Raw genomic sequence first — 288,358 nt, forward strand, 5'->3', positions numbered from 1 at the left:
CCTGATCAACTTTCCTAGTTGATACTCTTTGCACATAGCATTTTTAGGTTTTACTACATCAAGCATACCTCTGATAGATTTTGCCTTACTAACTTTAGCTATGCTATCAAAATTAACATGACACAATATTTTGTGCCACAACCAGCTATCTTCAACCTTAGCCACTAGACAATTACCTATGGTGTTGTCTAGATGAAACAAATTGTCTCTTGACTATTTACTGGTTGCAATTAGACTTCTAGATTTGTCATTTATTTTACATATCCCTTTATTGAACTCTAACTAGTAGTCCTTATTGTTAAGTTGTGCAATACTTAAAAAACTATATTTTAATCCTTCTACCCAATAGACGTCATCAAAATTTGTCTTATCATTCAAGGCTATAGACCCCTTACCTTTTACTGCACATGGGGCATCATTTCTGAACCTCATTGTTCCTCCATGCTGAGGAATTTGTTTCTGTCACCAATCATGTGGTGAGTGCAGCCACTATCGATGACCCATTCTCCACACCAGTTTGTGCTAGAAATCAATGTCATATCTCCTTCCTCTGTGCCATCCTCCTTGACTACCACAAATGCAATTCCATCTCCATCAGATCGCTCTGATTCTTCATCAGTGACTCCTTCTGCAAGATAAAATTCCTTCTTGCTCTTGTCCCTGTAACTTCTGAAATTATCCTTCTTGTCTTTATCATTGTCAGGGCATCTTGAAGCAATATGACCTATCTTATTATAGAAGAAGCACTCTAAGGGTAGTTTACTTTTGTATTTTACTTTACCTCTTAGAAATCTTCTTGCCAATAGAGCTTCAATTTAATCTTGCTCCTATTACTCAGAGAGCAGATTGTCACTCTCATGGGAATGATCGGTTTACTACCGGTTTCTTTCCTTCTCCTTGTTGGTGCATGCATCATGGATTCTTTGAAAGTAACATCAATCTTTGGTATGTTGTTGTCATAATTTCTCAATTCAAAAGTAGTCAACTTATCGATAAGTGAGTCAAGAGTTACATTGACTGTTCCCAAGGATCTGAGTTCCTGGATAGCAAAGACCCTTATGGCATATTGTGGTAGCAGAATTCTGAAGATTTTTCTAACCACATCCTCCTCCTCAAGCTTTCCTCCTGCACTTTTAATGGATTTTACTACATCCTTTATTCTCTTGCTATACTACTCTATGTTCTCACTTTCCTACATTCTCATCTCATCATATTTTCCTCTTAGGCTGTCTACTTTGGCCTTTTGAACATGGGGATCTCCCCCATAGACTGTCTTCAACTTATTCCATATCTGAAAAGATGAGTTCAAATCTTGTACCTCAGCAAATTCATTATCTGAAAGAGTGCTAACAATCAAATCCATAGCATTAGTATTATCTTTCCTTTCCTTGATTTGGTCCAGAGTAAGAGTCCCCGAAGGTTCATTATACTCAGTGATCACATGATTCCAATAGTATTCACTTAGGGATCTTAGATAGAGTTTCATTCTTCCACACCATAAGGTGTAATTCTCCTTAGAGAACTTAGGACCCTCCTTACGCATCATCTTGGATCTCTCCCTAAGCCGTTTAAGCTTCTTTTGATTCTAGGGACCTGATGGTCTGATACCAATTGTTAGTCCCAACTAGTGCTAAGAGGGGATGGGTGAATCAACACTTAATCAAATTTTCACAATTTAACTTTTAACTTAAATCTACATTCATCTAAAATCCAACAATATATTTAATCACTAAAGTAAAATATGCAAGCATGAAAAGTTGATAGTGACACCAAGAAGTTATCTCGTGGAAACCCAAAAGGGAGAAAACCACGGTGTGAGTAGGAACTCACAAAATTTTTACTCTTCTGAAGTACGCCCTATGAGGAGCCATCCCTGTTAGGAGATTACAAAGACACTGTTAGGTGCCACCTGGTTAAAGGATTTTGATCAGGCTGATTAGTGTCTTTACCCTATTAAAGGTAGCCTGGTTAGAGGACTTAGAACATCAGTTAAGATGTCACTCGGTTAAGGAATTTTACAATAGGGACCTATTAAATTCCACCCAGTTAAGGGATTTATGTTGCAGTTGTTAGAAAGCAACTGATAACTCAATGATGAACAATAAGTACCTAACCGGTACTGAGAGGGGGGGTGAATCAGTTTAGGCACAAAATTTCTTTTCTCAAACTGGTTTGACTGCAAACACTGCAAATGTCTGATAGACAACAACACCGGTCCAAAATAGAGTGCAACTAGTAAAGCTAAGAATGATTGTGACAAGCATTAACCAGTTAATCACTTAACTTTCCACTCAACTTAATACTATACTTCCATTTCACCCTTATGCATGAGTAGCTAATCTATCATCAGAAATATAAGAACCGCTAGCTCAACATGATTTACCTTCAGACACAAAACACATAAATCATCACATGAAAAATACTACACATGACACACAAATTTTTCACATGGAAACCCAACTGGGAAAAACCACGGTGGGGATAAATACCCACAAGCTACTTTTGAAATCTTTAGAAGTCCACTCTATTAGGAGCCTAGTTCGGTTAAAGACTATTACAACAGGTTCTGCTAGGAACCGATCCTGTTAGAGATCACTTGGTTAAGGGATGGCTAAATACCCAGTTAAAGGTTAAACCCTGTTAGAGGTTACCTTGTTAGAGGATTTCAAGAACTCAATTAGTTTGAGTCACCATGTTAAAGGATTTACAGCAAGCTGATTAAAGCTACCCGATTAAGGGATTTTCCAACTGTTGAAGTGGTTAAAGATCAAAAGGTATTACAATGATCTGATAATAGCACTCAATGCCTAATGCAGATCCACTTAAGTTCCTTTCTTCTACACACACACAATGTAGGAATCAATCCTCTTATCTCATCTGGTCTAGCAAGAATCATGTATCTCTTCACTTAGATACACACACACCATTTGCCAACAACCTCAACATGAAACACAACATCGACCTTATAGGAAATAGACAGGTCGGTAGCATAAACCCTAAACCCTAAAACATTTAGGTAAAGTAATTCAAATGGTTCAATCTTGACCGTTGAACACATTGCATTGAATACAAAAGTCTTGAACATATCTCAAGACATTCTCCATCGTTAATTCTTCATCACTTTCATGGCGGCTTGTAACCCATCACACGTTCTCCACCGTTTACAGAGACTTCACATATTCCCGAGATAGATAGGATCGATCTCCTTCATGCAAGATCCTTCACGTGCTCAAGCTGATATGGAAACATGATCGGATCTTCATTACAATGCTAACTCATCACATAATGTCATCGGTTGAGTTACACAGGCTTTGAACACTTCAACCAGAAACCCTTAAGCTAAGACTACCAACCAGTAGTCATACCATGTTAAGTCTTCATAGAGAACATTTCATCATACCAGTTCTCTTGGACAAACATACGACTTCACCTATTTCTCAATATACCGGTTTATACCACTATACCGGTTCACTTTGACAACTGTTTAGCTTCAATATACCTGTTCACTTCTTTGCATATATACCGGTTCACCACATTGTACCAGTTCACATTTCAACATATTGCCGGTTCACTCTCCAACATATTGACATCAATGACAACATAATATCATCATGTCAACATACTCAGCACAAATGCCAACAACAACATATGGATGATTTTCGGAATTAGCTATTGATAGCTTGATCAGATCTCAATATGCATCACACTCAACACACACCGATTGTGTCTTCTCTGCACAACATCGGTTTCATTGTTACACCTTTGGCTCTTCACTCAGCCGGTCACCTATCCCTCAGCACTGCACTCTACCGATCCTTAGACCTTCGGCTCTGCACTCTATCGGTCCCTTGACCTTAGGCTCTGCACTCTGCCAGTCCTTTGATCTTCAGCTATGCACTCTACCAATTCACTATCTCTTGACTCTACACTTAGTCAGTCTACTTCAAACACACTCTACTATGCTAACACCTTTTATCACTTCCTCTCTCTCTGCTCTTCACTTTGGATCGCCTTCAACAAAATCTCCTTGTTGCAAATTTCATGATCAAAACTTTTTGAATGAACTTCAAGAACACTTTATACATTTTCTGCCGACACCTTTAGGCATTCCCTCAATCAAACCAATCATGGATTTCAGAAGATTTCAAATTCAAAATCTCCCACTGTTTCTCTGCACGCCTTGCAATAATTTTGCCAAGTGTTCAATCAATTCTACCACCACATATCCCAAATATAGAAACTTTTGAGTCGTGTTAAGCCAAATAAGTGTGAACCAGAAAATCTACATGTAATCATGCTTGACTGCATGATAACTAAAAGTTGACCCTACCAACATATGATTTGGCGTAGACACAAGCTCACCAACTCATCCTTTGCCACCGCAGCTGAATAACCGATCATCGCTATGAGATTTATGGTGATCACCTGTCTTCCTTTTTTTATACCAGTGTACTAGTATGCCACTACGCTTCTATATTACCATTTCGTCCTTTGATTGCCGATTTGTTGTGCTAGCAGCAAGCCTCTTCCCCTATTTACAAATGAGTTACCAATTTCTGAAAACAAACAGGTTTTCTTGCCTGAGTCACCTTTTGTGACTTCACCATCATCAAAGTGATCGATCATCATCATCAAAGTGACTGATCTTCCTAAATGATAGAGTAGTTGGCTTAGTCTATCTTTCCTTTAGCTGATTGAACCTTTGATCATTCAATACCAAAATTGTTTCCATGTATTGTAAGTCATCACTTTTGCTTACTGAAAAAAAACACCACTCGACCTATACCACTTCACCAATTAGTGTATTTACCAGTAAGTGTTGGACATCAAGGACAAATCTTAGCACATACCGATTCTCTGGATAGATTAGTTTTGTGAATGCCAACAATCCAACTGGAGGAAGTATGGTAAGACATCTTATGAACTATGGTATGACAGAACTTTGATAGTGAAATATTTGAAAGTCTTTGGAAGCAAGTGCTATATTAGGAGAGATGAGGATAATCTCAGAAAGTTTGACAACAGAGCAGATGAAGACATATTCTTAGGTTATTCAATTAAGAACAAAGCATATTGATGTTTCTTGGTAATGATATAGTGATGTGATGAAGAGATTGATATTATTGGCTTAATGACTTTGATTAGTTATTTGTGTTGTCATGGATGGAAAACTATGAGGCAACTATGTTTTTCATGTTTATTTTGTCATCTAAGTCTTTTTGGTGTATCAGAAATGCCTTACCGGTAATGAAGATAGTGAACTGGGAATTAGGACCTTAACCGGTAAACATGGAAATGTTTTGGTTGGTTCTGGCGATTGGTGATGAGTCAAGTGTTGAGCTTTGGAACATGTATTTGTATCATTGTAATGTATCTTTGATTGGACCCACCTCATGCTTTGATTATCGAAAAATCATGTTCACGATTTTTGTTGTATTTTATGTAGGGTTTAAGAAGGGTTTAAGAATAGGTATTCAATTCTTATAACCAGTAATGATTTTGAGTTTGACGGTATATTACATTATGTTTTTAAGTTGGTGATGATGTGTCTAAAACTATGTGAAGTGTTTGAATGATGTTTTGGCATGATCAAAGAGAGAATTTCTTGGGAATGTGAGAAGTGCTTAGCGGTATGATTTAAGGGTTTGAAAGTGTATCAGATCAAGGTGCGGTGATCATTCAATGGTTGTAATTTATATGTAATTAATCGTAATGATCCATTTAATGATCTGTTATGAGTTGTAAAGATTTGTGATAATTTATGTGTTGATATTAACCTGTGACTAAGAGGGGGGGTGAATCAGTCAAAACAATTTATATAGAATTCAAACTTTCAAGCTAACCAGTTTGCAACTACCATTTTTAAATGAACTTAAATCATTGCATTAATCATGAAGACAAGAACATTGAAGGAAAGAGATTTGCATGCATCAAATAAACATCACATAACACCAACAATTATACGTGGAAACCCTCGGGTAGATGGAGAAAACCACGGTGGGGATAACCCACAATCTCTTTTACTAAAGTGAAAAAGAGTGCTCTGTTAAGAGCTTACAATCATGTTCCTTCTGAGAATATCACCATGTTAAAGATGACTGGTATCCTATTAAGAATACCTTGGAATCTATTAGGATTCACCTTGCAAAAGGATTTTACACTTCCTCTATGGAGTCACCCTGTTAGGGGATTTTAAAAACAAAACCGGTTAAGATTCACCCTGTTAAGGGATTTAATCTACTGCAATTATTAGAGAGCAACAAATCATTGATATGATGATGACACTTTTTTGTCATATAGATCCATTCTATATCTGCTTCAATCTCTACTTGGTGATGGCTTCGCTTATTCATGAGGAACTCTTTTGCACTTCTTTTGTTCTTCACCTTGCTCTAATTTTCAACTTCAATCCACTTACAATTGCATTGACACTTCAAAATCAAGATGAAAAACATGTATATAGTTGTCTTCAATCTTGGCGCGAACTTTCCCTCCAAAATTCAAACTCAAAAAATCATTCTATGCGCCAATCTGTTCGTTCTTCAAATCTTGCCGATTATATCGATGGGACTAACCATTCATGCCACAAATCTCATTGGTTCCCTAGAAAGCACTTTGACTTCAACTAGCTTTTTCTAAATTGGTCAGATCTACGTACATGTTAGCAAGTCAAACATGCTGATGACTATGCTGATCTGCTACCAGTTGTTTTCTTTATATCGGTGAACCTGCTTTACTCAGCTCAACTACGGGTTGCTTCCTGTAAACAGGTCTCTGCTCACCGGTGGAAGTCTTTAGTCCCCTATTCCTTACTAATCCACTATAACCCTTTTCTGATCGGTTACGATGACATTAGAACTAGTATTGCCATCAATGAAAACTTCTTGAGTACCTCAAACTTCATCATGCCCACCATGATGCCAACAATCTCCCCCTTTGGCATTGGTGGCAAAACATCTAGCTGGATTGAATCGGATTAGAGGAATAATGAATATCTTCTTTTCCTGCTAATTCTCCCCCTGTTCTAATATCTTCTATTCTTGCTAATTCTCCACCTGTTCTCAACCTTCTCTGCCAGTACTGCCTTTTCTAGCAGTACTTCTCTACCTCTATCTCTGCCTGTACTACTCTACCTTTCTATCGATACTACTATGCCAATATACTTTGTCTCTATAGCCCTTCCTCCTCATATGTAAAATATACTATACATTCATTCTCCCCCTTTTTGCAACATTGAAAAAGAATAAAGGAATCAAATTATCCAAAATAATTCATGAGAGTAAGTCAAAAATGTCTTTGAAATTGACCTTAGTAGCCTCCAAAGAAGATTCCCATGTAGGATTCACTTGTTTCATAGTGAGAATTTATCCATGCAGGTGTTTGATAAAATCCTCCATGTCATCCACTATCTTGCAGTCAAGTGAACTGATGAGGCCTTCTGCTTGTTTCACATTGCCTTGTAATAAATCAATGAAGGGGGCAAGATAACACTGTATCTCTAGCAGGTTTAGAGCTCGTTTGTCCTATTCCTCTTTCAGCTTGTTGATTTCATGAGTCAACTATTTGAATTTTCCACTGAAAGTCGCTACTAAGATTTTAAGAGGATCAAAAGAACCTAGTAGATTTTGAATTTCCTTTTGATTCTTTATTCTTTTATCTTCAAGATCTTTGATGAAATCGGGGAAGTTTGAGAATTTGACCAATAATTGGCCAACTTCCTTTAAGATTTATTTCACCTCTTCAGTGTTGGTAGAGAGAGCAACTTTACCAACTAATATTTGTTTGATTGATTGCTCACCTCTTTTGGTTTCATACTACCTTTTCTGCCAACACTTCTCTACCTATATCTCTGCTAGTACTACTCTAGCTTTCTATTGACACTACTCTGCAGATATACTTTATCTCTATAGCCCTTCCTCCTCATATGTACAATCCACTATACATTCATTCTCCCCCTTTTTGCATCAATGACAAAGAATAAAGGAATCAAATTATACAAAATAATTCATGAGAGAGTAAAAAATGTCTTTGAAATTGACCTTAGCAGCCTCCAAAGATGATTCCCATGTAGGATTCATTTGTTTCATAGTAAGAATTTTTCCATGTAGGTGTGTGACAAAATCCTCCATGTCATCCACTGTCTTGTAGTCAAGTGAACTGATGAGGCCTTCTGCTTGTTTCACATTGCTTTGAAATAAATCAATGAAGGGGGCAAGATAGCACTATATCTCTAGCAGGTTTAGAGCTCGTTTGTCCTATTCCTCTTTCAGCTTGTTGATTTCATGAGACAACTGTTTGAATTTTCCACTGAAATTCGCTACTGAGCTTTTAAGAGGATCAAAAGAACCTAGTAGATCTTGAATTTCCTCTTGAGTCTTTACTCTTTTATCTTCAAGATCTTTGATGAAATCGGGGAATTTTGAGAATTTGACCAATAATTGGCCAACTTCCTTTAAGATTTATTTCAGCTCTTCAGTGCTGGTAGAGAGAGAAACTTTGCCAACTAATATTTGTTCCATTAATTGCTCACCTCTTATGGTTTCATACTGCCTTGCTGCAACCTTCTCCAGATTGATTGCCTTTGAACCAATTGATCGATGATAGGTGCATTCTCACCAACAACAATATCCTTCTTCTCCTCCTTCTTCTTCTCCTTCTTCTTCTTCATCTTCATCGTCTTCTTCTTCTTCTTCTTCACGTTCAGGTTGATCGGATGAAGAATTTTCTATCTTCTTTTCTTGTTCCTGTTCCTTGGTTTCCCAAAGACCAATATCAATTGCTTTTGTTTCTGTCATCTCTTCATTCTTCTTTTCTACTTTCTTCTTTTCTTGTTTCTTCTCCTCTATTTCATCAATAGATGGTATTCATGAATCTATCATATTGGGGTTTTCACCCTCTTCACCTTTTTTTGGTAAATGAGGTTTGTTGCCAGTAGTGTGTGCTGTGGGAATATTTATTGTCATCAGATGCCTTTGAGGTTTTTCCTTATAAGGGATGTCCTCAATTGTAACTTCATCTTCTCCAAGATACTTAGTTTGATCGGTTGCCTTTGTCGGTGTATCATCAATATCAATAGTTTCAACACTTGATTTTTGTTCAACCGGTGGCTCGACATCCTTTATCAGATTAGGAATATCTGATACAACATCACCTATGATATTTTCAACTATAAATATATCAAACTCATCAATGGTGTCCTTGTCTTTTCCTTTGCTCTTTTCTTGAGCAACTATATCTTGTACTTGTTTCACTTCCTTTTGCTAGCTCAAAATTGTTTTCCACATGTCAACACCCTCATCATGCACACCTTGAATATCTCCTATGGCCACTCTCCCTGCTCTGTTCCTTATTTTGAAACATTGTACACATGTTTTAGCCACTAAAGATGCTTGATTATAATCCAATTCGAGTTGCACTTCCATGAGTGCCTTTATTTTGTGTTCCTTCTGAATTGTCAAGGTAGTTTTCCATCTCCCTTTAATGAGATTTTGTTTCACTAGGATTTCTGCAAAATTTATGTAAGTTCCAGATGAGTGCATCTTCAATTTTTCTTTTGTCTTCCTTGTTGCAGAGGGGATACTTTCTCCCAACACCAACTAAACCTCCATACTCTTTGATCCCATGGACCAATTCATCCTCAGTTGGAGCTACATTTCTACCACATCAGATTGGGTGTCAGAGTTATCATCCTCCTTTTCATCTTTCTTGGGCTTCTTGTTAGCCTTTGTGTCAATTGTCTTTTCATTCTTTTTCTTTCTTGCATATGTGACTCCTACCGGTCCACCTTTACCTTGGGAAGATGTAGGAATATCTGAGTCCTTTTCTTTCATGTATACTGTTAGTTTGCTGGATGTAGCACCCTTGGATCTTGTCTTGGAAATTTTCTTCTTTTCTTTTGTTTTCTCTTCATCTTTTCTTGATTTTGCCCTTGTTTGTTCACTTGTACTGGTGGAAGCAATGGCAGTGGATGGTTCACCTCCATATTTCTTATCTAAGGTGTCAATCATTTTCCTAACTTTCTTTTGAATGATAGGCTCCTTGAGTTCATTCTTAATTTTGGATCTTGCCTCCTCATAAGTTCCAAATGTCTTAGCTTTTTTGTCTATCGGTTTAGACAGTAAAATGTTTGCATATACTTTGGCAATGTCTTCCCCGATCTCATAACCCATAGTGAGTACCCAAAAAATTCTAGGTTAAACCGCTTGAATAATGCAACAATCAGTATCAACAAGAAAGCAAATAGTGTCCTTGTACTTTTGAACTATACCAGTTGGGATTCTTTCTCTTTGATGCATTATAGTTTGGAATTCTTTAAAATAACCCCACATCGTCTCTCCAAATTTATCACGTAGGTCTCTAATCACTTCACCTATCTGAACTATGATAGGTTTATATGTAGACCACACTACATTGCCCTTATTGGGACAAAATTTTTGCATATAGAAGAAGATACATACAAGTATTGAACCATACTTGAATTATTTATTTTTGTCCTTCTTAATTCAGTCCATGTTCACTAGGAATTGACTTCTTAACATCTCACAAATGTCGTATGTTGCATGCTTTTTGTTGATTCGGTAAGTTGCATTGATAGCACCGCTTGACACATTGTTCATGCGGCTTGATTGGTACACTCTATAAGCTATCACAAACCTCACTTTTGCATCCTCAGTATGAGTGACTATCATTTTTCTCTTGTCATATCATGATTGAGTCAGTTGAGTGACCTCACCAGATAATACTATCCTTAGGTTTAGTTCTTCACCTATTTCATTGAACCCTGTTACTCTTTGGATCACATCCTTAGTGATTTTGATTTGTGCTTCAACTTCCAACCATAGAAACTGGTCATGCACTCTACTTAGTGATGAATACTAAGAGGGGGGGGGGGTGAATTAGTATACCAATAAATATTGTAATCAATCTTTTAAGAATTTTAGCAGATAACCGGTGCAACAGATGCACTAATAAACCGGTTAAGATAAGTGCAAACCAAATAGCAAACAAAGCAATCACCATAACACAAGATATTTGACGTGGAAACCCAAATGGGAAAAACCATGGTGAGTAAAAACTCACAAGTAACTATCTACAGAATAGAAACCAGACCGGTTAAGGTCATACAATGTTCTTCACCAGAATAGATCCTATTAGGAATCTAGATCTCTGTTAGGAGATAAGTCCTGTTAAAGACTACCTTGTTAAAGGATTTCAGATCCACAGGTGTGAACCACCTTGTTAGAGGATTTACAAAGGCTTTGCTGGGCCTACCCGGTTAAGGGTTTCCGACTTGTCGAAGATATTAGTAATCAACAAGTGAATGATCTAAATGCTAGCACACTATGCTTAATTAGATCCTTGACAACTCCTTGTTAATGCATTTCAGCATTACTTCAGTCTTCAATATCTCCACACTCTATCTCTTCATACATACCTAATCTTCTCTTCAATGATCGCACATAACCTTTTCTATTCTATCTCTCATACATGCAAACCCTAGACATGATGTCCTTATAAAGGAATCTGATTTCATGTCGGTCCAATAGAATTAGACTACAAGTTCCTAAGTATAGTGCATCTAAACACATTTGGTAACATGACACAAACACACTATCAAAGTGTCGGTGGATGATAACTCATCACACATTATAGTAATACCGGTTGGTAACTCATCATAGATATATACCAATTGGTAACTCATCACAGATATATACCGGTTAATACAATATACCGATTACTGGTTGTGTGAGGCCTCACCTCGACTCAGTCTGACATTTCAGCGGATTTTATATTTAGACTATTATGGATACTTTATTTTGATGTATTTTGAAACTTAGAAATTATATGATTTCAGGATTTGGATAACATTGCTATATTTTGATGATTTACTTATATGCTTTATGAGATAGAACACTACATGATTGTTAGATAAGATGATATTGCGATGATAGATGTCGTTATTGAATTTGCAGGACTTTACTATGATAATAGAACTATGATGTATGGTTAAGTTTATGTGAATTAGGATGGAATTGCTTATGTGAAATTGCTTGATAAAAGATGTATTTAATCTGTAAAGATGTAAATTGTATGCAAGTGATGACGAGTATTGTTATTCCTTTGAATTATACTATATGTGGATATTTGAAAGTACTAATGTGCAAATTGAGATGCGCAGGAAGCTATCCATGTGACCATGGAAATATTACGGAGAACCAAACCTAGACTTATGTATGTTCGTAAGCTAGGGGTTGTCTATTTGGAGAGACAACACCCCGTTTGTGTTGTATTTTATTCCTAATAGTATATGCTGCATGTGTGTTAAGTGTTATTTAAATTTATGGTGTAAAATCCACAAGAGACGATTTCATGTTTTAAATTGTAAAAGTGTTTTATTTGTGTCACTTGACACATGTGTGGATTTAAGTTTAAATATTTTATTTTTGGTCTCTTGGTGGGAAAGTGTTCAACTATAGCTTTTTCAATTAATGTAACGTGATGTCATTAATACCTTGGAAAAAGAATCTTTGGAGTGGTCAACTTATGTTTGACCCGAAAATAAACTTCAAAGGGGTTTAAAATGGGTTAAATGAACACCTAGGGGTAGTTTAATAGGGTTTCCTAAAGCCCATAAGGTATACCTAAGGGTTAGGGAAAATTTTAGGCAAGTTTCTACTCCTAAGTGACCTATTAGACACTCTAAAATTTGGCTTTTCTGAGTTGTGCAAAAATTGAAATTAGAAGTTTGAACCTAGTTGTAAACTTTCCTATTCGAATGAGAGTTCTCTTTCCCATTCTGTCTTACCTTCCTCTTTAGTTTTTAGAAACTTGTGAGAACTGAGAGAAGGAGCTTCTTAAGCAAGAATTTGAAAATTTGAGGGTAATCACCCACTCTCCATTTTTGGAGATGTGAATTTTTGAAAAAAAGATTTGAATAGTAAAATTTGGTTAAGGGTAGAAGAAGAAGATCCGTGGAATTCGACAGCTCTTCCTCAAATATTATCCTACCTTTGGGCAGATTATGGTTGGTTACATTATTCTTAAAATGACTTCTTTTTGCATGTGTTTGAAAGTATGTTGGTGTAAGAAATTTGTTTTCTAGTATGTTTTTTTTTGGAAAATTTCACTTGGTATTTTTGTATTATGTCTTGTATGTGTTTTTGGGAGTTTTCAAGACCTCTTACTCTTGGGAGAGAGGAGGATCTTGTGGGTGGTAGTAGTGACAACCCTCGAGTGAGAGACTCTCATTATGAGAGCAATCACAAGGGAGTTTTGTGTGACCCTTGCTGCATGGCCTGTTTGTGCAATGGGGGTCATAAGGAGGGATATAAGGCTAGAATGCCTTGGGGGGCATAAGGAATAAGGGGTTAAAATTCTTGATGTATTTGTTGTGCCATGAGGTGGCTACATGTTTTTCATACTTGCATTTCTCCTCAGGGTATTGGTCCACTACCACCCTTAAAAAGGTCATCACCAAAGTGTGGTGCAGTGTAGCCAAATTGGGAGTGTGTTTGAAATCTGTGTGTTCTCTGTCTTCTATGTGTTTGCATGTTTGTTACCCATCTAGGGCTTGGTTCTCTGAGCTCGGGGGTGGCTACCAGTTAGCCTAGGCTGGGAGGTGAGAACTCCATGGTCATAGTTGTGATTTAATATGCAGGAATGTCGGGAATAAAGAATAGGACAAGTGGAAGGTTGCAGGAATTTTTGCTGCAGAAATTTATGTGCAGTTATAATTATTAGTTTTAAAAGGAGAAATATACCCTCATTTGTTGAAATGAGAGGCAAGTTGTAAATTTGAAATATGGACATGAGATTTGTTATTGTATTTAAATAAAGAAACATCTTGTAAATTTTGCAGAATATCTTTAGGATTGTAAAAAGCTAGATGCATCCATATTTTCTATTTGAAAAGAAATACCTTTGAATTGCATGTAATAGTCATTGTAATATGAAAATCAGTTTTATTTAATTCTGTGTTTTTCTTTTATCTATGAATTTGTATTCATTTTAATTGCAGAAAGTTGAGTTGTAGTTGTTGTTAGATTTTAAATAAAATTATCTATTTAGTTGCAGTAGAAATTACAGAATCAGTAAATGTATTTATTGCAGAAAAGAATAATGTATTCCTAAATTAGTATTCCCTAAGTCCAGAAAAAAAAAAAAGTATATCCGATGTGTTATGATAAATAGTTTAGCAGGAAATTTATTCCATTCTTAGGCATTTAAAATAAAAATAAATAGGAAAGGCATTAATTAGATTTGCATGCATTTTGTAGATTAAAATATATTTTATATTTCTGTTTTCTGTAAAAATAATAAAGTACAATATAGTTTCAGGATAATATTCTTCCATTTACTTCAGAAAGATAGACAGTTATTTTAAATACTGGCAATAGTTAGTTTCCGAAATTGATATCTCAATCAGAATCTTCCATGAATTCGGTTTTATTATAAGGAAAGAGATAATAATATAAGTTATATATAAATATATATAATTATATACATGTAGATTTCATGTATATATTTATATATACATATATATAAAACATATCATACCATTTACCTGCGAAACAAATGTAGATATAAACCCAAATATATATATTTATATATAAATATATATATAGATTTATTAAACTTAATGAATTACCTTTGTTTTACTTTAAAAATAAAAATTGCATGTAAAATATATTGGAAAATAAATATATATATATATATATAATATTAAAAAAAATAAAAATAATATAAATAAAAAAAAAGAGAGGGAGACTTATTTAGGAAGGGCCGCACAGAGCACGTGGACCCTGTGCGGGCTGCGACCAACATAGAGGTCGTAGCCTCTGTGTGGGCCGCGGAATGCACAGGCCTGCGGCTCCCTGTGTGGGCCGCGGAACGCACCAGTGGTCGCAGCCACTGTGCGGGCCGCGACACACATAGCGGCCAAGGCCGCTATGTGGGCCGCGACCCTCACAGTGGGTTGTCCCACTAGCGGCGCCGCTCCCATTTCCCCGCCTCCACCAATTCGGCCGCCACTGTTAATAGCGCCGTCGACCTGCATTTAAACCCTGCAACATAACAATAAATTAATATGAAACCCTAGCCCAATTAGGGCTAGGGTAAATAAATGAAGAATGAGTATTAAAATAAAATAAGGGGGGGGACTATTTTATAGATTTTAATAAGGATTAGGGTTGCATGGTAAACCCATTTAGGTTTTAAAATATATTAATATTATATTTATATAATATTAATTATATTTACATATAGGTATGGTGAAATTATTTAATTATAATTTTCAAAGAGAATTGAAGTGCTATGAATCCAATTATAATGAATTAACATTATACTTTAAATTTAAAAAAATTGACTTGTTTAAATGTTAGTGAAGTCCATATTTATTTTAAATTTAAATTTATTGAGAAGTCCATGAGTTGATTATTAATGAAATTTATTATTTATTTCTAACTTAAATAGGTTTAGGTATTCATGAGATAAATATTAATAAAGTTATTATTAGTTTAAAATTTGGATAGCTTGAATATTTAAATTCAGAATATTATGAAGTTGATATTTAATTATAAAATTAATTAGATTGAGCGAAAATGAGCTAGTCTATTCTAACCTGTAGTTAATCTTAATTTATTTTCTGTTATTTAAATAGTAGGAAATGATCATTTTAAACATAGCTAAAACCAAAACTGCGTAGTGTGTTTCGTGTTAGCGAACTTAACGTTATTTAGTTAGTATTTAAAAAAAAAATCATTCCGTTTTTGCCCTAAATTTTGGGCATGACATTTTGGTATTAGAGCAAGGTTTCCACACTAGGAACCTTACTCCACTTACGTTTCACCTTAGATTATTTAAACTATTTTGTTAAATTGATTTTATAAGACATTTAAATTTAATTGAATTAATATTATTCTAAAAGAAATTAATTAATTATTTTGCCTTGTTTTCCTCTTAGGATGCCTCCGACAACGCGACAAGATCACAAGCGCGGAATGGGTCCTAGACATGTGCGCATAACACACGAAGAGGTAGTGAGGGAGGCATCAGTTCCAGAGGAGAACCCAGGAGCACCTCCCAAATAGCCAAATGAACCTAACCGAGACCTCTTAGCAGCAATACAAAATCTTATTGGCATAGTTCAGGAAAGGATCCCATCAGAGAACCCTCAGGTTAGAAGTCATGACTCTAGGAGTCATGGATCTGTTAATAGAGAATGAAGCAGGAGCCCAACTCCTATTCCTGTAGAGAGTTAGGGTGGATATGAGCCAGAGTCTGTGCATATGCTAGGACCACCTCCAGCGATGGAACCAGTTTATTTTGAGAGAGCTCGTCAGGATCCAGGGGATCTTATCAGGGAGGTCATGCGCCTCCAGCCGCCATCCTTTCGAGGGTCTACCAATGGGGTAGAGGCCGAGGCATGGATTTTGAGTCTTGAGAGGTGTTTTGCATTGCGTTCTTACGAGAGCAACCTAAAAGCACGTGTCATAGTTCATCTACTGAGAGGGTCGGCCTCCACTTGGTGGAGACAGGAAGAGTACAAATGTGGATTAGTTCCTGATACTCTCACTTGGGAGATATTCACAGAGAGGTTCCGTGAGAGGTACCTATCAGAACACTTCAGGCAGCGTCGTATATACGAATTTCACGATCTCTAACAAAAAGACTTGTCAGTAACCTAGTATGAGAGTAAATTCTTTGAGCTGTTACCTTATGTAGATTATCTAAAGGATGAGAAACTTCTTGTAAACTGCTTCATCAGAGTGTTAAATGCTGGTATAGCCGGGCCTGTTAGGATGTCTGCTCCAGAGCGCCTTCGGGTTGCCGTGGAGAAGGCACTGATTGCTGAGGAAATTCAGGTCAGACCACAGGACAATAGGGATTGGTTTCAAAACCGAAATCCCACACCTCAGACTTATGGATTCCAGAAACCACATTGGAAAGGAAACAACCAAAATTCTCGGGGGTTCTCCAAACCCCCTCCTCTGCAACAGACACCACAGAACCAGAGGCAGAAGCCTCCATAGTATCAGCAGGGCTCCAAGCCCAAGCAGTGGCAGACTCAGGGACAGAGACATGATCAGAGAGCACAGGGGTAGTACACATAGCCGGTGAGGACTCATCAGTCCTCTAGGGGTGGGTACAACGGATCCAGTAGGACAGGAGGTCAGGCTTTCTCTAGGCCTCAGGGCGCCCAGTTCCAGGCATGGGGTGCTTGCTTTACATGTGGAGCCATGGGGCATATGGCAAGGGATTGCCCTCAAGGTCAGGTGGTAGGGAATCAGCGGATGGCCGCTTCAGAGCCGACAGTTGGTGATATGGGCAGGTCCCATAGAGTATTCACAGCGGTTGACAACCGCCAGGCTGAGCATCAAGCCACGGTTATCGAATCTATAGGTATGATCAAAGGTAACAATGTATCTATTTTGTTTGATTCATGAGCTACTGACTCCTTTATATCTCCCTTGGTTGTGGAGCGTTGTGGGCTAGTGGCAACTAGATAGGGTGTTAGTTGGGAAGTGGAATTAGCTTCAAGGGCTAGAGTGTTAGTGGAATAAGAGGTTAGGGCATGTCAGCTGCAGATTGGCAAGATCACCACTTTAGTAGACCTTAGAGTGACTCCACTTGGATCTTATGGAAACGTACTTGGAATGGATTGGCTTTATGCCCACAGAGCTAGGATGGATTGCCGCCTGAAAAAGATCGAGTGTGAGGATGATCATGGTTCACCCATAGTTATCACCAGGATCCAGAGGCCCGTGTCTCTTTGTATGATCTCCGCAATGCAGCTTAAGCGGAGCATGCAAAAGGGATGTCAGCTTTGAGCTATCACTATTAGTGATAGAGGAGAAGAGGAAAAAAAAGAAACATCGCTTGATGACCATCCTATCCTTAAGGGATATTCAGATGTATTTCCTTCAGAGTTACCGAGAATGCCACCCCGTAGAGAGATTGATTTTCATTTAGACCTAGTACCAGGAGCCGAGCCAGTTTCTAGAGCACCTTATAGGATGACCACAAATGAGCTTAATGAACTCAAAATATAGCTTGAGGAACTCCTTTAGAAGGGTCATATTCGTCCTAGTGTATCCCCTTGGGGTGCACCAGTCATCTTCGTTAAGAAGAAGGACGGATCTCTTCGATTATGTATGGATTATCGACAGCTAAATAAAGTAACCATCAAGAACCGATATCCTTTGCTTAGAATTGATGATTTATTCGACCAACTTTAGGTTGCTAAAGTCATTTACAAAATAGATCTGAAGTCAGGATACCATCAGCTGAGAAAGTGGAGAGTGATATCCACAAGACCGCATTTCGCACTAGATATGGTCATTATGAGTTCACCGTAGTCCCATTCAGACTTATGAATGCCCCAGTAGTTTTTATGAGCCTCATGAATGGGGTATTCCGTACATTTCTGGACCATTTTGTTAATGTGTTTCTCGATGATATACTAATATATTCTCGAAATGAGAAGGAGAATGAGGAACACCTGAAACAGGTATTGCAGTGTTTGCGGGATAACCAGTTGTTTGGCAGTTTGTCAAAGTGTGCTTTCTTTCGGTCAGAGGTCAAGTACCTTGGGCACATTATTTTAGGTGATGGGATCTCAGTTGACCCATCAAAGATTAGGGCTATTATGGATTGGCCAGCGACAACCAATGTGACAGAGGTCAGGAGTTTCATGGGCTTAGTAGGGTATTACCGACGTTTTGTCTAGGGATTCTCCAGAGTCGCACACCCTATTACTTCTCTTCAGCGTAAAGGGAATAAATTTGAGTGGACAGAGAAGTGTGAGAAGGCCTTTCAGGAACTCAAAAAGGCACTTACTAGCGCTCCTATCCTTGTTGTACCAGATCTCGCAGCTGACTTCATGGTTTGTATAGATGCTTCACTAGAGGGTTTAGGAGTAGTTCTTATGCAGGATGGTAGGGCCATAGCTTTCGAGTCTAGGAAACTTAAGACTCATGAACTTAATTATCCCACTCACGACCTTGAGCTCGCAGTAGTAGTGCATGCACTTGTGAGGTGGAGACACTTCCTTTTAGGTCATCACTTCGAGCTGCATTCATATCATCAGAGTCTTCAGTACATTTTCACTCAGCTGAACCTTAATGCACGTCAGAGGAGATGGATGGAGTTCTTGTGTGAATATGATTTTGACATTCACTACATCAAAGGAAAGGAAAACGTAGTTGTAGATGCTTTGAGTAGGAGACGTCACGAGATTTACACCATATCTATGGGCACAAATTTGAGAGACCCTATACTACAACACTTGCTAGAGGATGGATGGTATGCAGAGGTTGGTCAGGTAATACGATCTTAGGTTACTCTAGAAGGGAAATATGTGGACTATTCTTTGGAGTCCGATGGACTGTTACGCCACAGAGGGTGCATTTATGTACCTTCCTCCAGAGGGTTGCGAGAGTTCATTGTCACAGAGGCTCATAGAGCTCCTTATGCAGTGCATCTCGGGGTTAAAAAGTTGCATGCTGACTTGAGGCAGTTATATCATTGGCCGGGAATGTGGTAGCTCATTGCTGAGATAGTAGGTCGATGCCTCGAGTGTCAGAGAGTAAAGGCGGAGCACCACCATCCAGGTGGGTTGCTCCAGTCTCATGCTATACCAGAGTGGAAGTGGGATACTATATCCATGGATTTCATCATTGGTCTTCCTATGTCTTCTCATCGCCATGATGCTATCTTGGTGACAATTGACAAGTTGACCAAAGTAGCTCACTTTTCACTAGTCCGTACTACTTTCACAGCTCTAGCAGTAGCATAGGTGTTCTTGTGAGACATTGTTAGACTTCATGGCGTGCCACGCAAGATTATTTCTGACAGGGATTCTCTTTTCACTTCTTCCTTTTGGAAGTCATTATAGGCAGCTATGGGCACTAAGCTCAATTTCAGTACAACCTATCACCCGGAAATAGATGGTCAGATAGAGAGGGTCAATTAGGTGTTAGAGGATATGCTTTGCATGTACGTCATGGATCATCAGACCCGGTGGGAGGAGAATCTTCCCTTAGTAGAGCTTGCTTATAACAATGGGCATCACACTTCTTTGGGGATGCCACCCTATCAAGCATTATATGGCAGGCCTTGCAGGACGCCCTTGAGTTGGGATCACATAGAGGACAAAGTTGCTATTGGTCCTGAGATTGTTCGGGATATGGAACATCAGGTGGATTTGATTAGGCAGCGTCTCAGAGAGGCTCAGGATAGACAGAAGAAATATGCTGATGCAAAGAGGATAGATCGTAGCTACTTGGTTGGAGATAGAGTCTTCTTGAGAGTGCGGCCACATAAGAGTCCAATCCGTTATGGAAAGGGTTCTAAGCTCGCACCTCGCTTTGTAGGACCTTTTGAGATTCTTGAGAGGATAGGCCCAGTTGCCTACCGTTTAGCATTGCCACCTTGCCTGTCACGCATCCATGATGTGTTTCATGTATCAGTTTTGAGAAAATATATCTATGATGAGTCTCATATTTTAGATTGGGATGCCTTGAAGGTGGAGTCAGACGGGCAGCTAGCTTTGGAGCCCAATCACATTTTGGCATGCTAGACACTGGCCCTTCGAGGTCGAGAGATGGACTAGGTTAGGGTCCAGTGGGATTGTTATGATGAGGTTACGACTTCATGGGAGGACGCTGCACGTATGAGATCAGAGTACCCCCACCTTTTTGATGAACTCCAAGAGGGAGTTCATGCCAAGAGGGGGAGGGTGTGAGGCCTCACCTCGACTCAGTCTGACATTTCAGTGGATTTTATATTTAGACTATTATGGATACTTTATTTTGATGCATTTTGAAACTTAGAACTTATATGATTTCAGGATTTGGATAACATTGCTATATTTTGATGATTTACTTATATGCTTTATGAGATAGAACACTACATGATTGTTAGATAAGATGATATTGCAATGATAGATGTCATTATTGAATTTGCAGGACTTTACTATGATAATAGAACTATGATGTATGGTTAAGTTTATGTGAATTAGGATGGAATTGCTTATGTGAAATTGCTTGATAAAAGATGTGTTTAATCTGTGCAGATGTAAATTGTATGCAATTGATGATGTGTATTGTTATTCCTTTGAATTATATTATATGTGGATATTTGAAAGTACTAATGTGTAAATTGAGATGCGTGGGAAATTATCCATGTGACCATGGAAATATTACGGAGAACCAAACCTAGACTTATGTATGTTCGTAAGCTAGGGGTTGTCTATTTGGAGAGACAACACCCCGTTTGTGTTGTATTTTATTTGTAACAGTATATGCTGCATGTGTGTTAAGTGTTATTTAAATTTATGGTGTAAAATCCACAAGAGACGATTTCATGTTTTAAATTGTAAAAGTGTTTTATTTGTGTCACTTGACACGTGTGGATTTAAGTTTAAATGTTTTATTTTTGGTCTCTTGTTGGGAAAGTGTTCAACTATAGCTTTTTCAATTAATGTAACATGATGTCATTAATACCTTGGGAAAATAATCTTTGGAGAGGTCAACTTATGTTTGACCCGAAAATAAACTTCAGAGGGGTTTAAAATGGGTTAAATGAACACCTAGGGGTAGTTTAATAGGGTTTCCTAAAGCCCATAAGGTATACCTAAGGGTTAGGGGTAATTCTAGGCAAGTTTCTACTCCTAAGTGACCTTTTAGACACTCTAAAATTTGGCTTTTCTGAGTTGTGCGAAAATTGAAATTAGAAGTTTGAACACCTAGTTGTAAACTTTCCTATTCGAATGAGAGTTCTCTTTCCCATTTTGTCTTACCTTCCTCTTTAGTTTTTAGAAACTTGTGAGAACTGAGAGAAGGAGCTTCTTAAGCAAGAATTTGAAAATTTGAGGGTAATCACCCACTCTCCATTTTTGGAGACGAGAATTTTTGAAAAAAAGATTTGAATAGTAAAATTTGGTTAAGGGTAGAAGAAGAAGATCCGTGGAATTGGGCAACTCTTCCTCAAATACTATCCTACCTTTGGGCAGATTAAGGTTGGTTACATTATTCTTAAAATAACTTCTTTTTGCATGTGTTTGAAAGTATGTTGGTAAAAAAATTTGTTTTCTGGTATGTTTTTTTTTGGAAAATTTCACTTGGTATTTTTGTATTATGTCTTGTATGTGTTTTTGGGAGTTTTCAAGACCTCTTACTCTTGGGAGAGAGGAGGATCTTGTGGGTGGTAGCAGTGACAACCCTCGAGTGAGAGACTCTCGTTATGAGAGTGATCACAAGGGATTTTTGTGTGACCCTTGCTGCATGGCCTGTTTGTGCAATGGGGGTCATAAGGAGGGATATAAGGCTAGAATGCCTTGGGGGGCATAAGGAATAAGGGGTTAAAATTCTTGATGTATTTGTTGTGCCATGAGGTGGCTACATGTTTTCCATACTTGCATTTCTCCTCAGGGTATTGGTCCACTACCACCCTTAAAAAGGTCATCACCAAAGTGTGGTGCAGTGTAGCCAAGTTGGGAGTGTGTTTGAAATCTGTGTGTTTTCTGTCTTCTATGTGTTTGCATGTTTGTTACCCATCTAGGGCTTGGTGCTCTGAGCTCGGGGGTGGCTACTAGTTAGCCTAGGCTGGGAGGTGAGCACTCCATGGTCATAGTTGTGATTTAATATGCAAGAATGTCGGGAGTAAAGAATAGGACAAGTGGAAGGTTGCAGGAATTTTTGTTGCAGAAATTTATGTGCAGTTATAATTATTAGTTTTAAAAGGAGAAATATACCCTCATTTGTTGAAATGAGAGGCAAGTTGTAAATTTGAAATATGGACATGAGATTTGTTATTGTATTTAAATAAAGAAACATCTTGTAAATTTTGCAGAATATCTTTAGGATTGTAAAAAGCTAGATGCATCCATATTTTCTATTTGAAAAGAAATACCTTTGAATTGCATGTAATAGTCATTGTAATATGAAAATCAGTTTTATTTAATTCTGTGTTTTTCTTTTATCTATGAATTTATATTAATTTTAATTGCAGAAAGTTGAGTTGTAGTTGTTGTTAGATTTTAAATAAAATTATCTATTTAGTTGCAGTAGAAATTGCAGAGTCAGTAAATGTATTTATTGCAGAAAAGAATAATGTATTCCTAAATTAGTATTCCCTAAGTCAAGAAAAAAAAAGTTATATCCGATGTGTTATGATAGATAGTTTAGCAGGAAATTTATTCCACTCTTAGGCATTTAAAATAAAAATAAATAGGAAAGGCATTAATTAGATTTGCATGCATATTGTAGATTAAAATATATTTTATATTTTTGTTTTCTGTAAAAGCAATAAAGTACAATATAGTTACAGGATAATATTCTTCCATTTACTTCAGAAAGATAGACAGTTATTTTAAATACTGGAAATAGTTAGTTTCCAAAATTGATATCTCAATCAGAATCTTCCATGAATTCGGTTTTATTATAAGGAAAGAAATAATAATATAAGTTATATATAAATATATATAATTATATACATGTAGATTTCATGTATATATCTATATATACATATATATAAAACATATCATACCATTTACCTGCGGAACAAATGTAGATATAAACCCAATATTATATATATATATATATATACATATATATATGTATATATATATATATGTATGTATATATATATATACATTTTCATATGTATATATTCATGTATATATATATATTTATTAAACTTAATGAATTACCTTTGTTTTACTTTAAAAAAAAGATTTGCATGTAAAATATATTGGAAAATAAATAAATAAATATACATGTATATATATTTATATATATTATATATATATATATATAAAAATAATATAAAAAAAAAAAAGAGAGGGAGACTTATTTAGGAAGGGCTGCGCAGGGCACGCGGACCCTGTGCGGGCCGCGACCAAGACAGAGGTCGCAACATCTGTGCGGGCTACGGATTGCACAGGCTTGTGGCTCCCTGTGTAGGCTGTGGAACGCACCAGTGGCCGCAGCCACTGTGCGGGCCGCGACACACACAGCGACCAAGGCCGCTGTGTGGGCTGTGACCCTCACAGTGGGTCGTCCCACTGGCGGCACCGCTCCCATTTCCCCGCCTCCACCAATTTGGCCGCCACTGTTAATAGTGCCACCGACCTGCATTTAAACCCCACAACATAACAATAAATTAATATGAAACCCTAACCCGGTTAGGGCTAGTGTAAATAAATGAAGAATGAGTATTAAAATAAAATAAGGGTGGGGACTATTTTATAGATTTTAATAAGGATTAGGGTTGCATGGTAAACCCATTTAGGTTTTAAAATATATTAATATTATATTTATATAATATTAATTATATTTACATATAGGTATGGTGGAATTATTTAATTATAATTTTCAAAGAGAATTGAAGTGTTATGAATCCAATTATAATGAATTAACATTAGACTTTAAATTTTAAAAAATTGACTTGTTTAAATGTTAGTGAAGTCCATATTTATTTTAAATTTAAATTTATTGAGAAGTTCATGAGCTAATTATTAATGAAATTTATTATTTATTTCTAACTTAAATAGGTTTAGGTGTTCATGAGATAAATATTAATAAATTTATTATTAGTTTAAAATTTGGATAGCTTGAATATTTAAAATTGGAATATTATGAAGTTGATATTTAATTATAAAATCAATTAGATTGAGCGAAAATGAGCTAGTCTATTCTAACCCATAGTTAATCTTAATTTATTTTCTGTTATTTAAATAGTAGGAAATGATCATTTTAAACATATCTAAAACCAAAACTGCGTAGTGTGTTTCGTGTTAGCGAACTTAACGTTATTTAGTTAAAATTTTAAAAAAAAATCATTCCATTTTTGCCCTAAATTTTGGGCATGACAGGTTGTCAAGAATGAAGACTGGAAGATCGTAGTGTCCCGATCAAAAGTTAACTACCACTTGGGTCCTTCGTACCACTTGAGATCCTCAAACTGCTTGGGGTCTTCATACCGCTTGGGATCTTCAGTCTATCTATGACCGGTAAACCATCTTCTGCAAAATACTGATAGTCTAAAGACTATACATTCAATAATACACAATACCAGTTGGAACAATTACTGGTTGAGCATAACTCATACATCAAGAAAGTGTGTGTCCATCAATGACAATCTAAACATCATCAAAATGCCAACACTTAGCACATACCTGATCCAATCGACATGGAATTGGTTAGGAATATCAATAGAATATGACAAATCCTTGGTCTTTAGATGCATATGTTCTGCCTTCAATAGACCATTGTCACAGGACCCTTTGAATTCATCTTGAATGAATTTGTCTCCAAGATCTTCAAGCTTGCAGTGGATAAAGGAACAGATATCTTCAACCAATAACACACCGGAGGGCACATATGATAGGGTGCCGATCATATCTATCTCTCCAGCCTTCATAGGATGCAACTTGAATTTGGGTTGTGGCTCCTTAACTACCTCAACCAACACATGAGTCGACATGGAAGCTGCCATGATGAATTTGAATTGAATTTACAAATTGACTTCTTATACCATTTCTGCTAGGGCTTCCGATCACCAAAACTTCATAGCTTGATCTCCAAACTCTCTTTGCACAAAATGCACTTGACAGATTTAGTAAACCTTTGATTGCACTAGGAGCTCACGAATGTATAAATGAAAGCAAGATAGACAAAATGAGCTTTCATTTCCTTATTTATTTGTTAAGTTGTACGATCTCAAACGGTAATAACTTAAATTTTACCAATGTCACTTCCTTGCCGGTAAAAATACAACCTTTTACACCTATACTCTTAACAATTCATCTATGAAGAGTTACAAACAATATGCCAACTTTTCTGCATCTAAGTAATGCAAATAAGAGTTACCTCACTTTGGTTACATGGAATCAACCATGAGTTTTCAATAAGTGCTCCCCCTGAGCATCGATTTGCTTAGTTTAAAGAAGAACTACCATCACCGGTGGATGATCACTTAGTTTTAGAATGCTTCTCTTCTTATTTTCTTTCTTCCTTCTTAGTCCACATCCTTTTCATTTCATTCATCACCTCTTCAACTGTCTTCTTTCCTTTCAAATCATTTGGCCCTTTCTTCTTGCCAAACTGGTTCCTATCTTTAGATCAGTTGTAGGATCGATTCCTGCACTCTCTGGTTAAATGACTGATCTTATGATAGTTAAACTATACCATACCAGTTGTCTTCCATGGTCCTGGGTTGTTTCTCTGACCCATTCTCATCCTCCAATTTGCTGCAACATGACCAAAGTTGCCATAATTAGAATAGGTGGCATTGAGCTGATTACTCTTCTTATTAAGGATAACCGGTTTGGATGGAGATCTTGATGCATTGGTCTTGGAAATGCATTCTTCAACTCTGTGTCCATATTTATTGCATATAAAGAAATATCCATTAAAGCTTCTTCTACTAAACATTCTACTTGATTGAGGTCTACACTCATAAGTAGTGTGTCCATACTTGTGAAATTTATAGCAATAACCATCAAAGGTAAATGGATTCTTGTGACTGATTGGTTGATTTCTATAGACATCAGGCTTATGACCCAATTTACCCCAATAATTGCAAGAGGATTTAGAAAACTTCATTCCTTTCATTCTTCATTTGTTCCTTTTATCATCCTTTATCCTCTTGAGATTAGATGATTCTCCAATTTCCATTGGACTTGTACCGAAGTAACCAAGACTGATTGTCTCCATTGTTCATCTATCTTCTTAGAGCTTTCATTAAATTTTTTCAGCTTTTCATTTCTCTCATCTGCAACTTTCAACTCATTTTTGATATGTTCAATCTCCTTCATCATCTTCTCATTTTCCTCTATTTTTCCATGTATATGCTCATACATAATTGTATTCTCTTGAGTAAGAATTCGTATTCCTTCATCCTTTTCAATGATGATTACATCATTCTCTCTTAGGGCTTCTTCAACAAGCCTTTTGGCTCTCTCAGCTTTTGACAGTGCTTCATCTGCATTTCTCTTTTTTTCTTCTGCTATCCTACTGACTTCTAGTATTTCAATCATTCTCAGGGCCTGACTTTCATGCTCTGTTTTTAGATTTGTGATTTCTTCAGTCAACTTCTTATTCTTTTCTATCAGTTCTGAGACTTTCTCTTTTGCTTCTTTAGATCCACTTTGATCAAAGATTTGATCTATGATATCTTGACTCTCATTAAGTTGTAGAGCAAGTTCCTTCCTTTTAGCAAGTGATTTTTTCAGTCTCTCCTTCAGTTGAGCAATCATCTCATTAGCTTCATCAAGATGCTTCTGATACTGCTATTCCTCCATGATCTTTTCCTCAAGCTGTTACACTTTTTTGTTAGAGGACCAAAGCTCTGATACAAATTTTTGATATTAACCAATGACTAAGAGGGGGGAGTGAATTAGTCAAAATAATTTATATAAAATTAGAACTTTCAAGCTAATCGGTCTACAACTACCATTTTCAAATTAACTTAAATCATTCCATTGATCATGAAGACAAGAACATTGAAGGAAACATATTTGCATGCATCAAATAAACATCACATAACACCAACAATTAAATATGGAAACCCTCAGTTAGAGGGAGAAAACCACAGTGGGGATAACCCACAATCTCTTTTACTGCAGTGAAAAAGAGTGCCCTGTTAAGAGCTTACAATCCTGTTCCTTCTGAGAATATCACCTTGTTAAAGATGATTAGTATCCTATTAAGAATACCTTGGAATATGTTAGGACTCACCTTGCAAAAGGATTTTACACTTCCTCTATGGAGTGACTCTGTTAGGGGATTTTACAAATAGAACCGGTTAAGGTTCACCCTGTTAAGGGATTTAATCTACTGTAATTATTAGAGAGCAACAAATCATTGATCCGATGATGACACTTTTCTATCGTATAGATCTGTTCTATATTTGCTTCAATATCTACTCAGTGAGGTCTTCACTGATTCATGAGGAACCCTTCTGCACTTCGCTTGTTCTTCACCTTGTTCTAATTTTCAACCTCAATCCACTTAAAACTCCATCGACACTTCAAAATCAAGATGAAAAACATGTATATAGCCGTCTTCAATCTTGGCATGAACTTTCCCTCCAAAATTAAAACTCAAAAAATCATTCTATGCCCTAATATATTCGGTCTTTAAATCTCTCCGATTATATCGGTGGGACTAACTGTTCCTGCCACAAATCTCGTTGGTTCTCTAGCAAGAACTCCGACTTCAACTAGCTCTTTCTAAATTGGTTAGATCTACATGTTAGCAAGTCAAACATGTTGATGACTACGCATACTTGTCCTTTTCATTTCACCATTGTGATCTTCTACTGATTGTTTTCTTTATATTGGTGAACCTACTTTACTCAGCTCAACTACCGGTTGCTTCTTGTAAACCGGTCTCTGCTCACTGGTGGAAGTCTTTAGTCCCCTGTTCCTTACCAATCCACTATAACCCTTTTTCAATCAGTTATGATGACATTAGAACTGGTATTGCCATCAATGATAACCTATTAAGTACGTCAGACTTCATCATGCCCACATGATGCCAACACTATGTTGTAAGTCTTAGGGTTTTGTAACCGACTAAGTTGTAAAGTTTATTTAGGTCAATATAGATGATGTTTGGTGTGTCAGTGAATTGAGGAAAGAGTGTGAAGCCAAACCAGTGTGGTGTATCTGCAAGAGTGTAGCAGATTGGAGCTAAAATTGGATCTAAACAAGCAAGTAGTTAGTGCTATTTCTAGAACATTCATTTGTTGTTCCCTAATAGATGCAATAGTCAAAATCCCTTAACCGAGTAGCTCAATATTTGAGTCTCAAATCCTCTTGCGAGGTTGCTTCTAATAGGGAAAACCTCCTAACAGAGCTCATCATAGCAATCCCTTAACCGGGTGACTCCTAACATGGTATACTCCTAATAGGGCATCATTGTAGGCTCCTAACAAGGCATCATTGTAAGCTCCTAACTGAGTTAGGCTCCTAACAGGGCGCATTCTGAAAGAGTGCACAATTTTTGTGGGTACCAATTCCCACTGTGGTTTTTCCCTATTTGAGTTTCCACGTGAAAATTCTGGTGTTCATGTGGTGAATGTTTTTGATGTGCTGATTTGATTTACTTTCAATTTATGCATGTTGATGAACACTTAATGAGAATTTTTGATAAATCAATTTAACAGTTAGATATCAATGATTATTGGTAATGGTAAATAGTTTATTATTGGTTTGTGATTGATTCAATGAAGTTTAATCAGTTTAAGTTTAAGTTGAGAATTTTTGTTGATACTGATTCACCCCCCTCTCAGTATTAACCAGGTCCTCTCAGATTAACACATTTGTGTAGCAGAGTTGAGCTGAAAAGGATTTGTACTAGCAAGTTTTGTGATCAGATCATTTGCCCTATTGTTCTCTAACAGTTATAGCAGTATTGAAATCCCTTAACCAGGTAGATCCTAACAGGTCTTATTTGTAAATCCCTTAACCAGGTGGCTCATTAGATTGAGTTTAAAATCCTGTAACAAGGTTACTCCTAATAGGGCTAAGGTAAAATCCCTTAACCGGGTGACTCCTAATAGAGTCTTCTCTTAACCGGGCATATTGTAAAGCTCCTAACTGGGCTAGGCCTTTAACCGGGCGCATTCCAAAAGAGTGCCAATATTTTGTGGGTGCTAATTCCCACCATGGTTTTTCCCATTTGGGTTTCCACGTGAAAAATATTTGTGTTCATGTGGTGATGCATCGTTCATGTGTGGATTTGATATCATTACTTTATTTACATGTTGATGAACACTTAAATGAATGGTTTGGTAAATTAGTTTAAAGGATTGTTTGAGTAGTTACCAGTACTAGTTTTTGAAGTATTATTAGAGTTGTTTAACTATTGATTCACTCCCCCTCTCAGTAGTTATCAGATCCTCATAATAACAATTAGTATCAGAGCACTAGGTCCTCTTTATGCAGAAGCTTAACCACTTGAGGTAAATATCCGAGATGATAAAGGAGGGTCCTAAGTTTACAAAGGACAACTGCAGAATATGGAGTGATAGAATGAAGATCTACATCAAAAGAATGGGGGCATAGTTCTAGTTGCATATTGAAAATCAATATTCACCTCCTACTAGTACTTTGACTACAAATCAGCTTAAAGAGAAGTAGAAGAATATTCAAGCATTGGAAGCCATTGTAAGTACACTTTCTGATTCTGAGTATATTGATGTTCATGGTCTTGAAATAACTTATGAAGTTTGGGAAAAGTTGAAGTTGATTTATGGTGGAGATGAGCATGTGCAAAAAGATAAAGAGGAAAGTCTTAGAGGTAAGTTTGATGACATGAAGATGATGGAAGGAGAAAACATCACACAATATGGTTAAAGGATAAAAGAGGTAGTCTAGGGAATCAAAAGTGCTAGTGGAACCATTGCAGAAGACACAATGGTGAGTAAAATACTTAGAAATTTATTGCCAGCTTATGCTATTAGAGTATCTGCTATCCAAGAATTGAGATCAATCAACAAAGATAAAGTTACAGTTGATTCTTTGATAGGAAAGCTTACTGCTTTTGAGTTAAATAACTTTGATAATAGTGTACCTAAAGAAGAATCCTCTTTCAAAGCATCTGTATCTAATGCACCGGTAAGAAAAGGAAAGGATGTGTATAGGTCAAGTCATCATGGAAGTGATAATGAAGGAATGGATGATGAAAGAAACCTGATGGAATTTGAATCTTTACTAGCTAAGAGACTTCCTAGAGCACCGGTAAGTACAAAGACAAGCTTCCTCTTAAATGTTTCTTATGTAATAAAATAGGACATATTGCTGCTAATTGTCCTAATAGTAATGAAAAGGAAAAGTTTAGAAAGTATAAAGGAAAAGGAAAGAAACAATGCTATGTTACAGTTGATGAAGTCGTTATCGATGAGGAATCTGAGGATGAAGACAATGAGGAGATTATTTTGGTAGCAGTAAAGGAAGACATTTCTGACAAGAAGACCTTAGTATCTCATATTGACCATAGTGATGAGTGGGTTATCGATAGTGGTTGCTCACACCACATGACCGGTGACAAGAACAAGTTCATTTCACTTGAAGAATTTGATGGTGGAGTAGTGAGATTTGGCAACAATTCACCATGTATGGTAAAAGGTAAAGTATCAATTTCTTTGAATGGTAAATGTAATGCTAATGATGTATACTAGGTTGAAGGATTAACGAATAACTTGTTGAGTGTTGGTTAGGTGAATGATAAAGGTTATCATCTTGAGTTTAAGAATGGAGTGTGCAGGATTTTAGGATGCAAAGGAGAAGTGATTGCTATCGGTAAACAGACAAAAGGTAACTTATTCCATCTGAATACTAATGTTAACAGTTGTTTGGTTGCTAAAGTTAGCGATAGTTGGTTATGTCATAGAAGATTTTGTCATGTGAATTTCAATAATATGGTTAAGGTCAGCAAGTCAAATATAGTTAGAGGTATGCCACAACTAGTTAAACTAGACAATGTGATTTGTAAAGAATGCTAGTTGGGTAAGATGACTACTTCTTCTTTTAAGAGAAAATCATTTTCTTCTGAGAATATTTTAGATTTGGTGCACACTGATTTATGTGGTCCTATGAGGACTAGAAGTTTTCAAGGTGACAAGTATTTCATGATATTTACTGATGATTACTCAAGAATGATGGGGGTTACATTCTTTAAGGAAAAGTATGAAGCTTTCAACAAGTTTAAGGCATTCAAATATTTAGTGGAGAAAGAAACCAGTAAGAATATTAAGTGCCTAAGATCTAACTGGGGCAGAGAATTCACTTCTGCAGAATTTGTGAAATACTGTGATGAGCATAGAATCAAGAGACAATTGTCTGCACCAAGGACACCACAATAGAATGGAATTGCAAAAAGTAGGAACCGAACCATAGTTGAGGTAGCTAGAACAATGTTGATACAAGGAGATGTACCTAAAATGTTTTGGAGAGAAGTTGTCAGCACTGCAGTATACACAATGAACCGGGTATTGGTTAAGAAAGGTAATGATAAAACACCCTATGAATAATGACATGGTCATACTCCTAATGTCAGTTATTTCAAAGTCTTTGGCAGCAAGTGTTACATGAAGAGAGATTATTATAATAGAAAATTTTATCCTAAGAGTGATGAAGGGACATTCCTTTGTTACTCAACCAAGAGAAAAGAAATCAAGTGTTTCAACAAAATAACTAAGAAAATTGTGGAAAGTGTTAATGTAAAAGTTGATGAGTATTTTGACAAATCTGATGATACCAGCAACTCTAATGCAGTTGAGAATCAAAAGATAGTAATCATTGAACTGAAGATTCAGATTGATGCTGAGCAGAACCATGTAGAGGATACTACTTAACCGATAGATGAAGAAGATGAAGATGATTAACAAGAAGAAACTTCTATACTAGAATGGTTATACCTAGATAGGTTAAGTTGAATCACTCAATAGATCAGATAATTGGTGATAAGAATGCTAGAGTACAAACAAGAAGAAATATTAGAGAAAGTGCTTGTCTAATTTCCACAATTGAATCGAAGACAGTAAGAGGAGCTCTCAAGGATTATGATTGGATAAAGGCTATGAATGAAGAGATTGATCAAATATAGAAGAACAACACTTGGTCACTTGTCCCCAGACCAACTGATAAAAATGTGATTGGTACTAAGTGGGTGTTCAGGAACAAGCTGAATGAGGATGGTGAAGTAGCTAGGAACAAGGCTAGACTAGTTTGTTGGAATTATACACTCAGATGAGAATAGTTGATGTTGTCATTGATGGCAACCAATTGGTAACATAGTTCACAGGTTACATCGGCAATAGACATCATCTACTAACACCGCTAGGCACTACAAAGATTATTCTCATCAACATCCATTCTACATCAATAGAAGATCTTACTGGCACTCCCAGCCAACATGGAAATTATATTGTTTTGTATTATAATTATATTGTATAGCAAACATGATGTATTGTAAAGACTCATATATGTATGAGATCTTATAGGTCATTTTGTAAGTGTGAAAAAGTATGTATGGTATGTAAGCAAAGTAAGGATATGTACTTAGGTAATGAATATGAGAGCAAATATCTGTACATGCATTTTGATGTAATAAGTTTATGAGCGAATAAGAGTAGAGCAGAGCGAAGAAAGGTTAATGGAAGAGGTATTTGACAGAGCTTAAACCGGTACTGAATCCAGCATTGTAGATGCTATTTTGAGCAGTACATTGTCATTGGATTTAATTATCCAATTTTGTACTCAATGTGACTCCTTTTTGTGATTGAGCAGTGAGCTCTAGGTTGTTGGTCTTCTTGCATGTGCATGCCCCTATTGTATAATTAATATTTATGCATATTGGCCAATGAGTAAATATTGTGGATCACAAATCCCACTGAGGTTTTTCCCTACCGGGTTTCCTCGCCAAAAATATCTGTGTTATGGTGTGCATTGATGGTTATACTGTTATTTCTCTTTATTGCTTTATTTCTTGTTTACCGGTACATTAATTTGGGTTGTAAATTTGCAAACAAGTTTAAATCTTTTGTTTACCGATTAGACACTGATTCACACCCCCCCCTCTTAGTGTCTTTGGGACTGATTGAGTATCTAACAATTGGTCTTAGAGCTTAGTCGTCTATTTGCAGAAGCCTAACAACTTGAGGAAGATTCTGAAACTGGTACCGATGGAAAGTTTGAGACAACAGTTGGAAGGAGCTCTTGAAGATTTTGATGCAAAAAAATTGAAGAACATCAAACTGGAAGATGAACTCAGAATTGCTCGGGAATTTATCAAAGCAATTCAAGATAACTTGGTTATAAAAAAGAATAAGAGAAAGAACTACATGTGTAATTGCAAAATCAAGATGATGAAGAAAAAGAAACTCTCAAAGATATTGCAGACAAATTGAGACAAGAGAACAATAACATGAAGAATGAGATGCAATATTTAAACATGAGACTATGCAAGGATATTGGAGATAGGAAGAGGAATGAAGAAGATTTGGCCAGAAGACTTAATGAAAGATCAGATGAATCTCAAAGGCTTAGTTACGAAAATGATATGCTTAAAAATGATTTGACTCACATGCAACATGACAAAGAGGAAATTTTGAGACAAGTTAGCACTTTGGAAAGTGAGTTGGTCACTGCAAATGAATACAAAGACAAATTCAAGAAGAGTTCAGATAATCTTGATGATATGCTGAAAAGTCAGAAACCTGATGGAGAAACAGTTGGACTTGGATTTGAACATGGAGAAAGTTCCGGGAATGCAAACAATCATGATCACAACAAACTGGTAAGGCAACCTAATGCTTATAAATTTAATAAAAAAAAATTTAATTGCAACAAATTTGGTCATAGAGCAAATTAGTGTAGACTTAGGAATAATCAGAATACAAACTTACCCACCGGTCAATGTTCCAAATGCAATAAAAATGGTCATAACTCAGACAATTGCAAAATGAATGTGAAATGCCATGTTTGTGGTAGATTTGGACATTTATGTAATCAATGCAGAACTCAAATTGGTCAATGTTATGGAAAGTCTATTCAAAGAAACAATGTAACTTGTTATGCATGTAACAAGATTGGGCATATTGCAATTTTGTAGAAGCAAGACTATACCAACGAATAATAAAGGATCTAATAACAAAGGCAAAGAGAAGGTGACTGAAATTAAGCAAGAATTTTCAAAACAATGGATTAGGAAGAGAGATCAGAGAGGTGATGAATTTGTCACTGCACCAACATAACAGGGTAATCCTGCATTGACAAGAGATTCTTCATCTAACTAAGGAATAATCCTTAGGGGTAAGGCAACAAATTTAAAATCATGCATTTACCCTCAATTGGTGGTAAGAAGTTATATTTCTTCTTTACTACCAGAAATGTGGAGTTTTCACTTCACGGACGAAGCATTTATTGTGGTTGTAAGTCAATTTTTGGTTATTAAGGCATTGTAACCTCTCATTTCAATTCACCAAGCATCCAAGCCTTCAAAGATAATGAAATTGAGCAAAGGTATTCTAAAGGTGAAGCAACAAAGGTCTTTTCAGAGTATTCAAGGATTTCACAATTAAAAGGTATTTATCTTTCGCAATGGCATCTTCATCTTCTATTCCTGAATTCGTAGCAAACCCTATCATTGTGGAAAACATTAAATGACCTAGACCCATTTTCAAGATCATTCTTAAGATAGAAAAACATGATGATTCTATTGGTGCATTTTCTAAAATCTTGAAGGGAGTCACGTTTACTGAAGACCCTAGGGCATACATATATTGCAACATAGAAAGTTTAGGATCTGAAGATTTGATGAACATGTAAATGAATATAATCACTCACAAGAATGGGGTAGTGAAACCAGAACATAAGGTATTTGAGGATGTAAGTTTCATAGACATCCTCCATATGCCAGAATTCTCAGATGAAGCCATCCGCTATGTCCTTAGCAGGGTTCATAGAGAATTTATGTGGTTGGACTGAGTATTTAAGATTACCAAGGAAGCTATCAGGGTTGTTACTAGTTTACCCTCCACCGGTTCTAGACTTGAAAGGAAGAAGAAAATCCCTAACAAGGAAGTTATGAGCTTAACCAGAGCTACATATGACAACCGGTCACTTAGGGTCAATGAAATAAAGGATAAAAATGTTAAATTTGCTAGCATGGTCATTGGATATAAAGTTGGTCATACAAATAGGTTGAATTTTGTGTCAAGTTCATGCATTCACAATGCACATGAGATGATTATAAACAATGCAAAGATTGACATTTGTGAATGGTTGAAGGATGAATTGATAGAGAATTTGGATAATATAAAAGGTGATAAGAAAGGAACCTTCAATTTGGAAATTTGTTAGTGTGTTTAATGCTTTACTTTTCAAAGGAGATCCTCGGTATAGGTCACAAGGATTTTGCCTATGATATTTCTATTGGAAAACATATAAAGGAGGCAATCACCAGTATGGGAGCTAACAATGATGAGTTGGTTAAAGATTACTTTAAGGAATTTCCAAACTAAAATGAAATAGAGAGAAGGATTTCCCAAAGCATTGTAGATAAATGTGACAAACAAATATGCTTTGTAGTGAAAATAGATGAAATCTGGATGGAAGTAGTTAGACCCAGAATTGTATGGATTACTGAAATGGGATATGAGGTGGACTCTTACATCTTAGACTCATGCTAAAATAATCCTAGATGCTCCACCAGAACCAATAGAGAAAATATTTGGCAATGGTGAAACAATTGAAAGTGATGTTTCTATGATGAAGTAGAGGAAGAAAGGAGATAAATTCATAAAAGATGCTTCTAAAATGGTAAAGGATGTTATAGAAGGTTTTATAAATCTAAGTGGTATTTTTGGTAGTGTGACATAAAGTCAATCAGAGCAGACACCGGTAGCTCACATTTCCCCTGTGGCTACTTCTTCTAATTCTGACGATGACAGGGCAACTGAATTCAAGAGAGTGGACAAGAAGAAAAGAAAACCCTCATCGGCACTTGCTCCATCTCCAAAGAAGTCAAGGACACAAAGAAAGAAACAACAGGCTATAAGAGAGCCCATTGGTTCAAAGAAGAAGGTTACTCCAAAGGAGAAACAAGAACCTAAAGCACCAGATACTCTCACACCGGAAGAGTTGATCAATGAAATTACACAAGAAGGTAACCTTAGCAATATGAATAAAATTTATCATTCTTTGAAAGATTCAGATAAGGATACCATAGAGGAAAGCAGTATTTTGCACCTTGATATCTACAAGAAAGTTCTTATTGAGGTTGTAGATGATCTGCCTAATGATTTGTACTTGAGGTTAGAGGGTAAGATAATGTCGGTAATGGAATTAGACAAGAAATTAAAATTAGAGCCTCTACTTCTTGTGCATCCTGTTAACTCTAAATAGGAAATTGATGACTTAATTTCAAAGGAAAACATAACAGTTTTTGTGAATGGTCACCGACAAGTTAGCCTTATGGCAGGCAGAGTAAAGGAAATTGCAGAAGAAATGACAGACAAATGGGATATATTTTTTGTGGAAAGAGAGAAGAAAGAAGAAAATGATAGACTAAAAATGGATGTCTTTTGCAAAGGTATATCAGAAGGATAAAGGTAAAGGAAAAATTGGTAGTGTACCTGATATCATGGTCAAGGATAACCTTCCTCCACTGGCACAAGACACTTCATCAATAATTACAGAGGCACCGGTACAAACTGACAGTCAACTGAAAGAGAAGGTAGAGGAAATGACACAAGATAACACTAATCAGGAGTCAAACATTCTTTTTACCATGAATATGGACACTCGGGACTTCAACATTGTCATGGATAAGGAAACCATAGAGGTAAAGAAAAATGAAGCTACAAATATTGAGATCTCTAAGTCACTGGTCAACACTATTGACTCTCAGAACATTGAGATACCAACTGATGTTAAGGAAATAGATGCCATCCCAGATGGTACTCAGCTTAACATTGAGAAACTGGTAGAAGCAGAAATAGAAGCACAAACTAAAATTGGAAAAGGACAAGAACAAAGTATAGTTGAACTAGCAGTCAGAAAGGTAGAAAGTAAGGATGATGGTAAGGATGAAAACAAAATTGAAAAATAGAGCGAGCATAAGGAAGAAACAGTGGATAAAGAAAAGGTCAATGATGGAAGCAAGATAGTTGAAGTGGCTAATGTGTAGACATCCGGAGATGATAAGAAACCAACTACAGAACATTAGACTCCACCTAGCACTTCCACTATAGATTAAAAACCTACTAATGTGACAGATGTACTTTTGGATTCTATAAAGAGGATCACAGATTGCAACGCCTTAGCATTTAAGGCCATTGATGATACTTTACCTATTTTGAAAATGATTGTACTGACATGTAAAGTTGATCATATTGATGGATCTTTAGGTAAATTGGACACATTGTCCAAATTCATTGCTTCAAATATTCTAACTGTAGATAAAATTAATGAAGAGACTGTTAAGGAAAGGTTGAATTCTTTGATAAGACTATCAAGGACTGTACTGAGTATATTGATTCCTTATTACCAACACTTAATTACACTATTTTGGAATATAAATAATTGTATAAGGAAACATGTAAGCCTCACAACCTAACAGAAGACATTGATGAGGAGATAAAGAAAACACAAAATGAGATTGATGATATAGTAGATAACATGATGGGTTGTTTGAAACTTACCTTAGTTTTTGATCAAGAAATGGCAGTTTTTAAAGAAAAGATTGAAAAACTAGAAAAAGAAAAAATAGGGATAAGAATGAAGGCACGAGAGCTGAAAACTAAACTTGGTCCTAGATTGGACAACCTTATAACATAGCGGATTGAGTTGTCTAAAGAAACAATTCAAGTAGAAAGATCACCGGAGCAACAGTTGCATTATCTGATTGGTATGAACCAACAGACTGAAACCATTATTTCTGATAGCACTAAATTTATGTAGTCTTAATATAATTTTGGAAGATATCTTTCAAATTGTACATAACCGGTTACAGGCTATGAGGTAGAATTTTTAATTCTTTGATTCTTTTTGACATCCTTTGTCATTGATGTCAAAGGGGGAGTAGTAGTGTGGAGAAAAATGTATAGAAGGGATTATTTGCTCAGGGAGAGCACTCTTATTTTTGGATTAGTTTTGGACTTCCTTTTGGATATTAGTTTTTGGATTTTTCTCATGAGTGTTGCCATCAATGCCAAAGGGGGAGATTGTTGGCATTATACACTCAGATGAGAATAGTTGATGTTGTCATTGATGGCAACCAACTGGTAACATGGTTCATAGGTTACACTGGCAATAAACATCATCTACTGGCACTGGCAGGCACTACAATGATTATTCTTAATGGCATCCATTCTACACCGACAGAAGATCTTACCGACACTCCTAGTCGACATGGAAATTATATTATTTTGTATTGTAATTATAATGTATAGTCGACATGATGTATTGTAAAGACTCATATATGTATGAGATCTTATAGGTCATTTTGTAATTGTGAAAAAGTATGTATGGTATGTAAGCGAAGTAAGGATATGTAATTAGGTAATGAATATGAGAGCGAATATCTATACATGCATTTTGATGTAATAATTTTCTGAGAGAATAAGAGTAGAGTAGAGCGAAGAAAGGTTTATGGCAGAGGTATTTGACAGAGCTTAAACCGGTACTGAATCCAGCATTGCAGATGCTATTTTGAGTAGTACATTGTCATTGGAATTAATTATCCAATTTTGTAGTCAGTGTGACTCATTTTTGTGATTGAGCAATGAGCTCTAGGTTATTGGCCTTCTTGCATGTGCAGGCCCCTATTGTATAATTAATATTTATTTATATTGGCCAGTGAGTAAATATTGTGGGTCACAAATCCCACTGAGGTTTTTCCCCTGTTGGGTTTTCTCGCCAAAAGTATATGTGTTATGGTGTGCATTGATGGTTATACTGTTATTTCTCTTTATTTCTTGTTTACTGGTACATTAATTTGGGTTGTAAGGTTGCAAACAAGTTTAAATCTTTTCTTTACTAGTTAGACACTGATTCACCCCCCTTCTTAGTGTCTTTGGGACTGATCAAGTATCTAGCATAGTTTGCAAAGGATATGCACAAGAAGAAGGTGAAGATTATGGAGAAACCTTTACACCAATTTCTAGAATTGAAAGAGTTAGAATGTTACTTGCATTTGCAGCATTTAAGGGATTCAGAGTTTACCAAATGGATGTGAAGTCTATATTTTTGAATGGAATCCTAGAAGAAGAGGTTTATATTGAACAATCGGATGGGTTTGCATTGATTGAAGACAAGGATATGGTATGGAAATTGCATAAAGCTTTGTATGGATTAAATAAAGCACCATGGGCTTGGTATGAGAGACTCCATTCACATCCGATAAAGATTAGATTTCAGAGAACTAGTGAGGACAACAATATCTACTTGAAGACTGAAGGAGACAAGTTATTAATTGCAAAACTATTTGTAAATGATATCATATTTGGAGATGATGATATGAGTCTAAATTTTGCAGAAGAGATGAAAAAGGAGTTTAAGATGTCTCTGATAGGAGAGATTAATTTTCAATTGGTTTTTAGGTACAACAGATGAAAGGTGGTATCTTTATCAGTTAGTCCAAGTATGTGAAGGAGGTATTGAAAACCTTTGGGATGGAAAACTCTAAACCGATTGGAACTCTCATGGTTACAGGTTGCAGATTATCAAAAAAAGATGATTCAGATCCAGTAGATGAATCTGAGTATAGATCTATGATTGGAAAATTGCATTATGTTGTTCATAGAAGACTAGATATTGCTCATCCAGTTGGTATTGTGGCTAGATTTTAGAAAAGTCCTAAAGAGACTCAAATGGTGGTAGTGAAGAGAATTTTCAGAGGGATTATTGATTATGGATTATGGTATCCATACAAAGGAAATTTCTCTTTGTAGGTATTCACTGATGCTGATTGGGTAGGTAATGTAGATGACCAGAAGAGAACAACTGGTGGTGCATTCTTTCTAGGAGGAAGACTGATATCTTGGACTAGTAAGAAACAAAGTTGTATTTCTTAGTCTACATCAGAAGTAGAGTATGTGGTTGTATCCATGAATTGTACACAAACTATATGGATAAGACATTTATTGGAAAGATTCAAGAAGACTATGACAAAACCTGTGGTGATATATTATGATAATACAAGTGAATAAGTATTCAAAGAACTCGATATTGCATGCTAGAACAAAGCATATTGAACTGAAGTATCATTTTCTAAGAGAGAGAGTGCAGGAGAAAATAGTTGGGATGGAGCATGTATCTAGTAAGGAGCAGTTGGTAGACATATTCACTAAGCCATTGCCTAAGGCTATCTTTGAATATCTAAGAGGCAAGCTAGGGGTTATTCCCCTACAAAAGGTCAACTAAGATGATGTTGAAGCATCAATCCAGTGGACTAATTGAAGATATTTCACTGTGGATTGATAAGAAGTGGGATACTCCTCAAGGGGAGTAGTTGAGATGGAGAAAACATAGTAGTAGAAGATGAATTTGACACTTTGCACCTTTGGCATTGTTGGCAAAGGGGGAGAAGAATAGTAAAGGGAGAAGAAAAGCAAAGGAGGAGAAGGATAGTGAAAAACAAGTGTAACCGTCATAATAGGAACTTTAACAGTTTTGCAAAATGAGTCTTTCGGTGTTACCATCAATGCTAAAGGGGGAGATTATTGGCATTGAACATAATTGTTGATGAGATGGGAAGATAACCGGTAAAGTTAGTAAAGTTGATAAAGTTATTGTTGGCTAGATGATGTTGATATAGTTGTAAGTTGTTTGATGAATTTATTTGTGTTGTCATTTATGGAAACCATGCTTATTGAGTCATCTAAGTCATCTAGGCCTACTGGTAAAGTCTAATCGGTAGCAGAATGTGTTAGACAACAAAACTACTAAGTTGTTGTAATCCAGTAAGTAGGAATAGTGCGATGATCAAGATACTAGTATGGACGATTGGTGAGGAGTTAGGCATTGCAGTTTTACAAGAGTGTTGAAGATAAGAACATGCATCTATGTTCCACATCGTATCATTGAATTCAGTATATTGAGTGAGTTATGATTGACTGTCATAAACTCTGTGAAGAAGAATGTATACTGGTAACATATCTTTGACCGGTAATAATTTATGGTTTGGCGGTGGATATTATCATGTTCATAACTTAGTGATGACGCATCGGAATCCATGTGAAGTGATAAGAAGTTATTGGAGCATGTACGAGGATCAAATTTCTTGGGAAAGAACAAAGTGCTTAGCAAACCGTGACAAGGGTTTGATTACTTATCAAATCGATGTGCGGTGAAGTGCGATGATCATTCAACGGTGTAAATTGTATTGAAATTTGTTATAATGATCTATAATGTATTTTGGTGGACTATTTTTCCATGCTTAATGTAAATTCAATGTATTTTAAATGTCGCTAGGGTTTTGTAACTGACCTAGTTGAAAACAGTATTTAGGTCGAGTTGGTGAAGAGATTTTGTGTCGGTGGTTTTGAGAAGAAAAGTGTGTTGAACTAGATTGAAGAGTCTAGATGTGTGTAGAAGAGTTGAGATGAAAAGGATCTGTACTAGCAAGCAAGGAAGTTATATGATCAGATCATTTGCCTTGTTGTTCCCTAACAGTTACAACAATATTGAAATCCCTTTACTGGGTAGATATTAATAGGTCTTATTTGTAAATCCCTTGACCGGGTGGCTCATTAGCTTGAGTTTAAAATACTCTAACAAGATTACTGCTAACAAGGTAGAGCTCCTAACAAGGATAAGGTAAAATCCCTTAACTGGGTGACTGCTAATAGGGTTGGCTCTTAACCGGGCATATTGTAAATCTCCTAACCAGGCAGGGCCTTTAACCGGGCGCATTCCAAAAGGGTACAAATATTTTGTAGGTGCTAATTCCCACCATGGATTTTCTTGTTTGGGTTTCCACGTGAAAAATCTTTGTGTTCATGTGGTGATGAATTGTTCATTTGTGGATTTTACATCATTATTTTATTTACATGTTGATGAACACTTAAATGAATGGTTTGGTAAATCAGTTTAAAGGATTGTTTGAGTAGTTATCGATACTGATTTTTGAAGTGGTTTTTGAAGTATTATGAGAGTTGTTTAACTACTGATTCACCCCCCCTCTCAGTAGTTATTGGATCCTCATAATAACATGCCAATGTTAAAGATTTCCTTCTCAACAAGGACATAGGTGAGAAAAGAGGTTGATGGATCACTAAGGTCATGGAGTATGACCTTGATATCAAAATTAATAGGCTCGTGAGGAAAGAGGACTCTGTGAGCAATTGAATTAATCATTTGGAAAGAATTCAGAGGTTTCTCTCTTACTATAGGAAGAAGAACAAATGGAGAATCAGGAAAATGTGCAAAATTATTGGCTTGAAATCATGATTTCTTTCCTAAGAGATGGTAGCTATCCTCCCCACTTTGATAGAACCAAGAGGAGACATCTCAAACTACAATCCATCCCCTATGCTTTGTTGGATGAATTCTTATTCAAAAGGGACCTAAATGGTGTCCTGCTAAGGTGCATGAAAGGTGATCAGACCTAGAGGTTGCTAGAAGAGTTTCACAATGGATCCCCAGGAGGTCATTTCTTAGCAAGGAACACAACCATGAAGATCATTAGAGTAGGCTACTATTGGCCTTATCTATTTAGTGACGCCCACAGATGTGTTAGATAGTTCAAAGAGTGTGCACTCTTTGCAGACAAATAGAGATCAACAACTCTACCCCTTCATCCTATCTCTGCTAATCAACCCTTTTCAAAATGGGGGCTTGATTTTATTGGCCCTATCAATCTAGTGTCGAGTGCAGGCCATAAGTGGATTTTAGCCACCACAAAATATTTAATAATATGGATAGAGGCAGTGGCATTAAGGGATGCAACCAAGAGTTTAGTGGTTCAATTCCTTAAGGGGATTGCAACTAGATTTGGATCCCTTTCCACCATTATATTAGACAATGCTAAGGCCTTTGTGGGATCTCATATCAGTTTATGGGCAGTCCAACATGATGTGTTTTTAAAAACATCATCAAATCACTACCCCCAAGGTAATGGCTTAGCTGAGTCCTCCAACAAAAATATCATTAGAATCATCAAGAGGACTCTTGAAGACAATCATAGGTCATGTCACCTCAAGTTGGGAACAACTTTATGTGTTGATAGAATTATTCCCAAAAGAGATTTAGGAAACTCACCTTTCATGCTAGTATATGGAGGGCAAGCAATGATTCCCTTATCTCTTGAGTTTCCATCTCTAGATTTTTCACATCATTTGGAGCTCTTGGAAAATGATGCCATGTCAGTAAAAGTATGAAAAATTTACAGAGTTGGAAGAGATCAGAGAGAAAGCCAAAAAGACTCTAGACGTCCATCAGGGGCAGGTGAAGAGATACTTTGACAAGAAATCTCTTCTTAGGACCTTCAAAGTTGGAGATTTTGTCCTAAAATAAGACACTGATAGAGAAAAACTAGAGAGGCATTCAAAATTTGATGCCATATGGAGTGGTCCCTATGTGATCACAGGCTACAATGAGGCTAATTCTTTCAATCTAGCTAGGCTAAACAGTGAAGACCTCCCCATTGCAGTCAATGGTATACACCTCAAATAATGTGCTTAGGGTGACTTTCAACCCTTGTAAATATTGTAAATACCTGTAGTCAGTTTTCCAGCTTTCCATGAAGTGCTTGTGCACAAGTCATTCGTCCAAAATGACGAATTTTGAAATTTTTGGAAGGTGCAGTGAAATGTTTCTTCTCTGTTTTCCCCTTTTGACTCATGTCCAATAGATATGCACAAGGACATTTGGTCTTTCCCTAAGAAAGTTTAGGGCCCCCTCCAAGTCGCCAAAATGTTGACCTCTCCATGTCAATCCAGGCTATTGAAATCTTCTCTCAGGGACACCCTTCTACCTGGAAAAACAACCTTGCGAATAAACCCCTAGGCACCTCCTACAAACCCCAAATCCTAAGTCCTAGTAATTATCTTCTTGTTCGGGCTCCTAGTTCTATTTTTGAGTTGATCGGTTGGGGTAGTCATTTTCAATTAAGTTTACCAGCTCAGGGCTGATGGGGTCCATGGTAGGACTGGGTTTCTCCTTCTCTTCCTACTGGCTAGAGCTTTCCTGGTACCTCATATGATTTTATTAGTGATGTAGCCAAGGCATGTAGTATAGCACTTTCCCACTACCCCAAATGTTTTTTAAGTGATGTGGCCAAGTTTTGCAGGCTAGCGGGAGAGGGGCCTCTTCAACTAGACCTTCTAAGGGTAGAGTGGACCAATTGGTGGTTGTCACATGGTCTATGTGGAACACTCAAATGGGTGGGCCCCGAGCAGTAAGGCTTTTTGGTATAACTTTCAAGACCATTTATCATCACTTAAAACACATCTGATGACCATGACTTAATCTTGCATTGGGTCTTTTGTGCACCTTCATGGTTAGATCTCGCACATCCATCTACATGTGAGATCTCTCTATCAATGATGGATATTGAAACCTACGGTGGCTGTTAGGATTCAATTTCTTGTAGGGTAGTCATTGTCGACATAGTGGTCAAGATATCCTTTTGTCTCAATTGGCACCCAAAATCAGATCTCAATGGCATTCAACCACTAGGGATCGCCTTCAATAACTCTAGATGTGACCTCTGTGTTGGCATTATGTGAACCGGTATGAGGACATAATGATATTTTATGTTGTCATTGATGTCAATATGTGATATGAAGAGAGAACCGACATATGTGAGAACCAGTATATATGCCAAAGTAAAGAGGTATATTTGTTCAAGGTGAACTAACATGTCAAGGTGAACCGGCATGTAGTCATGGGAACTGGCACATGGAAGCATTGTATGACTACCGGTTGGTAGGTAGTTTCCACTTCAGGATTTCCAGTTGGAGTATCTTAAGCCTGTGTGACTCAATCGGTGATCTTTATGTGATGAAGTTAGCATGATAACGAAGAACAACTAGTGTTGCCATGTAAGCCTTGTGCGCGTGAAGGATCTTGTATAAAGAAGAGTGTTCTTATCTACCTCGGGAATGTGTGAAGTCTATAAACGGTGATTACGTGTGATGGGTTATCAGCCACCATGAAATCGGTGGAAAACAAATGATGGAGAATGTCTTGAGATTGGATCAAGATTGTTGCATTCAATACAGTATGATCAACGGTCAGGATTGAACCGTTTGAATTCCTTAACCTAACAGGTCTAGGTTTTAGGGTTTATGCTACCGACCTGTCTGTTGTCCTATAAGGTCAATGTTGTGATTCTTTTAGTTTTTGTTGGCAAAAGTTGTGTTTGTGTATCTAAGAGAAGAGATACATGATTCTTGCCAAACCAAAGGAGAGAAGTCATATCTGCAGAGTGTAAGTGCATAAGGTGAAGAGGAGCTTAAGCGGATCTGCATTGGCATTGAGTGCTATTATCAGGTCATTGATATACCTATTGATCTTTAACTACTTCAATAGTTGTGAAATCCCCTAATAGGGTAGCCTTAACCGGCTTGTTGAAAATTCTCTAACAAGGTAACCCAAAGCTACTGAGTCATTGATATCCTTTAGCTATTGAGTTCTTGAAATCCTATAACAAGGTACCCTTAATAGGGTTTAACCCTTAACCAGGTATTGTAGCCATCCCTTAACCGGGTGATCCCTAACAAGATCGGTTCCTAATAGAACCTATTGTATCTATCTTTAACCAGACAAGGCTCCTAATAGAGCGAAATTCCAAAGAGTTCAAAAACAAGCTTGTGGGTATTCATCCCCACCGTGGTTTTTCCCAGTTGGGTTTCCACGTGAAAAATATGTGTGTCATGTGTGATGTTATGATTGTTTTCTGATTAAGTGGTGATGCATGTTGATCTTGCTGTAATATGTACATATTTGATGGTAGATTGCATGTTCATGCATTAGAGTGAAATGGGAATGAAGAGTTAGATTATATGAGAAGATAAGTGTCAACCGGTCTTTGCTCGTCTTAATTACACTGGGTTTTGCTGGTTGAACTCTGTTGAAGGACTGGTGCTACTGTTTGTCTGTCAGTGCATAAGTGTTAGTTGACAAACCAGTTTAAGGTTGAGTTTTTTCCTATACTGATTCACCCCCCCCCTCTCAGTACCAGTTTGGTACTATTCGTTCATCACTAAGTTATCAATTGGTATCAGAGCATCCTCCAGGCCCTCTATGTTGTAAGCTTAACTGCTTGAGGGAAAGATCCTGTTGTAATGATGAAGAGGGAAGGTCCAAAGTTTAACAAAGAAAATTTTAGTATATGGAAAGATAGAATGAAGATATACATCAGAAGCATGGGTTCTCAACACTGGAGCTATGTTGAGAATCCCTATGTTTCCCCTACTGGTACTCTCATTGATGATAAAAAGAGAGAGATACAGGAGAATGGGCAAGTCATGGAAGCCCTAATTAGTAGTTTATCTGATATTGAGTTCATTGATGTCCAAGATAAGGTAAATCCCAAAGAGGTATGGGATGCTCTTGAAAATATCTATGGAGGTGATGGGCATGTAAAACAAGCCAAGGAAGAAAGCCTTAGAGGAAAGTTTGAAAACATGCGAATGGTTGAAGGTGAAACCATTCAATAGTATGGTATTAGAATCAAAACTATTGTCAGAGATATAAAGAGTGCAGGTGGTAAAATGGAAGATTCCACTATGGTAAGAAAAGTCCTGAGATCCCTATTGCCGGTCTATGCAATAAGGGTTGCTGCTATTCAGGAGCTGAGATCAATAGACAAGACTAAGGTATCCTTAGACTCCATCATAGCAAAGTTGATAGCCTATGAGCTAAATAGTTTTGATGGCAGTGTTCAAAAGGTTGAATCATCTTTTAGAGCTTCTGCTGTACCATCTAGGAAAGGAAAAGAAGCAAGCACAAGTAGTGAACCAAGATAGAGCAGAGTAATGGATGATGAGGAGTTTCTCATGGAATTTGAAGCTCTTCTTGCCAGGAAATTTCCAAAAGGAACTGGTAAATACAGAGGTAAGCTCCCTTTGAAATTTTTTTTGTGTAACTGGATAGGACATATTGCTATGAACTGTCCTAATAGTGACAACAAGGATAAACCGGAAAGATTCAGTAAATTCAAAGGAGGAAACAGGAGAAATTGTTTTGTTGCAGTCGATGAAGGTGTCACAGATGAGGAATCAAAAGATGAAGAGAATGAAGACATTGTGTTTGTTGCTGGAAAGGAAAATGTGTTAGACAAGAAGGCTCTTGTCTCCTGCTTTGATAATTCCAATGAGTGGATTATTGACAGTGGTTGCTCACACCATATGACTCGTGACCGGAGCAAGTTTCTATCCTTGGAAGAGTATGATGGTGGTGTGGTTCATTTTGGCAATGATTTACCATGTATGGTTAAAGGAAAAGGGTCCATCTCTCTGAATGGAAAGAGTAGTGCTGACAATGTGTATTGGGTTGGTGGTCTCAGACACAACCTTCTGAGTGTTTCCTAGCTGAATGACAGTGGCCTCACTCTAGAATTCAAGAATGGAATCTACAGAATCAAAGGAAAAGATGGTGAATTGGTGGCCACTGGCATGCAGACCAAAGGTAACCTATTTCATCTAAATGCAAATATAAGTACATGGCTTATGGCTAGGTTTGATGATAGCTGGATATGGCATAGGAGACTCTGCCATGTAAACTTTGATAACATTGTTAAGGCTAGTAAGATCAAGGTAGTTAGAGGGTTTCCAGTGCTAAGCAAACCAGATAATACCTTGTGCAGAGAGTGTCAATTGGGGAAAATGTCTTCCTCAACCTTTAAAGGTAAATCTTTCACTGCTGACAACTTGCTTGATCTTGTGCATACTGATTTGTGTGCTCCTATGAAAACTAGAAGTGTGTAGGGTGATAGGTACTTCATGATTTTCACTGATGACTGATCAAGAATGATGTGGGTCACATTCTTGAGAGACAAGTCTGAAGCCTTTGTGAAGTTCAAAGCTTTCAGAGCATTAGTGGATAAGGAAAGCAGTAAAAGGATCAAGTGTCTCAGAACTGATCAAGGAGGGGAATTCACTTCCAGTGAATTCAATAAGTATTGTGAAGAATTTGGCATTAAGAGGCAACTGTCTGCCCCCCGGACTCCATAGAAGAATGGCCTAGCAGAGAGGAATAACCGGATTGTGGTTGAAGCAGCTAGAACCATGTTGATTCAAGGAAAAGTAGCTCACACCTTTTGGAGAGAAGTGGTAAGCACTGTAGTCTACACAATGAACCGAGTACTCATCAAGAAAGGTAAGGATAAAACTCCTTATGGGTATTGGACTGGTAAGACACCTATGGTTAGCTACTTTAGGGTATTTAGTAGAAAATGTTACATCAAGAGGAGTGAACATCAGGGCAAGTTTGAAGCTAAATGTGTTGAGGGAATATTCCCAAGATATTCCACCAAGAGTAAAGCTCTCAAGTGTTTCAACAGAGAATTATGGAAAGTATCAGTGTGAGAGTTGATGAAACCTCTGAGAAACTGGAAGAAATAGGTAGTGAGAAAGCTGTAAATGAACCGGTTGCAACCTTCTAGGAACTGGTTGTCAGTCAACCAAGTACCAGTAATAGTGTTCCTAAACCGGTGAATGTTGATACTGATGAAGATGAGGATGAAGAGGAAAAGCAAGAAGAACCAGTCAAGACTATTCCTCGATATGTCAAGTTGAATCATGATCCTAAGCAGATCATAGGAGATAAGGATGCAGGAATCCTTAAAAGAAGAAAGATCAAAGAAAACTCATGTTTGATCTCTGAATTTGAGCCTAAGTCATTCAAAGAGGCTCATAAATATGAAGACTGGATCAAGGAAATGGAAGAAGAGCTTGACCAGATAGAGAAAATTGGTACATGGTCCTTGGTACCCAGACCAAAACATGAAAATGTCATTGGCACAAAATGGGTGTTCAGAAACAAGCTGAATGAGGATGGCACAGTGATCAAGAACAAAGCCAGATTGGTGTACAAAGGATATGCTCAAGAAAAAGGAGAAGACTATGGAGAAACCTTTGCTCCTGTAGCTAGATTGGAAGGAGTTTGTATGCTTATTGCATATGAAGCTTTTAAAGGATTCAAGGTATATCAAATGGATGTAAAATCTACATTCCTAAATGGTGTACTTGAAGGGGAGGTGTATATAGAGCAACCAGATGGGTTTTCCCAATCTAAATACAGTGATATGGTGTGCAGGCTACATAAAGCCTTATATGGTCTAAAGCAGGCACCTAGAGCATGGTATGAACGTCTACATTCCCATCTTGTGAAGATTGGATTTGAGAGAACAAGTGAAGATAGCAATATCTACTTGAAATCTGAAGGAGATCAGATCCTGATCTGTGAATTTTTTATTGATGACATTATCTTTGGTGGAAATGACAAGATGAGTCATGAGTTTGCTGATGAGACGAAGGAAGAGTTTGAGATGTCACTCATAGGGGAGATTAAGTTCTTCATTGGACTGCAAATCCAACTGATGAAAGATGGAATCTTTATCACTCAGTCCAAATATGTCAAAGAGGTGTTGAAGACCTTTGGCATGGAAGATTACAAACTGGTTGGTACATTGATGGTGACCAGTTGCAAATTATCAAAAGAGGATGATTTTGCATTGGTTGATGAGAAGGAATACTGATCAATGATTGGTAAGTTGCATTATGTAGTGCATAGCAGACTAGATATTGCACATGTAGTTGGCATTAGTGCAAGGTTCCAGAAAAATCCAAGAGAATCCCACTTGGTTGCAGTCAAGCGGATTCTTAGGTATCTGAAGGGAACAGTTGACTATGGATTGTGGTACCCATATAACAATGATTTCAACCTAAAAGTATTCACAGATGCTGATTGGGCAGGTAATGTGGATGATCAGAAAAGCACAACCGGTGGTGCATTCTTTCTCAGTGGTAGACTGTTCTCATGGATGATTAAGAAGCAGAGTTGTATCTCTCAGTCTATAGAAGAAGCGAAGTATGTTGCAGCTTTCATGAACTACACTCAGACAATCTGGATGAAGCATGTATTAGATGGCTTCAAAATCCCTGTATCTGAACCTGTAAGTATATTCTGTGATAACACAAGTGCTATCAATATTTCAAAGAATCTGGTTTTACATTCTAGAACCAAGGATTTTGAGCTTAAGTATCATTTCTTGAGGGAAAAGGTTCAAAATAAAGAGATTGCACTGGAACATGTTTCCAGTAAGGAGCAGTTAGCAGACATATTCACCAAGCCTCTCCCATAGACTACATTTGTGTATTTAAGAGGTGAATTGGGGGTACTGCCCCTTCAGGAGGTAAATTAAAAGTATTTGTTCCACATTAGTCAGGTATTGCATAGTCAATTTTTTTTTAATTGATGTGTTGAAGGATGCTACTCCTCAGGGGGAGTAGCATAATGGAACAAGGATGTTTGTGCCTTCACTTTGGCATTGTTGTCAAAGGGGGAGAAGAAGTGTAGTGGAGAAGATATCTGTAGAAATTGGGGAGAAGATGAGTTTGCAGAAAGATATCTTTGTATATTTCCATCAATGCCAAAGGGGGAGATTGTTGGCATTATGTGAACCAGTATGAGGACATAATGATATTGTATGTTGTCATTGATGTCAATATGTGTAATGAAGAGAGAACCGATATATGTGAGAACCGGTATATGTAGACACCTAAAATTGTCATGTCTAATCAAATAAATATTTTATTTATTTAATTATCTAAGCTTAATTCTTCTATTAATTAAATAAATCTTTATTTATTTAATTAATTCATTTATACTCTTCTAGCCTTATTTCTCATTTAAATAAATACATTTATTTATTTAAATTATCCTTTTCTTAAATTAAATAAATACATTTATTTATTTAATTGATCCCATTTCTTCTATTAATTAAATAAATCTTTATTTATTTAATTAATTCATTATCTTTTTCTACACATGACACATGTCATTCATCTCTTAATTCCTACACTACCTACCTCTTTCATTATTTTATTATTTCTTCTACCTACCCTCTAATCATAGCCGACCTCCTTTTACACCTCTCAATCTTATCCCTCCATTTCATATTGTGTCTTCTATTTAAGGAGATGCTTCCTTCATTATCAAACCCTAATCAAGCATTCTAATGACTTTTTTGACTACACTACGATCCTACTTGCAACCACATTCCGTTCTTTGTTGAGCTCTTGTGCATATAAAATCTGAGAGCAAATATATCAAGCAAGATCAATGGAGATAGGAAGAATGGAGATCAAAACCCTATTGGACATGTGATGGTATAATCTTTGTGATTTCATTTGATTTGCATTGTCTTAGGTAATCTTCATATGTTATGGTGGATCTTTGTTGATTGTTAGGCTAGGGTTTTGTGGTTGGATTGATTTAGCCTTTCAATATTGTTATTATTGTTATCCATTTTCACCATATACATTTTGGCATGCCCGGTGGGACTCTTGTCCCTTTGCATTTAACCTCCTTGTTGCAGATCTTGTGTTTTTGAAGTTGCAGATCGGACATTTTCAGCAGCATTTTCGGTATTTTCGCGTCTGCGCACTTTCGGGTCGCGTTTTTGATTTTCAGGCGCGTTTGCGACAACTGGATCCGCGTCTTTGTTTTGTCAATATTTCATTTTGTAGGTTCCAGGGAGGCACGTCTGTGTTACAGAAGCGCGTCTGTGTCATTTCTACCTGCGTCTGTGTCGTAAAGGGGCGTCTGTGATTTTTAGGTGCGTCTGTGCATCACAAAATCACGTCTGTGTTCCCCAGACGCGTCTGTGTTGAGGGTAACAGCGTCTGTGTTTTTACTGTTTCAAAATTTTGAAGTTTTCATTGATTCAATTTTCGGATTTAGTACTTAGGATTTCAGATCTGGTTTATTTTTGGACTAACACTTTCAGATCTAGCTAACTAAATTGGTGCAGCTTGTCATGGAAGCAAAACGTTTTGTTGAAGGCCCCTATGTCACAAAGTCTTTTGGGTTCCTAAAATGTACCTAACTTGTGTGTTTGCAGGAAGGGGTGATTATGTCAAACAACCCAAACTACTAACAACTTTTGTTGCAGGTCCTTGGCTAGGGTTTTGAATTTTTGTTGTGTGCTTTGTTTTCATAGAATAGCAAACACTTCCATTGGTGCACTAAAATTGAATCATTGTCTTTTGTGTCTTGAGCAATAGGCTCTTTTTGTTTAATCTTTAGAGGGCCTGTCTTCCCGTGTGGTCATTAGGACTACTAGTGAGAAGAGAACGACCCAAGTGGTAGCAAGGAAAACCCACCTCATCCGAACCACTATAATCAAATGTATTCATGGTGAAAACTATGAATAACGTGTGCTGATTAGTTCATACTGACATTATGTCTCCCCATAAACCCGTTTGATCAAATTTATTTGATCATTTGTAGGGCGTAACCTCTACCAGCTGGGAGCCTTCTGTATTTACAGAGCTGAAAGTGCCGCATGTATGGCCACACGAGCGGATGCCCTTACTAGCACCATTTTATTTTAGAGGCCCAAATCCTTCTAGTTGTTGGGGCAGGAGGTCGGACCTCTGGTAGCGGCCCACACACATACGGTTCTTAGTAGAGATACAAAGTTCGCCATGGGGAGTTTTCATGGGGACTGATGCTTGGCTGACCCGAGAAGTGAGTGCCGAGGGTGGAGCCAGTGAGGTCAAGCATCTAAGTATCCGCTCTGAATAGCGTAGCCTTGGGGGTAAAACCACATGTGGGATCAACAACTATTGTCTTGGTCAGCCATAAGAATTGTGCTTGACTTATTTTAAACATTCAAACATTCAAGACCAAACAACAAAACATTGTGTCTTTTGTGTTTTCAAGTGTATGCAAAACAATTTTACATCAAACAACACACTTTTCTTGGAGTCATTTTGAGTCTAAACACTTGCAAACATTGAGTCCTCATCAACATTGTGTCCTCTTGTCACGAAAAATAATCAAACAGTCAGATTTGGTCACAACTTCACAGATTGGAAAAAATTGCACAAATTTTACAGAAACGTGTCTGTGTCTATTTTAACCACGTCTGGGTCATATAAACGCGTCTGTGAAGGGCAGAATAGTGTCTATGTTGAATAGAAACACATCTGTGTTGGATAACCACGTCTGTGGAGTATACAGGCGCGTCTGTGTTAACAAATTGCAAGAAAATTTCACAGTCTAGCAAACAAAAGAAATCAGTTTCGGAATTCTTGAGCTTCCTAGGTTGTTTCTTCAGGTTTCATCTAGCATTCAACCTGTTTTTGGGTCTCACATAGTCCATCATTTCTTCACATCTCATTACATTCATACTTGTCTAAACTTGAGTCAAAAGGTCACTTGCTTGTCCTCATCATACTTTGTCAACACACTACATACAACAACACTTTGCTAAGTGGTCCCTCATCAAGGTTTCTTACCTTTGGGTCTCATTTGGTTTTACTTAGAGTCAAGGTCAACTTACCTAATCAAGAGAAAATATCCTCTCTTTGGAAGTCACACCTACTCTACTACATACATACTTGGTCTTACACTTTGGACATTGCAAGTACACTTCAGACTCATTTACATTTCATCCAACTCTTGGTCTTCCATACTTTTTCCATTTTTCATCTAGTCTCACACATCTTGGTCAATACCTAGTTCATGGTTGAAACCCGTCTTCAAAAATCTAGGAGAGAAACTAAAGAGGCTCAAGAGTCCACAAACATGAGTTCTTATGAGTATGACAATGATTTATTTTTCAATACTGATCACACTACATTGCCGGACATGGATGTCTATAGAAACATTCCAAATGTTGAGAACATGGACACTATAAACAACAATGCTACACAAAATGACAATATGGACAACTTTTCAATACATTTAGCAGATGTGGAAGAATCCATTATGAATCCCCATTTCAATCGATTGGTTGAGGAAATAATGAGGAGAGATAGACAATACTTCTTACACATGATGGCACAAAGTGGCGCCAAGATACCTCATGATTTTGACATGTCTCAAATAATGGAAAATCGACCTTTGCAACAAACTCACTCCAACATGGATCAAAGGAGACCTAATAATGGAGGAAATAAAGGACCACATATGGTACCTGAATCACCATCAGCTTTGCTTCAAAGACCAGAGGTCCCACATACACATGGTCAAACATACGATACTCACCTTCGCAGACCATTATGGAAGTCTTATGGAGAAAAATATGCTCAATCACATATCAATGCTAAGGATCAACCACCAAAGCAATGGGATATTCCAAGGCATGCTCAAAATTTGGACACAAGGAAACCTCATGTCAAATTTGGGGGCAACACAATGGAACATGACATGCCTGTAGAATATGGTATACATGCGCAAAATAGATATGGGGTTCCTCAACATGAATCTATACCAAGTGGTCCATATACGCAACATCACTATAGACCTCCTCCATATGAACATGTGTATGATCAATATCATCCATATATGCAACATGCACCTCCTCCAATGGGTGCCTCAAACATAGGATATGGTCCAAGAAGTCAATCTCCACCTAAGAGCAGTTTGGAACAACAAATCAGGGACTTACAAAAGAAAATGGAGGACATAAATACACCAAATCCAACATACACAATGAGAGACATATGTCCTTATCCATTTGACAAGAGCATTCCAATGCCTCCATTTCCTACACACTTTGTGATGCCTAAATTTGATAAGTATAGAGGAAAAGGGGATCCTAAGGTGCACATAAGACAGTTTTTCACAGCTTGCATTGAGGTAGCAGCAGAAGAGACATATTTGATGAGATTATTCCCACAAAGCTTAGGTGATCAAGCTATGGAATGGTTCTCCCAACTTCCACCTGGTATTAAGTCATGGGGTGACCTAGCAGAAGCATTTATTCAACATTTCTCCTACAATATAGAGACAGACATTTCAGTCACTACTTTGTGCAACACTAAGCAAAAAGAAGGAGAGTCCTTCGCATCATTTTTGCAGAGATGGAGAAATCTAGCCAGCAGATGCTCTTGTGAGATTCCACAAAAACAAATGGTAGAGATGTTCACACAAAATGTTAACAAAGACATTGGCTATGACTTAAGGAAAGCTTGTTTGTCTACCTTCAAGGATGTTATCGAAAAAGGCTTAGCAACAGAAAAGGTCCTAATTGAACAAGGAGTCATTAAGATATTTAAGGAAAACAAAGATGACTTTAAAGGAAAAGACAAGCCAAGATTTTGGAATAAAAACAAGAACACATTCAATGATGGTGTTGTTGATGCCAACACAGTGCGACCCAAATTCATCTTCTCAGGATCAAGTTCTACAAACAATCAAGTAAATACTCAAACAACTTCCAGATCACGAAGGAATTACACTCCATTGGGAGAACCACTTGAGTCAGTTTTCAAGAAGCTTGTGGCAAACAAGGTAATCATAGTTCCAAATTTTCCTCCATATGAACCAAAGGTTAAGCCGAATTGGTGGAATGATGATGAGTATTGTGAATTTCATAAGAGCAAGGGTCATAAGACAGGAAATTGTCATCGACTGAAGAACATCATACAAGATCTCATTGATAGAGGTGACATTGAGATTGAGGGACACTCATCCAATCAAGAACATGAGATGTTTAAGGAACCATTCCCAAAGCATGACAAGGGAAAAGCTAAAGCCACAGATGACCAAACCAACTATACCAGAGCATCCTATAACTATGATTCAACTATCAATCACATCTCGATGGACAATTATGTCTCTACCATTATCATCAAGGACAAAACGTCTGAGAATTCTACCTGGAGACCCAAGATTGTCCTAAAAGCTATTGGATCTTCTTCCGAACCTACCTCGTAATGTCATGTTACAACTCGCTGAAGTAAATTCACTTTGCAAGGTGCTCCAACTAAAAACACCGCTTCTTCATCAACCAAACCTGAGTATGACCTTGTAGAACAGTTAGGGAAGACACCCGTTCTCATTTCAATCCTTGAGCTATTACGCATATCTCCCGCACATAAAGTTATTCTTGACAAAATCTTGAGAGATACTATTGTTCCTACTGATCTGAACGTGGACCAGTTTCAAGCCATGGTGGGATACCTTTCCGTTCCACACTCCCTTACTTTCACAGAGGCTGTTGACGCATCTGTAAGTCAGCCACATAATGCACCATTACACATTGAAGCCTTCATACACAAGCATCAAATAAAAAGAGTCCTGATAGATGGAGGAGCAGGTCTAAACATTTGTACATTGAGCACAATTAAACAATTGGGATATTCTGACAAAGTTGTGAATTCTACAAACAAAATTACTATCAAAGCATATGATGATGAAGAGCGTTCATCCAAGGGTATAGTCACCTTACCTCTTAGAGTTGGGCCAGTTACAAAGGATGTGGTTTTTCAGGTCCTTGATCTAGATCTCACATACAACATACTCTTGGGACGTCCTTGGATTCATGAGATGAGTGCAGTACCATCTACATATCATCGATGTATCAAGTTTCCACACAATGGAGTTGAAGTGACCATCAAAGCAGATCCAAATCCATTCATATATTGCAACAATCTGCAACCTCAATCAGAAATAACAATCCCAATCAATCGCGAAGCTGTTCCTTCATCGGCATACGTGGATCTTGAATCCTTAAAAGCTTCTACATCCAAACAAGCAGAGCTGAAAGAAAAGTTCAAGATTAAAGACCTAGGATGTGGTGAGTATATATTTCATGTTGACCAACTCCCATTATCTCCTAAGGTATTCTATCAACAGGAACAACCTACAAACAATTTGCAATGCCAAGGAATTGGGTGTGAACCACCTAGTGTTGTGGCTACTAAGTCTGAATGCAAATCTCCTCTAGTGGTGCAAGCATCTCTTGATATCAATAGTCCTAAGAGTGGTTCCAACAAAGAATCTATTGAGCGTATTACCAACCCTCTTGATAACTCACATATCCTTACCATTTCATCCACTCCTTCCATTTCCACTCCACTTCCAGACTTGGATCAACAAGAATCACAAAAGCCCTCACTCATTGGGGATCAAAAATCAAGCGTTGAAAAGAAAAATCTAAAAGTCACTAATAAAGAAAAGTCCTTTAGTCCAAATCAAAATCAAAAGCTATTGGACTCTGCAAAAATCAAAGTCAAGGATAAAAATCCTATGAAGCAAAAAGAGCAAGAGTTGATCTCCCCTAATATCAAAATAATTGGGGGCAAAAATTCTACAATTGCAAGTCAAAAAGATTACTTGTTGATCCTAAGTCTCCATCATGCTATCCTACTTTCACTTCTTTTCACAATCATAAGACTTCATCACTCATTCACTTGTTCCACACATCCTTTACCTTCTAGCGATACATCATGGACCTTTAATGGAGCTTACTCAAAGGACTTTGTTATCAGGGATGCCCAAACTTCTTCAGGTGACACGCATACGGGCTTGTGTAGTCCACACACTAGTAATCCTATCTCAGTTCCTTTATCAAGGAAGACAGACACTCAAGCTACACATCATTCAATCAAGGAACAATGCAAATACAATCACAAGGTAAAGCCTCACACATTTGAGGTAGGTGCCTTGGTTCTCAGAGAAAACCCCAAGAATCAGTAAGACAGAGAGAAGAAGGGCAAGTTCGAACCAAACTGGGTTGGTCCCTACATTATTACAACAACATATGGATCTGGTGCATATCAACTCTCAACTACAGAAGGTGAACCTTTGGAGGATCCTATCAACAACATGCACCTTCACCGGTTCTACACATAGCTCTTCAGAATATCCTAATTCAAAAATACAAAAAAAATTATAAAACAAAAAAATCGTTACTTGGTGAAACCCTGGCAAATAGGCGCCTTGGGACACAGAAAACATTGAAAAATTGAAAAAAGTAAAGAGAAATAATTTTGTCCAATGGTGAAAACCACTTCAGTGGCACCCTGGGCAAGTACCATGGTGAAAACTGGGTCACCAGCACCATGCATAGAGACATTGCTCCTCCCTCCTTCAGGATTCTCTTTCATCATTTCACTTTGCACACACTCACAACCTATTCATCCATAATAAACTTACCTAGTCCCATCATGGCTTGTTATTGATCTACCTAAGATTGGTTAGCCATTCATAATAAACCTCCCTTTTCATTCCTTTCCATCCATAATAAATCAGACCCTATCTGTGGCTAAGGCAAATCCTACGTCTAGTGATGGGTGTGGAACTGAGAACATCACATGTTTCAAGGAGTACAGTTTCTTCCAGCTTCCTTCAGTCTATCCGTGCACAATCCGCAATAAAGCAACATTTGCATCACAGATCCGCAATAATGTTTCATCTTCTCCACAATAAAGTATCAGCTTCATGGATTCAATCAGTTTCAGATGAGACACAGCAGCAACAATGGGCTTCAACAAATCAAATCTTTCAACAGACTCAGACAACATTATGGTTCAGTGCTATCTAATCCTTTCTGTGAAAGTGAACATTGTGACCACAATCAAATAAGACTTATACAAGTGACAAGAGACACTAAACTTGAGGACTACAATGGATGTTGGTGTCGAGTCTTGGTTTTCTTTTGATTTCATCTTTTTTGGTGACATGTCTTTTAGCTTTTCCGGGATGTCTATGACTAGAGATTCTATCTCCAGGATGTCTTTGACTAGAAAGGCGAGGATGGGGTATCGTCACCTATTTGTATTTTCTGTCTGTGGATTGTCTCTTAGTAATGCTATGACTTGTCCAAGGATATGAGGACACTGTGAGTCTAGTATGAACTGGGGCATTCCTTGTTTGTGACTGTCTTATCTCCATGCAAATAGGTACAATGACTTTCTAGGTCAAACATATGCCTCGATTGTCATAACCTATTTTTCCATAATAAAGCTCAATGATGATAATGCACAAGAAGCTCTTTCACTTTCATATCTTCTGTCTTCCATCCCCCTTTCTTGATTGACTTCCATCGTCCTTCCCGAGTCCGCGTAGCCTGCTATCACATGACTGAGTATAATGACACACCAAAAACATTTGCATCTCATGTAGTTGCACCTGCATTTCCACATATAAGCATTTCATACATACATTTAGATATCACAATTGCATCACATCCTGCACACAACACCTGTTAGCACAATTTACATTTGCATTATCATATTCATCTGCATTACTTACATTCACATTTGCATCATGCATACACATATAAAACATAAACGAACAAAAAAAAATAAAAAAATATATTGCATTGCATCATATACATATTTGCATCCATATCATAAGCATCACATAAGAACATCTCATCACATAGGTACACATGCATATAGCTGCCGCAAAAAAATGAATCATCTCATATATATAATCATAAGTGTCATGATACAATGATGTCAAAAATACATATGGCTACAAAATCACCCGCAGGTGTCTACAATACAAAACAATGGTACAAAACTGATACAATGGGGAGCCCTCTAAGGCTGTGACGAACTCCCTCCCTCGGAGCTGCCTGGCCTCGATGGAATCTGAGCCCCCGAGGGACCCGACCCAGGATCATCCTGCCTGCCCCCTCTATCTGGTGGTGGTGGAGGACCCATGACCCCACCACTCGATGCCTGCCTCCTCCGACTCCCTCCCGTAGCTGTTGCTGTATGCGATAGTCTATGGAAGCTCCTCGCCCGCTGATCTGCCAGCACTGCACCGTAGTAGAGGTCCCTCCAGTATCCAATCTCCTCTCTTGCCCGCAGGACATATGCATAGCCTACCCCTGTGTCCTCCGCCACTTGCCTCCCTGCCCTCAGCGCTGTCTCAGCCTCTGTGTAGCGCTGAATCGCTTGATCTCTCTCTCACTTAGTATCCCTGAGCCTGGTCCGGAGCTGATCTCTCTCCCTCTCCAACTCCTGTATCTCATCTGCCTGACCCTGGCAGATCTCCCTGAGCTCAATCAGCTCATCCTCCTCTGGATCCCCACCCTCTGCCTCAGCCTGTGGCTCTCCCTCTGCAAGTGCCTGCCCCTGTATCAGTACCTGTACTGATTCCTGTATAGGTACCTGTCTCTATGCATGCCTCTATCCCTGCACCTGTCCTTGCACCTATCTCTGCCTGGGACCCTATGCTGCTGGTACCTGTAGGGGTAATCCTTCTCGACCCCTCACCACCCGAGCCTGCCGCTCCTCTTCACCCTCTCTCTGAGGTGCAACCCTCCTCTCCCCAACTACTCCCCTCCGCCTCCGTCGGCCTCTACCCCCATCACCTCCACCACCATCATCATCATCTCCTCCTCCATCTCCCTCCAACAGCTCCCCTGGATCTGTCAGTCGTGGGAATGGATGCTCCGCCCAATATGCTGAATACTCAGCATCCATCCCAACATCGTCGACCTCTGGCCACATGTCCCAGGGTAGGGGTACCATCTCTGCCAGCTGTGTGACTGCCTGATCATATGACAATAAAGGCCCAAACTGCGCCTGATCCCTAACTGTACGGGCATACATACCCGAGCCTCGTGGCATCCTCTGGATCCTGCCATACTGTCTGCATACCCTGTCCACAAGCTGCCTCTCCAATAGATAGGGCGTCTGCCCAATCAGGTACCTACTCCGGAAGGTGTATGGCAGCTCCACTACATCATCCTCCCACTCCTCACATCCTAGATACGATCTCCATATGACTACATCAATATCATCCAGCACTCACTGCCAATGCTCTAACCTGCCAATCCGTGGTTGCGAGGTGATCATGTCGTATAAAGGAACAAAGCTGTGTCCATGTCCCCTGCCTCGGAAGTGTATCGGCCTCGTCACTGGCAGATGCTCATAGGCCCAAACCTACAGTAGTGTCACCCCACAGCCCAATCCCACTGACCCATGGTATACAAATTGGTGAAGCTCATAGTACAGGTGGGCCAATACACATGGTCCCCAGGCATATCTGGTGTGATCTGTCACCAGTGTCTCCAGTGCTCCCCCCCAACCCACAGCCAATCCCTGTGTCGCCCTATCTGGGCATAGAAATCCACTGATCACTCCTCCGATCACGGTCGGCAACGCTAACCCTATAGCGGTCATGGTGTCCCATGCCACGTGTCCTGCCCTCATCTCTAGGCCGGGATCCTGGAACACCCGTCTCAATGCCTCCCTGTCTCCATCACGATCATATGGAATCAACTCTCCATCAATCGGTATCCGTAGAATCCTGTAGACATCCTCAAGGGTGACTGTCATCTCACCCATCGGCAAATGGAAGGTGCACGTCTCCGAGTGCCATCTCTCCGCCAGCGCAGTCAGCAAACCCATGTTTGCCCGAAACTCAGGCACATACAATATATGTCTCAAACCCATCTCCTCGATGGCAGCTCTGTCCTCGAGCGACAACTTAGGTCGCAACCTCTGCGTCGACGGGAATCTCTTCCGTGACTCTAGCATCGGCAAATACTCCTGCAATCAAACAACTCAATCATGTCAGTCATAGTGGCATTCACTGTTCATCACAAAATGCTACTTTTTATCTAAATGCATATTGCTATCTATCTTAGTGACACTCCCTGTTCATCACAAAGTGTTACTCACATTCGCACTCCCTGTTCATCACAAAGTGCTGCTCATATTTTAGTACTCCCTGTTCATCACAAAGTACTCTATCTTGGTACTCGCTGTTCATCACAAAGTGCCTTGATCTATCCTAGTCTTCCTAGAGGACCTGCTTGAGTGTATCCTCTAAGCAGCTTATCCAATCGACAACATATGTTTATCACAGAACTGCCGATTTGACCTAGAAGATCAAACTTGCATTTTTCAACGCAAACGCGCTTACATGACATAAATGCGCTCAAAGACTGCATAGACGTGCCTGAAAAACACAGATGCGCCTTCTTGACACAGACGTGCCTGGACATTTTTTGAGACTTTTTGGACCCTAGTCTAAGTGCATTTATTACCCTATTCGACATGCATTAATGACAAAATTAAATACGTCAAAGTACGAGGAGGTTTGATGGTACTTACCGGCTCTCCTGCCTTTGCTGGCCTCTGAAATCGTCGAATGCGGTCGAATCTGTGCACGGAAGCCATCGCTGCTGACTGCTGCTGCTCTTTTCCTGCTGTGCACTTTGATCTCGTGAAGGTGTAGATGACAATGAGGATGTCTTTTGCCCGTGGTCTATCTTATAGACTACCCTAGCCTTAGCCTTCATTTCCCGAGTCAGTCTTCCTCATCTCGTGACTTTGTCACTTTATCCGATCAGTCCATTCTAGCCTTTCTTTCTTATCGAGAGATTGTCTGCAATCTTTTCAGACATTTTCATCCAATCTCTCGACGGGGCATATCATTCCCATTTTGGGGCAACTCTGTATCAGTTCATATTATCTTCTTTGAAACAACGCGACAAGCCACATTGTCTCAAAGAGGGGCAAAATGTAGACACCTAAAATTGTCATGTCTAATTAAATAAATATTTTATTTATTTAATTATCTAAGCTTAATTCTTCTATTAATTAAATAAATCTTTATTTATTTAATTAATTCATTTATCCTCTTCTAGCCTTATTTCTCATTTAAATAAATACATTTATTTATTTAAATTATCCTTTTCTTAAATTAAATAAATACATTTATTTATTTAATTGATCCCATTTCTTCTATTAATTAAATAAATCTTTATTTATTTAATTAATTCATTATCTTTTTCTACACATGACACATGTCATTCATCTCTTAATTCCTACACTACCTACATCTTTTATTATTTTATTATTTCTTCTACCTACCCTCTAATCATAGCCAACCTCCTTTTACACCTCTCAATCTTATCCCTCCATTTCATATTGTGTCTTCTATTTAAGGAGATGCTTCCTTCATTATCAAACCCTAATCAAGCATTCTAATGACTTTTTTGACTACACTACGATCCTACTTGCAACCACATTCCGTTCTTTGTTGAGCTCTTGTGCATATAAAATCTGAGAGCAAATATATCAAGCAAGATCAATGGAGATAGGAAGAATGGAGATCAAAACCCTATTGGACATGTGATGGTATAATCTTTGTGATTTCATTTGATTTGCATTGTCTTAGGTAATCTTCATATGTTATGGTGGATCTTTGTTGATTGTTAGGCTAGGGTTTTGTGGTTGGATTGATTTAGCCTTTCAATATTGTTATTATTGTTATCCATTTTCACCATATACAGTATATATGCCAAAGTAAAGCGGTATATTTGTTCAAGGTGAACCGACATGTCAAGGTGAACCAGCATGTAGTCATGGGAACCAACACATGGAAGCATTGTATGACTACTGGTTGGTAGGTAGTTTCCACTTCAAGATTTCTAGTTGGAGTATCTTAGGCCTATGTGACTCAATCGATGATCTTTATGTGATGAAGTTAGCATGATAATGAAGAACAGATAGTGTTGCCACATAAGCCTTGTGTGTATGAAGGATCTTGCATAAAGAAGAGTGTTCCTATCTACCTCGGGAATGTGTGAAGTCTGTAAACGATGATAACATGTGATGGGTTATCAGCCGCCATGAAATCGGTGGAAAATGAATGATGGAGAATGTCTTGAGATTGGATCAAGACTGTTGCATTCAATATAGTATGATCAACGGTCAAGATTGAACCATTTGAATTACTTAACCTAACAGGTCTAGGGTTCAGGGTTTATGCTATTGACCTATCTGTTGTCCTATAAGGTCAATGTTGTGATTCTTTCAGTTTTTGTTGGCAAAAGTTGTGTGTGTGTATCTAAGAGAAGAGATACGTGATTCTTGCCAGACCAGAGGAGAGAAGTCATATCTACAGAGTGTAAGTGCATAAGGTGAAGAGGAGCTTAAGAGGATCTGCATTGGCATTGAGTGCTATTATCAGGTCATTGATATACCTGTTGATCTTTAACTACTTCAATAGTTGTGAAATCCCCTAACAGGGTAGCCTTAATCGGCTTGTTGAAAATCCTCTAACAAGGTAACTCAAAGCTACTGAGTTATTGATATCCTTTAGCTATTGAGTTCATGAAATCCTCTATCAAGGTACCCTTAATAGGGTTTAACCCTTAACTGGGTGATCCCTAACAGGATCGGTTCCTAACAAAACCTATTGTATCTGTCTTTAACCAGACAAGGCTCCTAACAGAGCGGACTTCCAAAGAGTTCAAAAACAAGCTTGTGGGTGTTCATCCCCACCGTGGTTCTTCCCAGTTGGGTTTCCACGTGAAAAATATGTGTGTCATGTGTGATGTTATGATTGTTTTCTGATTAAGTGGTGATGCATGTTGATCTTGCTATAATATGTACATCTTTGATGGTAGATTGCCTATTCATGCATTAGAGTGAAATGGGAATGAAGAGTTAGATTATATGAGAAGATAAGTGTCAACCAGTCTTTTCTCATCTTAGTTACACTGGGTTTTGCCGGTTGAACTCTATTGAAGGACTGGTGCTACGGTTTTTTTGTTAGTGCATAAGTGTTAGTTGACAAACCAATTTAAGGTTGAGTTTTTGCCTGTATTGATTCACCCCCCCCTCTTAGTACCGCTTCGGTACTATTCGTTCATCATTAAGTTATCACTTTGCAACTCTTCTCAATGTGGCCATACCTTTTCAGTGTAGTTTTGATGATTTTTAGCCCTTAAATGTACTTGACCTTGCTTTATGTGAAAGAGATTACTTCATCAGCAGTATGGTCTCACCTTTTTCCTAGGTTTGAGGATACTTACCAAGGAGATTTTACACGCCATGAGACCTTTTTTGCAATCTGATCATCATAGCTTGATCAGATGTCTTTCTGTAGGACTTTTTACAACCTAACCCTAGGTGGGTTAGGGTTATTTTTGTTGAAGTTAAGTTGTGGTTTTATCTTTAGTTATGCTTAAGCTTTAAAAGCAATTTTGTAATCTTTTCAATTGATCTTCTTTTTTCTTTTTCTATCTCAAAATTCTTGTTTTTTGTGATTTGTAAAATGGCCTTGCCTCACATTAATAGAATTGCTTATCTTACCTTGTTTCAGTTTGAACAAACTTGTGTAGCACCTTACCTCTTTTTTTGAATGCATCTTTTCTTGTTTTTCTTAAGCATAACTGATAGTGTTCACCCCTTCTTGGGATGGCACCTGAGAACTATCTCTATTCCTCTTGTCCATTTTTAGAAATCCAACCTTGGCTCATCTTTTGAAAGCTGATTTAGGTAGAAACTAGTGTGTCCTTTTGGTGTTTCTTATTGATGTTTAGTGCAGTTATAGATAGGGAAGATCATAGTTTCAATCTATGTGTGAACATCTATCCATTTCATGCATTCCTCCTTCTCCCTTTTCCCCTCTGAAAATCATTAGATTAGGTCGTATTGCACTCATACCGATAAGGAGGCCGACCTTCTCCAAAGACTCAGGCTCACTTCTGTAGGTCCCAAACTTGGGAGGTTGTTTCCATGTTTCACAAGGTTGATGATCAAGGTTGGTCATCAAGGGTGAAAACTTTTGTGATAACAAAGATCAATCAAGTTAATACCATCCATGTTTCTTGTTATGGGAAGCCTAAACCTAAGGAACCTCCCAATATCCTAAAAGTTGCAAAATACATATGTGAAAGAGATGCTATGGAAAGACAATGAGAACAAAAATATGGTTCTGAAATACATCAAACATTCAATGCTTGTGTCAAAAAGAAAGATCCTAATATTCTTCTCTCTTATCTTTCTCCCCCCTCTCACCCTAAGAAGGACATTGATAAGGATCTTGTTGAGAAACTCAATGGTATCTTAGCAAAGATATCCCTTTGGGACTTGATTCAAACTTCCCCTTCATACCATAGGTCGATCCAAGAAGCCTTCCATAAAGTGGTTCCTCATCCTTCTTCTAAACCAAAAGATATCACATTCTCACAAGATGAATTGCATTCTATAGAGGTTAGAAATAAAGATGACCCCCTTATGATTACTCCTTTTATTTATGAACACAACATAAGAGGTACCTTAATTGATAATGGGTTGGCACTTAACATTTGTCATATTAACCTATTAGACAAGATAAATTAGGATCATTCTTCTATTAAACCCGAACCTCTTTGTAATTTATGGCTTTAATAATGTTCCTATAGAGTCACTTGGTATAGTAATATTACCTATCAAAGTAGGACCCGTGACTTTACCTACTCCTATTCATGACATGCCCAACCATTTTAATTATAACCTTCTTCTAGGTAGACCATGGATTCTTGATATGAAAGCAATCCCTTCTACTCTTCATCACACAATAAAATTCATATATCACAATGAAATTCATACAATCAAAGATAATCATCATCCTTATGATATTTTTTATGATGAAGTAGGATTCCTTTCTCCCTTTAATACTATGATTCCTTAAATAATATAATCTCCTATTAATGATACCTTTTTAGCATAAAATTGGGGTACATTAGACTTTATTCCTTCCATCAATGGGTATAAAATACCTCAATCTAAGGAGGAAGCCTTGAATGAGCCTTGTGTGTCATTTATCCAAACTTCTAAGTCAAATCTCACCTCCCCTTACAACACACGTCTTGATGATGATGAGGGATCTTTAGATTTTGATACTAGGAATGAACCCTATCCTTTAGACATTTCAACATCTATGCATGGACAAAATGGATATGGCTTAAGATGTGTGGAACAAAGTTTTGATGGTCATGAGAAATATACACCACACTTTTCCCAAGAAGATATAGGTTTACAAAGTCCTCCTTTGTTCACATCTGCTTGTCGATTGTCTAATACATCTATGTCTTCTTACAAATTCTCATCACAACAAGAGAGTATCTTGTATGAGATTATTAAAGCTAACTTGATTACTCTCCCTTTAAATAATCACATAAATAATTATAAGAAAAATCAAAACGATTCTTCTTTTTGCTAGTATCATCAAATCCCTAGCTGTGCCACTAATGAATGTCATGATTTAGTGGATAAAAATCAATAATTTATTTAACCAGTACCATTCAAATACTAGATGACAATGAGTTGGACTCTCATAATTTTCCTTTTACATAATGTTTCAGTTCCTATTATGTTTGTCCTCATAATGTGACATTAGTATCTTACCCATTAGGGGCTCATTGTCATTCATGATGGTACAATTTCAAGTGCAATCATACTTTGGTAGCAACATAATAGTATTTTTATTCTTGTCTCCATTCTTGGGGGGAAAGAATAGCATTTAAATCATCATTTCTTTCTAAGGACTCACTTTCCCTTTGTGAAGGAGGACCTTTTAAAGATGTGTAAACGTGAGAAGGGATGGAATGGTTAGATAAAATAAGAAACAAGCATAAGCACATAAAATACCAAAATCAAGTATACCTTCCCAAGCTTTACTCCTTCCTTGGATTGAGCCTTAGATGAAGTGGAGGCTCCCTTGTGCTACACTTGATTGGATTGACTCCTTTGATGTGGATGTGGATTGCTTTCCTTTTCTCAATAAGATTGTGTTATTGATTGGATATGGATAGGAGGGGAGATGAAGATATACATGCAGATGAGGGATAATATGTAGATACAGATGGGGGATAAGATGGATTCCCCTTGTAAAAGGTAGAGGAAGGATAAGAGATATGAAATAGATTGGGATTGGATATATTGTGCTGGGATGAAATGGATGTGGATATGATAGATGGATGGGAGGTTATGGGATTGACTTGGTAGGCATGTTGAGGTGGTTCGTGAAATTCCATGAATTCCTGGGTAGCCATGTTGAGAATGAGGGATTATATTGGAATTGGATGAATATGTTTTGGAGGAGAAATATGATGAAGATGATGATTAGGACTTGGCTTCGAATGATGATGGATTGGATTTGATTGGATTTGGATTCAATTTGATTTGGATTGTACTTGATTTGATTGTACTGGTCCTTGGATTAGGACTTGATTGGATTGGATTGGTCCTTTGATTAGGACTTGATTGGATTGTATTGGATTTGATTGGATTGAATTGGATTGGATTAGATTGGATTGGATTAGATTTGATTGAGGATATGATTGATTTGGATTATGATGACACCTTAGCCTTTATATTAGGACTTAGATGAGAATTGATGATGGATTGGATGATTGATTGATGAGGGATTGGATAACCAGATTCAAAAGATAGATTGATTGATTGATTAGAATTTTAGAGATTTGATTGGATTAGAAGGAGAACGAATATGGAAGAATGGAAAGATAATAGGAAGAAGAAAGTGGAAGGCCACCCAAAGTTGGATGAATGATTTGGACAAAGATGTTGGTTGAGGAAGGATGATTGTTTGGATGGATTAAAGTGGATTGGGAATTGGAGAATTTCTTGGATAGATAGAAATGGATTAGGGATTTGATGATGATAAGATGGAATTTAGAAAGAAGGATGATTGATTTGTTGGAGGAAGGATGGACTTGGCCAGAGATATCAAGAAATGAATACACGTTGACTGCACAACGTGCTATCCTATGAAGTTGGATGGGGAGGAAAACCTTTTCTTGCTGACTTGGGTACACACCCAATAGCTAATCAGAATACGACTATTGAGTCTCACACAATAGATTCTCAACATTGTATTAGCCGAATCCAAATGCTAATGGGGGCATGATATGTCAAGTCTCTTGGGGGAGTTACTATCTCCCTTGCAGAAAGATTATCCACCTTTCAGAGGTGAACAAGGTAGTTTCTATTCCTAGGATTCTTAGTAAGGATATTGAATCGAAGACTACCCTTTGTAGTCATGCAAGCGCGATTGAGGCCTATAGCCCTACAAAGTACCAAGCACAATGGTAGTCACACAAGCGTGATTTATACCTGAAGGGGCCCTACAAAGTGCTCGATATGAGTATAAAATCAAATAGCTCTGTTCTTTGAGATTTTAATCTTAAAAGGCCTATTTATTATAGTGAGTTGGAATGCTTAGGTTTTAGCCACACTCACTTGGGTCATTCCCCTCTCACCAAATCAGAAGGGCAGGCCCGCTAAGGGTATACACACAACAAACTAGAAAATTTTCAAGGGTTTGGATTTTTGATTGTCTATATAGACAAGAGCATACTCTCCTACCTCTACACTTTTCTCAAACACATCAAGCAAGTTGTTCTTTTACCCCTAATTAGATATAAGTGCCTAAGAAAATGATTAAAAAGACACAATGTTTGCTTGTGTCTCCTTAGGCAACTTGCAAGAATGATGAATTAGTAGTTTAAGTACTAGATTCTTTGACAAGCATTGGTTAGATTGATAAATTCGTTGACAAGCAAAATCTGCAAACACTTGTTAGGCTGTCAAAAAGATCAGAAAAACAAAGAGCAAGGAGAGGTTAACATTAGCACTAGCAAATTGATATCAGAAAACCCCTAAAAATTCCCTTTATTTTGATACAAGAGAGCATAAACAATAACTCGTATGAGCTTTCTCACCCGCCCATATGAATTTTCTCACCTAACCATACGAGCCAAGGCAAAAAATTATACTAGGATAGACAAAAACTCATACGAGATTTTGTAGACAGAAGGGAAAGATAGATTGAAAGAAGGAAGAACAGGGTTTAAACAAAAGATTAGGCAGTAATAGAAACTTGTACGAGTATGAACACCTGCTCATATGCCAATTCCTAGTATCCCATACAAGATAAGAAACATAATCATTCTGTAGGTAGCAAAGATTCGTATGAGCTTTCACGCCGGAGACATAACCGACAACTTTTCTAGACACAAAAACTTGCAAGAATGTCAAATTAGGGACGTGGGTCCCACCGAGCATGCCATGATGAAGGCGTGCAAATGTGGGAAGGGATTGAATGGTTAGATAAAATAGGAAACAAGCATAAGAACATAAATTACCAAAACCAAGTATACCTTCCCAAGCTTGACTCCTTCCTTAGATTGAGCCTTGGATGAAGTGGAGGTGCCCTTGTGCTCCACTTGATTGGATTGACTCCTTTGATGTGGATGTGGATTGCTCTCCTTTTCTCAAAAAGATTGGGTTATTGATTGGATATGGATTTGATGGACTTGGATAGATTTAAATTGTAAAATTGAAGGATTATGAGGGCATTATGATGGTATGATAGGAAGAAGATAGAAGAGAAATGGACAGCATAAGATTAGAAGAATGATGTTGTTCTTGGTGAGGAAATGATCCTCCAATTTATATATTGGGGGAGGCCAATGGAGGGCCAACATTGATTTGATCATGAAGGGATAGGATTGGTTTAATATAATGGACATGGATCAAGGATACATTGGAGAAATTAAAAGGAATATAAAATTCAATGGGAAAAGGGGGGAAAGAAATTTGAATTTCAAAATGAGGATGGATAGGGTGATTCAAAGAAATTTGAATTTCTTTGAGAGGTTCAAGATTGATGTGACATGAGTGAGGGGAATTTAAAATTGGAGAATAATGATAAGTGGGATTATGAGAGATGCTAGAAGAATTAATTAGGCTGAGTGGGGATTAGGAAAAGTGATTTGTAGGAATCACATGACTAGGTTAATTAATTGAAATTAGTTGATTGAGTGGGTTTAGAGGAAATAATTATTGGAGGGACTTTAGAAGAATAGGGAAGTAATTAATTTATTTGATAAATTAATTATTGGACAATAGTGACAGGATTAATTAAGTTAGATTTAATTAACACTAAGAAGAATACAGATAACACAATTAAATCTATTAATTATGTTGACTAGCTTAAATTGATTAAATATTGATTTAATTAATTTTAGGCGTCTACACCTTTATTAAGGATCTCTTATCGATTGTGGAAGTGTACATCCATATTGAGGATCACTTTTCTCTTATTGGAACAAGTATCCCTAGTAAGGATCTTATCCTTGCCTTATAAGTTCTTATCCTTAATTTGATCTCTTCCTTAGTGCTGAAAGTCTATAATCAATCATCAAATTATTCTCTTTATTGAGTGGTATCTTTTATAATGAACCCTTATAAATTACGATATGCATTCCTATTGAGGATCTGTTGCTTATGTTAGAAGAGTGTTTCTTTTATAAATGATCTCTCTTTCATGTCCTTGTCTCCATGCTTAGGGGGCAAAGAATAATGTTTCAACTCTCTCTCTCTCTCTCTCTCTCTCTCTCCAAATATTTCTTTCTTTCTTTGTTGATTTTTATTCCTTGCTTGAAATGGTGCATCTTTTATGTACAATCTCTCCTTAGTGAAAGTGTGCAATCCTAAGAATCCACCTTAGAGAAGGTGTACATTCATAGTCCTCTTATCATTCCAAGATGTCATCTTTATTAAGGATCTCCTCTACTCTTGGAGGTAGATATTGTTGGCCATTTAGTGGAATTGATTATGTGTTGCATTGATGTTTTGTCATTGATGTCAAGACTAACTGTTTGGATGCTTTACCAACACCCTTTTGGTCCCGGTAGATTGAGTAGTTTCTGGTTGGTTTGGATCTGGCATGATCCAGTGGGCTCTGGTATAGTTTGGTTATGGAATTGGCTTATTCATGATACTCATGTTCATATTCAGTAAGTTAGTTTTGGTCTGGTGATCAGATGCTATCCTATTTGCTTGGAAGCTTGGCTTCTAGTTTCGGCAAGGGTTTCACTGACAGAGCTTTTGATGAAGATCTTTGATAATATGCATAAGTGGTGTTGGTGCAACTTTTGGTAGAGATTCAGGATGCTGTTGATTATCATGTTCGAGCCTTGGTGAATGGAGATCATTTCTTTAGTGTATGGACCTATATTGGGTCCCACTTGATCTAGGTTTTGGACCGGTTTAATTTAACATATGTATTAGACCTCTCGATGTGTTTCTGGGATGTCTTATGTTTTGGATATTATTTGTTTGGTCTAAGGCCAACATGTTTTGTAATTATGTAATTGGTTTATTGTCTGGTGGCTGACCTGATTGTTTATGGTCGAGGGTTTGTATATATAGATGTAAGATCTCATTGTAGATCAGGTATAGGAATGGGATATGGATATGTAATGTGCAAATAATGTAATATCATTTAGGCAGAGGATTTGGCCGATCATTGGAGATCCAATTGGGTTTATGTAAGAGGATTTTTTCTTCCATTATTAAGCTTAATCGAAACTGTACTCACGAATAGGAGATGTTATCTTTGTAGTTCAAATACTTCTCCGGATTGTCGTCTAGATTTCTATGTAGTCAATGAGACTCCTTTTGTGATGAGAAGTGTTCTCTAGGTTGTTGGCCTTTGTGCAAGTGCATGCCCCTCAATTGTAATTCACATACTTACTGTGGAAGTATTATTTAACTGTGGGTAGGCTTCCCACCATGGTTTTTCCCTTTACCGGGTTTTCCACGTATAAATCTTGGTGTCATGTAAATGGTATTTATTCTATGATTATTGTTTATGCTTAATTGGTTTAACTGCTATTCCGGTATTAATATTTTGGGTTCCGGTTTTAATGTTTTAATTGCTTAAGGTTCCGGTAATCTGTGACAACTAATTCACCCCCTGCTCTCAGTTGTCTTCTAGTTATTTGAATTGTCTAATAATTGGTATCAAAGCTTTGGTCCTCTCTACAGAAAGCTTAACTTCTTCAGAAAGATCCTATGGTGACTAATAGTTCAAGTTCATCTAGTTCATCTGGAGCTATCTTTCGGAGAGATATTCCTAGGCTTGATGGAACAAATTACACAATATGGAAGATTCAGATGGAGAGTCATATGAGATATCTTGGCAAGGAGATTTGGGAGATCACATAGAATGGTGCCACACCTTATAATCCAGCATCTGGCAATCATCCTCCAACAAACCTAGATAAGGAGCTTGAGAATGATTGTAGAGCAAGAGAATCCCTCTTGTGTACACTTTCTGATCAACAAATAATGGGATTAAGTGACAAATCATCTAGAAAGGCTATATGGGATAAGTTAGAGACTTTTAATGAAGGTGACCCTACAGTGAAGATTTCCAAACTTGATGGTTACTAGGTGAGATATGAAAACCTGAAGATGGAAGAAGATGAAAGGATTACTGCATTCATGGAAAGGGTAAATGAGATTGTTGTGGGAATTCACTGTTGTGATGGAACTTTGATTGAAGATGAAATTGTTTCTAAAGTTTTGAGAGCCCTACCAATAGCTTACAAGATGAAGGATATTGCTATAAATGAGTTGATAACAATGGCTAATACATCTATCAACAAAGATACCTTGGTTGGGAAACTATCTGCTTTTGATCTTGAAGAATTTGGACCTTCTAGAGTTGTGAAGTTTGAACCTACTATCCATGCATCTGCATCAACAACCGGTAAGCAAGATTGGAAAGATTTATATGCAAAGGAATTGGATGATATGAAGAGAGAAGATGATGAGTTTTATAAAATTGAAGCACTATTTGCTAGAAGAGTACCTAAAGGACTAGTAGGAAGTAAGTATGAAGGAAAAACACCTTTTAAACGTTTTGCATGTAATAAGATTGGTCATTTTGCATCTAGATGTCCTGAAAGGAATTCAAGATTTGAAGATAGAGTTAGGAGATCTTTTAAGCCTAACCCTGGATATTCTAACAAGTATAAGTACAGAAAAAACATAGACAAATCATGTTATATAGCAGGTGAGGAAGGCACTACTAATTTTGATGATGTACCGATAGAATACTCTACTAGTGGTTCTGACAATGGGAAGGAATGGGTGTTCTTGGCTATCAAGGAAGATGTTCCAGCACTGGAAGAGAATGTACCTAAAGAGAAGGTACTTGCTACTAAAATTGAAGACAAGAATGAAAGGGTAATTGACTGTGGTTGTTCACATCATATTACTAGAGATAAAGGGAAGTTTATATCTTTGCAAGAATTTGATGGCGGTCTGGTTAGATTTGGAGATGAAAAAGAATGTATGATCAAAGGAAAAGGAACTATATCATTGGATGGTAAGAACAATACTGGCAATGTTTATTATGTTGAAGGTTTAAGGCATAATATTTTGAGTGTAGAAAAATTGGTGGATAAGGGATTTCAGTTACAATTCAAGGATGAAAAATACAAAATCATTACCAGATCTAGTTTGGAGATTGCACCCAGTACACAAAGAAAAGGTAATATATTTCATTTAAATTCTAGTGAGAAGACATGTTTGATTACACAAATTGATGAGAGTTGGCTATGACATAAATGTTAGGATTAATGACAGTCCCAAAGATACTGAGTGGGGGGGGGGGGTGAATCAGTATCTAATTGGTTTACTGAATATTTAAACTTATTAAGAACTTTGCATCCCAAAACAATGTACAGGTAAATAAGAATTAATGCAGTAAACAAGAACAATAAAGACAACATAGAAAACACACCATAACACAAGATGTTTAACAAGGAAACCCAGTGTGGGAAAAAACTCGGTGGGATTTATGACCCACAATATTCACTCACTAGCCAATGAATAAATATTACTTACAATGAGAAGCCTACGCATGTAGGAAGGCCAACTGCATAGAGAAGAATTGTCAATAAGAGTCACACTGACTACAAAAGTGGATTATGAAATCCAATATAATTTACTACTTCAAAATAACATCAACTATGCCAGGTTCAGTACCGATTTAAGCTCATTCCATTACCAAAACCTTCATTGTCAACTATATCACAATATCCACAATTTTCATACTTCCATACATACATACTCAATGACCTATAAGATCTCATAGATATATATGAGTTTTTTACAATATGCCATGTTGGCTTTAAAAAAGATAATTACATTTAAATACAATAAACAAAAGTTTATTCCCTGTCGACTGGGGTGTCGGTATGTATTGTTGCCCCTGTTAGTGAAGTGTTTGCCGGTGTATGTAGATGTCTATTGCCGGTGCCAGTAACTACTGGTGGCTTACCAGATGAATACTTGTTGGTTTCCATCAATGACAACATCAACTATTCTCATAAGAGTGTAGAATGCCAACAATATCCCCCTTTGGCATTGATGGCAACACTCATGAGAAAAATCCAAAAACTTTTCCAAAACCGAAGTCCAAAAAGTTACCAAAAAAGATGTGCTCCTCCTGAGCAAGCGATCTTCTCTGAGTAATCATTTTTCTCTTTCCACTACTCCCCCTTTGACATCAATGACAAAGGCTATCAAAAACTGTCAAACGAGTGCAAAAATTTTACCTCAAAGTTTGTAACTGGTTGGTTACAATCTAAAATATGTCTGCCAAAACCAAATTAAGACTCTACATGAATTTGTTACTGTCATTCAAGGTTGCCCCAGTTTGTTGGATCGTGCCAGTGAGATGATGCATGTGCTCTTCCGGTAATCATTATCCTTGAAGTAATGCCTTAGAGATTTCATTTCTCAGAGAGATTAGATTCTCCAACTTAGGACCAAATTTGTATTTAAGTTCTCTGGAATTAGCCTTAACACTTGCCTTCTCTTTCTCAAATTTCTCTAATTTCTCCTCAAAACTTGCTATTTCCTGCTCAATAACTGATATAGGTTCGGATGAACCAATTATGTTATCAACTATGTCATCTATTTCTTTCTGTACTCTGTTGATCTCTTTTTCTATGTCCTTTGTCAAAAGATGTGGTTTGCATGTTTCTTTGTACAACTCTTTATATTCCAAAATTGTAGTGTTCAGTGCTGGTAATAGTGTATTCATGTGTTCTGTACACTTCTTATTGTGTCCTCAAAGAATTTATCCTTCTCCTTTTCAACTTTCTCTTTGAAGGTGTCCTCATTCATCTTATCAACTATTATTACATTGTCAGTAATGAATTTGGACAATGTGTCCAATTTACCTAAAGAATCCTTTACATGATCTATGTTACATTTTGGTGCAATCAATTTAAGAATTGGTATGGTGTCATCAATTGCCTTGTAGGGCAATGCATTACAGTCTATTATCTTCTTGATTGAATCCAGGAGTACCTATGTTACATTAGTAGGTCTAAATTCACTTGATGAAGTGTTGGATGTCTGACCTATTACCCTAATTACCTTCGTGCTTCCAAAATTTGTAACCATTTTGCTTGTGTTATCGTTTGTTGGATCATTCTGAGTTTGCATTTCAACCATTAAAGGTTTGTCTGATTGTTTAGGTGTCTCAGTGATTGCTGGTTTCTCTACTTCAATATGTACCTCTGCCTCTGTAGGTTTCTCTGTGCCAGCATCTATACCTTTAGTATTCTTCCCATTATCCAATGGTTTCTCTGTTTGTAATGATTGCTCTATTGGGATCTCAACCTCAACAATCTCTACCGGTTTTTCAACAATTTTTCCACTATTAACATTATCATTATTAACCTTTGTAGTGTCCTTATCCACAACAATATTCACTTCCTGAGTATCTACATTCATGGTGAATAGTATTTCAGATTTAGGATCAGTGTCATCATGTGTGATTCCTTTAGTGTTAGTAATCGGTGGATCAACAGTATGTACTAGTGCAGTATCAAAAGGTGGTGGCAAATTATCAGTTATCTTGATGTTTGGTATTCCACCAAGTTTACCTTTCCCTTTGTCCTTATCCTTATGATATACCTTGAATGTTTTCTTTGGCCGATTCATTTCCTCTTGTTTTTCCTTTTCCACAAAAAAGATATCCCATTTATCAGCAGTCCCCTTTGCAATCTCATTTATTCTACTTGCCATCAAACTTACTTGTCGATGACCAATAGAAAAAATAGATCTGTTAGCCTCACAAACCAGATCATCAATTTCCTCTTTTGAGTTAACCAGATGTACAACTAGAAGTTTTTCAAATTTTAGTTTCTTGTCCAATTCCATCACTGCAATCCTCTTAGCATCCAACCTTCTATATAGTTCATTGGGCAAATCATCCACAACTTCAATTAAAACTTTCTTGTATATATCTAGATGTAAAATTATACTGTTTTCAATGCTTTCCTTGTTTGAATCTTTGAATGTGTTATAAAATTTACTCACATTAGCCAAATTGCCATCATCAGTTATTTCATTTAACAAATTATCTAACGAAGGTATGACCCGTTTCTGTTTCTTCTTGGGAGTTAGTATCCTAGCCATTTGCCTTACTTCTTGTTGTTTCTTCCTTAAAGTCCTTGTTCTTTTGGGTGAAGGAGAGGGTATCGATGAAGGTTTTCTCTTCCTCTCAACTCTTTTGAATTCGGCCGGTATGTCATTGTTAGAAGATGCGCCAATTGGTGAGATGTGTGCCTCTGGTTGCATTCCTTCCAGCTCACTAGCCATTATCCCAGTAAAGTTCATAACATTTTCTTTGATTTCCTATACCTTCTTTGAAGAATCCCTAATATACTTTTCTCTTTTCTTCCTTTGCTTCATTGTTTTCACACCACTCTCAATAGTTTCAGCCCTACCAAAAACTTGTTTTTGTTGGTTCTCTTGGTACATTTAACAAGGCTTTTGCATATGTCTCAATAATGTTGATATCTAACTCATAGACCATTTTAGTTATTCATACAGTCCTAGGAAGTACAACTTCCATCCATGTCTCATCCTTTTTGATGACAAAACAAATTTATTTGTTATATTTTTCCACTACACTGTATGGTAGTCTTTCTCTAGTTTTCATTTTAGCTTGAAAAGCTTTAAAGTATTCAGTTATATTGTTGTCTTTTGTAGTTCCCATGCCAGTAAAAGTGACCTGTAATTGTTTTCCTACCGATATGTCATATCCAAAGTCTTTTGGTCCTATACTGGGAATTTACTTAGTGAAATACAACATTAAGCATACTAAAAGATTACCAAAGTGAAATGCCCCTTTCTTATTTCCTTTAATCTTTTTCAAATTATCAATGAGTTCATCTTTTAGCCATTCACACACATCAATCATTGCATTGTTGTTGACCATTTCATAAGCATTATTAATGCAAAGACTAGAAGATGAATTAAGTCTGTTTGCATGTGTAGTCTTGTAACCAAGTATCATACTTATGAATCTCACATTGATGTCTTTGATGTCATTCACTCTTAGTGATCTATTGTCTGATGTTGCTCCATTTAGGGTCATTACTTTGTTGTTAGGAACTTTCTTTGTTTTGTTTGGTCTGCTGCCGATTGAGGGTAAACCAGTTACTGCCCTAATTGCTTGCCGAGTAAATTTGCAGATAGAGTCCAACCATAGAAATTCTCCATGTGCTCTACTTAGGACAATCCTCACCACTTCTTCCAGAAATTTTGGGATATTCAATATCTCATCAAAACCTAAAGTCTCCACAATCTTGTGTTCAGGTTTGATAGTGCCATTTTCATAAAAAATTATGGTTTTAAACATTTTCAACAATTCCTCAGAACCTAATTCTTCAATGTTTCAATGAATATAAATTGTAGGGTCTTCAGCATAATCTACACCTTTAGGAATTTTTGAAAAATCACCTATGGAATCATCTCTCTTAGCTACTTCGGGAATTATTTTAAATAGGGGCCTAGGGCATTTTACGTTTTCCATGATAGTAGGGTTCACAATAAATTTGGGAGCAGAAGAAGAAGCCATTGAAAAATACCTTTAGCTGCCTAATAATATCTAAATGCTTGAAAGAAATTGCTTCACACCTTCGCCTTGAATGCCTTAGCTCCTTTTTTGTGCTCTCTGTTGCTTTGAATGCTCGGTGAACAAAAAATGAGGAAAATCCGATGATTTATAATGACTTTTCTCTCAACAACCGCATTAAATGCTCGCCGATTAAGTGAAAACTTAACACATCTGCCAACAAAGAAGAAATCTATCTTCTTGCCATTGACCTAGGGTAATATGTATGATATTCAATTTGCTACAATACCCCCAAAGGGTTACTTCTTAGTTGTATGAAGAATCTCCTGCCGGTGGAGGGTTACTCTGTTCTATTGGTGAAGAAATAGTCTCATCAACATTCTGATCTGTCTTCCTAATCCATTGTTTTGAAAATTTTTTCTTTACCTCATCTACCTTTTCTTTGCCTTTCAAACTGGATACTTTATTATTTGTTGGTGAAGTGTTACTTCTACAAAATTTTGCAATATGTCCAATCTTCTTACAAGCATAACAAGTCACATTATTCCTTTGAATAAATTTTCCATATCATATGCCGGTTTGTGTTCTGCATTGATTATGATAAGTGTCCATATCTCCCACAAACATAACATTTCACATTCATTCTGCAGTTTTCTGAATTATGACCAACTTTGTTGCATTTGGAACATTGACTGGCGGGTGCATTAATGTGGTGATTGTTTCTAAATCTAAATTGATTTGCTTTATGACCATATTTGTTGCAATTGAAACACTTGCCATTAAACTTGTAAGCATTAGGTTGTCTTAACAGTTTACTGTGATCATGATTGTTTGTAGTACCAGAACTTTCTCCAACTTCAAATTCAAGTCCATTAGTATCTCCATTTGGTTTCTGACTTTTCAGCATATCATCACGTTCCTCCGAACTTTTCTTGAGTTTCTCTTTGTGTTGATTTGCAGTAGCCAACTCATTTTTTAGAATTCCCTTTTGTCTCATAAGTTCAGTTTTATCATGTTGCATGTGAATCAGATCCGTCTTCAACATATCATTTTCATGACCGAGTCTAAGATTTTCATTTCTAGCATCATTGAGTCTCCTAGTCAAGTCATATTCATTCTTCTTTCTATCTTTAATGTCTTTACAAAACCTCATCATCATATCTTGCATTTCATTCTTCATAGTTGTAATAACCCACCTTGTTTAACCCAACAAAATTTGACCATTCTTTTTTTTTTTGTTTAATTTAATCATTTGTGTTTGATTCAATCGCATACTCTGGGCATCCATCCATTAGGATTAGGAATTCATCCATCTGGGATGAGCATCTAACCATACGGGTTGGGCATCTGTCCATATAGGGTAGGAGGTTTCATCTATCCAATACGGGATAGGCATCTACCCATACAGAGTAGGCATCTATCCAATTAGGATAGGAGGTGCTCTGGCTAGAGACTTAGACTCATCGGGACCATTCGGGTCCTGACTCACTCACTAAGTACTACACTCCTCTAATAGGAGTGCACCGAGGTCACCGTCCTTAGGAGTAATCAAAATAACATAATACAAGCTTGAATTCCGCCACGGAATTTGGCTTAAGGCCTTAGGAAATCAGGCGAATCCATTTGGGATTCCTTCCAAGTATGCATTGAATTACTTTTTCCTTTTTATTATACTTATTTTTCAAATTAGGATTCTACTCAATCCTTCTTCTTACCAAGCCTAGACCCCACCCACGAACGCCTAATTACTAGGGACAACTCCGTCCCTAGACTGCCTACATACCCGTTTCGGCATGGGATCAAGGTGTAAAGTATGTAGTTCTGTTTTCTACTCTATGGTTTGATGTAAACTAATTTGTGGGTACGCAACCCTTTCTAGGGTCAATGTCCCAGACAGTTTCTCTAAGGTTTCTACCCACGGTGGTAGCACTTAAGCAAAGGCTCAAGATGGCCTATTGCTTGTGGCCTAAAACAACTAGATCTTAATACCTATCATAAGCATCACCCTTGACCAAATTGTCAATCGTCAACATCTCTTCAAGATTAAATCAATTTCATAAAAGCATTTCACTCAATCAACCATAAGGGGGTTTACTATGGTTTAACTCAGCGGATGTAAAAATCATTTAAGGATTATCTTATTAGATTATCGGTCCAAGGGGGATTACACACCCCTTGGATTTTAACTTCCAAGTGTCCCTTATTACTCCCCGATGATTTATAGGGACAATGCCACAGATGTCGTTGATGCAAATTTATTAGGTGTTAAGTGCAGTATTTCAACACGATGGCATTACCCGTAAGCATGACCCAGATGCACTGCATATACCGAATGCTGCTAGGTTTTGGTTTTCCAACTTCCTTTATTTAGTTTTCTAACTAAGAAACTATGAAAAACATCATGCTTGAAAACAACTATGAATTGAATGTATGCAATTGCAAGGTTTAATTAATTTAAATAACTACTTCGATGGCATTCAATTACCACTTGATAGAATTACCATTCTTCTACAACTAAACTATTTAATATATGATTGCATGATAATGACAATTATGAACTCACGTATTAAAACGTGTAATTTGCATGAAAATGATGGAAATGTAACTTGATCATGAATGCAAATTAATATATAAGCAATTCAATGATGTAAAATTAGTGTCATTTACATGCAAAATAAAGCAATGTTTACTTCTATCACAAGAATAATTTAATTATAGCATTACTAGATCAAAATGAACAATTAGTTTAGACTTTGGGCAATTTTGGATCAAATCATAATATTATGACTTAATTGTTTTAAATGAATCTGGAAATTATCAACTAAGTAACCCAATAAATCTCCAATGGGTTGAGAGATTTCAATTATACACATAAATTTAAAAATTACAAACTCACTACACAATGATCCTAATTACTTACAAATTTTCCTAAGTTTAATTTTACTAACTTAAAATTAATAACAATTAAACTTAAAATTTAACTAAGCAATTATTAAGAATTTTAAATTAAAATTTAATATATAAAAAAATACCTAATTAACAAAATTAATAATAAGCGAAACTTTGTTTTTAATTGTTAATGGGGTTAGTGGGGAGTGGGGCCCACGGGTCCCATCACCACTGCGGACCTATGGGTACAGGTCCGTAGTGATGAGGGGACAGTCGTGGTCCCCTCCACTCCCTCTACAACCACTGTCGTAGCAGTGACTACAGGGGGTAGTGGAGGGTACCACTCCCCGACGGTTTAATAAACCACCGCCCCTCCCCCCGATGTGCTAACCGACATGTATACCTTTTGGGTAACGCTGCGCATCAACTTGAGTGTATTTTTTTTCGTTAAGTTTGAAATTTTTGTGAAATATAAATGTGTATATATATGGGTTTTTATTCCTTTTTTTTCATTCCAGGTTATTTGATAATATAAGGGAGAAAAAATATATAAAGATATATGCATAAGGAAAAGAAATGTTAATGAGAAGAAATAAGAATTTGATTACAGGAATGGAATAATACAGAGAAATAAATTTGTCTCAGCAATGTACAGGTAACCAAATTATCACAGAGATAGGTAGATGATTATGCTGAGATAAGCAAAGCTTTCAAAGGAAGATTTTCAGGAGCTAATATTTACAGGGAGGGACTTATATTTTATTTTTCAACTAATATTCACAGAGACAGATTTATATACTATTTTTCAACTAATATTTACAGAGTCAGATTTATATATTATTTTTCAACTAATATTCACAGAGGGATTTATACATTATTTTTCAACTAATATTCACAATGGGATTTATACCTCATTTTTCACAGAGAGTAATGAATACAATGAGGTTTATATTTTATTATCAGACATTTTCTGTTCACAGGGAAGTAATTTTAATGTAAGAAAAGATTTACATTTAAATTCCCAATCCAGTAATGAATTTGAGAGAAGAAAAACAAGGACATGATTCATCCACAAATGGCTATCATTTAATCACACAGAGAAGATTTTTAATCTCAAAAAAAGAAATTTAAATAAGGAGAATATGATTTTTTTTTGTTTTGCACAGATAAAAGAAAGAAATCTTTTGGAAAAGCAAAAGCTAGATCTGATATCTACTTTCTAAAGAGAATTAAATAAATAATAAAGCTATCTTTTTGCATGCAATATATGAAAATACTTTTATCAATATTTATCCCTAAATAAGAAGAAAAGATTTACAATCTAATAATTCTCTCTTATATATATATAAAGGAAGATCTAGATACTATAATTTTTGATAATACAAATTTCTCATATGTAAATGAGAGATGACAAAGAAGAGAACCTAGCTTATCGAAGCTCGGTGTTAAATCCTCTCCAATCTTCTAGCTATCCTTTTTAGATCCTTCCTTGCAACTTGAGAGAAATCTTCAAGAACTGCTTAACAATCCTACAACAAAAAATGAGACTACCAAAGAAGATCCTACTACTAACAACAAGGAAACTTGGAAAATTTCTTCAACACATAATCAACTCCCTCTTATGAAAACTTGCATACAATATATAAGAAAAATCCCTTAATTCCACTATCTAGAGAAATTAATTAAGAATGAGATTCTTTTCCAATATTGGACTCATGCAAATTGATTAAAACCTAGTGGGGGAGTTACATGCAAGGCATTGAAGATTCCTCTAGAAGCTTCTAATTCCTCCTACAACAGTGCCATAATTGGGAGTGGGAAAATAAAAATAAAAATAATTATATTCTCCAAGTGTGTGTGTGTGTGTGTCCATTTTTTTAATTCTTTTATAATATTTATTCAATCATTTTCAATAGCTCAACAAAAAATATAATAGAATTGTATCAAATCAAAAAGTGATAAAGGAGGGTTGTGACAATAGTACTATTTTCTCTTCTCAACTTGTTCACAAGTTCATTAAGAGTTTATTTTTCATCATTATCACTCTGAATCTTCTCATGAAGTTCTTTTCTTTTATTTTGAGCTATAGTAAGATTCTCCCAAAGTCCTTGAATTAATTTCTGTGTATTCCTTAGAACATCTTCAAGTTTAATATTCTTCAACTTCTCTGCATCATAGTCTACAAGAGCTCCTTCCAATTGTTTTCTTAAGTTCTCCATCTGTACCGATGTCAGAATCTTCCTCAAGCTGTTAGGCTTTTTAAAATAGAGGTGTTGTTCTCAAATTTTGATTCCCCTCTTATCCCTTATAAGAAATATAATAACTCTGTCTGCAAATAAAGAGATCAAAGAAAAAGAACCTCAGAGAAACATATGACAAGGTTTCAAGAACCTTCTACACTTTGAACTTATCCAAAGTTCAGGTGGGTATACCTTCTGTGAATAATTTCACACTTTCAAACAAGATCCACAGTAAACCAATGTCCAAAAAGCCAATGGATCTTATCGCCTCAACATAAACTAAAAAAGTAAAGAAATGCTTATGCTCATTTTCAGTATTGATCTTCAAGAGATGTAGAAAGAGAACTACAAATGATACCAGTGCCTTATCCAGGCTACAAAGTCATCTAAATAAAGCAAGGATTTCACAATTAAACAACTCCATACATCTCATCACTTTGGCTTATATCAATCCCATGCATGCCTGACATACATAAGAGTCCCTCCTTGTTAAACTAAACAATGTTTATCAAATTCAAAGTCTCTAACAAAATAACCTAATGACAAAGATATTTCTTGCGTATTTAATCCCCCTCCTAAAGAAGAAAGCTAAGAAACATATCTATGAATATTACATTACAATTCACGTTCAATTGAATAACCCTGGATTACCCAAATGAAACCAATAAATTATTGAAAGCACCCCAGAAGACAACACAAATTCTAGGCTCGAAAGTTTATGGTCTATATATTGATATTCATTTTGAAAAAAATCTTACAAAACTCAAAATATTCTCTGTAAACTCAGAAAAACCCAGATATATTTCTGTAGAGTTTCTTTACAAATTTTTGTGATCCCTTTTTAACTAGTCCTGGTATCCATTTATAATAGTATTGATGCATACAATCTTCGGACCTTTTCAAAAAAGTTTGTTACAACAATCCTCTTGTTTCAACAAGAAGTTACAAATCTTTTCCATTTTCTAACGGCCCCCTTCCCGCCGTTGTCATTCTGTGGCTTCTTCTTGAACCTCTACATCCAGCACCGCATACTTTTCTTGTCCACTCTTGGTACATGTCATCAGTAGGCCATGAGAAATTAATAACTTTCCCTCTTGTCTTGGCCAATCTTTTCCAAGAGTTTCTCATTTTATTGACCTCTGAATTTAGAAAACCATAGTTTAATTTAATTTTTCCTATCTCCTCAATTGTTCTGACAAATAGGGAAGTATCATTTGTGCTAATGATTCCCTTTATCCTTAATGATAAGTTGGCTCGTACTTCATTAAGCCATACTTGTTTGTCCTTCAATTGAGCTGGACTAGCAAAACCCCCAGGAAATAATTCAAATTCCTGCTCAATGTATTCCTTTTTATACAAATTGATCTTCCTCTCTACATTATCTACTCCTTCTACTAATTTTTCCAGATCTTTTGTCATGTCACAAGTGGATTTGATAATGGGGTCAATTCCTGTCTCATCATAAGATACACATATAAGTTCTAGGTCCTCCTCCCTAGGCTTCCACTTGTCCAAAATAGGCATTAGGACAACCTTGTCTCCATTGAGCTCATTCCACATATCTAAAAGTTTACTCATGTTTTTATACACCAATGATGATCTTATAGTGTTAGGAAAACTCAAAATGGTGGCCCTCACTCTCTCTTCATACTTATTTGCAAACAGGATTTGAGCCTGTTTCATCTTTTCCAACTCCTGAGGAGTGATCTCAACTGATTGGGAACCAGAAGGTGCAGGATAAGGTGGGAATTCAATGATAGGGCTAGTAGATGGAGGCTGTGCAGGAGAAGTTTTACTACTTATCAAATTGCCATTAGTTTCATATCCAAAGTCATACTATATTCTAGTCGGTTAGTATTACCGAATCAAGCAATCGGTACACACAGAGAAGTCAGTATGAACAGTCTAGTTGGTTACAGAAGAAAGCAGTCACAAAACGTAGTATTCACCAAGCTATTTACCGGGTAATGTTTCATGGCTACCGAGTGGTAAAGTTAACTCACCGAGTTGATATTCACCGAGTGAAATGTTTTACCAGATACATTGAACTTGGACATGCACATGAAAATGTGTTACAAGATCGAGGCACATCTAACTATTTTTGCATTGGAAATTGCATTAGGAGATTGTGTATGATTACAAGGTAAATATAACCAATGAGATATTTTGTTTAGTTATTCATTCGAAGAATCTTTTTATAAGATCGAAGTAATGAATTAAATCACTGCTGTAAGAGATCTATTTATACAGCATGATTCTAGGGTTAGAAAGAGGGAATGTGTGTGTGTATGCATGAAGGAAGACTATTACAAAGACACAGAGAGGTCACCGAGAAGGTTATCAGTGAACATTAGAAGAACAGAGTAAACAGAAGGGTTTACCAAGTTTCATTATGGGTTACCGAGGTATACTACAAGCTAGGTAATCTTATTCAGAGCACATAGAATATGCTTTAGCCTTTCAGATGTAAAGTTGCAGATATTTGTAATGACTTTATTGTAATATTTTGAAGTTGTAAGAGAAACCTTGAATAGGGTAAAAGACTCTAACCAAGTCTATAAATTGTAAATCCTTTAACTAGGTGCTACACTTATATAGTGTTGTAAAATCTGTTAGTAAGGTAGATCTAACTGATCTTGATACTCCTAACAGGGTAAGCTATCAGAAATAGCTAAATGTAGCTCTAACCTAGCAATCTTTATTATTGCAGTAGTGAAGTTGTGGGTGCCATCCCCACCACAGTTTTTCTCTCTAACCAAGAGTTTTTGTGTGACCAAAATATATGTGTTATGGAGTGAATCATGTATAATTGTTATCTGTTGATTTTAGTTTTATTTTATGTTACTGCACTATTCTGTTTATGCATAATAGTAAGGTTATTATCAAAGAAAAGTTTTGGAACACTAATTCACCCCTCCCCTCTCAGTACATTAGCTTTCCATATTGGGCCTAACAATTGGTATCAGAGCTTGAATCTTGGAAAAGGGTTTAACTACCTAAAGAGAAAGATCTTAGCAATGGAGGGCTACAAACAATCTCGAAGGATTGTGCATCTTCAAGAAGAGTTGGATAATGAAAATCAAGTGATTGCAGACATGCAAAGGCAAATGCAAAAATCTTTGAAAGTAAGGAGAAGATTATCTGATGACTTGCAGGATTCTCAAGAGCTAGTGGAACAAATTGAGACATAATCTAAGAATAATATATTTGAAGAGACTGAAGAAATGATTGGAATGTTAAAAGAACAATTCTAAAGAATGATGAAAATCAATCATTGAAACTTGAAGTATCAAGGTTGACTGGTGAACTTGAAACAGAGAAGAAATCCAAAGAATCTTTGGAGAAAATTTATGAAGCATCAAAGATGCTGGATGAGCAACTGAATACAAGAAGACTCTACAAAGATGGAGGACTCGGTTACAAAGGAAAAGAATCTACTGAGAAAGGAATTCATACTACCGAGAGAGGAGAATCATCAAAATAAGCTGGAAAAAGGAATAACATCAAAAGGAAGAAGCCTATTTGCTACTACTATGGAAATCAAGGTCATACTGCCAACATATGCCAGATCAGAAAAGGTAAGCAACCGAATATCTCTAAATCCAATGGATATTGTTACAATTGCAATAAATATGGTCACACACCTAATCAATGTAGGACAAAGTCTGTTAACAACTATCAGAAGGCAAAATTCAAAGGGTTTTGTAAAAACTGCAATAGATATGGACATAGTACCGAGAAGTGTTGGTTTAAGCAAAAGAACTACATGAAGTATCCACATCGAGCAAACATTGGAGGTTACCGAACTCACATATATCCTTACCGACAATATGTAGCAGTACCATGGGATTGCAATACAAGGATATTATGCAAATGTTGTGGAAGATATGGACATATAAGTGCCAACTATTTTATAAGATTTGGAATGAACAACCAAAGATCATGGAGAAATCCTGGTATTGCATGTTTTCATTGTCACAAAGCTGGACATTTAGCTGGAGATTGCAGAGATCAACCGAGAAGAGACACTAAAGAGATAAAATAAAAATTCAAGATGATTTGGAAAAAGAAAGAAATTAAGTCTGATGAAGAAAGCACCTTACCTACCGAGTTAGGTGCAACTATTTCAAATTAGTCAAGGAAAGGTATGAAGGGACTGTATGCTTTAAAAGTTAAATCATAACAGTTCCTATTCTAATATGTACAAAATTCAGAATCTGCATAGTTAAGATGCAATTAGTCAGTTAATATACTATACAGGAAACCTGTCAAGTCGGTTAATAAAGAAAAGTTGGGTACTCGGTGAAAACAGAAAAAAAAGAGTAAATTGGTAAAAGGTGAACCAAGTGCATTTAATATCTTGACCTAACTTGCATGGAGCCTGATAAGGTATTTTTGAGTACTTAAAAGTGTTTTCGCAGTCATTTTCATTCACCCAAGTTTTCGAGAAGTAGAGCAGAGTGAATCAAAGTGATCAAACTTCATTCAAAGCAAATTTTGAGGTATTTACATCAATCTATTCACACTGTTTAGCTGGTTTCTGATCTAGTCAAATTGCTATTGTCTACCGAGTGTGAAGCGTCAGTCATTTGTAAACCCTAAGGATAACTTGTCAAATCTTACCCGAAATCTACCATGGCGCCCAAGATCCAAGATGCCCTCACTGAAATATTCTCTAACTCCTAAAGTTGCCTCAGAACTGGATGATAAAACTACCGTGTGGGAGAAAAAGTGACACTAAGCAAGCATGCCCTAATCCCACTTTCAACGACACACTTGTGGAATACGAAAGAGCCTAGAGGTATCACACAATTGGCTAATTCTCCTTGTGGAAGAAAGAGCCATGGGCTACCTATTAGGATTTCTATTCCTTTGTTGTAAATGATAGATAGAATGATGCAAGTTCAATCCCTAACCCCAAAGTGCAAGTATGAACTAATAACAAGATTACAGAATTGAACTTAAATGATGGAAAGCTGTAAACACAAGGACAAGACAAGAATGCAAATGCGTACCTGGAGTTAAAATCTGACTGAAAATGTTCGGCACGGGGGCGCGGGCGCCACTGTCCTGATTCTGCCCCTGAAACTGCTCCGGAAACTACTGTTTTGCAAAGTTGTCAAAAATGCTGAAAAGTGCTGTCAGAAGGACCAGGGCGCCCAGCGCCCTTGTTCCAGGGACCAAGGCGCCCAGCGCCCCTGTCCTGGCAGGACCAGGGTGCCCCACGCCCCTGTCCTGGTCTTTTGCTCTGAGATTTGGTGTGTTGTTTGGTCTTCGTCTGCTTCTTCTGGATCTGTAACTTGCGGCGTCGTCCGAGTCCTGAAACCTGCACTTATATCTGAAAAGGTGTTTGGGCGGCTATATAGGGTTTTGCCTTAGTCAAACCCCCACTTCAGTGATTTCCACCTCCATGAATAGCCAAGTTGTATTGTAAAATGTATTGTGTGTGCAGACCCAGTGTGTGTGCAAGGTCCTTAAATGCAAGAAAGCAAACTACAACAACCTAGAAAGTAAACCCTAATTGCTTGTAAATGATAATGTAAATGCTCTAAATCAAGACGCAAAGTAATCTAAAGCATGAATAAAGGATATATTGAAGCTTATGCAAAGACATGAAAACAACATGAAATCATACCCAACCCTCAAGGGAGGAGTACAAGCCAATCTTCAGTCGGTAATCTCCTATTGTTCTTCAATGTCTTCCAAGCCCTAAATGGATGAATGAAATTGATAAATGCTTGATAGAAGGATGTTGAATGTTGTTGAAGTCTTCAAAGATCTGCTCTTTCGTTGCATAGAAGGTCCCTCAAAGCCAAAAATCTGGATCCTTTCAAATGAAGAAAGAGAGCTCTTATGTATGAAACCCTAGGTCTTAATTTCAAATTTAGGCCGACCTAGAGATTGAATCTCCCGCCAATTTCTTGGGGTTAAGCTTTATTTTATGATTGGATCGTGCTCCTAAAATTTTGAGAAAAATGTCTGGGACCATGTTGCACTCCGGGCGCCATGGTCCCAACAACTTTTCACCAAATTTTTAGGACTGTCGGATATGATGATTTTAGAGAGAATCCCGAAGTTACAGCTGATTTCGAGATGTTTTGACCCCCGAAATCAAGGCCCCAAGTTCAAAATAGGACCTAATCAGGGTTTTTGATTAAATGATGTATTGGAGGAACAAAATGAAAGGGGCACACTTTAATGAAAGGGGCCCAACTTTATGATATGGGAGATGATAAAATAGAACCTTAGACCTAATTAATTTAATTAATTAAGTGCTAAAGGGGTAATGTGATGCAAAATGCAAAATGCGCCAAGGCGGGTGCTAAACTAGGTGTGAAATTGTACCACCGTAGCAAGTGCGTACAATTTACGACGCTACATTTAGCCCCCACTTTAGCGGTCATATGAACACTAATTGCATATGCAAGCTAAAGTACAGAAAAGTAAACATTATTTGAAAAAGGATATATCCATAAGTCTATCGAACGAAGCCCCCAACGGTATCTGCAGTACACAGTTAGGAACCACACCCTACAAAACACACGTTAGATCACAAAATCACCTAATGCTTACTAAGGAAGGTGATGAAAATTCGAGGGTAGCTATATGCCCCCCCTTGTTTCGGCTTGCTAATTTTAGTGAGTTGAAACAGGGTATCATGTTTACCACTTCGAATTGTTAAAGAATATTGATGACAAGTGCTCACAAGAAGATTTGATATGAGATCAAAAACTAATGGAGAATCATTTGGTAAGAAAGAGGACTAAATCTCAATTCCAACACAACAAAGAGTGTGAGGATTTGAGAGTTATCTAACATAAGATGAAGGATGTAAATGGAAACAAAATGCAAAGAGAAGAAAAGAAAGGAAAAAAAAGCATGAATACACATTGGTGATCCATGAGAAGAATAGTGAGAGAGAAAACATGGACTTCTCTCCCCTAGATCTTGTCTAGGTGATCCATGGGAAAAGGACATGGAAAACTAGCCCCTAGAGTCTGTCTAGGTGATCCATGTAAGGGAGGAGAGTGAGAAAGTCTAGCCTTATGCCGCTAGTTCCACTCAACCTTGTGCATATGTGTGTAAGTGAGGTTAGAAGCACCTCATAGGAGTCTATGCCCAGGTATGCTACAACCTGTATATGTATAGTACAAAAGCGTGACATCTCGCTCTAAGAGTCTGTGCTCTGGTTCCGAGAATAATCACCCTGCATAAAAGAAAAATGGAGACATCTCACTCTAAGAGTCTGTGCTCTGGTTCCAAGAATGACCCATTGCTCAAAAAGTGTAATGTTTATGTCATAAGCAAAGTAGAACAAGGATACTTACCTTCATCACAAAAGAAGATACCCCAAAAATGCAACAATGTCATAGATCCAAGCAAGAGAGTTTCGCACTCTTTAAGCAAGGATAAGATAGTTGGAAAGGGATATCTTGTAGTATGTGTAAAGGAGATCCTTAGAGGAGAAGAGATCTTTATACAAAAGACACCTATCCTCGAGAGGAATTGTCTTAGACAAATATAACATCTTCTAGAATAAGACAAAGAAGAGAATAAGAATGCAATACTTCCCTTTTTTTTTTTGCGAGGTGAAAGTGATTCTTAATGAAGGATGACGCTCTTTTTAACCCAATTGGGACAGTGAATTCATTATGGATGTATTTTACCAAGTGCAAAAGAGGTTGTAGTCAAGGACTTACACCTCTTGTAAGAGAGAATCCTTGAACAAACAACAACAAATGCGTACAAGGCATAACATCAACTAATAAAGTCCACACCATCCACAAAATAGGAAAAAGTGGATCCTTAGATAAAAATAAGGAAAGATCATTGCCTCCCAAGGATAAGGACAATGAGAAGGACTTACACAATCTTCTAGGGAGAGATTTGGACATAAGCAAAAGAAGAGATGTATGAAATCACTCTTGTCCCCATAGGAACAAGAAAATTAGGCTATTATGTTGCTTCAAAAAAAATGATTGCACTTGAAATTGTACCATCATGAATGACAATGAGCCCCCAGTAAATGAGCTACCAATGTCACATAATGATGAGCAACATAATAGCCATTAATGTTATTTAAAGACATGATAGATTGAATGAGGTATTTGAATATGACATGCTAAATGCTCAACTATAAGTGAGATCAAAAACATGTATAAAGTGATAAAAATTGAAGAAGAAAAGTCACAAGAAATCTTAGAAGAGGGATGAGTGTAATTTATTAGAGCCTTATCCCTAGAGGAACGGACTTTATGATGAATAGGAGATAAAGATTCATAAGTGGATTTAGAAATTTGAGGGGATTCATAAAGAGATTTGTTCATTGCCAAGATTTCCTTATGAGGGGAATGAGAGTTGATAGAAGTAGAAGATGATTTAGTTGAAGTGAGATCATCATCACTACTAAATATAGCATTCACATTGAGAGATGGTCTTTTAGATGCTTTAGTGCGTTTGCAGGGATTGTAGCCAAGTCCAAAGGCATAATTGTGAAAATTAGTCTCGAGAGGAACTTTTATCCCTTGTTCATGAGTGCCACAACCATTTCCATGATACCCATGCTTAGCAAAAATGCGAAAACCACGACCATAACGATCAGCCATTTTAGGAAGAGAAGGTGGTTTTTCATAAGACAAAGAATCAAACTCTTCATAATTAGAGGTGTGAGGAGAAGAAGTTTGAGAAGAGGCCACAAAATTATTGCTCATAGGTTGAGGTAAGATTGATTGATTTTTAGTGTCTTCCTTCTTTTTAACTTTAAAATCTCTAGGAGGAACCCTATACTCACCTACAAAGGTGGGATTAAAATCAAGAGATCCCCAATCATCTTCTGTGAGAACCTTCTCAGGATCAAAAGCCTTTTCATGCGTATATTCAAGTCGAGAAGGATCTTCTTCAGGAGCTTCAGACTCATCCAAAGAATTTTGATTTTCAGAGGGTAAGGATTCATCCATAGGTATCTTGTTCAAAGAGTCATTACTAGAAGAGGAAGGCTTAGATGTTTGCAAACAAGCTTGAAAATTAGTATCACCTATCAAGGTATATGTCTTATTGTTATAAATGAATTTAACTTGTCTATGCAATGTAGAGGGGACAGCTTGCATACCGTGAATCCAAGGTCTCCCTAATAACAAGTTGTATGTTAGATTTCCCGACATCACATGGATAGGAGTAGGCAAAGTAACAGGTCCCACTGTGATGGGTAAGGTGATAATACCTAATGAAGACTTAGCCACATTATCAAAGCCTCGAATGGGATGAGAGTCAGGCTCAATAAGGGATGTATCCACATTCATCTTATGCAATAGATTAATGCTACACACATTAAGGCCAGAGCCATTATCTACTAATGTTCATCTTATAGCAGTGTCATTTATGATAACCACAATCATCAAGGGATCATATTGATGTTGAATTTCACTAGTAGGCAACTCATCTTGAGTAAACACAATTTGAGCTTTAGGATTCATCACGGAGTTAACCAAAGACACTATATTACTAGATGTATTAGGTGGAGGAACATTCAAATCTTTCAAGGCATCTTGTAACATTCCATGATGAGTGGAAGAAGTTTGGATCAAATCCCAAAGGGATATCTTAGCAGGGGTAGCTTTAAGTTGTTCTATGAGATCATATTCCTTACCAAGAACTTGTGAAATACGTGGAGCTTGAGGAAGAATAGGTTGGGAAGGAGGAAGTGAAGTTGGGATAACTAGAGGAGGATTAGGTTGCCTATTGTTTCTAGTATTATAAGTATGGGAAACCACATGATAACTCTCTCTAGTCAATTGCTTAGCATACTCATAAGGGCTCTTAGAGGAATAACCTCCTTGCAAAGTAATAATAGGTTTCTTTGGAGTGCAAAAAGAATCATTAGCATAACCACCTTGAACCACTAAGATAGGCTTATTTAAAGGTTGAGAATTTTGAGAAGGACAAGCACCTTGGACAGTGAAGAGAGGTTTGTTAGGTGTCTCATTCACATGTATCAAATTGATTAAGGATGGTTTAGAGGAATGGACAAAAGTGTTGGAAGAATTTTTGATAGTCTTCCCTTGCACTAAAATCTTATCACGGATTAAATCAATTTTAGGAGAGAGACAAGGGGTAGGCACTAATGTTCTAGTAGGAAGAGTAATACTAGGAAAGGTCATATCATGCTCTATCATCAAAGGATCTACATGGGGAATAAACTCTCTAGGAGAAGGATCAACATTACTCTCTAAAGTCTCACTTTTGAAAGGGAGATCTTTGAAAGAGATGTTCACCATCTTCCTTTGAACTAGGGTTTCCTTATGAGTAGAACCAAGTTGAGGAGAGGGAGAATAATTGAGATTCAAGGAAGGTGAGAAACTATCAAGGGAGTTTTCAATCTTGATTTCATCCCCTTTGGCTAGGGGTAGAGAATAATCTATACCTTCTTCTAATGGTTCATCCCAAATAGTGAGGTTGTTGAAAGGAATGTTTGAAGTATTGTCAATTTCGGGAGAGGAGATAACATTGTTTATTAATTCCTCATCCTTAGGAGGGAGAGCATCAATAGATGTGTTAAACTCATCCTCTTTCCTCAAAATATGTTCAATAGGGGAGAGAGAATTAAGGAAATTGCTTATTATTTCATCTTCTTTCTCTAAGGGATGCTTATGGGTAAGACCAACTTTAGGAGAAGGGTAAGAATTTATCATTAATTCATCATCTCTAGTGGGAATTTTGTTGGAAAAGGAAAGGCCATCACTAGGAAATGTAGGGATAATGTCATCTTCTTGCAGAAAAGGATCCTCATGAAGGGAGTGTTTTTTAGGAGACACAAAGGCCTCAAGGGCATCATTCAACAAAGCATGATCATATCTATTAAAAGGTTTATCTTTTGATTCAAAAGGAGATATCTCTTCATAGAGGGGATCATTGAAAACAACCATGTTACTAGATTTAGTGGAAGCGCTGATAGGAATGCACCCTTGAGAGGAATCATTCGACTTATCTTTCTCATCACAACGAAATGGCATAGTAACAATGTTTATGAGTTTTTGGTAAAATGAAGGTTTGGTATATTTAGGTTTCAAAAATTCATCTAAAGCTTCATCTAACTCATAATCATCACAAATATGAACATCTTGCAAATAAAAATCTGACATTTTGAAATTGCATACAATTTAAACACACAATGCAAAGAAACACACTTTTTTTTTTCTTTTTTTTTTTTTTAATGAAAATGAAATGAAAACACACTAAATCTAGATCTAGATCTAACAAATGCAATGCAAGAGGAAGCAATGATAGATTCACGTCGGGTTCACCAAAATGTGTGGGAGAAAAAGTGACACTAAGCAAGCATGCCCTAATCCCACTTTCAACCACACACTTGTGGAATACGAAAGAGCCTAGAGGTATCACACAATTGGCTACTTCTCCTTGTGGAAGAAAGAGCCACGGGCTACCTATTAGGATTTCTATTCCTTTGTTGTAAATGATAGATAGAATGATGCAAGTTCAATCCCTAACCCCAAAGTGCAAGTATGAACTAATAACAAGATTACAGAATTGAACTTAAATGATGGAAAGCTATAAACACAAGGACAAGACAAGAATGCAAATGCGTACCTGGAGTTAAAATCTGACTGAAAATGTTCGGGATGGGGGCGCGGGCGCCACTGTCCTGATTCTGCCCCTGAAACTGCTCCGGAAGCTGCTGTTTTGCAAAGTTGTCAAAAATGTTGAAAAGTGCTGTCAGAAGGACCAGGGCGCCCAGCGCCCCTGTCCCAGGGACCAGGGCACCCCACGCCCCTGTCCTGGTCTTTTGCTTTGAGATTTGGTGTGTTGTTTGATCTCCGTCTGCTTCTTCCGGATCTGTAACTTGCGGCGTCGTCCGAGTCCTGAAACCTGCACTTATATCTGAAAAGGTGTTTGGGCGGCTATATAGGGTTTTGCCTTAGTCAAACCCCCACTTCAGTGATTTCCACCTCCATGAATAGCCAAGTTGTATTGTAAAATGTATTGTGTGTGCAGACCTAGTGTGTGTGCAAGGTCCTTAAATGCAAGAAAGCAAACTAGAGCAACCTAGAAAGTAAACCCTAATTGCTTGTAAATGATAATGTAAATGCTCTAAATCAAGATGCAAAGTAATCTAAAGCATGAATAAAGGATATATTGAAGCTTATGCAAAGACATGAAAACAACATGAATTCATACCCAACCCTCAAGGGAGGAGTACAAGCCAATCTTCAGTCGGTAATCTCCTATTGTTCTTCAATGTCTTCCAAGCCCTAAATGGATGAATGAAATTGATAAATGCTTGATAGAAGGATGTTGAATGTTGTTGAAGTCTTCAAAGATCTGCTCTTTCGCTGCATAGAAGGTCCTTCAAAGCCAAAAATCTGGATCCTTTCAAATGAAGAAAGAGAGTTCTTATGTATGAAACCCTAGGTCTTAATTTCAAATTTAGGCCGACCTAGAGATTGAATCTCCCGCAAATTTCTTGGGGTTAAGCTTTATTTTATGATTGGATCGTGCTCCTAAAATTTCGGGAAAAATGTCCGGGACCATGTTGCACTCCGGGCGCCATGGTCCCGACAACTTTTCACCAAATTTTCAGGACTGTCGGATATGATGATTTTAGAGAGAATCCCGAAGTTACAGCTGATTTCGAGATGTTTTGACCCCCGAAATCAAGCCCCCAAGTTCAAAATAGGACCTAATCAGGGTTTTTGATTAAATGATGTATTGGAGGAACAAAATGAAAGGGGCACACTTTAATGAAAGGGGCCCAACTTTATGATATGGGAGATGATAAAATAGAACCTTAGACCTAATTAATTTAATTAATTAAGTGCTAAAGGGGAAATGCGATGCAAAATGCAAAATGCGCCAAGGCGGGTGCTAAACTAGGTGTGAAATTGTACCACCGTAGCAAGTGCGTACAATTTACGACGCTACAACTACATTTTCACTCATCTCGAATCGAGTCTTGTTAGTGGAAGATGTCAGATTCTTTACCAAATGTCGTGTTGAGGAACTTGGTCATGTAGAGATTAGTGACACATATGATGAACTGTGCACTGATGGTAAACTAGATAGCAAATTTGAGCATATCAAAATCAAGGGATTAACTGAAGCCCTAGTCTATCCTTGTGTGTTCAAACCCTAGTGGGTTAAGTTTGTATTGAGCAGAGTAAATGATGATTTTATGTGGCTACAAGAGCAACCGTTTAAGATCACGAAGGAAGTCATTCACCTGATCATCGGATATCCCATCTATGATCATGCTCGTGCATAGAAAATGATATCACAAAAGGAGCTAATCAGTCTAACCAGAGTAGAATTTGATTACCAAGGATTGAAATTGAATAATGTCACTAATGCTGAACTAAAATTTGCAATCAGAGTTATTGGTTACTATTTCTTCCAATCTGCAAGGGAAAATAGTGTACCATGTGCTGCAGTGGACCTGGCCTACAAAATAGTGAAGAAGGGAATGAAAGTAGACTTATGTGAAGTGCTACTAAAGAACTTGTTTGAGAACTTGAACACAATAAGGAAGCCGAAGAAGAACAACTTGGCAAACACACTAAAGTTTGGTTCACTACTTGTATGTATGTTTTTCTATTTTGAGAAGTTCTTTCCCTCATTCGGTAAAGTAGTATGGGAGCTACACCGACCTATCACCCATCAGATCAATGACTACATCAAGAAGTTAGGAGATAACTTTAATGATATGATGGATGATTACTTCAACAAATTCCAAGAGAAAATGCACAACAGGTACAAGATCCCACCACAGCTGGTCAAAAAATACAAGGACAATATATGTTTTGAAGTCGACACTGATTATTGCTATGTAAATGCTATTGAACCAAGGACTCAATCGTTGCAACCAATGGGTTATGAGATTGATTATGATATTACACAACAACCAATTGATGCCTATCTATCATTGCCAAGGCATGCAACTGAACTAACGTATGGAACCTATGAAGAGGTGAAGGAGAAAGTAAAAATGAGCATTGTAGTACCTAAGGCTACAAGAAAAGCCACAAAGATGATAAAGGCTTTATCTGAGAAATTCAGAGAAGAATCCTCCTCTATAGCTGTCAAAGGCAATCTTGACATTACCAAAGAGGAATCAGAAGCACAGGAGGCTGCAATAACATTGAGCACAGAGTTTCCAAAGGGTAAAGTTCTAAAAAGAAAGAAACAGGACATCACAAAGGCCTTACCGACTCCACCAACAAAGAGACCCAACACTAGAGCATCAGCTGCATCACCAAGTAAGAAACAAAAGACTGTTGTTGCTCCTAAGGTAACCAAAACTTATAAGAAATCTACTCAGAGACTCATTTTGGCAAAAGAGTCGAGTGATACAGAGTCTGATGATGCAAAAAAATTCCAGATTGTGCAAAGCAAAAAGGTAAACATTCATAGTGTTGAAAATTTTTGTGCCAATCTTAAAGAATACAGTGGATTTGCAGGATTCAGATATGTTAAGTATGAGACTAGGAATAATGATGAGAAATGACAGATTAAAGAAGCTATCATATGTTCACTTCTGAAGTTTTGGTTAGCACCATTAGAACTAGCAAAGTCACTTCCGAGTGAACTCTACTCACACATTGATAACAGATGGAAATATGCAATGGATTCAGAGAGACAAATAAGAGAACGAAGTCTAGTCAATCTATTTCCTGACATTTCCATAGCTGAAATCAAGGAGCATTTGTCCACATACAATTCTAAATTTCTACTGAAACAGAGAGCCTTAAAATTGATGAATGGGCTATACATTGATGTGGAAAATGAGACTAAAGCCAAGTGGCAGGAGATCTTCAAACAAAAGGATGTTGGTGAATAATCTCAAATTGAAATTGTTGATGTCACCGAGCAAGGTCCAGACTCGGTTGACACTATACAAATTGATGAAGATGTAATGGATAAAGCAGCACCGGAGCAGGAAATGATTGAAGGCACTACTTATGCAAAACTTGTCTGTAGTGAATCTGTCTTAGAACAAGTTCAGCCTTATCCACCGGTGAAGCCACCAGTCTCAACCGAAGCTCCCAAGGACACCAAGCAAGCTACCGAAGGCAACAAATATGAAGCTGCAGGTGATACAACCAAAGATCAGACATCTCAAGCACAAACAAGCATTGCAACTATTACAACTGAGACCCCTAGCACCGAGCCACCCAAAGACACTGCAATGGCTACAGGAATAGACCAAAGTGTTGCATCTATTGAGCAACCTACCGAAGGTCAACAAGCCTCACAAGCACTTGTCTTAGTGCCACAGACCAAAGGAAAAGAAAAGAAGGTGAGAAAGAATGGTTTTAAATTTGACTTAGCTAAACCGATCGTGTTGCCCAATGTAGACATTTCCAAATTGAAAGGGCAAGCACTCACTGAATTCGGTGAACTATGCAAAGCAAAGGCCGAACAGGAGAAGCAACTGGCCATACAATAAAAGAATAAAGTACTTCAAAAGGTTAGGACACTACTAACAGAAATGCTACCATCAACAATAGTGCCAACTGATGCAGCCATCCATATTCAGTTGGATGAACTCCTCAATCAGATTGAAACATCTAGAGTTGATGCATCTGAGTACTTAAGCAAGCTCAAGGATAAAGAGTTTACAACAAAAATGATAGAGGAAGTACAAAAATCAATTGCTGTTGGCAAGGTACAACTTGTCAAATTCATTGCTGAGTTGTCCCCTCAACTCAAGCACATTCTTTATTTATTCCAAAAATTGTGTACATTTTCTTTATTTATTAAAGATATCAAAAATAAAACTGATGCAATTGAGAAAGAGATCACCGATCTCTCATCTAAGTTGACCACTGAGCCTAATTCAGTTCAGAACTTTTACAAAAAGCTACAACAGCTTATGGCTCAATAGTTAGAACTGAGGAATGAAGAGCATAAAATTAGGATGGATATAATGATCCTTCAAACATTATTCCTTCCTCATCTCTCATCAGTATAGGAATAGCTCAACTGAGCTAAATGCTTATCAACTACACAAGAGGGAAGCACTCTTGATGGCTTGATATCACTATTATCTGATATTCAAGCACAAAACTCATTAATGGAAAGTGTCAAGGACTCACTCTCAGTCGCCCTCACCGATGCCGGACCAAGTATAAGACTATTTTTGATCAGTTACCACCTTCGCATGGAAATTAAGTTTTTAATGTTTGTAGAAAAGGGGGAGTAATATTATGATACTACAAAGAGGAAAGCCCAGCAAAGGGGGAGTAATTCTACATTTGGAGAGTAATACAGTTTTGTTAACATAATTTTGAGTATTGTATACAAGGGGAGTATACCGAGTAGAATATACAGAGCATTCAGAGCACACAAGTGCAGAATAGAACTGAACATGCAAAATTTAGAGTTATATACAGAATAATGATAAGGGGAGTATATCTGCATATACTATTTTTTTGACTATTGTATATATTGTCAAGTATAGTCATTTTGCAAGTATATAGTTTTTGAGTTATGACTTTGTAAGTAGTTTTTGTCAAACATCTCAACTAATGTCAAAAGGGGAGATTGTTACTACTTATCAAATTGCCATTAGTTTCATATCTAAAGTCATACTATATTCTAGTCGGTTAGTATTACTGAATCATGCAGTCGGTATGAACAGTCTAGTCGGTTACAGAAGAAAGCAGTTACAAAACGCAGTGTTCACCAAGCTGTGTATCGAGTAATGTTTCATGGCTACCAAGTGAAATGTTTTACTAGATACATTGAACCTGGACATGCACATGAAAACGTGTTACAAGATCGAGGCACATCTAACCATTTTTGCATTGGAAATTGCATTAGGAGATTATGTATGATTACAAGGTCAATCTAACCAATGAGATATTTTGTTTAGTTATTCATTCGAAGAATATTTTTATAAGATCGAAGCAATGAATTAAATCACCACTATAAGAGATCTATTTATACAACATGATTCTAGAGTTAGAAAGAGGGAATGTGTGTGTGTATTCATGAAGGAAGACTGTTACAGAGACACAGAGAGGTCACCGAGAAGGTTATCAGTGAACAGTCGAAGAACAGAGTAACCGAAGGGTTTACTAAGTTTCATTATGGGTTACCGAGGTATGCTACAAGCTAAGTAATCTTATTCAGAGCACATAGAATCTGCTTTAGCATTTCAGATGTAAAGTTGCACATATTTGTAATGATTTTATTGTAATATTTTGAAGTTGTACAAGAAACCTTTAATTGGGTAAAAGACTCTAACCAAGTCTATAAATTGTAAATCCTTTAACTAGGTGCTACACTTATATAGTGTTGTAAAATCCTTACTAAGGTAGATCTAACTGATCTTGATACTCCTAACAGGGTAAGCTATCAGAAATAGCTAAATGTAGCTCTAATCGAGCAATCTTTATTATTGCAGTACTGAAGTTGTGGGTGCCATCCCCACTGCAGTTTTTCTCTCTAACCAAGAGTTTCTGCGTGGCCAAAATATATGTGTTATGGAGTGAATCATGTATGATTGTTATCTGTTGATTTTAGTTTTATTTTATGTTACTGCACTATTCTGTTTATGCATAACAGTAAGGTTATTATCAAAGAAAAGTTTTGGAGTACTGATTCACCCCTCCCCTCTCAGTACATTAGCTTTCCATATTGGGCCTAACAAGAAGAAGCAATCATCAAGGTTGAGGACTCACCTTGATGGTATTGTCCCACCAATTGGCTTTTCAATTTAGCAATAATGGTGTCTCGACTCATTACCTCTCGTTTGGAATCATTGTAAGCCTTTAAAACTATCTCCAACTTAGCTTGGAGATTTGCCCTTTCCTTTGCTTCCCTCTCTGCCCCTACAACACTAAATTTTGCAATTTCCAAGACTGTGCTAGCAGCTTCCACCACTCCAGTATTTTTCACTCTCTTCATTATCATACCTGGAAGGTAGCTTGACTCTGGGGTATCCTTTTTCTTTTTATTTTCATCTCTCTTCAGAGACCACATGACCAAGGCATCATTATCCTTGCTGAAGGTTACTCCTTCCATAGGCTTGGTCTCTTTCTTAATTGCCTCTAAAACCAAGGCATCTGCTATATCCCATTTAGGGAGGATGAGTACACCATCCTTTGCTACCATTTACCTTCCTTGCTCAGGAGTAATGGTCTTAAATTCAGTGACCATTTCTTCTTTTATTTCTTCTTCCATCGCAACTGCATCCTTGTCGGGTTGCTCATTCTTCCTCTTCTCACATCTGGCATTGAACTTATCAATATTCTGCTTCCACATGAACTGCATGAAAGCTCCTAAGGTAACAAAGTTGCTATCAACTAAGAATTCTTCATTGGCCTATTTAATGGTAGGATCTAGTTCCTGGCCTTTGAACTCATTTGTGGTTATGTTCATCTCAAGATGCCCATTTCTAAGATGATTCCTCTGTGCACTGTAGACCTAAGTTAATGATTCAAAATTAATGGGCTCCAAATAATTGGACACCTTGCTGAGCCCAAATACATTTCTGAATTCATCATCATTGACTTCAATGAGGGTTTTTCCATTTACATCTCTAACACTTTTGGTGAGAGGGTCATAATTATGTATGATCTAAGTTAGGAGATCCACATCCATGAAAACTCCAGGGACCACCAATTTACCTACATCCAACTCCCAAATACTGTTCATTGGGGTGGGGGAGTGTCTCATACCAAATCTAACCTTGAATAAAGCCAAACCAGACAACCCTATCCATGGATCTCTCAGCCAATTGCCCTTGTCATACAATCCTTCTCCTATTCTCAAGCAAGGAGCCTTGGGCACTAATTCTTTAACTTTGGCTGCTACATTTGTGGACATAGACAATTGTTCCAAGAAGTCATCACAAATTTCTCTCTCCTAGTAATTAACCTTCCCTGTGAAGTCCCTTCTAGTTGCCATCTTAATGATATGCAAATATTTCAATTACTAATCAAAACAATTCTTTAACAGAACACAAAACACAGTTCAATCAATCTTTCAAGTAACTGGTAAGCAAAATACAAGAAAACCTATTTTCGGCCTGAAGAACTCTACTCTACGCCAGCTTTTCTACAACAACTCTTCAAAATAATGCCTACATTCAATTGATGTGATTGTATATATGGAAATTGGGCTCTTAACTGCGACATTGACATTACATGCTTTGGCCATCACCTCAGAATTTAATTCACGAATGAATTTGAAAATTTCGCTCCGATGGATCATAGAATGTCTGTGTTTCTATCACTTTGTTGTTTCACCATTTCACGAAGCCTAAAATCCATGCTTCTTCATCAAGTGAAATCATGCCAACCATTAGATCCAACAAAACTTGCACGACCTTTACTTTATTGACTATTCTTCATTCGGCGATGGGCTTAGATCTCTTTCGCTACTTCATGAAAGCTAAACATCACACACATTTATCCAGCGAAACCAAGCAGGGCGTCTGATCAAAAGGAACTTGATTGGTCTTTATCCTGTTCTATGACTCGCGGCTTACCCCACTAACCGCAGACCAAGCCTTGAAGGTTAGTGGTTTTCATTGTTTCATGAATGTTAATTACCCTACATCTTTGGTCTGTGAAATTGTGCCCATTGTCAGATCCAGCGAAACTTGCACGACCATTACTTTATTGACTATTCTTCATTCGACGACGGGCTCAGATCTCTTTCTCTACTTCGTGAAAGATAAACATCACGCACATTTATCCAGCAAAACTGCGTGGGCTGTCCAATCAAAAGGAACTTTATCGGTCTTCATACTGTTCTATGACTGGCGATTTACTCCACTAACCATGCACCAAGCCTTGAAGGTTAGCAATTTTTCCTATATCGCGAACGGTAATTACCCTACATCTTTGGTCTAAAAAATGGTGCCCATCGTCAGATCTTCTTTGAGATACCCACCTTTTAACAAACTTAACCGGTAGAAGTGGGCCCTCTGACTTAGCACCATCCAACCTGACAACTGACTGGCAAAGGAAAGCAACGTGTCAATCACTTACTTGTCAAAAAACTTCCACGGGATCCACTTCAAGACTGCCATGTGCATCTAACAATTTGTCTTTTTGTCAGCGGTCTGATCCATCTGTCCTGCCATGACACTGACCAAGTGGCTGCAATGTCACTTCGCTATTTCGCGAAGGTTAACTCTTGATCACCTCAGGGCTGCAAAATAGCACTGACCATCCGATCAAAAGGAACTTGATCGGTCTATACTTTCAATCCTTACCTCCTCATGGACCAATTTTCCTTTTCGTCATTTCACGAAGCATAAAACCCATGCACCTTTGTCTTGCCAAATAGCACCGACCATCCGATCAAAAGGAACTTGATCGGTCTTTACCTTAGTCTTTGCTGCCTTGCGGATCCAATTTCCTTTTCACCATTTCGCGAAGTCTAAACATCATGCACATTCACCCAGTGAAATAGCGCGAGCCGTCCGATAAAAAGGAACTTGATCGGTCTTTACCTTAGTGAAAACCCGGATGCCAAACCCACTCTCGCCTTTCGCCACTTCACGAATGACAACTCACAAGCATCTTTGAAATACGAATTCACACACACCTTTAGATTAAAAATAACCCATGTGATGGCTAGGAAGCCTGATTAAACATTAAGAACTTTAGGAAAGACTTAGAAAAATAAAGCGCTGCTAGACCCGCCTAGGAAGGAATACAAAAAAGGGGGGGACACTTCTCATGATAGATGGACCCTTCCTTAAGTGAATAAAGTAACATAGAATTAGAATGAAAGGGTTTTTCTCAGACACAGAGAGGGTTAAAAGGTAAAACCTTAAATCCTCTTTGGACCTAAAACAAATCAGACGTAACAAGGCCCTACCAGATTTAATTTTTAGACTTTTAGCCAATTATGGGAAAAGAATACCCATTTTTTAAATAGTGATAACAATGGCTCTTACTGGGGATGGTTGATTGCAAGATCAACACAAGAATTCAGAAAATCTCTAGAGAAACAGACCAAACACGAGCCCAAAACCAACAACAAAAGGAAACCTAAATATATACAAACAGGGACCTACTATGCATGGACATCGAGAGAAGTAATGTTTCAGGAATTATCCATGCACTGGAAATTTATGTACTTCATCATTCATATTCTTCAAAAAATATGAATCCTTTCCATTAAGATCACAAACCACAAAGGGGCCAATCCATAGTGACTCAAATTTCTTATGCTTTCCCTTATCTCGTCCTTTCACATTCCATTGAAGAATTACATCACCAATTTGGAACTTTCTCAATGAGTTTCTCTTGTCGAATAGGTATTTGGACTGCAATTGGATCTTTAGATTCCTCTTGTGGGCCAGAGTTCTAATTTCTTCAATTTCCACTATCTTAATCATTCGGTCTTCCATAGGTTTAGATAATTCCATGTCCTCGGCGTGCAGGAACTGGTATATAGGAAGCAAGTTATTAACTGACACCCTGGATTCTGTGCCATAAACTAATTCAAAAGGTGAAACCCCAATTGCTTTCTTGATAGTAACTCTGTCAGCCCATAAAGCCAATTTTAATTTTTGGTCCCAAGAACTTTTGTTCTCTTCTAGGATTTTCTTGATAATGTTCAAAAGACTCTTGTTACTAGATTTAGCTTGCCCATTATCCTGAGGATGGTATGGCGAAGAATATGACATAATTATCCCATGACTGGTGCAAAATTCAATAAACTCTTCTAATCTGAAACTCATGGCATTATCCATCACTAATTTCACAGGAACACCAAACCTGGTTATGACATTATGTATCAAGAAGTCAATAACAACCTTACTTGTGGCTCTTCTAGTGGGTATAGCTTCAATCCACTTGGTAAAATAATCAGTAGCTACTATAATCCACCTATGGCCTCTTCCTAATTTCTCAACAATTTCTCCAATAAAATCAATACCCCATTGGACAAAAGGGGCTTCCACTGTGACTAGGTTGAGGAGCAAAGCTCCCTCATACTTCAACTTTGATGAAAACTTCTGGCATGGGTCACATCTCCTGACATATTCATGGGCATCTTTAAACAAAGTAGGCCAATAATATCTAGCTCGGACTATCTTACCAGTAGTTGTCTTAGTAGAGTAATGACCTCCACACACTCCATCATGCATTTCAGTTAACACTCTCTTGGTCTGGGATTCATCCAAACACATTAGCAATGCCCCATCTCTATTCCTGAAAAATAGATCACCCCAAATGAGGACACATTTTTGTGACTTCAACTTCAGAGTTCTTCTCTGATTATGTGTCATTCCTTCTGAAAACGCTGCATCCCTTAAAAAATGTACTATCTCTGAGTACCAAGGCTATTTTTCAATATTGGTGACCAGGATGTTATCAACTTCAACATTATTTATTTCAACATCAAGAAGATTTGACTCAGCCATAAGCTTAGCAAGGCCTATACCTCTCACCAATTTGGTGATCGTTATTTCCAAATCAAACTCCTAGATTCTGTTTATCCATCTACATCTCTTACCTGTGACCTCAGATTGGGATAAGATATCTTTAACAGCAGCATGTGGGACATAGGCAACTACTTGTGCATTTACAAGATATGGCCTGAAAGATTTGACAACCTTGACCAAAGCATATGCTTGCTTCTCCATGATTTCATATTTTAATTCTACAGTCTGTAAGGATTTGCTATAAAAAGCTATGGGGTGTTCATATCCTTCATCATCCTTTTGTAATAGAACTGCAACCACTGTGTGATATGAAGCAAAAGAAAACAAAGAGAAAGGCTTACTACAGTCAGGGGACTTCAATATTGGTGCCTCTTGGATAGCTTTCTTGATCTCAGCAAAAGCCTTTGAAGCTTCTTGATCCCAACAAAATTTTGTATCCTTTTTAAGTAGTTTAACAATGGACTTGACTATCTCTGCAAAATTTGCAATAAATCTTCTAATAAAATTAACTTTGCCCAAGAAAGATTGGATACCTTTAGCATTCTTTGGCTCAGGCACACTGTTTATTGCCTAAATTCTTTCAGGGTCTATTCTTACTCCTTCTTTAGAGACAATATGCCCTAGCAACTTTCCTTCAGTAACAACAAAATGACACTTTGTAGGATTTAAGGATACTCCAAATTCCAGAGCTTTACTGAAAACTTGCTCTAAGTGTCCACAATGGTCATCCGCTCTTTTGGAAAGCATGTCAAATCATCCTGATATACTACCATGATAATATTGATGAATTCTTTGAAAGCTACATCCATTGCCCTCTGAAATGTAGCTCCAACATTCTTCAAACCAAAAGGCATTCTGACATACACATAAGTTCCCCAAGGGGTGGTGAAAGCAGTTTTGAATTGTTCTGATTCTTTTACCAACACCTAGTTATACCCTAAAAACCCATCCATCATAGACAATAGGTCACAACCAGTGACTCTTTGCAACATAGCTTCCATATTAGGAGAAGTATAATTATCTTTCAAGGAAGCAACATTCAGGTTCCTAAAGTCAACACAGAGTCTTATGTCCCCATTCTTCTTTCTCACCAGGACCAAATTTGAGACCCACGAGGAATGTCTTATTGGCTTAATAATTCCCCCTTCCGTTAACTTGGTTAATTCTTGTTGCATCTTAGATTCCAGGAGGGGGTTAATAGGTCTTTGTTTTTGTCTAAAAGGCTTAGCATCTAGAAGCAAAGAGACTTCATGCTGAAACAAATCTCGTCTATACGCGTTTAGATCTTCATAAGACCAAGCAAAAACATGCTTATACTTCTTTAATAAATTAATGAGATTCATTCTGACATGAGGAGGCAACTTTTTTCCAATATATACCAACTTAGGGGATGATTCAGTCCCCAAGTTTACTTCCTCTAACTCATCTAGCTTAGTGGTTGATTGCTGGTGCAGATGACTATCACTGTAACTAAACATACCTTCCAGCTCTACCAACCCTTTATGTATTTCATTAGTGTCTAGCTGAACTAAATTGTTTCCAAACACAGTTTCTCTATTGTCAACCACTTCCACCAAGGCATTACAGTCAATTTTTTGTCCATTGTAGTCATCAATGCATTGTATAAACCTAAGAATATCTTCATCATCAACAAACACTTGCCAATTATACACATTGTTAGGAATGGCAGGCCTAGCTTTTATCTCCACTGTGGATATACCGGTTAGTATTGCATCATTATTCTTTAATGCAACATTAGATAAGAAGTCTGCCATGATATTCTTAGATCTTTCTATCCAATTTATAGAAAAAGCACTAAAATGCTCAATCACATCCCAGACTGCATGTTTGTACCTTTTCAATCTATCATTCTTGGATGCATACTTGGATCTTACTTAGGAAACAACCAATTCTAAATCCCCTAACACTCTCAACAATTGAATCCCATGCCTTTTTGCAACTTCAAGCCCCAATAATAGGGTTTCATATTCAACAATGTTATTTGTGCACTGAAAGGCCAAAAAGAAAGAGTATTTAAAAGTTATACCTGATGGGGACACAAAAAGAACTCTTGCTCCAGATCCTTCTTTAGAGAAAGCTCCATCAAAGTAAATCTACCACAAATCATCTTGTTGAGATTCCAATTCAGTCACAATGGAGTCAGTATTCTTCAATTGGGGTAATATTGGTTGTAATCTAAAATTATCAAGATCCAAATCAATCATACAGCTAAGCATGTTAATATCTACTTTCTCAATTACCCTAGGAGCACGTGGATCTTTGTACAATTTGACTTGATTCCCATTAATTGGGATGGTAGCATATGACAAAGCCAACTGAACATTTCTACCTACTGCTACAACCCACTGCCTGGATAACAACATGCCATAATGAGGCTTGGTGTCAGTTACAATAACATCCATCTTATAAGTTGCTTTAGGGAATGCTGCTATTTTCACTTCAATATCTCTCATTGTACCTATCACAGGCACTTCTCTGTTATCCATAGCATAACACTTCCCATACACTGTACTCACTGATAGTCCTAATTCTTTCATGACACCATAAGGCATTACATTTGCAGCTGCCCCAGAATCTATCATACAATTTTTAATCAACTGATTATTTACTAAAAAAGTAACATAGAAAGGATCTATCTATGATGGTTCTTGGGTAGTAGTTGTTCCAACATATACCTCCGGGGTTTGCAGCTCCTAATCCTTTTCATCCTTAGTCGAACCGGAAAGTGACGATGTGTTACTGTCAAGTATCTTAGAAAACAAAAATAGAGCAACTTCTCTGTGTTCCTTTATTTTCAATAACTCTATCAGTGGGATAGTAACCTTCATTTGGGTGAGAGCTTGATTCATATCAAATGTGGAATTACTAATCAACTCAGTATTAGCTTTAGCTTTCTCTACCTTAGGCTGACTTGCCTTCTTCATTGTGGCAGCTCCTTGTGTATCATTAGTAGCTTTATCATCTATACCCTTGGGTACTTCTTTAACTTGATCTTTCTTCTCTTGACCACCTTGAGGCAATGTAGCACTACTTGCTGCTTTCTTTTGGGATACCTCTTTTATAAATATAGAACCAGGTTCACCTTGATCGCTATCCCTTTTAGTACTCCTTAAATTGTAATTGTGCTTGGCTTTGGCTATAGCAGCCTTAGTGAGATTTTTTACTTCTTCATCACTAGGCCTCTTGAGATGAACCTCTTCATCTTCGATTGTTACCACATTCAAAGTGGGATGCCAATCAAGTGTTAGTTGTCCTTGGTAGGACCTTTTGCTATCCAGCACATCACAATCACTAAATTCACTTTGTAAAAATTCCCCATCACTTTCTATGATAGTTTCAAACATATTTATATCAGGCTCAACCTCTTGTCTCATGGATTCTTCAAGGGCTTGAGCTACAACACACTGATGAGGAGAATGTGGTCCATCACAAGTAATGCACCAAGGAGTGTTCTCTATGTTATGAACATTTTTTCCTTTTAAAGGATCAGGGGTATCTTGGCTCTAAGTATTTTTTGGCTTCTCATTTTGAGGCTTACCATCCTTCCAGGTAGTGCTGTAAGGCATGTCATGCAACCTGGGAGGTCTGTCTTGCCAATTGTAATGGGGTTTATCATTTTTGCTCACCTTGGTAGTAAGATCCTTCATAGAAGTCACTAACTTCTCTATTTTATCTTCTTCTTTAGCAGCTTTGTTAGGTTTCTATTTTTATTCCTGCCATAGCCTACCATCAGTTCTTCTTCCTAATTTTCTAGATGCTTTTCTATTGCTCTCTACATTGATAGCAATTCTAAATGCATCTCTTAGGCTATGCAGATTTTTATTCCTCAAAATATAAGCCATTTTAGAATCAAACTCATTATAATAAGTGTTCAGGCACATGTTGTGATCTAATCTCATTACCTGATACAATCTATGCATTGCTTTCTGAAATCTAGCATTAAAATCAATGACAATTTCATTATCAGACTTTCTGATATTGTTGAACTCATTGAGCATGAAGCTCACATTTGTCTTATCACCATACTGTTCTTGAAAATAATTTTTAAAATCCTCCCAAGATCCAATGCTATTCACAAGAAGACCTCTATCTTGCATCATCTAATAAAGTTTCATGATGACATCTTCATCCACAATTTCATAATCATTAATCAAGTCACTAAAAGATTTTAAGTGCTCTTCTGCACGATATGCATTATTTCCAACAAATTTATGAAGTCTATCTCTTAACTCAGTAGGAACATGGTTAGGGTACCCTGGGATTCCATCAAAAAAGAGTTGCCTATACAGTTCTAAGTTGATAGGTCTTCTCTAGAATGGGTTAACAACATGGTTATTAACCATGTTCATTCTTACATTGGGGGTCTGAGTTAGAGAGATCTGGTTACCTTGGTTAGTAATAGAGGCTTGATTGGCTGTTGTAGTGCTAACAGGTAGAGTTGCCTGAATTTTAACAGGAGGGAGTGGAGCTTGCTAAGGGAGGAGTTTATTTTGATCTACTGAAGGAAATGTGATAGGAGGTGCTTTCAGATAGCTAATCTTCCTTTTAACTTCTTGATTAGCTGCTTCTAATTCAGCCTTTTCTAACTCCATTTGCAAATCTTCCTTCTCTTTTCTCATCCTCTCCATCTCTCTTTCATGTGCTGATAGCCTGTGAGAGATCTCCACTGTAGTCTTAGATCCAGACCCACCTTCCATGCATTTCTGCTTTCCTTTATCAACATCATTCCTAACAGGTTGTGGGTCACTAAGAACTTCTTTACTTGGTTGCACTACTGACTTGTATGCTGGTTTGACCTTGGGAACTATAATTTCTCTAATCATAGGACCTTCATCCTCACTCTTGGCCTTTTCTTGGGCAAGCAACTCAAGATCAACAATTTGTCTTAGGAGTCTATCTCTCTCCATCAATTTTGCCTTTACTTCTCTCTCTTTATTTGCTTCCTTTTGGGCTCTTAAGGAGATCAAATGATGAACTCTTCTATTCAGGTCATCTATTTCTTGGGATATCTTATCTTCATTAGGGAAGATTTCTTCAGAGTCTGATATATTGACTTGGTCAATATCAATTAAGTTGATGTTTCCATCAATTGTCCTAGGTACAAAATTCCTGATTATGTTTGAACTATTTCTGTCTTTCCCAGAAAAAATAGCATGGGATATCCTTTGATTTGAAACATGGACATCTTCTTCATTCCCAAATAAACCATAATGGAAACCTAAAATATCATGCTCAGATTCGTGAGAAGATGAATTTGAATTTGCATAGATAGGTCTCTAAGATATCTTACCCATATTAGTGCTTTTCTGCACCCAAGCAACATTAGATACTTCACGAACCACTAATCTTTTTTGACCTCTACGTGACTGTTCAAGTAATCCCTCTTGCAACATCTCACAAGGATGCTTCTTCATGAATGACTTGGTGTTTTTTCCTCCTTGCATTATGCTTGTTTTCTTAAAGAATTCCAATTATTTCAAAAGGATTGGTTAAGATTATTAGAGTCGCCACCCACAAAGACTGTGGGAAATATGAAAATAAGCTTTACACTAAAAATTTGCTGATCTTTAAAAATCTAAATCATGAAGATTTTCAGAGAGAGAAAAGAACAACATGAATCAAAGGTCAGGCAAATAATTTTGAACACAGATATCCAAACAATATTCCAAGCTAATTCAAGTGCCAATCTACATTTGAATATGCACTATGACTCTCCCTAGTAGAGTCACCACTTTTGTTGTTCACAAATTTTAATTCCCCTCTTATCCCTTATAAGAAATATTATAACTCTGTTTGCAAATAAAGACATCAAAGAAAAAGAACCTCAGCACAACATATGACAAGGTTTCAAGAACCTTCTACACTTTGAACTTATCCAAAGTTCAGGCGGGTATACCTTTTGTGAATAATTTCACACTTTCAAACAAGATCCACAATAAACCAATGTCCAAAAAGCCAATGGATCTTATCACCTCAACATAAACTGAAAAAGTAAAGAAAAGCTTATGCTCATTTTCAGTATTGATCTTCAAGAGATGCAGAAAGAGAACTACAAATGATACCAGTGCCTTATCCAGGCTACAGAGTCATCTAAATAAAACAAGGATTTCACAATTAAACAACTCCATACATCTCATCACTTTGGCTTATATCAATCCCATGCATGCCTGACATACATAAGAGTCCTTCCTTGTTAAACTAAACATTTTTCATCAAATTCAAAGTCTCTAACAAAATAACCTAATGACAAAGATATTTCTTGCGTATTTAATCTCCCTCCTAAAGAAGAAAGCTAAGAAACATATCTATAAAGATTGCATTACAATCCATGTTCAATTGAATAAACCTGGATTATCCAAATGAAACCAGTAAATTATTGAAAGAACACCAGAAGACAACAAAAATTCTAGGCTCGAAAGTTTATGGTCTATATATTGATATTCATTTTGAAAAAATCTTACAAAACTCAGAATATTCTCTATAAACTCAGAAAAACCCAGATATATTTCTGCAGAGTTTCTTTAAAAAATTTTGTGATCCCTTTTTAACTAGTCCTGGTATCCATTTATAATAGTATTGATGCATACAAGCTTCAGACCTTTTCAAAAAAGTTTGTTACAACAATCCTCTTGTTTCAACAAGAAGTTACAAATATTTTCCATTTTCTAACGGCCCCCTTCCCGCAGTTATCATTATGCGGCTTCTTCTTGAACCTCTGCATCCAGCATCGCATACTTTCTTGTCCACTCTTGGTACATGTCATCATCATGCCATGAGAAGTTAATAACTTTCCCTCTTGTCTTGGCCAATCTTTTCCAAGAGTTTCTCATTTTATTGACCTCTGAATTTAGAAAACCATAGTGTAATTTAATTTTTCCTATCTCCTCAATTGTTCTGACAAATATGGAAGTATCATCTGTGCTAATGATTCCCTTTATCCTTAATGATAAGTTGGCTCCTAATTCATTAAGCCATACTTGTTTGTCCTTCAATTGAGCTAGACTAGCAAAACCCCCAGGAAATAATTCAAATTCTTGCTCAGTGTATTCCTTTCTATACAAATTGATCTTCCTCTCTGCATTATCTACTCCTTCTGCTACTTTTCGAGATCTTTTGTCATGTCACAAGTGGATTTGATAATGGGGTCAATTCCTGCCTCATCATAAGATACACATATAAGTTCTAGGTCCTCTTCCCTAGGCTTCTACTTGTCCAAAATATGCATTAGGACAACCTTGTCTCCATTGAGCTCATTCCACATATCTAAAACTTTGCTCATATTTTTATACACCAATGATGATCCTATAGTGTCAGAAAAACTCAAAATTGTGGCGCTCACTCTCTCTTCATACTTATTTGCAAACAAGATTTGAGACTGTTTTAGCTTTTCCAACTCCTGAGGAGTGAACTCAACTAATTGGGAACCGGAATGTGTGGGAGAAGGTGGGAATTCAATGATAGGGCTAGTAGATGGAGGCTATGCAGGAGAAGAAGCAATCATCAAGGTTGAGGACTCACCTTGATGGTATTGTCTTGCCAATTGGCTTTTCAATTTAGCAATTATGGTGTCTCAGCTCATTACCTCTCCTTTGGCATCATTGTAAGCCTTTAAAACTATCTCCAACTTAGCTTGGAGATCTGCCCTTTCCTTTGCTTCCTTCTCTACCACTGCAACACTGAATTTTTTAGTTTCCAAGACTATGCTAGCAGCTTCCACTACTCTAGTATTTTTCACTCTCTTCACTATCATACCTCCAAGGTAGCTTGACTCTGGGTTATCCTTTTTCTTTTTATTTTCATCTCTCTTAAGAGACCACATGACTACAAAAGCATTATCCTTGCTGAAGGTTTCTCCTTCCATAGGCTTGGTCTCTTTCTTGATAGCCTCTAAAACCAAGGCATCTGCTATCTCCCATTCAAGGAGGATGAGTACACCAGCCTTTGCTACCATTTCCCTTCCTTTCTCAGGAGTAATGGTCTTAAATTTAGTGACCATTTCTTGTTTTATTTATTCTTGCACTGTAGCTACATCCTTTTGGGGTTGCTCATTCTTCCTCTTCTCACATCTGGCATTGAACTTATCAATATTCTACTTCCACATGAACTGCATGAAAGCTCCTGAGGTAACAAAGTTTCGATTAGCTAAGAATTCTTCACTAGCCTGTTTAATGGCAGAATCTAGTTCCTGGCCTTTGAACTCATTTGTGGTTATGTTCATCTCAACATCTTTTGGCTCTTCAGGCATTCCATCCTCTACTTCATCATATGTATAAGCGATCTCCCCTAGACTCCCTAACTGCAACAATTGTTCAGCTGCTGCCCGCTCATCTCCTATATGAATGAGGGATTGAGATGGGGAATACAGGGGCTCATTAGTTTGCACTTCCTTTCCCACCCTTTGTTTCTTTGTGGAGTCTTGAATGTCAATGACATCTTGTATTTTCCTCTTCCCTTTTGAAGTAGAAGGTTCCCTTGTTGTTGGCACCAACACACTGTACTTAGATTTTCTATGTAGCACATAGTCACCAAGAGGGATTGCTTTAGTAGATGTAGACCTAGCTAGAACTAGTCTTGCCTTCTCAGTGTTGTTTTTAATCACTGCTTCTCTTTTCTCTTTCAATGTTTGCATTACATCTTGAAATCAAAGAATGAGGAATTTTGTCTTTTCCTCAAAGGGGTGAAAACTGGACAAAGGGTCATAGCTACTGTCAAATTAGTGCACAAAATCAAGAGCCTTCTTGTAGGCCACCCATTTCTATTTCCTCAGCTCCTGCTCATCCAAATCAAACTCATTTCTGATGAGGTCTTCAGGGAATTAGAATTGGTGAGGTCTTCCTTTTCATACTGCCCTTTTCCTAAATATACCATTAAAAAAGTCTTCAGGGTTAGAAAACCTTAACACCGTAGTGGACAAATGGTAGGGTTGAAAGAATTCCTCAAAACACTTCCACCCACCCTTAGTAATTACAAATTGATGTGCTATTGTCACTGTTGGGAAAATTGTCCCTTTTCCTGTATTGGATAGCTCTTCCTATTGTACACCCCCAACCTTTTTGAGGATCTCTACAATTCCTACTTTCAGTGGGACCTGATATGGTAACAAAAATGGAGTGCCTCTGAAACCGTATACTCTGAAAACCGTGGAAATAGGGTACAAGTATATGTCACCCCAATTGTGGACAATCTTGATTTCTTCAGCAAACTCCTTAGGCCTAAGAAATGCCAAAAGAGCTTTAGTGACCCTTGGATTCTCTGAGCATAAGAGAATTCTAATTTTGGATGCAAAGCACTTATCATACTTTAGGTAGCTAGCATCCTCCTTGTCTCCATAGTTGAACTGGCATTTTCTCCCCATCCTTTTCCTTCACTAGATCCATGTCATTAGCAAAATAGTCACCACCCTTGAATAAAAATAGATGCATGAGGATGGAATACCATCCAAAAGGCCTATCCACCTTACCATTCTTTATCCCTATCAATCCTTCATGGATTGTATTAGTAATATAGGGGGCATAATCAAATGTTACTGCCATAGAAGGATTTAAAATTTGAGCTATCATTAACATGTAATGAGTTGGCATGTTCACTTCAACATCCTCTCCAAAAATCTAGTAGAGTGACCAATATAATCCTTTGGCTCTAAGAGTGAACCAATTTAGGGAGAAAGGCTCCATGGTATTAGGTCCTACAACAGTTAGCCCTCCTATTTGATAAAAATTCTTTAAGAGGCCCATTTCTAAGATGATTCCTCTATGCATTGTAGACCTGAGCTAATGATTCAAAATTAATGGGCTCCAAATAATTGGACACCTCGCTGAGCCCAAATACATTTCTGAATTCATCATCATTGACTTCAATGAGGGTTTTTCCATTCACATCTCTAACACTTTTGGTGAGAGGGTCATAATTATGTGCGATTTGAGTTAGGAGATCCACATCCATGAAAACTCTAGGGACCACCAATTTACCTACATCCAACTCCCAAATACTGTTCATTGGGGCGGGGGAGTGTCTCATACCAAATCCAACCTTGAATAAACCCAAACTAGACAACCCTATCTGTGGATCTCTCAGCCAATTGCCCTTGTCATACAATCCTTCTCCTATTCTTAAGCGAGGAGCCTTAGGCACTAATTCTTTAACTTTGGTTGCTACATTTTTGGACATAGATAATTGTTCCAAGAAGTCATCACAAATTTCTCTCTCTTGGTAATTAACCTTCCCTGTGAAGTCCCTTCTAGGTGCCATCTTAATGATATGCAAACATTTCAATTACTAATCAAAACAATGCTTTAACAAAACGTAAACCACAGTTCAATCAATCTTTCAAGTAACTGGTAAGCAAAATACAAGAAAACCTATTTTCGGCCTGAAGAACTCTACTCTGCAACAACTCTTCAAAATAATGCCTACATTCAATTGATGTGAGTGTATATATGACAATCGGGCTCCTAACTGCAACATTGACACCACATGCTTCGGCCATTAGCTCAGAATTGAATTCATGGATGAATTCAAAAACTTCGCTCCAACGAATCCTAGAATGTCTGTGTGTATATCACTTTTTTGTTTTGCCATTTTGCGAAGCCTAAAATCTGTGCTTCTTCAACAAGCAAAATCACACAAACCATTAGAAACAATGAAACTTACATGACCTTTACTTTATTGACTATTCTTCATTCAGGGACGGGCTCAAATCTCTTTCGCTACTTTGCGAAAGCTAAGCATCACACACATTTATCCAACAAAACCGTGTGGGCCGTCAGATGAAAAGGAACTTGATCGTTCTTTATCCTGTTCTATGACTGGCGGTTTACCCCACTAAGCACGCACCAAGCCTTGAAGGTTAGCGATTTTTGCTATTTCGCAAATGGTAATTACCCTGCATCTATGGTCTACGAAATGGCACCCATTGTCAGATCTAGTGAAACTTGCATGGCCTTTACTTTATTGACTATTCTTCATTCGGTGATGGGCTTAGATCTCTTTCACTACTTCACAGAAGCTAAACATTGTGCACATTTATCCAGCAAAACTACGTGGGTCGTCCGATCAAAAGGAACCTGATCGGTCTTTATCCTATTCTATGACTAGTGGTTTACCCCACTAACCACGCACCAAGCCTTGAAGGTGAGTGGTTTTCACTATTTCATGAATGGTAGTTACCTTGCATCTTTGGTCTGCAAAATGGTGCCCATCGTCAGATCCTTTTTGAGATACCTACCTTTTAACAAACTTAACCGGTAGAAGTGGGCCCTTTGACTGAGCACCATCCAACCTAGAAACCGTCTGGCAAAGGAAACCAATGTGTCTATCACTTGTCGAAAAAATTCCATGGGGTCCACTTCAAGACTGCCACGTGCATTTGACAATTTGTCTTTTTGTCAGCGATCTGATCCATCTGTCCAACCATGACACCGACCAAGTGGCTGCCATGTTAGTTCGTTATTTCACGAAGGTTAACTCTTGATCACCTCAGTGCTGTGAAATAGTGTCGACCATCCGATCAAAAGGAACTTGATCGGTCTTTACTTTAAATCCTTACCACCTCATGGACCAATTTTCCTTTTCGCCATTTCACGAAGCATAAAACCCGGGCACCTTTGTGCTGCGAAATAGCGTCGACAGTCTGATCAAAAGGAACTTGATTGGTCTTTACCTTAGTCTTTGCTGCCTTGCGCATCCAATTTCCCCTTCACCATTTCGCAAAATCTAAACATCGTGCACATTCACCCAGCGAAATAGCGCGAGCCGTCCAATCAAAAGGAACTTGATCGGTCTTTACCTTAGTGAAAACCTGGATGTCGGACCCACACCCGCCTTTTACCACTTCGCTAATGGTAACTCATGGGCATCTTTGAACTACAAATTCAAGCATGCCTTTAGATTAAAAGGAACCTGCACGATGGTTAGGAAGCTTGATTAAACATTAAGAACTTTAGGAAAGACTTAGAAAAATAAAGCGCTGCTAGACCTGCCTAGGAAGGAATACAAAAAATGGGGGGACACTTCTCATGACAAATAGACCCTTCCTTAAGTGAATAAAGTAACACAAAATTAGAATGAAAGGGTTTTTCTCAGACACAGGGAGGGTTAAAAGCTAAAACTTTAAACCCTCTTTGGACCTAAAACAAATCAGAGGTAACAAGGCCCTACCAGATTCACATTTTAGACTTTTAGCCAATTATGGGACACGAATACCCATTTTTTAAATAGTGATAACAAGAGGACCAAGCTCTGATACCAATTGTTAGGATTAATGATAGTCCCAAAGATACTAAGAGGGGGGGGTGAATTATTATCTAACCGGTTTACTGAATATTTAAACTTATTAAGAACTTTGCATCCCAAAACAGTGTACCGGTAAATAAGAATTAATACATTAAACATGAACAATAAAGACACCATAGAAAACACACCATAACACAAAATGTTTAATGAGGAAACCCGGTTTGGGAAAAACCTCAGTGGGATTTGTGACCCACAATATTCACTCACTAGCCAATGAATAAATATTACTTACAATGAGGGGCTTGCACATGCAGGAAGGCCAACTGCCTAGAGCACACTGCTCAATAAGAGTCACACTGACTACAAAAGTGGATTATGAAATCCAATATAATGTAGTAATTCAAAATAGCATCAGCTATACCAGGTTCAATACCAGTTTAAGCTCATTCCATTACCAAAACCTTCGCTATCAACTATATCACAATATCCACAATTTTCATACTTACATACATACATACTCAATGACCTATAAGATCTCATAGATATATATGAGTCTTTTAAAATATGCCATGTGGCTTTACAAAAGATAATTACATTTAAGTACAATAAACAAAATTCAATTCCCTATTGGCTGGGGTGCTGGTATGCACTGTTCCCGCTATCGAAGTATGTAGATGTCTATTGCCGGTGCCCATAACTGTCGGTGGCTTACCATATGAATACCAATTGGTTTTTAGTTGGTTCCCATCAATGACAACATCAACTATTCTCATAAGAGTGTAGAATGCCAACAATAAAAGGTTGTGTCATGTAAATTTTGATTGCATTGTAAAGATCAGTTCAACTAAGGCAGTTAGAGATATACCTAAGATTGTGAAGCCCTATTATCCGGTATGTAAAGAATGTCAAATAGGTAAACATGTCAGAACCTCTTTTAGGAGTATACAAGATAAATCTAATGATGTTCTCGATCTTATTCATACTGATTTGTGTCGCCTTGGTAGAGTTAAAAGTTTTCAAGGTGATAGATATTTCATGCTAATCATTATGATTATCCTAGAATGATGTGGGTTACTTTTCTAAAGAAAAAATCTGAAGCATTTGAAAAGTTTAAAATATTTAAGGCTAAAGTGGAAACTGAGATAAGATTGAATATTAAATGTTTGAGGTCAAATCATGGTGGATAATTCACATCCGGTGAGTTTAATAACTTATGTGGGAAGCATTTTATAAGAAGACAATTTTCTGCTCCCCGAACACCTCAAGAAAATGGAGTTGTGGAAAGGAAGAATAAAACTATCTTGGATGTTGCTAGAAAAATGATGATGGAAGCTAGTCTACCTCATATCTACTGGAGAGAAGCAGTGAGCACAATGGTTTATACATTTAACAAACTATATATCAAAGGAGAAACTGGTAAGACACCTTATGAATTATGGTTTGAGAATACACCTTCAGTTAAGTATTTCAGAATCTTTGGTAGTAAATGTTATATCAAGAGAGATGATATCTCTGGAAAATTTGATCCTGGATGTGATGAAGGTATATTTCTTGGTTCTTCTAATGAAAGCAACAAATATAGATGTTATAACAAGAGATTGCAGAGAATTGAGGAGAGTGATAATGTTAAAGTAGATGAGCTGAATAGAGGTCAAATCAGAGTTTATGAGAATGAACCAGTGATGGAAATGATTATATCTGAACCGGTAGCATATTTACTGGAATAGAGTGTTGAACCAATTACTCCAACAGTATCAAAAAATTCTACAGTAACTAAAGAACCTTGAAGAGGAACAAAGAGTCAGAAGACTCCTAGGTATGTGAGATTGAATCATTCAGAAGATTAGATCATTGGGGATAAGAACAATGGAGTAATGACAAGAAGAAGACTAACAACTAATGATGTATTTTTAATTTCACAAGTTGAGCCGGTATCAGTAATTGAGGCATGTAAAGATGAATATTGGTTGAAAGATATGGAAGAATAATTACATCTGTTTGAGAAAAATAATACATGGACTTTGGTTGCCCGACCTAAAAATAAGAATGTTATTGGAACTATATAGGTTTTTAGGAATAAATTGAATGGGGATGGTCAAGTTATAAGGAATAAGGCTAGATTGGTTTGTAAAGGATATTCTCAGAAGGAAGGAATTGATTAGGGAGAGACTTTTGCACCTGTAGCTAGGATTGAAGTTATAAGATTATTTCTTACCTATGCTGCCCAAAAAAACTACAAGGTTTATCAGATAGATAATAAGTGTGCATTCTTCGATGGGGATCTTGATGAGGAAGTTTATATTGAGAAACCTGATGGTTTTTCACTATCAGATGATACAAACATGGTTTGTATGTTAAGGAAAGCTTTATATGAATTGAAACAAGCACCTAGAGCTCGGTATGCAAGGTTGGATAAATATCTTTTGAAGCTTGGTTTTACTAAGGGTAATGCTGACAGTAATTTATATTATAAAATCACTGATGTTGATATATTGATTATTGAAGTATTTGTTGATGATTGGAAAAGTACTTCCGATGGAGCTTAATTTCTTGGAAAGAAGTAGGTTTTATGGATCAACAAGAAACAATCATGTACTTCTTTATCTACTGTTGCTGAGTACGTTGTTGCTACTACTAACTGTACATAGGTTTTATGGATGAAGAAAATGTTGAAGGATATAAAGGTGGATTGTGATGGACCGGTAGTTATTCAGTGTGATAACTCTGCTACTATTGATATATCAAAGAATCTGATATTTCATTCTAAGACAAAGCACATATCTATCAAGTACAACTTTTTGAAGGAAAGGGTGGAAGCAAATGAAGTTATATTGGTTTATGTGAACACTAAAGAGAAGATTGTAGATATCTCACTAAACCTTTGCCTAAGGAATCATTTGAGTACTTCAGAGACAGATTGGGAGTTTCTGCCCCTCTAGTAGAGACTTGATTGATGTGGTTTGGCATCAGTCTGGTTTGCATTATCAGGGATATTTTTCATTCCAACACTGATGTGGGGATGCTACTACTCAGGGGGAGTAGTCAACTTTGTGATTCAATGGTTTATGTTTTTTCTTTAATATTTTTGTCAGATTTCTGGCATTGATGTCAAAGGGAGAGAGATAATGATGTGAAAAAGAAAACCTTAAAGAGTTGTATACATTAGGGGGAGAGATATATGTATAATTCAGAGCTTTACATATATTTCATTCACAGGGGGAGTTTTGTCTTTGCTTCAAAACTTCATTGCTATATCTTTGAGTGGGAGATTGTTGGATTTCTTCTATTGGGGGAGACTTGTTTGGCATTTCTTAGTACTTGGATGTTTTTCACATATAGTGTTTCCATCAATGCCAAAGGGGGATATTGTTGGCCATTTGGTGGAATTGATTATGTGTTGCATTGATGTTTTTTCATTGATGTCAACACTAGCTGTTTGGATGCCTTACCGACACCCTTCTGGTCCTGGTAGGTTGAGTAGTTTCTGGATGGTTTGGATCCAGCATGATTCGATATAGTTTGGTTATGGAATTGGATTATTCATGATACTCATGTTCATATTCAATAAGTTAGTTTTGGTTTGGTGATCGAATGCTATCCTATTTGCTTGGAAGCTTGGCTTCTAGTTTTGGCGAGGGTTTCATTGACATAGCTTTTGATGATGATCTTTGATAATATGCATAAGTGGTGTTGGTGCAACTTCTGGTAGAGATTCAGGATGTTGTTCATTATCATGTTCGAGACTTGATGGATGGAGATCATTTCTTTAGCGTATGGACCTATATTGGGTCCCACTTGATCTAGGTTTTGGACCGGTTTAATTTAACGTGTGGATTGGCCCTCTCGATGTGTTTATGAAGGTCTTATGTGCTGGATAATATTTGTTTGGTCTAAGGCTGACATGTTTTGTAATTATGTAATTGGTTTATTGTCTGGTGGCTGACCCGATTGTTTATGGTTGAGGGTTTGTACTATTAGATGTAAGATCTCATTGTAGCTCAAATATAGGAATGGGATATAGATATGTAATGTGTGACTAATATAATATCATTCAGGTAGAGGATTTGGTCGATCATTGGAGATCAAATTGGGTTTATGTAAGAGGATTTATTCCTCCGGTATTGGGCTTAACCGAAACTATACTCAGGCATAGGAGATGCTATCTTTGCAGTTCAAAAACTTCTCTGGATTGTAGTATGGATTTCTATGTAGTCAGTGAGACTCATTTTGTGATGAGCAGTGCGCTCTAGGCTATTGGCTTTCCTACAAGTGGAGGCCCCTCAATTATAATTCACATACTTACTACAGAAGTATTATTTGACTGTGGGTAGGCTTCCCACCATGGTTTTTCCCTTTACTGAGTTTTCCACGTATAAATATTGGTGTCATGTGGATGGTATTTATTTTGTGATTATTGTTTATTCTTAAGTTGTTTAACTTCTATTTCGGTATTAATGTTTTGGGTTCCGGTATTAAAGTTTTAATTTCTTAAGTTTTTGGTAATTTGTGAAAACTGATTCACAACCCCCCCTTAGTTGTCTTCCAGTTATTTGAATTGTCTAACATATATCTTTATGCAAAGATCTCTTTATCCTTTGTTAATCATGCATCCCTCAAAAGGATCCCTTTACACTTGTTGCAAGATATCTCTTTTAAAATTATCTCTCCTTTTCTTAAAGAAATGAAGCCTACTCAGGAGTCTTTCTTTCTAGCTCGGAATGCAAGCATTATTGATTAGCGGATATCTCCTTGGTGTTGAAGGTGGGTATCCTTGTTTCTATCTTTCTTAAGACATCAACATAGGGCTATGTTGAGATCTTAAGGTGGGGCATGTATGTGGCCTCCTAGTTGCATATTTTGGCTATCGATTATCAAAATGAGATTATTGCATCCTCATGCTTAATCCTCATTTCATTTATCAATATGGGATTATGGCCTCTCATGCTTAATCCTTATTTCATCCATAATTCATGGGATTTTTACATCCTCATGTTTCATCCTCATTTTATGCATCATTACATGTCTTAAACAAGTTGAAGAACACTCGAAACCAAACGAAACAAACTCTTATATGAGGTGCTATAGACTTGAAACCAAACATCACTTACACACAAGCATGAGGATTAGTGGAACTAGCAGAATAGGGCTAGACTATTCTTACTCTCCTCCCCAACATGGATAACCTAGATGCAAACATCTAGGGGAGAGGTATCTATGTTCTCCTCCTTTTAATCATTCTTCTCACATATCACCTGGATAAACACATCTAGTGTGTATTCATGTTCTCTCTTCTTCCTCTCATGAACTCATAGTTTTTCTATTGATAGTTCATGGATGATGTGTTGGAATCAATGAACATTGAGAGGAGGGGGTTAATCAATGTTCTGTAATTTGCAAACTTATTAACCTGATTTTTAAATCACCAGATGCATAAGAATGAAAGTGAAATATAGAAACATAAAATAAACAACCTCACAACCATAACATCAAGATTTTTACATGGAAACCCAGAAAGGGAAATACCACGGTGGGATTTGAACCTACAAAATTATTATACTATAGCCAGAAGTATGATAATATTACATAAAGGTAATGCACTTGAATTCATGCACATTGCCTAGAGATCACTGGTCAAATACAAAAGAGGGCAATAACCTCAGAGGACTCACTATCCTACAAAATAAGATATAAGAGTAATTACAATGTTTGAGCTAGAATATAGAATCTACAAATGCCAAATATCAGTTGTGGTTAAGCACAATCTGACTGTCAAATGCTACTCTACCTTTTTCCCTTGTTTAGCTGCACAATCATCTATGAGAGAACCAAATTTGCATTTTGATGCTCATTCGCATACCACACACAAAAAATTTGCATGTATCATCTATATAATGATCATTTGGATTGATGTTATATATCCGCACCAAAAAAATCGATCTCAACCAAGTCGGCTTGATAAAAATGCAAAATATAAAATGTGTAGTGACTTGTCAGCTCAATTTGTCCACAAATCCATATGTGAACCAAAACACAATGATAATAAGCTTCATACAGGTCGGAAAAACCTCCTCAAACTCATCAACAATCACTAAAATCATCCCAATGAATCCCCAACACACGTTACACCATCAAACCCAAAGATAATTTTGTTCTTACGGAATCACCGGATACCAAACCTTTGATCACACTCATGAATCAACATCGGAGATAAAAAAATGTGAAGTAAGCTTCCTTGAATCATGAATCAACTGCTTGTATCACCGGAACTAAAATTACATAACTAATATCAAGATATGCACAATGATCTCATATTCCACTGGTTATTGAGTTCCACCTTCCAGACTTATTCCTTATGAACAATATGACTTTCAGTTAGTCAAATCTATATACACCAGATAGAGTTTATTGACTAGGTTGCAATCAATGAAAACCCTTAAGCAGTCTCCATGCAAGAATCATCTCCGGTATAGTGTTTCTTGCCAACAATCTCCCCCTTTGGCATTGATTGAAACACTGTAAAAAATGAACTGCACACTCAAGACTATAAATCATCAAGATTTCAAACTCTCCAAGAATCTTCAAGCTCCCCCTAAGAATATGCATCGTTTTTCACTGCACTATCTCCCCTTTGACATCAATGGAAAAAGTAGGAATCTGCCAAACCTAATGAAGGATATATACAATGACTTACAAAAATTTGAAAATGTCCACAATCCAAAACATTTATCAAAGCATTGAACATGTAGGCATGTATTTATATGCCTTTGAGATCTAAGGGTACAACCTTACCCAGAGCACTCACTGCATCTTGCTGCGTAAAGTGTCTAACCGAGGAGTGATAAGACTCCCCAAATCACCTGGTTTGCCTATAATTAGGTCCCTTTCCTTATGAAAGCTCTTGATTTTGTTTGAAACTTGAGCTTCAAGTCTGTGGGCAAAAACTAAATTAGGGGCAAAGTACTGTGAGATTGCAGCTAACTGCCCTTCATATTCCCTAATCTTCTTGCGAAGGTCTAAAGTAAATTTTAGCAAAATAAGACATGACTTATATATCTTCCCACCTTCATCTGAAGCATCCTCAATACTCTTCACCGTAGATTTCAAAACTACCCTATCATCCTCAACTGCTTTGAAAAAGGATTGCAGTCTCATTTCATTAAATTTATTCAAAACTTTTATATCTGCTACTTTCTCCAAGGATACAAAATGAGAATCAACTACTTGTAGCATATTCCTAAGCTTATCAAAGGATGTATCTAATGTATCATGCTTAAATGTTGGAATCAATTAACACTGAGAGGGGGGGTGAATCAGTGTTCTGTAATTTGCAAACTTATTAACCTGGTTCTTAAACCACTAGATGCATGGTGTCACTGTTGGATCACTCTTAGGCTTCAATTTCGCTACAAGGTATGTTTCACTTCGCTGCTCTTCTCTTTCTCTTCATTCACATTGTAAGGAATGAATAGAAAAATGGCCTTTTATCTTCTGAAAACCTAACTTTTAGTTGCAATAAATGCATCACCCTAAAAGCTTTTGGATACCTTGTTTTTCATGAATTTACTTACAAGAATCTCAAATTGTCATGAATTCTTTTGTATATCATCTGCATAGAAAATCTTGATCTTCTACAACCTTCCCAAACCGGTTATAGATATCCGAAAGGGGGTTCTAAGGATCTTCGTGATTAGCTCCCCCCTAAGGCCAAAGTGCCTTAGTTACCAAATGAGGTTCCAACATTGGATTCAGGTGTGGAGTCGTTTTGCACATTCTAATCTTCCTTCTTCACCCACATCTTTTTATGCTGATCTCTAATCTTTTCCACCTTATCTTTACCTTTTTCATCTAATTTTCTATTGTTCGCTAGACCTTTATTTCTCATGTTCTTACTTCTGTAGAATTTCTCTATATGACCGGATTTATTGCATGCATAAAAAAAAACATTCCTTTGCATAGGATTGAAGTTCATCTAATTTGGTCCCATCCTCCATTGGTTAGAGATATGTCCAAATATTTTACAAGCATCATATATCTTATTCTGAAAATTGTTCATCACTGTTCTACACATGTTTGACTTATGACGAAATTTGTTGCATATGAAACATTGACTGGTAAAGGTAGGACCATTATTCATCAAATTATTCATCATCCCATTATTCATCTTATTTCTACATTGACTTTCCATATGATCAATTTTACCACAAACAAAAAATTTACCATTGAATTTATAAGCATTAGGCTATCTTATCAAAGGTTTCTTGTTCTTCTGATGATTTCTTTGTCCAGAACCATAGGATTCTCCTTTCTAAAATTCCAAGTCCTCACATATATTTCCCATGTCTCTGACTTTCCAACATCTCATGTAATCGATATGAACTAGATTTGAATTTTTCTTTATACTCATTAGGCATAGAAATATCATCTCTCAAAATTATGATCTGCCTTTCAAGTTATTGTCCGTCATTCTTGCATTGTACCAATTCAAGTTTAAATTGATCATTCTCATATGTCAATCTACAAAATTCATCAGATTTTTCCATCAACATGATTTAGTAAGGGTTTCTTCATTCTTCTTCCGATCTTCAATCTCCTTGGTTAGCTTTATCGTAATGGATTGCATCTCATTCTTCAGGACTGCATTCTCTCTAGCCAACTTCTCACATTAATTTGTCTTGTCTTGTAGGGCTTGATTGTCTATGATTTGCTCTTATTTCTCCTTGATGTTGTCCATCAATTCCTTTCTCTTCTCTCTTGTTGTGCTCACTTGATCTTTCAATGTCTCAATGAAGTCTTCAGCTGCATTCAGGTTTCTTTTTAGTGAACTTCTTTTCTTGTTGCATCAATATCTTCAAGTACCACACTAAGCTATCTCTACAATTTGGAGTCCATTGATTCAATCTTCTGGATCTTCCTCAAGCTGTTAGGCTTCTTCTAAGGAACTAAGATCCGATACCAATTGCTGGAATCAATGAACACTGAGAGGGGGGGGGGGTGTGAATCAATGTTCTATAATTTGCAAACTTATTAACTTGATTCTTAAACCACCAGATGCATAAGAATGAAAGTGAAATGCAAAAACATAAAATAAACAACCTCACAACCATAACACCAAGAGTTTTATGTGGAAACCCAGAAAGGGAAAAACCATGGTGGGATTTGAACCCACAGTATTATTATACTATGGATAGAAGTATGATAATATTACATAAAGGGAATGCACTTGCATTCAAGAAAACCACCTAGCGCTCATTGCTAAAATACAAAAGAGGGAAACAACACCGAAGGACTCACTATCCTAAAAAATGAGATATAAGAGTAATTACAATGTTTGAACTGGAATATAGCATCTACAAATGCCAAAGATCAGGTCCGGTTAAGCACAATCTGACTATCAAATGCTACTTTTCCTTTTTGCCCTATTCTGCTGCACACTCATCTACCAGAGCACCAACTATGCATTTTTATGCTCATTCACATGTATCATCTATAAAATGATCATTTGGATCGATGTTATATATTTGTGTTGGCAATTGACACTCAATTGGTTGGTTTCACTATGTTGTCATTGATGGCAACATGGTATCTTGTTTCGGCTTCCTATTTTGGTTCAGTTGTGTACCGATAGGCACTTCACAGACACTACACTAGCATCAACATGGGTAGGATGGAAGGATTTCTTTGGTTACTAACAATGCAGGTCGACATCTTCTGGATCCAACATCGGCAATTGTTTTTAAAATTCATGTATTTATGTTATCTGACCGACATGTATATTTATATTATAATTTTTGTAAGCCGACATAAGGCATAATAAATTGTATAGGGTATATAGGTTAGTTGGATTAAATCATTTCATGATATGGGAGATCATGTGAATATGTGGATGATGATATGAATGCGAATATGGATGGATAGAAGATGCAAAATATATCAGAGAGATTATGTATGTGAGAAAATTTTGTAAAGGGGTATTTCGGTAAAGGTTTAGGGTTTTAGATCAGAACAAACAGAGCTTAAATGAAACTGTATTCTGGCATAGAAGATGCTATCTTAGTAGTTCAATCATTTCTCCGGATTGTAGTCCAGATTTGTATGTAGTCAGTGAGGCTCCTTTTGTGATTGAGCAGTGTGCTCTAGGCTGTAAGGCTTCCTACAAGTGCAAGCCCCTCTATTTTGTAACATCTCTTCATATGGCCAGTGGATTGATATTGTGGGTCACAAATCCCACCATGGTTTTTCCTCTTTGAGGTTTTTCACGTATAATTATGTGTGTTATGGTTCTCATTTATGTGATTACCTTATTGATTGCTTTACTTATTTCAATTTTGTATGTACCACTATACTGGTTGGTGTATGCATGTTTTAATAAGGTTAAAATTGATCATACCGGTAGAACACCAATTCACCCCCCCCTCTCAGTGTTCTTGGATTCCAAAAGTCAGCACCAACAAAATAGATCTCAACCAAGTCAGGTTCAAAAAACTACAAAATCTGAAACGTGTAGTGACTTGTCGGTTCAATCCATCCACAAATCCATATGTATACCAAAAAAAAATGATAATAAGCTTCATACACATCGGCACAAACTCCTCGAACTCACCAACAATAACCAAAATCATCCCACCAAATCTACAACACATGTTACACCATCAAACCCAAAGATAGCTCTATTCTTTCGGAATCACTGGATACAGGACCTTTGATCACACTCATGAATCAACACTAGAGATAAAAAATGTGAAGTAAGCTTCCTCAAATCATGAATCAAATGATTCTATCACCAGAACCAAAATTATATCACCAATATCAAGATATGCACAATGATCTCATATTCTACCGGTTACTGAGTTCCACCTTCCATACTTATACCTTATGAACAATATGACTTCCATTTAGTCAAATCTATGTACACTGAATAGGGTTTATTGACTAAGTTGCCATCAATGACAACCTTTAAGCAATCTCCATGCATGAATCCTCACTGGTACAATGTCTCTTGCCAACATGATTCTTGCTTTCCTCTTTTATGTGATCACTTGTGTTTGTGAGATGACATTTTACAAGAATGATATTAGTTTTTGAGACATTTTGATATCAAGGTCTATTTGGCTAGTTGACTTGAGGTCTCATTTTTGGTTCTTATTTTTTGTTGTGTGTCCTTTTGTGTCTTTTGCCTTTTTTCGTTCTTTTGCCTTTGTTTGATTTTTTTTGTTTTTGTCTTGTTTTGTGTGACCTTGCATATGTTTGAGTGAGTTAAGATCCTAAGATTGTGATGCAATCAAGGTAGGGAGATCCAATGAAGGACATCCCATCCTTGTAGCCTAACACAAAAACCATGCAAGATATATCGATAACCGGTAAAACAACACCACATAAACCAGAAAGAACAATTGGTAACATCAGAGAATACATAACCGATAAACAATGTGAACAATTCTTATGAATTTTAAGAATTACATATGCTACATGTTGGATCACAGTCCACGATACAAAAAATGATTACAACATAGATATAAGACCCGCATATCATCTACACATCAAATCAGCCTTAGAAAATAGTGTGTCGGTTCAACCCTAATCTAGACCTCAGCCCTTCTGACCTCAGTCCACTAGACCACAATCTCGTCAGTTTTACATCTTCGCTTGATCTCTAAACTCTGTCTTCTATCTTTTGTCTTTCGTCTTCTCAAATAATTCACAAACTTCTATTTATACCATCTGCAAATAATAATAACTTGATCAAGTTAGCCCAAAGACCAATCGGTTCATGAAACATGTAAATAATAACAAGTCAGCTCAAATCATTAAGAACAACTTCCAATGCACAAAATATTGCGTGGTCCTCTAGGAACATCAGAAAAGACATAAGAAACATAAATCAATGATCCACAAGTCACGAAAATCAATCGCAACTCGATCCAAGTTCGCTCAACACACTACAAGAGTAATTGATAAGAACATATCATCCAAGCCAATACCGGAATGGATATCTCATTAGGATTAAATCCAATGCCATGAAACTCAAACATGACAAAGACAATGAATAGAAGGGAACAAATCCAAAGCCATAACACTAAACTCTCAAACATGAAGGAATGCCACGATCTCCAAGCAATTTCTTTGCTAACTGCTCAATCGGTAAGAACCACACTGGTGCTTCTACATAAGATTCTCAAGGTTAATTGAAAAGTGAGTCCCATCACTTGATCTGGTTGGCCAATCTGTCAGTAGGTACTTGCAACTGCCTCAGGGGTTTGACGATCTGCCTACAACTTTTGGTTGTCTCTCCATGGCAAGCTACTAGTCCACTCTGCAGCTTGCCTCAATCGATGATCAATTCAAGTCTCCACCCACTAACTGTCTCAAGATAAATCTCTAGGATTGACGATCTACCTGCAAACCTTTCTCTGCCTCATTTTCAATGATCTAAACAAGTCTACAAGTTGCCTCAACTTTCTCTCCAACCAACCGTGCAAAACCAGGTCTTCCTCCAACAACAAGTTCACAAACCAGCTCTGATACCATTTAATGCAACCAGGGTAGGGAGATACAATGAAGGACATCCCATCCTTGCATCCTAACACAAAAACCATGCAAGATATACTGGTAACTGGTAAAACAACACCAGATAAAGTAGAAAGAAGAACCGGTAACATCACATAATACATAACCGATAAATAATGTGAACAATTCTTATAACAATTTGAATAATTACATATGCCAAATGCTAGGTCGTAGTCCAGGATACAAACAATCCTTGCAACATAGATATAAGATCCGCGATCATCTACACATCAAATCGGCCTCAGTCCATCGGACCAGAATCCCGTCGGTCCTAATCTTCGCTTAATCTCTAAACTATGTCTTCTATCTTCTATCTTTCATCTTCTTAAATGATTCACAAACTATTTATACCATCCACAAATAATAATAACTTGATCAAGTCGGCCCAAAGACCAATCGGTTCATGAAACATGTAAACAATAATAATTTGGCTCAAATCATTAAGAATAACTTCCAATGTAGAAAACATCACACACTCCTCCAGGAACATCAGAAAAGACATAAGAAACATAAATCAACGATTCACAAGACACGAAAATCAATCAAAACCCGATCCAACTTTTCTCAACACACTACAAGAGTAATCGGTAAGAACATATCAATTGGGCCACTATCAAAATTGATATCTCACTAGTATTAAATCCAAATGCCATGAAACTCAAACATGAAAAAAGATAATGAACACAAGGGAATAAATCCAAAACCACAATGCTAAACTCTCAAACATGAAGGAATGCCTTGATCTCCAAGAAATTCCACTACTAACTGCTCAACTGGTAGAACCACACCGGTGCTCCTGCATCAGACTCTTGGGGTTAATTGAAAAGTGAGTCCCATCACTTAATATAGTTTAGCAATCTGCTAGTATGTACTTGCAACTACCTCAGGGGTTTGGTGATCTAACCACATCTTTTGGTTGCCTCTCCACGGTGATCTACCGGTCCACTCTGTATCCTACCTCAATCGGTGATCTATTCAAGCCTCCACCCACTAACTCCCTCAAGCTCAAGCTCTAGGATCAATGATCTACCTGCAAACCTTTCTCTGCCTTAGGTTTGGCAATCTGAACAAGTCCATAAGTGACCTCAACTTCCTCTCCAACCAACTAGTGCACAACTAGTTCTTCCTCCAATAATAGGTTCACAAACCAGCTCTAATACCATTTGATGCAGTCAAGGTAGGGAGATCCAATGAAGGACGTCCCATCCTTCCATCCTAACATAAAAACCATGCAAGTTATATCAGTAACCGATAAAACAACACCAGATAAAGAAGAAAGAACAACTAGTAACATCACATAATACATAATCGGTAAACAATTTGAACTTTTATAATAATTTGAAGAATTACATATGCCACATGTTGGATCCTAGTCCATGATACAAACAATGCTTACAACATAGATATAAGATCTATAGATCATCTACACATCAAATTGGCCTTTGGAAACAGTCTACTAGTTCAACCCTAATCCAAACCTTAGCCCTTCCGGCCTCAGTCCACCGGTTCTACATCTTCTCTCGGTCTCTACACTTTGTTATCTATCTTTTGTCTTTCGTTTTCTCAAATAATTTGCAAACTTCTATTTATATCGTCCATAAATAAAAATAACTTGATCAAGTCAGCTCAACAACCAACCGGTTCATGAAACGTGTAAACAATAACAAGTTGACTCAATTCATTAAGAACAACTTCCAATGCACAAAACATCGCATAGTCCTTCAGGAACATTGGAAAAGATATAAGAAACATAAATCAATGATCTGCAAGTCATGGAAATCAACTGCAACCCGATCCAACTTCACTCAACACACTGCAAGACTAATCAGTAAGAACATATTAACCGAGCCAATACCATAATCGATATCTCACCAGGATTAAATCCAAATGCCATGAAACTCGAAAACAACAAAGACAACAAACACAAGGGAATAAATCCAAAGCCACAACACTAAACTCTCAAACATGAATGAATGCCACGATCTCTAAGCAATTCTACTACTAACTGCTCAACCAGTAAGAACCACACTGGTGCTCCTACATCAAACTCTCGAGGTTAATTGAAAAGTGAGTCCCATCACTTGATCTGGTTCGACGATCTATTAGTAGGTACTTGCAACTGCCTAAGGGGTTCGATGATCTGACCATAATTTTCAGTTGCCTCTCCATGACGATCTACCAGTCTACTCTACAGCTTGCCTCAATCGATGATCTGCCTCAAGATCAAGCTCTAGGATCAATGATCTACCTACAAAACTTTCTCTTCCTCACGTTTGACGATATGAACAAGTCCACAAGTTGCCTCAACTTCCTCTCCAACCAACCGGTGCACAATCAGGTCTTCCTCGAATAACAGGTTCACAAACCAGCTCTGATACCATTTGATGCAGTCAAGGTATGTAGATCCAATGAAGGACATCCCATCCTTGCAGCCTAACACAAAAACCATGCAAGATATACTGGTCACCAGTAAAACAACACAGGCTAAAGGAGAAAAAACAACCGGTAACATCACATAATACATAACTAGTAAACAATGTGAACAATTATTATAACAATTTGAAGAATTGCATATGCCACATACTAGATTGCAGTCTATGATACAAACAATTCTTACAACATAGATATAATATCTATAGATCATCTACACATCAAATCGGCCTTCAAAAATAGTTTGCCGGTTCAACCCCAATCCGGACCTCAGCCCTTCCGGCCTTAGTCCACTGGACCAGAATCTCATCGGTTCTACATCTTCACTCGATCTCTAAACTCTATCTTCTATCTTCTATCTTTCTTCATCACAAATGATTCACAAACTTATATTTATATCGTCCACAAATAATAATAACTTGATCAACTTGGCCCAAAGACCAACCGGTTCATGAAATGTGTAAATAATAACAAGTCGGATCAAATCATTAAGAATACCTTCCAATGCACAAAACATTGCGTGGTCCTTTGGGAACATCAAAAAAGACATAAGAAACATAAATCAATGACTCGCAAGTCACAGAAATCAACCGCAACCCGATCCAACTTCGTCAAACACACTGCAAGACTAACCAGTAAGAACATATCAATCGGGCCAATACCATAATCGATATCTCATTGGGATTATAACCAAATGCCATGAAACTCAAACATGACAAAGACAACGAACACAAGGGAATAAATACAAAACCACAACACTAAACTCTAAAACATGAAGGAATGCCATGATCTCCAAGCAATCGGATTTCTAACTGCTCAGCCAGTAAGAACCACATCGGTTGTCCTACATCAGATTGGGTGATTGGTTCCTCAAAATTAGAGACATCTTATACTCCTTGTGATCTTTCTCTACATTCCTCATCTTCTTTATCTCTCTTTCTTCTACTTTACTATGAGTATTTTCATAAGCTCATAATCTCGCTAAAGTGGGGGCTAAATGTAGCATCCTAGAATTGCACCCTTTGGAATTTAGGCCACATTTGGGGCTCTCACTTTAGTGGCCACATTCCTATGCTTGACCAGGAATCATTTATGCTTGTACCATGCAATAATGACATCAATATCATATTTTACCTTATTTGGACTCCTTTTCTTGGCCCTAAATTTGTGTAGGACCAAGGCATGGTTCCTTGGTCCTCACTAGGACCATAGCGCCAGTCCATGGTCCTCCTCAATTGGGCCCTAATTTAAACCCTTGGCCCCATCTCAAATTCAAGTGGGAAACCTTGCTCCATGTCGTCTTGTCAGAAAATTAACATGTTCGATGACAAGCAAGTATATAAGGAGGTCTTCCCCTCTCATTTTGGGGGAATATGGCGAAATTGGGAGCTTTACATTCAAACAATCAAGCATTCAGGCATTGAAGTATTCATAATTAAGCATTTTTAAAGGTCTTAAGCCTGCATATTCTTCATCCATCAATTGTAGAGCAACTTTATGTCATTCATTTGCAAGCATGTGTGTGTGTTAGGGTTTTGTCATGTTCATGCCATTTTTATATAACATGTGTGATTATATTTAAGAAAAGAATTGTCATCACTCATTGCAGATCTGAGGTATACCTTTCCATCATTTGTTTCAAGTATTTGCAATATTCCACTGAAGGTTGATTCCAAACTAGGGTTTGACTTAGGAAAACTCCTATTCCCAACCTTTTCCCCCTTTCTTTCTGTGTGCAGGAAATAGGTGTGCAGTTGTACTTCTCAGAATAAGCTTCACACACAGAGATGGAACAACCCTTTTAAGTGTGCGGAAAATTCAAAAAATTGTGTTGCCATGTCATAGTCCCTTCCTTTTTAGGGTATTTTCATAAGTAGATCTGAATCAACTTATATTACTCAGATCCATGTGCACAAAAAAATCCCAAAACTGTAGCTCATTATTTTCTGAGTTTTGTCTTCAATTTCACACTTCACCCTATTTCATTATTTCAAATCGCAAAAGAGGAAATCCCTATCAACCCAAATTCACTTAGTATTCAATCCTTATTTGATTTGTGACTGGATCTAGTGAATTCCCCATGCTATTTTGAATGTAATGTTCCTAAGTGAAAAACTAGTGGTTTTCATTCTTTTGGATGGAAACCCTATTTTTTCCACATTACAAGAACATACATACTTCATCGAGTTCATGTAAAGGTTAATTTACTAAATGAAGATGTATTCTATTTGATTGTTGTCTCTTCTTGTCAAAATTCAAAGACCAAATCAAAACAATAAAAAAAAATCCTCAACTAAAGAACAATATTGCAAAAACATTAATGCTTCAAGTTTGGAAATCTCTTAGGTACATAAATAAATCCATCTACCATTGTTTTAGGAAGAAAAAGTGTACTCAAAAGGATATCTAGAAAAGGAGAAGTTTTTTGTACAAAAACCATAGAATTTATTGAGACATTGAATGTTCATACACCACTTCCAATACTTCCAAAATGATTTTCCAAATGACTTTGAGCTAAAGCATTTGAGATCACAAGGTTTTGCACAAAGAAGCTCCTTGTCGCAATCTAATGAATGGGAACCGCATCATTTCACCATCTCTTATTCCACAACCTAAAATCTCGTACTGACACTCCAAAGTTTGTGCTTACTACTAGAATCTATCACCAAACCACAATCCATTCAACTTTCAACATTAACAAGTCTATGTCCTTAGTCTTTTTATATCTTGCACATCTTACCAACATATCAACCTATAAGTATATTTGTAGCATTTAGGATCAATTATCCTAAGAGTTCATACTAGTCATATATGGTAGGTAAAAATAGCTCATGGGTACATCCTCTCATAGTTAGATATCTTGTGGATGTCAATCACAACACTCACCATACCTTAGCCAAAATCATTGCACCCCAAACTAAATATTTGAAGAGTATTTTGTTGATGAAATTGTGGTATTAAGAATCATTCATCCACTATAACTCATTCATACCATTTTAGCCAATTATTGGAGATATAGAAATAGATAGACCATCACATTCTTCACAACCTCACTTTCATAAATAAAATTTCACATGGATGAGACTAGATCAGTGAGGCATAGGAAAGAGGTGTCACAACATGATTCAAAAGAAGAAATAGACCTTAATCCATTTACCAATAGACCATACACAGAAGAAGATCCACAACCTCCCACACGAGAGGAAATAGAGGAATCAATGAGTAATCCAAGGTTTAACAAACTCTTTGACTTAGTGTTCAAAGGGAACACAAATACCCACTTCCTTAGACTTGTGCAAGAAGGTGCAAAAATTCTTTCTTGATTTGATGTGACCCAATTAAGAGAGAGACAATTGATCAGGAAGAAGCTAGTAATCATCAAAACAAAGATCATAACAATCATAGGCAACAAAATACCAATAACTATTGCAACAATCAATACCAACATCACAACCATGGTTATATGCCACCCCCCAACATAAAAATAGATATCTTACGCCAACAAACTAATGATCTTGTGCAATAGATAACAAATCCAGGGAGGTCACGTACAAGGTATTCTCTAGAGGACATATGTCCTTATCCCTTTGATAGGAGAATAATCATGCCACCTTTTCTTAGGAACTTTGAGTTTCCCAAGTTAGAAAAATACAAAGGAAAGGGTGATCCTAGATATCATGTTCATGAATTTTACATGGCTTTCTTAAAGGTTGCTCATGATGAAACATGCTTAATGCACCTCTTTCCTGAGAGTCTAGGGGGATCAACTATGCAGTGGTTTTCACATTTGGCAGTTGGAATCAAGACATTTGATGAGTTAGTTCACAAATTTGTTGTTCATCATGCATACAACATAGAACAGAATGTCTCAATGACTCACTTATGCAACACTAAACAAAAAAATGAAGAATTATTCTCAACTTTCTTCCAAATATGAAGACACCTTGCCAACAAATGTTCCTTCCACATTCCCGAGGATCAATTAGTCCAAGTATTCATTGAAAACTTAAATCAAGAGATGGAATTCCACTTGTAAGTCACATGTTTATACTCCTTTGAGAAGGTGATAGAAAAAGGACTCAAAATTAAGAAGGATCTTATAAAAAAGGTTTTGGTGAAAATATTCAAAGAACACAAGGACGGTCCTAACCCAACTTACAACAGTGATAAAGAAAATTATTGGTCTAAAAACAAGAACACTTTCAAATATGGAATTGTTGATGCTAGAACAGTAAAGATCACACAACCCATTGTGAAAGTGTCAGGACCAAACAACAACAAAAAAAATAAATCCTCAAACAACCAAGTAAACAACACACAACAAGATGTACCTAAGAGCAAGTACACTACATACAAACCAAATCGAAACTACACACCTTTTGGGGAACCCATTGAAACAATGTTCAGGAAGCTCATATCATCCAACCTTATCACACTTCCAACAACATCCAGCTAATAGGCTCGAGTAAAACCTCCTTGGTGGAAGGATAATGAATATTGTGAATACCACAAAGGAAAGGGACATAGAACAAACAACAGTCACTGCTTGAAAAATATCATCCAAGATCTTATTGGTTGAGGAGAGATGGAAGTTGATAGCAACAACACTAAATGCTCAAATTTTGATCATACAATGTTAAAAAATCCACTCCCATCATATGAAAAGGGAAGTACCTCCCACCAAGTGAAGAACCATGACAATAATGCCAAATATACATAAGCATCCTCTGATTATACTATCATCAATATAACTAAAGATACTAAACACATTACAATGATATCCATCAAACCCCAAAATCTTGAATGTAATGTTGTTACCTATAATGGTAAGGTAACATTACAAGGTGTACCACCCAAAACAACATATGTTCCAAAGAAATACAACTTGGTCAACCAACTAGAAAAGACACTTGCATTAATTTCCATCTTTGATCTTTGTGGTTATTGTGTCGGCTTGAATTTCATCATCAGAATACTACCTGCAACATGTTAATTTCATAAAATACAAAGGAAATGCTAGAGGAAGTCCAAACTCAACCAATGAAACTACATGAAATTGATATTAAAAAAAAAAAACATTATTTTTTTACATTCATGATTTAAGTCTCATTGTAACCTAACTCCATTGTTCCTAGTTGCAGACGGTGTGCTCTCAAACAAGCACTGATAGCTTCCAAGATGGCATATGATGAATGGACTGATAACTGATACTATGATATGCAATACTAAATGATTATGCTAATTTGCTTCAAGATTAAAACTCATGGATGCATAAGTTTTCATAAATGGCTAGCTTGAAAACTCACTTGAAGACTAACTTTTTCTCAACTCAAACTCCTAAATTTATAGACTTTGAGAAGATAAGATGATGTGGCTTGGATCAATGGTCATGATCAGATCTGCAGATTTGGATGGTTGTGAGCAAAGGTGAAGGTTGAGAGAAAGGGGGAAGGAGAAGACAAGTGTCACTCATCTCACCTTGACTGGGTTGCTCACTGAGGGAATCTAGGTATGGTTGGAGAAGATTTAGGCATGAGAGGACAAGTGGACTCAAGTCCTTCCTAAGATGTAGGGATGTTGGAGGGAATATAGAAGAAAATTTAAGAAATATGTTTACGTACACAATATTTCATTAAATTTGAAGGTTGGAGATAAATGATGAATTAATATTTAAGAAATATTAATATTTTTAGCCACATGATTGATGAGTTGGCAAAGGAAAGATGAAGTGGAGATGGAAGGATGAGTTGGAAAAAAGATTAAATAATTAAGAATTATTTAATATTTGAGACTATAGGATAGAAGAATAATCATTAAATATTAGATATTCAAATGATTGGAGGATATCATTAAATATTAGATATTTAATTAACTTGATTAGAAGAATAATTAAATATTAGATATTTAATTAATTAGAGGAATAAGATAGATGATTTAATTAATAAAATATTTTAATTAAATTAATTAATGGAAAGACACGAAATGAATTAAATAAATTAATCTTTTCAAATCAAGTTTTTAATAGAAGAATAAACATTAAATAAATATAAAATATTTATTTAATCAGTCATAGCCATTTTTATGTGTATGCATTTTGCCCCTCTTTGAAATGATGTCAAGACAACATTCTTTCAAAGATTAAATCAAGTCTCGATAATGTGCTTGATGGAGATTGAAAATCCTAATTCGTGCCCCCTAGGAGATTGATTGTGAAATTATTTAAATTTTTTTGGATAAGCGATTGATCTCACGATAATTGAAAAGGTCCTTTGATTAAATTTATTTATGAAAAATAAATATAATTGCCCCATTGAAAAACATTAATTACCCTTCCAAATAGTAAATATAAAATTAACCAAAGTTAATCTTAATTTCATTTGCATCGTTGGCAGCTTGTGAAGAGATTATCTTGGTGAGGTGGAAAAATGGTGATCCCATTGGAGAAGCATGTTCGACGATATCAGCAACCTCTCGAGTATGGGTATCTGGTATGTACCTTATCCCGAGCCTTTTTACAACTTGTCGTATAATTTTCTATGTTTGTTTGGCACGTTTTTGGCTATTTTTTATTTTTTTTATTTTTGGCTTCTTTGGTTAGCGTTTTTGTTTTATTTGTTAGCACTTTTGCATGTAAAGTTAGCGCATCTGATATTTTTAGCGCATATGCTCGTTTTGTTAGTGCATTTGTGATGAATGTTAGCACTTTTTCTTTGTCAGTGCTTTTGATTTTAGTGTTTGCACATTTTATGTTTAGGTTAGCGCTTTTGATTGTTTCATGCTTTTGTTCCAAGGTTTAGCACTTGTGCAAAAATGGTTCACGCATATGTTCGATTTAGTGCCTGTGTTCGATAAAATAGCGCTTTTGTTAAAAATTTTAGCGTTTGTGTTTCAAATGAATTTGTTTTATGTTGTTCATGTTAAAATTCACTTTGATGATTAGATTTAGGCATTTTGATTGGCAATTGCGGTGAATCGGTACTTGATTGATTGATTTGATAATGTTGATTGATAGGATAAATGATTGTTTGATTTGATTTGATTGGATAGATTAGCTCTAAGAAATTGATTTAGTTTCTGATGAAGAGCATAACAGAGTTTGATTGAACTCAGTGATTGATAGAAAACCATGATTGATAGGTTTAGATTGATTTGATAGCCTGATTTGCTTCCTTTGAAAAGATTGACCAATTGTTGATGTGATAGATTAGCAATCTCTTTGATTTGATAGATAAATGAATGATGATTGATCTAATTCTCTTGGTAAACAAGAGAAACTTGATGTTCTCCAGTGTCAAGAGAAATTCCCGGCGACGTGGCACTTAGTGCCAGAGCTTACATAGATAGAGGTGAGACATATAGATGCTTGTGGATTACGCCACTTGTTATACATGCCTGATTTTAGCCATAATAGGGATTGTTGACAGTGTTAGTTGAGAGATGGCATAGCGAGCATAACACTTTCCACCTACCCATGGGTGAGATTAGTGTGAAGCTTGAGGATGTCTATAGGATTCTCCACATCCCAATGACTGGTGAGTTAGTTCAGTATGATTTTCAGGATTATGGAGGGACAGAGGCTTGCAGAGCCATATTTGGTGATGAGATCATTTCGAGAGGAGAGATCTAATGGGAAGATATGATTATGTATTACGAGACTCTCCCTATGATCCTTGCAGGTTTGATTGGGGGATTCATCTATCCAGACAAGAGATCTCAAGGTCTTTCTATTGGGTGGGGTGAGATTATTCAGAGCATGATGCAGCATCAAACTTGATATGCGTAGGGTGTTTGTATGCTCTCTCATTTGTATCATGATCTTCATCGGGTTGTTTTCAATGAGAGTGCTAGTCTATCAACATGATGCATACTTTTACAAATCTAGTGTTGGGAGAACATTGCTATTATGTGGTCTATTCATCATAGACTTCATGGTGAGAGGTAGCCATATGTATATCTATATGCAGGTATCCTTACTTAGGATAAGCTGGGTAAGATGGAGTATTGGCATTGGGTTCTTGATTCACTGGATAGTGTTATTTGGAGACCTTATATCTATTGTGAGCCATGGATGGATAGTTCACAGACATTACCATTTATTATGTGGAGTAGATATCTCATTGGTTGGACTCCATACATTGTTGAGAGATAGTTGATTAGTCACATTCTGAGATAGTTTGGTATCATTTAGTCTATGCCTACTGATGTCATGATATATGCACGATAGTATAGAGATAGGCAAGATTGGGGACCTTCTTTGTCATTTGAGATAGCACATGCAAAGTTTCTGGCTACAACTAGGGTGGCTTATCATATGAGATTGCACATTCTATATCCTGGGGTTACTACAGATTATGCTCAGTACATACTTGCACAACCATTTCCTCATATTACTGATCCAATAGACCCTCCTCCCAACATAGGAGATGAGGATGATGATTCATATGATCCTATTATCATGAGACGAAGATAGAGACAAAGATGAGAGCTTAGAGCTACTCAGGAGCTAGAGGTGATGGAGATGAGAGAGGAGATGGAGGTGGTGGCGGTAGGAGACTCGGACGAAGAGGAGGTTGATTGAGAGTCCGCCGAGGATTGTTTGGACCAATTGGAAGGATTGAGAGACCATTTCCTATGGGTGGGAGAGAACTAGGATGGATTGGGAGGGATACTGGAAGGGCAGAGATGAGATCACCGAGAGGGTTGCCCTCTATAGGAGGAGGCAGGATGAGGGTTGCAGGAGAGGCATTTATTTTTGTCAGATTCAGCCAGACCCTAGGGTTATTACAGCTTATGGTGGAGAGGATGAGGATACAGAGGATGATGTTCCACTCATTAGATGATGGGTTCTAAGAGCTACTCAGATTGAGATTCCAGTAGGTGGATAGGGAGGTGGAGATGAGGGGATCAGGGGTCATGTGCCTTAGAAGGATGTGCTAGAGAAGGAGGCCGTGGATAGTCTCAGAGAATAGATAGATAAACTTAAAGAACAGGTATAAAAATTCATGATAGAGAGAGACAAAGTTGTTAGGAGACAACATGATACTCAAGACCTCCTTGATCACATTCAGTAGGTTGGAGCAGGCTCTCTCTTAGCTAATATTGTTAGAGCACTAGTTCGGGTCAGGAATGAGACTTCCCATTGGTGATGATTATATGAGGATTTAGTCGCAGAGAGCCAGAGAGCAGGTAGCTATCATAACACCATGAGGATGGATGCTAGCAGTGGTGGAGTCATGGGATCTCCTAAGAGGAGTGGTGATCATGTGAGATAGGTATCTGAAGGATCTTCTTGCCCACAACCATAGAGACGGACATAGTCAAGTGGTAGTGGTACATGACAACCTTGACTTGACTTTGTATTGATGAGGCACTTGTTCTTTTGATTCAATATCATTGTATACTTGAAAGGGGATACTCCTTCTCTTTTCTATAAGAGATACTTAGGTCAACTTGATTCATTATATTAAGTTGCTTGTATAAACTTTCTGTATCAAAATCCATGTAAGAAATAGTCAGGTCATCTTGAATCATTATGTCAAGTTGCTTGTATTTTCTTACAACATAATGATTCAAATTTTGTAGATCATTCACATGTTCTCATGGTCATTAACTGATATAATCATCTTGATGAATGATCTTTGATAATCCTTTATTACTTGCTGGTTGATTCTTCATTTTCTGAGTTTCACGATTCATTTATCATAAAATGCCTTGATCTTCGTTGCTTTGTTGCTCATTATCTATTTCAAAATCCTAGGTGTTTTTGGTTTTTCTAAGTTTTCCAAATGTTTTGGATTTTCAAAGATTCAAAAGATCACCTTAGCAAAAGGAATTAGGATTTTGCCCCCAACGGAAACAAAACTTATTATGGATGTATGAATTGATCAAGATCCAAACGATGGAGGGAAACAAATGCAGATTGATTGATTCTGATAAAATCTAAGATAGTGACTACAATAAGTATGTCAAAGATTGATAACTATTGGTAAGCAACATATTTCCTGTTAAATGGTTCAGAGCAATAGATGCAAAAGATGGAATGGATAAGCTAAGATAGATGGAAGTGATAGATGCGATAGGATGGAGTGGATAGGTGCACAAAATGATCTCATAGATGGAAGAACTCACTTTTTTAGATAGCACTTGTTTACCAGGTTTTCACCATCTAAATGTATTGCATTTTTTTTATATTTTGATTTTTAATGCTTTTTTCAGGACTTTATATGCTTTTTATTGATGATTTTCTAGGACTTTAAATCTCAAGAATAGAATTTCTTGAGATGAATAGAATTGATAGGTTCATCAAACCAATCACCTTCAAGGGTAGATAACTTGTATGCTCCTGAGCCATATGCTGCTACTATGACAAAAGGACCTAACCAATTTGGTTTAAATTTACCCTTCTTTTCCCGGTCTTGCAGATTTCTTGGATTCTCCCTTAGAACTATATCTCCAATCTAAAAATTGCATGGTTTGACTCTGTGATTATAACTTCTTGCCATTCTCTGTTGATATACTTTCAAATGATCTATTGCATTTTGGCGACGTTCCTGGATAAGCTCAAGTTCTTGAAGTCTAGAGACTCGTTCTTCTTCCTCTGATATAAGAGCTTTCAAGGAAACCCGCAGAGAAGGTATCTCTACTTCTATGGGTAATATGGCTTCTAATCCATAGACTAAGAAATATGGAGTTGCCCCCATTGGTGTGTAGTTGTTGGTTTGGTATGCCCAAAGAGTAGGATTTAGCTAAATGTGCTAGTCTTTTTCAGCTTCATTGACTGTTTTCTTCAAGATTTTCAACATAGTCTTATTTGATGCCTCATCTTGACCACTTCCTTGTGGATAATATGGAGTAGAAAACCTATGTTGGATATGAAATTGCTCACATAGCTCCTTCACATCTTGATTCTTAAATGGTCTTCCATTATCAGTGATAATGGTCATAGGAACTCCATAGCGACAGATTATATAATTCAAAATGAATGATGATAGTTGTTTTCCTATCACCTTTGTCAAAGGTACCACTTCAATCCATTTAGTGAAATATTCAATAGCAGTCAGAATGAACTTATGTTCATTAGATAATGAAGGATTTATCTTTCCTACCAAATCAAGGCCCCATTGAGAAAATGGCCATGATCCGGCCATATGATACAATTCTTGTGCTGGTGCATGAATGAGATTCCCATGGATCTGACATTGTTTGCATTTCTTGGCATATGTGAATGAATCTCTCTCCATAGTAGACCAATAATAACCCATACGAAGAAGTTTCTTAGCCAGTGTTAATCCACTTGAGTGTGTGCCACAAATACCTACGTGAACTTTGTTAAGAAATTTCTCAGATTCTTCTTGTTCACGACATCTCTATAAAGTGCTATCTAGACCTTGGTAATAATAGTATAGCGAGATGACTGACAGATACAATTATTCTTTGATTGTAGGATAGGTCAAGAGGAAGGATATTCTCTTTTAAGTATAAATAGGTTTGTCCATATAGGGATTGACTGGTTCCCAATAAATGGCAAATCATGTAGGTATATGCTGGGATTGAATGGTAGGGGTTAAGATATCTTCCACGAGGAATTCGTAATGATGTTGATTCTCCTAATTCTGCAAGAGAGATGCTATTGTAGCCATTGCATCTACTGCTTTGTTCTCATTTCTTGGGATTTGAGTGAATGATACTTTTTCAAAGTGTTCTTTAAACTCTTCTACCAACTGTTTGTAGGACATGAGCTTGTCATCCTTAGTTTGATAATCATCATTTATTTGATTGATGATAAGCTGTGAATCACCATAGACATGTAATTCCTTGATATTCCATTCAATAGCCATTTTGATCCCAATAGTCAATGCTTCATATTCTACAGTATTGTTTGTGCATGAAAACCACAGTCTACATGATTTTGGAATTGTGTGTCCCTAAGATGTGATGAACAAAATTCCTATGCCTAATCCATATTGTGTATAAGAACCATCAAAGTACAATTCCCAAAATTTTGTACTTACTATCAGAATGTCTACATTAGGAAATTCAATGTGCAATGGTATGTCATTTTATAAAGTTGCTTCAGCTAATTGATCAACAATGACCTATCCTTTGATATCTTTTTGATCAACATACTCTATATCAAATTCACTCAGTATCATAACCCATTTGGCTAGTCTTCCTGTCAAAGTTGACTTGTTCAGCAAATACTTTAGTGGAACTATCTTTGCTATTAGTTTCACAGAATGAGTCAGCATATAATATCGTAGCTTTTGAGTTGCAAATACAACTGCTAGACATGTCTTCTCTATTGATGTATAATTTAGTTCATAGCTGACAAGTGTTCTACTGATGTAATTTACTGCTCTTTCTTTTCCTTCTTCATCATTTTGTGCTAGGAGAGTGCCTAATGATGTGTTTGTCACTGAGATATAGAATAACAATGGTTTCTCTTTGATTGGTGATACCATTACTAGAGGATTCATGATATATTCTTTGATTTGCATAAAAGCCTCTTCACATTTCTGATCCCATTTGAATGAAACATTCTTATGTAAAAGATAAGTGAATGGATGACATCTATCTACTAATTGAGAGACAAATCTTCTGATTGATTGAGATCTTCCTTTTAAAGATCACAATTGACTTATGTTCCTAGGTGATTCCATTTCCATGATGGCTTTGACCTTTTCAGTATCTACTTCAATTCCACGAGCTGATATAATATACCCAAGAAGTTTTCCAGAGGTTACTCCAAATGCTCATTTCTTTGGATTTAATCTCAATTAATATCTTTCCAGCCTATCAAAGATCTTTCTTAAGATGTTCAAATGTTCTTTTCTTGTGTGAGATTTTGCAAGTATATCATCTACCTACTCTTCCATAAATGTATGCATCATATCATGGAAAATTGTTATCATAGTTCTTTGATAAGTTGCTCTTGCATTCATAAGCCCAAATGGCATAATATTCCAGCAATAAGTACCCCATGCATAGGTGAATTCCATCTTTTCTTGATCTTCAGGGGTGATTCTTATTTGATTGTATCTTGAGAATCCATCCATTAATGAAAACATCTTATACCCTACTGATAAGTCCATAATTATATCAATGTTGGGTAGTGAGAAATCATCTTTGGGGCATGCTTTGTTGAAATCTTTGAAATCGGTGCAGACTCTTATTCTTTTATCTGGCTTTGACACTGGCACAATGCTTGAAACCCATTCTGGATAGGCAATAGGTCTTATGAAACCTACTTTAAATAGTTTCTTTAGCTCGACTTTTACAAGAAGAGAGATGTGTGGATGCATCTTACTTAGCTTTTGGTTAACTAGTTTTTCTTTTAAATCCACATTGAGATGATGCATTATAAGATCTGGATTAAGTCCTGGCATGTCTGCATAGGACCAAGCAAAATTTATTTGTCTTTGTCTGAAGAATTCTATGTATTCTTTCCTCTCTTTATCTGATAATGAGGCAGCAAAATGAAGTATCTTGGGATCCTTTGATGTGCCAATGTTTATTGCTTCTATTGGTTCTATTAGAATAGCAAATCTCTCTTGAAAATATGTAGGGAGGATGTTAAACTTTCCATCTTCTCGCGCCTCAAAGAGGTTTTCACCATCAGATACATCCTTTATTTTTCCTATTGATTGATCTAGTATTGGCATGAAATGGTTTTCAACAGTAGGTCTCTTTCCTTATTTTATTTCATTTTTGCGACTTAAAAGTTTGGCATTCTCCTGACTGCAAGAAACATTACTTGATTTCACAATGGAAGATATCTTAGGTATTATGGGTTCGACAACATTAAGATACACAAATAAGTCATGATCATTGGAAAAGGCATCTAATTCAAGGTTTTCTAGATTATCCCAATCAATTAGTTCTGGATGAAGAAGGGGTAAGTCATAATCATCATCATTGTTAGGTGCTTCAAAGTTCATGACATAATGGTCGTAATTTGGCATAGAGAAGGTAATTTCATAGATAGAATGATATTTAGGATAGTCTCTCCCAAGTGTTCTCCAATTAGTTCTAACAAAATCAATATGTATTTTGTAGTTCACACTCAAATGGTTCTTCATCTGACATTTGTCCCTTAAATGAATGGATTATATAAACACACACGTCTTTAGTACTGCAAGTTCCTTCTTGATTATTTTCAATAAATTCATTTGCAGTTTGAAGTTGACATACTTGTGTACATGATATAGATAACTCTTTTGCTAGATTTTCTCTTCTTTCAAACTTAGCTTCTTCTGGACTAATAGTCAATCCTACTTGACTATCTCTTAGTTCTTCTATGGTTCTGCCATACCTTAGTACATCTTGCTCCTTATTTGATAGAAATATGATATTTCTAGATGCTTGATCCATATCTATTTGTGCTTCTTATGGTGTTACTTCTTGGTCTTTTTGATACCCTTTCTTTTGTTGTCTTCTATATGCTTCTTTTCTCTAGATTCTGAGTTCTTCTTGTCTTCTTTCTAACTCTATCTTTTGTTTTGTAATAGACAAGTCTTCCTTTGTGATAGATGCTTGCTCTTCATTTTTTTCTTCACTTGATATACTAGATGAGACATCTAGACCCCATTCATATTCATTTGAATCTGTCTCTGAACTATTGTCTTGGACTACACCACTATACCACATAGGAATGTTTTATGGTGCAAAACGTTCCCTGATTTTTGCCATCTCTATTTTCACTACTTCTGGAATATCTTGTTCAAATTTTGTATTTTATCGTATTCCTTGAACTTGTTGACAAGATTCTTCTTTTCTTTTGATTTCAATCTCCTCTTCTTGTTTCTCATGTTCTTCTTGTTTCTACTTATTGGCTACTATTTTTGCTGCTTGATGTAGCTTTTCTTTCCATTTTTCTTCTTTAGAGACTGATGTCTTTCTCCACTTTGGCTGTTGATAATTATGGTGCTTTTGATTTGATTTTAGATATCCAAGTCCTAATTTATCTTCTTTAGATTGCGAGTGAGGACAAATAGGTTTTGAAATATCTTGATGTCGCTTACCAATTCATACTTTTCCTTCATATCCCATTTTTTGCATGATCTTATAACCATTGCCATATTGTTCTATGGGAATATTGACTTTTGCAGTTGTTTCTATAGTTTCATTTTCATCTTTGTACAACCAACCAAGAATGTCCTTGTCTTCAGTTTCTTCTTCAAGTGTTCCAACTCTAATAAATGCTCTGTTAAACATGTCATTTGATTTATCTAAGGTTCGTGATTGGATATTTGTAGGCTTTCCATATGATTTAGGTGAAAGTGGAAAATTATGCAAAGAATATTTTCCCATTCCTTCATCATTTAATTTGAGCTTTTTCTCAAAGGTTTCCCATAACTTTTCTTGAATTTATTTGGTAGGATATACTGATTCTTTGTTATGTGGAACTCTTGTATCTTGTGTTGGCTTCATATTATTGCAATATTAGCTAGAGTCTGCAATTATAGTGACCTTTTGCCCTTCATGAGGAAATTTTACACATTGATGATATGTAGAATGAACTGCCTGCATGTTGTGAATCCATGGCCTTCCTAGAAGAATGTTATAAGAGAGGTTTAAATCTAAAACCCAACATAATGTATTCCTTTCCATAGGTCCTATTTTGATTGGTAACACCACGGTTCCTTTAGAAGAACGCTCTGCTTCATCATAAGCCTTAATGGTTATTTTCTGCTTTGGATCTACTGCATTTTTTGAATATCCCAAAGCCTTTATTAAACTAAAATGCACAAATGTTTAAGCCTACTCCACCATATATGAGTATGTGTTTGACACAAGTTTTATTAATGGTGACTTCAACATGTAAGGGAGAATTGTGAGGATGTTGCAAGGATGCGTCATCATTTTCAAAAAATGATAAGCAATGAGGGGCTATAAGGTGTCCCACCATATTTTGGAACTGATCCACATCCAAGTCTTTCGAAACTATTGTTTCTACTAAAGCCTTTTCCAAAATTTCCTTATGCATAGGTGAAACTTTGAGAAGTTCCAAAATTGATATTTGAGAGGGCATTCTTTGTAATTTCTCTACTAAATTGTATTATTGTGAAGTGGATGTTGAGTCTTTTTTTTATATGCAGAAAGGTGACCTTCACTTTTCTTCTCGTAATGACATTTATTGGCTCTGAAGGTGTGTTATCTTTAACAATGATGAAATTTACAACATCATCATATGTATAAGTGTAGTTCACTTTGGCTTTTCCTTTGTCATTCCACCAATTAGGCTTGACTTGTGGTTCATAACTTCTTGCTTCTGGTAAAACAATTAGTTTGTTTGCAAGAAGAGTTTTTAAAGCTAATTCCAAGGGTTCTCCAATGTTTGTGAATTTCCTATGAGGATTGGAGAAGAAAGACTTGGATTTATTGCTTTCTTGATTGTTATTGTTGTAAAGTTATGATGTCAATAGCTAATAAGATGAGAGGGGGGGGGGAATCATACAAACTTAATCTTCGTAAAATCAACAGATTCAACCTCGATAACTTATACTTCAGCAATATAACCAAAAATTGATAAACATGCTAACTCATTAACACATAATCATCATAACACATATAACACCAGATTTGACGTGGAAACCCAAATAGGGAAAAACCACTGTGGGATTTTGGACCCACTAAGAAATATACTCTTCTAGAGTATGCTCAGTTAAAAGAAACTCTTGTTAAAGATTACAAACACATTGCTAGATGTGACCCGGTTAAGGGATTTCCCTCAAATTTGTTAGGATCTTCACTTTGTTAGAAGTGACCTTGTCAAAGGATTTCAAACACTCATTTAGAATGTTACCTTTCTAGAGGATTTACAAATAAGACTGTTAAGTCCACTCGGTTAAGAGATTTTCTGTTACTTACAAAATAAACAACAGTAATAAAATATATCTGCAGCTTCACATCTGAAATGCTAAAGCAAATTCTATTTGCTCAAAACAATCTTGTTATAGGACTTATCTTGTCCCTCTATTGGGCTCCCTACTCTATTATTCAAACAGGTCTTCAACCTTCTGTGCTTGGTAATCACTATGTAGCATCCATGTGCTTACACTTTCCTGCTTACATTGTTTATCAATAATTCCTTATTTATAAACAATTTCTAACCGCTTAATCTCCTTGATCACATTTCCCATGATCAATCTTAGCCATCAGATCATAAATCGTGACTAGGTTCAATTTATCCTTCGATTTGAAAATGTTTTACCTCACCTTGGAACTTGCATTCCTTCCTAGGAACTTGTGCTAGGTTATTGCAGTTCAATCTGTGCTATAGATCTTCCTCTTGAATTTTCCATTGTCATAGATCCTTAACAAACTTCATGCGCGGCATACCAATCATTTATTCATCTCCATCTCATCAACATCCTTCATTAAATAATGCTTTTATACATCCAATGCGATCTGTTATAACTCGGTTGCAACTCGATAAATACTAAACTTTACTCGGTAGACATTCTGCCTTCATTAACCGATATCGATAACCTTAGGGTTTACTGACTAGGTTCTTTGCTCAGTGACATAGTTTAGTATTAACCTTACAATCAACAACATATGTAGGATATCAAAACAATCTAAACATCAGGATCTCATCATTGTCTAACTCAGTAATAGTCACCCATTGAATAACTTATTTCTCCCCTTATTCATCACATCCTTTCTGTGTCTTTTATCGACATCTTAATTCTCTTCAAATCAATCTTCTCAAGATATCGCAACATCATATTGAATCAGAAAATCAATTTCTTGACATCAATGAAAAAATAACGTTATAAAGATAGTTATCATCCTTCTTCAGTTATATCAATAATCTTCAACAACATTCTCAATATCCTTAATGAATATCAACAATCTCCTTCTATTGAAATGCCAACAATCTCCCCCTTTGGCATTGATGGCAATACCAACTTTTAAATGGTAATACCAACAGGATATTCAAATTGATTCAGATTCAGATTGCTTGTGGAGACTTATCTTATTATCCTTGAGCTATTAAAATCTTTTCCTGAATTCTTCTAGGCTTTCTCCCTCTTTCATTAGTCTTCTGAGTTGTTATCTTGCATTTAGTCTTCTCCCTTTTTCAGTAATCTTCTCCCTATGTCATTAGTCTTATGTTATCTTCTTCATTTAGGGCTTTACTATTTAGTCTACCATTTAGTCTTCTATCCCTTTGACAACAATGCCAAAAAGTAAAAGAACTAAATCATGAACTCTTCTGTTGTGAAGTGCTTTGCCTTGTTGTGTTACACATGTATCATCTCAGTCTTGGTTAGAGAAACTTATCTCTATTCACTATTTCCTGCACACCTTTAGAAAACCTCCTAAAGTGTGTAAATCAACATCAATCCAGACATAATATTCTGTAGATTCATCGAATTGATGCTTTCACCGAACTCTGTCAATGAGTAGAAGATAGGGGTAGGACCACTAACTTGCTTCTGAGATACTCAAAAGTGTCCCTTGGCAGTGGCTTTGTGAAGGTGTCTACTATTTGCTCCTTTGAACTGATATATTCCAGCACAAATTTCTTCTCTTGAACTTCTTCTCTGAGATAATGATACTTTATAGAGATATCTTTTGTCTTAGAGAGCATTACCGGATTCTTTGAAATGTTAATAGCACTGGTATTATCACATAATATAGCTATTGGCTCAATAACTTTCTCATTTATACCTTCCAACAGTTGCTTGATCCATGCTATATTAGTGCAATTCAATGTTGCAGCGACATATTTAGCTTCAGTTGTTGATTGTGAAATACATCCTTGTTTCTTGCTAAGCCAACTCACTAGTATTTCTCCTAAAAAGAAAGCTCCACCACTTGTGCTTTTCCTGTCATCAATGTTTCCTGCCCAATCAGCATCAGTATAAACTTTTAAATCAAAATCATTCCTCTTTTCATATACTAAGCCATAATCTTCAGTGCCTCTCAGGTATCTGAAAATTCTCTTAATTGTTGTCATATGGGTTTCTTTGGGATTTGCAGAGAATCTTGCAACAATACCTACTGCATGTGCTATATTGGTAAAGTGTCTCATCAACAGATGTAGATTCATCATTCTTTGATAGTTTACAATTGGTAGTCATAGGAGTACTTACTAGTTTTGAATCCTCCATTCCAAATTTCTTCAAGATTTCCTTTATGTACTTGGATTGAGTAATGAAAATCTCATCTTTCATTTGCAGTATTTGTAAACCTATAAAATACTTTATCTCACCGATTAATGACATCTCAAATTCTTTGCACATTTCATTTCCAAAGTTCTTGCATAAGGAGTCATTACCACAAAAAATAATATCATCAATAAATATGGCTGAGATCAGTATTCCATTGTCCTCATCATTCTTCATGTACATATTGTTGTTTTCACTTGTTCTTATAAAACCAATCTTGATTAAGTAAGAGTGCAATCTCTCATACCATGCTCTAGGTGCTTGTTTTAGACCATATAAAGCTTTGTTTAATTTACGTACCTGATCTTTACTCCTATCTTCAACAAATCCTTCAGGTTGTTCAATATAAACTTCTTCTTCTAGTATACCATTCAAAAATGCAGATTTAACATCCATTTGATATACCTTGAAATTTTTGAAAGCAACATATGCCAACAATGTTCTTACTCCCTCAATTCTAGCCACAGGTGCAAAGGTCTCACCATAATCTATTCCTTCTTCTTGAGCATAACCTTTGCAAACTAGTCTTGCTTTGTTGCGAATGACCTCACCTTTCTCATTTAGCTTGTTTCTGAAAATCCACTTTGTACCGATTACGTTTTTGTCCTTCAGTCTTGGGACCAATGTCCATGTGTCATTCTTCTTGATTTGATCAATCTCTTCTATCATAGCATTTACCCATCTTCATTGTTAAATGCCTCTTTTACTATTCTCGGTTCAAATTCAGATATCAGACATGTGTTTTGTCTCAGTTTGTTCCTTGTCATCACTGGATCATCCTTATCTCCTATAATATGACTTGATGCATGATGTCTTCTGACATATTTGGCTAATAAAGGCTCGGTAGGCTCTGTATGATCTTCTTCATCACTCGGTAATTGGACATTATCTTCATTTTCTTTAGCAATTTTCTCGGTAAGGTTTCTTGGTTGAACCTAAACAAATTCTTCATAATTTTCTAGTTCTTTGGAATTTCCTTCATCATTTCTTTTTGCAAATTCATCAATTTTCACATTTGCACTTTCTACTATTTTCTTAGATGATTTGGTCAGACATTTAAATGCTTTACTTCTAGAAGAATAACCAAGAAATGTTCCTTCCTCGCTTTTCTGATCAAACTTTCCATTTCTGTCATCTTTGTGAACATAACATCTACTTCCAAAGATTTTAAAATAACTTACATTAGGTTTCTTGTCATACCAGATATCATATGGTGTCTTCATAGTTCCTTTCTTCAGTTGTACTTGGTTCAGGGTGTAAACTACAGTGCTGATTGCTTCTCTACAAAATGTTTGAGGTACCATCTTTTCTATCAGCAGGGTTTTGGCACAATCTATAATTGATCTATTTCTTCTCTCAGCTATCCCATTTTGCTGAGGTGTTGTCGGTGTAGATACTTGCCTTTTTATACCATGATCATTGCAAAATAAGTTAAATTCATCAGAAGTGAACACTCCTCCTCTATCAGATCTAAGACATTTTAGCTATCTTCCTATTTCATTTTCAACTCTTGCCCTGTACCATTTAAACATTTGAAAAACTTCTGATTTTCTTTTAAAAACATAACTGACATCATCCTTGAGTAATCATCCACAAATAATATGATATATTTATCACCATAATAACTTTGAACTTTCATGGGACCACATAGATCAGTGTGCACAAGATCTAAAATTCCTTTAGAAGTGTAGGACTTACTTGTAAATCTTGATCTTGTCATCTTACCCATCTGACATCCTCGACACATAGCATTCTCAGGTTTTTCCAGGCTCAGTAGACCTCTTACTCGATGCTTCTTACTTATTTTGATCAAATTATCAAAATTTACATGACAAAACCTTTTATGCCATAACCAGGTATCATCTATCTTTGCATAAAGACACTTGTTCTGAGTTGAGTCAAGATGAAATGTATTACCTTTTTTTTTGTGTCCCGGTAGCAGCCAACTTTCCATGTTTGTCATGAAATTTAACACATCCTCCTGAAATTCTATTCGATATCCTGTATTGTTTAGCTGTGCTACACTCAACAAATTGTATTTAAAACCTTCAACCCAGTATACATCATCACATTTAGCATTGTCAAGAAGTGTTATAGAGCCTTTACATTTTACCGGACATGGTGCATCATGACCAAATCTTACATAACCTCCATCATAGTCTTCTAATTTAACAAACTTGTGTTTATCATGTCTATGATGCAAGAATCATTATTATTTATTTGAGATATTAGGGCTTTTTCTTCATACATTTCTTCATCGGATCCATCTTTAATAGCTACATAAGAAACTTCCTCTGTATCAGTTTCATTAGATTTATCATCGTTGGATTCCTCATCAGCTACTAGGCATGTCTTTCTATCTCTCCTTCTAAAGTCTCGGTGTCCTCTGTATTGGTTGTCTTTCTGCCTGTTATATCGGTTTTCTCTCTTTTCACTAGATTCTTTGTTAGGGCAGTTAGAAGCCATATGTCCTATTTTATCACAATTGAAACATTTTAAAGGTAGCTTTCCTTTATACTTACCTTTTCCTCTCGGTAACCTTCTGGCTAATAATGCTTCAAACTCTTCTTGCTTTTTGATTTCCTCATACAGTTTGTTCACTTCTTCCATGTTCTTATGAAATCTTTCACTTTCTCCACTGTGATTTCATTCAGAGTACTTACTCATTCTATCATTGTAATCATCAGATTTACCAATATGAAAAGAACTGAATGCAGATTCTACTTTATTTACCGAAGACCCACTGTTATCAAAATTACTTAACTCAAATGCATGTAGCTTACCAATAGTAGCATCCAAAGAAACTGACATATTTGGTACATACCTTAGTTCATTGATTGCAAAGACTCGAATGGCATAAGAAGGTAGAAGTGTTCTAAGCAACTTACTTGTTACATCCTTTTCTTCAATAGTTCCTCCTTCTCCTTTAACCTTGTACTGTATTGGGTTATGTTCTCACCTTCATTCATTCTCATGGATTCAAGTTGTCCTCTTAGACTATCTACTTTTTCTCTTTGAACATGTTCATCAACGCCATACACAGATATGAGCTTCATCCACATTGCTTTTGCATCATTATAGCCTTCTAGATCATTAAACTCTGAGTCAATCAGTGTTGATGTTATTTCAATCATAGCTTGAATATGCTCTTGCTTTGCCTTTATCTCTTCCAAGGTCATCAGGTTGGTGCTTGGTGGTATGTAATCATTCTCCAAATAATATGTTGCATATTCTCCAATTCCTAATAAATGCAGCTTCATCCTTTTCTGCCATGTGGAGAAACTTGACTTGTTCAGCTTTGGTGCATCCTTTTATACATCTATGGATCTTTGCCTCAAGTACCTTTAAACTTTTCTTCCAGAGTCCATAGCTCTGATACCAATTGTAAAGTTTTGATGCCAATAGCTAACAAGATGAGAGGGGGGGGGTGAATCATACAAACTTAATCTTCATAAAATCAACAGATTCAGCCTCAGTAACTTATACTTCAACAATATAACCAAAAACTACTAAACGTGCTAACTCATAAACACATAATCATCATAACACATATAACACCAAATTTAATGTGGAAACCCAAATAGGGAAAAACCACTGTGGGATTTCGGACCCACTAAGAAATATACTCTTCTAGAGTATGCTCGGTTAAAAGCAAATCATGTTAAAGATTACAAACACATTGCCAGATGTGACCCGGTTAAGGGATTTCCCTCAGATCTGTTAGGATCTTCACTTTGTTAGAAGTGACCTTGTCAAAGGATTTCAAACACTCATTTAGAATGTTACCTTTCTAGAGGATTTACAAATAAGACTGTTAAGTCCACTCAGTTAAGAGATTTTCTGTCACTTAAAAAATAAACAACAGTAATAAGATATATCTGCAACTTCACATTTGAAATGCTAAAGCAAATTCTATTTGCTCAAAACAATCTTGTTATAAGACTTATCTTGTCCCTCTACTGGGCTCCCTACTCTATTATTCAAATAGGTCTTCAAGCTTCTGTGCTCGGTAATCACTATGTAGCATCCTCGTGCTTACACTTGCCTGCTTACATTGTTTATCAACAATTCCTTATTTATAAATAATTCATAACCACTTAATCTCCTTGATCACATTTCCCATGATCAATCTTAGTCATCTGATCATCAATCTTGACTAGGTTCAATGTATCCTTCGATCTGAAAGCATTTTACCTCACCTTGGAACTTGAACTCCTTCCTAGGAACTTGTGCTAGGTTATTGCGGTTCAATCTATGCTATAGATCTTCCTCTTGATTTTCCATTGCGATAGATCCTTAACAAACTTCTTGCGCAACATACCAATCATTTATTCATCTCTAGCTCATTAGCATCCTTCATTAAATAATGCTTTTATCCATCCAATGCGATCTATTATAACTCGGTTTCAACTCAACAAATACTAAACTTTACTTGGTAGACATTCCGCTTTCATTAATTGATATCGATAACCTTAGGGTTTACCGACTAGGTTCTTTGCTCGGTGACATAGTATAGTATTAACCCTACAATCAACAACATATGTAGGATATCAAAACAATCTAAACATCATGATCTCATCATTGTCTAACTCAGTAATAGTTGGCCATTGAATAACTTATTTCTCCCCTTATTCATCACATCCTTTCTGTGTCTTTTACCGACATCTTAACTCTCTTCAAATCAGTCTTCTCAAGATATGGCAACATCATACTGAATCAGAAAATCAATTTCTTGACATCAATGACAAAATAATGTTATAAAGATAGTTATCATCCTTCTTCAGTTATATCAATAGTATTCAACAACCTTCTCAATATTCTTAATGAATATCAACAATCTCCTTCTATTTAAATGCCAACAATTGTTTGGGATTTGACTTGATAGATTCAATATTGGTTGTTATTTCGTAGCACTATTGTCGTTATTTCCTCCATTGATGAAATTCCTATTCTTTGAGCAGAACTTGGGTTTATTATTGGTGTTGTTGTTGTTGTAAGAATTATTGTAAAGCTTTAGCTCTCCTTTCTTTACCATTGCGTCTTCTATTTTCAGACCATTCTCAATCATCTTGGTGAAAGAGGGTGGACACTGCATTTTTAGTCGATAACTCATTTCACTGATAAGATTATTAATGAATATGCCCATCTTTTCTTGATCAGGTACATCTCTTGGATACCTATTAAACATCCATTTCCATCGCTGCAAGAAGATCATAAAAGATTCACCATTCTTTCATTTAACATTGCATAAATCCAACATTGTTATCTCATTCCTTACATTGTAGGAGTATTGTGAAATAAATCTATTCACGAGTTCTTCAAAATATTTGATTCCATATGGTAATCTTGAAAACTGTTCCATTGATTGTTCGTTTAAACTCCTAGAGAAAAGATGCATCAAGTATGTTTCGTCATGCACAAATTCCACTCATAGTACAAAACTCCCTAATGTGATCCTGAGGATCATATTTTCCATCGTATTTGTCATATTTAGGGATCTCGCAATGCTATGGAAATAGTATCATATTCAATTTTTTATCGAAAGGATATGGGCAGATATCTGTTGTTTTAGAGTTTGCATTTGTTGAGTGAGATTTAACAACGGATTATGCATACGGTTTTTCCTTATTTCTTTGTAAGTTCTTTTATCACTATGCTCTCTTCTTGTGTCATCACATTCTTTTCTTGTCTCTTCATGACTTTATTTGGATCATCTGTGTTTTGGGTGTTACTTGCCTCTGCATCTTGTTTCAAGCTTTCTATGTTAAAGTCTTGTGGCAATTTAGCTCTTGATTTTGCCAACATCAAAAGATATTTCTCTTTTTGCTTTCCCAATAATTTTTCCATTAGTCTATCAAATTTGAAATCTGTCTCAAGGTCTTTAATGGTGTTATTGACCACTTCTTCGTCAACAACCGTATACCCAAAAGTTTGGAACATCAGATTATCTTCTTCCTCCATTTATTTTTGTTGTTTTCTAAGTTGTTCATGTTGAGCTCTAGTCCAAATTGGCATGTGATTGTTTCAAAATTTTTGAAGTTTCCAAAAGACAACTCAATATGTGATTATTGGTTTGGGAATATATGCTTTGTTGATTTTACCACTATTGTTTGTTCATTGTGATAAAGCATCTCTTTGTTGAAAAGCACGTCCTTGCAAAATTTCACTGTCAAATTTTTTTCCATAGCCACATGTAAATAATGACAAAAAATGGTGTAGGAATGTCCTATGTTTTAATAAGATCTTGCGATTGATATATAAGAATCTTATTCTTTTCTTAAGGCGATACTTAAAAGTCATATAAGCATATGATAGTTTACAAGTTTGTTTGATTCCAATGTTGGTGCAATTCTGATTTTGATATGACCTAGGTTCAAAATAGGAAAGATATATCCAAGATAATGAACACAAGATGAATTGATCAAGTTTCGTGATAGAGAATTTAATATATCCCAATGAGAAACTTGACAATGATGTTGATTTTTGCACTTAAAATGTGTTTAATGTTTAAGCTTATGGAAACCTTTCGGAAATAGCTTGTTGCATTAGTGACACCATTATTGAACTAGTTTGAAAATGTGTGACAGTTTAGAGACAAATCTACTGAAGAAGTGTTTTGATACTGATGCTGAAATTTTGGTTTTATATGCTTTTTAGATGTGAAAAAGCCTTTGTGCTAACTCTTGTGGTAAAGAGTGTTAAATTATGGGATAAAAGTGCTATTTTGTTGCTTGAAAACGCTATTCTGACTATGTTTCAAGGATTCTTTTCAAATCTTTCAGCAAGTTGTTGGATTTTTGTTCATTTTTAGATGATGATTTCTTCAATTTTTGACCATTTTGAACATGCCATAGATATAGAAGACACAATGTTTTGAAACACAAAATGCATAAGCAAGTACAAATCCTATGGTAGGTTGAGACAATAATTATTCAATCTCACATGGGGTTTCCCCCGAGGCTATGCTATTCAAAGTGGATATTTAGATGCTTGACCCCACAAGCTCCACTCCCGGCACTCACTTCTCTGGGGCAGCCAAGCACCAGTTTCCATGAAAACTCCCCATGGAAAACTTTATATCTCTACTAAGAACTGTATGTGTGTGAGCCACTTTAGAGGTTGACCTCCAGCGCCAACAATTAGAAGGATTTTGGCAACTAGTATAAGTGGTTTTTAGTAAAGGCTTCCGGTCATGTGGCCATACATGCGACACTTTCATCTCTATAAATATAGAAGGTTCCCAGCCTATAGAGGTTACCCTCCATAAGGTTTATGGGAAACATAGTGTTGGTATGAACTTATTGACACATGTTGCTTGCGACTTTTTTCACAAACACGATTTATTTAGAGTGGATTGGAAGGACTCAGTATTAGCCCATTTCCACTTTAGGTTGTTCCCTTCTCACTGGCCCCCTCAAGGAACTTTGGGAAGGTAGGCCCTCTAAAGGTTATACATAAAAGAAAGTAGGTTTGGTTTTCTGATCACCGTATGAGGGTGAGAGCATACTTACCTACTACTTCATCAAGCATGAAAAACACAAGTTTATTTTAGCCTTCTAAAATCTATTTGTAACTACTTTAAAGAAGTCACTCAAAATGCAAGTTGCATGTTGTCAATTTATTCCCTTAGTTAAGCTAAATGAGCAAGATACGATGTGTTACTTTCCAAAATAGACATCTTAATTAACTAGGTGAGGAAATGTATGAAATTTGCTTAAAAAGAATCCTACACATAGACATGTCAGTAGTTTCAAAATTTCAGTTCTTGGACATTCGGACCTACAAGACAATTTTATCAGTTGCAAATAAAAGCGCTATCCTAACAAATGTGTTGTATTTCACCTCAAAGTGCTAACCTAAAGGACATAAGTGCTAACTTGAAGTACAAAAGTGTTTCTCTATGAACTAAGAAGCGAGAATTCACTGACAAAAGTGCTAACCAAACTAACAAATGCGATAAAGGCGTTGTCAGAACTCACATAGGCGTGAATCTGTATTACAAATGCATTAAATTTTCTTTTGTGAGAATTAGATAGGATATTATATTGAGACTATGTAGCTTCGATAAGATAAATGATTGAATGAGAGACTTCATTCATCTCTCATTCAATCATCTATTCTATTCATAAGACTACAAGCTAATGGTAGACATCATGATTGATTGAACTTCTTATAATCATCTTTATATGTATTTCATGTTTTAAGTATTTCTAATCTATTATTGATCAAGATATGATCGTATTTCTTATGTTGTGAATGTGATTGGATTTGTATATCTATTATAGTTATCATATGACATTTCCAATGCAATTTAATTATCATTTTAACCGATAACCAATCGGTTTATTCTTGATGCTATTAATGACAATCGATACCAAACATGGTAAGTGTAATTCAATTATGTAAATCAAATAGAGGATCAGTATAAGAGAAAAAGAAAGTTTATGAGATAACTAGTATATTTATCATATGACAACACTATGCTATTAATGACAATCGATACCAAACATGGTAAGTGTAATTCAATTATGTAAATCAAATAGAGGATCAGTATAAGAGAAAAAGAAAGTTTATGAGATAACTAGTATATTTATCATATGAAAACACTAATTAGTGTTGTCATATGATAAATATACTAGTTATCTCATAAACTTTCTTTTTCTCTTATACTGATCCTCTATTTGATTTACATAATTGAATTACACTTACCATGTTTGGTATCGATTGTCATTAATAGCATCAAGAATAAACCGATTGGTTATTGGTTAAAATGATAATTAAATTGCATTGGAAATAAACTGATTTGTTATCGGTTATGATTATGATTGAAATAACATTAGACATAAACCGATTGGGATAAGTTATTATTCTTTATGTATCAGCATTTATATAAACCAATAGTTATCATTTTTTTTTAATGAAAAGACACCTCTCTTGGATTGATCAAGACATGTCTTGATCGGACATGTCAAGAGAAATGTCCGGCCAAGGCATGCCTTGATCTTTCAAGGCTATGCCTATATATTTGTCATGAAGGATGTTGTAGTAAACATCAAAATCAATAAATGTTATCTATAAAAATCTGGAATATAAGAAGGAACAATTAATACAAACAACAAAAGATTAAATATATTTCTTAAGCATTGAAGTAATTCAATAAGAAAGAAAAAGAATATATAAATTCTTACAACTTCAAATTTTGAACATAAATTTGAATTACATTTACATGGTATTAGAGCCAGGTTGATCGAACCTAAGGCATTCAAATTTGAGAAGTTCAAATCGAGGATATAAACATCACATTTCCCATTGCTAATGCTATCAGATTTGAGGATAGACTTGAAGGAGGCGATAATTTCTCAGCATGGAAATTTAGAATTAAGATGATTTTACAAGGAAATAAAGTTGAATCATTTGTAAGAGTTGACTTTAAAGAACCAGAGAATGAACCTGACAAATCAACATGGATTGAGGGAAATGAAAAAGCCATGAAGATCATAGTCAATGGTGTGAGAAATCATATTATTCCAATAATAAAAAAGCATGAGACTACCTACCATATGTTCAAAGCACTCAAAAGTGCATTCAAGATAAACAATGCAAGTAGAACCTTGGCTCTAAAAAGGGAAATAAATCATATAAGTATGAACAAAGGAGAGTCAATCAATGCATACTTTATGCGGATATCAGCCCTAAGGGATGAAGTGGCAACGCTTGGATATGAGATCCAAATCAAAGAGCTAACGCTCATTGCTCTAGATGGGTTGCTTAGTACATGGGAAACATTCATCCAAGGCATTAGTGCAAGGGATAAATATCTAAAATTTGAAAGGCTGAGCAGATTGTCTTCAAGAGGAGTCAAGGTTAAATAAGAAGGGGATCAAGCAAAAGAACATAGATGAATATCTCCATGTTCTAAATACAAACTCCAACAAGAAAAGAAAGAAGAAACATTTCAAGAAGAGAAAGAACCGATGTGAGAAAGGGTCATCTAAGAAAGACATCTCCCACGCTCAGTGCTTTAGGTGTGATCAATATGGGCACTATGCAACAAAATGTCTGGATAGAATCAAACAACAAGCTACATTTGCAAAAGTGAAAAGGGAAGAACATGACTCCGAGAAGCATGTATTTTACTTTGCCCTCTCTAGCGAAGTATCCAATAAATCTAACACCTGGATCATTGACAGTGGTCTTCAAGATACATCAATGGGTATAGAGAATTATTGGATTCCATGTTAGAAGAATTTTATGAAGAAGTAACCATTGGTGATGACTCTGCATATCCAGTGAAAGGCATTGGTACCTGCACCATTAAGCTGAAGACATGCATGTCCCTCCAACTCACCAGAGTCCTATTCATTCCCGGCATCAAGAGGAACTTAATCTCCATATTTGCACTTGAAGATGATGGGTACAAAATAACCTTCATGAATGGTAAAGTTATAGCATGGCCACAAAAATCTTCCATCAAGAAGGCTATAACCATAGGGCATATAAAAGGCTATTTGTACGAGTTATGTATTGAATCTAACCTAGCCCTACTTCATGAGACTGCAGATTCTAATGAAATTTGGCATAGAAGATTAAGTCATTTAAACTTTCATGCTTTATGTTAAATGGAAAAATTAGTAATTGGTTTGCCTAAGTTAAAACAATACCATTCTGGTACATGTAAGGGGTGTACCCTAGGAAAAAATACTAAGAGTTCCTTTCAGAATAGTTCTAGGAAAACAAGCAATGCTTTAGAAATAGTTCACTCTGACCTATGTGGGCCAATGTTTGTACCATTATTAGGAGGGTTCCTTTATTATGTAATATTTTCTTAAACGCAAAGAATCTGAAGAGATCCTCAAGAGATTTAAGGAATTAAAATCTCTCTTTGAAAACTCTTCTAGAAAGAAAATAAAAATCCTAAGGACTGATAATGTGAGGGAATATACCTCATACATTTTTAGGGAATTTTGTAAAGAAGCTGGGATTAAGAGGGAGTTCATTGTTCCTTATGACCCCCAACAAAATGGGGTTACTGAGAGGAAAAATAGAACCATTGTAGAAGCAGCCAAAGCCATGCTTCTTGATCAAAACTTAGAAACTCATCTTTGGGCAGAAACCTCCAGCACTGCTGTATACATACAAAATAGATGTCCTCACTACCACATTGAAGAATAAAATCTTGAATATGTTTTCACTGAGATAAAGCCTGATATCACCCACTTTAGGATATTTGGATGCCCTATTTATTTTCATATACCTAAAGAGAAAAGAACAAAACTAGAACCCTCTGGAAGAAAAGGAATCTTTGTTGGATATAGTGAAACCTCTAAAGCCTATAGAACATTTGTGCCTGTACATAGCAATATAGAACTTAGTAGAGATGTAATATTTGAAGAAGACGAAGCCTTCAAAAGGGCTAAATACTCTATTCAATCAAAAATATATGCTCCATCTTCAGACCTAGAAGAGGATCCCACTCCTGAGATTCAGAGGGAGTGTTCAGAAGAAAATGAAGTATAGATTCCTCCCCAAGAAATCCCTAAGAAAAGACCTCTATGGGTGCACAAAGCAATGGAAGATGCAAGGGACTTTGCAGCTCCTTCAGGGACTTTTAGAGAAAGTAAGAGGCCCCGAAGATTCACTAGCTATGTAGCCCTAATGAATGATCTCTCCAAATTAGAACCCTCTAGTGTACTAGAAGCTCTTAAACATCAAGTTTGGAAAGATGCCATGTCTGAAGAATATAAATCCATCCTAAACAATGATGTGTGGGAAATTGTTCCTAGGCCAAAAGGGAAATACATTGTCTCATCCAAGTGGCTATTCAAAATCAAACATGTTGCAGATGGTAGCATAGAGAAACATAAAGCCAGATTTACTCTCTACAGACAGATGATTGGATCATTAATGTACCTGGTCAATACTAGACCTGATATCTGTTATCCAATAAATGCCTTGAGTCAGTTCGTGTGTGAACCTAAGGAGATTCATCTTATGATTGTAAAACATATCATGAGATACCTTTAAGGTGTCATAACCCTCTTTTTGGACCTTGATATGACTTGCTATTATTATTATTATTATTATTATTATTATTATTACTATTATAATATTAATTTTATGAGTAATGTTAGAAAGAAAAGATAAATTGAAATGAGGTTGAAATTTTTAAATAAAATGGAATAATTTATTTGAAAATTGCTTATTTTCTCAATATCCTAATTGAGCACATGGTGTAGGAGAAATAAGAAGATTCTAGAAAAGAAATTTAAAATTTAAAATATTAAAGAATAAATATTATATTTAGCAAATATATGACAAGGGAGTTACAAAATTATTCTATGACAAGAATAATTCTATTCATGGCATTTTTATGACAAAGGAGTTAGAAAATGCATTTTTGGAGGAGAATTCAAATTTGAATTTTGAATTCATGGTCAAATGTAACTGCCACTATGACAAGTTGTAAGGAATATGTCTTGCATGAAATAGTTTCAAATTCAAAATTTAATATGCATGTAACCCCCACTTTTGCATGGAAAAAAAAAAGAATATGTGAATCAATTAATTCCTTTAGTAGTGGGAAAATGACTCCCTTTCTATATACTGGATTTCAATTTTCAAAATAGTAGTTCATGGTTTTTGGATGAAAAGTATTATGGAATTCTTCATGTTAGTAGTAGGATTTTGTGAACACTTTGTAAGGTAGAAGATAGGATTTTTCAAGTCTCTCGGAGGAGATTCTATCAAGCCACAAGGAAGTGTTGAAAAAAATTAGCTGAGAGATTGAAGTCGATTCCTACAACAAGTTCTTCGTCCAATCCAGGTTCCCCCTTTTCCATTCACTTGTTGCATGTACGAATCTTGTAATCTTCAAAAGAAATCTCTTTTTAATCTCTTTTAGTTTTTTTTTTAATTTATTATTTGAAATCTTCCTTTTTAAAATAAATTATCTCTCAATTATTTCGATAGAATAATAAGAGAAATCCTTTTTCCTATCCTATTTAGTTTCCATGTAGGAAAATATTTGATATTAGATTTTTTTCTAAATATGCAAATCTCATTTAAATCTTTTTCAAAGAGAAAATAAATGATCTAACTTTTAAGAATAAAATAATATAAGTAAATACCTTTGTTTTATTAAAAAGGAATCAAGATAAAAAGGGAAAAAAATCATGTGCTTTTTCCCTTTGTGAAATCTTTCCTCAAAATATGCATTGTATAATTTATCTTCTGAGAAATCTTTCTCTAGGTGAAAACTTTACCTCAAAATATTAATTTAGCCCAAATATTTTGTACAATTTATTTCTCTGGAAAATTTTCCTCTCTATTAAACTTTTCCTCTTTATTTCAAATGCATCCTGTGAACTATTTGTTTGAGAAATATTTTCTCATTATGAAAACTTTATCTCTTTATCTCAAATGGATTTTTTTGAGAAATATTTAGTCTCAGGATAAATTATTTCTCTGTGCTTTTCATTTCTCTAAATAATTTACTCCATATGTTTGCTTGACTCTTAGCATATTATTCTCCTCTATTAAATTACCTCTCAGATTTATTTATCCTCTGCATTTAAACAAAATGAATTAAATAGTAGATTATATATATATATATATATATATATATATATATATATATATATATATATATATATATATATATATATATATATATATATATATATATATGGCTTTGTGTTTATTTCTCTGGAAAATTTGTCTTCGAAAAGTATAATTTGTGAAAAGCTATCTCTCTGTGAAATTTTTGAAATTTTTTTATTCCCTGAGTGAAATCTGTAAAATCTATCTCTCTTTCTTTTTTATTTCTTAAAGTGAAAGTAGTGAAAAACTCTCTGTGTGAAAATCTTCATTTCTCAAAATAAAATCTGTGAGGTCTACCTCTCTGTGAAACCTTTACCTCTCAAAATTATGATCTGTGAAATTCAGCCCTTTGTGTACAAATATCTTTGTCTATTTATCTCTGGAATACTCATCTACCTTTGTCTATTATCTCTGGATTACCCATCCCTATATACAATATCTCTGTAAACAAGAAATTTTATCTAATAAAAATAGGAAAAATAATAATAATAATAATAATAAACCCCAAAATCATTTTATATATATATATATATATATATATATATATATATATATATATTATGATTGTTCAGTATAATAATTATATCTTCATTTTTCCATGGGTTAAAAGAAAAAGCTTTTTGATGTTTCCTATTTTAAAGAATTCTTTTTAGTATCCTCGCATACTATATTAAGAGAAAGTTTTTTTTTTTGAGTGTTATGAAATAATTTTATTTATTTATTTGAGTTATTTAATAAAAAAAAAAGTATTTTATTAGTTGAAGATAACTAAAATTTATTAGTAATAATTAAAATTATTTTATTAAAGGTAAAGGAAATAATCATATCTTTTTAAGATTATTTAATTGAAATGTATTTATATTTAAGTTGTTAGCAAAGATTTATTTGTACAATTGGGATTAATTTGCACATTTGAAAAATTAAAAAGTATTCATATTGGTTGAATTGATTTATAGTTAAGCATTACAAATAATTTTAATAGTTAAAAATTGGTTCAATTTATTTAGAATCTAAGGATTTATTCTTAAGTGTAAAATATAGTATTAAAGAAAAAATTAAAGTGGTAATAAATTTCCTAGGGAGGAGGACGACAAATGTAACTCATGATAAAAGAGTTTGATATGGAAATTTAAGCTGTAAATTTGGACCTTCATTTTAATAAATACTTTATCTATAAAGATCTCACTATCTCCCTCAAAGATGGGAAAAGAGCCTTTGGGGGTTTTAAAGGATAAATATTGCATAAGGAAATGGTCAAATTACACTTGTGGAATTCAAATAGATAATTGAACATTAAGAGATTTATTATAATGAATTAATCCTTCTTAGGATGTAGATAAAACGGTTAAATCTCCTTATTAAATAAAATAGTTGACTTAAGAAAAATAAAAGAAAGGGAATTGACATTGCTCTGATGCATCTTGGGAAGCTTTTGCACCATTGAAATTATTCCAAGTATTGGATTCTCCCTTATTAGTTAGTCTCAAATGGAACCTAGTAGTAAATGGATTTCTCCAAAACATTCAATACATTTCAAATATTTAATTTCTTCATTTCGAAACTGCCCCTTTGTATATTTAAATTTGTACAAGTATTATGGAATAAAATAATTTACCTACTATGTAAATGTGCTTAGATTCATAGCACTCTTCATGTATTTCGATCAATATGAATTTTCTTCAATCCAAGAAGTTGAATATTTGATTCGTCTCTTTGTTATATTTCAAAGCATAGAGGATGGTCATTTCTATTAATGGTTAAAAACATTACCTTCTTGCTATAAAGAAACATAGGGCTAGTAAAGGAGAAGTTACTTTTATATTGCAAGTAATTAGTATAGATATATTTGATTAACATTTAAGTTTCGAAATGATTTTCATACAATCTAAAGGGTATAATCTATTTTGGAAGAATAGTAGTATTAATCAAGGTGTAAAGAAATTTTATTTGGAAACCAAAAAAGTTTAGTAAATGGGTGTGACAAAGGTTGAAATATTTTACGTGAGATTATTAAACCCGACTTACTTTGCATGCCTCAAATTTAGTACTTATCTCTAATTTATAAATTATCTAATGAAACTTACCTTCGAAGCTGAACAAAGTTAGGATTCATTGTTCTAAGATTATTGGGTTCTATCATTATTCGGCAAATGAGTTTTCAAGAAAACCATCCCATGATCACTTGGAGAGTAATTGTGTGGGGAAAAAGCGAGACTAGGCTAACATGTCCTAATCCTATCTTTTGTCACACATTACGGAATACGAAAGAGCCTAGAGGTATCACAAAATTGGCTACTTCTTTTTGGTGAAAGAGAGAGCCACAGGTTACCTATTAGGGTTTCTATTCCTTTGCTGTAATTGAAAGGTAAGATTATGCAAGTTCAATTCTTAACCCCAAAATGCAAGTGTGAACTAATAACAAGATTGTAGAATTGAACTTAAACAATGGAAAGCTGCAAACATAAGGACAAGACAAGAATGCAGATGCGTACCCGGAGTCAAAATCTGAGTGAAAATGTTCGGGACGGGGGCGCGGGCGCCACTGTCCTGATTCTGCACTTGAAACTGCTCCTGAAACTGCCACTTTGCAATCTAGAAAACTGTCCGAAATGCTAAAAATTGCTGTCTGTCAGGAGGACCAGGGCGCCCAGCGCCCCTGTCCTAGGGACCAGGGCACCTAGCGCCCCTGTCCTGGTCTTCTGCTCTGAAACTTGGTGTATGGTTCCATCTCCGTCTGCTTCTTTCGGATCTGCAACTTGCGGCGTCGTCTGAATCCGGAAATCTGCACTTATATCTGAAAAAAGTGTTTGGACGGCTATATAGGGTTTTGCCTTAGTCAAGCCCCCGCTTCGGTGATTTCCACCTCCATGAATAGCCAAGTTGTATTGTAAAAGTAATGTGTGTGTGTAAAGCGGAAAATCGCGATCGAACCCTAGTTGTTCTCCACTCTTCCCACTCCGAGGAGAGAGAAGGGAGGTTTGCTAGGATTCGATGGTTTTCACTTAGGGGAGAGACTTTACATTCAAAAGAGGGGTTGAAACTCATAAGATCCAATCCCACACAATGTAAGGTTGGATGCTAAATGAATTTCAAGGGTTAGGAAAGCAAGGCTACCCTCTTTTGTAAAGAATGTTGTTAAGGAAATTAAGCTAAGCATGCATAGAAAGTCATAAAGATTCGCTTCTAAACTGAGTTCGGGTTATAGGATGAAGCTGCGGACCTGGAATTAGTAGTAAAATGTCGATACGGCGCTGTCCTACAAATTTGAGCAAAAGTTGTCGGGACGATGGCGCCTAGCGCCACGGTCCTCCGAAAAATCCGCGAAACGAAGGGGGATCTGTTCGTCTCTGCACAAGGATTCCAGATCTTCAATTTCAGCCGCGTACCTGCAACCTACACACAGAAAAGTGAAGACGATTGGGGGGTTAGGGATTAGGGGTTTGCCTTTAGGTCAAACCCCGGTTTTGGAATTAACCAAGAAATGAGCAAGAGCTGTAAATGTAAATGACTATAAAACAAGTACTAATACCTTGTTCTAAGGATGTTTGTATCCTTATGTGCGAAGGTTTAGATGTTGTATGTTGTATGTTGTAGCATGTAGTATGTGATCTCCTCTTCAATGGTTGAATCCTTGACTTGAATGCAACACTTAGCCTTGAATGGAGACTTGAAATGATCAATTGCTTGAAAGAATGCTTGAATGCTTGAATGCTTGAGTATAATTTCCACGCTTTGTACACATATCCTCCTCATATATCATCTATCCCAAATGAGAGAGAAAAATGTAGTTTATATACTTGTCATTTAGGGCTGATAGACTGATTTTCTCGACCTTAGGCCGACCAGGGAAAGTTAATTTCCAAATTGCAAACAAAAAGACCCGAGCCCCTTAGGAGACCGGGCCCAAAATAGGACCCAGGGACCAGGGCGCTGGGCGCCATGGTCCTGGGGACTAGGGCGCTGGGCGCCATGGTCCTAGGGACTAGGGCGCTAGGCGCTCTGGTCCCACCTCCCGGGACAACAGGGTGCAAGGAGGTTCAGGCCAGGGTACTTGAAAAATGCAGTTTTCAATGTCGCGAGCAAGTTTTGGGGTCTCCATTCAGGTTGCATGTTGCGTCGCCATCGTGAAGACCGAAATGCAGTCGAAATTGCAAGTGTCGCAATTTTAGGATGCTACATTTAGCCCCCACTTTAGCGGGAGTATGTATGCTCATACTTCCGGTAAAGTACAAGGAAACAACATTGAAAGACTTTCACCACGTCAAGGAGGCAAGATACACCAAGCCCCCAGTGGACTAAGGATCTAACGACTTCGATTGACAAAGTAAAAGGGAAGATCACGAGGGAGAACCATGACTGTCAGTAGTAAGGTTCCCTCACTATGAGTCATGCAAGAAAGATATCAAAAATTTTCAAGGCAAGGTTAAATTTACCAAGAAATTTTCAAGTATCTTGAAAAGATATGAACGGGATGTATGCCCCCCTATGTTAAAGCGATTGCACACGCCTCACCGGGGGTGATTGTTTTAACGTAGTGATACACATAAGAAATGAGAAAGGAGCACGTTATCGCAAGGATTTAGCCCCCAAGTGTGAGATAAACCCAAGGATAATAGACACAAAACACAAAGCACAAGGTGACTTCTCTTTCCTCGGGGTCAGTATGCTGTATGATAATTCATGTATATATATCATATGTATGTATGCATAATTGTTCTTCATTCCCCAATCAAGGAAGGTCACCTAGAAGAAGGGAACACATGTGTCTTTTGAGTCAACATGAGAGAGATCGAGAGATCTCAATGCTTTGCATCGTCCTCAAGTAGACAACACCAAGGACAACAAATAGAAGAATGAGAATAACATATAGAAGAAGTAACACAAGAGAGGAGAAGAGAATCTGCTATGCTAATGTAACTAGTCTAGCATGTCATCTACCCCCCGATCTTGCTGACCAATGTTTCGGGAAGGCAGGGAACACGCCAGAGGAGGCACATCCAACACAGCAGATGGAGCTATCACAAGATCCAAACAAGGGCTATGTTCATGTTCCGAGCCACATTGTTCTTGTCTAGGAGCTAGGATAAGTGCTTTAGAAAATTCATTAGATAAATGGTTATCGACATCAACAAGTTCATATTCACTATCAGAAGCAAGAGGAGTAACATTTTCATCATGAATAACATTTTCATCATGAATAACATTTTCATCATGAATAACATTTTCATCTATATCATCATCAAGATTTATAAAAATAGGATCTTTAACTTGCACAGGATCAAGATCATCATGCATCTTATGTTTAGGAGATTTAGGCTCAATGTCCAGCTGAGGAGAAAATGGAATAATGCTTGTTGAAGGTGTTTTTGGAGATTGCAAAGTTTGAGAAGCAGCTGCCTGAGCTCTAAGGCGACGCTTTCGTCGGCGTTCACGTGCAGAACGATTTCATCTAGTCTTAGTAGGAAGTGGAGAAGATTGAGGAGGAGGAATGTTCTCATCCTTAGCACTTGGGTGTTTAGGTTGTGGTCTCTTAGGCTGGATAATAGGAGAAGAAGAAGGTCTCTTCTCTCTATAAAAAGAAGGAGGAGGAACTGCTCCATATAAGGGAAGAATATTTGGTTTAGGGAGAAGACCAAGTCCATCATGACGAGGAGGTATAGGTCTACTCTTAGGAAGTTTATTAGGCATAGACATAGTCACATCCATAGGGATGGGTTGGGAATCTTCTTGAGGAAAGACATTAGTTTTATCTTTCAAAGGAAGAACTTCCTTCTCAAGAATGATAGGAATTTCAAGTTTAGGTGCTCTAGGTTCACTTAGAGATAAGATCATATCTGTTTTCCACTTTTGATAAGATTTGAAAAGATGATCACTTCGCGGAGGAAGAGATTGGAATTGTTTAGGCCAAAAGTAATCTATAGGAACACTAGAAGTTCTTTCAGCTGGTTTAAAGAGACTATGATTGACAGTAACAACTTCACCATTATGGGGAAATTTCAAACACTTGTGAATAGGAGAAGCAATAGCTTTCATGGAAGATAGCCAAGGATAGCCAAGCTTCACATGAAATTGTTCAGAAGATGGAATAATAGCAAAGTTCACATCAAGAGATTTGTTATGGACCTCAATAGGCAATGTAATAGAACCAATTGCGGGAGAAGAAAATGGATCAAATAATTTCACAATCACATCTGTTTTGTCATATATCACTTGATTCAATTGCAAAGTAAAAAGAAATTCTTCAGTAATAACATTAATCATGCACGAAGGATCAATAAGCACCCCACGGCAAGGTGTATTCTTAACTTTTGCAACTATGTATAAAGGACCATCAGGTGCCCTAATGGTTTCGCTAGAATCAAATGTGATGGAAGGTTCTTTAGGGTTTTCTTGCTGCTCTACAAAGTTAATCACATTCGGAGTCATAGACACAAGACCATCAGATGAGAGAGAGGAATCATTAGTCTCAATCGCATTAGAGGTATGAGAAGGCAATGGATCAGTGAAAATCTGAAGATTTTGATTAAGAGGAGCTACAGATGTATTGCCTTTATCATTCACTCCAGAAACAGAAATAGTATTATTATCAATCAAATCCTGAATTTTACCCTTTAAAGAAAAACATTTTTCAGTATCATGCCCAGGCTGACGATGGAATTGACAAAAGGCTTTGTTATCAAAATAAGGTGAAGTAATCTTTGTAGGATCAATTTGTCTTATAGGAGGAAGAGTAAGCACATTTTGTTCCAATAACTTATTCATAATACTATGCAATGATTCATTCAAAGGAGTATACTTTCTTTCTCTCTTGAAAAATTTAGAAATAGGAGGCACACCTGATGCCGCATTCACATTGTTGTTGATGATGTTTTCATTGAATTTGATGGAATCTCTGTTCGGTTTAAACTTCCCAAATGGTTGTTGACTGCTATCACCCTTATCACTCGGAGCCATAGGATGTGATTGTTCCATTTGACTCACAGTCAGTTGATAATTGTGAAGAGTTGCACACAACTGTTGGAAAGAAGTAAACTCAGAAAACAGAAGTTTGTCTCGAATATCTTTTTGTAAATTAGAAATAAAGATTCTTTGAATATCATTGTCAGGCACTGGAAAAGAAATTTGAGCATACAAATGCTTATATCTACTAATGAAATCAGTCACTTTTTCTTTAACACCTTGTTTACAATGCATTAAATCAATCAAAGTAACTTTAGGACTTATATTGTTTTGAAATTGTTGAATGAAAGCATTTGCAAGTTGTTCGAAAGAAGTAATAGAATAAGAAGGCAACGAGCAATACCATTGTAGGGCTTTGTCTCTTAATGTTCTAGTGAATAGTTTTGCAAGCAACCTTTGGTCATAAGCAAAATCAGTACAAATTGTTTGAAAAGTCTTAACATGTGTTAGAGGATCTCCTTTACCATTATAAAGTTCCAAATGCGGGATTTCAACATGTTTAGGAGGAATAGCTCGGACAATGTCAAGAGAAAGTGGGCTTGCAATATCAAATGTGGGCACACTAAACTTAGATTGATTCATAGAGGCAATTTGTTGCTGTAAAGAAGAGACAGTTTGTGCTAGATTGTTAATGGTCGCTTCAGTCGAAGAATTCATATTGGATGTGTTAGATTGAGATGGAGGTGTTATGTTATTGAAAGAAGGTAGAGAGTAAGGTGGTGGGACTCTATGATAATTAGTCATAGGAGATGATTGGACAGGAGGAACACTACAAGGAGGAATGGAATGATTAAATGAATTGCCCCCTTGCGTCATGTTCATTTGTGGAGATATAATAGGAACACTCATTGGAGGAATGAATGAAGAAGTCGGATTGAATGAAGGAAGAGGGTTAATTGAAAAAGAAGGGTTGCCCCCATGACTGGTGATCACAGGAGGAATGTCTTGTGTAGAAGTAGCCATTATGTTTGATGTAAAGGTAGGTATACTAGCAATAGGAGTCGTCAAAGGAATAGAATGATTGTCTTGGGTAGGAGGTTGTGTATAACCTAGATTTTCAGCACAACTCTTCATAGGCATCACATTCAAATCCACAATGTGTGCAATACCACGCAAAATATCAATTCCATTCTTATCACTTTGAAGCATACATTTTAGACCCTCAATTAAAGGAAGAGCTTGACTATCAGGGTATTCTTGAGACATCCATTGTCAAAAATTGTCAAATTGGTTATCCAATTTCGAAAGTTGTTCTACAGAAACCTCATGGAGAGCTTCTTCATCATTAGGAGGATTAAAGGAATTACCCATGTCCTCATTAAAAAGGCTATTCAAATTAGGTTCCATCTCCTCGGTAGTTAAACCTTGAAAAGACTTAATTCTACGGCTTCGTCTAATGGGAATAGTGTAAGTAGGGCTTATTGTTGTAAAACTCATGCACTAGAGAAGGAGAGAAAATTTTGATTTTAGAGGTAGCAATTTTCAGTAAAATCAGCCAATCTTCTAGATTTAAGCTGTTAAATGCAATCACAACAGTCTCCCAAAATTTCGGAAAAAAAGTCCGGGACCGTGGCGCCCGGAGTGCAACACGGTCCTTGCAACTTTTTTCAAAATTTGCAGGGATGAAAGTGTTGGATACAATTGTTTAATTGTGTATTGTCTTTGATGTTACACAAATGTCATATCAGTCTACCGAGCTCAGAATGTTCGGCAAGGCAGTTAGACAGAGTCTACCGAGTTGAGACGATAAGAGAAGCAAGTTACAGAGTCTACCTAGCACTCCAGAATACTATACCGAGTTCGCAGTCTTTACCGAGTTCAGTCGGTCTTCGAAGAATATGTGAAAGAAAGTCAGTCTTTACCGAGTTCGCAGTCTTTACCGAGTTCAGTCAGTCTTCGAAGAATATGTGAAGGAAAGTCAGTCTTTACCGAGTTCGCAGTACTTACCGAGTTCAGTCGGTTACCGAAGAATCAGCAGTGTTCACCGAGCATCAGTGAAATGTTTATGCAGCCGACCGAAGCAGAATTTATTTATTGAAACTTGTATATGTAGCCGACCTATGTAATATTTATTTTAACTTGTAATTGGGCCGACTTGGTAACCTGAATGGTATATATGAGAGATCAAGTTGCGATTTCGAAGTGTGAAAAAAGTGAGAGAAGTATGGAAATGTGAAGGAGCAGAAATGTGCAAATTCTGATGAAGGATCAGTGATATCCTTGAGGTGCAGAAAAGATATATGTGATCAGTAAGGATCTATTGGCGCAGAACAAAGATCTGTATCAGCAAGATAAGTTGTATTTAATTCAGATCACTTCATTGTTGCTTTCTAACCATTGTAGCAGTGATACCGAAATCTCTTAACAGAGTTGGTCTAACAACCATTCTTGTAAATCCTCTGACAAGGTGACAATTCGGTTGAATTGTTCTTAAGACCTTTCACAAGGCCACTCCTAGCAGGGTGATTAAATCCTCTAACAGGGTCACACCTAACTGTGTGTTTTGTAACCTTTAACAGGGTTGGCTCCTAACAGGGCTCACTTCAGAAGAGTGAAAATTAGTAACTAGTTACGTTGGTGGTTTTCCCAAAATTGGCTTTCCACGTTATATCTGGTGTTACTTGTGTTCATGTCATTTGTCTTATGCATGTTAATGTTTAATGAACAATGATAAGTTAATTTACCGAGTTTCAACAGTTTATATTTAAGACATCTAAGGGACTTGTGGATTTATTTTTGTGGTAACTGATTCACCCCTCCCCTCTCAGTTACTCCATCCATATTTCCAACAATTGGTATCAGAGCTCTCGGTGCTTGTAGGAAGGATTTCAAGGATCTAAGCTAAAGATCAAGATGTCTTACAAGAGGGAAATTCCAAGGCTAAATAGAAATAACTTTTCAGCATGGCAAGGTCTCATGAGACTCCATTTGGCTTCCATTGGAGATACAGGATTGACACATCTTGACACAGAATATGTGACACCCACTGGTACACTAACTGTTGCTGATATTGCTGCAAAGAAGACTCATAACACCATGATGATAGACATTGCATCTGCCCTAAGCTATGAAGAGTTTGATGATGTCAAAGATTGCAAAAGTGCATTTGAAATGTGGAACAAGCTGAAAGATATCTATGGTGGTGATGACAATGTGAGAAGAGCCAAAGCAGAAAGCTTGAGAGGACAGTTTGATCAATTAAAAATGAGTGAGGATGAAAATATTGCAAAATATGTTGAAAGAGTCAAAGCCAGTGTCAGTGCAATCAAAGCTTCTGGAGGTGATATCTCAGAGGAAACAGTCATAAGAAAAGTTCTCAGAACATTACTACCCATTTATGCAATCAGAGTTTCTGCAATTCAGGAAAGAAGATGTGAAGCAAATCATAAGATAAATTTAGAGGCCATAGTTGGAAGATTAACTGCATTTGAGTTAGACAACTATGACAACTATGTTCCAGCTTCCAAAAACATGGAATCAACATTTGAAGCTAAGGTTTCACTCAAGGAGAAAGGCAAAAAGAAAAAGGAATCTTGGTCAGAAAGTGAAGATGAATCAGAACCAAGTTCAGACAGTGATCTTGAAATAATTGAAGCTCTTCTAGCAAAGAAATATTCCAAAGGCAAAGGAAAATACAGAGGCAAAGTTCCTCTAATCTGTTTTTCATGTGATGAAGTCGGTCATATTGCTGCTAGATGCCCAAACAAGCAGAGAAAAGATGAGAAGAAAGATCACAAATGGAATGGCAAAAAGGACTACAAATCATTCAAAGGTAAGAAAACATGCTTTATGGCTAAGGATTCTGATAATAGTGAAGATGAAATTGTTTATATTGCTATAAGAGATGATTCTGATAATGATGAGGAAGATAAGATGGCACTTATTTCTCATATAAGCAAAAATGATATTTGGATCATAGACAGTGGTTGCTCTCATCATATGACTGGTGATAAAACCAAGTTTGAACATTTTATAGACTATGATGGAGGTAGTGTAAGGTTTGGTAGTAATGAACCCCGCTACATAAAAGGAAGAGGTAGAATCCCTATAACCAAAGAACTTGTATTTGATGATGCCTACTGGGTTGAAGGTCTCAATCACAACTTGATGAGTGTGGCACAACTACTTAATAGTGGACTCAAGGTGGAATTCATGCATGGAAAGGCCAAACTGCTAAATAATCAAGGAAAGCTGATTGCATCAGGCACTCAAACAAAAGGTAATTTGTTCCGACTTGAAACAAGTGAAAATTCATGTTTTATTGCTCAAGTTGAAGAAAGTTGGTTATGGCACAAAAGGTTATGTCATGTAAATTTTGATAACCTAGTGAAAATAAGTAAATTCAGAAAAGTAAGAGGTATTCCAGATATAAAGAAACCTGAGGTCGGTCTATGTAAGAATTGTCAAATTGGAAAGATGGGAAAGACTAGTTTCAAAAGCAAAAACTATCAATCTGAAGATATATTAGAAATTGTGCATACTGATTTATGTGGACCCATAGGAACTGAAAGTTATACTGGAGAAAAGTTCTTCATTCTTTTTGTTGATGATTACTCAAGAATGATGACTGTCATGTATTTAAGGAACAAATCAGAAGCATTTGAAAAGTTCAAATGGTATTTGGCTAGAGTAGAAAAAGAAACAGGTAAAAGACTTAAATGTCTAAGGTCAGACAGAGGTGGTGAATTCATCTCTCATGAATTCAATAACTTTTGCATTGAAAGAGGAATCAAAAGACAAGTATCAGCCCCTAGAACTCCTGAGCAAAATAGAATAGCTGAAAGAAGGAACAGATCTATCATGGATTGTGCAAGAACCTTAATGATTGAAAAGAATATTGCTATCAAATACTGGAAGGAAGCTATCAGCACTGCTGTTCATACCTTGAACCGAGTACAGCTGAAGAAGGACTCATTCAAAACCCCCTATGAGTTATGGTATGGCTACAAACCTAATGTAAGTTACCTAAAAGTATTTGGAAGTAAACGTTACATTTTGAAAGAATCTAGAAAAGGAAAATTTGATGTGAAAGGTGATGAAGGTATATTCCTTAGATATTCTTGCAAGAGTAAAGCATATAGATGTTTGAACTTGTCTACTCATAAAGTTATAGAAAGTGCACATGTGAAAGTTGATGAGTTTGCAGAAAGATCTGAAGAAGAAAGCAAAAGAGAACCAGAAGATTATAGAAGATTTGTGTCTATTGAACCTGATACAATACCAGATACATCTGCTAATCAGGAATCTTCTACTCCCGAGTCATCAGTAACCGAGTTACAGAAAGAGCAAACCGAGCCAGTATCTACCGAGTCTGATGAACCAGAACCAGTGTCTACCGAGTCTGAAGAAACCGAGCCAATATTTACCGAGCCGGACCAGCCAGTTGAAGAACAAGAGGACAATGATGAAATTCATTCTAAAGGCAAGAAACCTGTATTAGCCGAGTATGTCAGACGACATCATTCAGCAGATCAGATCATTGGAGACAAATCTGAAGGAACCATGACAAGAGGTAAGTTGAAAAGCACTTGTTTACTTACTGATTTTGAACCTAGAAATGTCAAAGATGCATTGGGAAATGATAGTTGGACAGAGGCTATGAAAGAAGAGATAGAACAGATAGAGAAAAACAAGACATGGACTCTTGTACCCAGACCTAAGGATAAAAATGTGATTGGAACTAAGTGGGTATTCAGAAATAAACTGAATGAAGATGGCAAAGTTTCAAGAAACAAAGCAAGACTAGTATGCAAAGGATATGCTCAACAAGAAGGAATAGACTATGGAGAAACTTTTGCTCCTGTTGCAAGATTGGAAGGAGTCAGAACCTTACTTGCATATGCCGCCTACAAAGGATTCAAAGTTTATCAGATGGATGTTAAATCTGCATTTCTCAATGGTATATTGGATGAAGAGGTTTATATTGAACAACCTGAAGGTTTTGTTGATCCACAAAAGAAGGACATGGTCTGCAAATTACATAAAGCATTGTATGGTCTGAAACAAGCCCCTAGAGCATGGTATGAAAGATTGCATAACTATCTTATTCAGATTGGATTTCAAAGAACTAATGATAACAGTAGCTTGTATATCAAGGAAGGATCAGATAACAAAATTGTCTTAGCAGAAATATTTGTAGATGATACTATTTTCACAGGAAATGATGATCTTTGCAAAGAATTTTCAGTACAAATGAATAAGGAATTTGAAATGTCCATGTTTGGTGAGATCAAACTCTTTGTTGGTCTTCAAATTCAACAGAACAAAAATGGTATCTACATTACACAATCAAAATACATCAAAGAGATACTGAAAAAGTTCGGTATGGAAGATTGTAAGCCAGTTGGAACTCCTATGTGTACTGGATTGAAGCTTACCAAGGAAGATGAATCACAAGAAGTAGATCAAACACTGTATAGATCTATGATTGGAAAGCTGCAGTATGTTGTTCATACTAGGCCAGATATTGCTCTTGCAGTTGGTATTGTTGCAAGATTCTCAGCAAAACCAAGAGAAAGTCACATGACGGCAATCAAAAGAATAATGAGATATTTGAAAGGAACTGAAGAGTATGGATTATGGTACAAATTTGGAGGAAATTTTGATTTGAAAGTATTTACTGATGCTGATTGGGCAGGAAACATTGATGACAGAAAAAGTACAAGTGGAGGAGCATTCTTTCTAGGAAAGAGATTGGTTTCCTGGACAAGCAAAAAGCAGAACTGTATATCCCAATCTACAGCAGAGGCAGAATATGTTGCTGCAGCAGTAAATTGTTCAAATGTTGTTTGGTTTAAACAGCTATTGGCAGGCATGAAAATGGAAATCAAAGAACCAATTGTTATGTTCTGTGATAATACAAGTGCAATTGACATGTCCAAGAATCCAGTGATGCATCCCAAAACCAAGCACATTGCAATAAAATATCATTTTGTCCGAGAATTGGTGCAGGACAAGGAGATCAGATTGGAATATATTCACACAAAGGAACAAATTGCTGACATATTCACAAAACCATTGGCTAAGGATACATTCTTGTATCTAAGAGGTAAGTTAGGGGTCACTCCCCTATCTGAAATTCACTAAAGAAAAGTTTTAGTGATGCATCAACTCATCCTAAGTAGTTGATGCAGTATAATCAGGAAAATATTGCATATGAATCAGTACAAAAGGTACATTATAACTCAGATGAAGTCTTATTGTCTTTGGCATGTGTTGTCAAAGAGGGAGAGTTTTACTGCCATATCCTACTAAAATTTGAAAGAAAGTTCATTAAGATAAAGAGGGAGAGTTGTTTGATAAAGAGGGAGAGCTTTACCGTCCAAAGATGAAGTTACTTCACAGAGGGAGATTATTGAAAGAAGGAGTGTTCTCTATCCAAAGGGAAAGTTATGTTGGCATGTTGCTGTCATAAAAGAAAAGACCTGTTTTCAAATTTCATTCTGCTATGACATGTTGTGTTGCCATCAATGCCAAAGAGGGAGATTGTTGGATACAATTGTTTAATTGTGTATTGTCTTTGATGTTACACAAATGTCATATCAGTCTACCGAGCTCAGAATGTTCGGCAAGGCAGTTAGACAGAGTCTACCGAGTTCAGATGGTAAGAGAAGCAAGTTACAGAGTCTACCTAGCACTCCAGAATACTATACCGAGTTCGCAGTCTTTACCGAGTTCAGTCGGTCTTCGAAGAATATGTGAAAGAAAGTCAGTCTTTACCGAGTTCGCAGTCTTTACCGAGTTCAATCGGTCTTCGAAGAATATGTGAAGGAAAGTCAGTCTTTACCGAGTTCACAGTACTTACCGAGTTCAGTCGGTTACCGAAGAATCAGCAGTGTTCACCGAGCATCAGTGAAATGTTTATGCAGCCGACCGAAGCAGAATTTATTTATTGAAACTTGTATATGTAGCCGACCTATGTAATATTTATTTTAACTTGTAATTGGGCCGACTTGGTAACCTGAATGGTATATATGAGAGATCAAGTTGCAATTTCGAAGTGTGAAAAAAGTGAGAGAAGTATGGAAATGTGAAGGAGCAGAAATGTGCAAATTCTGATGAAGGATCAGTGATATCCTTGAGGTGCAGAAAAGATATATGTGATCAGTAAGGATCTATTGGCGCAGAACAGAGATCTATATCAGCAAGATAAGTTGTATTTAATTCAGATCACTTCATTGTTGCTTTCTAACCATTGTAGCAGTGATACCGAAATCTCTTAACAGAGTTGGTCTAACAACCATTCTTGTAAATCCTCTGACAAGGTGACAATTCGGTTGAATTGTTCTTAAGACCTTTCACAAGGCCACTCCTAGCAGGGTGATTAAATCCTCTAACAGGGTCACACCTAACTGTGTGTTTTGTAACCTTTAACAGGGTTGGCTCCTAACAGGGCTCACTTCAGAAGAGTGAAAATCAGTAACTAGTTACATTGGTGGTTTTCCCAAAATTGGCTTTCCACGTTATATCTGGTGTTACTTGTGTTCATGTCATTTGTCTTATGCATGTTAATGTTTAATGAACAATGATAAGTTAATTTACCGAGTTTCAACAGTTTATATTTAAGACATCTAAGGGACTTGTGGATTTATTTTTGTGGTAACTGATTCACCCCTCCCCTCTCAGTTACTCCATCCATATTTCCAACAGAAAGGTATGATGATTTTAGAGCTAATCTGAAAAAATTGAGTGATTTTACGATCTGTAGATAGGCCAAATTAAAGTTGCAAATTCAAAATTGAACCCTATCAAGATTGTCAAAAAAATGCAAAATTTGAATTTTGAAAAAGAGAGGGAAACTAAAATTTTGAATTTTATGATTTTAGAGGGAATGTCGAGAGCAATGCAAATTTTGAAATTTGAAAATTGACTCAATTTCACGCAAAATTCAATTTTGAAAGCGGAAATCAAAGTTGTTGTAATTAAACACTTAATTTCAAAAGTCACAAAATGCAAGAATTTGAATAAAGCACTGAAATTTCGAATGAATGCAAACGCAATTTTCAGATTTATGATAATAAAAATGCAATTTTGACACAAAATTTTAATTTCAATGATTTTTGAATGATTAGAAGCCTTAGACCAAGCAATCGCAAGACCAACTTTGACTGTAATTTTGAAAGTGTTATAATTGACAAAATCAGCCAAAATTCTGGATCTTAGCAGGAAAATACAGCAAGATCTCGCTCCCGAAATTTTGGAAAAAATGTCGGGGACGATGGCGCTCGGAGTGCAACATGGTCCTCGCAACTTTTTTCCAAATTTTCAGGGATGAAGGATATTGTGATTTTATTGCAGAATCTAGAGTTACAGCTGATTTGGAGATGTTTTGATCAGTGGAATTGTCAGACAAAGGTTGAATCAAGAGGGTTTCAAAAAATAGGGTTTTGACACTTAACCACTTAATTTTCAGAATTAAAGCACAAATATGAATTGATAATTTATAGAAGGGCAGATCTGAAACAGGCATTAACATTTAGACATTTCGCAAGTTCAATTACTAAAAAGAAAATTTTAGGGTTTTTATGCAATCACCTCTAAAATTTTGCAAAAGATCAAACATGAAAATGTAATTAATTTTTTTTAGATCTAAGCATGAAAAATCAGAAAGGATGTTCATGTCAGGTTCACCAAAATGTAAAGCGGAAAATCACGATCGAACCCTAGTTGTTCTCCACTCTTCCCACTCCGAGGAGAGAGAAGGGAGGTTTGCTAGGATTCGATGGTTTTCACTTAGGGGAGAGACTTTACATTCAAAAGAGGGGTTGAAACTCATAAGATCCAATCCCACACAATGTAAGGTTGGATGCTAAATGAATTTCAAGGGTTAGGAAAGCAAGGCTACCCTCTTTTGTAAAGAATGTTGTTAAGGAAATTAAGCTAAGCATGCATAGAAAGTCATAAAGATTCACTTCTAAACTGAGTTCGGGTTATAGGATGAAGCTGCGGATCTGGAATTAGCAGTAAAATGTCGATACGGCGCTGTCCTGCAAATTTGAGCAAAAGTTGTCGGGACGATGGCGCCCGGCGCCACGGTCCTCCGAAAAATCCGCGAAACGAAGGGGGATCTGTTCGTCTCTGCACAAGGATTCTAGATCTTCAATTTCAGTCACGTACCTGCAACCTACACACAGAAAAGCGAAGACGATTGGGGGGTTAGAGATTAGGGGTTTGCCTTTAGGTCAAACCCCGGTTTTGGAATTAACCAAGAAATGAGCAAGAGCTGTAAATGTAAATGACTGTAAAACAAGTACTAATACCTTGTTCTAAGGATGTTTGTATCCTTATGTGCGAAGGTTTAGATGTTGTATGTTGTATGTTGTAGCATGTAGTATGTGATCTCCTCTTCAATGGTTGAATCCTTGACTTGAATGCAACACTTAGCCTTGAATGGAGACTTGAAATGATCAATTGCTTGAAAGAATGCTTGAATGCTTGAATGCTTGAGTATAATTTCCATGCTTTGTACACATATCCTCCTCATATATCATCTATCCCAAATGAGAGAGAAAAATGTAGTTTATATACTTGTCATTTAGGGCTGATAGACTAATTTTCCCGACCTTAGGCCGACCAGGGAAAGTTAATTTCCAAATTGCAAACAAAAAGACCCAAGCCCCTTAGGAGACCGGGCCCAAAATAGGACCCAGGGACCAGGGCACTGGGCGCCATGGTCCTGGGGACCAGGGCGCTGGGCGCTCTGGTCCCACCTCCCGGGACAGTAGGGTGGAAGGAGGTTCAAGCCAGGGTACTTGAAAAATGCAGTTTTTAGTGTCGCGAGAAAGTTTTGGGGTCTCCATTCAGGTTGCATGTTGCGTCGCCATCGTGAAGACCAAAATACAGTCAAAATTGCAAGTGTCGCAATTTTAGGATGCTACAGTGTGCAGACCTTGTGTGTGTGCAAGATCTAAAATGCAAGTAAGCAAACTAGAGCAACCTAGAAAGTAAACCCTAATTGCTTGTAAATGACAATGTAAATGCTCCAAATCAAGATGCCAAATGATCTAAAGCATGAATGTAAGTGACATAATGAGGCTTATGCAAACACATGAAAACAACATGAAATCATACCCAACCCCAAGGGAGGGGTACAAGCCAATCTTCAGTCGGTGATCCCTTATTGCTCTTCAATGCCTTCAAAGCCCTAAGTGAATGAATGGATTTGATGAATGCTTGGAGGATGAATGTTGAGAGTTGTTGAAGTCTTCAAAGATCTACTCTTTCGCTGCATATGAGGTTCCTGAAAACAAATTCCCATCCCTTCTAATGAAGAAAGAGAGCTCTTATGTATGAAACCCTAGGTCTTAATTCCAGCCTTTGGCCGACCTAGAGATTCAATATCCCGCCAATTTCTTGGGGTTAAGCTTTATTTTATGATTGGATCGTGCTCCTAAAATTTTGAGAAAAATGTCCAGGACTGTGTGCACTCCAGGCGCCATGGTCCTGGCAACTTTTCACCAAATTTTCAGGGCCATCAGATATGATGATTTTAGAGAGAATCCCAAAGTTACAGGTGATTTTGAGATGTTTTGACCCCCGAAATCAAGCCCCCAAGTCCAAAAGAAGGCCTAATTAGGGTTTTTGATTAGATGATGTATTGGAGGAATAAAATGAAAAGGGGCACACTTTAATGAAAGGGCCCGACTTTATGATATGAAGGATGATGAAATAGGACCTTAGACCTAATTAATTTGATTAATTAAGTGCCAAAGGGGAAATGCAATGCAAAATGCAAACTGCGCCAAGGCGGGTGCTAAACTAGGTGTGAAATTGTACTGCTTTAGCAAGTGCGTACAACTTACGACACTACATTTAGCCCCCACTTTAGCGGTCATATGAGTACTACGTGCATATGCAAGCTAAAGTACAAGAAAGTAAACATTATTTGAAAAAGGATATATCTATAAGTTCGTCGAAGGAAGCCCCCAGCGGTATCTGCAGTACACAGTTAGGAACCACACCCTACAAAACACACATTAGATCACAAAATCACCTAATGCTTACTAAGGAAGGTGATGAAATTTTTGAGTAGCTATATGCCCCCCTGTTTCGGCTAGCTTATTAGGGAGGTGAAACAGGGTAGCATGTTTACTTACAACAAATTGTGCAAATGATTATTGATGAGAGATGTTCACTAAGAAGGCTTCATCATAGCACATTTTGGAACATCCAAGGAGTAAGGGAACGAAAATATGATTCCTACGCAACAAACGGTTTGAAAATCACATCTCCCAAACTCAAGTTATGATGAAATGAGTGATTTAGGGAAAATTAGGGTTTGAAAGTAAAGGTAAAGGAATGAAAGTATATACCTTAAAAGTGACTATTGCATTCGTCACTTTGTTGATTCTGAGTATTGTTCATTGCAGCGGAGCCCACACAGCCATCATCATGCCTTCACGATGACCGGAGTGTCCCGCGAGGATTGAGATCATGCGACAGGCCGTGATCGACGACGAGCCACTGGATGAGGTGAGTTGACTGAACTTTGACTTTCTGCATTTCTGTTGATTTTGATTTTCTGTGATCGAAAGCGGACCCTGGAATCTGACCCTGGGTCCCACCTAGGGCACCATGGTCCCACCAGGGTGCCATGGTCCCTGTGGGGCGCCATGGTCCCCTCAGGGCGCCATGGTCCCAATCAGGACTCGGTGGGGGTCAACTTTCAATGTTCGTCAGTTTGCGTATTTGGCATAGATGATTTTGATGATTGGTTACTAATTACATTGGTGTTTTTGTGTTGCAGGGTCTCCCATACATGAGAGAGCACATGGCGGGGCAGATTCTTTGTAGTTTGCGAGATCAGATTCCTCGGCTTACTCAGGTAGAGAGAGATACATTGTCTATAGTAGGTTTGTGGTCTATGATTCTTATGTCGGCCATTCGATTTCATCCTGCGATGCTAATGGCACTCATGGAGTGATGGGATCCTGACACATGCACATTCCAGCTTCCAGTAGGGGAGATGACGGTGACACTTGAGGATGTGTACCACATTTTTCACCTACCAATCATAGGAGCTATCGTGACATATGTGACCGATCGGTCGGCAGAGGATCATCAGAGGGAGCAGGTATACTGCATAGGGAGAGTCATGCCGAGTGAGATGAGAGGTCGTATCATGGTCAGCTGGCTCTTACATCCTACAGGAGAGGTGCCCTTCATGAGACATCTTATGATAGCCATCATTGCACTAGCTGTCTACCCTAATGGGTGAGGTACACACATGCATGGGGGTCTCACATGGTGCATCAGGGCCATGGAGAGACATAGGAGAGTATATGCCTGGGGTCGGAGTATGCTTGCACATCTCTATCACGACCTCGAGGAGTATGTTTTCGGACAGGGTTGCAGCTTGATGACATGCACACTTCTGTAGGTGTGGATATTTGAGCACTTTACATGCACCAGGCCTGTCGGCTATCCGATGAGTGCGGCTAGCGAGCGACCTAGGGTATTTGCTTATCCACTTACCAATGAGTGGAGATTTGGAGATCTACTGTATTGGAGAGTAACATTTGACAGATTGACAGCTGAGGTGACTGTGTGGAGACCATATCTACGGATGCACAGATGAGATGGGATGGAGAGACAGTTAGCCTGCTTACAGAGGAACCGCCTACTGAGAGGGCGATATCCACACATCATAGTCCCATTCTACTTTGACCGAGTACGGAGGCAGTTTGGGCTAGAGTAGTGTGTTCCAGCCAATGTGCCCATCTACACTTGACACTCATGAGTTCTTCCCAGACCCAGAGCAGTAGCGAGACCTACGATAGATGATATCAAGATCACAGATATAGAGGGGTCCGATCAGGATGTGGTCACTGATTATGCTGCAGACCCCGGGGCACAACACAGGTATCTCTCATGGTTTATGAGATCATACCCAGAGCTTATCTTTCCACCAGATCACCCGACAGGCCATCCAGGTCCATGGAGACATGGAGACTGAGATGAGGATCAGGGATCCAGATCGGAGGAGCCAAAGGAGGGAGAGGGTCATGAGGAGACAGGAGGGCCTGATCCACCCATAGGAGATTAGCCCAGTGCCGAGGAGGAAGAAGGAGAGGAAGATGACACGGATAGAGATGATAATGAGGAGAACGAGGATGCAGATGAGGATGAGGATGACGAGGAGGAGGAGGATAGAGATGATGAGGAGGAGTCAGATGCAGCTCTCCATCATTCAGGAGATGATACCGTGGCCTTAGATCCTCCCGTTATTCCCCAAAAGGGGGAACACGAGGCGATACAGAGACATGTACCCATCGTGCATAGATCACTCGAGCGTGGGGAGCCTAGTAGTTCCCAATCACAGATTCTACCATATCACGATCCCTACTGGCGTGAGGGAGATCCAGGTATAGTAGGTTTATAGTGATTGATTGATGTTTTAATGATATAAAATGGTACTAATACATGATCTGTTCTACTGCTACAGCTAATGTGCAGGAGTGGCGTTCTTTGATCCAGCAAGCAGTGACAGATATCTCCACAACGGCGCAGATCCCTAGTTCCTCACAGGTTGCTTATAGACCTCAAGGGAATGCGGGTCGACATGATGATTTGTTTTCCCCATTTCGATTATAGGTAGAGATATGAAGGGAGAGAGAGCGAGCTCTATCAGAGGACCTTCAGTGGGCACATCGTGATCTAGCAGCAGCTCAGGTCGAGGCTACCTCGTATCACGTGATCCTTATGGATAGGGATCGTAGGAGTTCCTCTCAGAGCCATTCACTATCCATATCATGCTATACACCTATGGGTCCACGTGCACGGTCGGATCAGGAGGGAGCATCTAGTCGTCACTCTCCAGCCACCAGCCCTAGGGATAGGAGATGATCTTATGATGTAGGGTAGGTCACATTTTGGATGTATAGTGACCTACCTTTGTATATTGATCCACATATATATATATATATATATATATATATATATATATATATATATATATATATATATATATATACATGCTTCTTTGTCTCAAACGTGTTATCTTTAATGTCTAAAACAATATGTATTTTGATTAAAGTTAATACATTTGGTAGATGTACATGTATGTTCTGAATTTAATTTCCATGTGATTGATTTCTCAATGCTCCATGATTAAATTGATACATGTGTGACTTAATTAAAATCTTTGATCAAGTACTACATTGATGATAGGGAAGAAAATATGTGTTAAGCTTAAGAATCATATAACTAATGTGATTTAATTTGAATTTAAACACAACATGACACGATTCAACTTAACACATAAAGACATTGTATAATATGCCAACATAATAAAAAAAATGTAAATCTTTTGCAATTTACATAAATGAATTCAAGACAAACCATAAAGTAAAGAAATACGCTTGTCAGGAACGAAGCAATATAGATTAAACAAAACATCATTTAATTCTATTTGCTTTAACAAAGATATGCTAACATATTATCCAATTTTGAAGAAGTGAGAAAGGAAATAGATGTATGATAAGGAATGAGGAATTAAGAATAGTATCTACGCAAGTGCATAGCGTTTATAGGGTCTTTAAGAGACGTACCATCTACACCCGCTATTTTATAAGCACCTGATCCATAATCTTCAACAATGATATACGGTCCAAGCCAATTAGGACTAAATTTTCCCTTTTCTTCAGGTAAGGCATTCACATTGCGCTGATTCTCATAGAGAACTAAGTCACCCACTGAGAAGGAACATTGAATAACCTTATCATTATAGCTTCGTTGTAGAGTTTTGTGATACGCTGGAATATGCTCAAGAGCATTTATACGTTGTTCATCAAGCATCTCAAGCTGTTGAAGTCTTTGTTCTCTATAAGCGTCATCATCTACTATACCTTTGAGAGAAACTCTAAGCGATGGAATCTCTAATTCTAAAGGCATAATAGCATCAGCACCATAAACAAGATTATAAGGGGTAGTTCCGGTAGCAAATCATACACTCGTTCGGTAGGCCCAAAGAGCATAGATTAGCTGAGTACTCCAATCCTTACCATGCTTATTCACGGTTTTACGAGGAATTTGTTCAATTATCTTATTGGATGATTCGGCTTGACCATTTGATTGAGGATAGTATGGTGTAGAAAATCAATGTTTGATATGATACTTCTCGAGGAATTTCTTCACGTCCTTGTTCTTAAATGATGTCCCATTATCAGACATTATAGTGGAAGTATCCCGAATCGAGAAATAATGTTTAGAAGAAATCGACAAATCACTTCAGCAGTAGTAGAGCGAAGAGGAACGGCTTCTACCCACTTTGTAAAGTAATCTGTTGCGGTTATAATGAAAGTATGTCCTTGAGATGAAGGAGGAGAGATTTTACCGATGAGATCCAACCCCTATGCAGAGAAAGGCCAAGAAGCTACATGAGAACGAAGTTCTTGGGCAAGAGCATGAATCAAATTATTTTGTTGTTGACATTGATGACATTTCTTAACAAATAAAAAAGAATCCTGCTGCATAGTTTGCCAATAATATCCCATACGGAGTAACCTTTGAACCAAGGATTTGCCTCCAAAATGCCCCCCATATGGAGTAACATTAGAAAGAATGATATATCTAGCAGACAGCTTGCGAATTCTAGCCCTAGTGTTCCTATTGGTGGAATCGGGAAAGGTACCATCGGTCAAGTATCTTATGATATGTGAATACCATTCATCTGAGTCTATAAAGTCACAACATGTCACCAAGCTAGAATCATCTACAATAGCTAGAGAAATAAGGTTGTGAATAACAAATTTAAGATCAACCATAGGGTCCTCTAAAGATACCAGAGAAGCCACACATGCCATTGCATCCACATGTCGATTATCTTTTCGAGAAATAGGTTCCATGGTATAAGAATCAAATTTTTGTAACAAAGAGATAGCAAGGTCTTTATATTGTGATAATTTGTCTTGTTTTGCTTGATATAGTCCTGTTACTTGTCTTATAATCAGTTGAGAATCTCCAAAAATATGTATGTGTTTTATATTCAAAGCTAAGGTTGCTTTTACTCCTGCTATAAGAGCCTCATATTCAGCAATGTTATTGGTACATAGGAAATTGAGACGATAAGATAAGGGAATGGACTTCTTTGTAGGAGAAATCAGAACAACACCTGCCCCCGATCCTATACGATACTTAGAGCCATCAAAGTATAACTCCCAAGTTTCATCTTTCTCTGTACAAAGGATGAAGTTGTCAGGAAAAGATTCAGGGTTAGGGAAGGAGAAAGGTGAAGGGGCCTCAACTAGGTGATCGGTCAACGCTTGCCCTTTAATTGCTCTTTGTGAAACAAATTTAAGGTCAAATTCAGTTAACATCATAACCCACTTAGCTAGGCGTCCTGATAAATCAGTTCTAGAGAAAAGATGCTTCAACGGATCAAACTTCACCATGACGTGGACTTCTGAATTTAAAAGATAATGTCTCAATTTCTGAGTCGCAAACACCAAGGCCAAGCATTGTCTTTCTATCGTAGAATATCGGGTCTCATAATCAAGTAAGGTACGACTCATATAATAAACCGGACACTCCTTACCATCTTTATCATGTTGTGCCAATAATGCTGCAAGAGCATGAGAGGAAGCAGCTGTATAAAGAAGGAAGGGTTTAGAAGGTTCGGTAGGTTGAAGGATAGGAGGATTAGCCAAATACACTTTTAAATCTTCAAATGCTTGCTGACAATCTTCATTCCATTGAAAGGTGATATTCTTTTTGAGAAGTTGAGTAAAAGGAAAAGTACGATCCGCAAGTTGAGATACAAACCTACGAATAGCTTGAATCTTTCCTTGTAAGCTTTTGAGTTGAGACACATTTCTAGGAGGTGGCATGTTGACAATAGCATCTATTTTCTTAGTATCCAGCTCAATCCCACGATGCGAAACTATGAATCCTAATAGTTTTCTACTATCCACACCAAAAACACATTTTCGGGGATTCAAGCGCATGTGATATTTACAAATCCTTTCAAAGATTTGACGAAGGATCTTAATGTGATCTATGCAGAGAATGGATTTGGCTAAAACATCATCAACATAATCTTCTAAAATCTTATGCATGTAATCGTGAAAGATAAGGGTCATCGCTCGTTGGTAAGTTGCGCCAGCATTTTTAAGTCCGAAAGGCATCATTACCCAACAAAACGTACCCCAAGGAGTGGTGAAAGCAGTTTTGAATTGATCTTGAGGATTAATGAAGATTTGATTGTATCCTGAAAAACCATCTATGAAGGATAACAAAGCATGTCCTGCTGTAGAATCAACTATCATGTCAATGTTTGGGAGGGGAAAATCATCTTTCAAAGAAGCTTTATTTAAATCTTGAAAGTCAGTACACATTCTTATTTTATTATCTGATTTAGCCACAACGACAATATTTGAAATCCATGGGGAATAATCAATAGGGCGGATAAATCCAGCCTCCAATAATTTTTCAATCTCAGCCTTAACAAGCAAAGCCACCTTAGGATTCGTTTTTCGGATCTTTTGTTTCACTGGCTTAGCATCAGGAACTAAGACAATATTATGAGTGACAATCTTAGGATCTATACCAGGCATGTCAGAATATGTCCAAGCAAAGATCTCGGGGAATTCACGCAACAAATCTTCATATTGTTTTTGTTCTTCTTCGTCCAGACATTTTCCAATTTTAATAACTTTTTCTTCATTGCCAGAATCCATCTTAACATCAATGGTGTCACTTATAAAAAGGTTACTTTGTTGAGGAGTATCCTTTAGCTAAGGAAATTATTTCACAATCTCATCGTTATCAATCTCTTTTCCAAAATAGGCTTCAGTGTTCAAACAATAAGGGAATCCCCTATTGTGATGATAACGAGGAATAGTATCATATGCTCCTAAAAACTCAGCTAAAGAATCATCGGTAGGAAAAACATCTAATGCACAGGTATACGAATAATCAATATACTCAGGGTGTCTCATTGGTAGAGATGTAGAAATAACATTAACACTAATACATGGTCTTCTAGAAGCTTTAGTGCGCTTGCAGGGATTATAACCAAGTCCAAAGGCATAATCATAAAGATTATTCTCTAGAGGAACTTTTATTCCTTGTTTGTGAGCGCCATAGCCATTTCCATTATACCCATGCTTAGCTAGTATACGAAAACCAGGACCATAACGATCAACCATTTCAGAAAGAGAGGGTGGTTTTTCATAAGACAAAGAATCAAACCCTTCAGAATTGGAAGTGTGAGGAGAAGAAGTTTGAGAAGCGGCCACGAAGTTATTGCTCATAGGCTCAGGTAATGTTGATTGATTTTTAGCTTCTTCCTTCTTTTCAGCTTTAAGCTCTCTAGAAGGAACCTTATATTCACCTACAAAGGTAGGATTAAAATCAAGAGATCCCCAATCGTCTTCTGCGAGAATCTTCTCAGGATCAAAATCCTTCTTATGTGTAGATTCAAGTCAAGAAGAATCTTCTTCAAGAGCTCCAGACTTATCCAAAGAATTTCGATCATCAGAGAGCGAGGATTCATCGATAGGTATCTTGTTTAAAGAGTCATCGCTAGATGAGGAAGGCTTAGAAGAACCCCCTTTGGAAGTAGACGTTTGTAAACAAGCTTGGAAATTAGTATCACGTATCAAGGTATATGTTTTATTATTATAAATAAATTTAACTTGTCTATGCAATGTAGAGGGGACCGCTTGCATACTATGAATCCAAGGTCTCCCTAATAGCAAGTTGTATGTTAGATTTCCCGACATAACATGGATAGGAGTAGGCAAAGTAACAGGCCCCACTGTGACTGGTAAGGTGACAGTACCTAATGAAGTTTTAGCCACATTATCAAAGCCTCGAATAGGACAAGAGTCAGGCTCAATTAGGGATGTATCCACATTCATCTTATGCAAAAGATTAATGCTACACACATTAAGACCAGAGCCATTATCTACTAGTGTTCATCTTATAGCAGTATCATTTATGATAACCACAATCATCAAGGGATCATATTGATGTTGAATTTCACTAGTGGGCAACTCATCTTGAGTAAACACAATATGAGCTTTAGGATTCATCACAGAGTTAACCAAAGACACTATATTACTAGATGTATTCGGTGGAGGAACATTCAAATCTTTCAAAGCATCTTGTAACATTCTGTGATGATTAGAAGAAGTTTGAATCAAATCCCAAAGGGATATCTTAGCAGGGGTAGCTTTAAGTTGTTCTATGAGATCATATTCCTTACTAAGAACTTGTGAAATGCGTGGAGCTTGTGGAAGAATTGGTTGAGGATTCAGAAGAGAAACTGGAGTAACCGGAGGAGGATTGGGTTGCCTATTATTTCTAGTATGATAAGTATGGGCAACCGCATGATAACTCTCTCTAGTTAATTGCTTGGCATAATTATAAGGACTTATAGGTTTTCTTCCTTGCACAGTGATGATAGGTTTATTTGGAGTAAGAAAGGAATCATACCTCCCTTGGATAGTAAGGAGAGGTGATTTAGGAACTTGAAAGGTGGGAGAAGGACAAGCACCTTGGACTTCAAAGAGAGGCTTATTATGCTCATTCAGGTTTATCATGTTAACTAATTTAGAAGTTTTGTTTTTGTTTAGAGATTTCGATAAAGCCACAAAGTCATCAAGAGCATCATCCAACAAAGCATGATCATATCTATTAAAAGGTTTATCTTTTGATTCAAAAGGAGACATCTCCTCATAGAGGGGATTATTGAAAACAACCATGTTACTAGATTCAGTAGAAGAGTTGATAGGAATGTACCCTTGAGAGGAATCATTCAACTTATCTTTCTCATCACAACGAAATGGCATAGTAACAAGGTTTATGAGTTTTTGGTAAAATGAAGGTTTGGCCTCTTTAGGATTCAAAAACTCATCTAAAGCTTCATCTAATTCATCTTGGCTATACTCATAATCGGCATAATTGCATACATAATCAAAAATATGAACATTTTGCAAATAAAAATCCGACATTTTGAAATAAAAGTTGCATAAAACTGAGACACACAATGCAAAGAAACAAAGAAACACACTTTTTTTTTTTCTTTTTTCCTTTTTCTTCTTTTTTTTTTGAAAATGAAACTTAAATGAAACACACTAGATCTAGATCTAGATCTAACAAATGCAATACGAGAGATAGAAATAATTCGTTTCACGTCGGGTTCACAAAAATGTGTGGGGGAAAAAGCGAGACTAGGCTAACATATCCTAATCCTATCTTTTGTCACACATTACGGAATACGAAAGAGCCTAGAGGTATCGCACAATTGGCTACTTCTTTTTGGTGAAAGAGAGAGCCACGGGCTACCTATTAGGGTTTCTATTCCTTTGTTGTAATTGAAAGGTAAGATTATGCAAGTTCAATTCTTAACCCCAAAATGCAAGTGTGAGCTAATAACAAGATTGCAGAATTGAACTTAAACAATGGAAAGCTGCAAACATAAGGACAAGACAAGAATGCAGATGCGTACCCAGAGTCAAAATCTGAGTGAAAATGTTTGGGACGGGGGCGCAGACGCCACTGTCCTGATTCTGCACTTGAAACTGAACCTGAAACTGCCACTTTGCAATCTGGAAAACTGTCGGAAATGCTAAAAATTGCTGTCTGTCAGGAGGACCAGGGCACCCAGCGCCCCTGTCCCAGGGACCAGGGCGCCCCATGCCCCTGTCCTAGTCTTCTGCTCTGAAACTTGGTGTATGGTTTCATCTCTGTCTGCTTCTTTTGGATCTGCAACTTACGGCGTCGTCTGAATCCCGAAATCTGCACTTATATCTGAAAAAGGTGTTTGGGCAGATATATAGGGTTTTGCCTTAGTCAAACCCCTGTTTCGGTGATTTCCACCTCCATGAATAGCCAAGTTGTATTGTAAAAGTAATGTGTGTGCAGACCTTGTGTGTGTGCAAGATCTAAAATGCAAGTAAGCAAACTAGAGCAACCTAGAAAGTAAACCCTAATTGCTTGTAAATGACAATGTAAATGCTCCAAATCAAGATGCTAAATGATCGAAAGCATGAATGTAAGTGACATAATGAGGCTTATGCAAACACATGAAAACAACATGAAATCATACCCAACCCCAAGGGAGGGGTACAAGCCAATCTTCAGTCGGTGATCCCTTATTGCTCTTCAATGCCTTCAAAGCCCTAAGTGAATGAATGGATTTGATGAATGCTTGGAGGATGAATGTTGAGAGTTGTCGAAGTCTTCAAAGATCTGCTCTTTCGCTGCATATGAGGTTCCTGAAAACAAATTCCCATCCCTTCTAATGAAGAAAGAGAGCTCTTATGTATGAAACCCTAGGTCTTAATTCCAGCTTTTGGCCGACCTAGAGATTGAATATCCCGCCAATTTCTTGGGGTTAAGCTTTATTTTATGATTGGATCGTGCTCCTAAAATTTCGAGAAAAATGTCCGGGACCGTGTGCACTCCGGGCGCCATGGTCTTGGCAACTTTTCACCAAATTTTTAGGGCCGTCAGATATGATGATTTTAGAGAGAATCCCAAAGTTACAGGTGATTTCGAGATGTTTTGACCCCCGAAATCAAGCCCCCAAGTCCAAAAGAAGGCCTAATTAGGGTTTTTGATTAGATGATGTATTGGAGGAATAAAATGAAAAGGGGCACACTTTAATGAAAGGGCCCGACTTTATGATATGAAGGATGATGAAATAGGACCTTAGACCTAATTAATTTGATTAATTAAGTGCCAAAGGGGAAATGCAATGCAAAATGCAAACTGCGCCAAGGCGGGTGCTAAACTAGGTGTGAAATTATACTGCTTTAGCAAGTGCGTACAATTTACGACGTTACAGTAATATAATAAATTTTAATTGAAGTACATTTTAGGAGCAAGCATTAGCTCACTTCTAAAAATTTGGAATTGAAGAGGTTGTTATATGTAGGAAATATCTAAGGATAAAGTTAGCTTTACTTCAAGTGGAAGAAATAGTTAGTTATCTCTTGTAATCTTGCAAGGAATTGACATTGGTTGTAGAGCAACTAGAGGAAGATTGATTCAAATTGCTTAGGTTCTTTATTTTAGTTGATTAGGAAGTATTAGACTCTCTTCTAATCTTTATTGTTAATAGTTCTTTTCTTTTTTTCTTCAAACAAGTGAATATTAAATTCATTTCCAAAGTATTATTATTGGATAATTTATTTTTCTTTAAGCAAATTAGTACCTTTCAAGCAATAAGATTCATATTTAAGGTAAGGTTATCATTTGTAGAAAATACTTAAAGATAGAATTCATGTTGCTTCAAGTGGAAGAATTAGTTGGTTATCAATAATGCGGTTACTTTCAAGCTCATTAATATTAAGGTTTTCTTTCAATCCAGTAAGTGTTAAAATTCATTTCTAAGGCCTTCCACCTAGGGATTGGATTTTCTTAAGAAATTAGTATTTCAATCTTTTTCATTAGATATAATTTTACAAGTTTTCAAGCAAAAATTCCTTGTATATTATAGTTTTATTTTCATGATTGTATTAGTATATTGCTTTACAAAAGATTTGTGAACTCAAAATTAGATTCCTAGTTAGAAAACTAAACAAGAGGATACGAAACCAAAACCTTAGCAGTGTTCGGTATCTATGGTACCTCTAGGTCACGCTTACGGGTAATGCTGTCGTGTTGAACTACTGCACTTAATGCCTAATAAAGCTGCAATAACGATGTTTGTGGCATCGTCCCTATAAATCGTCGGGGAGAAATAAGGCTCATATGGAAGTTAAAAAAACTCAAGGGGCGGGTAATCCCCATTGGATCGATAATCTTAAAAAATAATTTTTAAAATGAATTTACATCCGCTCAGTTAAACCTTAGAAAACCCCATTAGGGTTTGGTGGTGTATGATAATTTGAAATTTATCTATCTTGATGATTTTTCAAAGTATGATAATGGATTAAGGGTGACATATTTAATAGGAAATAGGACCTAGTTGTTTTAGGCCACAAGCATGAGGCCACCTTGAGCTTTTTTGCTATAGAGCTACCATCGTGGGTAGCAACCGCAGAGAAACTGTCTGGGACATTGACCCTAGAAAGGGTTGCGTACCCACCAAACAGTTTACATTAAACCATAGTTAGAAACCAGAACTACATACTTTACGCCTTGATCCCATGCCGAAACGGGTATGTAGGCAGTCTAGGGATGAAGTTGTCCCTTGTACTCAGGCGTTCAAGGATGGGGATTAGGATTGGTTATAGGTGATTAGTTGGTTCTTGAAGCTCCTTGGTCTTTTAATCAAATGGTGCAAATAATAATTGAAAGGTTAAAATTAATTCAATGCATACTCAGAAGGAATCCCGTATAGATTTGCTTGACTTCCCGAGGCTTTAGGCCGAATTCTAAGGCAAAACTCAAGCTTGTTTATGTAATTATTTTAATACTCCTAAGGACGGAAACCTTGGTGCACTCCTAGTAGGGGAGTGTAGTCTTTAGAGAGTGGCTCAGGACCTGGATGGTCCCAATGAGTCTAAAGTCTCTATCCAGAGCATATCCTATTCTTATGAATAGATGCCTACCTTGTTTGGGTAGATGCCTACCCTGTTTGGGTAGATGCCTATCCTGGATTGGATAGATGAAACCTCCTATCTCGTATGGATAGATGCCTAATCCATATGGTTAGATTCCTAACCTGTATGGTTAGATGCCTATCCTGGATTGGATAGATAAAACCTCTTATCCCGTATGGATAGATGCCTAATCTGTATGGTTAGATGCCTAACTCGTATGGTTAGATGCCTAGTCCCATATGGATAGATGCCTAACCTATATGGTTAGATGCCCATCCTGGTTGGATGGATGCCTATCTTGTTTGGATAGATGTACCTGAGTATGTGATTGAATCAAAAATAAATAAGAATAAGTAAGAATAAGAAATCAATATTTTTATATATTAGAAAAAAAAAAAAATCAGTTGAGTTTTGGATTAAGTTAAGTGGGTTATTACACAAGGCACTCTTAACTATGGACTCAAGTATGAGAATGTTGGTTTGGATCTTCATGGGTTCACTAATTCAGAATGGGCTGGAATTGTGATTGACAGGAAAATCACCTCAACGTGCTGCTTCAAGTTGGGTTCAACCATGATATCTTGGATTAGTAGGAAACAATCTTTAGTAGCTCAGAGTTCTATAGAGGCCAAATATATCACAGCTTCCATGGCTGCATGAGAAGTTGTATGGCTAGAAAAACTACTTGTGGGATTATTCGAAGAGCCACTGAAGCCTACTATAATTCATTGTGATAATCAGAGTTATATAAAACTCTCCGCGAACACTGTATTTCATGATAGATCCAAACACATAGAGATTCCTTATCACTATGTGAGAGATATGGTGGATAGGAATGTGATTTAGTTGCAGTATATTAGTATAGGAGACTAGACAACAGACATACTGACCAAGCCTCTATCCAGAGTGAAAGCTGAACACTTCAGGAAAGGACTTGGTATGATTGAATTGTAATTTGCTTTATAATCTATACTAATATATGAGATGTTTAATGTGTAAACTTCTTTTGTCGTGTTATGACTCTATGGGCTCCACCCCTTTTGTACATTTCTAAGAGGTGACGATCTTTTAGACAATGAACACTTGTACTAAACATTACAAGGTGACGATCTTGTAATGTTGATATCATGCTGACTTGATATCATCTTGACTCATGGATGTGTCATGATATGTTATGGTAGACATTATGCGACGTAATGTCAGTGCACATACCATAACCTAGATATAAGAGAATTCAATATTCTCTAATTATTCTATATCCAAGGTATCGCGTGTTATGCGATACTGGTATCATGTGCTATGTGATATCTCTATATCACGAGATGATGTGATATATTTTTATTATCACGTGTTATGTAATACATCATGTCATGAGCATATGTGACATGATCTTTTGTATTACGAGGTCATGTAATACATTCTATTATGAGAAATGTGATGCTATATAATTAGATAACTATTTCAATGTTTACGTAGGTCTTCATTTATCTTCCCTAGCTAAGAGGGAGTGTTGAGACTATGTAGCTTCAGTAAGATAAATGATTGAATGAGAGACTTCATTAATCTCTCATTCAATCATTTGTTCTATCGATAAGACTACAAGCTAATGGTAGACATCATGATTGATTGAACTTGTTATAATCATCTTTATATACATTTCATGTTTCAATTATTTCTAATCTATTATCGATCAAGATATGATCTTATTTCTTATGCAAAGATTTTAGTTATATTTCTTATGCTGTGAATGTGATTGGATATGTATATCTATTATAGTTGTCATATGACAACACTAATTAATGTTGTCATATGATAACTATAATAGTTATCTTATAAACTTGCTTTTGCTCTTATATTGATCCTCTATTTGATTTACATAATCAAATTACACTTACCATGTTTGGTATCGATTATCATTAATAGCATCAAGAATAAACCGATTGGTTATCAGTTAAAATGATAATTAAATTGCAATGGAAATAAACCAATTTGTTATCGGTTATGATTATGATTGAAACAACATTAGATACAAACCGATTAGGATCGCTTATTATTGTTTATGTATCGGCATTTATATAAATCAATAGTTATCCATTTTTCTTAATGAAAAGGCATCTCCCTTGGATTGATCAAGACATGTCTTGATCAGACATGTCAAGAGACATGTCCGGTCAAGGTATGCCTTGATCTTTCAAGGCTATGCCTATATATTTTCCATGAAGGATGTTGTAGTAAACATCAAAATCAATAAATGTTATCTACAACAATCTGCAATATAAGAAGGAACAATCAATACAAACAATAAAAGATTGAATGTATTCCTTAAGCATTGAAGTAATTCAATAAGAAAGTAAAAGAATATATAAATTATTACAACTTTAGATTTTGAACATAAATTTGAATTACATTTACATATTAGAAAGAATATGCGAGGCTCTGAGCCCCACGATGGGTGCCAAAATGTGTTGACTTGAATTTCATCATCAGAATACTACCTGCAACATGTTAGTTTCACAAAATACAAAGGAAATGCTACATGAAATCCAAGCTCAACCAATGAAACTACATGAAATTCATATTAAAATAAACATAATTTTTTTACTTTCTTGATTTAAGTCTCATTGTGTCCTAACTCTACTGTTCCTGGTTGCAGATGGTGTGCTCTCAGACAAGCACTAATAGTTTCTAAGATGGAATATGAAGAATGGACTGATAACTGATAGTTAATTGATACTATGATATGCAATACTAAATGATTATGCTAAATGACAAATTCTAATTTGCTTCAAGATTAAAACTCATGGATGCATAAGTTTTCACAAATGGTTAGCTTGAAAACTCACTTGAAGACTAACTCTTTCTCAACTCAAACTCTTAATTTTATAGACTTTGAGAAGATAAGATGATGTGGCTTGGATCAACGGTCATGATTAGATCTGCAGATTTGGATGGCTATGAGCAAAGGTGAAGGATGAGAGAAAGGGGGAAGGAGAAGACAAGTGTCACTCATCTCACCTTGATTGAGATGCTCACTGAGGGAATCTAGGGATGGTTGGAGAAGATTTAGGCATGAGAGGACAAGTGGACTCAAGTCCTTCCTAAGATGTAGGGATGTTGGAGGGAATGTAGAAGAAAATTTAAGAAATATGTGTACATACACAATATTTCATTAAATTTGGAGGTTGGAGATAAATGATGAATTAATATTTAAGAAATATTATTATCTTTAGCCACATGATTGATGAGTAGGCAAAGTAAAGATGAAGTGGAGATGGAAGGATGAGTTGGAAAAGAGATTAAATAATTAAGAATTATTTAATATTTGAGACTATAGTATAGAAGAATAATCATTAAATATTAGATATTCAAATGATTGGAGGAAATAATTAAATATTAGATATTTAGTTAACTTGACTAGAAGAATAATTAAATATTAGATATTTAATTAATTATAGGAATAGGATAGATGAATTAATTAATAAAATATTTCAATTAAATTAATTAATAGAAAGACACGAAATGAATTAAATAAATTAATCTTTTCAAATTAAGTTTTTAATAGAAGAATAAACATTAAATAAATATAAAATATTTATTTAATCGGTCATAGCCATTTTTATGTGTATACAGTTATCACCATCACGTAAAAATATCTCACACAAAGGTCTCCAAGAAGCATCATCCTCATCCAAGATTAATACAGATCAATTTCAAGACATGGTGGGAATTCAAAAATTATCTCATTGCCTTACTTTCACGCAAAATAATGATTCATCCATACAATAACCACATAATGCCCCCTAAATATTGAGGGTTTCATTCATAAACATAGAGTCAAGCAAGTCTTGATAGACAGTGGAGTTGGTCTAAATATATGTACATTACAACTTGCCACATCACTGGGATAGTTAGAGAATGCAGTGGATGCTATAAATAAAATTATGCAAGAGCATCTAGGGTGTAAGGACAATCTTGGATCAACCAAAAATATTGTTTATTTGTTAATAAGGGCTATTTTGGCAGGTTTACTATTTTTAGTAAGATGTCATTTCTACACAAAATCTTACATAGATCTCCTAGATAGTAATTTGGAGCTAATAATGCAAGAAATATTCAATATCTTGTGGCGTTATGACTTATTCAATTTTTGGGGGAAAGTTATCCAATAAAAGTTTAAATGCATTTTTGAGGATCTTAATAGCCCTGTATTGGGTCAAAAAATGTGGGTCTTATAGATCCGACAATAAAATAGTGTAGATCTCTTTGCAATATTTTTGATGATGTATGATAATTAAAAATCCAATGGTCAGATTAAAAGACACGGCCTCCGGCAGTTGTGTTACTTTAGGAGAAAAATAAAAGTTAAAATAAAAAATTTCTCAAAATATCCCAATGGATGCCAAAACCCATTCTGGTCATATTCATGGCATATTCTAATATAGGGAAATGGGATGCAAAAGTGGCCGGTCTAAAAAGGGGGAGTTACACTTACTAGAATATTCTAGGCGGTTAAACTTCACAATATAAAGAAGGCAAATGGAGATTACAGGGGAACAGTTCCTGTAGTGTAGATTGTGGCTTTGGCTTGTAAATTATTGTAATGAGAATGTGCATGTGGTTGTTGCATGTTATTTTCTGAATATTGTAATTTCATTTCATTGAGATAATAGAAAGCAAGTATTTCTTTCTTGCATTTTCTTGTCTATTTTCTTTGTATTCTGTTGTGTGTTTGGGTTTATAAGGGGAGTGTCCTTCATCAAGTGGTGTTAGAGAAGAAGTTGCTAAGTGTGTAAATAGATTGCCCAATGTGGGGAAATTTGCACCAGGATTGTGATTGTGGGTTTGTGAGGAAAGTGAGGAAAATGCCTCCACAAAGGAACCATGGTGGAAGAAATGTCGGTGTGATAGAAGAGAGTTTTAGAGCTCTCTAGAGACAAGTTCAAGAATTGCAAGATGAAATTCATAGAGAAGTTGATATTAGGGAAAGAGATGAAAGTGAGGATGAAAAAGAAGATGAGATCGAAGAAGAACAAGAGGTAGTTAGAGATCCCGATCTAAAGCTAGGTTTTTGAGGGCCATTTCTAATATGGGAGAAAGGCCAAAGATTGAAGTTTCCACATAGTATAGAAATATTAATCCAGAAGAGATGATTGATTTTATTAATGATATGGAAGAATATTTTGAGTATGAAGAAATGGGTGATCCTGTAAGGGTCAAATTTACAAAGACCAAACTAAAGGGTCATGCGAGTATTTGGTGGAAAGAAGTTTAGTTAGAGAGATAGAAGAGGAAAAGAGAAAATAACAAGATGGGATTGGATGGTGGAAAAATTGAAGAGACAATTCATTCTTGTTGACTATGAGCTTGATTTGCTGAAAAATATGCAAGGGTTGAAGCAAGCAGGAAAATATGTTAAAGAGTATACATAAGAATTCTATCGAGTTGTGATTAGAATAGGCCATTCTAAGGCCAACAAGGAGAAAGTTGTTTGTTACATAAATGGGTTGAAGCTGAGTATTCAAGAAGAGTTGGTTTTGGTAAGAATATCTACTATTGAAGATGCATGTCAATTTGCTTTGAAGGGAGAAGAGAATCTAAAGAGGAGATTTGAGAGAAAGCAAAATGGAAGAGGTCGTGGAGGAAAGATAGGTGGATAGTCTTATGGAGGCCGAAATGAGGACAAGAAGAAGAATGATGACTCTAGTAGAAGTGAGAATCAGAAGGACAATAATTCCTACCATCCTTGCGATCAAAATAATGGAGATCAAAGAGGAAGAGGAAGAGGAGGATTTTGTAGAACATGTTTCCGATGCGGAGAAGAAGGTCATAGATCCTATGGGTGTCCACAATATCAAGGGAGGACAAATAGAAGACTTGAGCATAATGCATGATTTGCCCACGTAGATGAAGATTCTGAGTCTTCACATTCTGAAGATGCAAAGAGAGGAGAGGTTCTTGTTACTAAAAGAGCCTTGTTGAATGATGAGAAGGAGCCAACCCAAAGAAAGAATATATTTCGTACAAGATGTAAGTGTAATGGTAAAGTTTACAATGTCATTATAGATGGTGGTAGTGTTGATAACCTTGTTTACGAGGAAATGGTTAGTAAATTGAAGTTAGAAAGAAGAAGGGACCTGGATCCCTATTGGATTGCTTGGTTGTAGAAGGACCATAAGGCTTTGGTCAATGAACAATGTTTGGTATAATTCAAGACTGGAAACTATCATGATGAGATATTATATGATATTATGCCTATGGATGTTTGTCATACACTATTAGGGAGACCATGGTAATTTGATCATCATGCAATACATGATGGGTATGCAAACACCTATTCTTTGACAAATGATGGTGTTTGACACAAGTTGAAGATATTGAAGGAGACCGAGGAAAATGTATGCAGTAATGTAAGAATATGTTTAGTTGATGGAAGAATCTTTTGAGAAGGCATGAATCATGAGCATATGTGTTTTTCTTTATTTCCAAAAAATGATAAAGAGGAAGTAGATGATGTACCTATGGAATTTGCAATTTTTTTGGATGAGTTTCAAGATATTGTATCTAATAATGTACCCAATGGGTTACCTATTGGCAACAATATAAAAAACTAAGAGGGGGGGGTGGGGGGGGGGGGGTGTGAATCAGTTTGAACAAAAACTTACTGCAACTTAAACCATAAAACAATCTAATAATTAACAATTAAAGCATGAAACAACACCACATCAATAACACACATAAGACCAATATTTTTGACGTGGAAAACCCAGTTAAGAGAAAAAAATCAATAAGAAGCTACCCACAATGAGATAATACCCTATTAGGAGTAAATGTGAATATTACAATGGGAATGCACATGCATTCAGGCACACTGCCTAGAGATTACTACTTAAAATAAGAAACCCAGAAAGGCTACAACCTTAAGGGAAGGCTCACTACCTTATAGGAAGTCTCACTGAATTACAAAAGCATTTGGACTACAATCCAGATCACATGAACTGTGAAAATATCATCTCCATATGCTTAAGTATAGTTCCGGTTAAGCACGTAGTCTGCTCTACAACACTTCTCTTTTTCCTTCACACTTACGAAAGATCAAATCACTTGTTTGCACATACAACTCAATCATACACTCGTAGATGCAACATTGACACTCGCAGACATACATCTTACATGATTATTACATATATTTATACAAACCCTCAACCTATATTTCAAGGTCGGCCAAACCCTCAATACAAATTACAAAATAATATCCTCACACACTACAACATGTTGGACATTGTTGCTGCTAGGATATGTTGTTGTCATTGATGTCAACATATTCCTACTCCTGTGATTGATGATTGGTGCATTGGGATCATGGTTTGGTGTATGGATTATTTTTAATATCACTATATTCTTCGGAATTGTTTTTGTTGATCTGGAAAGCTTAATTGATCATATCATATGATCTCGTTTTGTAGTTTGTTTTTATGATCGGTGCTTTGTAGAGTTCAGTATTTCCTCTATTATATTTTAGTGTGATCAGATCTTGAGCCGAGTCTTTGGGAGATTGTTTGAGATGGTCTTGTGTATCTTCATTTTAGATGGTTTATGATTTGGTGCTCCGCAAGTTATCTTTCTTCGTGACATCTGTTGTTGTTTGAGTGTTCTTGAGTTTCAGATGTTGATCGATGAATATTTGATAAGTGGTGTTGGTATAACTATTTTTTATGATTCTAATGTGCTTTCTAGTGTTTCCTAATTGTGTCTAATTTGTCTTGATGATCTGCATTGATCGTTGTATGAGTTTTTGGTGATTTCGTTGAACCAGTGATGTTCTTTGTGTTATGCGGTTTTCCTGGTGGTGTAGCGTGTTGCAGTTGATCTTGGCATGATATCTGATGATGTTGCATGTTTGTAGATTTGAATTAGGTCCATGTTATGTTATGTATATCATTTTATTGGTTCGGTTATCAATCTTGGTATCGTGTGAGGTAATTTTTTAATTGTGAGTTGAGGGTTTTAGCCGACCTTGTTGTCAAGGTTGATGAATTGTATAAATAAGTGATATTGTCATGTAAATTAGGTGTCAAGGTTGTGTCTGCATTATCAGAGAGTGGTGTATGTGCGAAAAAGTGATTCATCCTTCAATATTGTGATTGAGCAAAGTTTGTTGTTGCAGAGCAGGCAATTGTGCTTAACCAGAACTGTCATCGGGCATTTGGAGATGTTATTATTGTAGTTCATTCCTTCTAGATTGTAGTCTGAATCTTATTGTAAGTTAGTGAGACTTCCCTGAGGGTTGTATCCTTCTAGTTCATTATCTTTTGAGCAGTGAGCTCTACGAAGTGTGCCTGAATTCTTGTGCATTCCCCATTGTAATATTTACACAAACTACTGCAGAGTATCATCTTATTGTGGGTAGGTTCCCACCATGGTTTTTCCCTTAATTGGGTTTTCCACATCAAAATCTTGGTGTTGTGTTGTGATATCTATTTGCTTATCTTTTTTATTGCTGGAGTTTATTAGATCTATATTTGTGGTTAAGTTTGTAGATCTGGAAAAAACTGATTCACCCCCCCCTCTCAGTTTTCCTTTATTGTTGTTGCAAACAATTGGTATTAGAGATAGATCCTACAGAAGAAGCTTTACTACTTGAGGAGATCCAGGATAGAAACTGGAATTGGAGATGTTATCTTTAAGGAGAGTCTACGATTTGATGGAAGTAACTATGCTATATGGAAGAACCGGATGGAAGTGCACTTGAGATGTCTTGGAGAAGATTAGGGGAAAATTACAAAGAATGCCTATACTGCTCCTCTGAGTGGACCAGTTACTGTTGATGAGATCAAGGAAACTAAACATAACATTAGAGTGAAGGAAGCATTATTGAGTGCCCTGATTGATTCAGAAATGAAAAATGTAATGGGACTTCAAACAACACATGAGATATGGGAGAAGATTTAAATCGTGTATGAAGGAGACAAACAAGTCAAAGTTTCTAAGTTCCAGAGTTTGAAAGGAAAATATGATATGTTGAAGATAGGAGAAGATGAGAACATAAATACCTTTATGCCTAAGGTGAATGATCTTGTCCTGGGTATTAGATGTGTCAGTGGAACCCTTGAAGAAGATGAAATTATTGCTAAGGTGCTGAGATATTTGCCTCCTGCTTACAAACATAAGGTAGCTGCTATTGATGAGATCTGAAGTGTGACTACTGTGACAAGAGATATGTTGGTTGGAAACATTGGTGCATATCAGCTGAGAAAGTTTTGTGAATCATATGGAAAGTCTGAGATAACATTTAGAGCATCTGTATTAGTTAAACAAAAGTATAAACCAAAAGAATGCAGAATATCCATATATGAAAGAAAAAGTAGAGAGATGGAAGAGCAAGAAAGAGAACTAGATGAGCTCGAAGCATTGATTGCCCATAGATTACCTAAAGGAGCCGGTAAGTATGATGGAAAATTTCCCTTGAAATGTTTCTCTTGCAATAAGGTAGGACATTTTGCTTCTAGGTGCCCAGAGACAATGGCTAAGTATGATAGGCATGATAAATTTGATAAGCATGACAAAAAGGATAGATATGAGAAGCATGAGAAGTATGATAAGCCTTACAAGTCTAACTGGAAGTATAAAAATTAGAAGATCTTCTATTATGGTACTGATGAAGGTGTTACAAATGAAGAATCAGAAGGAGATGAAGTTATGTTTCTTTCCATTAACGAAGATGGACCGATACTTGTTGATTTCACTAGCTGTACTATTGAGGAGAAAACTTTAGCTGCTAAAGTTGAAGAGAGAGATGAATGGGTGATTGACAGTAGTTGTTAACATCATATGACCAGTGATAAAAGAAAATTTGTAAGTATGGAAAGGCATGATGGTGGAATATTGAGATATTGAGATGACAAAGCTTGTGTGGTCCATGGTAGAGGTTCTATTTCTTGTGATGGTAAGCATAATACTGATGATGTTCTGTATGTTGAAGGTTTGAAGCATAATCTTTTGCGTGTTGGACAGATGGTTGACAAAGGTTATGATTTACAATTCAAGAATGGAAAACGCAAGATTCTAAATGCCTCCAATATAGAGATTGAATCTGGAACTAAGAGTCAAGGTAATATTTTTCATTTGAATGCTGGTGAGAAAAGCTACTTGATTTCTCAAATTGATGAAAGTTGGTTGTTGCATAGGAGAATGTGTAACGTTAACATTGATTCAATGATCAAGATCATTTTTACACAAGCTGTTAGAGATCTTCCTAATATTGTTAAGCCTGCTAATATGGTATGTAAGGAATGTCAATTGGGTACGAAAACAAGAATTTCTTTCAAGAGAAAACAATATATATCTGATGGATTTCTAGATCTTGTGCATACTAACCTATGTGGACCTACAAATGTTAGATGTGTACAGGGAGACAAATATTTAATGTTGCTAATTGATGATTATTCTAGGATGAATTGGGTTGTCTTTTTGAAGGAAAAATATGAAGCATTGGACAAGTTCAAGATATTCAAAGAAAAAGTTGAGATTGAGTCAGGATTGAAGGTGAAATTCATTATGTGAGAAGTATGGGATTAGAAGACAATTATCTTCTCCTAGAACCCCTCAGCAGAATGGAGTTGTTGAAAGGAAGAACATGACTGTCTTGGATGCTGCAAGGACTATGTTGATTGAAGGAAATGTTCTGAAGATCTATTGGAGAGAAGCTATTAGCACTGTTGTTTACACATTCAACCGAGTTCATATTATAAGTGATATTGGGAAGACTCCTTATGAACTTTGGTTTGGTCATGTTCCTACTGTGATATATTTCAGAATATTTGGTAGCAAATGTTATATCAACAGAGATGACGACGTAGGAAAGTTTGATGCAAGAAGTGATGAAGCAATTTTCTTGGGTTATTCTACAAAGAGTAAAGCCTATTGATGCTATAATAAGAGCTTACAGATATGATGATGGTCAGAAAATTGTTCCGAATCCTATTTAGACTGAAGAATTGAAGTAGAATGATCCGGTAGAGACAATTGATCTAAATGTTGTTGCTACCGATGAAGAGGTGCAGGAACCTAAAAAATCAGAACAATCAAAAGACTCTGAGGTATGTAAGATTGAATCATTCATAAAATCAGATTATTGGAGATAAAAATAAAGGTGTGATGACTAGAAGAAGACTAGCTACTAAAGAGGTATGTTTGATTTCTAAAGTTGAACCTAAGATGTTGTTGAGGCTTGCAAAGATGAAAATTAGATGAGAGCTATGGAAGAAGAATTAGATCAGATTCAAAAGTGTTGGTGCAAATATTTATTCATCATGGATATTATTATACCTTACTTAAGTTTACTTAGGATAATGTATTTCATAGTAGTTTGGGTATGAGACAATTGGGTGTTTGTGCCACATTGGGATAGTGTGTGTAGGAGAATTTCCACTTTTATGGTGTTGATCTTGTTACTACTTTATCATATCCACTTATTGTGGAGTGATAATTCCACCTTCGGTGGGAAATCCACCTCATGTGGAATATTTTATTGTTTCTCCTACCTACCACAACTATTTCCTACCTACCCTTGTTTTTTAGTGAGCCACATGTCATGCTTGTGTGCTCACATATCCATATTGCCTTTCCTATATATGTAGGCTTATCTAAATTATATGTAACAACCATTTTTTATCTATTGATGAGAATACAGTTTATTCTTGTCCTATATTTTGTCTCTCTATTTTGTACTTTTCATTGAGCTCTTGATCTTGGCAAAATCTCACATGGTATCAGAGCCATTAGAGCATCATTGATTCATCTTTGAGAGGCATTATTGTGACGTCAAGAGGTAGATCTAAGGAGCAGCATCTTTTGGAGGCATCCTAGACTAGATCCAACCTCACCATTGCATCCAAGTGGCCATTTCCATGAATTTTGACTATAAATTCGCCTATATTGGGTGAAAGTCAAATTTAGGGCTTGGAGGAAAAATTTTGCCCAATTTGGACGGTACGGTACGGATTTCAGAAATAAGTGATTCTTTTTCAAAAAAAAAAAATTCACAGAAATTTTTATTGAATTTTTTTTTTTAAAATAAAAAAAAAATATATATTTTACGGGGGGGTACCTCCACCCCCCCCAACGATCCCGTACTGCTGCATTTGTTCCGCAGGGCATTGTACTATCGGCAAGATTCATTGTGCAGGGGTCGTACTCAAATTTTTCGGCCACCTACGTGAGGGTTCCCACCTTTTTCGGTGCCCTGCGGTCTTCCTCCGGTACTGCTTCGTCTCTGGGACATCCCAGACTACCCGCTGCGGCTTCTAGCAACCTCTCGACAACTGCTTCCCCTTTGGGTGGGTCACCGTCCTATGTTGTTGTCACCGCCCACTCACTGACACCTTTCTCCCATCAGCTTCTGCATCTCATCCCATCACTAACCACTCTCTACTGTCGTCCATGCCATGACCTTTTCCGCGCAGACCCCGAGCCTTGACCTCTGCCACGTGGACCCTGAGCAACCACGCGGACCCCATAGCCCCTGCCACGTGGACAACACGACACCATCACCTCTTAGGTGCCACATCAGACCTATCCATATGCCACCTCATCTCACCACGTGGCATCCCGGTCATCGGATTCCATACAGACACTCAGCAGTTTTAGCCAATCGGAGCTTGCCACATGTTAGTTCATATTGTACGGACGCCCAGTCAGTAGGGAGGTGAAGTTTTTGCGATGGTCATATGGCCATTAAATTTAACCTCATGTTTTTCTGACATCATCATTCTTTTGAAAATTTGGCAGGCCCCCTCCATTGAGCTTTTTAATTTTGCAGTTCAACTTCAAATGGCCATATCTTGCTCATTTTTTCTCCTTTTTTTGTGCAATTTTTTTTTAAATGGGCTTGAATTTCATGTACTTTCTTGTGATGGAATTATTTTATGATTTTGATGGACATAATTTTCAGAAATATCAATTTTTGGTGACTGTCCCTGTCCAATCCCCGTTTCTACAACTTCCGAGACTCTGTTTGGGCTCATACAAACTCCTTTTCAGGTGCCATTTTTTTGAAAGTGCATAATTTTTCATCTACTCCCATAATATGCTATTATTTTGAAGAGATTTTGGGTATAAATTTTACTTTCAGCATATGGTCTTTTTTGGCCAATTTGGCACTTGTATTGCATAGATCTGTCTTGCTGGTCTTCTACATTGTAGTTCTTAGCCTATTGGGGCAGTTGTAAAAAAAAAATAGAAGTCCACCTTGCCATTGTTTGCAAGTGGCCTATTGTACACGCATTACATATAAAGTGCCAAAATCATAATTTTTTTTTTTTTTGGGGGGGGGGGGTGTACTTTGATTGATTGAATTCGGGGGGGTGTCTCTTGTTATTTTGTGCTCTTTTGTTCCTTCCCTTTTTCTGCTATGGGTTCTTCTAAATTTCCTCTCTTAACTCTTCATAATTATGCTACTTGGAAAACTGATGCATGGAGTAAACTTATGGAAACAGGACTAACTCATTACATTGATGGAACTATTGTTTCTCCCACTGATCCTAAGGTTGAACCTATTGCTCATTTGGATTGGCTCACTAAAAATATCATGGCAATTGGTACCTTAAGAAAGTATGTATCAAAGGATATCATTTTTCATATTGAAAAATGTACTCTAATCAAGGATGCTTGGCAAAAGTTTCAAGATTTGTATGGTAAAGTTGATGAGATTGGGGGATATCAGATTGATAGTGATCTCACCATGTTAGATCCCAAGAAATTTGATACTATACAAGATTATGTCACTAAGGAAAAATATTTGAGGGCACAACTCAAGGATTGTTGCATTGATAAGAAGGATACTCAATTGATCTTTAATTTGATGGGCAAGCTTCCACAAGAATAGGCAGCATTTGTTTCTAGTTTCCAAACCCATAGGATGACAATGGGTTCAAGCTACACAATGCCTACATTTGATGCTTTCGTTGAAATGTTGATGACGGAACAAGCTAAGTTGATAAGCATTGGCATTCTTAAGACTTCTAAGTCTCAAGCATTAGTGGCGAATCAAGGGAACAAAGGAAATCAAGGAAAGTACAACTCAAACAAGAAGAAATGGGAATCAAAGCCTAAGGACAAAGCATCACCTTCTCTAGAACAAGGAGATTCATCCTCTTCCAAGAGAGACAATTCACCAAAGAGGGAGAGACCTACTTGTGCCTATTGTAAAAAGGCTAGTCAAGAGGAGTGTCATTGCCATTCTAAGAAGATTTATGAGCTCTCACATATCCTCAAAAAGTACAACATTGATTTGCCTAATGCCTACAAGAAGGATGATTCATCAACTTCCACTTCTTCACATTCAAAAGGAAGAGGGCAAGCATTCATGGCTTCTACAAGTGAGAATACTCGCTCTTTTGGGACAAGAAAAGGAAAATATCTTTGTGGTACTACAAGTCATGACTCAAGGAGATGGCTTCTAGATTTAAGGGCTTTTCATCATATGGCATCTTCGCAGTCTATGTTCTCTACATTTGAGCCTTGCACCATGTCACATATTTTGATGGGAAATCATACATACATGGATGTGATTGGGAAATGATCTATTGCCATTGGGGATAAATCCTTCAATGATGTGTTGTGTGTACCCCACTTGACAAACAATCTCCTTTCCATCTATCAAATCACACATGGTGTAACTAAGAGAATTGTGGAGTTCACACCTGAGTTAGTTTTCATCAGAGACTTGGAGACTAGAGCTATCATTGCGACTAGGATGGTTTATCATGCATCTGAGTTATATTCATTTTCAGGTTTTGTTGATGAGGATGATTTCACATATGATGATTCTTCACATGATTATCACACTTCTTGTGATGATTCAGATTTTGAGGAGAACTTTGGGTACTTGAACTTGGGGATTCTCACATGTGACCCCATTCTTGAGCCTTGTGTTTCATCTCCTCCAATTGATATCACATCACCTATTGCACCTGATGATACAGATAGTGTGATAGTTTTTCCTTCTTGTGATTCAAAGCTACAGGATATTTCTTGTCTTCCAACTTCAGTTTCATGGGATGATTACTTGGCATACATTGCAAGTTTGTTTGTGGAATCCTACATTGCATATTTGGGAGACATCATTGATGATATTCATCTTCTCTTTGATGAAGATGATCCTTCTTCGATTGTTGTGAGGGAACACTCTGACCCTCTTGTTCATTCTCTACATGATCATTCTTTTGAGGTTGATATGATTGTGGATACTTATGTACAATAGTTGGAGGAGGTCTCTTTATTTTTAGAGGAGACATGTGAGTCTTTGGACATTGTTCTACATTCACCTCCACTATATCTTGGAGTACCTTTTTCAGCAGTGTGGAGCAGTTTACCACCTTTGGAGGGGGTATCTTTCAACATCGACATGGGGACACTTGAGCAGTTTTTCAGAAACTTCATTCATCATGAGTTTTTTTCCTACATCTTCCCTTCATGATTGGAGAGACTTCATGGATACATCTTTGGTTTTGTTTCTTCCTAAGGGGAGGAATGTTGTTCGATGTTCATGGAGTAGTTTCTTCATACATCATCGAGCTTCTATCATTGGTGAAGATTCTACATTGAGGGGGGGCTTCCTAGCTTCTCTTCTTCTCTCATATGGGGTGGACTTTTTCCTCACATGGGGTTTTGTTCCTCACACACTTCTATGAGAGTTCTCTTGTATAGTTTTCATCTCTCTTTTGGGGGAGGATTTTTTCCCATTGGGTTTTTCTCTCTTTCCCCACTTTGCGAGATATTTCATTGCATTGGTTTTCTTTGCATTTGCATATGTACATGGGTACCTAACATGGCCTCATAGTCGGGACCCATCTTGCATTGCTTCATTGCACTGTGGACTTAAGAGAATTCCCCTAAGTTGCACTTTAGGGGGGGTGTTGGTGTAAATAATTATTCATCATGGATATTATTACACCTTACTTAAGTTTACTTAGGATAATGTATTTCATAGTAGTTTGCGTATGAGACACTTGTGTGTTTGTGCCACATTGGGATAGTGTGTGTAGGAGAATTTCCACCTTTTATGGTGTTGATCTTGTTACTACTTTATCATATCCACTTATTGTGGAGTGATAATTCCACCTTCGGTGGGTGATCCACCTCATGTGGAATATTTTATTGTTTCTCCTACCTACCCATGTTTCTTATTGAGCCACCTATCATGCTTGTGTGCTCACATATCCATATTGCCTTGCCTATATATGCAGGCTTATCTATATTGTATGTAACAACCATTATTTTATCTATTGATGAGAATATAGTTTATTCTTGTCCTAACTTTGTCTCTTTATTTTGTACTTTTCATTGAGCTCTTGATCTTGGCAAAATCTCACAAGAAGAATAACACATGGGAGCTTGTGCGTAGACCTAAAGATAAGAATGTGGTTGGTAATAAATGGGTATTCAGGAACAAATTGAATGAAATCGCTGAAGTTGTCAGAAATAAAGCAAGACCAGTATGCAAAGGATATTCATAGAAAGAAGGGACTGCCTATGAGGAGAATTTTTCTCCAGTAGCCAGACTTGAAGTTGTTAGGTCGTTGCTTGCATATGCTACCTATAAAGGTTTTAAGGTATATCAGATGGATGTCAAATATACCTTTGTGAATGGTGATCTTGAGGAAGAAGTCTACATTGATAAACCTGATTGAAGTTCATTATCAGAAGATGGAGACATGGTATGTAAACTGAAGAAAGCTCTTTATGGATTGAAACAAGCCCCTAGAGCCTAGTATGCTAGATTGGATAAATACTTGTTGAAATTGGGATTTAATAAAGGAACTTCTGATAGTAATCTGTATTTTATGATTCAGAATGATAACATATTAATTGTTGAAGTCTTTGTTAATGATATTATCTTTGGAGGTGATGATAACTTGAGCATGAAGTTTGTCGGTGATATGCAAAAATAATTTGAGATGTCTATGGTAGGAGAGATAAAATTTTACTAAGGTTTGTAGATTTCATAGATTGGAAAAGGTATTTTTATATCTCAAACTAAATATATGAAGGAATTGCTAAAGAAGTTTGGGTTAGATGACTCCAAACCGGTTGGAACTCCTATGGTTACTGGCTGCAAATTGTCTAAGAATGATGAATCCCCGAAAGATAATTAGAGCTTGTATAGATATATGGTTGGTGGACTGCTATATCTTACTCAGACTAGACCAGACATTATGTGTGCTATGTGTGTGGCTTATATATATCAAGTTGATTCAAAAGAGAGTCATTTCACTGTTGTAAAGAGACTATTCAGATACTTGAATGGAATTGTGGATTATGGTTTGTGGTATCCAAGGAATGATGATTTCATGTTATGTGCTTACACTGATGTTGATTGGGTTGGTGATATTGATGATCGAAAGAGTACATCCGGTGGTGCATTATTTTTGGGTAAGAAATTGGTTTCATGGGCTAGTAAGAAATAGGATTAAGTATCCTTATCTACTGCTAAAGCTGAGTACACTGTTTGTTGCTGGTAGTTGCACTCAGGTGGTTTGGATGAAGTAAATGTTGAAGGATATTAAAATTATCTATGATGAACCTACTATCATATACTGTGATAATTCCAATGCTATTAACATGTCAAATAATTTGGTGCAACATTCAAAGACTAAACATGTGTCAATTAAATATCATTACTTGAGAGAAAAAGTCAGTGAAGAAGAAGTGAAGCTGGAATATGTGTCTACAAAGGAACAGATTGCTGATATTTTCACTAAGCCTGTTCCTACAGATACATTTGTCTATTTGAGAGACAAGTTAGGAGTATCCACCCCTCCTAATGAGAACTAGATGCATTGAGTTGCATCAATCTTGTGGACTTCAAAGTCTTATTTCTTTATCTAGATTGATGAGTTGGCTTTGAACCTCTGGTGGAGTAGTTTGGTTATGTGTTTTATGGGAGAGACTCATGTTTTATGAGAGAGAGTTTGATTTTGAGATCTTTGGTATTGCTATCAAAGGGGGAGAGGAGCATGTGAAAAAAAACCGTTTTATATGTTGATCTTAGGGGGAGTTTGTTAGAATTATTTTCTTTCTTTGCATTGATTGTTTTCCACATTCTTATGTTGCCATCAATGCCAAAGGGAGAGATTGTTGGACATTGTTGTTGCTAGGATATGTTCTTGTCATTGATGTCAACATATTCCTTCTCTTGTGATTGTTGATTGGTGTATTGGGATCATGGTTTAGTGTATGGAGGATTTGTAGTATCACTATATTCTTTTGAATTGGTTTTGGTGATCTGGGAAGCTTAATTGATCATATCATATGATCCGGTTTTGCAGTTTGTTTTTCTTATCAATGCTTTGTAGAATTTAGTATTTCCTCTAGTATATTCCGTTGTGATTAGATGTTGAGCTAAGTCTTTGGGAGATTGTTTTGGATTGTCTTTTGTATCTTCATTTCGGATGGTTCATGATTTGGTGCTCCACAAGTTATCTTTCTTTGTGACAACTACTGTTGTTTGAGTGTTCTTGAGTTTCAGATGTTGATCGATGAAGATTTGATAAGTGGTGTTGGTAAAACTATTTTTGATGATTCTAACATGCTTGTTGGTGTTTCCTAATTGATTCATATTTGTCTTGATGATCCGCATTGATCATTGTGCAAGTTTTTGGTGATTTCGTTGAACTGGTGATGTTCTTCATGTTATGCACTTTTCTTGGTGATGTAGTATGTTGCGGTTGATCTTGGCATGATTTCTGGTGGTTTTGCGTGTTTGGATATTTGAATTAGGTCCATGTTATGTCATGTATATCATTTTATTGGTATGGTGGTCAATATTTTTATCATGTGATATAATTTTGTAATTGTGAGTTGAGGGTTTAGCCAACCTTGTTGTCAAGGTTGATGAATTGTATAAATAAGTGATATTGTCATGTAAACTAGGTGTCAAGGTTGTGTATGTGCAAACAAGTGATTCATCCTTTGGTATTGTGATTGAGCAGAGTTTGGTGTTGCAGAGGAAACAATTGTGCTTAACCAGAATTGTCATTAGGCATTTGGAGATGTTATTATTGCAGTTCATTCCTTCCGGATTATAATCTGAATCTTATTGTAAGTTAGTGAGACTTCCCTGAGGGTTGTAGTCTTATGAGTCATTATCTTTTGAGTAGTGAGCTCTAGGCAATCTACTTGAATGCATGTGTATTCCCCATTGTAATATTTACACATACTACTGCAAAGTATCATCTTATTGTGGGTAGGTTCCCACCATAGTTTTTCCCTTAACCAGGTTTTCCATGTCAAAATCTTTGTGTTGTGTGTTGTGCTATCTATTTTCTTATCTTTTTTATTGTTGGAGTTTATCAGATTTGTATTTGTGGTTAAGTTTGTAGATCCAGTGAAAAATGATTCACCTCCCCCTCTCATTTTTCCTTCATTGTTGTTGCCAACACAAAAATACATGCAAACCAAAACAATGTCGGCTAAGACATATTCTGGACCCAAATCAATACTGCAAACATGTAGCACCTTCAATAATTATGCCTTGATCATCTACAACATGCTACAACCACCAAGAAAATCGCATAACACGAAGAACATCATCGGACAAGGAAAATCTTCAATAACATGCACAATAATCAATGCAGACCGCCAATATGCATACAACATGATCTAGAGACATTCAAAAAAAACATGAATTGCACTGCAACAATCACAACAACTCTTTTTACCCAAATCATCATCATCTCATTACCAGAGCTCAAGAACATCAACATAACTGACTGTAAACCTTAAGGATTTTCTTATGGATTCCCAAATCATGAACCAAACAAATTGAGGACACACATCAACATCCAAAACACAACTTACACATTTGTAACTAAATATATATCAAATCTGAAGCAATATGAAGCACAAACTAGAATACCAAATAACATGAACAATTGCATAACATCCCCAATAGTGGATCTCATAACTCGATCATAACATCATGCATACCTCTACAAATAGGAATGAACCATCTACATACAACATGCTAGAAAACCTTTAAATGCATCAACTCATCTACAATACACAAGATAAACCAACTCATTCCATTAAACTACAATACTGGAATACACAAAAAAAATTCCAATAATTTCCTTATCAACAATCTCCACATATGTTGACATCAATAACAACATATCAGCCAATATCCAACAATCTCCCCCTTTAACATTGGTGGCAGCATATGAATGCGAAAAACAATCAATGCAAAGAAAGAAATCAATTCTCAACAATAACCCTCAAATTCACAAGGATCATCTCCCCATTTTCCAAATAATTCAAATCTTAAAATGATCTACTTTCTTATAGAGTTTTTCACATGCTTCTCTCTCCCTTTGACATCAATGACAAAGGCTCGGGGATCGAGATTCCTTCCCATTTGAATTATCTTCACAAATCTGAACATCTGAGCCACCAACATTGACACTGACTACTCCCCCTAAGTAGCATCTACACTCATCAATCTAGAGCATAAAATATCACTACGAAGATCACTAGACTGATGCAAATCCATGCACCTTAGTTCTCATCTAGAGGGGAAATTACCCTAAACTTCTCTTTGAGATACTCAAAAGTATCCTTAGGCAAAGGCTTCGTAAAGATATTTTCTATCTGTTCCTTTGTAGATACATACTCCAATCTGACTTCTTTCTCATTCACCTTCTCTCTCAAGAAATGAAACTTGATTTATATATGCTTTGTCTTGGAATACAACACCAGATTCTTTGAGATATTTATAGCATGTAAATTGTCATAATATATAGCAATAGGCTCATCATAAATAACTCGTATATCCTTCAACATCTGCTTCATCCAAATTACCTGAGTAAAATTGATATCGACAACAATGTATGTAGATCTTTGTGTTGTCCTTTTGCTATCATTTTGTTGTCTTTGAGCAGCTCTATGTGTTTTGAGTTCCCTTTTTGTTTTGGCTGGGAATTATTTTTTGTTTGGGTGATCAAGCATGGTCTTCTTCTTCTCTAATCCTTTTTTTATCTCCTAATTTGTAATAATGTTCGGGTTCCTTTCAAAACTTGTTTTACTTAATCAAAACAACAATGTATTTAGCTTCTCCAGTAGATAAGGAAATAACATTCTCCTTCTTGCTTGCCCAACAAACCAACTTCTTTCCCAAAAAGATTGCACCACCTATAGTACTTTTCTAGTCATCAACATCACCTTCCTAATCAGCATTTGTAAAGGCACTCAAAGTAAAGTCATCATTCTTAGAATACCACAAAACAAAATCAATTATCCCTTTCAAATATCTGAATATCCTTTTTATAGCAATAGCATGAGATTCCATAGAATCAGCTTGAAATTTAGAAACATGACACACAACATTCATTATATCAGGTCTTGTCTGAGTCAAATACAACAAACCACCAATTATAGATCTATATATAGTTTGATTAGCTTCTGGAGAGTCATCATCTTTTGTGAGCTTACATCTGGTCACCATAGGTGTACCAACAAGTTTGTAATCCTCAAAACCAAAATTCTTTAACAATTCCTTCACATACTTAGACTAAGATATAAAAATACCTTTGTCCAACTGAGTAATTTGCAATCCCAAAAAGAATTTCATTTCACCAATCATAGACATCTCAAATTCATTTTGCATCTCCAACAAATTTCTTGCATAGGCAATCATTTCCCTCAAAGATAATGTCATTAACAAAAACTTCAAGAATCAAAATTTTATTCGGATCAATTTTGAAATAAAGATTACTATCAACAGTACCTTTACTGAATTGAAGCTTCATCAAATACTTATCCAATTTTGCATACCAGCTCTAGGGGCTTGCTTCAATCCATACAGTTCTTTCTTCAACCGAAAAACCATGTCCTTTTCATCTATCAACTTGTAGAATCTATAGTTACAAGATCATCTTCCTTGATAGAAATGAACACAAATTCATCTTTTGAATTACCCTTATCCAACTCATCATTTGTTATACCTTCACCAACAGCATAATAACACTTCTTCTGATATTTAGGCTTATATGGCTTAAATGGCTTCTTAGGATTTCTCTCTCTTTCTGGACACCTTGATGTAAAATTTCCTATCTTATTACATGAAAAAAATTTAAGAGGTAACTTCCCTTCATACTTATGAGCACCTTTAGGCAATCTTCTAGCAATAAGTGCTTCAATCTCCTCAAGCTCTCTTTCTTCATCTTCCATCTCTTTCATCTCTTTCTAATATCTAGATACTCTTGTAGAAATTTCCCCTAGGTCATATCTCTACTTCGTGGAAACAATAGCTTTGAATGTAGATTCAGTCTTAGGAAGAGAGTCTCCAAACTCACTTAGCTCAAAAGCAGCAAGCTTACCAATCATCATGTCTCTTGTCATATTTGTCATAGGTTGAATCTCATCAATAGCATCAACTTTATGTTTGTAAGCAGGAGGCAAGGATCTCAATACTTTAGCAACAATATTAGACTCTTCTAATACTCCATCGACACATCTAATTCCACACACAAGCTCATTCACTTTCTGCATAAAAGAAGTAATGTTCTCATCTTCACTCATCTTCAGGTTATATTTACCCTTCAATCTCTGAAACTTAGCAATCTTCACATGACTATCACGTTCATGCAAGGTCTCCAATTTTATCCATATCTCATGAGAAGTCCCTAGGTCCATCACAATTAGTCATCTCAAAATCTGACATGGCACTCAACAATGCTTCCTTGGCTCTAATACTGAATTTTTCTTCCTTTGTCTCATCTAGAGTAGTAGGACCATTCTGCGGAACATTATATACATTCTTAGTAATCTTTCAGTACTCTTCTCCAATGCATCTCAAATGACATTGCATCTGGCTCTTCCAGAGAGTGTAGTTCATTCCATCAAATCCTAAACTAACCTTCTTGAAAGCAAAAGTTGTCATCCCAGATCTCCTCAAGCAGTCAAGCTTCTTTCGGAGGATCTTAATCTAATACCAATTGTTGGAAACAATGCAACAAAATGAGAGGGGGGGGGGGGGTGAATCAGTTTGCACAAAAACTTACTACAACTTAAACTACAAAACATATCTGATAATTAACAATTAAAGAATGAAACAAAACCACATCAATAACACACATAAGACCAATATTTTTGACATGGAAAACTTGGTTAAGGGAAAAACCATGGTGGGAACCTACCCATAATGAGATAATACCTTGCTAGGAGTAAACATGAATGCTACTGTGTGGGGGAAAAAGCGAGACTAGGTTATCATGCCCTAATCCTACCTCTTGTCACACATTATGGAATATGAAAGAGCCTAGAGGTATCGCACAATTGGCTACTTCTTTTTGTGAAAGAGAGAGCCACGGGCTACCTATTACAATTTCTATTCCTTCATTGTATTTGAAAGGTAAGATTATGCAAGTCCAATTCCAAACCCTAAAATGCAAGTATGAACTAACAACAAGATTGCAGAATTGAACTTAAACAATGGAAAACTGTAAACACAAGGATAAAACAAGAATGCAAATGCGTACCTGGAGTCAAAATTGGACTGAAAATGTTCGGGACGGGGGCGCGGGCGCCACTGTCCTGATTCTGTCCTGAAAACTGCACCGGAAACTACTGTTTTGCACTTTGGAACACTATCGAAAATTGTCAGAAATGTTGTCTGTCCGGAGGACCAGGGCGCCCAGCGCCTCTGTCCCAGGGACCAGGGTGCCCAGTGCCCCTGTCTTGGCAGGATCAAGGTGCCCAGCACCCCTATCCCAGTCTTTTGCTCTGCAATTTGATGTAGAGTGTTGTCTCGACCTGTTCTCTCCGGATCTGTATCCTGCGGCGTCGTCCGAGTCCCGAAACCTGCACTTATATCTGAAAAAGGGTGTATGGGAAGCTATATAGGGTTTTTCCTTAGTCAAACCCCTGCTTCGGTGATTTCCACCTCCACGAATAGCCAAGTTGTTTTGTAAAATGTTTTGTGTGTGCAGACCTAGTGTGTGTGCAAGGTCCTAAAATGCAAGAAAGCAAACTAGAGCAACCTAGAAAGTAAACCCTAATTGCTTGTAAATGATAATGTAAATGCTCTAAATCAAGATGCAAAGTGATCTAAAGCATGAATAAATGAGATATTGAAGCTTATGCAAAGACATGAAAACAACATGAAATCATACCCAACCCTCAAGGGAGAGGTACAAGCCAATCTTCAGTCGGTAATCTCCTATTGTTCTTCAATGTCTTCCAAGCCCTAAATGGATGAATGGAATTGATAAATGCTTGATAGAGGGATGTTGAAAGTTGTTGAAGTCTTCAAAGATCTGCTCTTTCGCTGCATATGAGGTTCCTGAAAACAAAATTTGGATCCTTTCAAATGAAGAAAGAGAGCTCTTATGTATGAAACCCTAGGTTGCAATTTCGTCTTTTGGCCGACCTAGAGATTGAATATCCCGCCAATTTCTTGGGGTTAAGCTTTATTTTATGATTGGATCACGCTCCTAAAATTTTAGGAAAAATGTCCGGGACCGTGTACACTCCGGGCGCCACGGTCCCGATAACTTTTCACCAAATTTTCAGGGCTGTCAGATATGATGATTTTAGAGAGAATCCCGAAGTTACAGGTGATTTCGAGATGTTTTGACCCCTGAAATCAAGCCCCCAAGTTCGAAATAGGACTTAATTAGGGTTTTTGATTAGATGATGTATTGGAGGAATAACATGAAAAAGGGCACACTTTAACGAAAGGGCCCGACTTTATGATATGAAGGATGATGAAATAGGACCTTAGACCTAGTTAATTTGATTAATTAAGTGCTAAAGGAGCAATGCAATGCAAAATGTAAAATGCACTAAGGCGAGTGCTAAACTAGGTGTGAAATTGTACCACCTTAGCAAGTGCGTACAATTTATGACGCTACATTTACCCCCACTTTAGTGGTCATATGAGTACTACGTGCATATGCAAGCTAAAGTACAGAAAAGTAAACATCATTTGAAAAAGGATATATCCATAAGTTGTCGGACGAAGCCCCCAGCGGTATCTGTAGTACACAGTTAGGAACCGCACCCTACAAAACACACGTTAGATCATAAAATCACCTAATGCTTACTAAAGAAAGTGATGAAATTTGTGAGTAGCTATATGCCCCCCCCTGTTTCGACTTGCTTATTAGGGAGGTGAAATAGGGTAGCATGTTTACTTGCAACAAATTGTATAAGAGAGTATTGATGAGGGACGTTCACTAAATAGGCTTCATTAGAGCACTTTTTGGAACATCCCGAGAGTAGGGGAATGAAAATATGATTTCTACGCAACAAACGGTTCGAAAATCGCATCTCCCAAACTCAAGTTACGATGAAATGAGTGATAGAGGAAAATTAGGGTTTGAAAGGTAAAGTTAAAGAAATGAAAGTATATACCTTGAAAGTGACATTTGCATTTGTCACTTTGTTGTTTTCTGAATATTGTTCATTGCAGCAGAGCCCACATAGCCATCATCATGCCTTCACGATGACCGGAGCATCCCACGAGGATTGAGATCCTGCGCCAGGCCGTGATTGACGATGAGCCACTGGACGAGGTGAGTTGACTGAACATTTGACTTTTGATTTTCCACATTTTGACTTTTCTGTGATCGTTTGCGGGCCCTGAAGGCTAACTCGGGCCCCACCCAGGGCGCCATGGTCCCTATGGGGTGCCCTGGTCCCCCCAGGGCACCATGGTCCCTGACAGGGCGCCATGGTCCCCTCAGGGCGCCATGGTCCCTGACGGGGCGCCATGGTCCCAATCAGGGCTTGGCGAGGGGTTTCAGGGTTAGCATACAATGTTCGACAGTTTGCATGAGCGATTTTGATGATCGAGTACTGATTACGGTTATGTTTTTGAGTTGCAGGGTCTCCCATACATGAGAGAGCATACAACGGGACATATTCTTTGCAGTTTGCGAGATCAGATTCCGCGGCTGACTCAGGCAGAGAGAGACACATTATCGATCGTGGGATTATGGTATGTGATCCTCATGCCAGCCATTTGGTTCCATCCTGCGATGCTGATGGCATTGATGGAGCGATGGGATCCTGACACATGCACATTTCATCTTCCAGTAGGGGAGCTGACGGTTACACTCGAGGATGTGTACCATATACTTCGTCTTCCTATCAGAGGAGCGACTGTTACATACGCGACCGATCGGTCAGTGGAGGATCATCAGAGAGAGCAGGTATATTGCATAGGGAGAGTCATGCCGAGCGAGACGAGAGGTCGCATCATGGTCAGCTAGCTCTTACATCCTATAGGGGAGGTACTCCTTCTGAGACGCCTTATGATCGCCATCATAGCACTAGCCGTCTGCCCTAATGGGCGAGGTACGCACATGCATGGGGGTCTCACATGGTGCATCAGAGCGATGGAGAGACACAGGAGAGTGTATGCTTGGGGTCAGAGTATGCTTGCACATCTCTATCACGACCTTGAGGAGTATGTATTTGGACAGGGTTGCAGTTTGATGACATGCACACTTCTACAGGTATGGATTTTAGAGCACTTCACATGCACCAGGCATGTTGGCTTTCCGCTGAGTACGGCTAGCGAGCGACCTAGGGTGTTTGCTTATCCACTTACCAGCGAGTGGAGATTTGGAGATCTGTTATATTGGAGAGTGATTTTTGATAGACTGACAGCCGAGGTGACAGTGTGGAGACCCTACCTGCGGATGCACAGATGGGATGGGATGGAGAGACAGTTAGCATGCTTACAGAGGAACCGCCTACTGCAAGGATGATATTCACACATCATAGTCCCTTTCTACTTTGACCGAGTACGGAGGCAGTTCGGGCTAGAGCAGTGTGTTCCAGCCGATGTGCCCATCTATACTCGACACTCACGGGTCCTTCCCAGACCTAGAGCAGTAGCGAGACCGACGATAGATGACATCGAGACTACAGATATAGAGGGATCTGATCAGGATGTAGTCACTGATTATTTTGCAGAGCTTGGAGCATAGCGCAGGTATGTCTCATGGTTTATGAGATCATATCCAGGTCCTATCTTTCCACCAGATCACCCGACAGGCTATCCAGGCCCATGGAGACATGGAGACCGAGATGAGGACCAGGGATCCAGGTCAGAGGAGCCAGAGGAGGGAGAGGGTCATGAAGAGGCAAGAGATCCTGATCCACCTACAGGCGATCAGCCTAGCACCGAGGAGGAGGAGGACACAGATAGAGATGAGGATGAGGAGGAGAGAGTTGATGATGAGGAGAACGAGGATGCAGATGAGGATGAGGATAGAGATGATGAGGAGGAGTCAGATGCAGCTCCTCACCATTCAGGGGATGATACCATAGCTCTGGATCCTCCTCTTATTCCCCAACAGGGGGAAGATGAGGCGATACAGAGACCTGTTCCTAGTACCGTCCAGCCTACACCCATCGTGCACAGATTAGTCGAGCGAGGGGAGTCTAGTAGATCCCAGTCACAGATGCTACCGTATCATGATCCCTACTGGCGTGAGGGAGACCCAGGTATAGTAGGTTTATATTCATTATTAATGTTTTGATAATATAGAATGGTACTAATACAAAAATCTATTCTACTACCACAGCTAATGTGCAGGAGTGGCGTTCCCTGATTCAGCAGGCAGTGACAGACATTTCCACGATAGCACAGATCCCCAGTTCCTCATAGATTGCCTATAGGCCTCAGGGGAACGCGGGTCGGCATGAGGACTTGTTTTCCCCATTCCGAGTATAGGTAGACATATGGAGGGAGAGAGAGAGAGTCCTATCAGAGGACCTTCAGCGGGCGCAGCGAGATCTAGCAGCAGCTCAGGCCGAGGCTACCACCTATCGCGCGATCCTTATGGATAGGGATCGTAGGAGTTCCTCTCGGAGTCACTCATGGTCTGTATCACACTACACACCCATGGGTCCACCTTCACGGCCAGATCAGGAGGGAGCGTCCAGTCGACACTCTCCAGCCACTAGTCCTAGGGATAGGAGATGATTTTATGATGTAGGAGAGGTCACATTTTGGATGTATAGTGACCTATATTTGTATACGATCCACATATATATATGTATATATACATGCTTCTCTTTTGTCTCAAATGTGTTATCTTTAATGCTTAAAACAATATATATTTTGCTTTGATTAAATCTAATACATTTGGTAAATGTACATGTATGTTCAGAATTTAATTTCCATGTGATTGATTTCTCAATGCACCATGATTAAATTGATACATGTGTGACTTAATTAAATATTTAATCAAGTACTACATTGATGATAGGGAAGAAATATGCATTAAGTCTAAGAATCATATAACTAACGTGATTTAATTTTGAACTTAAACACAACATGATACGATTCTACTTAACACATAAAGACACTGTATAATATGCTAGCATAATGGAAATGTAAATCTTTTACAACTTACATAAATGAATTCAAGACAAACTATGAAGTAAGGAAACACGCTTGTCAAGAACGAAGCAATATAGATTAAACATCATAACATTTAATTCTATTTTGCTTTAATTAGGAGATACTAACATATTACCCAATGTTGAAGAACTGAAAAGAAGATAAATAAGGAATGAAGAATTAAGCATAATATCTACGCAAGTGCATAGCATTTATAGGTTCTTTAAGAGGCGTACCATCTACATCTGCTATTTTGTAAGCACCTGATCCATAATCCTCAATAACGATATATGGTCCAAGCCAATTAGGACTAAATTTTCCCTTTTCTGCAGGTAAGGCATTCACATTGCGCTATTTCTCATAAAGGACTAAGTCACCTACTGAGAAGAAACGTTGAATAACCTTATCATTATAGCTTCGTTGTAGAGTTTTGTGATACGCTTGAATATGCTCAAGAGCATTTATACGCTGTTCATCAAGCATCTCAAGATGTTGAAGTCGTTGTTCTCTATAAGAGTCACCATCTACTATACCTTTGAGAGAAACCCTAAGTGATGGAATCTCTAGCTCTAAAGGCATAATAGCATCAGCACCATAAACAAGATTATAAGGAGAAGTTCTCGTAGCAATTCGCGCACTCGTTCGGTAGGCCCAAAGAGCATAGATTAGCTAGTTACTCCAATCCTTACCATGCTTATTCATGGTTTTGCGAAGAATTTGTTTGATTATTTTATTGGATGATTCGGCTTGACCATTTGACTGAGGATAGTATGGTGTAGAAAATTGATGTTTGATATGATACTTCTTGAGGAATTTCTTCACGTCCTTGTTCTTAAATGATGTCCCATTATCTGAGATTATAGTAGAAGGTATCCTGAATCGAGAAATGATGTTTTCTAGAAGAAATTGACAAATCACTTCAGCAATGGTAGAGCGAAGGGGAATAGCTTCTACCCACTTTGTAAAGTAATCTGTTGCGGTTATAATGAAGGTGTGTCCTTGAGATGAAGGAGGAGAGATTTTACCAATAAGATCCAAACCCCATGCGGAAAAAGGCCAAGAAGCTACTTGAGAATGGAGTTCTTGGGCAGGAGCATGAATCATATTATTATGTTGTTGACATTGATGACATTTCTTAACAAATGAAAAAGAATCCTTCTGCATGGTTTGCCAATAGTATCCCATACGAAGCAATCTATGAACCAAGGATTTGCCTCAAAAATGCCCCCCACAGGCACCTGAATGTGCCTCTTCAAGAGCAACGGGGATTTCCGATTTGTTAAGACAGCGAAGGAGAAGACCATCATAACCCCTTCGGTAAAGGACATTAGAAAGAATGATATATCTAGCAGACAGCTTGCGGATTCTAGCCCTAGTGTTTCTATTAGCAGAATCAGGAAAAGTACCATCGGTCAAATATCTTACAATATGTGAGTACCATTCATCTGAGTCTATAAAGTCACATGTTACCAGACTAGGATCGTCTACAATAGCTGGAGAAATAAGGTTGTGAATAACAAATTTAAGATCAACCACAGGGTCCTCTAAAGATACAAGAGAAGCCACACATGCCATTGCATCTGCATGTCGATTATCTTTTCGAGGAACAGGTTCCATGGTATAAGAATCAAATTTTTGTAATAAAGAGATGGCAAGGTCTTTATATTGTGATAATTTGTCTTGTTTTGCTTGATATATTCCTGTTACTTGTCTTATAATCAATTGCAAATCTCCATAGATATGTATGTGTTTTATGTTCAGAGCTAAGGCTGCTTTTATTCCCGCTATAAGAGCCTCATACTCAGCAATGTTATTGGTACATAGGAAATTTAGATGATAGGATAAGGGAATGGGTTTCTTTGTAGGAGAAATCAGAACAACACCTGCCCCCGATCCCGTACGACACTTAGAGCCATCAAAGTATAACTCCCAAGTTTCATCTTTCTCTATAGAAAGAATGAAGTCATCAGGAAAAGACTCAGGGTTAGGGAAGGAGAAAGGTGAAGGGGCCTCAGCCAGGTGATCGGTCAACGCTTGCCCTTTAATTGCTCTTTGTGAAACAAATTTAAGGTCAAATTCAGTTAACATCATAACCCACTTAGCTAGGCGTCCTGATAAATCAGTTTTAGAGAAAAGATGCTTCAACGGATCAAACCTTACCATGACGTGGACTTCTGAGTTTAAGAGATAATGTCTCAATTTCTGAGTCGCAAACACCAAGGCCAAGCATTGTCTTTCTATCGCTGAATATCGGGTCTCATAATCGAGTAAGGTACGACTTATGTAATAAACCGGACATTCCTTACCATCTTTATCATGTTGTGCCAACAATGCTGCAAGAGCATGAGAGGAAGCAGCTGTATACAGAAGGAAGGGTTTAGAAGGTTCGGCAGGTTGAAGAATAGGAGGACTAGCCAAATACACTTTTAAATCTTCAAATGCTTGCTGACAATCCTCATTCCATTGAAAAGTGATATCTTTTTTAAGGAGTTGAGTAAAAGGAAAGGTACGATCCGCAAGTTGAGACACGAACCTACGAATGGCTTGAATCTTTCCTTGTAAGATTTTAAGTTGAGACACATTTCTAGGAGGTGGCATGTTGACAATAACATCTATTTTCTTAGTGTCCACCTCAATCCCCCGATGCGAAACTATGAATCCTAATAGTTTTCCACTATCCACACCAAAAACACATTTTCGGGGATTCAAGCGCATGTGATATTTATGAATTCTTTCAAAGATTTGACGAAGGATTTTAATATGATCCATGCGAAGAAAGGATTTGGCTAAAATGTCATCAACATAATCCTCTAAATTCTTATGCATATAATCATGAAAGATAAGGGTCATCGCTCGTTGATAAGTTGCACCGGCATTTTTAAGTCCAAAAGGCATCATTATCCAACAAAACGTACCCCAAGGAGTGGTGAAAGCGGTTTTGAATTGATCTTGAGGGTTAATAAAAATTTGATTGTATCCTGAAAAACCATCCATGAAGGATAACAAGGCATGTCCTGCCGTAGAATCAACTATCATGTCAATGTTTGGAAGAGGAAAATCATCTTTTAAAGAAGCCTTATTTAGATCCCGAAAGTCGGTACACATTCTTATTTTGTTATCTGGTTTAGCCACAGCGACAACATTTGAAATCCATGGGGAATAATCAATAGGGCAGATAAATCCATGCTCCAATAACTTTTCAATCTCAGCCTTAACAAGCAGAGCCACCTTAGGATTCATTTTTCGAATCTTTTGTTTCACGGGCTTAGCATCAAGAACTAAGACAATGTTATGAGTAACAATCTTAGGATCTATACCAGGCATGTCAGAGTATGTCCAAGCGAAGATCTCGGGGAATTCATGCAATAAATCTTCATATTGTTTTTGTTCCTCTTCATCCAAACATTTTCCAATTTTAATAATTTTCTCTTTATTGCAAGGGTCCATCTTAACATCAGTGGTGTCACTTATGAGAAGATTACTTTGTTGAGGAGTATCCTTTAGCTGAGGGAATTTTTTCACAATCTCATCACTATCCGTCTCTTTTCCAAAGTAGGCTTCAGTGTTCAAACAATAAGGGAGTCCCCTATTGTGATGATAATGAGGAAGAGTGTCATAGGCTCCCAAAAATTCAGCTAAAGCGTCGTCGGTAGGAAAGACGTCCAAAGCACAGTCACCCGAAGGATCCCCATCAATATACTCAGGGTGTTGCATTGATAGAGATGTAGAAATAACATTAACACTAATGCATGGTCTTTTAGAAGCTTTAGTGTGCTTGCAGGGATTATAGCCAAGTCCAAAGGCATAATTGTGAAAATTAGTCTCTAGAGGAACTTTTATCCCTTGTTCATGAGCACCACAACCATTTCCATGATACCCATGCTTAGAAAAAATGCGAAAACCACGACCATAACGATCAGCCATTTTAGGAAGAGAAGGTGGTTTTTTATAAGACAAAGAATCAAACTCTTCATAATTAGCGGTGTGAGGAGAAGAAGTTTGAGAAGCGGCCACAAAATTATTACTCATAGGTTCAGGTAAGATTGATTGATTTTTAGCTTCTTCCTTCTTTTCAACTTTAAGCTCTCTAGAAGGAACCTTATATTCACCTACAAAGGTGGGATTAAAATCAAGAGATCCCCAATCGTCTTCTTCGAGGATCTTCCCAGGATCAAAATCCTTCTTATGTGTAGTTTCAAGTCGAGAAGAATCTTCTAAAGGAGCTCCAAACTCATCCAAATAATTTTGATCATCGGAGAGTGAGGATTCATCGATAGGTATCTTACTTAAAGAGTCATCACTAGATGAGGACGGCTTAGAAGAACCCCCCTTGGAAGTAGATGTTTGCAAACAAGCTTGAAAATTAGTATCACCTATCAAGGTATATGTCTTATTGTTATAAATAAATTTAACTTGTCTATGCAATGTAGAGGGGACAGCTTGCATACTGTGAATCCAAGGTCTCCCTAGTAGCAAGTTGTACGTTAGATTTCCTGACATAACATGGATAGGTGTAGGCAAAGTAACAGGCCCCACTGTGATGGGTAAGGTGATAGTACCTAATGAAGTTTTAGCCACATTATCAAAGACTCGAATAGGATGAGAGTCCGGCTCAATTAAGGATGTATCCACATTCATCTTATGCAAAAGATTAATGCTACACACATTGAGACCAGAGCCATTATCCACTAGTGTTTGTCTTATAGCAGTGTCTTTCATGATAACCACAATCATCAAGGGATCATACTGATGTTGGATTTTACTAGTAGGCAACTCATCTTGGGTAAACACAATTTGAGCTTTAGGATTCATCACAGAGTTAACCAAAGATGCTATATTACTAGATGTATTCGGTGGAGGAACATTCAAATCTTTCAAGGCATCTTGTAACATTCCATGATGAGCGGAAGAAGTTTGAATCAAATCCCAAAGGGATATCTTAGCAGGGGTAGCTTTAAGTTGTTCTATGAGATCATATTCCTTACTAAGAACCTGTGAAATACGGGGAGCTTGTGGAAGAATCGGTTGAGGATTCGGAAGAGAAACTGGAATAACAGGAGGAGGACTAGGCTGCCTATTATTTCTGGTATGATAAGTATGGGCAACCGCATGATAACTCTCTCTAGTTATTTGCTTGGCATAACTATAAGGACTTATAGGTTTTCTTCCTTGCACAATGATGATTGGTTTATTCGGAGTATGAAAGGAATCATGATCATACCCTCCTTGGACAGTAAGGAGAGGTGATTTAGGAACTTGAAAGGTGGGAGAAGGATAAGCTCCTTGGACTTCAAAGAGAGGCTTTTTATGCTCATTCAAGTTTATCATGTTAACTAATTTAGAAGTCTTATTCTTGTTTAAAGATTTCGATAAAGCCACAAAGTCATCAAGAGCATCATCCAACAAAGCATGATCATATCTATTAAAAGGTTTATCTTTTGATTCAAAAGGAGACATCTCCTCATAAAGGGGATTGTTGAAAACAACCATGTTACTAGATTTAGTGGAAGAGTTGATAGGAATGTACCCTTGAGAGGACTCATTCAACTTATCTTTCTCATCGCAACGAAATGGCATAGTAACAACGTTTATGAGTTTTTGGTAAAATGAAGGTTTGGCATCTTTAGGGTTCAAAAACTCATCTAAAGCTTCATCTAATTCATCTTGGCTATACTCATAATAATCATCATAAGCATGAACATTTTGCAAATAAAAGTCTGACATTTTGAAATAAAAGTTGCATGAAATTTAAACACACAATGCAAAAGGAACACTCTCTTTTTTTTTCTTTTTTCTTTTTAATGAAAATGAAATGAAAACACACTAAATCTAGATCTAGATCTAACAAATACAATGCAAGAAGAAGCAATGATAGCTTCACGTCGGGTTCACCAAAATGTGTGGGGGAAAAAGCGAGACTAGGTTATCATGCCCTAATCCTACCTCTTGTCACACATTACGGAATACGAAAGAGCCTAGAGGTATCGCACAATTGGCTACTTCTTTTTGTGAAAGAGAGAGCCACAGGCTACCTATTAGGATTTCTATTCCTTCGTTGTATTTGAAAGGTAAGATTATGCAAGTCCAATTCCTAACCCTAAAATGCAAGTATGAACTAACAACAAGATTGCAGAATTGAACTTAAACAATGGAAAGCTGTAAACACAAGGATAAAACAAGAATGCAAATGCGTACCTGGAGTCAAAATCAGACTGAAAATGTTCGGGACGGGGGCGCAGGCGCCACTGTTCTGAATCTATCCTGAAAACTGCACCGGAAACTGTTGTTTTGCACTCTGGAACACTGTCGGAAACTGTCAAAAATGTTGTCTGTCTGGAGGACCAGGGTGCCCAGTGCCTCTATCCCAGCGACCAGGGCGCCCAGCGCCCCTGTCTTGGTAGGACCAGGGCACCCAGCGCCCCTGTCCCAGTCTTTTGCTCTGCAATTTGATGCAGAGTGCTATCTCGACCTATTCTCTCTGGATCTGTATCCTGCGGCGTCGTCCGAGTCCCAAAACCTGCACTTATATCTAAAAAAGGGTGCATGGGCGGCTATATAGGGTTTTGCCTTAGTCAAACCCCCGCTTCGGTGATTTCCACCTCCACGAATAGCCAAGTTGTTTTGTAAAATGTTTTGTGTGTGCAAGGTCCTAAAATGCAAGAAAGCAAACTAGAGCAACCTAGAAAGTAAACCCTAATTGCTTGTAAATGATAATGTAAATGCTCTAAATCAAGATGCAAAGTGATCTAAAGCATGAATAAATGAGATATTGAAGCTTATGCAAAGACATGAAAACAACATGAAATCATACCCAACCCTCAAGGGAGAGGTACAAGCCAATCTTCAGTCGGCAATCTCCTATTGTTCTTCAATGTCTTCCAAGCCCTAAATGGATGAATGGAATTGATAAATGCTTGATAGAGGGATGTTGAAAGTTGTTGAAGTCTTCAAAGATCTGCTCTTTTGCTGCATATGAGGTTCCTGAAAACAAAATTCGGATCCTTTCAAATGAAGAAAGAGAGCTCTTATGTATGAATCCCTAGGTCGCAATTTCGTCTTTTGGCCGACCTAGAGATTGAATATCCCGCCAATTTCTTGGGGTTAAGCTTTATTTTATGATTGGATCACGCTCCTAAAATTTTGAGAAAAATGTCTGGGACCGTGTGCACTCCGGGCGCCACGGTCCCAACAACTTTTCACCAAATTTTCAGGGCCGTCAGATATGATGATTTTAGAGAGAATCCCGAAGTTACAGGTGATTTCGAGATGTTTTGACCCCCGAAATCAAGCCCCCAAGTTCAAAATAGGACTTCATTAGGGTTTTTGATTAGATGATGTATTGGAGGAATAACATGAAAAGGGGCACACTTTAACGAAAGGGCCCAACTTTATGATGTGAAGGATGATGAAATAGGACCTTAGACCTAATTAATTTGATTAATTAAGTGCTAAAGGAGCAATGCAATGCAAAATGTAAAATGCACTAAGGCGGGTGCTAAACTAGGTGTGAAATTGTACCACCCTAGCAAGTGCGTACAATTTACGACGCTACAGTTACAATGGGAATGCACATGCATTCAGGAACACTACCTAGAGCTCACTGCTCAAAATAAGAAATCCAGAAAGGATACAACCTTAAGGGAAGGCTCACTTCCTTACAGGAAGTCTCACTGACTTAAAAAGAATTCGAACTACAATCCATATCACAAAAGCTATCTCCATATGCCTGAGTACAGTTTCGGTTAAGCACACATTCTGCTCTGCAACACTTCTCTTCTCCTCTACACTTTCGAAAGATCAAATCACTTGTTTACACATACAACTCGATCATACACCCGTAGATACAACACAGACACTCACAGACATACATCTTACTTGATTATTACATATATTTATACAAACCGTCAACCTATATTTCAAGGTGACCACCCAAAACCTCAATACAAATTACAAAATAATATCCTCACATACTACAACAATACATGCGCACCAAAACAATGTCGTCAGAGACATAGTTTGGACCCAAATCAGTACCACAAACATGCAACACCTCCAAAAATTATGCCCCGATCATCTACGACACACTACAACCACCAAGAATATCACATAACATGAAGAACATCACCAGACAAGGAAAATATTCAATAACATGCACAATAATCAATGTGGATGACCAAGATGCATAGAACATGATCTAGAGACATTCACAAGCAACAACCGCAACAACTCGGTTTACCAAAATCATCATCATCTATCTACCGGAGCTCAAGAACATCAATAAAACTGACTTTCAACCTAAAGCATTTTCTTGTCGATTTCCAAATCATGAACCAAATCAACTGAGTACACACATAAATATCCAGAACACAACCCACACATCTACAACCAAGGATATAGCAATTTTAGAGCAATACGGAGCACAAACCAGAATAACGAATAACACAAACAACTGCATAGCATCCCCAATATTGGATCTCAAAACTCAATAATAACATCATGTAAACCTCTACAAATGGGAATGAACCATATACAAACAACATGTCATTAACCCTTTAAACACATTATCTCATCTGCAATACACGGTCTAAACCAACTCATTCCATCAAGATGCAATACTGGAATACAGAGAAAACTTTCCAACAATTTCCACATATGTTGACATCAATGACAACATATCAGCCAATATCCAACATTACCACCAATAAGAAATATTAGTCATCAGATGGACTTGATTCCTGGAGCTAGTTTTATAAATAAGGTAGCCCATAGAATGACTCTAGCATAGAGTGAAGAGTTGAAAAGACAAGTGCAAGAGTTGTTACAAAAGGGTTGATTCGAGAGAATTTGAGACCATGTATCATACCTTTAGTACTAGCACCGAATAAAAATGGAGACTGAAGGATTGTATAGACTCTCGAGCCATCAATAAGATTACTATCAAGTATAGATTTCCATTGACGAGGATGGATGATATTATGGATTGTTTGAGTGGAGCTGAGTACTTCACAAAGATAGATTTGAAGAGTGGATATCACAAAAATCCACATAAGAGAAGGAGATGAATGGAAGATGACCTTCAAAACAAAGGAGGGATTGTATAAGTGGTTAGTCATGCCTTTTGAGCTAACCAATGCACCGAGCACATTCGTGCAGCTCATGAACGAGGTACTAAAAGAATTTTTGAGTAAGTTTGTTATTGTTTACTTGGATGATATTTTGATTTTCAGTAAGACATTGGAAGAGAATATAATGCATATTCTTAGGGTCTTTGAGAAGTTAAGAGAAGAAATGTTATTGATTAAATTAAATAAGAGCAATTTTGTGAAGGAGTTAGTATACCTGGGATTTGTTGTCTTAACAGATGGTCCTAAAATGGACCCAGAGAAAGTGTAGGATATCCTTGAATGAGCCACTCCAAGGAGTGCAACTAAGGTGAGATCTTCTCATGGTTTAGCTAGATTTTATAGAAAGTTTATAAAAAAAATCAGTAGCACTCGTGGACCCCTAACTGAAACAATGAGAGGGGATAGAAAAGAGTTTAAGTGGACTCCAGGAGTAACAAAGAGTTTTGATCTATTGAAAAGAAAAGTTACAAAGCAACTTATTTTAGCACTTCAATATTTTAACAAGGTATTTCAAGTAAATTATGATGCTAGTAGCAATGCAATTGGAGTTGTTTTTAGTCAAGAAGGAAAACCCATTGCTTATTTAAATGAAAAGTTGAATTATTCTAAAAGAAAATATTTTGTTTATGATTAGGAGTCTTATAATATAGTTCAGGCATTAAGAAAGTGGAGACATTATCTTTTTCCTTAAGAGTTTGTTTTATTTACTGATCATCAAGCTTTACAATATTTGAATAGCCACGACAAGTTGAATCAACAACATTTGAAATGGGTCAATTTTTTGCAAAGTTACACTTTTATTTTGAAGCATAGGAGTGGAAAGTCTAACATGGTTGTAGATTCATTAAGTAGAAGGTAGAATTTGTTGAGAAAGATGCAGATCAAAGTTGTTGGGTTCCATGAACTGAAGAATTTGTATCTGAAATATCTTGATTTTGGTGAGGCTTGCAGAGCTTGGATGGAGCTTGTTACTTTAGACAGGACCAAGTGGTTGGATTTTATAATACAAGATGGGATGTTATTCAAAGGAAGCTAGTTGTGCATTCCAAAAAGTTCCATGGGGGATAACCTAATCAAAGAGAAGCATAGTGGAGGATTGGTTGGACACTTTGGTTGAGATAAGACCATTGCTCTTGTCAATGAGCATTATTATTCGTCACAATTACAACAAGATATTAAGAAGTTTGTGTAAAGTTGTAGAGTATGCTAGATGGAAAAAGGCACCAAGAAAAATATAGGGTTGTTGTTTGGTGTGGAGCCTGATCAATTTCTAAGCGAGAGATTGTTGATATGTGGTGACTAATCAAGAATTTTTTTGGCATTTTTTGTTGAAAAAAACCGACGTTGTAAGAAAACCTAAAAATAACTGACTTTGATTGTTGCCCTAAAAATCGCTTATTATAAGTGACTGGAATGTAAAGGCATTGTAATGATGTCGTATTGATTTATTGGATAGTAAGAAAATATTGGACGATTGTGTTTGGTGGATGCAACCCATCTTGGGTGAACCATGTTAAATGTTTGTGTTATCTATGTTATGCATTTTTCTTCATCTTTTATGTTTGTATCTTCATATAATTGTTAATTTGTATTTGATCTGGATCCACCTAAACCGTAACAGTTGTATCAATAATTACCTATACCAAAAAGGCCATGGGAGGAGACTAGTATGAATTTTTTTCTTGGTTTACCAAGGACTTAGAGAGGACATTATTCCATTTTGTGGCCTTGGGAAGATTCTCAAAGATGGCACATTTTATTCCTTGCAAGAAGAATAATGGTGTTGTTCATGTGGCAGAGTTATTTTTCAAAGAGGTGGTGAGATTACATGGTATACTAAAGAGCATATGTTGGCATTCTAAACTCTTGTGAGAAATGATGGTGTTGTCATTGATGGCAACCTACAGGCAGCCACTCGACATTCATCTGGTAAATCACTGGCACAGGCACCACCACTGGCAGACACTTCACTAGCAGCAACAACAATGTATATCGGCACCCCATCTAACAGGATTTTGTTTATTATATTTAATTATAAATATCAATTGTAAAGCTAACAAGGCATATTGTAATAAGACTCATATATGTATGAGATCTTATAAATCATTTTGATATAGATAGGATGGACACATGGATAATGTAGAAGTGATGAGTGAATATTAAGGCAGATTTTGTATAAGGGTTTATGGTTATAGTATGAGCTTAAACAAATACTGAACTTGACATAGCAGATGTTGAATTGTAGCTGTACATTATATTGGATTCTCATAATCCATTTTGTAAGTCAGTGAGTCTTCCTTTTGTAATTGAGCAGTGAGCTCTAGGCAATTGGCCTTCCTGCATGTGCAGGCCCCTCTTGTAAGTAATATCCATTCATTGGCTAGTGAGTGAATATTGTGGGTCACAAATCCCACTGAGGTTTTTCCCACACCGGGTTCCCTTGTTAAACATCTTGTGATATGGTGTGCTTTCTATTTGTCTTTACTGTTCTTATTTACTACATTAATTCTTGTTTACCGGTACACTGTTTTGGAGTGCAAAATACTTAATAAGGTTAAATATGTTAGGAATCCCACAAATACTGAGGGGGGGGGTGAATCAGTATCTAACTGGTAATTAGAATTTCTCAATTTAAAACATGCAGAACATATGGGTGAACTCACAATAATGGTTCCCACTTTTTTGCCACTTTTGACACTGAGATGTACATTTTTAAAATAATCTTCAACTTCTGAGAACTATAACTTTTAAACTATTAAAAATTTGAAGATGATGTAAATTAGTGATTTCTAGCATTTTGTTTGTAGATTCTATATACATTTTTTTCAAATTTTTTTGAAAGATTTTTTAAAAAAATTTCCATCTCCCTCGAAAAGTAGTTTTTTACAACAAACTACATTTTTTAAGAGTGATGTGCCTTCCGTAACGTATAACTTTTTTTCTATAAATGATAAAAACTCAATTCTTTCAAATTTTGGTTTGTAACATCAATATCCAGGGCATGCATTTGGTTTTATAGTGATATGTTCAATATTTTTCATTTTATAAAGTTTTGAAGTCCGACTAGTCATAATTCAAACATAGGTTTACGTTTGAACACATAACTTGTTCTATATAAATTGAAATTCAATTTTTTTTTTTTTGTTAGAAAGAAGACATCAATACCAAGGGCATAGATATTTTTCAAATTTTTTTTGAATTAGTTTCTTATTTTTCCCAATGCGTTGAACAGAGAAGTTCATGTTCGGTTAAAAACCAATTTTTAATAAAATTAAAAAATCAAGAACATAATAAATTCAAAATATAACAAAATTATATCCGTTGGAAAGCTTGTTTCAAGTACTACCATCTAATATTTTTGGGTTATGAAGATTATTTCATTCGTGTACTGAACCAGAGCTCCGAAGTCATTAATTCTTCAGAACTCTGAAATTTTTTGGGAGAAACTTCCAATTTTGGGGTTTCGATCGAACACATGTTCGATCGGATTGGGTTCGCTCGAACCAAAGTGGGTTCGAGCGAACCCCCATTCGCTCGAACCCACGAGCTAAATTTCGGCACGCATTTTTTGGTAACTGCCATGTTCGAGCGAACCCAACAATTTTTAACTGTCGGCTTTCGTTCGAACACGGGCCAACGCATTTTTTGTTTTTTTTTTCATTTGTGGAATCGTATAAATATCTATAATTTTTTTTCTCTTTTTATCACTCAAATGATTAAAATAATTCGCACTTTTGGATGAGAGAAGATATTTGAAAATTATTTTGAAAGCGAATAATTTGAAGGTTTTTTGTAAAAGCATGGGGAACAAGAAGAGAAGGCAAAATAAGACTGCAAGGAATTATTCTCCCGAAACGGAAGAAAGATATCGAGAACAAAGAAGACAAAGATATCATGATGCAAGTATGTATTTTTAATTTTTATTTCTATTTAATTTAATATGTATTACGTATCAATTAATTAGAATTCAATATTTTTTATCTAATATTTTTAATAGTATTAAAAATAATTTTGTTTTAATTGGAAAACATAATTAATTTGAGATAATACATGTGTATTTGCAAATTTCAATTTCCATCAACTTGCTTGTTGTGTAATTGCATTTTTCTCCTATATAATTAAGTTCATTTATAATAGATAAGACCTATTATGTCATAATTTTTAGGTTCTAAATTATATATATTGAATATTTAATCTACATGTACAAGTAATTTCATGTGATAGGTCCTTTAATATCACATAATATATTTGTCTTAAGGGTAGTTAAGTATATTAATTTTGTGAAATGTTTTTTCAAATGTGGTCATATTGATTTTAATAATAAGGCCTATTAGGACTATTTAATTTAATATGTATTACGTATCAATTAATTAGAATTCAATATTTTTTATCTAATATTTTTAATAGGATTAAAAATAATTTTGTTTTAATTGGAAAACATAATTAATTTGAGATAATACATGTGTATTTGCAAATTTCAATTTCCATCAACTTGCTTGTTGTGTAATTGCATTTTTCTCCTATTAAACATGTTGAATAATTTAGGTGAACTATTTATATTCAACTTCACGTACATGCAAAAACATTTCAGATTAAGAGGTCTATTATGCAATAATAGGTCTTAAATATACTCACATGTGACAAATTATAGTCCACTTACATTATGGTCCATAACAAATTAATATGAGGTCACCTAAGTTATCGTATGCATGCATCAAAATATTTGTACTTTTAATTTTCAAAATTGGAATTTCTAATTTATCAAAATTTTATTTTATGTGTTAAATTAGTGCTCAAAATTAGAGATTGAACTTTAATCCTAACCTGAGAACAAATTGAACTTTAAACCTAAACAAGTAATTTAATTAGAGTTATAACAATAAGGTCTTAAAAAAGTATTTAAATTTAATAAACCAAATTGAATGGGCTTTAATTTTAACATGTAAAGCTTTAAGCCAAATTCACCCCTATTCTTAATCCTAATTGAATAATCTTTGATTAATTCAAGAACCTTACACAAACTCTTAAATTATGTGCAGAACGGGCAAATGAACCTGTTGAAGAACACAATATAGTTGATGAACATAGGGAGGAGATTGTCCAAGTTGAACCAATGGAGACCTTTGAAGGAGAGGGGTCAGGCTCCTTACCTCCTACCACTGATATGGATGAGCATATTGTGGATCTAGCTAAACAGGTGAAGAGAAATATTTCTTATAAAAATTTAGATCATTTACTTGAAATGGATGTGGATGAGTTGAAACGTCTCAGTGAAGAACCTAGACATACTAAAAGGAGGTCAATGAATAAAAGTGCAAAAGAAATAATGTCGCATTTCAACAATCTTGATACTACACTAGAAAAAGCTCAATTGTTATCAATTGTACTTACTCATAAAGACTTAATAGATCCAATGAAATTGTTGGGTATAGATACAACAAATCAAAAGAGGAAATATTCTCAGCTACAAAAATCTATTGTTGATAATGTTAAGAAAGGTTTGGTGAACATTGGTAAAAAATCTCGAAAACTAGATAAGACCATTTCAAGAAGAGTGATGTTGACATCTTTAGTAAATGAAAGATTGCCTCAAAAAAGACAAATCTCTTCACTGTCATCTGAGTTTGGTTTTAGTAGAAGGACAATATCTAAATATGTTAAAAGGAGAAAGATTTTGGATGATACTACCTCAGAAGGGAATTGGGCAATTATGTGTAGAGCTCCTCGTTCTGATAGATTTGAAGATGTTGTTAGGAACTTTGTGACAAGTTTTTGGAATGATAATACTCGCCCTTCATCAAATAGTAGAGATGTTATCAAGCAAAGGATTGGTCCTGATCGTTATGATCTCCATGTAAAACATTGGCTAGACACAACAAAACATGAATTGTATGTATTGTTTACTAAAACAAACCCTCATATAAAGATTGGACAAACCATGTTTGAACGGTTAAGGCCATATTATGTGAAGTTAAACAAAGTTTTCGAAACTTGTTGTTGTCGTTATCACATCGAATTTGACTTGTACTATCAGGTGTTTCGAAAGATTAGAGAAGATAATGATGGTTATGAAAATGCTCCTCCTAAACGAACAAGTCAATTTATAGCATCCATCTTATGTGATAAATCAGATGATAATGCAACCGGTCAAATAAATTGCATAAGAGGAATTTGTGGAACATGCGGGGACTTGGCTAAATTGCCTTTGAGAGATGAAGATACTGACATGAGGAAGATGGTAAATTGCAAGAGTTATAAGTACAAAAAAATTGAAACAAAATTTGGAAAGGAATCTACAAGACTAGATTATGTAGAAGAAGAAATACCTATTGGAACATTTATGGAAAATTTTCGTAAGTTGATAAAACCATACATATGCCATGGTTTTTTTGCCAAGTGGCAAGTAGAACAATTTAAAAGATTAAGAGACACTTTCCCACTTGGAACTATTTTATCTGTAGTTGACTTCGCAGAGAATTACTCTTTTGTGCATCAAAAAGAGATTCAATCAGAGTATTATTTTTCAAAGCAAATCACTATTTTCGTGCATGTGTGTTATCGACATGCACAGATGAATTTAGATGGTGTTGATAGTACATTTGAAAATCATGTCATTAAGAAAGAGTACCACTTCTATATCAGTGATGATAAGGAGCATGACACACTTTTTGTACAACATTGCTTTAAGAAGTTTTTTGAATATTTGAAAGATAGAGGCATAACAATAGTTAAACATTTTGTTTGGTCTGATGGATGTGCGGCACAATTCAAATCTTCGAGGCCATTTTATGCACTATGTAGATATCATCGAAATGACAAAATACCACATGTTTGGAGTTTTTTTGAGAGTGGTCATGGAAAGGGTGAACATGATGGTGTAGGAGCTTGTATCAAACGTGCTATAAGAAAGCATCAAATAAAGTACACAGGAGAACGTATAGAAAATGCACATGATGTTGTTGAATGGTGTAAGAAACACTTTGAACAACCTAATTATCCTGGGGAATCATCATCAAGAACATATAAGCCCATTCCATATAGAGTGTTTTGGGAGATAACCGGTACGTGTTCTCTTTTAGTATTTTATTCTATTTTTTTTTAATTTAACAACTTGATCTACATGTATGTATTCTTGTACACATGTACATTTTATAGATGTGGATAGAAAATCAATGCATGGATGCAAGAGTGTGGAGAGGACAAGATCTTTGCATTGTGTCATGAGTACAGATAATCGCCCATGGACATTATACACTAGAGATTATTCATGTTTTTGTTCTGAATGCATTTTCGAAAACTATGTTGATTGCAAGAACCAAGAGCTTGGATATGTTAGTGAATGGAAAATGGTGCCACTAGATGTTTCTGATACATACGAGGATTCAAATGAGGATGAAAACTTTGAAGACATTCCTTTGATTTCTGGTGATTACGATCATATTTCAGGATTGATTAAAAAAGGTATGTATGTACATGACGTACACATGTAAACATTTCCTTAAAAATGACATATAACTTAGAATTTATTTAAATTGTGTCAAATTGCAGGAGATATTTTTGCAGTCATAGCAGAAGATGGAAATATAGAAGGTGTTAGTTATTATTTATTGCGTTGCACAGAAGAGAGAAAGAAGTTATCAAAATCTGAGATGAGTGATGGAATGTCATTTCCCACAGGTTTGAGTTCTGATTTGAATATGTACATACATACAAATCGCTTGTGTGAATTTTTTTAATTTCTCATGTTTCTTATATACATGTACATGTAGGATCAGTTGTAGTGCAAGGGACATATTTCAAACAAGTTAAAATTGTTCAACATGGGATTCATTTCACTGAATACCAAATTGATAACAAGGTATATCAGTATAGTCACTTGGTCATTGCTGTTGGCCTAATTCTTCAAACAGTTCCACGTCGAGGGCGGACTCAAAAGTGGAGACTAGATAGTGAAGATCATGACAAAATATTAAGTGTTATTGAAGAGCGTTGTGAACCACTTGATGTGGTATGAACTATATATACATAATTTAGTAATCCACTTGAATTGAATTTTAATGTAAAAGTTCAAGATAAATTCTAGATCTCAAGTAACTTGTTTTGAAACTATTTAGGATAAATATTTTTTTAAGTTTATTTATACATTATATCAAATTAGGATGTATTTAAATGTGCACGTGTTTAATTGTATGTAATTGTATTTGTATTTAATTAAAAAATGCATATTTAAATTAGAATGTAATATGTACATTTGTAAAATTGATATATTTAATATGGAATTAGGACATGTACATGTTGTGAACTATTTAACTACAATATACATACCTAGAAGCTCACATACCTACAAATATACATACCTATGTAATATACATGTACTGGATGTGAACTATTCAATACATGACCTATCTTAGTTTAGTTTGTTCATTTCATACATACTCTTTTGTTTGAAAATCAAACATTTATAATTGAATACATTTAAATCAAGTTTGTTTGAAAATCAAACATGTATTTAAATCTAATCTAATCAAACATGTATAAATCTAATATAATCAAACATGTATAATAGATGATCAAACACAAACCAGGTATACAGAATAATCTAGAGTCTAAATAAGTCGTTGTACATGCATGAAATATACAATCTAATCAAACATGAATTTAAATCTAATCTTTAATCAAACATGTGTATAAATCTAATATAATCAAACATGTATAATAGATCAATCAAACACAAACCAGGTATAAAGTATAATCTAGAGTCTAAACAAGTCATTGTACATGCATGAAATATACAATCTAATCTTGAACATGAATTTAAATCTAATCTTTAATCAAACATGTGTATAAATCTAATATAATCAAACATGTATAATAGATCTTGATCAAACACAAACCAGGTATAAAGTATAATCTAGAGTCTAAACAAGTCGTTGTACACATGCATGAAATATACAATCTAATCAATCATGTATTTAAATCTAATTTAATCAAACATCATTTACATAAGTCTAGAATATAATCAAACATGTGTATAAATATAATATAATCAAACATGTATAAAACTTATAACATGTATAATCTATAGTCTAAACTCCATGTATAAAGTATAATCTAGCTCTAGTCAAACACAAACCAGGTATAAAGTATAATCTAGAGTCTAAACTCCATGTATAAAGTATAAAGTATAATCCAGAGTCAAACATAAACCAGGTATAAAGTATAATCTAGAGTCTAAACTCCATGTACGTGCATGAATATATATATAATATGAAAGTATATAAAAAGATAAATGTAAATGAGCTATAAAGTCTGGAGCAAATCAACACTGGGGATCATCATGTCGGCTACGAACTGAGCGACCATCTGAGGGGGAGTCCTGCAAAAGTAGAATTTATTTAAATATTAAATATAATATATATAGATCTCTCTAGACGTGCATGTACATCAAATATATATATACCAAAAACCATAACTAACCTGTACACTAATGTCAGCATCTAAAGAATCTCTCCTACGCACATGCTCAGAGCTCAAGGAAGGAGTGACATGAGCTAACTGTCAATTTAAGGATTAGTCCACAATCAATTTAAATGATCTACAAATTAAAACTTAGAAAGTTCTAGATTATTTAAATTAAACATGAGATCTATATATATATATATAGATTTATTAGGTACAAATTTGCAATGTAAGTATACATATCTTCTAAAATTTTAAACGCACATGTACATGTACATACTTGTGTATCACCTGGAGTAGGCTGTATAGTAGACTGATCCTGTCCCGTAATCATATCAACAACATCACTCGTGCCAGCATATCTCTCTCTAGTTGTACGTATCACTGAGGAGTGCAAGGGGCTAACTAGATGAGTGGGCATCGTGGATGAAGTGTCTGACTGTAGTAGCATGTCCATAAATCCAGTATGGCTCAAATCTCTCAGCTGATCCTCAAATGAGTCCAAACCCTCATCTGTGATATGTACCTGATCAGCTCGTATCTCCTCACATGAATCCAACCGGCCCTCATCTGTGATATGGAGCTCATCAGCTCGTAGCTCCTCCTCTACAGCAATAGAGTGATCTGTAGGTGGGTCAGTGCCTGGAGCATGCGTAGAGTGATGAGAATGCTGTGACTGCCTCGGGGTATGTGTCGATGCCACTGTAGCCTGAACATCTCTGAGAATCTCCTCTCTAACATCACCCAGTGGTATCCCAAGTCGAGATGAAATAAAACTATAAGCATGTAGTAGGTCCTCGACTAAATACTGCGACATCTGTACATGTCTACTACCTCCGACTATAGCTGCTACCTCATCTGGGGAGGGGATGCCAGCAGAAATATACCGATCATCTGAATCTGAAGCCCCCCCATGACTAGAAGATGCATGATCTATGGATGATCGCGAACGTGGTCGAGTCATCATATATCTGCCCACCCTGTCAGAAGATATGGTGGCTGCTGCTGATGCAATATGTCCAATCCTATCAATTTCTTCTCTCTGAGAAGCAATCACAACGTGATCTGCTATGGGTGCCATGGCTGGGACTACTGCAGGAAATCTCTGGCCAACAAGGTCCCTGTGTCTAGGCGGAGCTCCATCACGCCTACGGTATGCATCTCTATCAGCAATCCTGCCCCTCCCCTGTCCATAATATCCCGGAATATCAAGGTAGTTTGGTTTCATCTGACAATGAACCTCAGCAAATACCTGTTGTGCAAAGTATAATGGAATCTGGTCGTTATTAGGATAACGACCATGGGCTGCTAAGAATCGTGGGTAAATCAGTGACGCAACCTGTGGGTCAATACATCTGGTAACCTGATATCCCCTCACCTTACTCTTCTCCTGATATTGTGGGAAGCATCTCTCCTTGATGGTCTCCTTCGAGACCACCCCCACCACATCAGCAAAAGAATGAGGACCCCTCACCTCACTCCTCAACTGTCTATATATATCCTCTATAACCTCAGGTGAGAATGAGGTATGAGATACTAAGCGGTCCCTCAATGTCTGCAAACTGTCAAAAATGGACGTGCACGTACTCTTGTACACGCCATCAGTACGAGGGTCATCTAGTATGGCCCTCAACCTATGCAGCTCTCGATCACTATAATGAAAAATAGTGGCAATATCGGGCAAGGGGGGATCCTGCTGTGGAGGATCCTGCTGTGGTGGCTCCTGATGTGGAGCCTGTGCAGGTGGATCCTGATCAGGAGCCTGTGAAGGTGGATCCTGATCAGGAGCCTGCAAAGGTGGATCCTGATCAGGAGCCTGCGAAGGTATATCCTGGGATGCCATCTATCTAGGTACATGTCATAAAGTTAAAATAAATACGTAAGCAGAGAGAGAGAGATCATTTTCATGAGAGAGAGAGAGAGAGATCATTTTCATGAGAGAGAGAGAGAGAGATTATATACATATAAATCTTCATGACAGAGAGAGAGAGATCATTTTCATTTTCAAAAAATACATGTAAAAATTTCAAATATTTCAGTGAGAGAGAGAGAGAGTTCATATATTTCAGATCTAGAGATAACATATATTTCAAAGAGATAGAGAGATCTAATGTACATGTACATATTTAAATCTTTGACATACATAAAAAATTCAAGAATAGAGAGATCTAACACGTCATATGTATGTTAGGACACTATATGATCCTAAGGGGAATGTCATATGTATAGTAGGATGTTATAAGGGGTCATATGTGGGTCTAACCACATATGACCCCTTAGGACACTATATGATCCTAAGGGGAATGTCATATGTACAGTAGGATGTTATAAGGGGTCATATGTGGGTCTAACCACATATGACCCCTTAGGACACTATATGATCCTAAGGGGAATGTCATATGTACAGTAGGATGTTATAAGGGGTCACGCATGTGTTAATGCATGTTGACCCCTTAGGACCACATACGACCCCTTAAGATAGTATGTGATGGACTAAGGGGTATGTCGTTCACAATAGGATTCTATAAAGGGTCACGCATGTGTTAATGCATGTGTGAGCCCTTAAGACCACATATTCAACCCCTTAGGACACATAGGAAATTTCATATGTACAGTAGGATGTTATTAGGGGTCATGTGTGACCTACTAAGGGGTCACGTATGTGTCAATGCATGCGTGGCCCCCTAGGACCACATATGACCCCTTAAGATGCTATGTGATGAACTAAGGGGTATGTCGTTCACACTAGGATTTTATAAGGGGTCATATGTGGTTATAGGATTTTATAAGGGGTCATATGTGGGTCTAACCACATATGACCCCTTAGGACACTATATGATCCTAAGGGGAATGTCATATGTACAATAGGATGTTATAAGGGGTCACGCATGTGTTAATGCATGTGTGAGCCCTTAGGACCACATATTCAACCCCTTAGGACACATAGGAAATGTCATATGTATAGTAGGATGTTATTAGGGGTCATACATCTGACCTACTAAGGGGTCACGTATGTGTCAATGCATGCGTGGCCCCTAGGACCACATACGACCCTTAAGACGCTATGTGATGAACTAAAGGGTATGTCGTTCACACTAGGATTTTATAAGGGGTCATATGTGGTTATAGGATTTTATAAGGGGTCATATGTGGGTCTAACCACATATGACCCCTTAGGACACTATATGATCCTAAGGGGAATGTCATATGTACAATAGGATGTTATAAGGGGTCATATGTGACCTACTAAGGGGTCACACATGTGTTAATGCATGCGTGACCCCTTAGGACAACATATGACCCCTTAGGACACTATATGATCCTAAGGGGAATGTCATATGTACAGTAGGATGTTATAAGGGGTCATATGTGACCTACTAAGGGGTCACACTTGTGTTAATGCATGCGTGACCCCTTAGGACAACATAGGACCCCTTAAGACACTATGTGATGGACTAAGGGGTATGTCGTTCACACTAGGATTTTATAAGGGGTCATATGCATTTCTAAGGGGTCATGCATATGTTATAACAAATGCATGACCCCTCAGAACCACATATGACCCCTTATGACACTATGTGATCCTAAGGGGAATGTCATATGTATAGTAGGATGTTATAAGGGGTCCTATGTGACCTACTAAGGTGTCACGCATGTGTCAATGCATGCATGGCCCCTTAGGACCACATATGACCCCTTAAGACGCTATGTGATGGGCTAAGGGGTATGTCGTTCACACTAGGATTTTATAAGGGGTCATATGTGGTTATAGGATTTTATAAGGGGTCATATGTGGGTCTAACCACATATGACCCCTTAGGACACTATATGATCCTAAGGGGAATGTCATATGTACAGTAGGATGTTATAAGGGGGTCACGCATGTGTTAATGCATGTTGACCCCTTAGGACCACATACGACCCCTTAAGATAGTATGTGATGGACTAAGGGGTATGTCGTTCACACTAGGATTCTATAAGGGGTCATGCATGTGTTAATGCATGCGTTAGCCCTTAGGACCACATATTCAACCCCTTAGGACACATAGGAAATGTCATATGTACAGTAGGATGTTATTAGGGGTCATACATCTGACCTACTAAGGGGTCACGTATGTGTCAATGCATGCGTGGCCCCTAGGACCACATACGACCCTTAAGACGCTATGTGATGAACTAAAGGGTATGTCGTTCACACTAGGATTTTACAAGGGGTCATATGTGGTTATAGGATTTTATAAGGGGTCATATGTGGGTCTAACCACATATGACCCCTTAGGACACTATATGATCCTAAGGGGAATGTCATATGTACAGTAGGATGTTATAAGGGGTCATATGTGACCTACTAAGGGGTCACACATGTGTTAATGCATGCGTGACCCCTCAGGACAACATAGGACCCCTTAAGACACTATGTGATGGACTAAGGGGTATGTCGTTCACACTAGGATTTTATAAGGGGTCATATGCAGTTCTAAGGGGTCATGCATATGTTATAACAAATGCATGACCCCTCAGAACCACATATGACCCCTTATGACACTATGTGATCCTAAGGGGAATGTCATATGTATAGTAGGATGTTATAAGGGGTCCTATGTGACCTACTAAGGTGTCACGCATGTGTTAAAGCATGCGTGACCCCTTAGGACCACATACGACCCCTTAAGACGCTATGTGATGGGTTTTGGGGTATGTCGTTCACACTAAGATTGATTTTATAAAGGGTCATATGCGATTTTAATGGGTCACGTATGTGTTAAGACACTATTTGATGGACTAAGGGGTATGTCATTCACCCTACAATTTTATAAGGGGTCATATGCGATTCTAAGGGGTCCCGCATGTGTTATAACACGTGTGACCCCTTAGAACCACGTATGACCCCTTAGGACACTAGATGTGATCCTAAAGGGAATGTCATACATGTACACTATTATATTATATGTGATCCTCTATGACCTCCTAAGAGAACGTATAGTGTCATATGTGGTCTTAAGGGGTCACGTTGTGCGTGTAATAGGATGTGAAAATAGGTCACATTGTAGAGGAAATTTATTTTGTCTAATTTGTTTAAATTTGGTATCTAAATTTTCTAATGTTTATTTAAATTAATTTTTTTGCTAATGTTTTTCTAAGATCTGATTTACTACAGGGTAGTTTTCTATGTTTTTCATAACAATTTTTTAAAATGTTGAAAAAAATATACATCTATACAATTACGTAATTTTAAAAACAAATTTACACATTTCAATCAAAATATTAAATTATCAAACATTTTTCTAAAATAATGAAAAACAATAAATTATCAAACATTTTTCTAAAATGTTCAAAACCAATAACTATATATAATTATTTAATTAAAAAATTAAATTAACAAATAAATTATTTACAAATTTAATAAAAAAAGACATTATTAAACCAAACAAAGGGTTATTTTGTGCACCTGATATAACAAGGGTCAAAAACTGAAATAAGAAAGATGCTAACTGCTGCAGACAATGCTCGATGACGTGATGCTGACGACTGGTTCGATCCAACCCCCACCAGACAGAAAAAGTCAAATGTAACAATGACCTTTTAACTGTCATTTTCGATATTTATAAATTTTTTAAAAAAACCCTAACTGCCAAGGGTTCGAGCGAATGGGGGGTTCGAGCGAACCCATTAAAATATCGATATTTAATGGGTTCGCTCGAACCCAGCTGAACCGTTTGGTTCGCTCGGACTCCCAGGGGCAGTCCGAGCGAACATTTGTGTTTCGCTCGAACATTGTCAAATCCGAAATTCCCACTTTCGCCAAATTCTTTCGTTGGCAAAAGTGGGAACCAGTTTTGTGAATTCACCCATATTATAACAGTGTACCGGTATGCAAGAAATAATGCAATAAACAGAATTAAAAGCATCCACATGAAAAGCACACCATAACACAAGGATTTAATGAGGAAACCCGGTGTGGGAAAAACCTCGGTGGGATTTGTGACCCACAATATCCACTTACTAGCCAATAAGAGAATATTACTTACAAAAGGGGGCCTACACATGCAGGAAGGCTAATTGCCTAGAGCTCACTGCTCAATGGGAAGTCTCACTAACTTACAATGTGGATTATACAAATCCAATATCTTGTACTACTTTACAATAGCATCTATAATGCCAAATCCAGTACCGGTTTCTGCTTTGTTCTTTACATAAAACATTTAACCTATATTTCGCATAATAGGTCTACCTGATATCTTCTTTTTCTTCGCTTCAATTACTTACAAAATGTCTAAAATGATCTCTCTTATATATAAGAGTCATTTTACAACTTGCCAAGTCATCTTACAAGGTTTTTACAATAATAAACAAAATATAATATAACAAAAATCCTATCAGCCTCTGTGCTGGTGTCGGTGGTCTGAGTGCCGATGTGAAGTTGATGCTAGTGAACTATCTTGTCGGTGTAATGCCTTGCCGGTACCATAGGATTGTAAGGTTGCCATCAATGACAAAATCTTCAATCACATACAATGTCTCATTGGAGTGTGCATATGCCAACAATCTCCCCCTTTGGCATTGATGGCGACACTCATGAGAAATTTCAAAAGTGTATCAAAAAATGTGAAGTCCACAAATGTTACCAAAAATGTGTGCTCCCCCTAAGCATATGATTCCTGTGATATTGAATTTTCTCATACCACTACTCCCCCTTTGGCATCAATGACAAAGGTTGTCAAGATGTCAATAGAGTTTGTAGTTTCAACCTTGTAACTGGGTAGTTACAATTTGAAATAGATCTACCAAAATCAATTTTATACTCTCCATAAACTTTTAAATGTCTCTTATTGCTGTCTCTATTCTTTTAACTGTATTGGTGAGGTGCTGCAAATGCTATGCCGATTGATGCTCTGCAAAAAGGATTAGAAAATCTGTTTGATGGCAACACACACAAGAGCACAAGAAACAAACGTTAGTGTTAGCAACAAAAGATTATCCTAAACAGGCATATCAAGAGAGATATTAAGCATGAAATAGAAAGCATATAAACATAGAATGAAATAGCTAATCAAGATGCTCATAGTTGCTCCTCCCTTGTTCCTCTCCTCTCCAAGTCCCAAATGAGTGTAGCTCTCAGCTTTTAGCACTAGCCATGGATGCCATATGGAGATTCAAGATAGTTGAATATGATAAGCAAATACTATGCAAGAGTAGATAGTGATGCTATGAAAAAGCTCTATGCTAATGCCAGTATAACAACAATACTCTAAAATGCTTTTCTTTTTCTTGAGGAGAAGGGTTCTATTTATAGAAGAAATGGAGAAATGAAGGGTTAAGATTGAGCAATCTTAACAAGGGTTAGGATTGAAAGTTGGGGATCCATGTGCACAATTGGCACCAATAAAATGGTGACAAGTGTCAACATAGGATTGGGTTGAGAGAAGAGGTTGGAGGCATTAAAGGCCTGAGAAGACCTCATGGTTATATAGAAGGTAAGGGTCAAGTCTAAATTAAGATTACCCATTGGATTAAGAGTTAATCCAAGGATAAACCTTTGTGCAAATGTTTAAGAGATAATCATGGTCAAAGCATTAAAGGCTTGATGAGACCCTTTGGGTTGGGTAGAGGTTGAGTCAAAACAAATGTTTTAACCATGTGGGAGGGTTGAATTAACCATTAATGGTTATTGGAGACTTTGGGGATTAAGTGGTTGAAGGTTGAAAGCCTTCAAAGGTTATCCAAGACTTTGAGGGTTAATTTGTTGAACACACAAAGCATTAATTGCTTTTCAAAGACTTTGGAGTCTTTGAGAAGTGACTCCAATTTGCTTAGGAATGTGACAATATTTAGGGGATGGATTAGGCTAATTAGGAAGGGTTTAGAAGAATCTAGAAGGGGTTTAGGCATACAAGTGGATTTTGTAGGAAAATGCAAGTGGGAGAAATTTTGGTATTTTCAATTAAAATAAAATCATTTATTTCAATTAAATGGTGTAAGTTGCATTTGGATAAATATTTAAATAAATATCAATTTATTTAAATGAGAAAAAGAAGATAAAGCATTAAAATGCTTGAAGACTTTGAGGGAAACCATTAAAGGCTTGAAGACTTTAAGGAAAACCATTAAAGTCTTAAGAAGACTTTAAGGAAAACCATTAAAGTCTTAAGAAGACTTTAAGGGAAGCCATCAAGTTTGAAGACTTTAAAGCCATCAAGTTTGAATACTTTAAGGGAAACCATTAAAGGTTTCAAGTGGGTGAGGATAAATAGGATTTTAAATAAATAATTTATTTAAAATAGTTGTGCAACTTGCTTTTGTAGGAAAATACAAGTGGGTGGAGGATAAAGGTGATTTTAAATAAATTATTTATTTAAAATAATTGTGCAACTTGCATTTGTAGGAAAATGCAAGTGGGTGGAGGATAAAGGTGATTTAAATAAATGTTAATTTATTTAAATGTGAGAGGTGGGATTTTGGGGGATTTAAATAAATATTAATTTATTTAAATGTGAGAGAAGATTTAATTAAATAAATATGATTTATTTATTTAATTAATGGTCTGAATTTGGTTAAGTGAATTAAATCAAATAAATTGAATAATTTATTTAATTAATAGGAGAAGAGGGTTAAGATGAATTAATTAAATATTTATTTAATTAATTATTAATTGATGGTTAAATAATCAAATAAATACTAAGTATTCGTTTAATTAAGTGGATAGATTTATGTGACTACATCGATGTTTTTTGTCCCTGTATCAATGCCTCAGATATTTTCTTCCGCAATGATGCTAGATAGTCCAATCTTGGACTCAGTTTTAATCTCAGATGCTTTGCCTTATTCACTATTCTCTCCTTTTCTCTTTCTAATTTATGTAACTCTTCCTCAAAATTTGTTATCCTTTGCTCAAAAATTGATAATGTCTCAGGTGAGTTAACAAAATTATCAGCAAGTTTATTGATTTTATCCTGTACCTCGCTTATTTTCTTATCTATGTCTACTGTCAAAAAGTTTGTCTTCCAGGTGTCTTTGTATAGAGTTTTGTATTCCTTTAATAAGTTACATAGTTCTGGTAGAAGTGTGTCAAATTCCCTAGTACACTTGTTTATCTGATCTTCAAAGAATTTTTGTTTTTCAATTTCTACCTTGTCCTTCAATGTCTCTTCCTTTATTTTCTCAATGTTCTCTGTGATATATTTACACAAAGTATCAAGTTGTCCTAAAGAATATTTATTATCTATATTACAATTAGGAGAAATTACCTTCAAAATTGGGATTGTTTCATCTATAGCTTTGTAAGCCTATGAACTACAATCTGTTATCCTTTTGATTGAATCCAAAAGTACTTCAGTTACATTTGTTGATTTGTGGTCTGCTGAGGAGGAACCAACATTCTGAATTCTGTCGGTGGAGGAAGTAACCAAGCTTGTTGTGACCTCTGGTAGGTTTGTTTGTGTTTGCATTTCTTTAAGCAATGGTATGTGTACTTCTCCAGTTGTCGGTGGCACTGTTTCCTCATGAACCTGTTCCTGTTTCTATTTTGGAGCCTGTTCCTATTGTTGTTGCTCTTCTTGTTGCACTGTCTCAGTCTGAGTTCTTGCCTATTGCTCTTTGTCATCTACCGGTTTCTCTTGTGTGTTATCAGTTTTCTCAACTACTAGTGGCTCACTAGCCATTTCAGTCTTACCAGTTGTATCTTTGTCTACCACAATGTTGATCTTTTGTGTATCAACATCTACTGTGTATAAGACTTTAGGATTAGGATTGACATCCTCTACATCCATACTTTCAACTACCGGTTGATCTTCTATAGTTGTTGTTACCGATGATGTAAAAGAAGGTGGGGGTAAGTTGTCTTTTACTTTAATACTTGGAGGTCCACCAGCCTTTCCTTTTCCTTTGTCTCTTTCTTTCTGATATACCTTTATTGGTTTGGGGTTCCTGTAATCTTCCTGTTTTTCTTTTTCAACTAGGAATATATCCCATCCATTTTTTGTTTCTTCAATCAACTCATTGACTCTTCCAACCATTAATGCAATGTGCCGGTGTGCAATAGAGAATACTGATCGGTTGGCTTCAACAATTAAATCACCAATTTCTTTAGGTGAGTTCACTGGGTACATAGCAAGTAGCTTTTCTATCTTGATTTTCTTGTCAAGTTCTATTACTGCTTGTCTCCTTGCTTCTAGTCTTTTGAACAGTTCATCCGGTACTTCATCTACAACTTCCATAAAAAATTTCTTATACATGTCCATATGCAATATAACACTTTCTACTTGTTCTTTTTCATCTGCAGTCAGAGTGTCATACAGCTTCTCTATATTCTTCAGTTTCCCTTCCTCTGTAATTTCATTCAATAGTATGTCAAGAGGAGCCAAGTTTTGTTTTGTTCTCTTCTTCTTCTTGGGTGTCAGTTTCTTCTTTGGTGTAGTCTTCTTAACCAGAGATCTCACTACTTGTTGTTTATGTCTTGTCCTCGTAGGTAAGGGTGTGGTTTCTGGTGAGGGATCTCTGTTCCTTACAACTCTTTTGAAAGTTGTAGGCATGTCACTCTTCGAAGAAGTGCCTACCGGTGATAGATGAGTCTTAGGCTGTAGAGTTCCTAGCTCATCCTCAGTGATACCGGTTTGTTTTAACACATCTTCTTTAATAGCTTTTTCCTGTCTAGAGCCTCTTCTCACAACTGCCTCAACCTTTTTCACTCTCTTCTTAGATTGCATTTGTTTTTCTATAGTCTTAGCACTACTAGATACTTCTTCCTTTGGTTCATTTGGTGCTTCTAGAAGTGCTTTAGCATAAGTCTCAATTATATGATCATCTATCTCATAGCCCATCTCTGTTACCCAGATTGTTCTTGGGATGACTGCTTCCATCCAAATTTCATCCTTATATTTGTCAACAATCTTTTGTGGTAATCTGATTCTCTTCTTCATTTTGGCCTTAAGTGCTTGAAAGAAATCATGGATATTGTTTTCCTTATCTTCTCCCATATTGTTGAATAGTTTTTTTAGTTGTTTATCTACCGGTATATCAAATCCAAGTTCTTTGTAGCCTATACCGGGAACCTGTTTGGTTATATGTAGCATCAAACATACTAGCAGATTTCCAAACCTAAAAGTTCCTTTCTTATCCTTCTTAATCTTGCCTAGGTTGTCAATTAACTCATCCTTCAACCACTCACATATATCAATCTTTACATTATCTATGATCATGTCATAAGCACTCTTAATGCCTAGTTTTGATCTCTTCATCTCCCAATTCCTCTATGTTGCAGTGAATGTAAATTCTGGGGTCTTCAGCATAAACAACTCCTTTTGGTATTTGTGAGAAAGCACCTATATTGTCATCTTTCTTTGCTACTTCGGGAACTAGTTTAAATACGGGCCTAGGGCATTTTATGACCTCGACTACAGTAGGGTTGCTATATATTCAAATGCAGAGGTGGATGCCATGATGATAAATACCTTTTTCTATCTTGGATGGATTGATTGCTTGAAGTGCTTCACCTCTTTGCTTGAAATTCCTTAGCTTTGCAAATTTCACGCTCTTTGAATGTTTGAAATCACGGTGAAATGAAATGGAGCCAAAACCATAAATTTATAGTGTTTATTTGCCATCTACCACATTCAATGCATGTCGGTTAAGTATTCACTTAACATTGTTTGCTGGTAATGAAGTAATTTCCAACTTCTCATCTCTAACCGAGGGAATAATAGCACATGTGTCATTAGATTGCCAAACCCTCAAGGAAGCTTTCTTCAATTTGATGATGAATTTCCTGCCAGTGGAGCATCACTTTGTCCTGTCGGTGAAGCATCACTCTGTCCTACCAGTGAAGCATTGATTGGTTCTACTAGTGGAGGAGTATTCCCAACATTTAGATCAACTTTTCTAATCCATTGTTTTGAGAATTCTTGCTTAACCTCTTCAACTTTTTCTTTACCTTTCAAGCTAGAACTTTTGTTGTCTGTCGGTGATACTTTACTTCTACAGAATTTTGCAATATGCCCAATCTTGTTACATGCATAACAAGTCACATTATTCTTTTGAATAGCTTTCCCATAACCTATGTCGGTTTGTGTTCTGCATTGATTAGATAAATGTCCAAATCTTCCACAAACATAACATCTCACATTCATTCTTCAATTTTTAGAATTGTGACCAACTTTGTTGCATTTTGAACATTGACCGGTGGGTGTGTTGATATTCTGATAATTTCTAGATCTACATTCATTTTCTCTATGACCATACTTATTACAGTTAAAGCATTTTCCATTGAATTTATAAGCATTAGGCTGTCTTACCGGTTTGTTGTGATCCTGTGTGTTTGTAGTACCGGAGCTTTCACCAACTTCAAAGCCAATTCCAGAAGTGTCACCTTTAGGTTTTTGATTCTTCAGAAGGTTACCAAGTTCCTCTGAGCTTTTCTTGAATTTTTCTTTATGTTGATTTGCAGTTTCTAGTTCTCTTTCTAAGACTTCTTTCTGTCTCATCAGTTCATTGGAGTCATTCTGAGTGTGCATCAGATCTGTCTTTAATAAATCATTTTCAAAGCTAAGTCTTGTGTTCTCATTTGCTGCGTCACTTAGTCTTTTGGTCAATTCTTCTTCATTCTTCTTCCTATCTTCAATCTCCTTACAAAATCTCATAGTCATATCCTGCATCTCATTCTTTGTAGTTATGTTCTCCAGTTTCAACTTACTTAACATATCGTTAAGTGATTCCTTTTCATCATTCTCATTTTGCATCTTTTCACAAAGTTCTCTTCTCTTATTTCTTGCAATAGTAAGATTCTCTTGAAGTGCCTGAATGATATCCCAAGCTGCTTTTAGATCATCTTCTAGTTTGATATTTTTCAATTTTTTTGTATCATAGTCTGAGAGAGCTGCTTCAAGTTGCTTCATCAAAATTTCCATCTTTACCGATGTCAAGATCTTCCTTAGGTTGTTAGGCTTCTGAAAATAGAGGACCAAGCTCTGATACCAATTGTTAGGAATCCCACAGATACTAAGAGGGGGAGGGGGTGAATTAGTATCTAACTGGTAATTAGAATTTCTCAATCTAAAACATGCAAAACATATTATAATAGTGTACCGGTATGCAAGAAATAATGCAATAAACAGAATTAAAAGCATCCACATGAAAAGCACACCATAACACAAGGATTTAACGAGGAAACCCGGTGTGGGAAAAACCTCGGTGGGATTTGTGACCCACAATATCCACTTACTGGCCAATAAGAGAATATTACTTACAAAGGGGGCCTGCACATGCAGGAAGGCCAATTGCCTAGAGCTCACTGCTCAATGGGAAGTCTCACTGACTTACAATGTGGATTATACAAATCCAATATCTTGTACTGCTTTACAATACCATCTATAATGCTTGATCGAGTACCGGTTTATACTCTGTTCTTTACGTAAAACCTTTAACCTATATTTCGCATAATAGGTCTTCCTAATATCTTCTTTTTCTTTGCTTCAATTACTTACAAAATGTCTAAAATGATCTCTCTTATATATAAGAGTCATTTTACAACTTGCCAAGTCGGCTTAGAAGGTTTTTATAATAATAAACAAAATATAATATAACAAAAATCATGTCAGCCTCTGTGCCGGTGGTCTGAGTGCTGGTGTGAAGTTGATGCCAGTGAACTATCTTGTCGGTGTAATGCCTTGCCAGTGTAATGCCTTGCAAGGTTTCCATCAATGACAAAACCTTCAATCACATACAATGTCTCATTGAAGTATGCATATGCTAGCAAAATATTCTTTAAACCGGTTAGATACTGATTCACCCCCCCCCCCCTCTCAGTATCTTTGGGATTATCATTAATCCTAACAGTATAGTTTCAGAATGAGATACCAAGTATGTTCGGTATTTTTTGAGGACAATATTGTGGAAAAAGTTGAAGACAGATTTGAAGTTTAGTTCAACACACCATCCATGGACTAATGGGCAAACCAAACTGGTGAATAGGAGTTTGGGTAACCTAGAGATATTCTTCGTAGGAGATAAGCCCAAGGGATGGGACTTGATTTTACCACAAGTAGAGTTTCCATACAATAATTTTGTCAATAGGAGTACTGGTAAATCACCATTCTAGATTGTATATGGGAGTGATCCTAGAAATTCTTCAGAATTAAGGAAGATGGACAAAGGAAAAAAGAGTAGTGTCAAAGTTGAAGACTTTGACGAGCACCTAAAGAATTTGCATGAAGAAGTAAGAAAGCATATTAACAAGATGAATATTCAATACAAGGCTAAGGCAAATTAGAAAAGGAGATATAAGGAATTTCATATTGGAGAAGATGTCATGGTTCATTTGAGAAAAGAGAGGTTTCTAATGGGAATATATAATAAGTTGAAGATGAATAAATTTGGGCCATGCAGAATCCTAAAGAAGTATGATTCAAGGAATGCTTATGAGGTAGAGTTGACAAGTGGACTTAACATTTCACTTGTCTTTAATAATTTAGATTTGACAAAGTATAATGAAGGTAGTATTGAAGATGAAATAGTTGAAGCTCGGTGAAATGTTCCAACAACTACTTCAGAGAAGGATGAGATAGAAGACATCTTGGATAGTTGTGTGAGTAGAAGCACAAGAAATAGGTAGTATAAGGAGTATTTGGTCAAGTGGAAAGGAAGGCTTGTTGAAGATTCGTAATGGTTATCTAAATAAGAGGTTGACCGCCTTGGTTTTCCTCTAAACATCTGAGATGTGACACTGGTCACTTCTCAAATTACCTTGGGTCACTGATGCAGGAGGGTGTAACAACAATCTTGTGTCACCCAAAAATATTGTTTATTTGTTAATAAGGGTTATTTTTGGTAGGGTTACTATTTTTAGTAAGATGTCATTTCTGCATGAAATATTACTTAAACCTCCTAGATAGTAATTTGGAGCTAATGGTGAAGAAATTACCCCAATACCTTGTGGTGTTTGTGAGTTATTCAATTTTTCTGGGATGTTTATCAAAGAAAACTTCAAATACATTTTTGAGGGTCTTAGTGGCCTCAGATTAGGTTAAAAGTGCATATCTTATAGATCTGATGAAATCATAGTGTAGATATCTTCACAAGCTTTCCAATGACATATGATGATTGAAAATCCAATGGTTGAATTAAAAGATATGGCGTCCAAAAGTTGTGCTACTTTAGGAGATTTTTTTTTTGCATCTATGTTTCCTTTTTTCCGGGTCTATTTTAGGTATAATTGCATCTGTGTTTTGTTGGATTTGTTGTTGCATTAGGGTTAGATTTTAGATTTGATTTGGCTTTTTGTCCTAACCCCTTATGGCCTAACAAAGTGGTGCAATTGTCTATATCATCTTGTCAAAGGCCCCTTTTCACATTTCATTTTGGATTTTCTAAAACTAGCCTAACAAGTTTGCTTGTAGGTTGGGGTAATCATTGAAACTACTAATCATTTGCTTGCAAAGGTGATTTAGTGCGTGTCTTCCTTTTTCTAGGTTAATTACCTGGTCACATCATTTCCATTAGGGGTAAATTAACTTGTTTGAAGTGTCTTGTCCTTTAGGCACATTTTTTTGTTTAGATCCCTAAGGTGATAACAAAATTATCCTCTCACCTCGCCTTCCAATAGACCTTGGGTGTAAGAGAATCTGTTATTATCTTCTTTTTTAGGTAGAAGGGCCTGCCTCTCAAGTAGCACATAAGACCAAGTGAGAAGGAACGAGCCAAGTGGTACTTCTTCAAGCCGCTATATAAATTGACATATAAGAACTCCAAAACTTCTAAGAATGCACCAAATCATTGTCATAATTTCTTTCAACAATTTAAGATGAATCCACAATCAATTTTGTAAAATAAAATCACAAAGATAAATATCTGGACCAATGACGTGATACATCATGTAGTAGCTGAACATATATACATACATCTAGATCGCTTAGCAACAAAGGCTTAACACAAGGGTTTGACATCAATGAAAACAATAAAATCCATATGTGCAACAATATATGTATATGTATATATGCATATGTATGCATGTATGTGTATATATACATACATATTCATATATAGGATGTGTGTAAGTAGTTGAGTCCACTTTTTGGCCAAGAAGTGGATGTGTCTCCTTGATTTTTCAGATTTTGTCACATTTGACCTAAAAATTTGAAGCATATAGAGATTGAATCTTGGAAAAAGTCAGTAATATGAAATGTAGTACTCAAAGTCTCATTTTCAAATATGTAATTTATTTTAATACCCAGATAGTAGAAATTTACTTTCAAAAGGGATTTATAAAAACCACTGTTTAAAAATGCATGTTTTAGGACCATACCATGCAGATGTATGACTACCACTTTTGACGTAAACAAAAGTTTTTTTTCAACCCATTTGGGAAAATATCTCTAAGACACTAAAGATTGATGAGGATATATTTTGTAATTTTTTTGAATATTTTTTAATTAATTTTCTATTGGCCCTAATTGTTGTTATAAAAACCCCTCATGTATGACCACCATAATTTGACCTTAACTTATCATTTGCTGATTTTTTTTCATTTAGAAAAGAATTCTATCTAGTTTGATGTCAGATAATTTGTTTTTCGAAAAATGTAAAAAGAAATTTATTAAATAAATAAGAATTTTTTTTATTTTAAGTTTATGGACTAGATCCTGTACAAGTTAATTAAAAAATAGAAAAAATAATCAAATCTTAAAAATGTAATATATTTGGAAACTACACAATGTTATCTCCAACTTGTTTTAATTTTGTTTGATAATTCTATAAAAAAAGGCATCAAACGTATGGTAGAAGTTAGTATTTTGTTACTCACATAGTCCAACCTTGTACTTGCAGGTCCAAGGCTCAGGTTTGGGCATTATAGGCTTTACACAACCTAAACTTGAGGCACATGGTGGGGTTGGTTTTCAAATTTTAAATGATGGGATCCCATTATGTTATTTATTATTATTTTAAATAATGGGACTTTGTTTCTAGAATGGGGACCCGCTATTTTCTAAAGGAGGTCCCCACTTCTAGAATGAGGCTCCATTTAAAGAACGAGGCCTCATTTAGAAAATAGTCATTACTATCATTTTTTGTTTAAAAAGTGTCAAAATACATTGATAGTAATGCCTATATATGTCTGTCTAAATAGCAATTTTTGTTTAAATAGTATTTTTCAAGTTGAATTCACCAATTGTGGGAATTTGAGGTTGACTTCACCTATTGATCAAATTTAGAAGTTGAATTCACGTATTGTTAGACAGTTTAAGTTGAATTCACCTATTATAAACATGCATTGACACTTTTTAATAAAATTTCTAAAAAGTTTTGGAACATTTGGAATTGGTTTTGAAGTTTAAACTATAATTCGGTTATGGGGTTGGTTTTTTACTAAGAATATGGGGAAGGAATTCAATCCTTGTGAATTTGTTAAGTAAAGGATGTGAAGAATTATCACATCCAAATTCGTAAGGATTGATTTCCTTTCCCATATTTTTGTCACAGCCAAATTCAAAAGAGACAAAAATGAGAACGTCATGACACCTGAGAATATTTGAGTCAAGCAAAGAATTTTGACACTAGGGGCTACGTTAATGATGTAAGGACCCATAAATTAAAGTAAGGGGCTATTCCCACCACTTTGATGAGAGAGAGGACCTGATTAGAAATGCTACTCCTCTTGGGGCCATACAAAGGAGGAAGAAATGTGATAACCTCCAGAAATTAGAGAGGGAGACAAGAAAAGAGGATCCCAATTTTCAAGGGTTTTTCTCTAGCATCCAAAATGATTTGGCTAGGATGTTATGTTAGATAACGACTTTTGAGGAGATAATAACCTCTGAGCAGAAGAAAAAAGAAGTAGGGAAGCCAGATGAAAATCTTGAAGAGAGGCCTATATATATTCCTCATGTTGTTCCTAAATAAAAGGGAAAAGAAATTTTCACTAAAGGATACTCACAAGATGTCCCTACATAGCCTCCCTCACAAGAAGAGTGTCCTACAACAGGTGTTACAAGGAAAATTGAGAAGGGAAAGGCTAAAATCTTAGATTTTGTAGAAGTTATTGATACTAAAATGGACACAAGTGTGCAACCACCTTCCCCATGGATTTAGACCAAGAAATACTCCATAATGTCATCCTGAAGGAAGATGAAATAATAATTGCATCAATGCAATTCATGTCAGATGACAATTTGTGAACACTCCAGAGTTCAAGTCTTTTTAGATCAAGGAGAAATTGAAGAATTTGTTTGAGGAAGAAATTCAAAATTTTCATAAGGATGGTATTAGGTGCACCCCATAGGAAGCAAGGGATTTAGTAACCCTTTTGGCCAGTCGGTCCGCACCTCCTTGGGATTCATGACATGGATTCCTCCTACCTCTCATGGATCCTTGTTTGTGGTCAATCTCTCATTCATTGATAGCTTGAGCTTTAGGTATAACGATAGCGGTGATTCCAACAGTTATCTAGGAGTGGGATCTTGAAAATATTTTTGTATTGAACTAAGTGATGAGGCAAAAGCACCCAATTTATGCACAAGAAGCTGGAGAGCATGGGTCAGGCTTCAATCCAAGTGTGAAAGATTTTGCACTCTGGGCCAAGGTCCCACATACTGATAAACCTATGGTTTTACATGGAATTGAGCATAAAGTAGGGGATAAAATTGTTAGAACTCTGGCCAATACAAAAGCATTTAAGTTGCAATAATAATAATGCATGTTGCACATTTTGTCAAGGCTCTAGCTGAAGAAGAAGAGAAAAAATATGTGAACCTCAAAAAGTTGCACGTGGCTCTCAATACTAACCACAATAGATTATACATTAAAAATGTCAAATTGAAGAAGGAAGTGGTTGCTGGAGAGGCCACCAAGCTGACAAAGAAACAACTAGAAGAAATTCAAAAAATGAAAGAAGAATTACAAAGCTTCAAAGAAGAATCAAAGAATAAATATTTGGAAATAAGGAGGACTACAATTCTGCAAATAGCAAACAAATTAATTTCCAAATTGGATGAGGTATATTCTTCTTATTCTTGTGTCTTCCATCTTAGAGCCCAATTGGTGAAATTCTTTCATTCTTCCACCCTTTGAGGATCATGTGGTTTCCCAAAGCCCCAATACTTAAAGAGATTCTTTTGGCAGTGAAAAATATGCCTAATGCTCCTCTAGTTGTGAATGCGGCATGTAAAAATTATAATGTAATGATTAAGGAGGTGCCTCATATCAAGGAAGAGGATAACAAATTGAAAGAGAAATTGGATTCTTTCAGGGGCCTACAAAAGGAGGATATATCCAGAATTTTGATAGGATATGGAGAAACAAAGAACTTAGATAAGTGAAGGATGTATTTTCAACAATCAATTGATGTAGTTATAAAGTTGCTTGTTCGGGATCCCAATAAGGAAGATTCATATCGTTTTCTTATTGATAAAATTCCTAATATTTATTTTTTATATAATAAGTTCATCTTGGATGCTGAAATTGTACCCACTCATAAAACAAAAGATGCCATGAGAAAGTTGCACAATTTGAAGTCTTATTTGGTCAACAAATGAATTTGATAGTTGGTACAAGAAGTACTGCTCATTGGAAGAAGAGCAGCCAGAAGAGAAGGAGTAAATGTTGTACCTTTTTTGTATCCCCTTCATTATTTTTGGTAGGTTCTATTTTGAGAAAGGGCTCTGGTCACACAAACACCTTGATCGTGGTCCAGTGTAGTACAACCTCTAGCAATAGAATTTTGACAGTGATAGGTGTTGCAGCATGAAAGCACCCCAGTCATATTCTTTCAGGCTTTCAACACAATTTTCAAGGAGTTAGTTATGGCAACTGCCTCCAAACCGTTTTCTCGGGGCATTTTTTGAATGTACCTATGAGAGATTCCTTCAGCATATTCCATGGTATGTAGAAATAATTTTTTAATAGGTATCTTATTCGGTCTGAAGCTTGTTCTACTCCCTTGTCATATAAAAGGGAAATCAAGGCCAGTAAGAAGGATTTTGATTTTTTTGTAGTGTGTATTAAGAGTTGAAAGTAATAGAAAACAAGAGTTATCTTTGCAAGTTTTGTGAGAACAATTTCGTATGATGTATCTCATACTTTTAGGAATATCAATACAAGAAATCAATTTTGTTTGCTCCTACCTTTTGTGTATATTTTGTATGGATTGTAGTACTAATGATACTATAGTTTGTCTTCTCTAATGGAGAATGTATGTTCTTGATGATGGGTTTCATTTCACGTAAATGAATTAAATTTTGTCCTAAGAATATTAAAGCATATAGATAGGTTGGTATAAGGAAACATTTTGTGATTTCTACTAAACATTGTATGCAAGGCATATAGGGTTTATTGAGTGAATATGACACTGAGATAGTGCATTTATTATTAATAACTAGTTTGTGGTTAGACTCTGTTTTCTCTAGGATAGGCACTGATCATATCTTCATATTCAAGATCATTCTTATTTCACCATTTATATTCTATAATAGGAGTAGTTGTTAGTATAGGAAACATGTCTCAATGTATATAAACTGAGGTTGTAGCCATAACCAAGAGTTTACTCATCTTCCCTTGGTTATTTTCATTGAGAAATATGTTATAAGTATAATGTTTGAGCGTAAAGTCGTTGAATGTCATTACGACATTGTAAGGGAGACCCACCTTGGTTTTCAGAGCCTAAAGTGTAGGAGATCTCAATCTTGTGATTCAATCTCGTTCGTTGGCCAATACCTTTTCTGAGTCTATTGATAAGTTAGTGGCTATTCCTTTAGGACTTATAATCTATTAATTTGGGAACCAACAGATTGGTGACTCTGTTGGGGAATAGAAGAGTTTTCTTGTATGCTTAGACCCAATAGTCTGTCCATAGGATCAGAGTCATACTTGGATAATAGTTATAAAGAAAATGATTCCCATATTGGGTGGAAACTCTGAAAAAGATAACGAGCTTGTTTAGAGCTGAGGAAGTTCACATGAGTAGTGAAAAGGCTACAAATACTACAACAAGGAGGAGTGATCATATTGCAAGGCAAAAAGCTTTGGAAAACGAGCACAATTCAAAAAAATAAGCAGGACGAAGGGAACACAGGAGTCATCATCCGAACAAAGTTGCAACAAGAAGGAGGTGGATTGTTAAAAGAAGAGGTAATCCTGAATTTTATTTTGCTAAAGGCTTAGTGAATTTTATCTCTAAAATTACTTTGAGAAATATAGGAAGTCTTCATCAAGTACAAATTAAAGAAAAGGGGAAGAATTTTTATGAAGTTTATTTTTCTGCTCAAGAAGTAGAAGATACTAGTAGTGACGATTCCCCTTTTAGAGAAAATTTGTTTTTTATCTACACTTTCCTAGTTATGGATAGAAACCCCCACAATTCTTTTATGAAGACTATGCTCAAGCATAGGTAGCCCAAGATAGGATTTATACACAGTTTGAAAGAGCTAGGCTGCAAGCAGAATATGAGGCTAGGTATGTTGAACAGTTAGCTAATGATCAAAATATGTTGAATCAAGAGGTGATTATAGCTACTTCGATATCTATGAGTTACCCCCTTATACAAACCCCTTTCTAGGCTCAATTTATTGATTCTAATGTGTGTTCTACTTCTGGTAATGTGTCTGGAGAATCAGTAAAAGAGTTACAATAACAGTTGGACCAAATTAAAGTTGAAAAGGATGGGTTGCAACTTATATGAGAAAGGTGCTTAAGAGATACTAAACTTGACTCTCAGTCAACTATGTCAATACCACCTTATTCCACTAGGTATAGTGTAGGGGGAACAAGCTAGATGCCTAGTATGCCCAATACTGCTAGTTGTCCTTTAGTGTCTTCTTCCCCGTTATCATCCTCTCTAAATGTTACCAACACCTCAACCACTACTACCTTGATGCAGTCATAAAGTACTATCCAAAGGAGTACCCAAACAAGTATTTCCACTACTCCTATAAGTACCATACCAATGTCATTTCCGTGGACCACTAGGATGCCAAGTATGTCCTATGCTTCTACAAGTGTCATTTTGCCTCCTATAAGTACTCAACATAATACTACTGGTCAAGATGGGACTATTTAGCAACAGAGTACCCAAAAACAACATCATAACTTGCAAAATCATTTACAATACAATTTGCAGAATTAGTCTAATAGGCCTGGTTATGGCTGCATTCCCCTTCCTCCACATATTCCCCCAAACAATCCTATGGGAGGACCCAATGTAAATCAATAGTACTTATAGTATTTGCAACACCAACAATAGATGGAAAATTAGTACCAATAGTATAGCCAAATTCTACACATGCAGTTCCATCAGGGAAACCAATAGTTCAATCAGGGACATATGCAACAACAACGGATCAAAAACTCGCCTTACAATCAATTTTCTAAAATGCCTATGCAAGTGGATAGGTATAGGAAAATTGACTTTATAGGAATACAAGGTTTCCCAAATTTTATCAGTAATGAGTTGAGAATTGCATTGCTAAAATTTTGGGAGAGTAATGCAATCACGGGTGAGAAACACATAAAGGGCATTTCAGAATATTATGGATAATTTTGAAGTTGAAAATGAGGATGTGTTTATGAAACTTTTCATGCATTCACTCATTGATGATGCCCAAGAATGATATAAGATCTTGCCTAATTTATCAATAAGGTGATTTTCTATTTTTAAAAGGATGTTTAAGGATCAATATGGAGACCATTCAGATCCTAAGTTTTCCCTGCATGACAAAGTAATATCAAGAAAAATCAGAATGAGGAGGTGTCATGCTTCAACAACTAATTCATCAAGTTATTCAATAAGATTCCTCCTGTATTGAAACCTATTGATCACATGTGTTTGGTTTTTTACTATTATTCTTTTAATCCAAACGTTGGATATGAATTGAGGTCCAGGAATCCTTCTAGTCTTAGTGAGGCATTCAAGGTTTCACTTACTATAGAAAACAATAGAAAGTCTTCTAGTAAAGTAGCCAGAAGGGATGATGTCAAAATTTTATAAATTCCTAAAGGAAATCATAGCAAGAAACCCAAGGAAGAAGACAATATGGACAAGGTAATGAGTGCCAAGAGTGCATGAGAGGCCCAACTATCAGAGGCATGACAAGCCAAGGGTTCATAATATGTCTTATAATACTAATTGGAAAGATGGTAGGTCACAGAACAATCATCATAGACCATTAAACAACAAGAAAACTCTTGATCCATTAAAAAAGCCAACAATGCATTTTGTGGAGGAAAACCATTGGTGTACTGTATGCAACTTACCACATTCCCAAGGTCAATGTGCAATAGATGAAGATGAAGTTTATGCTAGTTGCAGGTAGGATAATTTTGAGCCTGACCATATGGTCAATATGTTGTCACTTTATGATAGTGATGTAGGGTATGCTTCCTCTGAGGAAGATGGATCAGAGCTTGATGTGGATAATCAGAGTCAGTGGAGCAGAGGAGAACACCAAGAGGTCTTGTCTGATGATGAAAATGTGAAAATTACAAGGTGAATATCGATTATGATAAATCTATGGATGTGAATTTGAGGAGGCCAACTGAGGAGGAAATCGAAGAACTCACTGTAGCTACAATTGCTCAGGTCAAACGTGTTGGCACTGTATTATCATTGATCTCAACTAGTATGCAAGATGTTGTTACCGACATTGGAGATTGTTGGCACATTGATGTCAACTAGTAAGAAAGAAAACCTGTGAAGTGTGGTCCAAGATAGCATGTTCTAACCAGTAGAATAGATAAGTGCACAATATGAAGGTTAACCAGTTAATGTATACCGGTAGCATGTTTAATCAATGAATGAGTTTGAACCAACACAATCAAGTGAGTTGGATGCTGATAGAGATGTCATGTGGACTCCAGGTGGCGAACATGCAGTGGTAGGTGAATGGTGCGTCGACAAGGTGGTTACTGACTAGGTCGATATTAAATATCGATGCAAAAATCATGGATCAGTTGCAGAGGATTGTAGCTCAAATCAGATCAAAGGGCAGAGATTTTATTCTTTGAAATTATGATTGAAGGAGGATATATGGTCATCTTTAGAAAGAAACAGTCGGATCATTTATTGTGCTCGACAAAAAAAGATCGATGAACAGGGTCCAGTTTGCTAAATATAGTAAACATTTATAAGAAGAATAAAATAGGACAGAGCTTTTTGCTGAGCTGCTGCAGGTTGTTGATTCAAGAAGATGAGATCGAATTTGATACAAATCAAAGTCGGTGAAGAAAACCCTAAGAACATGAAGTTTGAGTTATTGTTTTGGCGGGAAGGCATGTATATAAATATGCAGATCAAAGACTTAAGAAATTAGATAGTATGTCGGATGAGTGATGAGAAAGTGTGATTCTGCCAAGTTGATCCATCTGAGTGTTGATAGCAAATTATTGAAGTGACTGAGTGTTAGTTGAAGAACCGGTAAGGATCGTTTAACCAGCAAGGTTTAAGGTAACCGGTAGATAGTTACAGAGTGTAACATTTCATCTACCCGACAGTGTCTAAACTAGTAAGATATCAATAGAGAGTGAAGGAGAGCAGAGTGAGTTTCAGAGAAGATCCAACAACGCAAAAACTGAGTTTTAGAGGATTCAAATAGTAAGAACAGAGGACCGGTAGAGAAGAGAAGTAGTGTGACAAAAAAGAGTTTAACCAACAGAGAGAATTGTTTGTAAGGGTTACAAAACTCATTGTTAACAAGTGTTTATCATTGTATTGTTTTATATCGCATTGTATTTCACTGAGTGGGTGCTCAGTGCAGGGGTTGGCGCTCCTTGAGTTTGTGCTAAGAATAGAATAGGGGTTGGTGCTCCTTTGGGTAGGTGCCCTAAACATTGTAAAACTATTATTTCATTGTGAGGTTGGGCTGGAGTAGTAGATCTCCATCAACATTTCTCACTGAGGTTTTTCCCACATTGGGTTTTCCTCATATATCCAGTGTTATGTGATGTGCTCTTGTGTGTGATTTCTTGTTAGTGCTTTCATTATCCTACCAGTTGCACACATTGTTTGAAATTGTTTATAAGCACTGATTCACCCCCCTCTAAGTGATATCTTATGTTCTACAATTGGTATCAGAGCCAGGTTCCATGTTTGTCAAATCTTTCTCTAGCTTTGGTAGATTATTGTTTAAGAAGACAATGGAAAGCAATGAATCCTCCTCTAAAGCTCCCATGTTTCATGGTACCAACTATGCCTTCTGGAGCATAACAATGGAAACCTATCTATCCTCTCTAGGTTTTCATGTTTGGATGTCTGTGAAGAATGGGTATACTATCCCTAATGCTCCTCCTATAGATATAGATGCTAAGAAGGAGTATGAAAACAATGCCAAGGCCAAGCATGCTATTCTCAGTGGTTTGTCTGATAATGATTTTGTTAAGGTTATGCACTACTCATCCACCAAGGAAACTTCGAATAAGTTGAAAATATTGTTTGAAGGATATTTCAAGGTCAAGGAGGCTAAACTGCAAACAATAAGAGGTCAACTTGAAGTCTTGAAGATGAAATATGAAGAGAAGATTGTTGATTATCTTCAGAGAATTGATGAAACTATGAACACTATTAGAGGACTTGGAGAGGATATAGTTGATGAAGTCATTGTCAAAAAGGTGCTTAGATCTCTCACATCTAAGTACAATACAAAGGTCTCTGCAATAGAAGAAGCCAAGGATCTGAAAAAACTTTTGAATGGATGAGTTATTTGGATCCCTAACCGCTTATGAGATGAGAACAACAAGTGAAGGAACTTCAAAGAAAGAGGTTTCTTTCAATTCCATCAAAAAGGGTAAGGAAGAAATTACTCATGGAGAATCTAGTGAAGACTCGAACACAGCGGTAGAAAACTTTGTAAGGAAGCTTAAAAGAAGATCCGGTAAGTACAAAGGAAAATTACCTCTCAAATATTTTAACTATGGTAAAATAGGACACTTTGCTTCAAAATGTCCCTGTGGTGAGAATGTTGGAGAGGAGAAACAAAGCACCAGTAGACCTTCAGGTAAGGATAAAAAGAAAAAAGCCTACCGAAAAGATAGAAGAAGCTACCGAAAGCAGAACAACCTATATACTTTTGAAGATGATGCCATAGATGAAGAAAGTGCCTCAAAAAATGACTGTTGTAAGGATGAAAGAGAAACCAGTCTCTTTATGGCACTAGATGAACTAGTTGATGAAGCTAATAAAGATGAAGATATTGAAGTTGAAGTGGACTTGGAAGGTGAGCTCATACATGCTCTTGAGGAGTTGAGTAAAACAAGAAGGGAACTCAAAAAGGTTAAGTGTGTTGTTGTAGAAGAACAAGATCATTTGAAGCAATCACTTGAGGAGACCATGAAAACTATTTCTGATTTGAAATTCCAATTGGAAGAAGCTAATAAAAGGATATGTGAAGTTACATCCTCTGGTTCGATAAAGAAGGAAAAGGAGCATCAGAATATGGAAGAAGAAATTTTAAGGCTCAGAAAGGAGCTTGAAAAGAGAAAGAATGAATTTACAATGAGAAGAAAATATGAGAGTAGCACTGAAGCCTTGGACAAGATGTTAAGTAATCAAAAGCACTCTAAAGATACCAGAGGTATAGGTTTTGAAGAAGGACAAAGTTCCAATAGTAAAGACACATCAGGAAAGGAGATATAGTTTACTTATTCAAGTGAAAGTAAAGAAAAACAAACCTTTACTATCAACAAAGCTACCAAGAAAAAGACCTATGCTGAAGCCACAAGAAATCAGCTTGTGAACCAGAATGCTCAAATCTTGAACTAGAAGACTCATTCACTGTACCGGAATGAAAATCCTAAAGGCAAGCCCAAGGTTGATAATGAAGGGTTCACTAGATTCAATGATGTGAGAAGAAGACACTAGGTGAGACAAAGGTTTGTCGGTCCAAAGAGACAAGATTGGTATGTGCCCGAATTCCATGGTTACTGTTACCGGCGTAATAAGTTTGGTTGTAAAATTGCTGATTGTAGTTTGATGCATAAGCCCCCTACTAGTTTTGAAAGTAGAAATTTGTTTGCTATAATCTAGGAGATGAATGTTATTTGTTATCGTTGTAATGAGTTTGGTCATAGGAGTTATGATTGTAGGAGAAGTCAGCCAACATCCTACAATAGTTTTTCAAGTTCATCTTTCAATGTCAATGTGAAATACTATCATTGTCAAAATGTTGGTCACATTGCAAAGCATTGCAAACTTGGGACATCTAAGTAAAAGATGTTTGTATTGGATCAAATATTAGAAGAAAAAACGGAGTAGAAAATTGCAGCAAAACAAGAAGAAGGAAGCCAACCCGGTTTGGGTTGAAAAGGATAAGAATAAGGTTGAATCAAGTCGGATTGTCCAGACTTCCCTGCATGCAGAAAGAATAAATTTATGGGTAGTTGGCAGTGGTCGTTCCAATCACATGATCAGAGAAAAAAAGAAGTTCATCAATTTTGATGATTGGAATGGAGGTTCAGTGGGATTCAGAGACAATTCTTCCATCAAGATAAAAGGGAAAGGTACTCTGAACATAGATGGGAAATTAAAAGCACATGATGTATACTATGTTGAATGACTAAAGAATAATTTTCTAAGTGTGAGTAAGATGTGTGATAAAGGATACAAATTCACATTTATCTCTACTAGTTGTCAGATAAGGAAGGATAGTACCAGACAGATGGAAATGTGTACAATTTGAAGGAATTATTTGAGTCCCAATGCTTGATGGGACAAGTAGATGAGAGCTGGTTGTGCCACAAAAGATTAGGCCATATAAACTTTGATAATTTGGTTAAAGTGATCAAGAAAGGCTATGTGAGACATATACCACCGATCATCAAACTGACAAGCACCTTTTGTGATGAATGTCTAAGAGGTAAGCAGACTAAGGTAACCTTCAAGACCAAAGAATATAATACCTTGAGGCCCTTAGAACTTGTGCATACATATCTATGTGGCCCAACCAGAACAAGATCTTTAGCCGATGAGAGATACTTCATGTTGTTCATTGACGATTTCTCAAGAATGACGTGGGTCACTTTTCTACATGACAAATCACAAGCATATGAGAGGTTCAAAATCTTTCGGAAGATAGTTGAGAGGGAAAGTGGATGTAAGTTGAAGTTCTTGAGATTATACCAGGGTGGTTTGTTCATGTCAAATGAGTTTGTATACTACTGTGAGAAACATGGAATCAGAAGATAGTATTCAACCCCAAGAACACCACAACAAAATGGTGTTGTAGAAAGGAAAAACTGGGCTGTCAAGAAGATGGTGAGAACTATGTTGAATGAAGTAAACATGCCAGATATTTACTGGAAGGAAGCAGTTCATACTGTTGTATATACACTAAATCAGGTTCAACTGAGAACAAATAACAGAATGACACCTTATGAACTATTGTATGACTGAAAGCCATTAGTTAAATATTTCAAAGTTTTTGGAAGTAAATGCTTCCTCAAGAGAGATGAACATAGTTTAGGTGGTTTTGATTCTAGGAGTGATGAAGGTATTTTGTTGGGTTACTCTACTCTCAACAAAGCTTACAAATGATACAATAAAAGACTGAGAAGAGTCATTGAAAGTGTGCATGCAAGAGTTGATGAAGATTTTCATAAAGGAAAACCAACACAAGTAAACCAGTATGATGATTAATGTAATGAAGATGAAGTTTAGTCAGAAAGTGAACCAGGAGAAGCACCCAACAAGACCCCTAACAGATATGTGCAAAAAAATCACCCGAAAGAGCGGATTATAGGAAATAAAAGTGACAATGTACAGACAAGAAGAAGACTTGCCCGGAACAATGAACAAGTGAATTTTTGCCTCATGACTAAAATGGAACCCAACACATTCAATGAGGCCAGAAAAAGTGACAAATGGGTGGATGTTATGGAAGAAGATTTGCAACAGACTAAAAAGAACAAGACCTAGGAATTAGTTCCTAGACGAGCATATAAAAATGTCATTGGTACTAAATGGGTCTCCCGGAACAAGATGAATGAAGAAGGTAAGATTTCCAGGCATAAAGAAAGGTTAGTTTGCCAAGGGTTTTCTCAAGTAGAAGTAATTGATTTTGAAGAAACTTTTGCACCGGTTGCAAGACTTGAGGCTATTATAACGTTCTTAGCATTCTCTGCCTTCAAAGGATACAAGGTATATCAGATGGATGTTAAATTTGCTTTCTTGAATGGCAATTTGGAAGAAGAAGTCTACATATAACAACCAAAAGGATTTCTACTGGACGATGATAAAACTTTTGTATGTTGATTGAAGAAAGCATTGTATGGTTTAAAGCAGGCTCCAAGAGAATGGTATTCAAGGTTGGATAAGTATCTTAAGGAGCAAGGTTTTAGAAAGGGAAGTGCAGATAGTAATCTATACATCAAAGCAGACGTAAATCACTTGATTATTGTTGTTGTATATGTGGATGATATAATATTTGGAGGCAACAAGGATATCTTTTGTAAAGAGTTTGCTAATCACATGCAATCAGAGTTTGAGATGTCAATGCTTGGAGAGCTATCATATTTTCTTGGTTTGCGAATTTCACAGTAAGAAAGGAATATTTATCTCTCAAACCAAGTATGCTAGAGATATGTTGAAGAAGTTTCAAATGGAAGAGAACAAACCAATGAGTACCCCCAAGGTGACCAGATGCAAGTTGAGCAAGGTTGATGAGTCACCAGAAGTGGATCAGACCCTGTATAGATCCATGATTGGTAGTCTGTTATACCTTATTGCCTCAAGACCAGATATAGTGCAGGAAGTATGTATGGTGGAAAGATTTCAAGATGCACCTAAACAATCACATGAGAATGCAATTAGAAGAATCTTCAAGTACCTACAAGGAACACTTAATTATGGCTTATGGTATCCAAAGCAAGGAGATTTCACTTTACAGGCCTACACTGATGTTGATTGGGTAGGTTGCATTGATGACCAGAAAAGCACAAGTGGTGGCGCATTATTTTTAGGTGATCGGTTAGTTTCATGGCACAACAATAAGCAAGATATAGTCTCCTTAACTACTACTAAGGAAGAATATATTTCTACTATTACATTTTTTTCCCAGGTGTTATGGATGAAGAAGACCCTCAAGAACATTCAAATAGAAATATCTAACCCTATTTTTATCTGATGTGATAACTCAAGTGCAATCAACATTTCAAAGAATCTGGTTATGCACTCAAGGACAAAGCACATTGCTATCAAATACCACTTTCTTAGAGAAAAGGTTGCAGAGCAAGAAGTGAAGGTAGAATATGTTCCTACAAGTGAACAAGTTGTTGATATCTTCACAAAACCTATACCAGTAAACGCATTTGAATACCTAAGACACAAGTTAGGAGTTTTCTCGCCCTCTTTATGCACTTAAATGTGTATGGAGATCTGTGGTTTAGGGGGAGTTCACAGCCATACATTTTTTACTCTTGTACCATATGTTGGACACAGAGGGAGATTAGATGTTTGTGTGGCAGTACCGACTAGTTTGAAGCTTTGGGAAGTTGTCTATTCAATTTGTCTATCTACAAAAGTCACAAGGGTAGAGAGCTCTGTCCTACCACTAATTGTTGTTTGAGCCCTTTGTCATTGTTGTCAAAGGGGGAGAAAGAATGCATTTGGAGAAAAGACAGTGCATGTTGTGAGCCAGGATTGTGGAGAAAGAACTTGGATTGTGAATAGTGAATAATATGTGTGTTGACATCAATTCCAAAGGGGGAGATTATTGTCATTGTATTGTCATTTATGTCAATCAGTAAGTATGTCAACCGATATACAAGATGTTGTTACCGGTATTGGAGATTGTTGGCATGTTGATGTCAATCGGTAAGCAAGAAAATCCAGTAAGTACGGTCTGAGATAGCATGTTCTAACCGGCGGAACAAAGAAGTCCATGATATGAAGGTTAATCGGTTAGTGTATACCGATAGCATATTTGGTCAGTGACTGAGTTTGAACGGACACAATCAAATTAGCTGGATGCTGACAGAGATATCACGTGGACTCAAGGTGGCAAACATGAAATGGTAGGTGAATAGTGCGTCAGGGAGGTAGTTACCAACTAGGTCAGTATTAAATATTGACTGCAAAAATCATGGATTGGTTGCAGAGGATTACGGCTCAAATCAAATTGAAGGGCAAAGATTTTATTCTTTGACATTATGATTGAAGCAAGACATCTGATCCTCTTGAGAAAGAAATATTTAGATCATTTATTGTGCTCAACAAAATCAAGACCAATGAACAGGGTCCATTTTGCTATATATAGTAAACATTTATGGAAAGAATAAAATAGGATGGAGGTTTTTGTTGAACTATTGCAGGTTGTCTATTCAAGAAGATGAGATCTGATTTGATATGGATTGAAGTTAGTGAAGAAAACCCTAAGCTCATGAAGTTTGAGTTTTTGTTTTGGCAGGAAAGCATGTATATAAATATATAGATCAAAGACTTAAGAAAGTAGATAGTATGGTGGGTAAGTGATGAGAAAGTGTGATTATGCTAGGTTGACCAATCTGAGTGTTGATAGAAAAATCTTGAACTGATTGAGTGTTAGTTGAAGAGCCGGTAAGGAAGGTTTAACCGACAAGGTTTAAGGTAACTAGTAGACAGTTATAGAGTGTAATAGTTCATCTAACAGGTAGTGTCTGAACCAATAAGATAGAAACAAAGAGTGAAGGAGAGTAGAGTGAGTTTCAGAGAAGATCCGACAAGGTAGAAACTGAGTTATAGAGGATTCAGCTAGTAAGAACAAAGGACCAGTAGAGAAGAAAAATATTGTGAAAGAAAAGAGTTTAACCGACAGAGAGAATTGTTTGCAGGGGTTACAAAACTCATTTTTAACAAGTGTTTATCATTGTATTATTTTATATCTCATTGTATTTCATTGAGTGGGTGGTCGGTGCAAGGGTTAGTGCTCCTTTGGGTGGGTGCCCATAAATTGCTAGGGGTTTGTGCCCTAAACATTGTAAAACTATTGTTTCATTGTGAGGTTGGATTGCAGAAGTAGATCTCCAACAACATTTCTCACCGACGTTTTTCCCACATTGGGTTTTCCTTGTATATCCGGTGTTATGTGATGTGCTCTTGTGTGTGGTTTCTTTTTAGTGCTTTCATTATCCTACCGGTTGCACACATTGTTTGAAATTGTTTATAATCACTGATTCACCCCCCCTCTTAGTGATATCTTGTGTTCTACAAAAAGTAATTACAACTTGAGATCGAAAGCTACCACACCGAATCAAGGAAGACCAGGAGGATTGTTTATGAGAGAAAAGAAATCAGACCCAAAGGCACAACCTTCAACACATAAGCTTGAAGATAAGGGTAAAATGCTTAGGGCTCCTCAACCTCAATAGTATGTCCCCAAAGTTAATCCTAGAGGAAAGAGACTTGACAAAGAAGCTAATGTAGAGGCTTCTCTAAGCCTGGTTGTGGTTGTTGAAAAGGAGATGTAATCAAGGGAGGTTACCCAAAAGGATGTTGTTCCAGGTATTCCTCAATTTTTCTCCTTTAATATGGCTCAAACATTATCTCAAATAAAAGTATCTATTCCTCTGCTTGAAATGACGAAGATAGAAGAATATAGAAATGATGCTCTGTTTTTAATATCAAATGTTGCATGTACATCTAAAAATATTAAAGGGAAAAATTATAAAAAATAACGATGTACATGTTAATGATGTTGAGCAAGATGTTATGAAAGTTCCTAAGGTATATCTGGGAAATTTTATAACAATGAACTCTTCCCAAGTTGACCCCTTCTATCTGACCCTATTAATAAACAACAAGTTTGTGAAAAACTATATGATTGATTCTGATGCAACCATTAATGTTATGCCCTTGGGAGTCATGAAAGAGATAGGGTTAGGAGTTGATAATAATTATGAAAGATTTTATGCCTTGGATAATAGGGCTATCCCAGTCAGAGGAGTCCTAAAAAATATTGAATTCAAGCTAGCTAACTTTCCTAAAGCCATTTATAGGGTTGATGTAATAGTTGTAGATGTTCCCCCTAACTATGGTATGTTGCTATCTAGGAAGTGGACAACTATTGTGGGAGGAAATGTGCAACTAGACTTGTCCTATGCAACCATCCTAGTGAATGGAACTGAGGTCAAATTAGAAAGAGAATCAAGGGTTCAAACCATGGTTGAAACTATAGATCCAAATAATGTAATTTATTTATGTGACATAGATATGGGAAACTTTAGAGTTGAAGAAACATAGCCTCTTCTCCAAAACATAGGCCAAATTTGTAATGAGATACAAAATAACTAGAAGAGTTTATGGCGTATGTATTTTGATGGAGCATGAAGTAAAGAGGGCTCAAGGGCTAGGATAGTTTTTATTCTGCCCAGTGGAAAAACTTTTAAGTATTCTTTACAGCTGCTATTTGAATGTACCAATAATGTAACTAAGTATGAAGCTTTTCTTTTAGGACTTAACTTGGATACAAAACATGGAATTAAATTGTTATCAATTTGGGGAGATTTAGAACTAGTTGTATCCTAGATAAGAGCAAAATACTCTTCAAAAAATAAAAGGTTGAAACTAAACAAATCTACTGTATGAGATTCTATTGAATTATTTGATGCTTTTTCTATTGGCTAGATTGAGGGATCTAAAAACATCATGGCAAATTTTTTAGTTAATGATGCCTTAAAGAGTGATGATATCACTCAATAGGTGGAAGTAAAAACCAGGTCCTTAGTCCCAAACAACATTTGTCACTTGAAAATCTTTGATGATGACCAAGACCTACTTAAGTTTCTTCACTACCTTGATGAGTATGAAAGTCAAGAAATAGATTTCAATGCCTTTGTCGAAATAGTTGATGGTAAGGTTACATTTTTGGGGAATAACATTGTGCAGTTGAACACAAATAAGATACCAAAAGGCCCCGTGGCATTGGATAGAGTATTTGATGTAAATGATAAAAAACTATAAAGCCTGTAGCAATTAATGTGGATGATCTAGAAGAAATAAACTTGGGAACTGAACAATCCCCTAAGAAGGTGTACATGGGGAAGAAGATCGGTCCACAAATAAGGACAATTTTGATAGCCTTACTAAGTAAATACAAGCATGTGTTTGCTTGGTCATATGATGACTTAATGGCTTATAGAGAGGATTCATTCCAACATGAAATACCATTGGATCCTAATGCCAAGCCTTTCAAATAGAAGTAGAGACCAATAAACCTAGTGCTTAGGCCCAAAATGCATGAAGATCTCATGAAGCTTAGGGATGGTGGGATCATCAAACCCATCAGACACTTTGTCTTTGTTTCAAACCTAGTCCCGATCAAAAAAAAAAATGGCGATATAAGATTATTTGTGGATTTCAGAAATTTAAATATATCATCACTTAAGGACAATCATCCTCTCCCAAACATGGAGGTAATGTTACATAAGGTAACTGGGTGTGAGCTTCTATCCATGATGGATGGATTCTTAGGTTGATCAAGTGAAAGTTAAAGATCTAAATAATGCAAGACTTGTTTTACCACTTCATGGGGAATATATGTTTATGTGAGGATGCCATTTGGGATGACTAATGCTAGAGCAACATTTTTAGAGAGCCATGGATGTGGCATTCTCAGGCCTAATTGATATCATCATGGTGGTTTACTAGGATGATCTAATGACATTCTATAAGAAAGCTAAAGACTATTGTTTTCACCTAGAAAGGGTATTTACTAGAGCTTTAGAGTTTGGGATTTCATTGAATCCTAAGAAATGTAACTTTGTTGTTAATGAAGGCAAGCTTTTAGCCATATTCTTTCTAACGATGGAGTTACAATAGATCCTAAAAGGGTAGCACCCATAGATAGAGTGCCTATCTCTAAAACAGTCAAATCCATACAGTCATTTTTCGGTCAAATAAATTTTGTTAGAAGATTCATCCCTAATTTTGTTTAAATTGTGAAACTTGTCTCCAAGATGTTGAAAAAGGGAGCTAAGATTGAGTGGACTTCTGAAACCTTGAGTGCCTTTTTGGCCATTAAGAAAGCCATTAATGAAGCACTTGTGTTGAAATCTCTTGATTTTGTTAAGCCATTTTGGATTTTTCATTTACTTATTTTAATACAATAGTAGCTGTAATGCTCCAGAAAAATGAGGAGGGGTATGAACAACCCATAGCTATCTATAGTAAATCTCTTCAAGCGGATGAACAAAAGTATGATATAATAGAACAGTAGGCCTATGAATTGGTCAAGGCTATCAAAAACTTCAAGCCCTATCTTGTAGGAGCCAAAATCACAACACATGTCCCAAACGTTGTAGTCAAGGATATTTTTGTTGAGTCAAAGGTAATGGGCAAAGGGTGTTCATGGATCAATATATAATGCCCACCAAAATACCCTAGAGAAATAACCTAAATTCTACTAGCAAATGGAGATAAATTTTTTTGTTTGTTTAAAACCTCCATTAATTCTATGTTTTCATTAACATACATTAAATACAACATTATCTATTTTCAAGATCACATATACCAACATGAACATATCCATAGAATTATATTACGCAAGCGGAATAATTCAATTAAATCATAAACACATCTCCAAGTAAACTCTTACAAATTTAGCCATTCCCTAGGCTATCTCAATGTCACTACTTGACATAATTCTAACATATCACTTATCCATCTAGAACATCATATCTTATTATTCAACTAGTCACTTACTTTCCATAAAACCAGGATAAATGTTGACACATATGCGTACTCTTTCACATTATATTCTCGTAGATTTATTTTAGCATACCAACCAAATGTTCCTAATACCCATCTTGACTCATTAATCACTAAACACAACATGAATCTAAATGAATTTATCCTTCTCCTACATATGGAACTAGATAATCTCCTTAAGCACAACCATTACACAACTCTTCAAGAATACTAACCATATTCATATGCAAGATTATAATAGCAAGCACTTATTTACTTCCAAATAAGATACCATGATAGAATCATATTTAATAATATAAACACAATCTAATCATTCAATCCCCTAAATCAACATAGTATCTCAATCCCAACATATTGAGCATTTCTTCGACACATGAACCAAACAATAATACATCATCTAATTACAAGATCAAAGTTTCTACATCATCAAGACCTAACACATAAGAGTACATAGAACAAGCACATAATCTGTATTGTTGCATCACATCCTAATGCTTAATGTTACATGTTATGTAAGTACATAATATTACTTCCTTTTTATCATAATGCATCATAGATATACTTAATTGTTTCTCCTAGATAATTCCTATTTACTTAGATAAGAATTATAACAATAACTACTATTCTTTCTCTCTTTCATTCCATAGGATTACACATCACAAATCCCTTTCACAAATTCAAATGCAAGACAAATACATATATGCTAGCTCATTTCTTTTTCCACATAGAACTCATAATATCATATATTATAAAATGAATATCCAATACGTCAAGAATGATCAATGAACTCTTCTCCTAATTCACCACATCATATCCAATCTCAATTTCATCTACAAATACATGAAGATACATAATACAAAGATACATAATCTCCTTTACATATACAAATTATCTTGATACAATGTTTCTTTATTTCAATTACATACAAATGAGCTCCAAGAGAAAATCCATAGAATGAAGAATCCAAGAATCCAATTCATGCATGCTTGCATCCAAGAAGAACACCCCAATGGAAGAAGGCATTCAACCATGCGACCATGTGGAACCCAATAGGAACCACCCCCCCATGCTAGGAGATGACATGGGGTTCCAACTCACACTCAACACCTAGGCTAACACCTAAAAACCAAGGGATACATCATGACATCACAAGACAACAACAAGAATCAAATAACAATTACAACACATGGCATAAATAAACAACAAACCCTCTAGAGGTAACATTAAAAAACATGGTATATGTTTAATGGACACATATGGGATAGAGTATCATCAAATTCTAACCTCATGTGGAATCCATCTCAACTTGGAGCCAATCAAGAGAGTACTGTGCACCACTTCAATAGTCTTCCCAATACTAGATCCCAAATCCACCTCCCAAGGCATAATTGGGGCACATGAACATAATCCTTAATTTCATTATCTTGATTATGTGAATTCCTAATTACCCAAACCCACTAATCAATTATTATTATTGTTATCACTTGAAATTATAATATAAAACTCTTCATGTGCTTCCAACTGGTCTAGACCCTCTACTAGAGGTCTATTGCTCACGACCCTAGTCCTACACATGAAAGAGCCCACTCTTCCAACCATCGACCATAAAAATAGGTAAAACGCACATCCAAAGAACATAAAAAAACATCATGAAGGCTTACAAATCATATAAAAATAATCCATAATGAGAACAATCTGACCACAATGGAGCACATACAACCATACACATGGAAGAGAGCCTTCACCAAATCAACACAAAGGAAAAGACAATCATGAATTAAATCCATAAATTAAATCAAATCCATATCAAATCCTCTATAGTGAGGAAAAACACATCCCACCAGAGTCATATAATCAATCCCTCAACAACAAGGAATTCTCTCTCACCGGAGCAACACAACGCATATGAAACACCTCAATGGTAAGGCATGAATCCTCTTACTAGAGTAGAAGAAACATCATGAATGATCAAAACACATCAAATACAACTTTGATAATGTCAACACAAGCTGCACATGCCTCTGGAAAAATCACAAAACCCAAAAAGACACCAAACATGGCTCAAAACTAATTTTCTAGGACCTTTGGAGCAATCCAGCGCTTTTGGTTTGCAAAGTAGCAACCCTGGTATGTAGGGTATAATTTTTGGTATGTACTATAGTATTTTTGGACCATTCTATAGAAATCTGAGTCTAGGGCTTAGCTTTCTCAATTTAGATCTCAGCTCTCTGGGAGCATTTCCTAGTGCCCCTAGTTCATCCCCTAGCATTCTTGGTTCAAAGGATAGTGTTCTTGGGTGATTCTATGGCGTTTCTGGTAAAAGAGTTAAAAATGAAGTAAAATGCACACAAAAGGCTAAGATACTTGCTTAAGTCTGCTCAAGTGTCAATTCTGGCACACAAACTCAGCTCAGAGGGACTAGAATAATCAAAATTTGAAGATAAACATCACCAACATAAGTCTTGGACTCCTTGATAGAAAATGCATAGAAAAATCTCTCTCCCACAATACTTTATATAACACTTAGGAAGCATAGTATCAAGGGGAGATGAGATAACTCTACAAAAACAACAATAGGACAACACAATATCCTTACAAGGTTAAAAATAAACCTCAAAACTCTCCTAAAAGGGTCTACATGCCTAATGTGAAATCACAGTGAGTTGCAAAGAGCTCCTGACAATAACAAGGAGACCAAAAATCATCAAATCTGATCCTAGAGCATGGAGATGAATAAAATGCAATACAAGGAGATGAACAACTCCAAAAACCAATTCAATAACTCATCCAAACTCGGGGTAGAGAAATTAAATTCACTCACGGAGAAAACAGAAAGATATTTCGAGCAAATAATTTTTCCATAAATTAAATACATTAAACTGCAGTTTCCCCCCATTCAATTTATTTTTCCAAAATAAATTAATTTTTGCAAATAAAAAATCCACGTCTCCCAAAATATTTCAAGCAATATCCATCAACAAATTGCTCAATCGTAGAGAATACAATCTTTTCCATAAGTCAAAATTCGAAGGAGAAATAAAACCAACGTGTAATCGCAATCCAAAAAGGGTTGACATCTGAAGAAGAGAAATCCTCAACAATCCAAATCTTCAATCCAATCCTTAATACAAATCCAAATTGAAAACCAATTCCAAAATATGTTGGATGATTTATCTGGCAACTTTCACAAAAAGCCAATTAAATAAAAATTCAAACTCAAAACTTTAGAAAAATATTCGACCAACCAGAAAATTCCAAGAAACGATATATTTTACCTAACATGTATAGTTTCGAGAAATATATTATTTACCAATATTATTTACCTACCAATTAAAAATGAACCAATCACACGCAAGGGTAGGTAAACTTATAGTATATGTAATTACTAATAAAATAATAGTTGTATAAACACATTAAATAATAAACCATCACCCAATAAAATCAAATAAAGAAATTAAATGAATAAAGCCTTATAAATAGGGATCTTCAAATAAAATCTAAAATCAACTCATTAATAATCAATAAATTAATTAATAAAATCAATAAATCAAAACTAGTTAATAATTGTCAATTAAGTAAAATAAAGCAACAATAAATAAATCATTCATCAATAAATAAACACAAATTAATAATAAATCAATAATAAATAAATCATTAATTAAATGCCAAATAACCATTAAACAATATATCAAAATAAATCAATAATAAATCGATTAAATTAATCTCAATTGATTAAATACAATTCTCACAATAAATAAAATAATCAAATAAATAACAAATAATCATACCATTGGATAAACTAATCCAAACCTTAATTAATAACATTTATTCCATAAATTAAATTTAAATAGAAATCATACGCTCACATACTCAAGCAACTCGACAAGGGAAACATCAACGCAAAACTCTACCATTGACTTGCATCGTGCCACAAACTGACAAGGTGAAAAACTAAGCCTAGAGTGGGTGAAAAAAATCCATGCCATCTCCAATAGCTTGCCATTGGGATAGGACATGCTCAGACCTGTGAATCCAGGTGGAGTCGATGTCTGGTACCTGCAATCCTACAATCATATGATACATATACGACATATAATCATAATAATAAACAGACAAGTGAAAAGAGAATCACAACACCTTATCATGCTCGCAATTAGTGATAAGGCATCATCCCTTTCACGAAGACAGACACACAGTATAACATCAAAGCATCACATAAACCATAATCATGAAATAGGGTTAGTACCATCATACATCATAAGTCATATATTCCACATATGAAACCAAAAATCATATAAATCACCAAACATCACAAGTCATATCAAATAACATAAGTCCACATAGAGTAACTAGCATCATCAATACCATTAAGATGGAAATAGAGTCGTAAGTAACAATCCAAGCATCAACTGTATGCCTAAATAAGTCTATCAATGCATAAATCAAATACAAGTCTAGAAGGGGCACTACACAATAAGGTTCAAGAATTCAACATAAATATCCAGACCACCAAATTGGTAAGAGGATAGGATTTAGCCAAACTAATGGCACAAGAAAATTTGGAAGTTGCTCGGGTAAATGCCTTATCTTCTTCAGATGATAAAATATGTAGTTTGCAACATACTTCATGGTATATCAATATCTTATTTTTTTATAAAACACATGAGGTGTCCTAAAGACCTGTCAAATGCGCAAAGAAGAACCCTAAAATTACAAGCTCAAAAATATGTTTTTATTTCTGGAGACATATTATAGAGATACATATGACATTGTGTTTTTATGTTTGGATGGGCATCAAGCCCATGTGATATTAAAAGAAATGCATTTAAGAGTCAGTGGAGGTCACTTCACAGTGAAAACTACTGCCCACAAGGTGTTAAGGTATGGATATTTTTGGCCCACATTGTTTAAAGATGCCTAACAACATGTTAGAAGGTGTGAGTCTTGTCAAAAAATTTCTAGTAAGATGAAGTATTCAGGTGCACTGCCTCTCAACCCTATGCAAGTTGAATTCCCTTTCCATCAGTGGGGTATTGATTTCATTGGAGAAATGATAGAAAGGTCTAGTGGGGGACACAAGTGGATTCTTGTTGCCACTGACTATTTCACAAAATGGGTAGAGGCTATCCCAACAAGGCAAGCAACCGGTAAAGTTGTGATTGATTTTCTGACAAGCAAAATCATCACTATATTTGGGGTACCAGTAAGATTGACAATGGACAATGCCATTGTGAAATGTTGAAACTACAAAACAAAAAGAAAAACAGAAAGGAAATATTTTTGGTTGATGCAAGATTGCCAAGAATTAGGGATGCTCCTGCATCATGATCATAGCTCCTAAAGTAGAGATATCATCACTACTGATAGGGGGTGGGACATATTGTACTACTTTTATGGAAGCATGGATAAGGCAATCCCAATATAGAACCCTTGGACCCTAAATTTGGGAAAGTTGGTTGTCTCAAATATTTTTGTGGAACCTATGCTAATTAGGGAGCTTGCCAAGAAATATCACCCACTAAGCATGAATGTAAGAATGGCCAATGGTTATGTTTTGCTTGATATCTCAAAGAATGCCATAATTTAGTGTTTTGACCTGGACAAGAGTGCTCTCAAGAGCATTGACAAGAGGACATTGTAGGCACAATATGCCTCAAAGAGGAAAATCATCAAAGGGTAGATATTGCCTCATTACTTAAAGAGGATGTACAGAGGAAATTGGAGTTACCTCCTAGATTTTGAAAGGAGTCTTTCAGCTTGGCACTTTTTAAAGATTAATTTGTGAAGACCTACTATGCCCTGTACCAAATTTTGGGATAAGACTGTGGATTGACCCAAATACCTGTTGAATATATGATGATGGCAATCAAAATCCAACATTTTGGAACAAATGAGCTATATGATTTTGCTACAATTCTTCAAGAAAAGTTGCGTGAAGGCCTAATAGTAGCGAAACATAACAAAGAAGATTTGAAATTCAAGCATTATTCTTTGATTTTTCATATGATTCTTTTCCAAATTAGGACAGATTAGGATGAGGCTTTGCAAGTCAAGAAAGTTGACCCTAAAACATGACCAAGATGGCCAGTTCAAAGGTGGACTCGGGTATGGGATAAAGGGTCCAGATATTCAGATTATAGAGAATTATTCAACCATTTTGTTGTAAAGGTCTTACAGATGTGTGGGGTCAATCTTTCAAGGCTTCCCATTCACATAGTAAAGATACCAAGGATAACGAATTCAAAGTCAAAAGATATTGAGTATCCTGAGGGATCATTTTCCCACAAATTTGGTGACTTCTTTTAATCTAACTAGGGTGTATGGGTGCCCTCAGGCACCTCATATTTTACCAATTATAGTTTCCTAAAGGCTTTATTTCATTGAATTAATGTGGAAGCTAATGTGGAGAGAGAAAGCAAAAATTGGGCCTGAGAAAAAGGGCCAGCATCTTCCCCGAATGATTGTATATGAGGATTTCAATATAGGGAGTGATGCTCTTGAGAAGGTGCAAAATTTCATAATGAGCACCTATCAACTCAAAGTGAGTCAAGCAAGGAATTTTGACCCTGAGGGTTACATTAATGATGTAAGGACCTAGAAATTGAAAGTAAGGGGCTATTCCCACCACTTTGATGAGAGACGGGACATGATTAGAAATGCTACTCCTCCTGAAGCCATACAGAGAAGGAAGAAATGGGATTACCTCCATAAATTAGAGAGGGAGAGAAGAAAAGAGGATCTCAATTTTCAAGGATTTTGCTCTAACATCCTAAATGATTTGGCTAGGATGTTATGTAAGATAAGGAATTTTGAGAAGATAATAACCTTTGAGTAGAAGAGAAAAGAAGTAGGGCAGCCAGATGAAAAACTTGAAGAGAGGGCTACATATATTCCTCTTGTTGTTCCTAAATCAAAGGGAAAAGAAATTTTGACTAAACGATCCTCACAAGAAGAGAATCCTGCAATAGGTGTTACAAGGAAAATTGAGAAGGGAAAGGCTAAAATATCAGATTTTGTAGCTTATTGATACGGAAATGGACACAAGTATGCAACCACCTTCCCCACCTAGAGAAAATTTTAAGGATGATGGAGAAATTGAAGTTCTCTAGATTTAGACCAAGAAATACTCCCTAATGTCATCCCAGAGGAAGAGGCCAATGATGAAATAATAATTGCATCGATGCAATTCATGTCAAATGACAATTTTGTGAACACTCCAAAGTTCAAGTCTTTTCGGATGAGGCAAATTTGAAGAATTTGTCTGAGGAAGAAATTCAAAATATTTATAAGGATGGTATCATGTGCACCCAATAGGAAGCAAGGGATTTCGTAAATAATAGTGACATGTTGCTTATCCTAGGGTGGGATCTTGAAAAGATTTTTATACTGAACTAGTTGATGAGGCAAAAGGACCCAATTTATGCACAAGAATTTGGAGAGCACGGGTCACGCTTCAATCCAAGTGTGAAAGCCTTTGCACTATGGGCTAAGGCCCCACATACTAATAAACCTATGGTTTTGCATGGGATTGAAAATAAAGTAGGGGATGCAATTGTTAGAACTCTGGCGGATACAACAACAGTAGAAGCTACAACATTAGCAATTCATGTTGCACATTTTTGCCAAGGCTACAGCTGAAGAAGAAGAGAAAAAATATGAGAACCTCAAAAAGTTCCACGTGGCTCTCAATGTTGACCACAATAAAGTGTAC

This window comes from Cryptomeria japonica, chromosome 9 (assembly GCF_030272615.1).
Source record: "Cryptomeria japonica chromosome 9, Sugi_1.0, whole genome shotgun sequence".
NCBI classification, from domain to species: domain Eukaryota; kingdom Viridiplantae; phylum Streptophyta; class Pinopsida; order Cupressales; family Cupressaceae; genus Cryptomeria; species Cryptomeria japonica.